This window comes from Chlorocebus sabaeus, chromosome 20, assembly GCF_047675955.1.
Source record: "Chlorocebus sabaeus isolate Y175 chromosome 20, mChlSab1.0.hap1, whole genome shotgun sequence".
Lineage (NCBI taxonomy): Eukaryota > Metazoa > Chordata > Mammalia > Primates > Cercopithecidae > Chlorocebus > Chlorocebus sabaeus.
This window is the reverse complement of record NC_132923.1, coordinates 99,037,609-99,278,654: the sequence shown is the minus strand read 5'-3', so window position 1 is coordinate 99,278,654 and position 241,046 is coordinate 99,037,609. Positions and strand designations below refer to the sequence as shown.

Below are 241,046 nucleotides of genomic sequence, written 5' to 3'. Positions count from 1 at the left end.
GGATAGCTGTCTGTCTGTTTGTTTGTTTGTGATGGAGTCTGTCTCTCTCACCCAGGCTGGAGTGCAGTTGTGCCATCTCAGCTCACTGCAACCGCGGTCTCCCAGGTTCAAGTGATTCTCCTGTCTCAGCCTCCCAAGTAGCCAGGACTACAGGCGTGCACCACCACGCCTGGCTAGTTTTTGTATTTTCAGTAGAGATGGGGTTTCACCATGTTGGCCAGGCTGTTCTCAAACTCTTGGCCTCAAGCAATCCCTTCTCCTTCCTCCTCTTCCCTTACTCAAGATTGCCAGGAGATGAGAGGCCCTGGCTAAGCACCCTACTTTCTGCAGCAAAGGAGTAAGCCCCTAACCCCTATCCCAGCAAGTCTTGGGCTTGCTTTCTCTGAACTCACGAGTCTCAGATTTTCTAAGAGCAAAAAAAAAAAGAAAAAAGAGAGAGAGAGAAAAGAAAGAAACAACAACAAAACAGCAAAAACAAAAAATTCATTTAAAAAAGCTTTGGGGGCCAGGCTCAAGCCTATAATCCCAGCACTTTGAGGGGCCGAGGTGGATGGATCACCTGAGGTCAAGAGGTCGAGACCAGCCTAGCCAACATGGTGAAACCCGGTCTCTACTAATAGTACAAAAATTAGCAGGGCATGGTGGCGCACGCCTGTAATCCCAGCTACTCAGGAGGCTGAGGCAGGAGAATCGGGTGAACCCGTGAGGTGGAGGTTGCAGTGAGCAGAGATCGCACCACTGCACTCCAGCCTGGGCAACAACAGTGAAACTCCGTCACCAAAAAAAAAAAAAAAAAACTTTGGAAAATGAATTTTTAAACTTTCAGAAAATTACTATTTACTTTATCAACTTATAGACATACACACACACACACACACACACACATTCTCCTAGCGACAACAACAAAAAAGAACTATTCAAACCAACTCAGGAGAAGGAGAGAAGAGTAATTTTGTGGATGAAAACATCTCCCAAGAATGAACTGGACCATCTGGTAGGAATTAGGGCTGGGTCTGGAAGCGCTCAGATACTGAGGCAGCTGCTCTCTCCTTTAAAAGAGTCTTTTGCTCATTCTCTTTTTCTCTTTCTTCCTGGGATCCAGTGATGTCTGGTTTCTTCTTACAGCATAGATGCCACATTTTCTTCTTTGCAGTCAGACTGCTTGCTTCAACCTACTCTGAGCATCTGCCCCTCATAAGTCTGGTCTGCCCTTGACGTTGGCTTGTCATGGTGTCAACTCTGGATTCTGCTGTGGGCCTCACTCTGACTGACCTTTCAACCCACCCCCAACATCTAATTTTTGGCAAATTCTTGGGGGTAGAATCTAATTGCTCAGCTTGGGTCAGATATCTGTTACTGGTCCAAAGAGCTGTGGTCAAGGAGACAGGGCCATATGGTACAAGGATGGTAACTTAAGAAGGGGGATGTGAATAAACAGGTGTCATAAGTCATATCTTCTATTTCATTCCACTGCATCAGACCAGGCATTGCAAATGGAGGTAATTATCCTTGCCAGAGGCCTTAGTTGCCCAAGTAGCTGCTCTGGTCATTGTGACATTATATATAAACAGTATGAAGGTGTAAAGCTTGTTGTCTTGTTCATCACTGGGTCTTCAACACCTAGAACTATGGCTGGTACATACCATGTACTCAATAAATATGCATGAATGAATTAATAAATGAATGAATGAAAGTTTGATAGTATGATTCAATATTCCCTTCCAAACTCCCTTTCCTAGAAACTAAAATGTCCCAGGGACGTTTAACTTTTCTCAGGGTTAAGGGTTGGGATAGAGGGAAGGGGTATGTATGTGGGGGTGTTGGGTTCTTGGTAGGGATAATTATTCTATTGGGTGGATTCAGTCGAGAGAAAAATGTGGAGGAAACGGCCAGATGTGGTGGCTCACACCTGTAATTCCAGTACTTTAGGAGGCTGAGGTGGGAGGATTGCTTGAGCCTGGGAGCTTGAGACCTGCCTGGGCAACATAGCCAGACCCTGTCTCTATTAAAAGAAAGAAACAAAAGGAAGGAAGGAAAAGGGAAAAAGATCTGGGGGACGCAGAAGGGACAGGGGAGGGCGTAGCATTTTTCTGCTTTGGTGGAGACCGTAATGATCTCTTATTATCATAGCCTATTCTTATCATGACATCTCTCAGGTCTAATGAGCCCACGATGAACCTTGATCCTGTGTTCTGCTTCATGTTATAATAATTCTTGCTGCTGGTTTTAGGCCAAACATTGTGTTAATGCCTTGTTTGTTCAATCCTTACTACAAATATATAAGACGGTTATTGCCCTTTATTTCCTTCTCTCCGTATCCAAAGTTCTAAAGCGTAGTCCACTAGTCCACACTTCCCTATTTAATTTGTTTAACTTCACTTTCACTTTTAATCAAAGTAACATTGTACATAGTATTAAAAGTCAAACGGTATTACAAGGCTTATAATTGAAACAGAAATCTTCTGCTTCCTTCTCCCATCCCCGAGTTTCAACCACTTTTGCACCTTTGGTTTTATCTCCTGTCATTTCCCCACACTTACTGAACGTGGTGCTGAATCTCGCACAGGGTGGGCCCTTTGTAACTGGAGGTTTTTCCTGCTCTCATTCTGTTCCATAAGCCTCATGACATGGTCAGTTGGGGGTGAGGAGACCCCAGTATATATGAAACAGCTCATGAACAACTCAGCTGACATCTACAAAGACTTACTGTGCGCCGGGTTCAGGAGAGAGTATTTATTGTGTGACGATTAAGAGCACAGGCAGATGTGGGCTGAGATCCTTCCCCAGCCTCTCTCTACCTCTCTGAGCCTTTGTTTCTTCACCTGTAAAATGGGGAATGACCTTACCCATGACAAAAGATTGCTGTGAGGATGGTGTGTGTGTGAGCAATCAAGCATCCTAAGACACAGCTAACATGGCTAAGGTGGTTTCTGCTCCACCCCATAGGGAGCCAACCATAGAGAAACCATGGTTGGGAGACGTCTTCAGGGATGGGTGAAATCTGAATAGGAAGGAAAAAGAAAAGTCATTACAAAGGAGAATCAGGCTGAGTGCAGTGGCTCACATCTGTAATCACAATATTTTGGAAGATGAGGGTGGGAGGATCTCTTGAGCCCAAGAGTTCAAGACCAGCCTGGAGAACATGATGAGATCCCATCTTTGAAACAATAAAACAGAACTGAAGCACAGATATGAAGGCAGAAATAAACATGGCATGTTTGAGAGACAGTGAAAGGAGACCAATGTAACTTGAATGTCAGGTTCTTTTTTTTTTTTTTTCAGGGTCTCAAAAACAATGTTTATTTTGATATACAAAAGGTACCATCTGGCCATGATGCTGTAAAAACCAGAATTCCATCTGGTTACTACTCTTTGGAACAGGTATGAATGAAGTCTTTGACAGATTATTGTATGTGAGCAAATGGCTTCATGATAACATAAAACAGAGACACAGAATAAAAATTCATTTGGTATATACATATAGAACTAAATTTGTAGTTATTCAAAAACCTTTCAGTGTTTCATGTAAACAAGTTAATACCAGTATTTTTAAGCCAGATTTTCTGGAACATATACATACATAGGTGCTTAAGCCTGAAACAGGTCTTTCTACTCTCACTCCATTCTCAAATGAAAAATCTGTAAAGATATCTTTTGTTCCTCCAATCTTCTGATTTGTCTTCTTAGTAACTCATTACAGTGTAATTTACTGCTTAAATCACATAGTTATGTGTGGTGGAGGAAAAGAATACAACTTTGGCCAGTATAAGTATACAAGACAATATCTCTGTTCTTCTCTTTTTTTTTTTTTGAGATGGAGTCTTGCTCTGTCGCCCAGGCTGGAATGCAGTGGCATAATCTTGGCTCACTGCAAGCTCCGCCTCCTGGGTTCATGCCATTCTGCCTCAGCCTCCCGAGTAGCTGGAACTACAGGCGCCCGCCACCACGACCGGCTAATTTTTTGTATTTTTAATAGAGACGGGGTTTCACTGTGTTAGCCAGGATGGTCTCCATCTCTTGACCTCAGGATCCGCCCTCCTCGGCCTCAGTGCTGGGATTACAGGTGTGAGCCACCACGCCTGGCCTTAAAAAATTTTAAATTAGCCAGGCATAGTAGTGCCACCTGTAGTCCCACCTACTGGGGAGGCTGAGGCAGAAGGAATGCTTGAGCCCAGGGGTTCAAGACTGCAGTGAGCTATGATCCTGCCGCTGCACTCCAGCCTGGGCAACACAGCACGTCTCTCAAACATGCCATGGTTATTTCTGCCTTTAGGTCTGTGCTTCAATTCTGTTTTATTTTATTTTTTTAGAGATGGGGTCTCACTATGTTGCCCAGGCTGGTCTTAAAAATAACTAAAATAAAACTTTAAAATATCTAAAATATCTAAAACATAAAAATAAAACTTAAAAATATCTAAAAAATAAACATTAAAAAAATGTGCCTCAGAGATTGGGGTGTCCTTGGTTGGGGAGGTAGGTAGTGGAATTGACAGTAAAATATGCAAGTGAAAATTCTAGCAGATGCATGAAGAACACATGAGGCATGCTCCCTTCTCCAGGAAAATGAACTTGCTGTTTCTTCATCCTGGAACTCACTTCTTCCAAATATCTGCACAGTTTTCTTCCTCTCTCCCTCAGGCCACCCTCTCAGGGAGGTCTTCTCTGCCCAACCTATTAAACATTGTAAAACTTCCCCAGCCTGGCCTTCCCTCTCCCCACCTCCTGCTTTGCTTTTCTCTACAGCACTTGTCATCTGACCATTCTGTTTTGTTTATTAATTGATCAGCATCCTAATATGAAGACTGTATAGAAATTAGATTCAGAGGAATTTAAACGTTGTGTTGGAGAGTTTAGGAAAAAACAACTAATAAAGATATAGAGCTGGGCACAGTGGCTCACACCTGTAATCCCAGCACTTTCAGAGCCAAGGCAGGCGGATTGCTTGAGCCCAGGAGTTCGAGACCAGGCTGGGAAGCAGAGTGAGACCCCCATTTTTACTAAAAATACAAAAATTAGTCGGGCTTGGTGGTGCACGTCTGTAGTCCCAGCTATTCAGGAAGCTGATGGGAGAGGATTGCTTGAGCCCAGGAGGTCAAGGCTACAGTGAGCCATGATCACGACACTGCACTCCAGTCTGGGCGACAGAGTGAGACACTGTCTCAAATTAATTAATTAATTAATTAAATAATGTAGAAAACAAATGGAAAAAATAGGGAATTGTTAACTCCAGGAGAAACAAAAATTGTACAAGAAAGGAAGTGTAATCACAAGTCAATACTTGGTTCAACAGTGAAAAATGTTATAAAATATAACATATTCACTAGTGATTTAACCTAAAAAATGATATGGCCAGGCACGGTGGCTCATGCCTGTAATCCCAGCACTTTGGGAGGATGAGGCAGGTGGATCACCTGAAGTCAGGAGTTTGAGACCAGCCTGGGCGACACGGCAAAACCCTGTCTTTAATTAAAAATACAAAAATTAGCCGGGCATGATGGTGCACATCTGTAATCCCAGCTACTTGGGAGGCTGAGAAAAAAGAATCGCTTGAACCCAGGAGGCAGAGGTTGCAGTGAGCTGAGATCGTGCCACTGCACTCCAGCCTGGGTGACAGAGCAAGACTTCGTCTCAGGAAAAAAAAAAAAAAAGATACAGGCTGGGTGTGGTGGTTAACGCCTGTAATCCCAACACTTTGGGAGGCCAAAACAGGTGGATCACCTGAGGTCAGGAGTTCGAGATCAGCCTGACCAACATGGTGAAACCCCATCTCTACAAAAATACAAAAATTAGCTGGGTGTGGGGTGGGCGGCACCTGTAATCCTGGCTACTCGGGAGGCTGAGGCAGGAAAATCGCTTGAACTCGGGAGGTAGAGGTTTCAGTGAGCCAAGATCACACCATTGCATGTCAGCCTGGGTGACACAGCGAGACTCCATTTCAAAAAAAAACAAAAAACAGCCACATGGGGCAATGACAAAGGAGAATGCAGTGACACTCTCTCAGCTCACTGCAACTTCCGCCTCGACACTCTCAGCTCACTACAACTTCCGCCTCGACACTCTCAGCTCACTACAACTTCCGCCTCGACACTCTCAGCTCACTACAACTTCCGCCTCAACACACTCTCAGCTCACTACAACTTCCGGGGCTCAAGTGATTCTCCTGCGTCAGCCTCCTGAGTAGCTGAGATTACAGGTGTGCGCCACCACACCCAACTAATTTTTGCATTTTTTGTAGAGACAGGGTTTCACCATGTTGGCCAGACTGATCTCCAACTCCTGACCTCAGGTGATCCACCTGCCTTGGCCTTCCAAAGTGCTGGGATTACAGGCAGGAGCCACCATTCCAGGCCTAGCCTATCTATCAATTTCAGCTCTTCTGGGAAATGGCCTTCTTGGGTGTCCTCCTGCTTCCATTGGGCAGATTGCTCTTCGGGCTTACTGCACAGATAGTGCTCTGGGACTCCCCTGAGCTTTTCTTCTGTGTTAGATTTCCTTTTTACTGGATCCCAAGTTCCTCCTCTCCTTTTTTATTTTCTTGTCTATTATATTTTTTGGTAGCTTCCTGAGAAAGACAGCATAGGAGAAAAAACAATTGAGACCTTGAATACCTAAAAACAATGTCTATTCTAGACCAGTCTGGGCAACATGGTGAAACCCCGTCTTTATCAAAAATAGAAAGATTAGTCATGGTGATGCATGCCTATAGTCCCAGCTACTTGGGGGGCTGAATTAGGAAGATCATCTGAGCTAGGGAGGCAGAGGTTGCAATGAACTGAGATTGCACCACTGCACTCCAGCCTGGGCTGGAGTGAGACTCCCACTCAAAAAAAAATAATAATAATAAATAAAAAAAGAAAAAAAAAAAGAAAAGTCTATTCCATTTGCATAATTTAAAAATTTTGTTTTTCATTCTACTTGACTACAAGGTTGAATACACCACCCTCACAATTTTAAAACTAATTGTAGAATTCTAGGTCCAAAATTATTTTCCCTCAGAATTTTGGATGGAATTCTCCCCTGCCTTCTGCTTTCCAGGGCCATTCTAATTCCAAATCCTTGACTTCTTTTTCTTTGAAAGCTTTTTGGATCTTCTCTTTGTTTTCAATGTCCTAAACTTTCATGATGATGAGTACTGTGTGGGTCATTTTTTCATTCGTTGTTCACTTAGGGGGCTACTGCAATCCAGAATGTCATGTCCCAGGAAATTTTATTTTATGAGTTCTTTGATGATTTCTCGTTTCAGTGTTCTGAAAGGTTCCTCAGGGTGGGTTTGTTTTTCTACTTCCTGGGAGAGTCCTTGGCTTTATCATCCAAAACTTTCTATTGTAATAAAATTTTCAATTTAGGCTCTATTGTTTTAATTTCCAAGAGCTTTTCATTGGTTTCTGATCAATCCTTCCCCCCATTTACACAGCATTCTGGTTTTGTTTCGTGAATATGAAAATCTGTTTATTTGGCTAGCTGCATTCTGTTTTCTTCTCATCAACTCTTTCACTCTTACTTTTTTTTATTTTTATTTTTGGAGGGTCTCAGTCTGTCACCTAGACTGGAGTGCAGTGGCGCTATCATGGCTCACCACAGCCTCAACCTCCTGGGTTCAAACAATCCCCCTGCCTCAGCCTCCCAAAGTTCTGGGGATTACAGGCATGAGCCACTGCACCAGGCTAGCTCTCACTGTTTCTTCCTTTTCTTGCTTCCTTTCTTTCTTTTTTGTTTGTTAGCTTGTTTTTATATCTGGCTTTCATTCAGGGAGCTTTCACTAAATGTCTGAGAATCATTAGTTTTTCACGTTTAGAGTGAGGCACTAGAAAGCTGATTGAAAGATCTGAATGCAAGAAGCATGTTTGCTGATTTGTGTGTTTCATTCTGGGTTGATCAGGCAGTAAGCTGACTTTTCAATATGTGGAGGATTTTCCTCAAGGGTCTCAATGTCAGTCTGCGCAGAACTTTTCCCAGGGGTCTTTCTTTTTCTCCAGGGAGTCACTTGGACTTCTGCCTGGAAGGTTAACTTTAAATATTTTTTTATGGCCAGGTGCAGTAGCTCACACCTGAAATCCCAGCACTTTGGGAGGCCGAGCCTGGTGGATCACTTGAGGTCAGGAGGTGGAGACCAGCCTGGCCAACATGGTAAAACCTTGTCTCTACTAAAAATACAAAAACCAGGCCGGGAGCAGTGCCTCACGCCTGTAATCCTAGCACTTTGGGAGGCTGAGGCGGGTGGATCATGAAGTCAGGAGTTTGAGACCAGCCAGGTCAACATAGTGAAACTCCATCTCTACTAAAAATACAAAAACTAGCCAGGCAAGGTGGTACACACCTGTAGTCCCAGTTACTTGGGAGACTGAGGCAGGAGAATCACTTGAACCTGGGAGGTAGAGGTTGTAGTGAGCCAAGGTCACTCCACAGTACTCCAGCCTAGGTGACAGAGTGAGACTCCGTTTCAAAACAAACAAACACACACACACACACACACAAAACCTAGCCAGTCATGGTGGCCCTCACCTATAACCCCAGCTACTCGAGAGGCTGGGGCACAAGAATTGCTTCAACCTGGCAGGTGGAGGTTAAAGTAGCCAAGATTATGCCACTGCACTCCAGCCTGGGAGACAGAGCGAGACTCCATCTCAAAAAAAAAAAAAATTGTTTTTAATCTTTAATTTTTTAACTTACCTTAGAGACAAGGTGTCCCTATTTTGCTCAGGCTGTCCTCGAACTCCTGGGCTCAAGTGCCTCAGCCTCCCGAGTAGCTGGGATTACAGGCATGCACTACCATGCCCAGCTCCTGGAAGGCTGACCTATGACTGTCTGTGTTCCTGGGGCTGAGTGATGTAAAGAGCTGGACTTCTTGCCATTTACTGATCCAGACTCCCCTGGATTTCAGCATGGCCTCTCACTCCTCCCTCTCCTGTTGCCTGGCACTCCTGTGTCTGGAGAATTTCTTGTTCTACTCTTTCACAGAACAAACCTGTCATCTCCAGCCATAGCGGGGAAGGGTGGCTCTCTCAACACAGTCCTAGTTCTGTAAGGAAGAAGGGGAAAATTGACTCCAAGCAGATGCAGGAGAGACTTTTGGCTGTTTACCCAAATCCCCTTCCTTTCGCCCTTCTTTCTGATTTTGTTCACCTCTGAATGGCCTTGGCAAGGGATTTGCTTGGATGTGAATAGATGACACAATTCTGGCCAATCAGAAGTGATGGGAAATCTGCCGAGAGCTTCTAGAAGAGCTTATCTTACTTGTTAAAAGGATTATAAAATAGGACCATTCACTTTTCTGCACCTGGATGTTGTCCTGTGGAAATGGGATGCTTGGAACTGCTTCCATCCTTCTCAATCATGAAGGCAAGGCCAAAAAAAAAAAAAAAAAAAAAAAGAATCACAGAGAAGGTGATCTGATGTCACAGTGTCTTTGAACCCTTACATTAACCATCTCTAGAACCAGACTAGTTAAAGACTCCTTAATATCTGGGGTAATAAATACACTATACTCTAAGCCCTAAAGGACCAGTCAAGTCAGCATCACCTGGCATCTTATTAGAAACATAGACTCTTGGCCAGGCACAGTGGCTCTCATCTCAGCACTACAGGATACTGAGGCAGGTGGACTGCTTGAGCCCAGGAATTTGAGACTAGCCTGGGCAACATGGCGAAACCCCATCTCTACCAAAAAACAAAAAACAGAAACAAAAATTAGCCAGGTGTGGTGATGCACACCTGCAGTCTCAACTACTTGGGAGGCTGAGGTGGGAAGTCTGCTTGAACCCAGGAGGCGAAGGTTGCAGTAAGCTGTGACTGCGCCACTGCACACCAGACTGGGTGATAGGGTGAGACCTTGTCTCAAAAAACAAACAAACAAACAAAACAAAACAAAACAAAAAAACAGGTTTCATTCCAGACCTACTGAATCAGGATCTATATTTTTAACAAGATCCTCAGGGGACTGACATGCGCACTAAAGTTTGAGAAGCACTTTAAGCCATGTTTAGCTGTTTTCCTTCTTATTTGTGGCTGAACACACATTATAATCGATAGAATGGGTGTAATACACACCCTGAATGCCGTGTGTCACATCTCTTTGGTCCACCTTGATTTTGGGAACAGTTTTTAGGCAGAACTCTTAAGATGTCCCCCACCAAGATTCCTGTCCTCTAGCTACTCAATTAAAAATAATCTAGTTACTGTTGTGAAGGGACTTTGTGGAATGGAATGAAGTTTACTAATTAGTTGACCTTATATTTTATAATTTTTTTAATTAAAAAAATTTTTAGAGATGAGGTCTCATTATGTTACCCAGGCTGGTCTCTTAACTTCTGGGCTCAAGCAACCTATACACCTTGGCCTCCTAAAGTACTGGGACAGGTGTGAACCATTGTGCCTGGCCTTTATTTTATTTTATTTTATTTTATTTTATTTTATTTTATTTTATTTTTTTGTAGCAACAGGGTCTTGCTATTTTGCTCAGACTGGCCTCGAACCCCTGGGCTCAAGTGATCCTCTCATCTCAGCCTCCCAAAGTGCTGGGATTACGGGCATGAACCACCACACTTGGCCAATAATTAACCTTTAACTGGGGAAGTTACCCTGGATTATCTGACGGCATCTCATATATCACATGAGCTCTTAAAACCAGAAGAGGAAGGTACGAGAGAGAGGTAGAGAGGGAGGTTAGAGAGATCCAAAGTGTGAGAAGGACAAGATCTGATGTTGCTGGCTTTGAAGATGGAAGAAGGGGTCTACAAGCCAAGAAATGCAGCAGGCCTCTAGAACCTGAGAAAGACTCCCCAGATGATAGTCAGCAAGCAAATGGGGGCCTTAGCCCTGCAATTGTATGGAACTGAATTCTGCCATTGAGCTGGATGTAGATCCGTTCCTAGAGCCTAGAAAGCAGTGTAACCTGACAACGCCTTAATTTTGGCTTCGTGAGATTCCAACCAGAGAACTCACTAAGCCACACTGTGCCTAGACTTCTGACTTACGGAAATCATGAGACAGTAAACTTTTGTGCTGTTTTAACTGCTAAATGTATAGTAATTTGTTACGACAGCTTAGAAAATGAGTACATCTAGGATGGATGGTTCTGTGCAAGCTTAGTCTTCCTCGCACTGGCGGCATCCCACTTGAATAAATAATGTCTGTCTCTCTTTGTACCTGCTTCAAAACCTTCTCTGATGTCCTGGGAGTCTGCTTGGCAACAGGAGACCAGAAATACAAGGAAGTTAACTCCCCTAGGGAAAATGCTTGACCAGTGGAGGAGGGGGTCAGTAGATAATTGCTTCAGCCTCACACCTCCTAACTCTGAGAGGCATTTGTACACTTCTGAAAAGACCTGGCAGAATTAAGGCCCCATTATCTATAGCAGCGACATCCTCTGCACCATTGGTTTGGCTTTTCTTTTGTTCTTGTCTCATTCTGTTCACTTCCTAACTCTTACTTCCTGAGATTACCTCCCAAATGACCTCCTGCTCCCAAGTCCTCTTCTTGGTCTTGTCAGAGATTGATAGGCAATCAATAGTCAGCTCCATCAGCTCACCTTGCTCAGAATAAAAGGGTAACTTATTGGAAGAATGGTCCAGGTTTCACACTGCAACTAGACTGCCAGGAAAACTGAAATCAGGACTCCAATACCACTAAGTTTCTCTCTGTCCCCTCCCTCTAATGGCATTATCTTGTTTGTTTTTGAGAGAGGGTCTCACTTGGTCACCCAGGCTGGGGTGCAGTGGTGTCATCACGGCTCGCTGCAGCCTTGACCTCTCAGGCTCAAGTGATCCTCCCACCTCAACCTCCCGAGTAGTTGGGAGTACAGGCATATGCCACCAAGGCCGACTAATGTATTTTAATTTTTTGTAGAGATGAGGTCTCACTATGTTACCCAGGTTGATCTCAAATGCCTGAACTCAAGTCATCCTCCCACCTCAGCCTCCCAAAGTGCTGCGATTACAGGCATAAGCCACCACACCCGGCAAATGGCATTATCTTTAAAGACAATAAAATCTCTCCCCCAGACCAGAGAGTAAAATCCCAAAAAATGATTGGAATTGATGCCCTTTGGGTCAGTATTCATGATTGGTCCAATGGAAGATGGGATGCTATCACTGGTCCAACTCTGACCACCAGGTCAGAGTTCTAGGCCTGGGTCAAACCATCATGGCCAGGTGGCAGTGTCAGGGACTCCAGGCATAGCCAACAGGGGAAACAACTGTTTCAGGGTATCCCAGAAATAGTGGGATGACTGGGAGCTGGGGAAACCTTCCCACTAGTTTTCCAAAACGACCATCACCCATTCCCTGTTCTTTTAGTTCCTAGTTAATGATTCCTTCTGTTTCCTTCTTAGACTCTCTCCTTCCTCTGCCTGTCCCAGAAATGCTGGTGTTCCTGAGAGTTCCATCCTTACCCATTTTCTTTTCTTCTCTTCTCTCTTCTCTTCTCTTCTGTCCTTCCTTCCTTCTTTCTTTTCTTTTCTTTTCTCTTTCTTTCTTTCTGAGAGTTCCATCCTTACCCGTTTTCTTCTCTTCTCTTCTCTCTCCTCTCTTCTCTCCTTCCTTCCTTCCTTTCTTTTCTTTCTTTCTTTCTCTTTCTTTGAGAGTTCCATCCTTACCCGTTTTCTTCTCTTCTGTTCTCTCCTCTCCTCTCTTCTCTCTTTCCTTCCTTCCTTCCTTTCTTTCTTTCTCTTTCTTTCTTTCTTTCTTTCTTTTTCTTTCCTTCCTTTCTTCCTTCCTTCCTTCCTTCCTTCCTTCCCTCCTTCCTTCCTTCCTTCTGAGAGTTCCATCCTTACCCGTTTTCTTTTCTTTCTCTCTCTCTCTCCTTTCTTTTTTTGAAACAGAGTCTCACTCTGCCATCCAGGCTGGAGTGCAGTGGTGTGATCTCAGCTCACTGCAACCTCTGCCTCCCAGGTTCAAGCAATTCTCCTGCCTCAGCCTCCCAAGTAGCTGGGACTTCAGGAGCCCGCCACCTCACCTGGCTAATTTTTTGTATTTTAGTAGAGACAGGGTTTCACCGTGTTGCCCAGGCTGGTCGCGAACTCCTGAGCTCAGGCAATCCACCCGCCTCAGCCTCTCAAAGTGCTGGGATTACAGGTGTGAGCCACCACACCCGGCCTCTTCTCACTCTTTCTATTCCCAGAGTCACCTCATTCTTCGGTAGACATGGTATTCTCTCCAACATTTAACCCACTCCACAAATGTAATCTAATCTAGTCAAGGTAATTCTATTCCCCTCGGCAACAATTTGTCTGGCATAAAAAGGCCTAAACCAGATTAGATCAATGAGATTCAATGAGATGTTTGTTTAGGACTTCTGGGAAAGAGAAATCAGTCTTACCCTTGCCTGTGGAATGGGAGGAGGAGTCAATGGCCATAGCAGCCATTTTGTGGCATGAGGGGAACAGGCTTTGTATATGAAGTCAGTGGTGGGGAGAGTAGAAGAGTGAGACAGGAACATCTCAGGTTCCTGATGACTGTTAGATCAGAGAATATACCCACTCTGTCCTGCCATTGGGCTTCTTGCTTTGCAAGTTGATACACTGGCATATTCCTTAAGCCAGGCTGAATCGGGAATCTGCAACCTGGAGCTGAAGGCATTCCACTTCATTCACACTTAGCACCATAAGGTCTCTCAAGCTCACTTTCCTGGGCTGCAGGTCTACCAACACTTCCTAACCTTGCTGCTCCTCTTCCTGGGTTCCCTATAATTCATTTTACTTAACCAATAAGAACTGGATGCCCGCCATCATCCTAAGCACTGTTTTAGACATGCAATGAAACAAAGTTGCTGTCATTGCGGACCACTGAAGGAGGCATATGATAAACAAAACTATCTTCTGAATAAATGAAGTAATGTATAACGCCGTGTAGGAACTCTAGCAATATCCAGTGAAAAGCTTTTATCTACAGACTATCACACCAGGGGCTGGTACTCACTCAAACGGCACTAGGAAGCAAGTGTCAGATCCTGTCCTGGCAGCCCTTGGCGTCTAACAAGGTAAATAAGACGGGGCCTGTCCTCTGGAGCCCAGAATCCAGGAAGAAAGACACAAATGTACTGAGTGCTTGCTTTTCAGATCGCGTGGAAGTGCTTTGGAGAGTGCGAGCTCTGGAGAGTGCGTCCTGACCCGGGGTCCAGGCCCAGTCAGTGTGACCTTGCCCGAGTCACGGTTGCCCTCCGCCCGCCAGTCCCCGGCCGGCGACTGTAGGGTCCGACTCCTCGAGATTTCTCGAAGCCCCTTCCACCGAGATTCAGGGGCTGCCTGGGGTGCCGGGGAGGGGGGCCGAGGGATGGGGTACAGGGGGGTAGAAGGGTGGCACTGAGACCCATAGGGAGGGGGCCAGTGAAGTGAGTAAAGAGGGATCGACAGAGAAGGAAATCTTTGGGGAGAGGACCACCGACGCGCGCTTCCTCCCCTCCCCGCCCCCGCCCCCGCCGCCCCAGCGCTGCCGCCGCGCCGTCCCTCTCCGGCGCTCCGGAAGGCCTGCGTCCCCACTCCCCAGCGAGGCGCCGCCACCCGCCGCCCAGGCAGCCAGGCTTGAGGGGAACTGGCTTTGTATAGGAAGGACTCTTCCTCCGCGGGCCACGCGGCCTGACTCAGGTCCCTGCTCCTGTGGCCCGAAACTCGCCGTTTGCTGGGCCTTGCGTCGCCCTCGGCGTCCAGTTCCCCCTCGGCTCGCGGCCACTTGGTCCGCGCCGCCTGCGTCCTGTGTGCCGAGCCCGCCCGCACTGCGGGGACAGGCCGGGCGCCGCCCACGCCGCGCTCTGCCGGGCGCACAGTCTCCCAGGGAAGCGGGCGGGCGGGCAGGCGGCCATGGCTCGGCGCGCGGGGAGGTAGCGGGGTGGCCGCAGGAGCGCACGGTCGGCCATGGCCCGGCGGCGGCGCCGCGCCTGCATAGCTCTGTTCCTGGTGCTGCTCTTCGCCTTCGGCACCCTCATGGGCCTGCGCACGCTCAAGGCTCCGGACGGACTCCCGGCGCTGGGCCCGGGCCTGGAGCTGGCGCCCTTTGAGCGACGCCCGGAGGCGGCCCCAGCGCCCGCTGCCCGGGCCCCGGCAGCCCCTGCCGCGCCGCCCCCGCCGCCGCCGCCGCCCCGCACCGCGGATCCTGGCGGCTCCCCTGGGCCGGCACCCGCGGAGGCCGAGCCCGCCCCCGGGCAGAGCCGGAGCGTCTACTCGGACCTGCACGCCTTCTACTACTCGTGGTACGGGAGCCCGCGGCGCGAGGGCCACTACATTCACTGGGACCACGTCATGGTGCCGCACTGGGACCCCAAGATCTCGGCCAGCTACCCCCGCGGCCGCCACAGCCCCCCAGACGACTTGGGATCCAGCTTCTACCCGGAGCTGGGGCCCTACAGCTCCCGGGACCCCGAAGTGCTGCGGGAGCACATGACCCAGCTCAAGGAAGCCGCCATCGGTGAGCGCCCCCCACCTCGGGCGACCCTGCCCCCCAGCCTCGCCCTTCCTCCTTCCCACATCCCAGCTCCCTCTGGTCCTGTCACCGGGCGTTTGGTCCCACTTACCCGCCAGCCTGGCTTCTTAGAAGTTCCCTCCCACTCTCATCCTGAGCCCACCATGCGACACCGCCCCCTCCGTCTAGTATTCAGACCCCCTACCTGGGCCCTTCGACCCCTAACATCCAGGGCCCTTCCATAGGGCGGACCTGCTGGGAGTTTGCACCAGGAGAGGGAGGCAGAGTCTTCAAATTTGTTGGGCAATGGGAAGTGAGGCCTGGAGTCCTGGCCCGCAGGATCTGGGGTTCAGAGGAGTGGAACCTACGGTCGCCTCTGCTTTCACGGCAGGTACAGGGTAGAGCAGCAGCCCTTCCTGCTTTTACTGGCTGCAGAGAGGAAAGTGTGCCCGTGTTCCATGAAGGCCTCTGCTGTATTTGCAGTTGGGGGTAGTGTTGGGGGTTTAGAGGCTTTTCATCAAGCACCCAGCTAGAGGGAAGGTCCCTGGGCGCCTCCTTTGTAGGCTGGGGAGGGAAGGCTCACTTATTTCGGATATCATCACTGAATTCTGCTGGTTTTACAGATGGCCTCTGCTTAGGGCTCTTCTCCATGTGGCATGTTAGGGGTTAGGGCGCTTCCCTTTTTCAGAGGTAAGCCTGTGGCTTCCAGGTGGGTGTGGCACTGTCCACCCATTCCCTTTGTTCTACTACTTGCTGATGCACTCTAAAGCCTGGCTCCCTTCCGGCCTGGCGCGCTACGGTTCCCGCAGGCACTGCGCTTCAGCACCGCGGGCGTGGACAGCTCCGGGGCGCGAGGCTCTGGGACTCATCTGCCGGAAGTGAACCTGGCAGGAAGCTTGCTGCAGTTTTTTAGAAACCATTTTTGCAACTGGAGATGTTTGTGAGAAAAAAAATCTCTGTTGAGGTGGGTACTGTGTGTCTCTGAAGTGGCCTCTGTATTGCGTCTCAGGCGTCCTGGTCCTGTCCTGGTACCCACCTGGCATGGCTGATGATAACGGAGAGCCCTCGGATGACCTGGTGCCCGCCATTCTGGACACCGCCCATCAGTACAGCATCCAGGTGAGTCTCCAAGAAGAGCCCACGTGCTCTCTGCCCTATTCTGGAGAGTTACTCTTCTCCGCCCACAGGGTTAGTGCCTCTACAGAAGTTCTTGGCAGTAGCCCAGGGATAACAAAGATGTGGCAAGTGTAGTTTTGGGGGAGGGTTCAGATAAACGGTGCCTATGTTGCTCTTAGTGTTTTGAATTCTAAGAAAACTGAGAAAACTAAATATAGGCCAAGAGAAGACTAAATAATTATCACTTTTGTTAAATAGTAATAGAGGTTAGGTTGTAAACCCTGGTGGATAAAGGGTAGGCAAGAGCCAAAGGGACCTGCAGACTCAACTCTCTAGTGGGAGGCAGTGCTGGACCTCGAGGAGTAGACAGGTGTTCTCAGCAGGTGGGCTCACTTTCAAGAGGAAGGATGGAGTAGACAGGTGTTCTCAGCAGGTGGGCTCACTTTCAAGAGGAAGGATGGAGCTGGACGAAGCATTTCCCCACATGTGCCGATCGAGTAAGTCATCCCTTGCTTCTGTGGTGAAGGAAGAAAAATGATAGAGAAGGAAGAAAAGCCCCACTCCCCATTCCTGAGGGGAATTCCACCACTGACATGTCTAACAGATCACAGCAGTTTCCCACCGACACAGCTTCAGCATACTTCTTCCACTGTTTCAGGCAGCTAGCACCAACCACTTGGTTGAAACCTATTAGCCACCAAAATGCTTCCCACATGCCATGCTGCAGGAGATGGGCAAACTGCTCACCCCTGTTTTGGCCTCTAAGGGCAGCAGCTGCCTTTATCTCTACTGTGCCCACCAGCCAGGCACTCTTCTGAACTCAGCCTCTCCTCCAGGCCATGGTTAGATCCTGAGCCTGATATGTTGTAGCCCCTGGATAGACACTCACCTGACCAGTTACTCCTCTGTTTGTGGCAGGTGGCCTTCCACATCCAACCCTACAAGGGCCGGGATGACATCACTGTACATGACAACATCAAGTACATCATTGACACGTAAGGCTGTTCTGGGGGCTGGGATTTTGGTGGGGATCAAAATGGAGGTAGGGATAGGTTTGGAGGGGCAGGTCAAGAGACACAGGGCATAATGTCTGTGTTCCCAGCAGCTGTTTTATAGTAGGAGAGTACTGCGCCTAAAGTCAGGCAGTCTGGGTTGTTTCAATCCCTGTTCTGTGGCTTCTAATCTGTGATGAGGCAAGCCTCTTAACCTTGGAGTCTTGTGAGAATCACACGAGTTAATATATGTGAAAGTGACTTCTACAATGTAGGCACCTCATTTATTCATTCAAAAAGTATTGAATGAAGGCCAGGCGCGGTGGCTCACGCCTGTAATCCCAGCACTTTGGGAGGCTGAGGCAGGTGGATCACGAGGTCACGAGTTCGAGACCAGCCTAACATGGTGAAACCCCGTCTCTACTAAAAATAAAAAAATTAGCCAGGCATGGTGGCACACACCTGTAATCCCAGCTAGTCAGGAGGCTGAGGCAGGAAAATCACTTGAATCCGGGAGGCAGAGGTTGCAGTGAGCCAAGATCACACCACTGCACTCCAGCCTGGGTGACAGAGCAAGACTGAGTCTCAAAAATAAATAAATAAGTAAGTATTGAATGAGGCTGGGTGTGGTGGCTCATGCCTGTAATGCCAGTGCTTTTTTTTTTTTCTTTCCTTTCTTTCTTTTTTTGAGACAGAATCTCACTGTTGCTCAGGCTGGAGTGCAGTGGCACAATCTTGGCTCACTGCAACCTCTGCCTCCCGGGTTCAAGTGATTCTCCTGCCTCAGCCTCCCGAGTAGCTGGGATTACAGGTGCCCGCCACCACGCCCAGCTAACTTTTGTATTTTTGTATCTTTAGCTGGGCGTGGTGATGCACACCTATGGTCCCAGCTACTTGGGGGAGCTGAGGTGAGTGGATCACTTGAGCTCAGGAGTTTGAGGTTGCAGTGAACTATGATGGCACCACTTTACTCCAGCCTGGGGTTTCACCATGTTGGCCAGGCTGATCTTGAACTCCTGACCTCAGATGATCTGCCCACCTCAACCTCCCAAAGTGTTAGGATTACAGGTGTGAACCATCGCACCCGGCCTCCCAGGGCTTTGGGAGGCAGAGGTGGGAGGATTGATTGCTTGAGGCCAGGAGTTTGAGACCAGCCTAGGCAACAAAGCAAGACCCCATCTCTATTGAAAAAAAAATTAGCTGGGCATAGCAATGCATGCCTGTAGTAGTCCTAGGTACTTGGAAGGCAGAGGTGGGAGGATCACTTGAGCCCAGAAGTTCAAGGTTACAGTGAGCCACGATTATACTGTTGCATTCCAGCTGAGAACAGAGCAAGACTCTGTCTCTTAAAAAAAAAGAGTATTGAGTGCCTACATGTGTCCAGGCATTGTCTTAAGCCCAGCTGTACAGTAATGGGTAGGACTAGCAAAGTTTCTAATTTCATGTTTACTTTCTAGTGTATGTTGCAGGTATTGTGGAGCAGACAGTAATTAAATGGGAAAAATCAAACAGTGATCTATACAGGATTTTGTGCTAGAGTATGCCCAAGAAACTACGTAAGAATGGGTAGTCAGGTCAGGTGAGTCTGAAGAGACAACAGGTGAGCTAACACCTGAATGAGCAGTCAGGGCTGGGTGTGGTGGCTCACACCTGTAATCCCAGCATTTTGGGAGGCTGAGGTGGGAGTTATCACTTGAGGTCAGGAGTTTGAGACCAGCTTGGGCAACATGGGGAGACTCCCATCTCTACAAAATCTTTTTTAAAAAATTAGCTGGGCATGGTGACGCATGCTTGTGGTCCCAGCTATTTGGGGGGCTGAGGTGAGTGGCTCACTTGAGCCCAGGAGTTTGAGGTTGCAGTGAGCTATGATGGCACCACTGTACTCCAGCCTGGGCGATACAGTGAGACTCTGTCTTAAGAATATTTAAAAAAAAAAAAAAAAAAAGGCCAGGCGCGGTGGCTCACGCCTGTAATCCCAACACTTTGGGAGGCTGAGGCGGGTGGATTGCCTGAGGTCAGGAGTTCAAGACCATCCTGGCCAACATGGTGAAACACCATCTCTGTTAAAAATACAAAAATTAGCCAGGTGTGGTGGCAGGTGCCTGTAATTCCAGTTACTTGAGAGGCTGAGACAGGTGAATCGCTTGAACCCCAGGAGGTGGAGGTTGCAGAGAGCTGAGATCATCCACTACACTCTAGCTCTGAGCAACAGAGCAAGACCCTGTCACAAAAAAAAAAAAAAAAAAAAAAAAAAAAAAGTAATAAGAAGAAAAAAGAAAAAGGGTCAGCTCTGCAAAGATCCGGAGGCAGGGAGAAAATTCCAAGCAGAGGGCTGGCAGATGCAAGGCCCATAAGATGAAACAAGCCTGCCTGACACGTGACAGCCAGATAGAAAGGCCAGATGGGGAGTAATAGGTGGGTAAAGAGCAGGAATGGGGTAGGCAGGGCCAGATCAAGTAGGTGGGAATAATGAATGGATTTTACGGAGGCAGGATGGAAGCCTGGAGACCAGTTGTTGCAATCCAGATGAAAGATGGTAGTGGCTTGGCTAAGGGTAGGGAAGTGAGGCTTAGGAATGACAACTGGGGAGAGGAAGGAGGGGAACAAGGTTCTTGCTTAGAGGCATGATGAGTCCAACTATGGAGACCGACTGGCTCCAGAACTGGGCTGTGTGGCATCCAGATCTCATCCACGGCAGGTCCTACAGTTGTGCTGGTCTCTCCCATCCAGCTGAGGCTCTTCTTTCTCTTTCTCAGGTATGGCTCCCATGGTGCATTTTACCGCTATAAGAACAGCATGGGGAAGAGCCTCCCACTCTTTTATATCTACGACTCATACCTGACGTCCCCTGAGGCCTGGGCCCACCTCCTGACACCAAACGGGCCCCACTCGATCCGCAACACGCCCTATGATGGGGTCTTCATAGCGCTGCTGGTGGAGGAGGGTCACACCCACGACATCCTGGCCGCCGGATTTGACGGCATGTACACCTACTTTGCCTCCAATGGTTTCTCCTTTGGTTCTTCCCATCAGAACTGGAAAGCTGTGAAGAACTTTTGTGATGCCAACAACCTCATGTTCATCCCCAGTGTGGGGCCTGGCTACATAGACACCAGCATTCGGCCCTGGAACAACCACAATACGCGCAACAGGGTCAATGGCAAGTACTATGAGACGGCCCTGCAGGCGGCCCTGACGGTGAGACCCGAGATCGTCTCCATCACCTCCTTCAATGAGTGGCACGAGGGCACCCAGATTGAGAAGGCCATTCCCAAGAAGACACCCACCCGCCTGTATTTGGACTACCTGCCTCACCAGCCCAGCCTGTACCTGGAGCTGACCCGCCGCTGGGCAGAGCACTTCATCAAAGAGAAGGAGCAGTGGCTCATGTGAGGGGCCTGTCAACAGGGGCGTGAGGAGCTGATGTCCTTGCCTTGCTGAAGATGTCACCACGTGGGGTTCAGCTGAGGTTGTAGGCACTCACTCATTCCCAGGTCAGAGGTCAGCAGCTAGGTGCTGCTGCGTGGGCTGTCAGGCCTGGGCCTGTGCAGCACAGAGACCATTCCTCAGGCGAGTGGTGCTGGGGTGCTCTGCGGTGATGGGAATGGCAGAGGCTGGCAGGTGACTGAACTTAGCCCAGGGCAGCTCCACGTTCTGGGAACACTTTCATGTAACCCCTTCTAATTTTGAACTCTGCAGCAGGCCGGTGCTGTGTAGTGGCCACCCACTCACCACCCTTGGAAGGGTGTCAGGGTCTGGGCTCACATGCGCCCTGCTCCCTTCTGCCAGTCTGCGTCCTCTCCTCAGGCCTCCTTCTCACATCATCTGTCTTCTCTAAGTTAAGGAACCATATTTGAGACTTTCAAAAAGGGAACTTCTAGGTTTAAGCTCCTCCCAGTAGATTCCTGAACCCAATTATCAGGAAATCATCCTGAGCACTCACAGGTTCATGTAACACTCACTCAGCAAGCACCTTCCTATGTGCTAGGTGCTGGGGAAAACTTGACTAAGGAAGAGTTCCTGTCCTGAAGCTTCCAGGACCCAGCTTTCCTTATCTGGTGTGGCCTTGTAGCTAGTGCCTGGGCACAGTTGTTTTTCTTTTTGCAGTTTTACCTAGTGCTGGGCATTCAGTTCTTTCTCCTCTAAAAAAATACCTCTGTGCTCCAGAGCCTAATTTTTCCCAGATGCATCTTTAGTTCCAGGGAGAGGACTAGGAGGAAACCCCCTCCCTTTAGCTGCCTGAACTGACTGAGGCCCACTCACTAGAGCCATGTTCAGTGCTACTGTGATTTGTAGTAATTAAATATGAACTGGTATTCTCAAGTAAGCATTCCTTTTGCTCTCTTTAAGACCTCACAAATTCTGACCTTAGATTCTGTGACAAACTGACATACGAGTTGGGCTGGCTATGGCTTTACCACAAGTAGGTTTGCTTAAGAAATTACTAACAAGGCCGGGCACGGTGGCTCATGCCTGTAATCCCAGCACTTTGGGAGGCTGAGGCGGGTGGATCACCTGAGGTCAGGAGTTCGAGACCAGCCTGGCCACCATGGTGAAACCCCGGCCCTACTAAAAACACCAAAACTAGCTGGGTGTGGTGCTGGGTGCCTGTAATCCCAGCTACTTAGGAGACTGAGGCAGGAGAATTGCTTGAACCTCGGAGGCGGAGGGTGCAGTGAGCCAATGTGGCACCACTGGACTCCAGCCTGGGCAAGAGCAAGACTGTATCAAAAAAAAAACAAAAACAAAAAAGGAAAACAAATTACTAAACAAGATTTCTAGAGGGAATTAACAAACCAGTGCTTATTTACAAATAAACGAATATGCTAATTGCAGGCACCCTGATTAAAGTAGGCCCCTCCCTGTTAACACCTCACAAGATTCTTAGGATATACTTGAAAACAGGTGCATTGGAAACCACTGTACTGAGAAGTTTATGGGCTCAAGACTGAATCGGGCGTGGTCGCTCAGGGCGGGCTCGAGGTGTGGTCGCTCAGGCCTATAATCCCAGGACTCTGGGAAGCTGAGGTGGAAGGATCAGTTGAGTCCAGGAGTTCAAGACCAGCCTGGGCAACCCAGTGAGACGTGTCTTTAAAAAAATTAAAAATAGGCCGAGTGCCTTGGCTCACACCTGTAATCCCAGAACTTTGGGAGGCCAAGGCAGCTGGATCACTTGAGGCCAAGAGTTCAAGAACAGCCTGACCAACATGGCAAAACTCCATCTCTACTAAAAATACCCAAAAAATTAGTAGGGTATGGTGGTGCACACCTGTAGTCCCAGCTACTCAGGAGGCTGAGGTGTGAGAATCACTTGAACGTGGGAGGCAGAGGTTGCAGCGGGCCAAGATTGTGCCACTGCACTCCAGCCTGGGCAACAGGGATTCTGTCTCCAGAAAAAAAAAAAAAAAAAAGACTGAATTGGAATTTTGGGAACTAGGGTGCAAGAGGGAAGCGGAGGAAGGAGGAAACAGACCCCAGTGGTCACCTCAAGGACACCCAGCCCCAGTTAGGTAACTGATATTAAACTCCACGGGAGAGATGAGCAGGCCTGGCCACCTGGTTTGGGGCTTAGCTGGGGAAACCAAGGCAGGCAGGGACAGTTGAAAGGGTTGGATGATGACATATGGTAATTTACAGAGGGTAGCAACACAGGCTTCATTTCACACACGCACAATTTGAAAAATACTAAACATGGCAAGGCCAGGGGGCAGGGGCAGCCATTCTCACACATTGCTAATGGCAGTGTAACTTGACTCAGTTCTTCTGAAGGCTAATCCATATTGAGAGCCATAAATACTTCATACAGTTTGACCTAATCTCCTACCCTAAGGAAATAATTCAAAAGAAGAATAAACCATTTACAAATATGTTTAATAGCAGCATTTCTTTAAAGAAAAACAAAGTTCAAATGCCCAACAGTAATTATGTCTAACACTTGGTACACATATAAATAGACAAAAGGCTGCAGAGAACACTGGATTTAAACAAGGCTATTACGGGTATAATTAACTATAATTTACGAATAAATAAGGAAAAAGTCCCTGGCTGAAAAGGATAGTGGAGGTTTATTTCCCAGTATTCTTCAGTTTGGACTGAACCCTTGCCAACTTAGCAGACATCCCACTATTACACCAAAAAGACTGCTCTCCCTGCCAGCAATTACAATACATGACACCACTAGGCCCAGTGGCTCAGAGGGAAGAGTGGTCTGTGGCTCTTCAATCTTTATCCAAACCTGGTTCTAGCTTCAGGAGCCCAACCCATGCCTTTGGTCACCTGAGACTTTTTATTAATTTTTATGAGATGGAGTATTGCTATGTTGCCCAGGCTGATTCTGAACTCCTGGGCTCAAGCAGTTCTCCCGCCTGGGCCTCCCAGAATGTTGGGATTACAGGCATGAGCCACCACACGCAGCCACCTGAGACTTCTTAAACAGCACCAGCACTTCTAGCTGGTTTGAACCTTAAATGCCACCACCCACCAGAGAGAAGGCTCTCACTAGATTCAAAATCTGTCATTTAAATTACTTTTCAACTGAAAAACAAAACAGACAGAAGAAACTTATTAGAATAAGGCCACCTAGGCCGGGCACGGTGGCTCAAGCCTATAATCCCAGCACTTTGGGAGGCCGAGATGGGCGGATCACGAGGTCAGGAGATCGAGACCATCCTGGCTAACACAGTGAAACCCCATCTCTACTAAAAAATACAAAAAAAAACTAGCCAGGCGAGGTGGCAGGAACCTGTAGTCCCAGCTACTCAGGAGGCTGAGGCAGGAGAATGGCGTAAACCTGGGAGGCGGAGCTTGCAGTGAGCTGAGATCCAGCCACTGCACTCCAGCCTGGGTGACGGAGCAAGACTCCTTCTCAAAAAAAAAAAAAAAAAGAAAAAGAATAAGGCCACCTAGGAATGTTCTTAACTTTTCCATTCAGCTTTTGGCTGATACATGAAACTACAAATCAATACATCCTGTCCCGAGCTGTAAACCAGCAGCTCCCAGGGCTTGGTCTACAGTGCTCAGAAAGACACATTGCCTTAACAGTCAGGCTAGTGCCCTAGCTCCAGTGGCCTCTGCAAATGAGGCCTTGCCAGTCATCAGTGGACAGACACATAGTATCCAGCGCCAGGCCTTGGGCCTTCCTGCTTCCCAGGGTTTCACAGGTAGGACGCATGTGAGGGAAGTAGGCCATACTTCTGTTGGAGGATGGCTGTAGTACTTTCCAGGGCACTGAGGAGGAAACAGGACAGTTACCAGTCTGACTTCTCAAAGTCCCAAGCCCACCAGAAGCTGGTGAGCAGGGACATCGAAACTGGCTAGCCTTGTTATGCCCTATTCATCAATCCATGATGAAACCTTTTGAATCCTAAGAAAGCCAGCAAACTTAATCCCACTCCAACTACCACTTCTCCAAACCTGGCCCACACTCCCTCAGGGCAAGATAGGAGGCACCATCTTTATCTTGTCAAAGCTTTTTTGCATCTCTCCAACCTCCCTCAAATTATTTCCCCACGCCACAGGAATGAGACTTACCAGCCTGGACGAATGATGCCAAACTTTCCGGGCACAGACAAATCAACCACAGTTGAGCCGAGGCGACACTCAGGGCTCTGGCCACCCCCAATTTGTCCCCCATCAATGACCAAGGACAACTGAGGCCAGAGATCCCGGAACTCCTGAGAAGAGGGAGAAGGAAGAGCATGGACACTATCCCTGGTGTATGCAATAATGTCAAACTGCACGCAGTCATCAAAGGCCATATAGTCTCAAAACAGAAGGCACCTTTCTCCAAGCAGAGAAAGGAGCTTCATTTAGTTAAGGTCAGCTGTGCCAAGGACACTGCATTCTATGAGGTTTGGAGCCCTCCTGGGTTAGCACCCCAAGTAACACCTATCTAGGGCTTAAAGAATCTTGCTATGGCAAAAGGAAATGTCATACATTGCTTCAGTTAGGAAATGTAAGTACAACGAATGGAGTTCTGGGCACAGATACGGGCTCTAACTCTGGACTTTCCATTGTATCTCTGTGTGACTGCACGCAAGTTACTCTATCCAGGCCTACAAGACAAGTGGGCTGGACTAGATAATCCTATGTCTTCATTTGTTCTAATCTATGTAGCCAAGACAGGATTAGGATGACCTTTTCTTTGCCCTGGCTTGGGGCAGAGATAGGAGAACAGGGTCAAGAGTCAAAAACCAGGTAAAAAGGCTGGGCACGGTGGCTCACACCTGTAATCCCAGCATTTTGAGGCTGGATCTCTTGAGGCCAGGAGTTTGAGACCAGCCTGGCCAATACGATGAAACCCCGTCTCTACTAAAAATACAAAAATTAGCCGGGTGTGGTGGCATGCGCCTGTAATCCCAGCTACTCACTCAGGAGGCTGAGGCAGAACTGTTTGAATCTGGGAGGTGAAGGTTGCAGTGAGCCGAGATGGTGCCATTGCATGCCAGCCTGGGCAACAGAGTGAGACTCTGTCTCAAACAAAACAAAACAAAACAAAAAAACTAGGTAAAAATCTGGTTACTTAATGACTGTGTGACCTGGAACAAGTGATTCCAGCTCCTTCTAGCTCTAGAACCACGCTCCTGGATCTCACTGCAACTCTGATCAGGGTATGAAGAATAGAACATGGTAGATTCTGCATGCCATCAGCACACAGTCTTTGGGCTATGAGAAGGATACTCCCCTAGAACAGTGGACTGAATTGTTAACTGAGCAAGAGCTTCCCCAACCCCTCCAATGAAGACACTGCAGTAGCAGTTAGGCCTGGGAATTTGAGACAGGAAATCATAAATACCAGTTACTGTGTTGGACAGGTCAAATGACTGCTGACAAGGTAAAAACCTCCCCTCTCTGTGCCACATCCCGATTCTTGCTCCTGGGGTATAGCCACCAGGACCAAGTCAAACCTGCACTCTGAGAATGGGAAGGGATGCTGAACTCTCACTTTCCAAGAACCCTGAGCCCCGCTCTAGGTCTGGGCATGGAAAACCCCATTGAATGGAGTTCTGGGCAGAGATATGAGCTCCAACTGTGGACTTTCCATCGTATCTCTGTGTGACTGCACGCAAGTTACTCTATCCAGGCGTATTAGCTGGATGTAATAAGCCCAAGGAAGCCCAAGGCCTGATGCTGGATACTATGTGTGATACTATGTCTCTGGCCCAGAGTCTGGGGACACAATGTAGCTTATAACTATATTTTACATCTTAGTAATAAGAAAAAGAACTGAAATTTCTACGTGTCCTCCTTTGTTCTAATCTATGTAGCCAAGAAAGGATTAGGATGATCCTTTCTTTGATCTGGTTTGTGGCAGAGATAAGACAACAGGGGCAAGAGTCAAAAACTGGAGCCGGGCGCGGTGGCTCACGCCTGTAATCCCAGCACTTTGGGAGGCCGAGGCGGGCAGATCACGAGGTCAGGAGATCGAGACCATCCTGGCTAACACGGTGAAACCCCGTCTCTACTAAAAATACAAAAAATTAGCCGGGCGTGGTGGCGGGTGCCTGCAGTCCCAGCTACTCGGGAGGCTGAGGCAGGAGAATGGCATGAACCCGGGAGGCGGAGCTTGCAGTGAGCTGAGATCCGGCCACTGCACTCCAGCCTGGGTGACAGAGCGAGACTCCGTCTCAAAAAAAAAAAAAAAAGAGTCAAAAATTGGGTAAAAATCTGAGTCAGTCACTTAATGGCTACGTGACCTGGAAAAAGTGATTTAACTTTTTGGAAGCTAAACTTCATCGTTTTTTTTTTTTTAAGAGACAGAGTCTTTCTCTAGAGCCCTGGCTGGAGTACAGTGGCACAATCTCAGTTCACTGTAACCTCCACCTCCCAGGTTCAAGTGATTCTCCTGCCTCAGCCTCCCGAGTAGCTGGACTACAGGCATGTGCCACCATGTCTGGCTAATTTTTATATTTTTTATTAGAGATGGACTTTTGTCATGTTGGCCAGGCTGGTCTCGAACTCCTGACCTCAGGTGATCCGCCTGCCTGGGCCTCCCAAAGTTCTGGGGTCACAGGCATAAGCTACTGCCCTTGGCCTTCTTCATCTTTCTTTACAGCACTGTCGTGAAGATTTACAGCCTAACTGTATTCTCCAAAAACTGTTCTCCAGAAAAAGAGAAAGACACTGTTCTTACCATAATCTTTCCCATTATTATAAAGACAATAATAAAAAAACACCAATTCTCCCCCTGGCTTTTCAGACTTTGAGACAAAATCAAATTCCTTTAATTTATATTGCCCCCCACCGCCTCCCTGCCAGCTGGGAAACCTTCCCACTGTTGGCCCAAGGACTCTCACGCCTGGCAATCCCAGTGCACTATCAATGCCACTGATTCACAGGAAACAGTGTTTGGGCTGGTGACATTTCCAGGGGAAGGACTGGGTAAACTCACCTCGACATTCAGAGAACTGGCCTGGGAGCTGAGGTTGGCGCTAGTGAGAGCAAGCGGACCCTCAAACATCTGAGCCAAGTCTTGCATAAAGGCATGATCAGGAATCCGAATGCCTACAAGCTATAAGGCAGGGGGAAGGGGATCATGAGAAAGGTTGGAAGGGGTAGAGGGTAAGTCTGATCTGGATCCTAGTGAAAGCCAAGTGGCCTGGAGTCTGGAAACACAGGAGAAAACTTGACTCACAGGCGTAAAAGGGTTTAGGTCCTTGTTGAGCTCCTCCGAGCGTTCCATCACCAGGGTCACTGGTCCTGGCAGTAGGTCTTTCAGGAGCCCCTCGGGTACTCTCACACGGCAGTATCTGGGAAACACAGGAGCATAAATCCATTCAAAATGAAGGACCACTGGTGGTCCTTTCCTAGACTCTAGGCACACGTAGGAAAGGAATCCTTCAAGTTTACAATGGGAACCGCCTGTCTCCCTGCTTCACTTCCCTAACAGCTTGAGCAGAAAGCAGGGCTCCAGAGGGGCACCCCTGGCTTGGCGCCTATGTGCCTCTGGTCTGAGGGACTACAACAGCTGCACCGCTGTGCTACCGTGATAGTGGGATCAAGCTCCACGTTTTATTTTCTACAAGGCATTCGCTATTAAATTAAGCTACTGTGTTTCTTTCCTTTTTTCCTGGGGGCCTCCCCGATTAGTACAAATGCGCCAAGGGTACGGGGCCCCCGCCTTTCTCGTATGTTGCTGCCTCTCAGCAGCATGTAGTTCAGGGCCTGGGGCACGTTAAGTCCTCGGTACACACTTCCAGTTCCGGATTCCTTGGTGAGCCTGGACAAGCCCCTCCCGCTCTCTGCGCCTCAGTCTCCCAAGCCTGTCACCGGAAACCCCTCCCGCGGTGCCGCCCCCAGCGGGGCCGGGTCGGGGCGGCCTCACCTGTAGACGTCGGCCACGCGGCCGAGGCATACGGCCAGAGGCTTAGCCTCGCTGCGGCCCTTGAGGCGGTACACAGCACGCAGAGCCGCCGAGCAGCTCGCCGCGCAGGCCAGACCGTATAGCGTATCGGTGGGGACGGCCACCACGGCGCCGGCGCGCAGCTCGGCCACGGCGGCCCGCAGCGCCTCGGTCCAGCCGGCGCGCTCCGGGCTCGCGGCCTGCACGGCCCCGCTCCCCGGGAGCCGCAACAGCCGGGCCCCGGGGGCCGCCGGAGCGGGGCTCGGCGGGCGGAAGAGGCGGCCGCTCCGGGAGCCAGCGGACCCCTCGCTCAACCCCACGCTGGCAGCCACTGCGGCCCTCATCCCACTGCACCGACGCGCCGGAGACATCCGCCCAGGCCCGCTTCCGGGAGGAAGTGACGCTCCCAGCCAGCTTCCGGTCCGGGAGACTCGGCCCCACCTCTGCGCCGGGCAGCTTAAAGGGACCACGACCCCCAGGAGGATTGAAGGAGACCGGTGGGGACGGGGCGGGGCCCGGCCTTGCGGAGCCCTAACACAGCGCTGGGGAGGGGGGCGGCCGAAAGGGGGGCGGTGGTCGGGCCGCGCAAGCGGAGATGGAATGGGGCCCGGGCTCAGACTGGTCACGGGGGTGAGAGGGGGCCCGTCGGGGCGGGGGGAAGGGGCTCGGCCCCGCGCAAGCGCCGGCCCTGACCGTCTGTCTCTTGCTCGGGCAGGGAGGCTGCCGGCGTGGACCGCGGGAAGGCGGGGCTGGGGCTCGGCGGGAGGCCACCCCCGCAGGCGCCCCGGGAGGAGCGCGCCCAGCAGCTGCTGGACGCGGTGGAGCAGCGGCAGCGGCAGCTCCTGGACACCATCGCAGCCTGCGAGGAGATGTTACGGCAGCTGGGCCGCCGGCGCCCGGAGCCGGCTGGTGGCGGGGTTAGTGCCCACCCTGGGCTGGGCCGGGGTGGGGTGGGGTCTGCCCACTGGCTAGGCTGGCCAAGCCCTAGCTTACCCTGGAGGGGGGAAGTATCTCTCCACTGCTTTATCCCTAACCTCCGTTGATGTGGTGAGAGGTTTCAAAAAAGTTAATACTATCCAAATGCCAAATGGCCATATCCTTGTGGGGCCTAATCCAAGGCCTTTCCTTCCAGCCTCACTTTTTTCCTTTCTGTTCCAACTAGAACGTCTCAGCCAAACCCGGAGCGCCCCCGCAGCCGGCTGTCGCCACCAGAGGCGGCTTTCCAAAGGATGCTGGCGATGGAGCTGCGGAGCCCTGACCATCCCCGAGCCGGATGCCCTGACTTCTCTCCCTCCCCAGGGCCGGTGGCTGGACTCTGAACAACTCCCTTCAGTAAAGGGGCCAGTCTTCACTGGCAGTGGCTGGTACTTGGCTGGCTCTCAGCCTGGAATGGCAGCTCTGCTAGCAGCTGGGTTCACTCCCACTTCATCCTGGCTGGAAGCAGTGCTGTGCTTTGAAATGTAGCCAATGAATACCCAGTCTGATTACCCAGATTTGGGCAGACCAGCAGTGCTCGCCAGAGTGGTCTGGCCTGCTATGGGGGATCCAGGTGATGTTACATGTCCATTTCATGCTTTGGGGGCTTTTAGCCCCACAAAACACCTTCAGCAGAGCCTTGATTAAAAGGAAACCTGCAGACTCTTCTGGTGACCGACGTTTCCTTTCTGTCCCCTCCCTCTCCAAGACTGATGGCTGGGAAGGGGGGAATGGTGGAATGGTGGAAAAATGTCAACTATAGGCAGGGTTGGGAAGAAATGCCACAGATACTACCAGATTTAAATAAGCATTTAATTAGGATTTCATTAGTATTTAATATTGCTTTTTCAATTCCAAAAAGTTAAATTTTCACTTCTTAGCAGATATTTTAAAGTACAATATTAAGTTTATACAAAATGAGCAATTAAGCAAACACCATTATTTCACATTCTTCAAAAATACAAATTCGTATTTATTCTTTTTTGGGTTTGGAGGTTTCTTCCTTTGGAAGTACTGAACCTGTAACGTTTTCATATCGCTCAGTGGAAGTCCGTTGTTCCCATGTTTCACACTTACTTTTACATAATCCAAATAAAACTATTTGGGATTTTAAAAGTTGTCACCAAGACCCCGGCCAATGATTAGTGTATGTCAAAAAAAAAAAAGAGGGCTCTTGGGGGCTCTTGCCTTTCCTGGCTAGAAGATCTGAGCCAGAGATTAAGCAACAATCTGTTTCCAGCCACCTTCCCCAAATGGACTAGGAAGAGTTCACAGGAAAAGGGAACAGACACTTTGAACTCTGACCCCCACCCTCACAGTCTCCAAAACACAACTAAGGATGTAGACTGTTGAGTCAAACAGCCCTTGGGAGGCCTGAGAACACAGCAGGAAAAGGGCAAGAGAAGCCTCTGACTTGGCACACTACGAGGATAACAAGGATATTGCAAAAAACACCCCTGGGTTTTGGTGCAAAAAGGTTTTATGAAAAATTTTCCCATAAGAAAAAGTAGAAACTGCATTGAGCTGAGAAAGGGACACTACGTTATCGCCCAATTTTGGCCCAACAGGCACACCACCAAAAGGGCAGTGTGTGGTTTTGAACCTCAATTCCAGTAGAAAAGCTTGTACTATGTACACATTGACATAAAGATCCAGTTTAATTTGCATTTTTCAGTGCAGACTGAGAAGCCCTCTCTTGAACAGGAGTAACAGTGAGAAATGCCCAGTGGTCGTTGGCTTCCCCTAAGGGCATCAGAAGAAATACAGGACCCCTTCCCTCTCTCCCTAAAAAAACATGCAAGAGGAAACAGGCTAATATGGCTAACCAATCAGAAATATGCTCCAGTTTTGTTGCCTCCACCCCGAAATATTAAGGAACAGATAATTTCTGATCTATGTCCCAGCAGAACCATTTGCATATTAGATCTATGAAAATCTTTCTGCTTTGGCTGAATTATATTTTAAAACTTGTCTATTCTATAGCCTGAGAATTTGAGGATTGAAGATAAAATGGGGGAGATGGAGTAAAGGGTGGCTGAAGTATATTTTAAAACTCGTCTATTCTATAGCCTGAGAATTGAAGATAAAATTGGGGAGGTGGAATAAAGGAAGAAAGTTGGTAATGTTTGTTTATAGGATTTAATGAAGGCTGGAGGCCTTTTTGCTTAAGGAACCAACACAGGTAGTATGGGGACCAGTATGGAAATGGCTCATGTTGCCCCCTGCCACCCATGCCTCCCCAAACATATTTCTGATTGGTGGTGTAAGACAATTGTAAACTCTTGAGAAATACTGTTGCAGTTCCACAAATCAATGGTTTCAATGACTCTGGAAAAGTCTTTAAGGACAATGGATGTGATTACAAATATCAAAGTCTAGAAGGTGCCAGGTTTCTACCTAGGAACAATCTGTTCCTTCCTTTCAGGCATCATTTTGTAATGGTGAAGAGGGAAAAGATGGCGAGAGACCAAGAAGTGATGAAAAAGGGCCTCAACAGTCAGCAGAAAACAGGACCCACAGCAGTTCTTCAGAGAGCCTGAGGGGGCGCCCTGGGGCACACAGGGAAGGCTTGCATAGATTGAGCGGTTGCTGAGAATGCATAATAGTGTTTCTCTATGGACAGCCTCATAGTACAGGGCTGATTGAGCGGAAAAACGCGGCCAGGCCAGGGCCACATGGGACAACGACCATCAAGCTACACATATTGCACCAAGGTAAGTGCTTTTCTTTTCACACCTCAATTTAACTTTTTATTCTGAGCAAAAAATAAACTTTGTGGAAAGTATATATATGTATATATACACACAAAAGAAATTGCAGCAATCGGGTTAAAGATAAAATAACCTAAAGTGCTTTTTTATTTTATTATTTCTTTAATATACCAATATGAGGTTCTGCAAACTTGTCCCTCTGGACACATTCAGCATTATACAAAGTCTCTCAGGAAAACCCACCCACCCTCCAATATCCCCATCAGTCCACAGCCTTGACCCTGAAAATAAAACTCTCCGATCTACCACCTATCCCAGAGGTGAAGAAGAGAAGCCCCTTGCCTTTTACTCAGAGAGATCTTCACATCTTAAGGCCCCTCCTGGGCTTTGTACCATGATCTCCTTCTAAACGGAGGTGGAATTCAATAAATGACACCACTTCTGTCACCACACTAGTGGTGCTCCCATGAGACTGGCCAGACCCTGCCAGGACAGACTGGGCCACTTTCCCTCAATGCCCAACCTACCTGCCTGGGAAGGGCCAAGTTCACTAAGGCAGTTTGGTGGTGCCAGTCAGTTTCCTTACCACCTCCTAAGTCCATGAACCCCAATCCCTGGTGCTAAGCACCCTTTGAAGCGGTTGTTTAATTGGAGATGTTAGTAGGAACTAGAAGATAATGTACAGGGTGAAAATGGTTAAGTTTACTATGGGAGAGGAAAAAGGCTTGATTTTTACCTGCTAGAATTCTACAAATCCTCCCTAATCTCACCCTAGGTTCATTTCCCACGTTTGGGAAACCACACTCACCATGAAGGTCTTTCTGGCTCCAGCTTAGCTAGGGGCCCTCTCTCCTCCAAGGTCCTTGGCACTAGAGACCAGGCTTACAGAAGGGCAGGTAGGAAAAAAGAACTGGAAAAGGAGGGAAAGGAAGACTACCTACCCTGGGAAATAAACCTGATCTTCACAACCACTCACTGGCATTTTAAGCACATTCCTGATTTTTCAAAAGCTGATTGGATCTGATAGTCTTTCTTGTAATCTAAAGTCACCCTCAAAAGGCAGATACTTCAGCTTCTTCAACTGGAAAAATCTGTCAGCCTAAACACTGTTTAAGATGCTGCTTCGTCACCCCTGATCTTTGAGTGTGAAAAGGCCACTGACCTGGGTAGGCCCCAACATGAGCACAGCCCTAGCTAGCCAGGAAGAGTCGATATTTAAACTGTGGGTGCTTCAAATGTCCTTCCCTGGGCTCCTATTTCCCACCTCCGCTCCCAGGGAACCCAAATCCCAGGTGACCACAGGATGGGCATATGGGAAGGTCATTACTGCCCTCTGATACTAGCTTACTTTGGGGTCCCATCACTACTCTCTCAGAAGTTGTAAACACCAAGGCCCCTACCTCAAAGCTTCCTGTGGGTGCGAGGCCCAGAGAGATCCAAGGAAAACTCATGCCCAGCAGCTGGTTTTCCAGGAGGACTAACCCACTGTGTTAACAGGAAATTCCTCCTGCCTTATCAACTTCTGCTGAGGTCAGTGGTCATCAGAAGCCACAATCCTTTTGGAGAAGGGAGTGCAGAAGGTGAAAAAGAAGTCAATTCCCTAGACCAGGCACGGTGGCTCACACGTGTAATCCCAGCACTTTGGGAGGCCGAGGCGGGCAGATCACCTGAGGTTGGGAGTTCGAGACCAGCCTGACCAACATGGAGAAACCCTGTCTCTACTAAAAATACAGAAATTAGTCAGGCGTGGTGGTGCACACCTGTAATCCCAGCTACTCGGGAGGCCGAGGCAGAATTGCTTGAACCTGGGAAGCGGAGGTTGCGGTGAGCCAAGATCGGGCCACTGCACTCCAGCCTGGGCAACAAAAGCGAAACTCCGTCTCAAAAAAAAAAAAAAAGAAGTCAATTCTTCTGGCTAGAGTCCTGGAATGAGAAATTGGCTGCTTGTAGGTAAGACCATTTCTCCTCATGGCAGTAACAACGTTCACCACCACTGCCCTCTTTGTCTGTCCCTGAACATCCTTGCTAAAGGCAGGGAGGGCCCCTGGCTCCAAGGTAAATTATCTGCTCTCAATAACGTCTTGGCTGGCCCTGAGCAATGGCTCAGAGAACAGGAGAGTGACCAATGCAGATCCCTTTACATTAGGGAATGAAAATGCAAGGCAAAATTATGGCTGCTTCCTGCCTGACACTGTCAGTTCGGAAGAGCAGCCTTGTTTGTGGACCACCACTCTTTGCTCAGGGCAGGGAAATGGCTCTTGGGAGGCAGAGGCCTATTCTGCACCTTGGGCCATGCCTGGCCTCTGAGCTTGGTGAGTTTGGTCAGCACTCATGACTATGTTAATATAGCCTGTTGAGAGAAACCTTCATGCTAGTGTGGACTGTATCTTTTATTTTAAGAGGCAATGACTTGGAGCCAAAGGCAGACAGATAGATATAATTCTATACACACACACACAATTTTTTCCTATAACACAACTTAGTGAAACATTCCAAATGAGATAACTTATTGCAACATTTCAGGCTTTTTGGTGGAAAGGGAATTTTTTTGTTTTGCTATACCCTGAGTAGAAGATCATCGTTTTCTGATTTTTCTTTTTTTTCTTTTTTTTTAAATAAATCACATGACTAAGCTGAGCAAGTCACATCCTTGTTTGCACTGTATGAGGTTGTATGCAAAATCCAGAGGGGGGCAGAGATGGAGGGGGCAACCCAAAGCCTGGCTGGAACCTGGAACCAGGACACCTGGCCTGCCAATTATATGCCACCTCATACGAATTCCCTTAAATCTGCACCTTCTTCTGATAAGCAAAATGCGGCCCTTCTGCTCTGAGGAAGAAAATACCATTAAAAAGAAGGCAGACCACCAAACAGCAACTGGCCATAAGCCACAAGTTCTCTCTAGGACAAAACAGCGATGTTCCCCAAGGAAAATTCACTGCGATCTGCAAGCCATGGCAACCAACTGAGAGAAAGAACCAGGAAGGCAAAGACAGTGATCATGTTGCTAGAACCTGCTTTGCACACGTCATCGACAGACAGCAGTCAACAAGCTGCCTAGGGCCTCTGCAGAGCCAGATCAACCCCACAGCCTGTGAGCCAGGTCTTAAACTGCCTATTTGTGCTGAAGCGGGCTGCAGAACGACCCGTGTCATCCACCCTGAGCACCACCAACACTAAGCACAAATGACACCACCATCTCACCTGAACCCTGTCCAACTCACAGCTGCCTCACTGGCCTTTGCCACTGCCCTCTCTGATGAAGCAAGGGTCTGGCCTTCCAAGCAAATGTCAGCCTCAGATTCAAAAGACACACAGGAAGGAGCAACACCCAACACACTGAACTCTCCTGCCCAATCCACAAAGACCCCAGTGCAAGCGATGGGCAGCATCAGATTGATGGAAACCACACCCTTTCATTTAGAATTTTTATGCACACGAGTAACCTTAGTTTCCAAGTTCACATGACAACAAGCAAAAGTGACATACAGTGCAGCCAAACAGTTCACTTATAACTTAGCTTTTTTTGTTGTTTTTTGTTTTTTTCCAAAGATTAGTTCCTTAAAATGGATGCTCCTGGGATGTGAATAAAGAAAATACGTCTGAAAGGTGAGGATTTCAAACAGTAGATTTCTTCATCCTTCAAATTTCTGACCCATGATGGCAGGCATTATACCTCATGCCTCCTGCTCACCCACTTTTTCCCGCAGGTGAGCACACACGGGCCCTTCACTTGGAGAAGCTGCTGGTGAGGCCCATCTCCTCCTCCCCCTGCAGTAGTGCTTCAATGGGAATCAGATTGGACGGGGTGTCCAGGCTCTGGAGGGACAGAAATTCTGACACATCCATGGCACTTAACGTTTCTGTCTGAGGGTCTGAAGGAGTCTCTGCTTGCCGGCTTTGCTCACAGGAGGAGGGTATGGTAGAGGATGATGACTGGGGAACAGGGACTGAAGAGAAAGTCTGCGCTGGGAGCTGCAGGCTGGGCCCATCAGGAGCCTGAGGGCTCGGCTCTGGAGGGGGTGGGGAGGAGCAGCCCTTTCTCCTGCTGGTTGCCCGCTCCTTTGCAGAGTCCCGGCATGCACACTGACACTGACATGCCTCTTCTTGTTTGATGATGATCACAGGAACACTGAGGCCAATCTGCTGGACAGAGCTCCCTGCGAGAGAGGCGAGAGAGACTGCTCTTCAAGTAGCTGCAGAGGCAGGAGCATGAGGGACAGGGATACATGGGCTAGGTGAGAGCAGAGTGCCATGGGAACCATGGGAAGGATGGTCACCACACTTCGGGGTTTGTTCTGCTTTAAATTGGACCACATGCCCTCTGAGGTAAAAGAGGGACACTCCCCAGCCAAAGACAAAGTCCCCTTTCCTTAGAAAGTCACACACACAATCTAGATGCACCCTGTATTTCCAGCTTCATTTCCATTCTCCACTGCACCCTCCATGTGGATGCCTACCTTGTTCCTGACATGTTCTTTACACCCCTGGGCCTGTGGGCTCTTCCTTATGCCTAAAATCCCTGGACACCACTCTTCTGGAGAACTGACACTCATCTTTCAAGACCTAGCTCACTCCCCCACTCTCTGTAGGCCTATGCAGAGGGCTAGCTTGGATGAAGCACGTACCCAGCTTCCCAGCACACATGCACAGTGCTGCTGTCTTCCTTCCATACCTCTCTCCTTGCGGTACAGGACCTGCTTGGTTCTGCCTGCCCAGGAGACTCTGAGCTCCTTTAGGACATCTTACTCATCTCTCTTTCATGTGTTGTGCGAACACTTGCTCCATATTCAGCCAGACTTTGTGTGTCTTGACAGAGCTAGGGACCAATGGGCAGGACCAGGTGCAGTGGCTCATGCCTGTATGTAATCCCTGTACTTTGGGAGGCTGAGGAGGGAGGATCTCTTGAGCCCAGGTGTTTGAGACCAGTCTGAACAATATAGTGAGACTTTGTTTCTACACATAATAAAGAAAAATTAGGCCGGGCTTGGTGGCTCATGCCTGTAATCCCAGCACTTTGGGAGGCCAAGGTGGGCAGATCACTTGAGGTCAAGAGTTCGAGACCAGCCTGGCCAACATGGTGAATCCTTGTCTCTACTCAAAATACAAAAATTAGCTGGACATGGTGGTGAGTGCCTGGAATCCCAGCTACTTGGGAGGCTGAGGCATGAGAATCACTTGAACCTGGGAGGCAGGGGTTGCAGTGAGCCGGGATTGCGCCACTGCACTCCAGCCTCCACAACAGAACGTGACTCCATCTCAAAAAAAAAAAAAAAAGAAAAAGAAAAATTAACCAGGCATGGTGGTGCATGCCTATGGTCCCAGCTACTTGGGGGGGGCTGAGGCAAGAGGACTGCCTGAGCCCAGGAGGTCCAGGCTGCAGTGAGCTGTCATCGTGCCACCACACTGTGGCCTGGGTGACAGCAAGACCTTGTCTCAAAAACAAAACAAAACAAAGGCCAATGAGCAGGAGAACAGGGTGGGAACTGGGAGGCCTGACAACTAGTGCTTTGGTTCCACCATAAATTCACTTATAACCTTGGGCGAGTCATTTAATTTTTCTGGGTCCCGGTGTCTTAATCGATAAAATAAAGAATTTGAATAAAAGGAACTTTCAGCTCTCTATGTGTCTCTGACCCAGATGCTATTTCTTCATTACTGTAATTAGAAAAGAGTCCAGTGAATTAACAACTGCCCTCTTTAGCATTAACTGTGATTCAAAAATTTTTTTCTGGCTACATTTTAAAGCTGTATCTGAAAGAGAAAGAACTGTTACTAAAGAATGTTAAACACAGTATTTTGGCCAGAAGTATACTAACTTTTAATAGTTGTGAGAATATGAAATACTCTAGCCAACAATACAATGTGAAGAATTTAACTGAGGCTGTTTAAAGATTTTTAAAGTTTTAGAAACTGGGACAAAGCAGTAATTAGCTGTGCCTCAAGGGGCCCACAGAGTTGCCTTCTCTTAAGGCTAACATGGAATTACATACCTGGGCTACTGGCTACTGGTACTGCAGTGGTAAAAAACACCTTCTCAACTTTAGATGCTTGCTGCTGAAAAAAGAAAGAGAAATCCCATTTATAGCCACTGTAATATGGCAGATCCCCAGGGACCTGAAGCCTCCCTGATTGTAATGGTCATCCAAGAAGACAGAAAACCCTCAGTGTTCAGGGGTTTTTGTACTGAGTGATGTTTTGTTTGTGCTCTGACATGAGGTCACTGCACTGTTTGACATTCAGTGCTGACAACGTAGCTAGCTTTGTACGCTACTAGTTGGCTGGCTCCCAGCTGCCTAATCCAGTAGGTTCTGTATCCAAAGGCTCCTCCTCCTCCAAGGTTGCTTTTCTCAAGCAGATGGTCTTCTCAGAGGGATCCCAGGGCTAGCTTTCCTTCAGATTCTCCACCTTCCCTGCTGCCTCCCAATACTTCTAAGAAAGCTGAAAAGTTCTTTTTCTCCCCTCAGAGATTAAGTTGCATGCCAAGGACAGGCTAAGGCTTCCTCTACACTTTACAGGCAGACAGCCCTGTAAAGGCCTTGTGCTATAAGGTGCACAGCATAGTTCAAGGGTGGGCCCTAGTTTCGGCCACACTTGGATTCAAGTCCAAGCTCTGCCACTTATTAGTTGTTGATGTTGAGCATGTGATTTAACTTCTTAGAGTCTTGTTTCCCCACCTATAAAAACAGGAATAACAACTGCTATGGATGGAGTATCTGTCCCCTCCAAAACTCATGTTGAAAGTTAATCCCCAGTGTGGCAGTATTGAGAGGCTGGGTTTTTAAGAGGTGACTGGGTCATGAATGAATTAATTCACTCATGGATTAATGGGTTATCATGGGAGTGGGACTGGTGGCTTTATAAGAAGAGTAAGAGAAGCAGGGTGTGGTGGTACATGCCTATAGTCCCAGCTATTTGGAAGACTGAGGGAGGATCGCTTGAGCCTAGGAGTTTAAAGCCAGCCCAGCCTGGAACATAGTGAGATTCTCTCTCTTAAACAAACAAACAAACAAACAAAAAGGGCGGGCACAGTGGTGGCTCACACCTGTGATCCCAGCACTTTGGGAGGCCAAGGCGGGCGGATCACAAGGTCAGGAGATGGAGACCATCCTGGCTAACATGGTGAAACCCTGTCTCTACTAAAAATATAAAAAATTAGCTGGGCGTGGTGGTGGGTGCCTGTAGTCCCAGCTACTCGGGAGGCTGAGGCAGGAGAATGGTGTGAACCTGGGAGGTGGAGGTTGCAGTGAGCCAAGATCTCGCCACTGCACTCCAGCCTGGGCGACAGTGTGAGACTCCATCTCAAAAAAATAAAAATAAATAAAATAAATAAATAAATAAAAGAAGAAGAAGAGAGTCCTGAGCTAGGATGTTCAACCCCTTGCCATGTGATGCCCTGTGCTGCCTCAGGACTCTGCAGAGGGTTCCACACCAGCAGGGCAGCCCTCCAGATGTGGCCCCTCAACTTTGGACTTCTCAGCCTCCATAACTCTAAGAAATAAATGTGTTTTCTTTATAAATTACCCAGTTTGGGGTATTCTGTTTTAAGCAACAGAAAATGGACTAAGACAATAACCAAAAACCTTTCAAAGGCCCCTGTGAGGATGAAATGAGATGATGCACATAGGACACTTGGCGCATGGTGAACATTCAGTAAACATTATTATTTAAGGCCGGGCATGGTGGCTCACACCTGTAATCCCAGCACTTTGGGAGGCCGAGGCGGGTGGATCACCTGAGGTCAGGAGTTCGAGAGCATTATTTATATTATGACTAAGCAGGACTACAAACCCATGCCCAGAAAATCACCCTTATCGCTCTAGTATACTTCCTATTACATGGGCTAAAAGGTTTCTACTTTCTTGAAGTCTTATCTTGAGGCAGCTTTGTCTTTTATCTCTCTAAAAAGGAAATTAAAAAGTGCCTCTAAGATGAGTGTTGGAGGAAAGTGAATTCTGGCTAAGTTATATAGCAGATGATACTATAAAATAATAATGGAGGCCGGGCGTGGTGGCTCACGCTTGTAATCCCAGCACTTTAGGAGGCCAAGGTGGGCAAATCACCTGAGGCCAGGAGTTGGAGACCAGCCTGGCCAACACGGCGAAACCCTGTCTCTACTAAAAATTCAAAAATTAGCCAGGCGTGGTGGTGCATGCCTGTAGTCCCGGCTACTCGGGAGGCTAAGTCAGGAGAATCGCTTGAACCCAGGAGGCGGAGGTTGCAGTGAGCCAAGACTGCACCACTGCACTCCAGCCTGGGCAACAAAGCGAGACTCTGACTAAAAAAAAAAAAAAAAAAAAAAAGGAGAAGTGAGACCCATATTTAAATACCTGAAAAGAAAAGGGATGACTTGTTTCACTCAGCACCCCAGGACAGGGCCAGAGAAAACAATAAAAACCACATGGAGGCGGGCTGGGTCGCAACGCTGGAAAGCCCTTTCCAATGACTCTGGCTATCTAGAAATGGAAACAGGCTCTCTAGATCTAGAGAGGATTGGCACCCTACTTCTGGAATTTGAGTGTTCTCCCTATTGAGCCCCAAATCTCCTTTCTAGTGTGTCTGATAGTAGCATACATCCACCTCTAGATTCTCCAACTTAGTACATCCTTTTCTCCAACTAATTCCTACCCGTATCTCAAGGCTCACCTGACCTGTATGGTCACCCAACAAACCATTAGTGTCTGAACCCCTCAACGCAGTGGCCAAGAGCCACCAACTCTGGGATCAATCTGCTTATGCTTAAATCCCAGCTTTGCCACTTGTGAGCTGTGGGAACTTCAGCCAGTCACCAAACCTCTCTGGACCTCTGCCCTCCATTGGGAAAATTAGACCTACCTCCTAGGATTGTCGTAATATGTTAAAATGTGCTCTGTGTGACACACAGAGCTGCAGGTATACAGAGATAGTAAAAATATCAATGATTACTAGGGGAGGGGGAAGACGTAGAAGGGATGAATAAGTGAAGGACAAGGAATTTTTAAAAAAGTGAAACTATTCTGGATATTGTAATGGTAGATAGATGACATTATGCATTTGTCAAAACCAGTAGAACTGTACAGCACAAAGAATGGACCCTAATGTAAACTATGGACTTTAGATAATAATAATGTATCAATACTGGTTCATCAGATGTAACCAATGTACCACACTGTTGCAAGATGTTAGTAATAGGGGACAAACACAAGATGATACAGAGAAAAAAAAAATAATAATTGTAGGGGAGGGAGAGCTGGGCATGATGGCTCACGCCTATGGTCCCAGCACTTTGGGAGACTGAGGCAGGCAGATCGCTTGAGTCTAGGAGTTCAAGACCAGCCTAGGCAACATGGCGAAACCCCATCTCTATAAAAAATACAAAAAATTAGCCAGTCGTGGTGGTGGATGCCTGTAGTCCCAGTTAGGAGGCTAAGGTGGGAGGATGGCTTGAGCTCGAGAGGCGGAGGTTGCAGTGAGCTGAGATAGCACCACTGCACTTTAGCCTGGGTGACAGAGCCAGATCCTGCCTCAAAATATATAATAATGATAATAATAAGAGGGGAAACTGGCGATGGAGAAAGGTTTATGGAAACTCTCTGTACCATCTGTTCAATAAAGTCCAAAAAAAAGTAATCTAAAAATAATGTACATAGGTAATAACTGACACGTTGCAAATCCTCAATTTTAAAAAATATGTAGCACATAAGTCCTTACACATAGTAAGGACTCAATAAATAATAGCTGTTGATGTTTTTTAAATTATCATTATTAGTATTTAGTACTTAATCTACTGGTAATATTAACTTTCTTTTTGGCATTTTTAGCCTCTTTAACTAGAATATACGTTTTTATAAAAAAAAAATCATGTTTTTTTTCTCTTTTCTGTATCCTCCAGATATTCAGTGTGGTATCTGGCAAATATCAGGCTTTCAAAGTTGTGAGATTAGCCACCCTGAGACAATTCTTCACCATGAAGCATTAACTGAAAGACCAAGTCATTTCCCTAGTCATCAAGACCAAGCACTTCCTCAGAAAATGATTCTATGATGGGCTGTGGGAGCAGATTAGTTCTCTGACTTGGCCACTGCTATCCGGTGCCATCTGACTGGGTCACATCAGTCCCTCACATCAGTCTGACTCTGCCTTGAAGACAACCTTCTTTTTCTGGAATATTCTGGGGCCTCTGGAGTTTGCTGACTGCTTTTTTATACTAGAAGATGTGATTAGATTCCAGTATCAGTAGGAATATTTGTTCAAGTGCCTCCTGCTAGATAAAGACTGTTTCTCTGCCTCCTTATTGTAGGTACTGACCACAGCATTTCCTACATTTATACCACTTGATTATGTGGAAAATGACTAAAAGGTAGTCATTGACAAGTTTCATGGTGGATATGACAGCCACTTTTCTTTTTGAAGTAAAAACTTCTGAACACGTCACCTATGTAAACACACTTCACCCCACTGGGTATATTTATACATAATACTTACAATTTGTTCTTGGTTTTGTGGAGAACTGGTGGCACCATTTAATATCCATTGTAAGTTCTGTTCTCCCATGACTAGGCTGGATTGCAGGATAGCTGTGTTGGGAGTCGGGGTGATGGTTATTGTGGGATTATTAGTTAGGACAGAGTTGGCACCCAGGGGCAGAGTCTGGACCATGGCTGGCAGGGGCTCAGTAGTACTTTGTGGTGGGGCTGGTGCTGCCACAGCTGATGCCACTGCCGCTGCTGATGCAGAAGCCCCAGCAACAACAGAAAGTCCTGGTACGATGGGCTGCGGTGCCTGGGGGTGCGGAATAAACTCTTGATGATTAGCAGCAAACTGTGTGCTGTGGGGAACAGGCACTTCTGGAGGTTGTAAGAGAGCAGGGGGGTTGCCAAATGCAGCTTGCTGGGAGCCAGGTCCTAGGGAAGGAGCAGGCGGAGGAGCAGACGGAGCTGAGGCAGGTAGTAGAGGCTGGGGTGGCTCGGAGAGGCCAGGCTGCAGTACAAGTGGAAGAGATAAAGATGCTGAATTTCCTGTGGATGGCGGAACATCACTGACTGACTCTGCATCACCATTAAAACTTTCAATCAAGGAAGCTGGCAAGAAAAAGAAATAGAAATATATATACATATCCCAAGCCTTAGATGAGCCACAAAAACAGTCATTATGGGCTAAACAAAACACAGCTGAAGTCCACTGAACTGATCTCTTCATAGCTAGCAGGCCAGCTTTCTGTCATTTTCATTTAGTGACACCTCTGGTCAAAGTATCAAGTTTCACCATCAACCTCACTTCCTAAATGTGAAGACCCAATATAGGTCTAACCATTTAAAAAAGTGTCTTAAGGCTTTTCTGGAAAAGAGACTAAACATCTTTTTTTTGATATAACTAGTGAATATACTTTCTGACTAATGGGAAGTTTTACAGACAAATTTTCATCGAACACAGTATGATCGATGCATCTGAAATTTGTGAGTTTGTGGGTCCAGTTCATTCATAGACAGTGTATCACATCAGAAGAGCTCACAAGGCTGGGCACGGTGGTTCATGCCTGTAGTCTTAGAACTTTGGGAGGCTGAGGCAGGTGGACTGCCTAAGCTCAGGAGTTTGAAAGCAGCCTGGGCAACATGACAAAATCCCATCTCCACCAAAAATAAAATAAAATAAAATTAGCTGGGTGTGGTGGCACATGCCTGTGGTCCCAGCTACTAGGGAGGCTGAGGTGGGAGGATCACTTAAGCCTGGAGGTTTTGCAGTGAGCCAAGATCACACCACTGCACTCCCACCTGGTGACAAAATGAGACGCTGTCTCAAAAAAAAAAAAAAAAAAAAAAAAAGAAGCAGAAGAAAGAGCTCACAGCTCCTCCCATTTTGTTTTTTACAGCCAACAAAAGATTCTGGGAAAGGAGACTCTCTTCTTCAGGACTGAGGGAAGTAGGGGAAAAGATGGAATTAAACTGAAAGACTCAAACTTTTCTGACCCTTTATAGAAAGCTCACTTCATTTAAGCTAACTAGAATGATTCATTGTGCCTGTGACTCAGTGTGTCAGCAAGTGCTGAGATGTGAGTAGAAAGAGTCCGTGTGACAAACCTGTCTGTTGAGGATCTTCCTGAATTGCCGTATCATCTGAATTCTGGAACATTGATTCAAAGATGATTGCTGGTGAAATTGTGCTGAGGTCCTGGCCCTGGGTCTATTGGAGAAAGACAAAGATGTGAGATTGGCCATCTTGAGACAATTCTTCACCATGAGAGAACACATTCAAAGCAGCAGAACTAGAATGAAAATCTTTTTTATGCATCTTGTTTCTACCTTTTGCTATTTCAAGTAACACATATTTTCTTAAGCCTTAGACACTAAAGATTTGGGTCCTCAAATATTTTATTTTTATTTATTTATTTATTTAATAGAGATAGAATCTCACTATGTTGCCCAGGCTGGTCTTGAACTCCTGGGCTCAAGCAATCCACTCAACCTCAGACTCCTAAAATGTTAGGATTACAGGCATGAGCCACCATGCCCAGCCCCTCAAATACTTTAAAACAGGAACTGGCACACTATGACTTGCCAGTTATTTCCTGTTTTTGTAAATAAAGTTTTATTGGAACACGGGCAAACGCATTCATTTACATATTATCTGTGCAACTTTTGCTACAATGGCAGAGTTGACTAGTTGTGACATAGACCATGTGATCGACAAAGCCTAAAATATCTACTATCTGGCTCATTACCAAAAAACTTTGCTGACTTCTGATCTAAAAGACCAAATCTTACATTAGAAAATGAGATTAGAGGCCGGGTGTGGTGGCTCACGCCTGTAATCCCAGCACTTTGGGAGGCTGAGGCAGGCAGATCACCTGAGGTCAGGAGTTCGAGACCAGCCTGGCAAACATAGTGAAACCCCGTTTCTACTAAAAATACAAAAATTAGCAGGGCGTGGTGGCAGGCGCCTGTAATCCCAGCTACTTGGGAGGCTGAGGCAGGAGAATCGCTTGAACCTGGGAGGCAGAGGTTGCAGTGAACCAAGATCGCACCACTGCACTCCAGCCTGGGTAACAGAGCAAGACTCTGTATCCAAAAAAAAAAAAGAAAAAAGATTATATAATATTCATTACCCTGCAACTTGCTTTCCTCGTGTAATAACATTGTGAATATCTTTCATAATATCTATGATATTCTAATATGTATGCATGGTAATAAATCAAACAAGACAACGATGATAATAGTGATAGCTTTATACTTAATAAAAGGTCAGAGGCATTAAAAACAAAAGGTAAAATGTGAGGGGGAAAAACCCAACACAATCCCTGAGGGCCTGCCTCCCCACAGGCACTAACTAAAATGAGCACTCTTCACTTTAGTTCAGGGAAGGGAAAAGACTACAGTTCTTCTATCCATGGTCAACCTCCAATCCACCTCTACCCCTACAGTCTGTAGGGCAAGAGTGGTAAGAGCAACTGCCTACAAAGTCCAGACAAGGAACAGAAATACGTGAAGCAAGGGAGGTGGGTTGTGGCATACTGGAGAGAATGCATGCCAGTCACCTCAAGGGCTTCAGCCAAGTGCTGTCACGGGACTATGCAGGCCAGGAATTACCAGAACTCAAGTGGCAAAATTTTGATTTTCTTTTTTTTGAGACAGGGTTTCTTTATTCTGTTGCCCAGGCTGGAGTGCAGTGGTATGATCATAGCTCCCTGCAGCCTTCAACTCCCAGGCTCAAGTGATCCTCCCACCTCAGCCTCCAAGTAGCTGGGACCACAGGTATGGGCCACTACATCTGGATAATTTTTTAATTTTTCTGTAGAGATAGGGTCTCACTATGTTGTCTAGCCTGGTCTTGACCTGGGCTCAAGGGATCCTCCCACCCCAACCTCCCAAAGTGCTGGGATTATAGGTGTGAGCCACCGTATCAGATGCAGAAATTTTGATTTTTACATGAAATCTACCAACTTGTGGCCAGGCGCGGTGGCTCAAGCCTGTAATCCCAGCACTTTGGGAGGCCGAGAGGGGCAGATCACGAGGTCAGGAGATTGAGACCACGGTGAAACCCCGTCTCTACTAAAAAATACAAAAAACTAGCTGGGCGTGGTGGCGGGCACCTGTAGTCCCAGCTACTTGGGAGGCGAGGCAGGAGAATGGCATAAACCCGGGAGGCGGAGCTTGCAGTGAGCTGAGATTCGGCCACTGCACTCCAGCCTGGGTGACAGAGCGAGACTCCTTCTCAAAAAAAAAAAAAAAAGAAGGAATGAGCTATATTTGTCAATGATATTAGGTTGATGCAAAAGTATTTGCAGTTTTTGCCATTACTTTCAACGGCAATTACTTTTGACCAACCTAATCCCTCAATAATACTAGGGAGAAGAAAAGGAATGGGCTGTGTGCCTCCAAAACATATGTACAAAAATGTTCACAGCAGCACTATTCATAATGGCTCCAAACTAGAAACTACCCAAATGCCCAACAGGAGAAAGAACAAATATTGGTATATTCATTTAGTGTATTGTGGTATATTCACTTACTGTAATATTGTTCAACAACAAGAATGAATGACCTGTAACTGTATGTAAGAATATGGCTTAATTTCTTAAACATAATGTTATAAGAAGAAAAGCCAGACATAAACAAGTATATGAGTCCAATCATAAAAGCATTAAAAAAAAACAAAACAGGAAAAAGTAATCTTAGTTGTTAGAAATCAGAATAGTGGTTGTCTGCAGGGAGAGATCATAGCTTTTGGGGGTACGTGGTAGGGGGGCCTCTGGGGTGCTGGGCATGTTCTTTCGTTTGTTTGTTTTGTTTTGTTTTGAGACGGAGTTTCCCTCTGGTCGCCCAGGCTGGAGTGCAATGGCACGATTTCAGCTCACTGCAACCTCTGCCTCCAGGGTTCAAGCGATTCTCCTGCCTCAGCTTCCCAAGTAGCTGGGATTACAGGCGCCCGCCACCACGCCTGGCTAATTTTTGTATTTTTAGTAGAGACGGAGTTTAGCCATGTTGGCCAGGCTGGTCTCGAACTCCTGACCTCAGGGGATCCGCCCACCTCAAACTCCCAAAGTGTTGGGATTACAGGCATAAACCACCATGCCTGGCTGGGAATGTTCTTTTTGATTGGGGTGCTGGTTACATGGGTGTGATGAATTGTGATGATTCATCAAGCTATACATTTATAATACATGTGCTTTTCTGTATGTGTATTGTACTACAATAAAAAGTTTGTTAAAATTTAAAAAAAGGAAAATGCTGAAGCTCCCGCCAAGCTTCAGGGCAAAAACGCTGGGATCAGAGTGTGTAGGAACAACTTTCACAAGTAGAGAAGACAAGAACAGGCTGAGCTTTCCAGGCCTGGAGCAAGGAGCAAAGAGCAAAGAAGAGGAGAATACAGGTAGCTGTCTGGGACTAGGATGGAGGATCCTGGAGCTGAGCAGCCAAAACGCTTACAGAAGGCCATTCTCTAGCACCTTCAACCCTCCTCTAACAAAAGATCTGAGCGAACCAAAGTTCATTTCTAGGACACGCATACAAATGGGCTGCTCAGAAACCCATAAAATCATTATCTCATATAAATTTACTATTTGATTTTAACAAGTCCTGATTCTTTTTTTTTTTTTTTTTTTTTTTTGAGACAGGGTCTTGCTCTGTTGCCCAGGCTGGAATGCAGTGGTATGATCATGGCTCACTCCAGGGCTCAAACAATCATCTTGCCTCAGCCTGCCAAATAGCTGGGACCACACCAGCTAATATTTTACTTTTACTAGAGATGAGGTCTCACTGTGCTGCCCAGATTGGTCTCAAACTCCTGGGCTCAAGCCATCCACCCACCTCTGCTTCCCAAAGTGCTGGGATTACAGGCATGAGACACTGCACATGTCCCTAATTTTTTTTTTCAAGCAAAAAAAAATTAATGCTATTGCTTCAAGGAATTGTAGCCTTAATTTGAAAGGCTAAAATCAATTTCTACATCTGAGATAAACACTGGGTACCAGGAGCATAATCTATAATTAAACCCCAAGGGATAGTGCTTCTCTCTCTTGATTATATAAATTGTGATAGGAAAGGCTTCCCTTTTTTATAAGTACTTGGTGTCCCCTTATGCCAGGGTATTTTCCTGGTGACCCTAGGGCTCCAGAAAGCTCCATAGTTATATGTCATAGTCTTGGCCAGAGAATAGACTCCTAAGCTATTTAACAGTTACATGTTAAAGGGATATTATTCCCAGAAATCTTAGGCTGGGTAGCTTAGAGGGCATCTAGGCCACCTAGTACAGAAATTTCTTTTAGAACATTAGTTGTGAAATAGGAATATGCATAAAAATCATATGATGTACCCATTTAATCTTTTTCTCTCTGTTCTTTAGATTAGTTCATTTATATTGATCGATCTTCAACTTAACTGATTCTTTCTTCTGTCATTTCCAATCTGCTGTTAAGTCCCATCCAGTGAATTATTTCAGCTATATTTTTCTGTTTTAGATTTCCATTTGGTACATTTTTTACAGTTTCTATTCCTCTGCTGAGATTTCCTATTTGTTCAATAATTACAAGCATATCCTTTACGTCCTTGAGCATATATAGCTCTTAAAAATCCCTGTCCCATAAAAAAATAAAAAAATAAAAAAAATCCTTGCCTGTTAATTTTAACATTAGATGGGTCATCTTGGGGTCCACCTCCACAGATTACCTTTTCTCTTGTGGAGGGATCATGTTTTCCTGTTTCTTCACGTGTTTACTAATTTGGGATTCCTCTGAACACTGCAAACGATATACTTTAGAGACTCTGAACTCTGTTACACTTCTTAGAAGAGTGTTGACTTGTTTGTCTCAATATTCCATTGACTTCATCTCCCTTGCAGTGGATGCAGCTGTGATCTTTGTGTAGTTCTTTAGCCTTGGCTGGGCTGCTTAAGAGTCTATCACACACATCCATGATGCAGGGTTCAGCCAGAGATTTGGAAGGAGTTTATACACAGAACTTGGGACTCCCCTTTAGTGACTCTTTCCTTTCCAGGTTACCTGCCTTCACTTTCCAGGTACTGTGGCCACTCTGAACTCTGTCCTCTGGTTATTCAAGCCAGTAATATTGACTTTTTATTAGTTTGGCTGCCTCGTTGGGTGCCAACTGGGGCTTGTCCAAGGTGGATAAGCCATAAAACTTGCAAGCCTACCTGATGCCTTTACTATCTTCCAAGCAATCCCTTCTTCCAAGGTTACCTCTGCTTGCTATTGGTTGCTCACCAGTGCCTTTCCACAGTAGTTTTTTATATTTTGTCTAGAATTTTCAGCTGTTTTCTATAGAAGAGTTGGTCTCATAACAACAACTCTGCCACTACCAGAAGGAGAATTACACCTTGTCATGTTTACATAAAAATGCTGATTCAGATGCCACAATCAGACATGCTGACTCAGCAGGCTTGGGGGAGGCACAAGAACCTACAACTTTAGAAGTGCTGTTGTTGACTCCACTAATCACACACTGAAAAAAACACTTTTTCACAGCATTCCTGAATCATTCAGTCTCTGTTCAAATACTTCCCATCACATTTATTCATTATGCACATAATCACAGAAAATCTAGTCTATATTTATTTACCAGGAAAAACGACAACAAAAAACCCGAACTCAAAATTAGTGTTAGCAATACTGTAAAACTCTCACGTTCAACATGGAGGAGGCTGCATAAGCTCAGACTCAATGCACTGGTTTGTATGTTGCATCATGGAGCCATGGGAATGGCAGTCAAATTTCCTAACAGCTTGAAATCAAAGCAATCAGATTAAGATAAAGTGGGTTTGTCCTTTAGCAGATAGAGGCCTGTATATGTGTAAGAGGTTTCTTCAAAAAGTTAATAAACTTAAAGAAGGGAAATTTTTTTCTCCCCATGGCAGAGAAAAAAATAAGTAAAATTAAAATTAAAAAGGAAAAAGGAAAAAGACCAAGCCAGGTCACATAGATAGGGTTTGAAAAAGTCCAGAAACTAGAATTCTGGTTATGTCTTACAGTACTAGACTTCCTCAAGGAAGTTCCTCAAGGACAAACTATACCAACATTTTTTACTACTATAAGCTCAGTACTGGCATAGTGCCTGGTCAATACATATTTGCTAAATGAGTAAAAAAAGAAATTTTCTGGGGCCAGGAGGTTATGAAGTGAGTGACCTGGGTCAAAAGGAATGAGGCCTCAGAGAGAACAGCCTCTCCTAATAGAACTCTTATCAGGAGGCCAGGCATGGTGGCTCATGCCTGTAATCCCAGCACTCTGGGAGGCCGAGGCAGGTGGATTACGAGGTCAGGAGATCGAGACCATCCTGGCTAACACAGTGAAACCCCCTCTCTATTTAAAATACAAAAAATTAGCCGGGCACGGTGGCGGGTGTCTGTAGTCCCAGTTACTCGGGAGGCTGAGGCAGGAGAATGGCGTGAACCCGGGAGGCGGAGCTTGCAGTGAGCCGAGATTGCGCCACTGCACTCCAGCCTGGGCGAAAGAGGGAGATTCCATCTCAAAAAAAAAAAGAAAGAAAGAACTCTTATCAGGAGAAGAAGAAAAAAATCCTACATGGTCAGTAATTAAACACAATTAAACCTAGAAAACTTCAAAGACTGGCCTGCCTCAATTTTCCCACCAAAGGGAGTGCTTAATTCTTGCCCTTATTTTTCTAGCACTGGTATTACAGATACACTTACCGTACTGGAATTTTCTCGCAATTCAGAATCTGTGGACAGAAGGCTCAAGTCACTTAGACAAAGTGAGTGATTTGTATCCTGTAAAAGAGAAAAAATTCTAATTGAGTAACAAAAATCAGGATTTACAGTGGCATATCATGTAACAAAACACTTGATTACAAAGTCCCTAATGTTCCACATGTCTACAGATGTGTTATCTGAAGAAGTTTAAGCCAACCAAAGCAAGGGCTAAGTGAATTAGTTAAATTTGTTTTAAATTATACTTTAAGTTGTAGGGTACATGTGCACAAAGTGCAGGTTTGTTACATATGTATACACGTGCCATGTTGGTGTGTTGCACCCATTAACTCATCACTTACATTAAGTATATCTCCTAATGCTATCCCTCCCTGCTCCCCCCACCCCGTGAATTACTTAATTTTTTAAAATCCTGATATTCTTAGAAGAATATCTTACATTTCTTAAAAATTATTAATAAAGAGTTTTAGAGGCCGGGCATGGTGGCTCATGCCTGTAATCCCAGCAATCTGGGATTCTTAAAAATTATTAATAAAGAGTTTTAGAGGCCGAGGCGGGTGGATCACGAGGTCAGGAATTTGAGAGCAGCCTGGCCAACATAGTGAAACCCCGTCTCTACTAAAAAAACAAAGAATTAGCCAGGCGCAGTGGTGTGCACCTGTAATCCCAGCTTCTTGGGAGGCTGAGGCAGAAGAATCACTTGAACCCAGGAGGTGGAGGTTGCAGTAAGCCGAGAGCGGGCCACTGCACCCCAGCCCAGGTGACAGTGCGAGACTCCATCTCAAAAAAAAAAAGAGTTTTAGGCTGGGTGCGGTGGCTCAGGCCTGTAATCCCAGCACTTTGGGAGGCTGAGGCAGGTGGATCACGAGGTCAGGAGTTCGAGACCAGCCTGGCCAACATGGTGAAACCCCGTCTTTACTAAAACTACAAAAATTAGCCAGGTGTGGTGGCAGGCACTTGTAATCCCAGCTACTCAGGAGGCTGAGGCAGGAGAATCACTTGAACCTGGGCGGCAGAAGTTGCAGTGAGCCAAGATCATGCCACTAGTGGCACTCCAGCCTGGACAACAAGAGTGAGACTCTGTCTCAAAAAAGAAAAATAATAATAATAATAAAGAGTTTTAATATTATCTCATGACTAAGGCTCCAGAGTAACAAACCTATAATAATGTGAAATTAATACTATCTGTATACCTGGTCTCATCATTTACAGTGATTTCACATGACCTCATTTGCCATTCATGTAAACCTTGGAAGTATTATTCTATATCCCTGTTTTTTATTCTTTTTGTAACAAATTGCCACAAACTTATATTCCCATTTTAAATATGAGAAAACTGATGCTCAGTGAGAATGAAGTGCCCCAAAACACACAGCTAATTAGCAGAAGACAAATCTAGTGCTTCTGACTGAAAAGGAAATGGTCCTTCACCACTGTGTTTCCCACATGGGCACCAAAGGGCTCCTTACTCAGAGTGGTACCTGGGATTTAGAATTCAAATTCCACTGCCCAGGCTAAGGGAACTCTGGAGTCCCAGAACGCCAGTCACAATTCACACTTTAGGTGGTAGCCCTGCTTACCTCAGATACTCCTATTCATGCACACACTCAACAAACATTCGTAATGCATCTGCTATGCATAAACACTGTTCCAGGCCCAGGGACACAATAATGAACAAACTAAAGTCCTGCCCCCATAGAGCTTACGTTCTAGTGGAGAGAGAGGACAAAAAACAAATAACTATACAGTGTGCAACAGGATAAGAGAGGATAAGTGTTATGGAGAGTAAGGGCAGTAGGGAACTCTGGGATAGGAATTTCTCTTTCACTGGGTGGTTAGGGAAGCTCTCTTAGGTAAGTGGCATTTGAGTAAGAGAGTGAAGGAAAGAGGGTATCAACCATACACATATCTAGAGAAGATGTTCCAAGCAGAGGGTACAGCAAGTATAAAGGCCTAGGGGCAGGAGTGGGCACTCCTTGGTTCAAGAAACCACAAAGAGGACCATATGGCTGAAGTGAGAGGAAGAAAAGTAGGCTGGGCGCAGTGGCTCACACCTGTAATCCCAGCGCTTTGGGAGGCCAAGGTAGATAGATCACTTAAGCTCAGGAGTGCAAGACCAGCCTAGGTAACATGGTGAAGACCCCATCTCTACAAAAAATACAAAACAAATACCCGGGCGTGGTGGTGCATGCCTGTGGTCCCAGCTATTCGGGAGGATCCCTGAGCCAGGGAGGTGGAGGTCACAGTGAGCAGAGATTGCAGCACTGCACTCCAGCCTACGTGACAGAGCAAGACGCTGTTTCAAATAAAATGAAAAATAAAATAATACAATACAATAAATTAAAAATAAAATAAAATAAAATAAAAAGAGAGGTAGATGAGATCAGAGAAGCAACCAGGCCAGAATGTGTAGGGCCCTGTAGCCTACTATAAAGGCTCTGACTTTTACTTCAAGTGATACATATAAGAAGCTACTGGAGTCCAGGTGGGGTGGCTCATACCTGTAATCCCAGCACACTGGGAGGTCGAGACAGGAGGCAGGGGTGGGGGTGGGGAAAGGGAAAGACTGCTTGGACCTCGTCTCTATGTTAAAATAATTTTTAAAAATCTATGAAAATAAATAAAAATTTAAAAAGCTACTGAGGGTTATGAGCAGACGACAGACATTATCTGCTTTATAGTTCAGAAAGATCTCTCTGGCTAATACATGTAGAACAGTCTGTTGTGGAGTAGACAGAAGAGGGGGAAAAGGTCCTAAGAAGCTCACTTAACAGGTTATTGCAATAATCCAGGCAAAAAGACAATAGTAGACTGAATAAAGTAATCAGAAGAAGTGATAGTATTCTAGATAAATTATCAAGGATGAGCTGGCAGACTTTGCTGGTAGATGTGGAGTGTGAGGGGAAAAAGAGTCAAGAATGACTATAAGATTTTTGGCCTCTGCCACTAGAAAACCAGGGCTGCCATTTACCAAGATGAGGAAGACTGCAGGAAGAACAGGTTTGAACATGTTAAGTTTGACAAGAGTAGATGACATCTGGGTGGAGACGTTGAGTAGGTGGTAAAATACACAAGTCAAGACACTGATCTTGACCCTGACTTCTTCCCTCTCACTAACAGATATACAGAGAAGACATTTTAACCTTTGATTGTGATACACAAACAACTGTTGATGTTCTGTGGTACCCAGATCAAGAGACAAAAACACTACACACCTCTGATCCATTGTGTTGTGTAAGTGTACTGTATGAGGCTCCTTTGTTATCATGACCTTTCATGTGACTTTTGAGACTGTATTGAGTGCTGAATGTTTTCTCACAGCCATTACTGGGGCAGAAGAAGGGTCTTTCACCTGCAAGAATAACAAAGTCATGTTAATTTGCCATAAAGTCATTTCACTGGATTAAGAAATCTACCTTTCCCTAACAGAGGTAAGTATTTTTAAGAAACTTTGGCTAACAGTTGTTAAAAGTTGAATAAATTACACATTAATCATCTCAGTCCTAAAACTCAATGCAGAGCAAAGCACTGGGAATGACTGCTGCTGGGAAGTTTAAAGAGAAGATTTCTTTCTCACAGATTGTTTTTTTTAGAGTGTCTCTGTATTGGTTTCATTTCTTAAGGCTGAACACCTGAGGTCCGCCTCTGACAGAAACCCAAACATTCTAGGTAAGGCTGAGCTAATTAGGCTCACCTGAATATATACAGACTCTATGTCTCTGTATATCCACCTAGCTCTACAGGTCTCAATGGAAAACTGATAGTTACAGGCTTGATGAATGTTAAAATAAAAAATAAAAATTGGCCTAAACTCACCAGTATGTGTACGAACGTGAGTTTTAAGGTGGTGACTTGCTGCAAATGCTTTTCCACAGCCATCGTGATCGCACCTAAATTTGTTAAGCAAAGAGAAACAGGAGTCATTAGCTAATAGACCGTTACCCTGGACATCTTTTTTTTTTTTTTTTTTTTGAAACCAAGTCTTGCTCTGTCCCCCAGGCTGGAGTGCAGTGGCACAATCTCGGCTCCCCGCAAGCTCTGCCTCCTGGGTTCACACCATTCTCCTGACTCAGCCTCCCGAGTAGCTGGGACTACAGGCACCCAACCACCACGCCTGGCTAATTTTTTTTGTATTTTTAGCAGAGACAAGGTTTCACCGTGTTAGCCAGGATGGTCTCGATCTCCTGACCTTGTGATCTGCCCACCTTGGCCTCCCAAAGTGCTGGGATTACAGGCGTGAGCCAATGCGCCTGGCCTCTGAACATCTCTTATAAATACAAACTAAAACAAATATTCAGAACACTAAGATCGGATCAATGACACTGGTTTTAGAGAATGGGAATGATGAGAGGTCCTTGAAAAAGTAAGGTGGCATATCTGGGATCAGAGGGAACCGAAGCCCAGGATAAGTACTTCTTGCCCTACAGGTAAGGCCCATGTTGACAGCCCTGACAACAAAAGTCTTTTGATGAATTACTTAAGAGACCTCTAGAGGCCGGGCGCGGTGGCTCAAGCCTGTAATCCCAGCACTTTGGGAGGCCGAGATGGGTGGATCACGAGGTCAGGAGATCAAGACCATCCTGGCTAACATGGTGAAACCCCATCTCTACTAAAAAATACAAAAAACTAGCCGGGCGAGGTGGCGGGTGCCTGTAGTCCCAGCTACTCGGGAGGCTGAGGCAGGAGAATGGCATAAACCCGGGAGGCGGAGCTTGCAGTGAGCTGAGATCCGGCCACTGCACCCCAGCCTGGGTGACAGAGCAAGACTCCGTCTCAAAAAAAAAAAAAAAAAAAAAAAAAAGAGACCTCTATTGACAGTGACAGTCCATATGAAAAATCTGCCAGTGCAACATTAGGAATATCAAGAGTGAGCAAAGTGGCTCTCAAATATGCACATGGCTTGAAATATAAGAACAAAATCAATCAGAAGACAGGCTCAAGTAACTTATCTATAATCTTGTGTGTCGAGATCTACTTCATTCTCTTTTACTCTTGATAACCAAAGCTAAAAGGAATCTTTCCCTCCTCAGAACTCCTAAGGCATTTCTTTACATTTCTTTTATGGCACTTCTCATTTCCAATCTTATTTTCTCTGTAGATACATCTGGTATCTGCTTTCCTAGAGTGTAAACTACTTGAGTACAGGATCCACGTAGCTCTTTCTGTAGCTCCTGCACATAGCAGACATTCCTTAATTACTTATATGAATGAATGCATTTTCTTATAAACCAAAATATTTTATTTCTTTAAATAGAAAGCTTCTCTACAGCATTTTCATTTTTAATTACATATAATCATCTTCATGTCTAAAGTCTCACTGAATATTCAAGAAAAATGCAGTTTTAATCATCACAAAGAGAAATGCATGTGACTGGATAGCAATCAGAGTCCTCTCAGCAGCCTATGGGGTGGAGATGGGGAGGGAATAATCTAAGTTTCACAGCATCCATCTGTAGAGTAACCAATTACAATCTAACTACTCTTGCCCTTAAAGGGATCATGACTCAGGAATACATTTGTAACTTAAAAACACAATTCCTTTTTTTTTCTGAGACATGATCTCTCTCTGTTGCCCAGGCTGGAGTGTAGTGGCATAACCACAGCTGACTACAGCCTTGGCCTCCCTGGCTCAAGCGATCCTCCCACCTCAGCCTCCTAAACAGCTGGGACCACAGGCATGCGCCACCACTCCCAACTAATTTTAAAATTTTTTGTAGAGTTGGGATCTCACTATGTTGCCCAAGCTGGTCTCAAACTCCTGGGCTCAAGTGATCCTCCCATCTCAGTCTCTCAAAGTGCTGGGATTACAGACATAAGCCACCACGCCCAGCTCACAATTACATTTGATTGGCATCTAAGAGTTGACTGTCCCTAAGACTTTTTGTTTCTAAGTACTCTGATAAAATGAGTGGTTTAAGAAGGAACAGGTAGCATATTTAATGCCTTGAATATAACTGTGATATCCCCTGACAAAATTCAAATACATTATTATTTTTATTTATTTATGTTTTTTTGAGAGAGTCTCACTCTGTCATCTAGGCTGGAGTGCAACGGCACAATCTCAGTTCACCAGATTGCGGTGGAGAACTTCCGCCTCTCTGGTTCCAGCAATTCTCCTGCCTCAGCCTCCAGAATAGCTGGGACTATAGGCACGTGCCACCACACCTGGCTGATTTTTGTAGTTTTAGTACAGATGGGGTCTCCCCATGTTGGCCAGGCTGGTCTTAAACTCCTAACCTCAAGTGATCCACCCGCCTTGGCCTCCCAAAGTGCTGGAATTATAGGCGTGAGCCGCCATGCCCGGCCTCAAAGACATTGTTTATGGGCAGTTTTCGGCAATATATCTATCTATATTACATTTAGGGCAAATCCTTACAAACTGATTATCTCATTTAAAATGTCATATAATCATCCCAAAGCTGATTTTGAACACCTATTAAACGCCCAGAATCATGTTATATACTATGAGCAGAGAAAAAAGTAGATAACCAAAGTCCCTCCTTCAAGTTTATAGTATGTGTATCTATTTGATATACATATGTTGACATATATGAATAAAAATGGATGCTCCTATATGTTTGTGTATACACACGAGATATTATTACAAAGCAATAACTTGAACAAGTAACAACTGCACCACTAAGCTAAGCATCCCTACCTCTCATTTCCTCTCTTGTCTCCTCATCCCCTCCCCTCCTTGATTCTTAGGTATCCCTCCTCTGGGCTCAAAGCACTTTGGCCATCTTGCAGCCTCAGACATTATCCACAAATTTTGTGGGTTTTTTGTCACCAGACAAAGGTTCTTAAGAAGAAGGCCTGCTTCTGAGTAATTCTCTAGCACTAACAAAAGTACCTACCATATAAGTGAGTTTCAACAAATGCTTCTTGGAAATAAATGGAAACAATGAGGCAGAAAGGCCATCATCCACAGAGTAAGGATGTTCTTGGACTCCACCAGCACCCCTCTAATCTGCAGTGGTTGGTTACAGCTATCCTGGGGTGAGTTAACGCTGCCAAAGAAAGAGCTAGTAAAGGGAGTTTTCTTTCTCTTTTGAAAAATTTCAAAGTGTATCAAGACCCCCAGCTGAAACCCGGTCAGTGACAAATAGCAAACAGTAAGACCTACCGAAATGGCTTTTCCCCTGTATGGGTTCGAATGTGCTTCCTCAGATCACTGAGTGTGGTGAAGTATTTGCTGCAGCCTTCAGATTCACAGTTAAACGTTTTCCCTGTGTGAAGCCTCTGATGTGCTTTCAGCCTGCAAAATATTTCAGAGAAATTCCCTTTGTCATAAAACTCTTTTTTTTTTCTTTTGAGATGGAGCTTCGCTTGTGTCACCCAGGCTGGAGTGCAATGGCACAGTCTCAGCTCACTGCAACCTCCTCCTCCTGGGTTCAAGCGATTCTCCTGCCTCAGCCTCCCAAGTAGATGGGATTATAGGAGCCCACCACCACGCCCAGCTAATATTTGTATTTTTAGTACAGATGGGTTTCACAGTGTTGGCCAGGCTGGTCTCGAACTCCTGACCTCAGGTGATCCACCTGCCTCGGGCCTCCCAAAGTGCTGGGATAACAGGCGTGAGCCACTGTGCCCGGCCTCCCTTTGTCATAAAGTTCTACAGAGCCTCCCTATGCCAGTTTAATGTGCTTCAGGATCAAGTGCGTAAGAATTCTATACCCATAACATATTAGTATCCAACATATTTTGCCCCAAAAGAAATGTAGAGAATAGCATAGTGATATGAGTGTGACTCTGGAGACTGACTTCCTCGGATTCAAATTCTGACCCCACATCCTGCTTGGATGGGGAAACCTGAGCTAGTTATAGAACCCCTCTGTGCTTCCACTTACTTATCAGCTGCTATGGGGACTAGCACTTAGAATCATGCCTAGCACATAGTGAGTACTTTGTAAGTGTTAGCTATTGTTATTTCTATTACTTTATACTCAATACTGAAGACTATTAAGTCTCCTGATACAAACATGAAAAAGAGAATTGGCTACTGAATGGGCCACTCCTCATTTCTCAGGATACAAAAGTCCTTCAAGCTGAGGTAGGACAGAAGCCTTAGTACAAAGATCCTGAGCCATGGGGAGATAGTACTCTATGCCAAGCACTGAAATGCCCAGGCCAGAATGCTGCTCCATGAGATGCAAATCTAAATACAAACGTACTGTCACTTCTAACCAGCCCAAGATACGTTCATCTTTAAGTAACAAGTTTCTAAGGCCGGGAGCCGTGGCTCACACCTGTAATCCCAGCACTTTGGGAAGCCAAGGCGGGCGGATCACGAGGTCAGGAGATCGAGACCTCCTGACTAACATGGTGAAACCCTGGCTCTACTAAAAATACAAAAAATTAGCCGGGCTTGGTAGTGGGCGCCTATAGTCCCAGCTACTCGGGAGGCTGAGGCAGGAGAATGGCATGAACCTGGGAGGCGGAGTTTGCAGTAAGCTGAGATTGCACCACTGCACTCCAGCCTGGGCGACAAAGCGAGACTCCATCTCAAAAAAAAAAAAAAAAAAAGTAACAAGTTTCTCTAATGCATTTTTTAAATTTTTTCTTTCATTTTCTGAGATCTGGCAGAAAGGAATTTTACATAGTTGAACACAGCTGTGGTCTTTTAAAGCCCTGAAAGTGAATAACTCTCCCCTGCAAGGAGAAAGAGCCCTGCAGTCACAAGGTCAAGGTCAGAGGCTGGCAGAGCAACGGAGATGAAGCTGACCTGTACAGTGTGTTGAATGCCTTCTCACAGCCCTGCACGTCGCACTCAAATGGCTTTTCCTTCGTGTGCACTCGCACGTGGATCCTGAGGCTGTAAGAGGTAAGGAAGGCTTTGCCACAGCCCTCCTGATTACAGACAAAGGTGTACTCTCCTCGGTGAGTCTTCTGGTGGGTTCGCAGGTTGCCTGCTGTGCTGTAGGTGCGGGGACAGCCCTCAAAGGTACACTGGTACCGCTTTACCTGGCAGACAGAAGACACCTCATCAACAGGACAAAAGAGCTGCCCAGGGCTTAACTTTCCGACCCAGAGCTCAGCTCCCAAGAGACGTTGTAGACAATACAAATGGGTTTTCATCATAAACACAGAAAACAGCCTCTAGCAGCAAAGTGGAAAAACCTTATTGTTGATCAAATCATACCTGGACAACACATAATGATTTATGGGGAAGAAATAAGTCTATATGTATATGAATATTCTAAATGAATATAAGAGTGTTTTCAGACTCTATATACATCTATGCACTAAAAGTATACTATACTGTTACAGCTACCTGTATTCAAATCAGATCTTAACTTATTTTAAGGCTTGACTAAACACCCTGACCTCCAGAACTACAACTTGATAGACCAATATTAAATTGAGTTTAAAACATCTTGAAATTTACATACTTAACCATCAAACATATTTCCCTAGATCGTTTCCACTGCATATTTTCAAGCCTACAAAATGACAACATATTGCAAATTTCTTGGAAGATTTGGTGATGTGATAATTCTTAAACTGCCAATCTCTTGTTTCCTTTCACCATCAAACTTCTTGAAAGGCGAGTCAATTATTCACCTCATGGTAGAAGGTTAAGAAAAAAAAAAAAAGCTGCTTCTCTGACAAATACTGAATGGCAGATGACTCTAGTGCAGCGGAGGGCCTGGAATGGGAGGCCCAGCAGCTTCACAAGAGACTTTGTTTGGCAGGGATACCGGGGCCAGGGTCATGGCTGTGGTTGGCCAGGAGCCAGGGCTGAGGCCATGGAGCTCTCGGAGGCAAGGCTGAGAACAAGGAGTGGATGCACATCACCAAGCTGAGCTGCCTGGTCCAGGACACAAAGATCATGTCCCTGGAGAAGATCTAGCTCTTCTCCCTGCCCATCAAGGAGTCTGAGATCATTGACTTTTTGCTGGGGTCACCTCTCAAGGATGAGGTTTTGAAGACTACACTTCTGCAAAAGCAGACCCGCACTGGCCAGTACACCAGGTTCAAGGCCATTGGGGACTACAGTGGCCACATCAGTCTGGATGTTCAGTGCTCCAAGGAGGTTGCCAATGCTATCCAAGGGGCCATGATCCTGGTCAAGCTCTCCACTGTTCCTGTTTGGAGAGGCCACTGGGGGAACAAGATCAGCAAGCCCCATGCTGTCCCTTGCAAGGTGACAGGCTGCTGTGGCTCTGTGCTGGTACACCTTATCCCTCCCTCACCCCACCTGAGGCACTGGCATCATCTTGGCCCCTATGCCCAGGAAACTGCTGCTGATAGCTGGTATTGACAACTGCTACACCTCCGCCAGGGGCTGCACTGCTACCCTGGACAACTTCACCAAAGCCACCCTTTAGGCCACCTCTAAGACCTATAGCTACCTGACCCCGATCTCTGGAAAAAGACTGTATTTACCAAGTCTCCCTATCAGAAATTCACTGACCACCTCATCAAGACCCACACCACAGTCTCTGTGCAGAGGATCCAGGCTCCAACTGTGGCTACAACACACGGATTTTACACAAGAAAAATAAAGTGAATTGAGAAGAAGAAGGAGAAGGAGGAGAAGGAGAGGAAGAGGGAGAGGAAGAGGAAGAGGAAGAAGTCAGGGTGTGGTGGCTCATGCTTGTAATCCCATCACTTTGGGAGGCCAAGGCAAGAGGATCACTTGAGGCCAGGATTTCGAGACAACCTGGGCAACACAGCAAGACCCTGTCTCTACCAAAAACAAAGAAAACCACAAAATCAGCTGAGCATGGTGACATGTGCCTACAGTCCCAGCTATTTGGGAAGCTGAGGTAAGATTGCTTGAGCCCAGGAGTTCAAGGTTACAGTGAGCTATGATTGCTACTGCACTCCAGCCTGGCGGACAGAACCAGACCTGACCTCAAAAAAGAAAAAAAAAGAGGGAAGAAAAAGTAGATAAACAATAATAAAAATAAAAGTATTAATAAAGAAAATCCCAGCCTGGACAGCATGGCAAAACCTCATCTCTACAAAAAACACAAAAGTTAGCCAGGCGTGGTGGCATATGCCTACAGTCCCAGCACTTAGGAGGCTGAGGTGGGAAGATCACTTGAGCCTGGGAGGCTGAGGCTGCAGTGAGCTGTGAGCACACCACTGGACTCCAGCCTAGGTGACAGAAAAAATAATAATAACATTTTGGGCTGATTTAGAAACGAAAGAAATAAAAGAAAAAAATTTTTTTAAATTAAAAAATGGCAGTTGACATGTGTGCCTCCATTTCCATTAATGCCCACGTATTTCTTAACCAGTTGGCAAGATGGCTTCACTGTATGAAATTATTCTCTTAACTTCCCGGTAGTCAAATTCTTTCGTCCTTCCCTATTTTCCTTGACTATTCGCAAACATATCTCATTGATCATGTCCTCAATGTCTGAAAACTTGTCCTTCACAACATAGTAATGCCTTGGGGCACTCTTTAACTCCTTCTCTGAGACACTTCTTTCCCTTTACCTCTAAGCATAGGTGTAGCGATTCCAAATTTTGTCTCTCATCTCCCAAACATTCCTTATATCTATACTGATGCAGTAGAAGTACTAGACTTGGCAGCAGAAGACTGAATTCTGGCACTTTTGTTCAACATATATATGTGTGTGTGTATATATATAGGTATGTATATGTGTATATGTGTGTGTGTGTGTGTGTGTGTGTGTGTGTGTGTGTATATATATTTTATTTTTTGAGACAGAGCAATCAAGAACAATGATGTTACCGGAGCTAAAGGAAAAAGGGTCTCAAGGAAACATGATCAACATGTTAAATGTCAGAGAAAACAAGGAAGGTAAAGACTGGGGAAGTGACTGGATCCAGCAGCTAGGAATTCACTAATGACTTAGCAAGACTAGTTTCAGCAGACTACTGGGATCAGGGTCCAGATGCAGGTGACTGAATGAAAGGTAAAGTGGAGGTAGAGGCTAGAGATGAAGTACAGCAGCACAAGTGAACTCCTGAGTTGATAAAGTTTTTTTGTTTTTGTTTTTAAGAGACAGGGTCTTTGTTGCCCAGGCTGGAGTGCAGTGGTGTATTCATAGCTCACCATAACTTTAAACTCCTGGGCTCAAGTGACCCTCCCTCCTCATCCTCCATAGTAGCTGGGACTATAGGCACATGCCACCACACCCAGATAATTTTTAAATGTTTTGCTGTGTTGCCCAGGTTGGTCTGGAACTCCTGGCCCCAAGCAATCCTCCTGCCTCAGCATTCCAAAGCGATGGGACTACAGGCTTGAGCCACCACACCTGGCCTGGTTTTTTTTTTTTTAAAGTCAGTCAGTTCTTGAACATATTTGGGGGCAGAAAAGTCCTGGAAGAAGAAATTGAGGATTTAAGGAGGAAAATGAAGAAGAGAAACATTCAAACGCTCGGGAGGAGGGGAAAGCCTCAGGTAGGAGAGGGACATTTCGTTTCAGAGAAGAGATCTGAGATAAGGATGAGTGTGACTCAAGGATGGACAAAGTTTTCTGTAAAGGGCTAAACAAAAAATAGTTTAGGCTTTGTGGGCCTTATGGTCTGTGTCACTAGTCACCTCTGCATGTTAAAGTAGCAACAGACAATACGTAAATGAACCAGCAAGGCTCTGTTTCAAAAACGTTATTTATGGACACTAACATTTGAATTTCATATATCATGACATACTCTTTTGATTAAAAAAATAATATAAAAATGTAAAAACCATTCTTAGGCTTAAGGGCTATGCAAAAACAAGTAACCGGATGGATCTGGCCTGTGGGCCACAGTTTGCTAACCTCTGAAACCTGTGGGAGTAGGGTAGTAGGGAGGGCCCCTACTCCTCCTGTCTCCCTTCCCACCCCTCCCCCACCTGTCCAACCCCCATCTGATCTTGTACAAGTCTTTAGGTTCCTTAGTCAAGTGCTCTCACCTGTTCATTGGGTTCTCTTTCCACTGCCACACAGGAGAAGCTCCATAAATATTTGTTAAACTGAATTCCTTATTGAACCACTAATCCAGGCATTCTTCTCATGTCTCAGGACCTAGCTTTGCAGTCATTTGTTGCCAGATTAAGTCTAAAACAGTTTTCCACATGTCATCTCTGCTCAAATGATAAAAGTCCCAATTCCTTTGCCTAACATTCAAAGATCTTTCCAGGGCTTCTTCTGTCTTCTATCACATTACTTGGTAAGCAGCCAAACAGAAGACTCTGTCTAGGCCTATAAGCAACAGTACACTTTTACCCATTTGCAAGACTGATTCCTACTTCCCTGACTTTGTTCTCTCCTTCTCTACTGGAAATGCCTAGATCCTTTCTTCTCTGCTTTTCTGAGTCCTTCTCTTCCTTTAACGCAAGCCTCAGGAACTCCAAGCTCCTTCACAATCACTCCACGTCTACATGACAGTACCCTTCTCTGAATGCCAGTAATATTTACTATACCACTCATCTGACACTTAGTTTATACTGTTCATTATCGTCTCATGCATATATTCTGACTTCCCATCAAGACTAAAAACCTCTTTAGTGCTGCCAGATAGAGAATTGAAAATGATCACTCACCACTAAGGAGAACTGGGACTGTGGATGCTGGGATAAAGGAGTCTGCATGTCTCAACCATAAAGCTTACAACAATGCTGAATGATAAGAGCAGAATTTCACTCTTAAGATGCTACAGCTGTTGATACCTTTATGCGTAACTGCAACAAATAATTAACTACCCCCTCCTGTCTCCCTGCCCCGCCAAACTCTGCTCCCATCCAGGTTTTTTCACTTGCACAATTCAGGCTTCCACTAAATGACCCTTCCTCTAGAAACTTCCTGATTGACCCTTACTTCTATCCCAAACTAGAATAGGTATCCTAATTATAGGTTTTCAGGGCTTTCTGTAAAGCACATGATACAATTAAGATGCCATAATTACATGATTAAACCATTTACATCATTATGTTTCATGGTAGGCACAACAGTATCTGAAAAACAACAGGCACTAAATAAATATTTGTCCAATTAAATGAATGAATAGCTACTTCCCGGCTGGACTGTAAGCTCCATGAGAGCAGGGACCATGTTTATCCTGTTCACTGACACAACTTCCAGGACCAGCCTTGTGGAGAAGTGGTGCTTGATTTACATTTTTTGAATGAATGAACAAATGAACAAAACCAGTGGGACTGAAAAGGTAGTGACAAGGACAAGTGACATGTGACAAAGGAACAGTTTCAAGGAGAATGGTCAAGTAGGTCAAATGTAGCAGAGATGATTGATAAAATACCTCTTGGATTTAGCTGACTCACAAAGTCATAATTGCTTCAGCACAACTAGCTTCACTGGAGTGGTAGGAACAGAAGTGAGAATGTAAGACAATGAATATCAACTACACTTTCCAGAAACTTGGCTGAGGAGAGAGAGAAAGAGAGGGGGAGGGGATAGCAAGTTAGAAAAGGACACAGACTGGGAAAAGTATTTGTTTGATCTTTATTTATAATTGGTTGATGGATTGATTGACTGAACAGACGGAGTTTCTCCCTGTCACCTAGGCTGAATGCAGTGGCATGATCTCAGCTCACTACAGCCTCAACCTCCTGGGCTCAAGCAGTCTTCCTACTTCAGCCTCTTGAGTAGCTAGGACTACAGGTATGTACCACCATGCCTGGCTAATTTTTGTATTTTTTGTAGAGTACGAGGTCTCACTGTGTTAAGCCAGGCTGGTCTGGAACTCCTGGCCTCAAATAAATTTCTCATCTCAGCCTCCCAAAGTGTTGGAATTACAGGCATGAGCCACCACACCCGACCTGAAAATATTTCTATTTAAAAGTGGGGGAGACAGTTCACTGTCAAAGCAAATGCCTGCTCCCCCCATAAAATGCTGAATAAACGGGTAATCTCTCACCTCATTTGGAGGAAGAAGAAGTCACTATTCTGTCTTTCAGAATCATTTTAAAATAGCACAAAATTTCACAAAAAGGGAAAACTAAACCTCCTCAAACTGGATCAGAGCAGGAAGTTGCAAAAAACGTGTAGGTTTTCATGGTTACATACAGGAGGTATTGCAACATTTGGAACATTTCAGTACAACTAAGGTTTATCATTCATACATCCTAAAAATTATGTTCCAGAAATTACACTGTCCTGGGTGCTAGGAATACCAAAAAAAAAAAAAAAAAAAAAAAAATTGTCCCTGCTCTCAAAGAGCTCAAAGTCAAATGAATCGAACAAGAACAATATGGTTTGAGAAGTTGTACTAACAGATATTCAGCATACTATGGGAATATATCAAAGAAACGTCTAACTTAGACTTCAATGACCTTAGAAAGGCTTCTTGAAAGTGGTGATCCCCAACCTGAATTTAAAGACATGAGCAGCTGGATGACAGAGTGAGTCCCCATTTAAAAAAAAAAAAAAAAGGAATGCGAGTATCTATAATATGAACCTAATGTTACCAAAGATTCCATTAAAAAAAAAAAAAAGTGTTCCTCCAAAAGAGTTTCAGCCTCTAGGCATAACTTTAATCTTCCCGAGTGGCCTCAAACAGCTGTCGATTACCCTGTTAGGGAACATGGAAGGAGCACAGGTTAGGTTCACTGAGGACAGCGTCTCATGCTAGTAATGGGAACAAAGTAGGAGCTTTCAGAGAATTGATGCTGATTTACAAAGTGTTCTGAGCAGTTCTAGAATACAGAAATATTTAACAAAGATGACTGCCTTGTTAAGGTAACAGAATCAGAGAAGAAAGGTGAATGGGATGAGCAAAAGTGAGAAAATTAAACACTGCGACCCCAGAAGGCAAAAGCTTTAAAAAATTAGAAAAAGAAAAAAGTCAACACCTGTGGAAAGAAAGAAAAAAAAAAGAAAGAAAAAAGAAAAAAAGGCTGGCTGGGTTTGTCCTAGAGGAAAAGAAAGTGAAAGTGAGAAGTAGATTTTACACACATTTACAGCCCCCTATTCCACAAGAGAGTTCCTGCTTCTGGGCACCTAGCACATGAACATTCTCATAAATAAATGACTGGCCTGCTGGGCGCGGTGGCTCACGCCTGTAATCCCAACACTTTGGGAGGCCGAGGCGGGAGGATCACGAGGTCAGGAGATTGAGACCGTCCTGGCTAACATGGTGAAACTTGGTCTCTACTAAAAATACAAAAAATTGTTCCAGGCACCTGTAGTCCCAGGTACTTGGGAGACTGAGGCAGGAGAATGGCCTGAACCCAGGAGGCGGAGCTTGTAGCAAGCCGAGATCGCGCCACTGCACTCCAGCCTGGGCAACAGAGCGAGACTCCATCTCAAAAAAATAAAAAAAATTAAAAAAATTAAAAAATAAATGACTGGCCTGGCTGTTATGGCTGTAGAAACTGCCTTTTCCTCCCTATCACTAGGGACTTCCCTTCCCTCTCCCCGTGTCCAACTCCATTCCCCACACTGGCACTGATATAATTTCTTCTTCATAACGGACAAGCAAAAAGCTCAGAAATATAAGAACCCTGAAGACCTCATTTCGACAGGCCTCCCATCCCCCACTATGAGAGCTGACTTCGTCCAGCTGTTCCCCACACTTCAAACCTTTACCCTTACAGAACAAATGCTGCTGTCCCTTCATTTCTTAGCCCTTTTCACAGCCAACAGGTCTCAATACCTGATTCTTATATCTTTGCAAAAGTGGTGTGTGATGGTAGAAAGCATAGGCTTTGGCATCAGAAAGTCCTCAGTTCAAATCTCAGTTCTACCATTTGCTAGTTGTGTGTTTCTAAGCCTCAGTTTGTCATCTGTAAAATGGGGGCTAATAGCATCTATGTTATAGGATTGTTATGAAAATTAAATACAAAACTATATTAGGCCGGGCGCGGTGGCTCAAGCCTGTAATCCCAGCACTTTGGGAGGCCGAGGCGGGCGGATCACGAGGTCAGGAGATCGAGACCATCCTGGCTAACAGGGTGAAACCCCGTCTCTACTAAAAAATACAAAAAACTAGCCGGGCGAGGTGGCGGGCGCCTGTAGTCCCAGCTACTCGGGAGGCTGAGGCAGGAGAATGACTGGAACCCGGGAGGCGGAGCTTGCAGTGAGCTGAGATCCGGCCACTGCACTCCAGCCTGGGCGACAGAGCGAGACTCCGTCTCAAAAAAAAAAAAAAAAAAAAAAAAACTATATTAAAGCCCATAACATAGTGATTGGTACATAGCAGTTACTCAGCAGCCAGCCATCTCCCTCTCTCCATCACTGTTGCGAAAAAAATAGGAGTCCTCATTCTTTGACAGCCATTTGCTCTGCCTGGTGCCCCAAATGCCCACCATGGAAATAATTTCAGTGGCCTGATACTAAGTCAAAGGAAGCCAAGTATAAGAGAGAGGAGTGGCAAGAGCTGGTATCCACAGAATGCCTACAGGCGACTACAAACAGGTTCTCATTTTAAAACACTGTTGTATGGGCCAGTGAGGTGGCTCATGCCTGTAAGTGCTCACCTAGCACTTTGGGAGGCTGAGGTGGGAGGATTGCTTGAGCCCAGAAGTTGGAGACCAGCATGGGCAACATACCAAGACCCTGACTCTCCAAAAAAATAAGAAATTAGACAGGTGTGGTGGCTGAGGTGGGAGGATCGCTTGAGCTGGTGAGATCAAGGCTGCAGTGAGCTGTAATCACTCCACTGCACTCAGCCTGGGTGACAGAGTGAGACCCTGTCTCAAAAAAATTAAATAAATAAAACACAGTTATAAATGGTGGTTTATGTTCCACGGTGGCATTAATACAACAGTTCAGCTAATTAGGGGTTACCAAGATTTCTATGGGCTATCCTGCAACCTAATCACAGTTTATATGTAAGCTCGTCTCAAGAAGAAAACACCTCCCAAACAGTACCTAACAAAGAATATTTTAACCTCTTGTGAAACTGGACATTACCTCTTTACCTCCTTCAAGAACCATGGGGGCCTATGAAGAAAATAAAGCAAATGAACATCCACTGAACAACCATGATGCACCAGACACTATGCTAAATGTTTTACACATATTACATATGAATAAATCTCATTTAATCTTCACAAAATGCAATGGGATATTTTTATTTCAATTTTATAAAAAAGGAAACAGAGCAGCTTGCCCAAGGCCACATAGCTAGTACATAACAGAACAAAGCTGGAACCTAGGTTGAAACTATCCCTTTGCACATCACAGAAGAAACGAATAAGCCTGATTTAAGCAAGAAGGGAAAAAAATAAAATTCAAGTTCTTTTGCCAATGTCATATAATAGCAAAATGTTAGTAGTACTTAAAATGTACAACCTATGTAAAATGTATATCGAGACCTATAATTCCTATAGCACCAAGTTTGAAACCCAATTGTACACAAAACCACTCTAGTCCCTTTTCCAGACCAGTGGACCTGAGTGATGGAAATGCTGATTACTAAGGAGAGGTACATAACACACATGCAGACACACTGATAAAATGGCTTCATATGGGGGTAAATGGAAAATGCTTCTTGCTCTGGATTCCTACAGAACCTCACACTTACAAGTTCATCGGAGTTCAGAAGGGAATCTGCAAAGAAATGTAATCACAGTATGCAAAGACTAAAAAGTGGGTAGTTCTCCTCTAAGAGAGTCAACAACATCTTGGTCTGTCTGAGTGGATCATTCTACTGCCTAAGGAATTTATAATAAGGCATGAGATTGGAACTAGGTCTCCCAAAGTAAAGGACATACACTGCAAAAAGGTTCCAAAACACTGGAGTCAGATTTTTCCTATTATTCTTATACTTAAAATCTGTCACACTAAAAAAAATAACTCTCCTCTTGGAATGCCACTGGCCATACAATTAGTTCATAGTGTGTTGAGGAGCAATACACCAAGCAGCCTAAAAGCATCACTGTAGGCCAGGCGTGGTGGCTCACACCTGTAATCCCAGCACTTTGGGAGGCCAAGGCAGGTGGATCACCTGAGGTCAGGAGTTCGAGACCAGCCTGATCAATATGGTGAAACCCTGTCTCTACTAAAAATACAAAATTTAGCCAGGCCTAGTGGTGCATGCCTGTAATCCTGGCCACTCGGGAGGCTGAGACAGGAGAATCTCTTGAACCCCAGGGGCAGAGGTTGCAGTGAGCCAAGATCACGCCAGCCTAGGCAACAGAGCAAGACTTCATCTAAAAAAAAAAAAAAAAATAGCTGTAACTGTGCTTCTTGAAAGAAAACGACACCTTTCCTAATCAATGCACTGGAATACTTTGGTGCATCATGTAGAATAAATTTGGCATATGATTCCTAGGGTTTTTTCATGCTTCTTGGCCAACTACTCTATAGAAAACTGGCAAGGTCAGTTAGCTATGGAGGATATATCACGTCATTAATGTAGTTCAGACAGAGGTAGATGAACAGGTAACCAGACAGTCCTGGCAGGTTCTCTGGAAGGGCATGGATTCAAGAATGGACCGCACAAACCAACTAAAGAAAACACAGTTGCCGGGTGTGGTAGCTCATGCCTTTAATCCCAGCAACTCAGGAGGCTAAGGAGTGAGAATTGGTTGAGGCCAGAAGTTCCAGGTTACAGTGAGCTATGATCATGGCCTAGGCAAACATAGCAAGACCCAGTGTCTTTAAAAAAAAAAAAAAGTAAACAAACAAACAACAATAAGACACAGCTGCTTAGAGACTTAGAGTAGAAAGTCCTTAAAGGGTCAGACATGGTACCTCATACCAGTAATGACAATTCTTTGGGAGGCCAAGCTGGAAGGACTGCATGAGCCCAGGAGTTCGAGACCAGCCTGGGCAACATAGCAAGACCCCTCTCTACCAAAACAACCAAAAAGTAGCCGGCACAGTAGCACATGTCTGTGGTCCCAGCTACTGTGGAGGCTGAGGTGGCAGGATGGCTTGAGCCTGGGAGGTGAAGGCTGCAGTGAGCCATGACCATGCCACTGTACTCCAGCCTGGCTACAGAATGGAACCCTGTCTCAACCAAAAACAAAAAACAAAAAACAAAAAAACACAAACTTGTTTTTGGGCAGAATGAAAATATTTTGATTAGAAATTTCACAAGCTGGCCAAGTGCCATGGCTCATGCCTATAATCCCAGCACTTTGGGAGGCTGAGGCAGGAGGACTGCTTGAGCCCAGGAGTTTGAAGTTATAGTGCGCTATAATCCCACCATTGTAATCACTCCAACCTGTGTGACGGTGTGAGACCCTGTCTCAAGAAGGAAAGGAAAGAAGACAGAAAGAGAAAGGAAGGGAGAAAGGGAACGAGAGAGAGACAGAAAAGAGAGAGAGAGAAAGAAAAAAGAAAGAAAGAGAGAGAAAGATAGATCTCAAAGCTACCAAATCAGGAGGGAGACAGTAATGAAATAAAAAGCATGAGAATAAGATACGTGAAATTTGAGTCAGAATGACCAGTGGCTTTGTGGTAGGAAAAGACTATCTGTGGCAAGGTTCTGGTTGGTTTATTTTTTGCATAAGAGAAGCATGAAGAAAAGAAAATGAAGTAATAGGTAAGCCAACTCCACACTATATGAAACAATGAAAAAAACAAGAGTAAACAGGAAATTCAAGCTAAAATGTGACTCAGAAAATAAGCTGCTTGGGAAGCCAAGAAGACCAACTAGTTATCAAATGATTTGATTTCTCAAGAGTAACACCTGTGCATGGAGGGAAAAAAAACAAAAACCAAGCTGAAAAAAAAAACGAAAGGAAAAGGATTAAGGAAGGGCTAAAGGATCATGAAGTCTGTTATCAAGTAGTGATAAACATCAGCCTCTTCAGGCCAATTAAGTGGATTTTAATGCCCAAATAAAATCACTGCCAAAACAAAAGCTAAGCTAAGACAGTGCTTCAGGAAGGCAAGCCTCCTGAATGTCTGGTCATTAAGCAAGACTTTCAAAGATGAAAGCTACTGCTACTTCTCCTTCAAACTCCACCCAACCCCAAACCTACTGATTTCAAGAATACAGCATCTTCCACAAAGGTCTCATGGATAGCATGGAAAAATGTGGGTGGGAGGAAAGTGGAGTGAGCTAAATCCCCAGCAAACTGAACAAAGTGCTCATAATATCCTTGACCCTGTGCTATTCAATATGATTATCAATGACCTGAAGACATGAATAGCAAACCAGACTTGCAAATAGAATAAACCAATTTGAATAGTACAAAGTGGAAAAGTGACAGCTTTTCACTGATTGCATAATCATTCCTTCTGTACCATCTCCTCCTTTTCTGCCTAGATCAGCATTTCCCAAAATGTGTTCCACAAAACACTGATCCCTGGAAATTGGATCCGAAAAAATGGTTTCTCAAGTTTAAAGCATTTGAAAAATTCTGTTTTCTTCCTTCTTAGTTAGTGGCACATCAAAGGCTCTGAGAAGTCCTAATCAACAAATTTCTGTCTTGGTTTAACTTAATGTTTCCTGACCATTCGCTCATGAAACACTTTCACACAGTAATCATTAACGGAGGATGGCCTAAAGTTTAGGTCCTAAACCATGTCCAAATTACCTATGCTAAATAAAAATGATACAATCCCCGTGAGCTAGCTACTACTGCCTCATCACTCTTCTTCCTCTAACTACCAAACATTAAAAAAAAAAAAAAAAAAAAAAAAAGGCCAACTTGACATTTCCTGCCTCCTGTTTCCTCATCACTCACTCACTTCTTCATCATTCAAAACCTGCCTTCAGCCCTAGTGCTCTGCAGCAAGTCTTCTCATGATATGTGAACAACTGCACAACCAGCAGAACTAATGGCTTCTTTGGGGCTCCTCAATCCCTCTGCAGGGTCACAGAGGAATATCCTCATTTGTTGACACTCTCTTCCTTCAGCTTTCACAACACTGCAGTCGACCCATCCCATTGACTACTGTGATCTTCTTGGGTTCCTCTTTCTCTTTCCAACCCTGAAGTCTCTGGCCAACTCTTACTTCTCCCTTAAGTAAACTACCCACAGTTTGAAGGCCCCTTTCTACTACCATTCTAACTCCAAACCATTTCTTTGACCTCAGATACATGTTTCCAATGAGCTTTCCACTTGTTCATCTTACTTTTCTCCAAGGACTATATGTTCAATACACTCCTACCAAACTCATTAATTACCCCACCAAAACTTTTTCCTTTTCCCATCTTTCTTGATTCCTATGAATGGGATCACCATTTGGAGAGTGCAGGGAGCAGAGTTAGCCACTTTCTCCTCAGCATGCACACAGCACTTCGAACAAACCTCTGTTAAAATATCTATCACAACAGACTCTTAACTGCTTAACTCTTCACCTAGATTTGAAGTTCCATCAAAAAGCTGTGCTAAGACACAGCAGAAACTCAACAAATTTGGAAAACTGGATGAATCCTTTCAATCAACATGATTCAAACTCTTTTTTTTTTTTTTTTTTTTTTTTTTTGAGACAAAGATTCTCACCTTGTTGCCCAAGCTGGAGAGCAGTGGCAGAATCTTGGCTCACTGCACCCTCTGCCCTCTGGGTTCAAGTGATTCTCCTGCCTCAGCCTCCCAAGTAGCTGGGACTACAGGCATGCACCACCACGACCAGATAGTTTTTGTCTTTTTAGTAGAGACAGGGTTTCACCATGTTGGCCAGGCTGGTCTAGAGCTCTAGACCTCAAGTGATCCACTCACCTCAGCCTCTGAAAGTGCTGGGATTGCAGGCACAAGTCACTGCACCCGGCCTATTCAAAACCTTTGAATCATGCCCAACTCATGGCTCATTCATCAAACTCCAATAACATGTACGAAGTTCTCTCATACCTCTACAAAAGCTCTTGATTCTTCTCATGAACAAGGCCACTATCCTTTCTTCAGATTTAAATGAAACCCCAAACATAAACTACAACTGTCTCCTAACTGGGCAAAAAGTCTCCAGTTTTCCTCTGCCTCCAAGCTACCTCTACTGCCAGACCAGTCTTTCTAAAATGCTACTCTAACCACATTCTCTTTCTAACCACTCTAGCCTTGGCTTAGACACCTCCAATGGTTTCCCACCATTTCTAGAAAAGTTACAGTTCAAAACCCATAGAAGGTTATCACTGCCTTCCATGTTTGGATCTTTGTTATCTCTCCATCCTTATCTTCTTCTACTCCTATGTTCTAGTCTAAGGGTCGACACACTACAGCTAGTGAACCAAATCCACCCCACTGCCTGTTTTTGTAAAGTCTTATCAGAACTTGGTCATATTCATTCATTTATGTATTGTCTATGGCTGCTTTTGTGCTACAATGGAAGAATGGAGTAGTTCCAACAGAGACCTTATAGCCTGCAAAGCCCAGAATATTTACTATTTAGCCCTATGCAGAAAAAAGTGTGCTGACTCTGTTGTAACAGGACAACTGGCTATTCCCTGAAAATGGCCTGTTTCCCACCTGCATTCCTTGTTTCATGCTGTTCCTCTCTCTTGGAAAAACCTCCTGCTTTTTTCCTAAATTGTATGTACTCTTTAAGACCAGCTCAAACGCCACTTTTTTCACAAGACTTCCCTGATCCCAGAATTAAGGGTGAGCTTCCCTGTGCTCACAGTGCAATATTTGTACCTCTCCTTCACATTTACCACATTGTGTTTGTTGCTATGATTACTGGTGTAAACAATTTCTGCTTCTATGCTATCAATCTACTACCACAACCATCTGCAGCATCCACAGAGCATAACAGCATTTTGCTCTCTAAATGTTTGTGGAGTTGAAATGAACCCCCCCACAAGCTCAAATATTGGACTGAAATCAACAAGATAAAATTTCATAGGGAGATATTTTTATTTTTTATTTTTTGAGACAGAGTTTTGTTCTTGGTGCCCAGGCTGGAGTGCAGTGGCACATCTTGGCTCATTGCAACCTCCACCTCTCCGGTTCAAGCAATTACCCTGCCTCAGTCTCTGGAGTAGCTGGGATTACAGCCATCTGCCACCACGCCCAGCTAATTTTTTGTATTTTTAATAGAGACAGGGTTTCATTGTGTTGGCCACGCTGTCTCGAACTCCTGACCTCAGGTGATCCACCCGCCTTGGCCTCCCAAAGTGTTGGGATTACAGGCGTGAGCCACCATGTCCGGCCGGGAGATATTTTTAATAAGGCCTATAGGCAGGTCTCCATTTTCATTTTTGTAAGATCTGACAGTTGCATACATGAGAATAATCTAGAGCAGGGTTTCTCAATCCCAGTACTATCGCTATTTTGGGCCAGTTCTTTGTTGTAGGGGGCTGTCCTGTGCACTGTAAAACATTTAACAATGTCTTTAACCTCTACCCACTAGATTCCAGTATCACCTCCACAGTGTGACAACACAAAATGTTTCTAGACATTGCCAAACATCTCCTGAGGGCAAAACTGCCCGCAGTTAAGAAGCACTACTCTAGAAATTTCCAACTATAAGCTAACAGTAAGATGTTGCTGATAAAATATAGACTATATAGTAATCGTAGTACAGTGTCCATATTAAGAGGTAAGAGCCATACTGTTTTCAATGCTAATTGACTCACACTTATGAGACGGTGCTCAACTGCAGATTTTAAAAGGACTTTGGGGCCAGGCATGGTGGCTCATGCCTGTAATCCCAGCATTTTGGGCGGCCAAGGCAGGTGGGTCTCCTGAGGTCAGGAGTTCGAGATCAGCCTGATCAACATGGAGAAACGCTGTCTCTACTAAAAATACAAAATTAGTTGGGCGTGGTAGCACATGCTTCTAATCCCAGCTACTCAGGAGGCTGAGGCAGGAGAATCACTTGAACCTGGGAGGCAGAGGTTGCAGTGAGCCGAGATCGTGCCATTGCACTCCAGCCTGGGCAACAAGAGCCAAACTCCGTCTCAAAAAAAGAAAAGAAAAAAAAAAGCACTTTGGAAAACTGGAATTCATATAATCAAAGGTGACGAGGCTGATGAGAGACTGGGGAAAATGTCACAGAGGGACATTTAAGTAAATGGAGGTGGTCAGCCTATACAAGAGGAAGAAAAAACCATGATCTTCAAATAGCTGATGAACTGTCCTGTGGGAGGAAGTTTACTCAGGAAGGCAGATCTAGAACCAGTGGGAGGCACCTGCAGAAAGGAAGGTTTTGGTTCTATACAAGTAAAAGCTTTCTAACAATCAGAGCTGGCTAACAAATGTATTGGGCTGAGGTATGAAACACTGTACTCTTGTTATTCTGGATGTTCAAGCAGAAACAAGATTAACTGATGTCAGAGGTGCCATAGGGAAATTTCTGCATAGGGTAGGCGGTGGGACAAGATGGTCTCTCTAAGGTTAGCAAAGGTAAAGTAATATGCCATCAATAAGCCATATGCAATTTCAAGACCTCAACCACAGCAAAAAAGATATTGCTAAACCATTCACCCTATTTCTGTTTAGTAACATCTTACATTTAGTCCTTGGTACTGTAACTACCAGTGACCTATTTTTTTCTAACTGACCTGTAATAGTTCCTGGATAGGCCAGGCTGATGGTGGCTGATGCCTGTAATCCCAGCACTTTGGAAGGCTGAGGCGGGTGGATCACCTGAAGTCAATAATTCAAGACCAGCCTGGTTAACATGGTGAAACCCCATTTCTACTAAAAATACAAAAAATTAGCTGGGCATCGTGGCGCCTGCCTATAATCCCAGCTACTCAGGAGGCTGAGGCAGGAGAATTGCTTGAACCCAGGAGGCAGAGGTTGCAGTGAGCCAAGATCGCGCCGTTGCACTCCAGCTTAGGCAACAAGAGTAAAACTCCGTCTCAAAAAAAAAAAAAGTTCCTGGATAATGTATTTCACTACCTTTAAACCAGAACTTTTATTCTGCTAATAATAACCACCAATATAATTTGTAAAATGCTTTGCAGTTTTCAAAGCATCCTGACATGCATCACCTTACTCACATTAGCTAAACATGAAAATGAAAACTTATTTTAGATAACCTGCTCTCATTTACTGCCTCTTGCCTGAATTTCCCTTTTTTTTTTTTTTTTTCCGAGACTGAGTCTCTCTCTGTCATCCAGGCTGGAGTACAGTGGCGCGATCCTGGCTCACTGCAACCTCCACCTCCTGGATTCAAGTAATTCCCCTGCCTCAGCTTCCCAAATAGCTGGGATTACAGGCACCCACCACCATGTCTGGCTAATTTTTCTATTTTTAGAACAGATGGGGTTTTACCATGTTGGCCAGGGTGGTCTTGACCTCAGGTGATCCACCTGCCTCAGCCTCCCAGTGCTGGGATTACAGAAAGTGCTGGGATTACAGGCATGAGCCACTGTGCCCAGCCTGAATTTCTTTCTTTCTTTCTTTCTTTTTTTTTTTTTTTTTAGATAGAGTCTCACTCTATCGCCCAGGCTGGAGTACAGTGGCATGATCTCGGCTCACTGCAACCTCTGCCTCCCGGGTCCAAGTGATTCCCCTGCCTCAGCCTCCTGAGTAGCTGGGATTACAGCCATGCACCACCACGCCTGGCTAATTTTTATATTTTTAGCAGAGACGGGGTTTTCACCATGTTGGCCAGGCTGCTCTTGAACTCCTGACCTCAAGTGATCCACCTGCCTCAGACTCCCAAAGTGCTGGGATTACAGGCATGTGCCACGTGAAATAAAAGTTCATTAAACATTCACTAAGATAATAAAACATATTCCAGCAGATACTCATCTCCAAAACAAATCATTTAAACACAACCTGGAGATAAGCCAAATATAGTTATTTCTTTATCAAATAAGCCAACTCTAGTTATTTCCCTGTTAGATAAGCTAAATAGTCATTTTAGCACCAGAAACGTGGGCCTACTTAAGTGAAATTTCTGTTTTATTTATGATTTGGGAAAGGAAATTCAAGAAATTACAATTTCATATTCCCAAATTTCAACATGGCTATACAACCCAAAAGTTCCAGAAGCAATCACAACAAAACCTGAAGCATATGTGTTGCTGATAAGCAAAACTACTGTAAGTCCTAACCCCACGGACTCCTTCACTCCCCAACTAAAATTTGCACCAAGAATTTTGTAAGGACTTGCCCCAAAACCAAACTAGGCCCTCACTGACTGCTTTACTTACTTCTTTACGTTTTGTTTCCGGACATTCCGATTGCAGAGTGAGGGTTGCACCTTCGATATTTCTTGGCATGGGTGTGGAACCAGGGTTTATTGTCAAATGAATCTGATCTGGTGAGATAATGTGCTGCACATAACCCTGGGACATTGCTTCATGATCTATCAGGTGAAAGCCCTCTTCACCCCCTACTAGAAAAGGCAAGTGTTCTCCACACTGTCCGTCATCATCTTCATCCTCCAAAGTGCCAGGGTCCTGCTCAATAAGAACAGTGGTCCTATCATAAACAGTTCCAGATGAGGAAGGCACCAGTCCGTTTTTATCCACAAACCTGAGCATTTTATCATCAGGGGTCAGCTCATCTTCCTCTGCCTCAAAGTAGATGATGTTGTCGTCTGGACTGTGTTCCCCCATGGTTCAGTTGTGCTCAGCCCAGTTGTGAGAAATGAAAACGTAATGACTTGTCTGCAACAGAACAAAGCCAGAGTTAAGAGTCATACCACAAGACCCACGCACCTCCTCAGCAACCACAAGGTTCATTTTCCCTCTCATTTAAAGAGCAAGCTAAAGCAAATGAAAAACCATCCTTGGTAATATTTTTTTTTTTTATTTTAACTTTAAAACCATCAAGTTTTTTTTTTTTTTTTTTTTTTTGAGACAGAGTCTCGCTCTGTTGCCCAGGCTGGAGTGCAGTGGCGTGATCTCGGCTCACTGCAAGCTCTGCCTCCCGGGTTCACGCCATTCTCCTGCCTCAGCCTCCCAAGTAGCTGGGACTACAGGTGCCCGCCATTACGCCCGGCTAATTTTTTGTATTTTTAGTAGAGATGGGGTTTCACCGTGGTCTTGATCTCCTGACCTCGTGATCCGCCCGCCTCGGCCTCCCAAAGTGCTGGAATTATAGGTGTGCGCCACCGCGCCCAGCCCATCAAGTCATTTTTAAAGAAAAGCAATGCTGGCCAGGCGGGCGTGGTGGCTCACGCCTGCAATCCCAGCACTTTGGGAGGCTGAGATGGGAGGATCGCTTGAGGCCAGGAGTTTGAGATCAGCCTGGTCAACATAGTGAGACCTCCATCTCTGCAAGAAAGGAAAAGAAAAAAAAAAGAGCTTTTCAAAAATTGAAGTAATAAGTTCATAAGACCCTCTGAATACGCCTATCAAACAATTTGAAACTTGGTCAAAATATTTAAAGGGGACAAAAGAGCAAACAGAACAATAGCTGCTTAAAGGCTGAGTTGCTACAAATCTTAAGAGAAACTCCACTCAAATACCCTCCAAATCAGACCACGAAGCAGTAAATGGTTTCATGTAGTTTATGGTAGAAGGAGCAAGGCTTTGGAGGCAGAGTCATCTACCTACAAATCCTAGCTTTGCCTTTTACTACATGGGTAACTTTTCTGTGCCTCATTTTTCTTATGTGCAAGGTGGGACTAGTAATTCCTGTTCTCTCAAAGTTTTTATAAGGAATAAAAGAGGCAACATATGTAAAGCACAATGTTTGGTAAATAGTAGAGGAACAAGTGTGAATTTCTTCCCTCCTACCTAGAACAGATGTTTCAACCTTCTGGGTGGAAGGGCTAATCCCCAGTCAGGCACAAACAATGAAGATCACTGTATCTATTTATGTCCTAAAACAATATGGTGTTAACAAGAAGTTATGGCTGTATAGTGGGCTCTCGTCCCTGAATGAATTGAGTCTTATTATTTTTGTTTCTACAGCCCCTAGCATAGTACACTGATACAAATGTCAGCTAAATGAATGAAAGACATGGCGACATACTCTCTCGTGAAGATATACTATCTTGTGAAGATATATTCTCTTGAGAAAAATACCACATTTGAAGCTTTCATGTTCTGGAATAGTGATTCTTCCTTCATCTGCAAACACAGGCTCTACAAATGTGGGTCTGGCAGGCAGAAGAGAAAATTTTAAAATAATCAGCACATCCCTTTTAGTTTTCAGTCTGGCTTTGCATTTTATCTTTCTCTTCTGCTCTGGGTTAGAAAGTGAGCCTTTACTTAGTGGGGTGGCTAGACAGTTACCAGAAACAGGCCAAAGGATCGGATCCGGGAGGTACCGGCCCGACCCCTAGTTCTGGCTTACGCAACCCCACAGATGTACATTTCGCTGCATCTGAGAAGAGAGAAGAGAGCACCGAGGGCCCCAGTGGGCTGCCCCGGCACCCTCGGCGGCAACGCGGAGACCAACTGTCCGGAACAAACAAGACCAGGAGGTTTGAGGGTAGCCAACGAGGAGTGCGAACAGAGCCCCCTTGAGAGAAGGCTGGGAAAAGGAGCCTGTCTGGGATAGCCCCCAGCACAGCGCTACACAGAAAAACCCAAAGACAAGCTGGGGGTCTCCAAGCACCGAGGAGAGGGGCAGGGTCCGGGTCTCCATGGAAACAGGAAAGGGGGGCTGGATACCCATCCCCATGGAAACGGAGAAGGGGTGGGGTCCCTATGGTGACCAGACTGAGGTCTCTATTGGGAAATGCTTCAGGAGGGAGCCTAAGTCCCGCGCCCCCCAGTAAGTCCCAAGCCCAGGCCAAGTCTAGTTTCGCCTTTTACCTCCGCGGCTCCCGGCAACGGCGGCAGCAGCAGCTTCTCCCCTCCCCAGCGGCACCATGATTGCCCCCACCTTCCCCTAACGTCACTTCCGCTTCCGCTTTCCGGAGGAAGGAGGGGACAGCGGATCCGCCCCTCCCTGGCGCCTCTGGTTGGCTCAGGTTGTCAGGGGGCTGAGCTGCAGCCTCCAATTGGCGAGCGGGAGGGGCGGGGCGGGGCACCGAGGGGAAGGCGCCCAGAAGGTGAGTTTATTCGCGTGGGGAAGCGCCCGGGGTGTCACGGGCGGCCCGCAGGGTGTCGCCCTCGCGGCACTGGAATCAAGGAGAAGGGAACGAATCCCCAAGGAAGAATCCGAAATGTCCTCAGCCAGGTTTGCGCTGCCCGCCCTCGCCCTGGCAGCCACAGCAGCAGCGGGAAGGACCACAGTTGGCAGTCAGAACCCTGGCTCCAACCCGCCAGGGGAGCCTGGACGACCGCGACGTGCCCAGGTTTCTCCCGCCGGGGCCTCGGCCTTCCCTTCAGCACCCATCAAAGTTAACACAGACGGGAGGCCCAGAAAGGAAGACAAGACCCCAAAGGCAGAACTAAGAGTATTCTGAGCCCAGCTAGAGAGGACGCCGCCGCCTCTTCCCTTCTCACGCGCTTGCCTAGGACGCCCAGCTCTCTTCTCACACTCTTGCCCAGGCTGGCGGTCCCAACTTTCTTCCCCTGCAAGAGGACGCAGCTTCGGCGGGACTCATGTCCGGGCCAGTTAGCGCCACCTACCGGCCACTCCCTTCTTTAACCTTTCACATTGTTCTGCTGGCCCGTGTCTTAAACCCATTTTACAGTGCCCGGTAGTGGGCATTCGTACCCAGGAAGCGATTCTGCATGTGCCTTCGTTATGCCCCTGTCCTTTCCAAATGCCTGGAGGATCTAGCTGTTAGATCCTCCCAGCTGCCACCGCCTGTTTTAACCATAAGCTGCTTCTCTGGAATATTCAGAGTGGGACAACTCCAAAGACTAGACCAGGGGTCAAGGGGTTCAGGCCAGTGCCATAACCATTTCTTGCTGGAAGTATGTGAATAGTGACCGGTACCCACCAGACTGCCAGGAATATGTCTCTTTGGCCCCAAGGCTTGAGCCACAAAGTCCAGCTGCAGCGAACTGCCATCTCTTAAGAGAGAAAAACATATACAACCACCACTGTTAAAAATACATTTATCATTAAAATATATTACACACGGAGACGGGAAGCATCATATACAGTTTGGAAGACTTGCTGACCCAGAAAATCCCACTTGTTTCACCGAACACTCATTTTTTCAGTGATTTTACATTTTTAGAGACGGGGTCTCCCTCTCTCACCCGGGCTGGCATACAGTGATGTGTTCATAGCTCACTGCAGCCTCAAACTCCTGTGCTCAGGTGAGCCACCCCACGTCAGCCTCCCAAGTAACGGACCACAGGTATGCATCACCACGCCCAGCTAATTTTTTAAAAATGTTTTTGTAGAGATGGGGTCTCCCTGTGTTGCCCAGGCTGGTCCCAAACTCCTGGTCTCAAGTGATCCTCCCACCTTAGTCTCCCAAAGTGCTGAGATTACAGGCGTGAGCCACTGTGCCTGGTCATTTTAATTTTTTAAATGCCTGTATTGCCCTCAGAGGCTGAGCAACCAGCTTCAGAGTTATCGAGCCATTATCTGGGCAGGAACGGGGGTAGAGTTTGCATATGCATATACACGTCCTCAGAGCACTGAAAGCATCTGGGGTGGCTGTGGCCTGTTTTACCCAGCAGCTTCTGCCTGCATTCTTGCCATCCAACTCATTGGCCTTTCAGGACTTTCCATCAAATATCTGCTCATGGGGATCTCAGCCCAGGCTATAGGGAAGGCACTGACTATGCCCTGGAGGTAGGGTGAGTGAGTACAACAAATACAGTTATTTAAAAACATTTTAGGCCAGACGTGGTGGTTCACACCTGTAATCCCAGAACTTTGGGAGGCCTGGATCACCTGAGGCCAGGCATTCAAGACCAGCCTGGCCAACATGATGAAACCCTGTCTCTACTAAAAAATACTAAAAAATTAGCCAGGCGTGGTGGCGGACGCCTATAATCCCAGCTACTCGAGAGGCAGAGGTTCAGTGAGCCAAGACCACGCCAATGCACTCCAGGCTGGGCAACAAAAGTGAAACTCCGTCTCAAAAAAAAGATCAATCTGTGTTAAATAACTAAAGTTGAAAATTGAATGTCAGTTTTATTATGGTGGATTTTCTCCCGTGTCTTCACGACTCACAGCACTGAGTGTGCTAACCAATGGTGGGCTTAGTCAGGGTACTAGGCTCAGGAAATAGCTGCCATTCTTGCTACCAAGTGGCCTCACATAATTATCTTAAGGCATCTCTTGAGCTGAAACAGGTGGGGCTGGTAATTGGCAGCCTCAAGTAAAATAGGAGGAGAGATACAGAGGCTCAGAGTGGGTTGCAGAGGAACTGGTGAATAAATTCTTGAGCCTTTTTCTTCTCTGTCGTATCAAGCTTTTGGTGACCAGCTGGGTTTCGAAGCAATAAGCTGCCAAATATACTAGCTGCAAGAAAAAACACAGAAAAGAAATGATTCAGCAAAAGAAGGTCCTAAAGACACATATCACTTAACAACAGGGATATGTTCTGAGAAATGTGTCATTAAGTGATTTCGTCATTGTGCAAACATCATAGAGTGTACTTAAACTTTCACAAACTTATACTTACACTTGTACTTACACAATTCTATATGGTATAGTCTATTGCTCCTAGGCTTCTGTACAGCATGTTACTATACTGAATACTACAGGCAGTTGTAACACAGTGCTAAGTATGTGTATATCCAAATATATCTAAACATAGGAAAGGCACATCAAAAATACGGTATTATGAGCTGGACATGGTGGCTCACACCTGTCATCCCAGCACTTTGGGAAGCCAAAGCGGGCAGATCACTAGAGGCCAGGAGTTCAAGACGAAGCTAGGCCAACATGATGAAACCTCATCTCTACTAAAAATACAAAAATTAGCCTGTCCTGCCAGTGGGCTTTCCAAGGGGAATGGTGCTGTGTCAGAGGTGGCTGAGGTTGGGAGGTTGTAGGGGAGACGGCCCTGCTTGGTGTCCTGCCTCTCTGGTTCCCGCCTCCTCCCCCCACCACCCCCTGTCGGGGCTCGTCCCCAGGCTGAGACAAGGTTCCATGAGCATGGTAGGGATGGCTGAGGTGTGGGCATTGAAGGGTGTGGCCCTGTGACCCCTGTCCGAGGGGTGGCTGTGAGGGCCAGGGTGGCCATCTGGCTCCCAGCCCTCTCCCATCCTGCAGCGGAGAGGGTGGGCATGTTGGGCTGGTCACTGCCCTTAAAAAAAAAAAAAAAAAAAAGGGGTTGGGCACGGAGGCTCAGCCCTCTAATCCCAGCACTTTGGGAGGCCGAGGCGGGCGGAATCATGAGGTCAAGAGATTGAGACCATCCTGGCCAACATGGTGAAACCCTGTCTCTACTAAAAATACAAAAATTGGCTGGGTGTGTGGTACGCGCCTGTAGTCCCAGCTACTTGTAAGGCTGAGGCAGGAGAACTGCTTGAACCCGGGAGGTGGAGGTTGCAGTGAGCTGAGATCACGCCACTGTGCTCCAGCCTGGCGACAGAGCGAGACTCCGTCTCTAAAAAAAATAATTAATTAATTAAATTTAATTAAAAAGCTGGGCATAGTGGCAAGGGCCTATAATCCCAGCTACTCAGGAGGCCAAGGCAGAAGAATCACTTGAACCCAGGAGGCGGAGGTTGCAGTGAGCTGAGATCACACCACTGCACTCCAGCCTGGGTGACAGAGTGAGACTTTCTTAAGCACACACACACACGCATACACACACACACACACAAAACCACAGTATTATAATCTTATTGGCCCTCCATCGTATATGTGGTCCTTCGTTGACCAAGATGATATATAGTACATGACTATACTCTTTTTGGGGGGCGAGGGGATGGAGTCTCACTCTGTCGCCCAGGCTGGAGTGCAGTGGCATCTCGGGTCACTGCAGCCTCCGCCTCCCGGTTTCAAGCAAATCTATCAACTCAGCCTCCCGTTTAGCTGGGATTACAGGCATGCGCCACCACACCCAGCTAATTTTTGTATTTTTAGTACAGGTGGGGTTTCACCATGTTGGCCAGGCTGGTCTCAAACTCCTGACCTCAGGTGATCCGCCCACCTCAGCCTCACAAAGTGCTAGGATTACAGGTGTGAGCCACCGCACCCAGCCCATGACTATACTTATTCTTATGTTGTTAGGAGTAGGGAGGAGTGTCCAAATGTAAAACTTTCTGCTTTAAAAAATCTTTGCCCAGAGCTTGACATTTTAGTTCTACTGCAAGGGACCTGGGATCCTCCTCAACCTCATTTCTCATTACGAGTCTCTCAGTTTGCAGAAATGCTTTCCATAGACATTTGGCTGCTTACCTAGAATATTCTCATCCAAATGATTTTTTGCTGAATTTTTCAGCAGTTCTTGTAAAAACGCCATCAAGTAGTGGAAGACATTTTTGTAGAATGTGGGGAGAGTAGAAATGACCTGAAAGAGAAAGAACTGGCATTTGTCTTTTGTTCACTGAATTATTTGTCAAGTGGCTACTATAGTCCAAGAACTGTGTACACGATCCAAGTGCACGAGAAAGACTGTGCACAGAAAACTGGTTGCTTACTACTTGGCATAAGTACCAAAAGAGAGGTAGGGGTCAAATGCAACATGAATTTAGAAGTCATACTTTTAACTACATGTTCCTATAAGACTGAAGGAAATAAGACATTTTAGTTGGGTCTTGAATATAAGACAAAATTGGACTTACAGAGATAAGAACTGGGGTTATTTAGAGCAAAGAAAGTATAAAAAAGGGCAGGAGAAGGGAAATAGTGAGATAAGTAGAGAGAACACTTTATGAGAAGTCAATTTTGGCAGGAGCATAACTAGAAGGGTTGATCAGGCCCTGATCAATGAGTACTCCAGCTATCTGCATATCAGAATCAGTTTGGAAGCTTGAACAAAATAGATTCCAAAAGTGATTATGGGCCGGGCTCAGTGACTCATGCCTATAGGCTGGGCTCAGTGGCTCATGCCTATAATCCCAGCACTTTGGGAGACCGAAGCAGGTGGATCACCTGAGGTCAGGAGTTCGAGACCAGCCCGGCCAACATGGTGAAACCCCATCTCTACTAAAAATACAAAAATTAGCCAGGCATGGTGGTGCACGCCTGTAATCCCAGCTACTCAGGAGGCTGGGGCAGGAGAATCACTTGAACGTGGGAGGCAGAGGTTACAGTGAGCCGAGATCGTGCAATTCACTCCAGCCTAGGTAATACAGCAAGACTCCATCTCAAAAAAAAAAAAAAAAAAAAAGTGATTGTGATTCAGTGGATTTGGGGTATGGCTTTAGAATCTCTATTATTGGCAAGTTTTCTAGATTATTCTGCCAAGGCCTGTTGTATGTGTGAACCACCAAGCTAGATCATAGAAAGTCTTCGATATTTAAGATCAGTAATTGGCAATAGAGAGCCAAGTATGGTTTTTGACCAACAGTCACATGACAATAGCTTTAGAATACACAATCTGATGGCAGTGTGCAAAACAAATCAACAGGAGACTGTGAATGCAGGGCATTGAGCCAAGCTGGGTACAATGAGAATGGAAGAGAGAGGACAGGGGATAGAGCAACAAGACTGGCAATGAGAATGGAAGAGAGAGGATGGGGGATAGAGTAACGAGACTGGGCACGCGGGAGGCAAGGAGAGGGTGGAGTCAGAAATGACTCAGGTTTTGAGGTTGACTCACTGGAATTAAGGTTGATGCCATTAAAAGAAACAAAGACATAAGAGAAAGAACAGGTTTGAGAAGGAAAGATAAGGTGTTCAGTTTCTGAGATGCTGCACTTGAGGAACTGTGTCCACTCTGTTCCCTCAGCCCCATGGGCTCTGGGGCTAACCACATGCTGCTCAATGCTTCCTCTCACCTGTTTGCTTGCTGTGTAGTTGCCAGAACATTCCAAGCAGTTATGGTAGGCGCTGTAACAGATGACAGGCTCTGGAAGGCTCTCCAGGAAAAGCAGCAGGGCTTCGGCTACAGAATGATTGCTGGCAGCTTTTGGCCCGTTGTTAAGGAACCGATGATACTGCTGCCCATGGTTAGGAAAAGGCCCAGGAGCAAGCACGTGCCAGAAGTGCTGACTGCCCTGTCAGGCTCTCTGCTCAGGGCTCGGATGCCAGCCTAACTTCTCAAAGGGGCCACATTGTTTGTCAGGTGAGCCAGGCCCTCCTGAGTTCCTGCTCTGTTGGTTGCTTAAAGTTGTAAATTCTTAGCCTGGGCTACATGGCGAAACCCTGCCTCTATAAAAAGTTCAAAAATTAGCCAGGTGTGGTAGTATGTACCTGTGGTCCAAGCTACTCGGGAGGCTGAGGTGAGAGGATTGCTTGAGCCCAGGAGGTAAAGGCTGCAGTGATCCGAGATCACACTACTGCACTCCAGCCTGGGTGATAGAGATGGACCCTATCTCAAAAAAATAAAATAAAATAAAATAAAATTATAAAGCCTTCTCTATGCAAACTTTAAATAAAACATGGTAGCTGAGGATACAATATCAGATTTTGAGCCATAAAATACTTTCCTTTTCCTCACCTCTCTCACTCACATTCTCTCTCTCTCTCACTCATATTCTCTCTCTCTGTCTCTCTCACACACGCACAGTTGAATGTCTGAAGGATACAGAGGTTATCAATCATTCCAGTATCCAAGCAGTCCCTGACATGTTCAAATTCTGACCTCAGGCCTGGTTGCTGAAACAGATCTTCCTGCAAAAGGGAACACAGTAACAAAACAATTATTTTCTCAGAAAATCATGAATGATTTCCTGACCTGGCAATATCACTAGCAGAATGCAAAAAGGAGCAGTGTGGTGAGGCCTCTGAATCACCCTGACAGATGATCTGATTTAGGCTGATGTGGCTAATTCATCTTGCAGGCCTTCCCAGGCAAGTTTCTACAATAGGTCTTCAGGCATCTACTATAAAACTATGGGTAGGGCACACAACACACAAGAAGATCCAACATTGGAGAAAACATAAAGGCAGCTATGTTTCCTGCAGTAGTATAGAGGGATTACCCAGGGGGAAGAAAATGAAGAAAATATACAGGGCATAAGAGCATAAGAGAACGCTAACAAGGCACCTCAATGCTTTGGGCAAATAAGATTATGGCAGCGGTCAGGCGTGTTGGCTCACGCCTGTAATCCCAGCACTTTGGGAGGCAGAGGCGGGCGGATCACGGGATTGAGACCATCCTGGCCAACATGGTGAAAGCCTGTCTCTAATAAAAATACAAAAATTAGCTGGGCTTGGTGGTACATGCCTGTAATCCCAGCTACTCGAGAAGCTGAGGCAGAAGAATTGCTACAACCCGGGAGGTGGAGGTTGCAGTGAGCCGAGATGGTGAACTGCACCCCAGCTTGGTGACAGAGCGAGATTCCATCTCAATAAAAACAGATTATGGCAACAAAGCTATTTCCATTAGTCTCAGGATACTTTATGTTCATTTGTTTTATAAAATGACTTAATACCATGTAACTGTATTAACAATAACAATATTATATGTATTGCTCAAAAGTTTCATTTGAAAGGAGGGCTACAGAGAAAGTAGAATAGTACAGCACTGAAGAATATGACTTCTCTAGCCAGATTCACTGTATTCAAATTCTACCTCTGCCCATTTATCAGCTTGGGGACGTTAACCAAGTTGTTCACCTTTCCAGGCATCTGTTTCCTCATCTGAGAACTACTGTGAAAACTAGAGGCAATGCTGTAAAAAACAATTAGAATAGTGATTGGTACACTGCAACTCTCAATAAATGTGAGGAGGAAAAAAGTGAAAATGGAATATCATAAGAATGCATATTTTAAAAAAAAAGATGTTGCTCTGAAGTGGTCAAGTGGGCTTGTAGTTGGTATAAGTCTCCCTGAAACCTACATAAACAGGTCAGTGAAACTAACCGATCTGATTAGTGAAGCCTACCCTAGTCACTCTAGAAATCAGGCCTCCAAATTTGTGGCCCAGGGGTTGCATCTGGTCCCCTGCCTCTGCTTGGTTTATCAACAAGTTGGCCCCACCCATTCCCAGAAGCTGGTGAGAGTTCCTAAAGGAGAGCGATGACATCCTGAGAGGCCTCCAGGCAGCTTTCTGGCTGGAGGACCCCAGAGGCCATGGGAAGGAACATGCTGTGTGCTGTGCCGGGATGGCCTTCCTATGCAACGCTGCTTCCCTTGGGGGTAATCAGGTACTGCATGTAATAGCAGGGACCCTGGCAGGGCCTGGTGGCTCACACCTGTCATCCCAGCACTTTCGGAGGCTGAGGCGGGCAGATCACCTGAGGTCAGGAGTTGCAAGACCAGCCTGGCCAACATGGTAAAACTCCATCTCTACAAAAATACAAAAATTAGCCAGGCATGATGGCGGGTGCCTGTAATCCTAGCTACTTGGGAGACTGAGGCGGGAGAATCACTTGAATCTGGGAGGCGGAGGTTGCAGTGAACTGAGATTGCACCATTGCACTCCAGCCTGGGCAACAGAGTAAGACTCTGTCTCAAAAAAAAAAAAAAAAAAAATAGCAGGGTCTCCCAGGAGTGTGAAACATGGCATACTATCTATCCTTCCTCCCCTCCCTGGGTGAAGAACAGTTCTCCACAGGTTCCTTATGCAAAAAGTTCTTGGGGCTGATGGTCCTTCTCAAGGCAACCTGGCCTCAATCAGGTCTGAATGCTTAAACACAACCTACCTGCTGGACAGCATTTCGGTACAGGTAATCAACCATCATCCAGAGCTCTTTGGGGATTTCCATGGGGCTCTCCAACTGGCTGCCATCATCTCCAGTCCTTATTGGCATCAGAGTCTGGAAAACAATCAAGATCATGACAGAACTTCTGCCAGGCTGGCTCCAGGAAAATGCATGGCATGGGAACGGCAAACCCACGGAAAAAGGAAAACATTTCACTGCCCCTAACCACACATTCCACAGACAGAAATGAAATCAGGTGGTATGATCAAGGAACAAAAGGTAATTTTTGAGAATCAGGAGAGGGTTATGACAAGCAATTTCAATGAATCAGGTGAAATATGCACCATCTTTTTAGGAAAAAAATCATTCCTATAGCATTTCACTATAGAACCAGAGAGAAGATGTGGTCTGGTGAGGAAACAGCACAGACTTGGGAGTCCAAAAATCTGAGTTCAAGGCCCGGGACCACTGTTTTGATTTTTATTTTTTATTTTTATTTTTTTGAGATGGAGTCTCACTCTGTCGCCCAGGCTAGAGTGCAATGGCACGATCTCGGCTCACTGCAACCTCCACCTCCCAGGTTCAAGCGATTCTCCTGTCTTAGCCTCCCTAGTAGCTGGGATTACAGGTGTGTGCCATCACGCCTTGGCTAATTTTTTGTATTTTAGTAGAGACGGGGTTTCACCATGTTGCTCAGGCTGGTCTCGAACTCCTGAGCTCAAGCAATCCACCTGCCTCAGCCTCCCAAAGTGTTAGGATTACAGGCGTGAGCCACCGCGCCCGGTCTGATTTTTTTTTTTAATTGATTTATTTTTTTTTTAAATTTTGAGATGGGGTCTTGCTATGTTGCCCAGGCTGGTCTTGAACACCTGGACTCAAGTGATCTACCCATCTCAGCCTCCCAAAGTGCTGAGATTACAGCCGTGAGCCACCGTACCCAGCCTCCAGGTCCACTGTTTTTATTTATTTATTTATTTATTTATTTATTTATTTGAGACAGAGTCTTGCTTTGTCGCCCAGGCTCAGTACAGTAGTGCGATCTTGGCTCGCTGCAGCCTCCGCCTCCCGAGTTCAAGCGATTCTCCTGCCTCAGCCTCCCAAGCAGCTGGGAATACAGGCACCCACCACCACGCCCAGCTAATTTTTTTTATTTTTAGTAGAGATGGGGTTTCACCATCTTGGCCAGGCTGGTCTCGAATTCCTGACCTCGTGATCCACCTGCCTCGGCCTCCCAAAGTTCTGGGATTATAGGCGTGAGCCACTGTGCCCAGCCTCCAGGTCCACTGTTAACTCACCATATGACCTGTGACAAATCACTCTCCTTGATTGGGCCCGTTTTCATCTACATGATGAAGAAGAGGGAATTCAAGACTCCCTAAATTTAAAAATGCATTGGAAAAAAAGCATACATATTACCATAGATATGCTCCAAATTAGTTCCCTTGTATTAGAATTGTCTCCATAGGAACCTTTTAGATCGCAGCAAATTTAGTTTAGGATGATAACCTACCAATGATGATTTAAAAGAAACAAAAGAATAATATCATTGACAATGGAACTTTCATTATTTTGGAGTTCATGGCTGAGTTTGTCTTCTTTTTTTTCAGAGATAGGGTCTTGCGCTATCGCTCAAGTACTGCAGTCTTGAACTCCCAGTCTCCCTCCCACCTCGGCTTTGCAAGTAGCTAGGACTACAAGTGCACACCCCCGTACCCAGCTCATTTCTTAATTGTTTTGTAGAGATGGAGTCTCATTATGTTGCGCAGGCTGGTCTCAAAGTCCTGGTCTAAAACATTTCTCCTGCCTTGGCCTTCCAAAGTGCTAGGATTACAGTTGTGAGTCACTGTGTCCAACCCATGGCTGAGTTTCTCTAATGTACTGCTACAGACTGAATGTGTATGACCCTCTCAAATACATACGTTGAAACCTAATCCCTCGGGTGATGGTACTAGGAGGTAGGGCCTTTGGGAGATGGTTAGAGCATAAGGGCTCTGCCCTGATGAATGGGATTAGTGCCCCTAAACAATACACCTCAGAGACCTCCCTCACCTCTTCTGCCATGTAAGAACACAGTGAGAAGATGGCCCTCTATGAACCAGGAGGTAGGCCCTCACCAGACACCAAATCTGGCAGTGCCTTGATCTTGGACTTCCCATTCTCCAGAACTGTGAGAAATAAATTTCTGTTGTTGATAAACCACCCAGTCTATGGTATACTGTTATAGCAGCCCAAACAAACAAAGACACGTACTATAAGTCAAATACTGAAAAACATGGCCGCAGCATTTTGCAGCTTTTCTTTCCTATCAAGAAGTGGAGTTAGGAAGGGCATGGTGGCTTATGCCTGTAATCCCAACACTTGGAGAGGCCGAGGTAGGTGGATCAGCTGAGGTCAGGAGTTCGAGACCAGCCTGGCCAACATGGTGAAACTCTGTCTTTATTAAAAATACAAAAATTGGCTGGGTGCAGTGGCTCACGCCTGTAATCCTAGCACTTTGGGAGGCTGAGGTGGGCGGATCACCTGAGGTCAGGAGTTCAAGACCAGCCTGGCCAACATGGTGAAATCCTGTCTCTACTAAAATACAAAAATTAGCTGGGCATGATGGTGGGTGCCTGTAAACTCAGCTACTCGGGAGGCTGAGATGGGAGAATTGATTGAACCCGGGAGAAGGTGGTTGCAGTGAGCCAAGATGTGCCACTGCATTCCAACCTGGACAACAGAGAGAGACTCCATCTCAAAAAAAAAAAAAAAAACAGTCAGGCGCGGCGGCTCATGCCTGTAATCCCAGCACTTTGGGAGGCTGAGGCAGGTGGATCACCTGAGGCCGGGAGTTCAAGATCAGTGTGACCAACATGGAGAAACCCCATCTCTACTAAAAACACACAAAAAATTAGCCAGGCATGGTGGGACATGCCTGTAGTCCCAGCTACTCGGGAGGCTGAGGCAGGAGAATCACTTGAGCCCGGGAGGCAGAGGTTATGATGAGCCACGATCACGTCATTGCACTCCAGCCTGGGCAACAAGAGTGAAACTCCGTCTCAAAAATAAAGTGGAGTCTTTCTCCACTCGTAGAATCTCTAGTCTGGCTTCACAACTTGCTCTACCAATAAAACATGGCAGAAATGGCCTTGTATGCATTTTGGAGCCTATGCTACAAAAGGCCTTACAGTTCTTCTCTCATGTTCTTGCTACTGCCTACAGAAGCCTGAGCTAGCCTTCTGAATGATAAGCCCATGTGGTGAGTGAAACCCAGAGAAAAGCTAACACCAAGACATGTGAGAGAGGCCATCTGGAGCCCTCCGGCCATCACAGCTGCCATCTGATTATAACCACACAAATGGGGCTAGGTGAGACCAGCAGAAGACCCATATTGGAAACCCACAGAATCATGAGAAGCAATAACTCGGTGTTAAAAACTACTAAAATTTCAGGATGGTTTGTAGCACAGCAATATACAGCTGATACACTAAGCAAGCTCTAGGAGGCTGAAAAATGTCTAAGTTCCTAGGAAGGTAGGCATAGGAATATCTTGTTTGACTGGCTTGGCTGCTACAAAGTTCTAGATGTTTCTTTGTGGCATATTACTCACCAGCTCACTAATAGTTTCAAGTGGTAGGTCCAAGATTGGCTGTCTCATGTAACACAGTGTATGAATGGGAGACCCGAAACAGCTGGGCAGGTAATTCCCAGACACAGATAAAAAGTAATCCTTTCCCCTGTCCAAGTGCAAAACCAGAATGTCCTCAATTTTGTCTTCACCCGAGTTGAGCTTTGTAGCTGTCGTCTTATTTACGAAGAGCTCCAGTTCAATCTCAATGTCAGAATCTGCAGAGAAATTTTAAAAATAATGTTGGCTGAGGGGAGGCCAAGAGGAAAGGGGAAAGAAAATAGGAGGGAAGCGGGTAAGCCATAAAGAGTTAGGAAAAGGAAAGAAAAGGTATCAGCCAACCAACAAGCATCTAAATGTGCTTAGCATGCAGGAGACATAAGAACAAAGAGTTTATAGTCCAACTGGGAATATGAAAACAACAAACAAAAACATTTGAATAGACAAATGCTATAAAATTCAAGTACTAAGGAGCATAGCTCAAGCTAGAAATACTAACAGAATAAGAAGGCATGGATCAAAGAGCCTTCCCTGAGCCAGGTAAGATGAAGATGCCTCATTCAGTAGAAGTGTAATGCAATTATCAGCCTATGAATTGTCCACAAAACACCCTTCATTGTTCTATCACATAGTACCATGCAGAGTGCGAAGGAGAAGTCAGGAAAAATGTGGATGGTACATTCCAGAGTCAGATATAATTTCTGGATTACTTCCCCATTATCAAGAGCAGATAATTGGGAGTTGATTATAGCAAGATAGTAAAATTGTTCCTTTAACAGCAGCACCTGATTTACAGCAATCTTATGTTTTCTCTTTCTGTGAAATTATGGAACATATAAATGACTGAGAATGCTTTTGAAACTGAACTCATGCGCCCCACTATTTTCTATTTTATTTATGAATGGGTTCATCTATAGGGCTTTTTAAAAAGCCTCAAGAAGAGAATAAAACACTCAAGCAAAAAGCTCATTTTAGGAAAATGAGCAAATATAGAGCAAGGCATTCCCCAAACCAGATACCAGGAAGCTAGGAACAGAGGGCTTACCAGGCAGGAGGAAGCCTCTGCTGGGGTTGGCATTCAGCCACTGCTTACAGTAAGACTCTTCATCAGGCTTGTTGATGAATTCAAAATGACAGGGTACTTGTCCATTATGAATTGTAAAGGATTCTACTTTCAATTGCATGTACTTCACATTCTGAAAACAGAACTGGGAAGAAGCCCGAGGCCAGTAAAAACCAGTGCCCTTTCCTCGGCAACCTGCCCAGCCACCCCAACTGGGCAATCCTTACCATGGAAAGAAAATGAAGGACCATCTCTTTTAAATGTTTCTGCTTTAAGTATTTACCTGGGAGGCCACAGTTCCCACTAAAGACTAGTTATCTGTGTTTAACCCAAAATCCAAAAGTTCCATTTGTTTTTGTATGTCTATTTCCTGAAGAAAGTCAAAGTTTGTATCTTCTATACGCAAAAACCATTTACAAAATACCCTTCACAAATTCCACTTCTACACATGAAGATCAAGCCCATCCTTCCAAGTAGCTGGACATCTAGGGCATTAAAAATGCCATCTGGGCCGGGCGCGGTGGCTCAAGCCTGTAATCCCAGCACTTTGGGAGGCTGAGACGGGCGGATCATGAGGTCAGGAGATCGAGACCATCCTGGCTAACACGATGAAACCCCGTCTCTACTAAAAATACAAAAAACTAGCCGGGCGTGATGGCGGGCGCCTGTAGTCCCAGCTACTCGGGAGGCTGAGGCAGGAGAATGGCGTGAACCCGGGAGGCGGAGCTTGCAGTGAGCTGAGATCTGGCCACTGGCACTCCAGCCTGGGCGACAGAGCGAGACTCCATCTCAAAAAAAAAAAAAAAAAAAAAAAAAAAAAATGCCATCTGCGGCTGCCACAGTGGCTCAGGCCCATAATCCCAGCACTTTGGGAGGCCAAGATGGGCGGATCACTTGAGCTCAGGAGTTCAAGACCAGCCTGGCCAACATGGTAAAACCCCATCTCTACTAAAAATGCAAAAATTAGCTAGGCATGGTGGCACAGCCTGTAATCTCAGCTACTGGGAGGCAGAGGCAGGAGAATTGCTTGAACCTAGGAGGTGGAGGTTGCAGTGAGTCGAGATCATGCCATTCCACTCCAGCCTGGGTGACAGAGTGAGACTCTGCTTAAAACAAACAAACCAAACAAAAAAACGCCTTCACCTTAAACCCCAGTTTGACTTTGTAGAATGTCAAGTTTAATTGATCTTCCATGTGGCTCTTCCACAAAAAACCTTCAGACCTTATTCAACTTCCTATATTACCTATTCCTTTTCTATACTATCTTCCCTCCCATCAACTCATGGGTATCCAAACTCAATTTAATCTCAAAGCAAAGCATCAGTAAGAAGAAAACTCCATTGCAAGAATACACAATAGTTATTCTAAAACCAAAACACATTTTGAACCGTATTCTGGTTTAGAAGAGCAGGACATGATGACCTAAGCCAACAACCTCTCTCTTCTCAGCTAACACCATCAGCCTCACTTTATCTAGAAGCAGTCTATGAAAAGACCACAGTCCAAGAGTGCTATAGGTGCCTCCTAGAACTCTGAGCTCCAACAGATGAGGAGATGTAAGCTCTAGGAATAGAAGAGCCCAACACTTTTTTTTTTTTTTTTTTTTTTGAGACGGAGTCTCACTCTGTTGCCCAGGCTGGAGTGCAGTGGCACAATCTCGGCTCACTGTAAGCTCCACCTCCCGGGTTCACGTCATTCTCCTGCCTCAGCCTCCCGAGTAGTTGGGATTACAGGCGCCCGCCACGACGCCTGGCTAATTTTTGGTATTTTTTAGCAGAGACGGGGTTTCACCATGTTAGCCAAGATGGTCTCAATCTCCTGACCTCGTGATCTGCCCACTTCGGCCTCCCAAAGTGCTGGGATTACAGGAGTGAGCCACCACACCCGGCCAGAGCCCAGTGCTAATATTCTTAACATGTCCTTCCTACCTCTCGCTTGGACAGGGACACAGAAGGAATGTTGGCATTTTCCATCTTATCCAGGGAGCGAACAATTTCCTCCAGAGTCTTCCGGTAAAGCTCGTCATTTACGACCCTCACCTGAAAGGGAAACATCAGAGACTGAGTACCTTGGCTTCTGCCCCTTTCCTCTTTCTCAGTATAGAGGGCATTCACAGCACTGGGAAATAGCAGTTGATAGCAACACAGAAAACAAAGGCTATAGATTTAATTAATTAATGAACTCCATTAACAATTGACTTAGAAGGATCTACCAGAGGCAAAGCTTGTGGTACAGGCATCTGCTTCCTGATTACCAGAAAAAAGACGTGGAAGTGAAAGCATGGTTAGCAGTTAGTTCTGCCAGGTCTTAGGCCCAGGGCAGAAAAATGCTTGCCCAGTACCTAGCTCTCTTTTGCTTGCTGCCACCAACAGGCCAGCAGTGAGAATCTTTTCTAGGGCTTTGATTTAAAGCAGTGTTTCTTAAGCTTTGTTTGTTTGTTTGTTTTTGCAACAAGGTCTTGCTGTCACCCAAGCTGGAATGCAGTAGAGTGATCTTGGCTCACTGCAACCTCCACCTTCTGGGTTCAAGTGATCCTCCTACCTCAGTCCCCCAAGTAGCTGGGACCACAGACACAAGCCATCATGCCCAGCTAATTTTTTTATTTTTTGTAGAGATGAGGGGTTTTGCCATGTTGCCCAGGCTGGTCTTAAACTCCTGAGTTCAAGCAATCCACCCACTTCAACCTCCCAAAGTGCTGCTATTACAGGTGTGAGTCATTGTAATGATGATAAAGTATCACTGTAAATAGATGATAAATAAATGAGAAGGCCAGTGTGGTGGCTCATGCCTGTAATCCCAGCACTTGGGGGGCCAAGGCAGAAGGATCACCTGAGCCCATGAGTCACTTGAGACCAGTCTGGGCAAGATAGCAAGATGCTGTCTCTTAAAAAAAAAAAAAAAAAGGCCCAGTGCAGTGGCTCAGGCCTGTAATCCCAGCACTTTGGGAGGCCAAAGTGGGCAGATCATGAAGTCAGGAGACAGAGACCATCCTGGCTAACACAGTGAAACCCCGTCTCTACCAAAAATACAAAAACTTTGCCGGGCATGGTGGCAGGCTCCTGTAGTCCCACCTACTCGGGAGGCTGAGGCAAGAGAATGGCGTGAACCTGGGAAGCGGAGCTTGCAGTGAGCTGAGATGGTGCCACTGCACTCCAGCCTGGACGACAGAGCGAGACTCTGTCTTAAAAAAAAAAAAAAAAAAAAAAAAATTAGCCAGGTAAGGTGACACACACATACAGGCATGCCTGTAATCCTACCTACTCAGGAGGCTGATGTATGTGGGAGGATTGCTTAAGCCCAGCAGATCGAGGCCGCAGTTCGCTGTGACTGTGCCACTGCATCACTGCACTCCAGCCTGGGTGACAGAACAAGACAGTGTCTTTAAAAAAAAAAAAAAAAAAAAAAAGGCTGGGCGCGGTGGCTCACACCTGTAATTCCCAGCACTTTGGGAGGCTGAGGCGGGTGGATCACGAGTTCAGGAGACAAGAGATCATCCTGGCTAAGATGGTGAAACCCCATATCTACTAAAAATACAAAAAATTAACTGGGCGTGGTGGCAGGCGCCTGTAGTCCCAGCTACTCGGGAGGCTGAGGCAGGAGAATGGCGTGAACTTGAGAGGCAGAGCTTGCAGTGAGCCAAGATCACGCCACTGCACTCCAGCCTGGGCGACAGAGCAAGACTCCATCTCGAAAACAAAAAACAAACGGGCCGGGCGTGGTGGCTCATGCCTATAATCACAGCACTTTGGGAGGCCGAGTCAGGTGGATCACGAGGTCAGGAAATCGAACACCATCTCTACTAAAAATACAAAAAAATAGCCAGACGTGGTGCAATGTGCCTGTAATCCCAGCTACTTGGGAGGCTGGGGCAGGAGAATCACTTGAACTTGGGAGGAGGAGATTGCAGTGAGCCGAAATCGCGCCACTGCACTTCAGCCTGGGCGACAGAGCAAGACTCCATCTCAAAAAAAATAAAAAATAAAAAAATAAAAAGGAAAGGAAGAAAAAGATGTCGACCTCATAGGTAATCAGGGAAATGTAATCTAACATAATAAAATATCTGCTTATTGGGTTGGCAAAAATTTTGAAGATTGATAAAACCCAATATTGGCAAGGGTATGGGAAAATAAACTCATACATAGTTGGTAGAAGTATAAAGTGGTAAAACTGTTGTGAGGATAATTTAGCAAGATCTAATAAATTTAAAATACATTTTTTATCTAAATCGCTAATTTCATCTCTAATAATTCCATTCTATAGAAATACACTGATACACAAAGACACATGTGAAGGGTGGTCACAACAGCACAGTGTATAATAGCAAAATTTGGAAATAACTTTATGACCATCAATACATACATTATGGCTCATCCATACTATGGAATACTTTGAAACCTTTAAAAATAATGAGAAGGACGCTCTACCTTCACTGTCATGGAAAGATCTCCTAAGACATATTCAGTTGGGGGAAAAAAGACGTCCTCAGAGCAAAATGTATAATATGATCTCTTTTACAAAAAAGGAAAAATATCCTCAATGTTGTATACAGAATACTGACACACCCATTTATAAACATGTAGAGAAAGGTCTGCAAAAAGACAGTTCAAATATGCAAAAGGGAACTTCCATGTATGAGGAAAACTACAGAGGCATACTAAAACAAACTTGGTTAAGTTGTTAATAACTGTTTTAAATTGTCCTAAAAAGGGCTTCCTCCCATTCAAAAGGAGAGGAAGAAACCAGAAAGACAAGAAATGGTCTTAGTTGTGAAAGCCACTTCCCTCCAGAACGATTACAACAGATACCAGCTGCCACCTACCCCGATGTCAAACACTGAGCTGACAGGCTTGTGGTCACTGGTCTTCAGGGCCATGTGGCTCTGGTAACTCAGCTGAGTGATGTTCTTCCCTTTCCAGAGGATCCGGTCACACCAGGCGGGAGCACGGCACTTCTCACTGAAATGCAAAGTCCACACTGGAAGTACTCACAGAAACAGCAGTGCCCGCTGCCTGGCAAGTGCCCTGGCTTAGGTGGGGAGTGATGAATCAGGGCCTTTATGACCACATGGCTAAGTCATCTGAGGCAGCAAGCACAATTCAGGCCCACCAAGGGATAACATGTATCCTGTGAGTATCATCCAAAATAACTATGAAAGCTCAAAGCCAAAACAGAGTTCAGACTGATTCTCTGATCTTTATCCTCCTATGAGAATCAGGAGAGAATAAAAAAAACCAATCTGACAGTAAGCACTCTACTGTCTTTATTTTTTATTTATTTATTTTTAATTTTTTTTTTTTATAGAGATGGAGTCTTGCTCTGTCGCCCAGGCTGGAGTGCAGTGGCACGTCCTCGGCTCACTGCAACCTCTGCCTCCCAGGTTCAAGCAATTCTCCTACTTCAGCCTCCCGAGTAGCTGGGACTTCAGGTGTCCTCCGCCACAACTGGCTAATTTTTTGTGTTTTAGCAGAGGTGGGGTTTCGCCATGTTGCCCAGGCTGGTCTCGAACTCCTGAGCTCAGGCAATCTGCCTACCTCGGGCTCCCAAAGTGCTGGGATTACAGGCGTGAGCCACCGCACCCAGCCTATGGTCTTTAAAAGATCCTGGTTAAGGCCAGACGCAGTGGCTCACGCCTGTAATCCCAGCACGTTGGGAGGCCAAGGCGGGGGGATCACGAGGTCAGGAGGTCATGAGGTCAAGAGATTGAGACCATCCTGGCCAACATGGTGAAACCCTGTCTCTACTAAAAATACAAAAATTAGCTGGGTGTGGTGGTGTGTGCCTATAGTCCCAGCTACTTGGGAGGCTAAGGCAGGAGAATCGCTTGAACCCAGGAGGCAGAGGTTGCAGTGAGCCGAGATTGTGCCACTGCACTCCAGCCTGGCGACAGAGCAAGACTCCATCTCAAAAAAAAAAAAAAGATACTTTTTAAGCTAGTTAAGAGAACAGGCTCGAATTCCCACTGCCTGGGTTCAAATCCTACTTGTACCCCTTGTCTGCTTGGGGGCCTCTTTAATTTTTCTATGCTTCAGTTTCCAATCTCATAAAATGAGGTTAATAAATCATACCTACTTCAACAGGTTCTTGAGGATTAAATGAGAAAATAAGTACATCAAATAGTACATGGCACATGGTAAGCACTAATAAAAAATATTAACTGCTGACTTTGGGAGGCTTGAGGTCAGGAGTTCAAGACCAGCTTGGCCAACATGGCGAAACCCCGTCTCTACAAAAATACAAAAATTAGCCAGGCCTGGTGGCACATGCCTGTAATCCCAGCTACTTGGGAGGATGAGGCAGGAGAATTGCTTGAACTCGGGAGGCAGGGGTTGCAGTGGGCCAAGATCCAGCCACTGTACCCTAGCCTGGGTGACAGAGCGAGACTCCATCTCAAAAGAAACAAACAAAAATATTAACTACTGTGTAATGTCCAAGTACCAGCTAAGTTAGTTGGAGTCATCTCATCCTAGGCATAGCTGAAAAGTAAATCAGCATTAAAAATTATTATGAAACAAAAGGCTAAGGCAGTCACAAAGTTAATACATGGGAAAGAAGGCTGTTTCATGAGCAGATACTGAGAGAAAATCTTTGACCAGAGTACAAAACATGGGGAAAAAGTCACAGGAAGCATTTATACTTCCTTAGGTCCAAAAGGGCAAGTGCTTCCCAGAATTTCTGGGTTTCCGTTTGCTCAACCCTTTGAAGCAACCTCTGACCTACCTGGTATCCCAGTCGTCAGAGCCCGTATCATACTTGTAAGTAGGCTGGAATGTGAGCTCACCCTCTGTGAAGCCTTCAAAGACAGTCTTTGCGGCCACCTGAATTTTCAGCTATACACAAGGATGGGAGAAAAAACAAATCTCAGAATAAAAAGGTCAAACTCTGAATTAGTGGAGAAAAGGAAATCAATCTGGAATTCAAACTCTAACCCAAAGGAAAAAGCACCAAAAGAAAGTTATTCTGTAAGATTTTTTTTTTTTTTTTTTTTTTTTTTGAGACGGAGTCTTGCTCTGTCGCCCAGGCTGGAGTGCAGTGGCTGGATCTCGGCTCACTGCAAGCTCCGCCTCCTGGGTTCACACCATTCTCCTGCCTCAGCCTCCCGAGTAGCTGGGACTACAGGCACCCGCCACCAAGCCTGGCTAGTTTTTTTTTTTTTGTATTTTTTAGTAGAGACGGGGTTTCACTGTGTTAGCCAATATGGTCTTGATCTCCTGACCTCGTGATCTGCCTGTCTCGGCCTCCCAAAGTGCTGGGATTACAGGCTTGAGCCACCACGCCCGGCCTTCTGTAAGATCTTAAGTTAGCTAACTCCTAGGAAGTGAACAAGCTGAACACTCCTTTGCCTGTATATGGTTTTTATTTTTTATTTTTTAAGTTTTTAATGTTTTTTATTTTTATTTATTTATTTATTTATTTTGAGACGGAGTCTCGCTCTGTGACCCAGGCTGGAGTGCAATGGCACGATCTCGGCTCACCACAACTTCCGCCTCCCAGGTTAAAGTGATTCTCCTGCCTCAGGCTCCTGAGTAGCTGGGATTACAGGCCTACGCCATCATGCCCAGCTAACTTTTGTATTTTTAGTAGAGACAGGGTTTCACCATGTTGGCCAGACTGGTCTCGAACTCCTGACATGATCCGCCCACCTCGGCCTCCCAAAGTGCTGGGATTACAGGCATGAGCCACTGTGCCCGGCCTAATCTTTTTTATTTTGTAGAGTCTCACTCTGTCACCCAGGTTAGAGTGCCATGGTGTGACCATAGCTCACTACAGCCTCCATCTCCTGAGTTCAGGCAATCCTCCTGCCTTAGCCTCCCAAGTAGCTGGGACTGCAGCTGTGCACCACCACACAGCTATATTTAAAAATTTTTTAGAGACAGGGTCTCACTATGTTGCCTAGCCTGGTCTCAAACTCTTGGCCTCAAGTGATCCTCCCACCATGGCCTCCCAAAGTATTGGAATTGCACGTGCAAGCCATTGTGTCTGGCTAAGGCTCTTTCATAAGAGCATAGCTACACCCAAAGGGCCTGAGTATCATCTTACTGAGATATCTTTAAGATGATTAGGTACCATTTAACAAACTAATAGTTTTTCTCTTCCAGGTATCAAACACTTCATCTGTATAGCACAGTTGCTGCAAATATACACAAAGATAGAACCGCATTGTCAAATTAGTTATGTGAACTGGGGGAAGCTCTGTGCCTTGGTTTCTCCATTTGTAAATTTTGGATTTATAATAGAATCCACCTCATAGGGTCTTTAGAAAGATTCACTGTCAACTTAAACAGTGCCTGACACATTAGGAAAACAGCTAGCATCCTTCCTATTAATTTTAGGAGTGCCTTCCAGATCACACTCTCAGCAAGATCAAAACCACAGGTGCTCTTCCCTCTTCCCTGGAGCACCACACTTGGCACTGCATGGACTGGTGAAGAACTGTCAGCTCTACCATTGCACACGATCAGCTATTTAGTAGATACTACTTGCCAACTTCCTGAAAAAAACTATTTAAAAAGCAACAGAAAATAGTAAAAATGTAAGTATGAATGTAAGCTGATGCTTATGTATAGACCTTAAAACCATGTAATAGGCAGATAACACACAAAATGGGTACTATTACTTCAGGAAAGACCAGAAAAGAAGGCAAGTAGAGAGAGGTATCAAACTACAAGGGAAATTAGAATGCCTCAGACCAGAACACAGAGGAGATAAACAGACAAAGACGTAACTAAGTTGAGATTCTTTTTCTTTAATTAATCTGCACTGGGGAAAGTAAGATAATAGAGGCCAGGCACGGTGGCTCACGCCTGTAATCCCAGCACTTTGGGAGGCTGAGGTGGGTGGATCATGAGGTCAGGAGTTCGAGACCAGCCTGGCCAGCATGGCGAAACCCCGTCTCTACTAAAAATATAAAAAGTTAGCCAAGCATACAGGCACACGCCTATAGTCCCAACTACTTGGGAGGCTGAGGCAGGAGAATTCCTTGAACCCAACAGGCAGAGGTTGCAACAACAAGCTGAGGTCACGACACTGCACTACAGCCTGGGTGCCAGAGCGAGACTCTGTCTCAAAAAAAAAAAAAAAAAAAAAGATAATAGAAAGATTTAGACTAATGACAATACCAAGGTTACTAAAAGGGAGGATACAGAACAACAACAACAAAAAAGGACTTTAACATTCTGAACAACATGACCACCTGAACAGGTCTGAAATCTACTGAGAGAAGTAGCCAGAAAAAAGTCACAGAGAAAGAGATTCTCTTGTACTGTGAAACAGTGAGTGCTCTGAGAAGGAAATGCTATGTCAAGCAATGATGGAGAACAGCAGGTTACAGAACTGATTCCTATAGGAAGTGAGGAAAGCCACTTAGGAAGAGCTGTCACACACTGGAGAAGTCTGGTGAGGAGAAGCACAGAGGAGAAGGAGGCTCATTCTAAAAACAATTATTACATCATCTTAAATATACCAAGTCCTTTCTTTACAGAAGCTTGGTACTCTTTTAGCCCTAACTTCAGACCTCTTGAATAAATGAATGAGAAGATGAGAGAGAGAACACGCTCTTGCTCCCAAAGGAGACAAGGTGCTTCAGGAGAGAGCCAATGGGAGACAATTATGGAAGAGGGAAATGCAGATGAAATGAAGAAATGACTGGACAACATCAGGAACTCAGGGAAACCTCCCAAGCCAAGGAAGAAGAGGCTGGGAGTCTGGAAGCCAGGCTTTTCTATGCCCTCACGGTGGAGGACAGCCGCTGGAAGGGGGCACAGGTGGCCATCTGTACCTGATCATATGCATACAGGGTTTGAAAGTCCTTCTCTTCGATGAGCTTTTTCACTTTTTCCACATCCAGCTCTTCTATCCTGTAGTTGAGGTCCCCCAGCCACAAGATCACACTGTGAGGACAGAGCACAAAGGTAACAGGGTTTAGGAGGAACTTTAACCTGACCTACCCAGGGTGCTTCTGACAGAAGGCCCCTGAGGCTCAGCCTCTTGGGAGGTGGGTGGGAAAATGGCTCAACTGTTTGGGAAATTTTTTTCTCTTGCCATCCCATTTAATATTATAATGTGATGCTTGCTCAATTATCTTGGTCCAAGCTCATTTTAAACAGCCTTGTGTTCTCCTTATTTTATTCTTGTAGGTTGGAAAGACAGTCTAATAAGATCTAAAAGATAGTAATTTACCCCATTCCTGGGAAGAGGACAAAAACATCAAGAATCGAGAGTCATGCCAATTACCCAGAGACCCCAACTCAGATGATGCCACGATGCCACCTCTGCCTCTGTGTATACTGCAGTCCACAAAACACACTCTCAGCCTTTGTTTCTAGAGCAGAGTTCCTCTGAAACAAAGTTCAAACTTTATAGTGGAGCCTGGATTTAACCACTGGTATATCATCGGTTGGCTCTTTCCGCACTGCTGAGTGGAGTGTAGGTGTTTTATTCCTCCTGCTACTTTGGGAAAAAGCTAACTGAAGCCTCTCTGATGATACTGTACATCTCATTAAGTCTAATACTGCTGTATCTGAAGCCAACAACCACGTCATTAGAGAATATGCACAGCAGTACACGCACACCAAAATTAATGCATCCACAAACTAAAAGCAGACAAACTGACACATAAGCTGTGACCTCACAAACTAGGATGCTGCAGGTTCACCAGAATGGAAGAGCTCGGCTGCAAGACACTTCCTGCTAGGCTCCCTGGAGAAGAAAAACCATCCTGTCAGCTTCCAGAACACCAAAAAGCTCCAGACAGTTCCACCTCAGCAGGCAGGACAAGAGGCGCAACTCTGTTTACTCCTTGGCAGATATCATGGCCCCGGTGGCTTCTTCCTCTTCATAAAAGAAGTAGCAAAGCTTCGACTCTTATCGTAAAGTCTAAAATTCTAAGTCTTTGACTTTAGACAAATAGGAAGTTTTAGAGATAAATGAGATAAAGAAGAAACAAAAATTAGCACAAGATGCTCTCAGCAGCTGCAACTATAGCTTTGTAAAGTTGGATTAAGAGGAAAAAAAGACCAAGTGGAGGCAAACAAATGTAGTCCAACTCTCAATTATACATGCTCTGGAAAGAACAGATATGTAAAATCCTAAAACATACTTCTAAAAACTGGGTTTGAGATGCTCATTCTTTGGTTGTTTTCTTCATAATGTTGGATGTAGGCAGACCCAAATTAAAACAAATCTTAAAAAAAAAGAAAAGAAAAAAAAAAAGAAATCTTAACCAGAACTCAGACGACAATATAGCTGTCAACTGCTGTTTTGTCATAGTCCCTGCTCAAAATAAACTTTTCCCTCTCCTTTCCTTTCTTTTTTCTTTTTTCCTCTCCTTGTCTTTCCCCTTCCCTTCCCTTTCTCTTATCTTCCTGCCTCAGCTTCTTGAGTAGCTGGGATTACAGGCATGCAGCATCGCACCCAGCTAATTTTTTAATTTTTTTCAGAGACAGGTTCTTACTATGTTACCCAGGCTAGTCTTCAACCCCTGGACTCAAGTGATCCCCCCACCTCTGCCACCTAAAATGCTGGGATAACAGGCCTGAACTACTACACCCAGCCTCACTTTCTTCTTATTTCTGGCTGCTATATACTATAGCAGCCAGGGACTCTCACACATGTTGATAAAATTAAATACTGAAAAAATAAATGGCCGGGCGTGGTGGCTCATGCCTGTAATCCCAGCACTTTGGGAGGCCGAGGTGGGCAGATCATGAGGTCAGGAGTTCAAGATCAGCCTGGCCAACATGGTGAAACCCCACTCTCTACTCAAAATACAAAAATTAGCCGGGTGTGGTGGCACGTACCTGTAGTCTCAGCTACTCAGGAGGTTGAGGCAGGAGAATTGCTTGAACTGGGAGGTGGGGATTGCAATGAGGCAAAGATCGCGCCACTGCGCTCCAGCCTGGGAGACAGAGCGAGACTCCATCTCAAAAACAAATATATAAATAAATAAACCTTATACTTTCCCAAGAACACATGATACTTGAGAAATACTGTAGAGTGTGCTTGCTTCAGCAGCACATATACTAAAATTGAAATGATACAGAGAAGATTAGCATAGTCCCTGAGCAAGGATGACATGCAAATAAAAATTTAAAAATAAAATAAGAAGGCCAGGCACAGTGGCTCACGCCTATAATCCCAGCACTCTGGGAGGCCAAGGTGGGCAGATCATGAGGTCAGGAGATCGAGACCATCCTGGCTAACACAGTGAAACCCCTTCTCTACTAATTGGCCGGGCGTGGTGGCTCAAACCTGTAATCCCAGCACTTTGGGAGGCTGAGATGGGTAGATCACGAGGTCAGGAGATTAAGACCATCCTGGCTAACCCCGTGAAACCCCGTCTCTACTAAAAAATACAAAAAACTAGCCAGGCATGGTGGTGGGCGCCTATAGTCCCAGCTACTCGGGAAGCTGAGGCAGGAGAATGGCGTAAACCCGGGAGGCGAAGCTTGCAGTGAGCTGAGATCCGACCACTGCACTCCAGCCTGGGCGACAGAGCAAGACTCCATCTCAAAAAAAAAAAAAAAAATTAGCAGGCGCCTGTAGTCCCAGCTACTCGGGAGGCTGAGGCAGGAGAATAGCGTGAACTCAGGAGGCGGAGCTTACAGTGTGCCGAGATCGCACCACTGCACTCCAGCACTCCAGCCTGGGCAACAGAGCTAGACTCCATCTCAAAAAAAAAAAAAAAAGTAAGAAAAGAGAAAGACTCTAGAGATCTGCCAGATGGCAAGTTAGGAAACTAAATGTTTTCAAGAGATATAATCCATGTATAACCAAGAGGTGGCAGCTACCACCATTGCGTCAATAGGAAACCACCACCAGGCATCTCCCCATGAAAAGACAGAGCCCACAACTCTATGTACTCAAGGTGAACCACATAGGGTGGAAGCTCAGACTCACTCATGCTTGCTGATGGTGAGAGGGGGACAGCTTGGGTCAAGCTGACAAAACTGCATTCGAGAACAAATGTCCTTATAGTCCTGGTTCCTCCTCTCATACTCTTCAATGTGGGCTGCCAAGTGAGAATTCACAACGCAGATGCTGGTGTTGTGGAACTGGAACCTGATCGCCACACCTCCCTTGTTGCCCTGTGGAAAGGATCCCCAAAGAAATCCAATTCAAACTTAATTGTGTCAGTCATTTAAAACTACAAACTTTCTGGTTGGGCGCAGTGGCTCATGCCTGCAATCCCAGCACTTTGGGAGACTAAGGCGGGTGGATCATGAGGTCAGGAGTTCAAGACCAGCCTGGCCAAGATGGTGAAACCCCATCTCTACTAAAAATACAAAAATTAGCCTGGTGTGGTGGCAGGCGCCTGTCATCCCAGCTACTTGGGAGGCTGAGGCAGAGAACTGGTTGAACCTGGGAGGCAGAGGTTTCAGTGAGCTGCGATGGCGCCACTGCACTCCAGCCTGGGTGACAGAGTGAAACTCTATCTCAAAAACAAACAAGCAAACAAAACCCTACAGACTTTCAAAATGTTTTATCTTAATCTTTATAATAATCCTGTGGGATTACCTATATTGTACAGATTAAAAAAAAAAAAAAAGAAGGCAGAATGACTAGCCAGTCAGCGGCAAAGCTGAATCCACAACCCAGCCCTCTCGATCTCCTGGCCTCACTTGATCCACCCACCTTGGCCTCCCAAAGTGCTGGTATTACAGGTGTAAGCTACCGCGCCTGGCCCCAAAACCTAGCTCCCTTAATCCAGTATTCTTTTCACTAAATCACAGGCAAACCATAGGTGCCCTTTGCCACACAAAGCTAAGTTCTCACAGAAGAACCTAAAAACAGAACTTTAATGGCCTCAATAAGAAGAGGAAATTGCAAACCTACTATCAGCATTCTTTGTTCTTCTGAATGACCCAGCATAGTTTCTGCAAGATACTTCATGGGTGAAATGGGAGGATCAACTGGAGGCTCTAGTGTTGGTGAATATGAGGACAGGCGCAGGCAGTCCACTAAAATACAGTTTCTAAATAGTTTGCTCGACTGAGCCCTGCTTGAGGGTATGATTGATCTTGGAATATTGGCACCTTCCAACTGGGACACGTGTAGTGACTGTGTCATCAGAAGTGGTCAATACCTCAGGCGCTAAGGCCCTCAATGTGCCAAACATACCAACCAAGGACTCACCATCCTCCCCATGATTCCTGTCCCCACAGTCTCAGCTTCCACTTCTGAGACATAAGCTGCATGCTCCTGTTTGACATATAACAGCAGCATAATCCCAACCAATCGGATAAGCTTCACCTGGAAAAGAGAGACATGGTATTAAATAGAAACTGCAAACAGGAATAAATACCCCAAAGGAAACATAGTCTGGAAGCTGGCTGAGGGTATTAATGTGCCTCCTTCCCCACACTAGAACACAGGTAATCATCTGTTCAACTCACCAAGCACGCTATGTGCTAACCTACGAGTGCCAAGACCCTGCATCTTTCCCACCCAGAGGTACCCCTTCTGGAAGATCTGGAAATGAAAATTGTGGGATAATTAAGACTGGCTTAAGATAAAGGTCATGGAAAGGGTGAAAAATGATCTTGGAATTTCCCTGCATAGCCACATAAAATTAAGAAGTCCCTGACTCCTCTTTTACCTTTGCATATTTGGCATCTGGATGAAGACCCTCTGACACAGCTTTGAACCACTCTTCCTCCTTTGGGGTATCGTGAAAGAAAAAAGCTTCCTTACTCAGATCGAGCTCCTGGAACCTATTTTGAGAAGCAACCAGTTAGACAGTAAAGAAAACTAATGTGCAAATGACACATTCTCAGATTGGTTGAGGTGTATAAGCTATAGCTTTCTAGCTAAACTTCAGGACCCTCAGGAGGAAAAAATAAACAAACAGAGCCAAGGAACTAAATGCCAAGGAACTTTCCAGGTGCTTTTGCAAACAAAAACCCATTTCTTTTTCATGACCAGCTTATGAAGTAGTTCGAAGTGTCCCTATTTTACCTGTAACCCCTAGTTCACACAAGCACCAAGTGGCAAACTGGAATTCAAACCTTGGTCTATATAAATTACGAATTCTAGTTCTTTTCAATATACCATACAAGCTCTGCTGCCCCTTCCCACCAGTAATGCCCAGTATAGTGATGAGAAGATTAAAAAAAAAAAACAATTTAAAAAAAAAAAAAGACTAACTGATGGGACTTTCTTCAGCTAACCTTCCTTCTCTGGCAAAAGATAGTTTTGCTTTGTAACCAAAAATGTATTGAATGTCCAAGCAATAAAGTTCAGTTCAGGATGCACTGAGTTCAGGATGCAATTCAGGATTTTAACAGAAGATTACATTAAAAATTAAATATTAGCATTTAAATGCCAAGCACTCCACTTTAAGAGTGGCAGACGCTTGCTTGCCATGAGGAAGAACATCAAACAGGGAAGCAGCTGTTATCAGGCACCTGTTCGTTTTTCAAATCCTTCACCTGCTGTGAAGACCCATCCTTCAACCACAGCTCTGTGTGCTTGAAGATGGAGAGGACTAGAAGAGAAGCACTCACCCTACGCAATAGACATCTGGGGCCTGGACACCATCACTCAGCCAGGGCCGGAGGCATTCTTTGGGGGACTGCCCATTTACATTGTATGTTCCCACAAAAAACCTGTCACCAAAGAGAAATAATTAGTGACTCCGAATCACTATGGAGGTAACAGGAGAAAGCATTTCATGCTGATTTATGCTGGTTTCAGTCTCTGCGGACTGGCATTTTAAGACAAAAGAAATATCATTTCTAACCTACACCAAGACTGCAGCACCAAGGGGTGACTTGTGGTCTGTCATGGTATCTGTTGCTTTTGTGATAACAACTTCAAACAGTACAGGCCTACTCTGAACCTTCCTACTTCCTTTAAACAGCCATTACCCAGCCATTATCTGCCTAATTATTTGCCTTGTATATACTACTGAAATGAAAAAATGAAAAGTGCTTTGGTAATTACTTTTGGCAAGAAAGCAACTCCAGTATTCAAAAAACTACTTCACCATAATTGACAGTTTACATCCCTAGAAACAATGTTATTTTATCTTATAGTCCCAATGCAATCATTTTGAAAGATCTAGCAGAATCTCACAACCTTTATTCATTTAGCTTTTAGTAATCTTGCCTAAAAAGATTACCAAACACCAGCTAACTTCATTTTACTAATTTCATTTTAAATGACTTTCTTCAAAGGCCCAGAATAACCAAGGGAGTATAAAACCTTGGAGGGATACATAAGAATCAGGAGGCCAGGTGTGGTGGCTCACACTTATAATCTCAACATTTTGGGAGGCCAAGGCAGGAGGATCGCCCGAGCCCAGGAGCTTGAGACCCGTGCGGGCAACATAGTGAGACCCTGTCTCTACAAAAATTAAAAAATTAGCTAGGCGTGGTGGTGCACATGTGTATTACCAGCAACTCCAGCAGCTGAGGTGGGAGGGTTACTTGGGCCCAGGAGGCTGAGGCTGCAGTGGGCTGCAGTGAGCTGTGATGGCACCACTGCATTCCAGCCTGGGCAACTAGGTGAGACCTTGTCTCAAAAAGATAAAACATAAAAAACAAATAAATAAAAGAATCAGGATGGTGCTCCTTCTTCTGTACCCATTTGCATTTGTCTCTGCAAATATTTATGTAACTATCTGCAAGTCGTATCACTCCCACTATACCACACCTACCACAGTGCCCACCTAGAAAGGGCACAGAATGCCTGTTAATGAAGAGTGCATGGAATCACTCATTTCAAAAATGAGGGGAGAGATTCTATAGAAGAGTATGCCTCCAAATCCAGGTATAGGGGGAAGTGACCAAATTCCAGAAAGTCAAATGATCATTCTGCTCTGAAAACATCTAGAACCCAGTTAGCTTACCTGAAGTTCTGGATATAGGTGTAATCCTCTTCTTTTTGTACTAGATGTGATTTCACAATTGTATCTCGCAGTCCAAACTTCTGCATGGATAAAATATGAGCCTTGTCTGACACCGTGATAGTGGAGGAGCGAACCATGTCAGTAATTTCGGACTTGGATTTATTCTGTCTGGAAAGACAAAATATTTTTTTCATATGTGGATGAGTCCCTATTGCAAAATGAATGAATACAAAGCTAAAAGTTCCCATATACAAGCATCTAAGTCACAGACGACTAAAGGAGGCCAAAGTAAAATTTATTTACTAAAACAACACTATTTCTTTGTGGAATTAAGTAAATTTATATTTTGTTGATTGTATAATATATTTGTCTGGAGATTTTCCTGATAATAGAGTCACAGAATCTCAGACCAGAGGGGCATCTTAAAGATAATCTAATTCCCTCAGTTCTAAATGAGAAAAATGAAACCCAGTGTCATTAATGCCTCACCCACATGAATGGTGGTAGAGTATGGGATTCGAACACGTAATTGACAGGTCGGGTGTGGTGACTCATGCCTGTAATCCCAGCACTTTGGGAGGCCAAGGCAGGTAGATCACTTGAAGCCAGGAGTTCGAGACCAGCCTGGCCAACATGGCAAAATCCCATTGCTACCAAAAATACAAAAATGAGCTGGGTGTGGTGGCGCATGCCTAGGCTGAGACACAGAACTGCTTGAACCTAGGAGGCAGAGGCTGCAGTGACTGGGTGACAAAGTGAGACTCTGTCTCAAAAAAAAGAAAGAAAAAAACTATAAAACCCTCTAGATCCTTTGACTTGATCATTCTATTCTGTACATCTATTCCACAGAAATAATCCAAAATAAAAAGAAAGGCAATGAAAATTTATATTTTATTACTATTTGCGTTGTACTGTATTTATAGTTGTAACTAAAATACTGACACAGGTGTTTTATCTTGACCAGAGAGATTCCGGATATGTTCAGTAGGGGGCACTGGAGTACAGACTTCAAATATTTATATAATAACACACCTCGGGGGCAAGTAGGGAAAGAGTAAATAAAACAGGAAAAAAGTCACTTCAGAGTCAGGAAACACCTAAAAGAATGAAAGAGTGAAATCAAACGTTTCTAATCTACATTTTCAAAGAAGGGCTAGACTGCCAGTTTCAAATTCCAGATTGGCCACTTGCTAATTCTGGGACCTTGGATGAGTTATGTAACTTCTCATCACCTGAGTTTCCTTAATTGTAAAACAGAAAAAAGTACTTACCTCTTAGGCTAAAATAAGATAGTCCAAATAAGAGCAGGGTGCCTGGCAGTAAGTGCAAATAAATGTCAGGTTGGCTTTTTTTTTTTTTTTTTTTTTTTTTGAGACAGAGTCTTGCTCTGTCGCCCAGGCTGGAGTGCAGTGGCGGGATCTCAGCTCACTGCAAGCTCCGCCTCCCGGATTCACGCCATTCTCCTGCCTCAGCCTCCCGAGTAGCTGGGACTACAGGCACCCGCCACCTTGCCCGGCTAGTTTTTTGTATTTTTTAGTAGAGACGGGGTTTCACCGTGTTAGCCAGGATGGTCTCGATCTTCTGACCTCGTGATCCGCCCATCTCGGCCTCTCAAAGTGCTGGGATTACAGGCTTGAGCCACCGCATCCGGCCAAATGTCAGGTATTATTAAGAACATTTCCGGCCGGGCGCGGTGGCTCACGCCTGTAATCCCAGCACTTTGGGAGGCCGAGGCGGGCGGATCACAGGGTCAGGAGATCGAGACCACGGTGAAACCCCGTCTCTACTAAAAACAGAAAAAATTAGCCGGGCGCGGTGGTGGGCGCCTGTAGTCCCAGCTACTCGGGAGGCTGAGGCAGGAGAATGGCGTGAATCTGGGAGGCGGAGCTTGCAGTGAGCCGAGATTCCGCCACTCACTCCAGCCTGGGTGGCAGAGGGAGACTCTGTATCAAAAAAAAAAAAAAAGAAAAAAGAAAAAAGAACATTTCCAGCCAGGCATGATGGCTCACGCCTGTAATCCCAGCACTTTGGGAGGCCAAGACGAGAGGATCAGATGAGGCCACGAGTTTGAGACCAGCCTGACCAACATGGAGAAACCCCATCTCTAATAAAAATACAAAATTAGCCGGGCTTGGGGGCTTGGTGGCAGATGTCTGTAATTCCAGCTACTCAAGAAGGCTGAGGCAGGAGAATCACTTGAACCCAGGAGGTGGAGGTTGCAGTAAGCCGAGATCACGCCACTGAACTCCAGCCTGGGCAACAAGAGTGAATCTCTCTCAAAAAAAAAAAAAAAAAACATTTCCTAGGCCAGCTACCCTGGGACAAGTTACATTATGCCCAAAATGGTCTCAGTACTATGAGGAAAACCTCAGTCCTACAAGGGACAAATGAAGGGAGAGTTGCATTACCTTGGTTGCAAGCTTTCTGGTTTATCTTGACCCCTGGAGCTTTGGTCCACAGGCAGTCCCTTCCCATTTGGCCTCAAACCATCAAAGTTAGAACCACCTAAAGGGAAGGGGAAGAAATTAAAATATACATACATAGGCTGGACACCGTGGCTCATGCCTGAAAAGCACTTTAGGAGACCAAGGCAGGTGGATCACCTGAGGTAAGGAGTTCGAGACCAGCCTGACCAACATGGAGAAACCCCATCTCTACTAAAAATACAAAATTAGCCAGGCATGGTGGTGCGTGCCTGTAATCCCAGCTACTCAGGAGGCTGAGGCAGAAGAATCGCTTGAATCCAGGAGGTGGAGGTTTCAGTGAGCCAAGATGGCGCCACTGCACTCCAGCCTGGGCAACAAGAGCGAAACTCCATCTCAGATAAATAAATAAATCATACATATGCTTTAATATACAGAAAACAGCTTCAGAAATTGTAGTCTAGGAATTATTGGTAGTCCACATATTGCTTGAAAAGGCCTATGCTGATGTCTGGGTGAAGTCCCACAGACCATACATAGAAGAAAAAAGTATCTCATTCAGGTGTCTCTACTGCTGAAAACGTAACTATTTCAGCTAGTCTAACTCCCTTTTCTTGGATACAGGGTACATTAAGGAAAGCATAAAACTACAAAATCTGAAAACCTACCTAAGTTTTATCACCTGCTTTACTATTTATTACCTCCTGACTTTGGAAAAGCCATCTAACCTCTCTCAATCTCAGTAATTTGACCTGTCCTGCCGCCTTCACAGGTTTACTGTAGGGTCAACTGAGTTGACATATGAGTAGGGACTTTAAAAGCTATACAACATATTATAAAACATAACATAGGGACTTCCACTCCAAAGAGGAGAAAGGCAAGGGTCAGAGATTAAAACTGGAAATAGTCTAAGAGCTCTAGAAAATGAGAAGCGCTTGTCATTGTTGACAAATTGCCGTGAAACCCAGAGCCCAAGGGCCCAACCCAGAAATATTCTGGGAAAGTAACCAAGATAAACCTGGAAAGGAAAATTAATCTGCCGATAGCTTCTCTGCTCTTTAAAAGCCAGATCTCTTGTCAACAGGGAACAACATGAAGAGGTCACAGAGATGGATTTTAAAACCCATGTTACGGGAAGGAGCTCTGGAGGAATGAAACACCACTGAAGAATTTTGCTCTGCGGACTATTACTAAAATGGATTTCTCAACCATGCATTCACATGAACCAGAAAAAACAAACTTTTGAAAAAAGAAAGCATAATCATTTGAACATGAAAATAATTACACTTCAATGCCTCCAATCAATCACCAAATGCTATAGACTGAATATTTATACCCCTGCCTAAAGTCATGTTGAAATCCTAACTCCCGGCCTGGCGCGGTGGCTCAAGCCTGTAATCCCAGCACTTTGGGAGGCCGAGATGGGCGGATCACGAGGTCAGGAGATCGAGACCAGCCTGGCTAACACGGTGAAACCCCGTCTCTACTAAAAAATACAAAAAACTAGCCGGGCGAGGTGGCGGGCGCCTGTAGTCCCAGCTACTCCGGAGGCTGAGGCAGGAGAATGGCGTGAATCCGGGAGGCGGAGCTTGCAGTGAGCTGAGATCCGGTCACTGCACTGCAGCCTGGGCGACAGATCGAGACTCCATCTCAAAAAAAAAAAAAAAAAAGAAATCCTAACTCCCAAGATAACATACTAGGAGGTAGGACCTTTAGGAGGTGTGAGGTGTTTATGTCACAAGGGTGGAGCCCTCATGATTGGGATTAGTGCCCTTATAAGGGTTCAGAAGATCAGAGTTCCCGTTTTGCTATGTGAGAACGCAGTGAAAAGACAGCTGCCACTAAGCCAGAAAGAAGGCCCTCACCAGACATTGAATCTGCCAGCACCTTGATCTTCAACTTCTCAGCCTCCAAAACTGTGAAAAATAAATCTCTGATCTCTGCTTTTGTTTTGTGTTTTTTTTTTTTCTGTATTTTTTTTTTTAATTATTTCTTTTTCTTTTTCTTTTTTTTCTTTTTGAGACAGGGTCTCCAGGCTAGAGTACAGCAGCCTGATCGTGGTCCACTATAGCCTCCACCTCCAGGGCTCATGCGATCCTCCCACCTCAGCCTCTCTGTTATCTGGGTTTAACAGGCCCACACCACCATGCCAGCTAACTTTTTGTATTTTTTTGTAGTTATAGAGTTTTGCCATGTTTCCCAGGCTGGTCTCGAACTCTCGGGCTCAAATGATCCTCCCGCCTCAGCCTCTCAAAGTGCTGGGATTACAGGTGCGAGCCACCACACCCAGTCAAATCTCTGTTGTTTATAAACCACTCAGTCTATGGTATTTTGTTATAACAGCCTATAGACTAAGGTTAAACTAAGACACCAAAGCCTTTCAATTGTGCTTCTTAAATGCCTCTCAAACCAATATATTCCTATCCCCAGGGTCACTGTGCTAGTCTAGGTTACCAGCATCTCCCCTGAATGACTATAAAAGCCTCAACTAGTTTATCTGCCTCTTTTCTCACCCCACCCTCTCCAACCCAATCTCTACACTGTTGCCAGAGGATTTTTTTAAAAAGTAAATCGGATCACATCACTTTAAATCTTTTAAAAGCTTCATACTGGATAAACCCAAATCCCTACATACAATTGCCAAGGCTCTTCCCAGTTTGGATCCTACCCACTTGTCTAGCTCCAATACTCACCACAGTCCTTCAGCCCCTACCTCCTTTATGCCATGTCGTAAGCATATTAAGGTTACTGCAGCTATACAAAGATCCCATCAGAAAGCAACTTCCCTCTTCTTCACTCTGCTTTATAAGGCTAACACCTACCCATCCTATCCTGTGCCAGGGATCGGCAAACTTTTTCTGTAAAGGGCAACAGAGTAAATATCCTAGGCTTTGCAGGTCATACAGTCTCTTGCAACTGTTCAACTCTGCTGCTATAGTGCAAAAGCAGCTGTGAGTGTGGCTGCATTCTAATGAAATGTTATTTATAGATGCTGAAATTCGAATATCATACAATTTTCACATATCACAAAGCATTATTCTCTTGAATCTTTTCAAATATTTAAAAATGCAAAAAAATCATTCTTAGCTCATGAGCTGTACCAAAGCAGATGGCAGGCTGGATTTGGCCTGTAGGCTGCACTTCACCAACTCCTGCTATAGGCCATATCTTAGAGGTCATTTCCTCCAAGAAGACTTCTCTAACCTCTCCTAGGCTGGTCAGATGCCCTGACATTGGTGTTTCCATAGCTCCCTGTACTCCCCATCAGTCTTGATAGTTGTGTATTGTAGGTGTTTTTTCTTCCCAGTTAGACTGTAAGCTTATTGAGGACTAGACTTTGTCTGATTTATGCATCACTGTAGCCCCATCATTCAGCATACTGGTAACCCAGCACATTATAGGCAGTGCAGTCACACAATTCAATATTAAATGCGCAATGAACCTGAATTCCAATGTGTGAATATGTTTTTTTGTTTGTTTGTTTTTTGAGACAGGGTCTCACTCTGTTGCCCAGGCTGGAGTGCAGTGGCGCAAGCTTGGCTCACTGCAACCTCTGCCTCCCAGGTTCAAGCTATTCTCCTGCCTCAGCCTCCCAAGTAGCTGGGATTACAAACGCGCAGCACCACACTCAGGTAGTTTTTGTATTTTTGGTAGAGATGGGGTTTCGCCATGTTGGTCAGGCTGGTCTCAAACTCCTGAACTCAGGTGATCCACCCACCTCGGTCTCCCAGTGCTGGGATTACGGGCATGAGCCACTATACCCAGCCATTTTGTGCCTTATATATTTAAATACATAACATCCAAGTTCAAGTCTGTAGCATTCTTTTGGAATGTTTGAGGTAATCTTCCCACGGTCTTCAAAATAAAACAAAAATAAGAAAGGAGAACTAGAATGGGTTATGTCTAGAGTTCTACTACCCCATAGTTGCTTAAGAATTATTTCTGAAAATGAAATCACCAGCTGGATTCTACTTCTCTTTCTTTACTCTCACTGAGCTTAGAGAGCTGAGCTTAGAGAGTTAACTAACTCAAATGTTAGTAATGGTGTACTGGGACATCTGTTAGAATGACTGAAACTTTAAAAAAAGAAAACCAGCCGGGCACGGTGGCTCACACCTGTAATCCCAGCACTTTGGGAGGCCGAGGCGGGCGGATCACGAGGTCAGGAGATCGAGACCATCCTGGGTAACAATGGTGAAACCCCGTCTCTACTAAAAACACACAAAAATTAGCCGGGCATGGTGGCAGACGCCTGTAGTCCCAGTTACTCGGGAGGCTGAGGCAGGAGAATGGTGTGAACCCAGGAGGCGGAGCTTGCAGTGGGCCGAGATTGCGCCACTGCACTCCAGCCTGGGCGACAGGGCGAAACTCTGTCTCAAAAAAGAAAAGAAAAAAAAAAAAGAAAGAAAGAAAACCAGCTGACAATTCCAATTGCTGACAAGGATGCAAAGGAGCAGTGACTCTCGTCCATTGATAGTAGGCATGGAAAATCATAGAGCCACTTTGGAAGACAGTTTGGCAGTTTCTTAAAAAGTTAAACAGTCTTACCATATGATCTACCCATCACACTCCTAGGTATTTACTGATATGAAAACATGCTGGACACCATGGCGTGTGCCTATAGTCCCAGATATTTGGGAGGCTGAGGCAGGAGGACTGCTTGAGCCCAGGAGTTTGAGATCAGCTTGGACAATAGAGACCCCCATCTCTTAAAAAATAATAAAATAAAATAAAATAAAATTTAAATTTAAATTAAATTAAAAGTAGTGACACATGCCCATAGTCCTAGCTACCCGGGAGGCTGGGGAGGGATGATTACTTGAGCCCAGGAGTTCAAGGCTGCAGTGAGGTGTGATCTTGTCACTGCATTCCAGCCTGGGTGACAGAGGGAGACTCCACCTCTAAAAAAACATGGCAAGAAAAATAATTTTTGTACACATAAAAACCTGCACAGAAATATTTATAGCAGCATTATTTATAATCACCAAAAACTGGAAGCAACCAAGATGTATTTAAATAGGTTAATAAACTGTGATACATCCATATAATAAAATATTCAGCAATTTAAAAAATTAGTTATCCAGCCATGAAAATATGTGAATGAATCTTAAGTACATATTGCTGAATGAAGGAAGTCCATCTGAAAAGGCTATATATTATGATTCCAATTACACAACATTCTGGATAAAACTATAGAGATGGTAAACAAATCAATGGTTGCCAGGTGTTTTAGGGGTGAGGGTGGGGTCCAATAAATGAAGAACAGTGGACTTTTTAGGACAGCAAAATTGTACTCAAAGAAACTGTAATGGTGGATACATGGTACTATCTATGGGTTTCAAAACCCACAAATTTTTATAGCACAAAGAGTGAACCTTAATGTATGCAAAATTTAAAAAAAAAATTTAGGATATCAGGAAGTTCTGGAGTAAAATGCAGAAAATGACAAAAGTGTCTAACCTGTATCACAAACGTATGAAACCACCTCATTGAAGGGAGTAGAGGAAAAACTGTTTACCTAAGTAACTTTGGAAATGAGTGGAATCTATAAGAATCAAGGCGCCAGGAGCAGTGGCTCACATCTGTAATCCCAACACTTTGGGAGGCAGAGGCAGGCGGATCACCTGAGGTTGGGAGGTCCAGACCAGCCTGATCAACATGGAGAAACCCCATCTCTACTAAAAATACAAAATTAGCCGGGTGTGGTGGTGCATGCCTGTAATCCCAGCTACTCGGGAGGCTGAGGCAAGAGAATCGCTTGAACCCGGGAGGCTGAGGTTGCAGTAAGCCGAGATCGTGCCACCGCACTCCAGCCTCGGCAACAGAGCGAGACTCCGTCTCAAACAAAAAAAACAAAAAAGGGACCTTTTGCCTGCTAGCTGTGCCTGCTTATTAGGCCATGGAAACTGCATTCTTTACTGGCAAATGAAAAGTCTTACAACTACTGGATCTTTTTCTGTGTATTTATATGTGTTGTGCATGTAATGTTTACATATGAAAGAGTTTTAACTAATTGGTTTAAGATAATAAGTGCTTAGCCTGGGCGCAGTGGCTCATGCCTGAAATTCCAGGACTTTGGGAGGCCGAGACAGGCAGATCACTTGAGGTAAAGAGTTTGTGACCAGCTTGGCCAACATGGTGAAACCCTGTCTCTACTAAAAATACAAAAATTAGCTGGGCATGGTGGTGCACGTCTGTAATCCCAGCTACTTGGGAGGCCAAGACAAGAGAATTGCTTGAACCCAGAAGGCAGAGGTTGCAGTGAGCCGAGACTGTGCCACTGCACTCCAGCCTGGATGACAGAGCAAAATTCTGTCTCAAATAATGATAATAATAATAAGAGCTTAAATAAGGCCAGGCACAGTGGCTCATACCTGTAATCCCAGCACTTTGGGAGGTCGAGGCAGGTGGATCACCTGAGGTCAGGAGTTCGAGACCAGGCTGAGCAACCTGGTGAAATCCTGTCTCTACTAAAAATACAAAAAAAAATTAGCTGGCATGGTAGTGCATGCCTGTAATTCCAGCTACTTGGGAGGCTGAAGCAGGAGAATTGCTTGAACCCAGGAGGCGGAGGCTGCAGTGAGCCAAGATCACCGCATTATAGTCAACAGAGCGAGATTCTGTCCAGGAAAAAAAAAGTGCTTAAATAAAGTATTTTTTGTCAGAAAAGTAAACAGTATAATGCCTTTTAGTTCCATGACTTAAGTAATATTTGGGAAATAAAAACAGTTTTATATGCAAGGTGTGTAGAGAAAGTGAAATGTGTTTTTCATAAAAGATTATAAGAAGTCGGTCAGGCATGGTGGCTCACACCTGTAATACCAGAACTTTGGGAGGCCGAGGCGGATGGATCACGAGGTCAGGAGTTTGAGACCAGCCTAGCCAACATGGTCAAACCCTGTTGCTACTAAAATACAAAAAATTAGTCAGGTGTGGTGGTGCGCACCTGTAGTCCCATCTACTCAGGAGGCTGAGGCAGAGGAATCACTTGAACCCAGGAAGTGAAGATTGCAGTAAGCCGAGATCGCTCCACTGAGCTACAGCCTGGTAACAGAGCAAGACTCCGTCTCAAAAAAAAAAAAAAAAAAAAAATATATATATATATATATATACACACACACACATACATACATATAAAAGAAGTCATGGGAATGTGGATTTGTTTTTTCACCTAAAGAGTTGAAGGATTAAGTTAAATAGAATAAAGCTGAAAGTTTAAGTGTTTGTGAAAAATTAATCTTGTAAACCAAATTCTGTGTGTGAACATACTGGCTAAAGTTAAGAGGGTATTATTCAGTTTTTCTCTAAATTAAACATTAGAATAAAAGTACAGTAAGTTTTTCATAGAGCACTAATCCACTCTTTAACAAAAAAAATTGTAAAGGGTGAGCCAATCATGTTGACTCATGCCTGTAATCCCAGTACTTTGGGAGGCTGAGGCGACCTGAGGTCGGGAGTTCAAGACTAGCCTGACCAACAAGGAGAAACCCCATCTCTACCAAAAATATAAAATTAGCCAGGCATGGTGGCTCATGCCTGTAATCCCAGCTACTCAGGAGGCTGCGGCAGGAGAATAGCTTTAACCCAGGAGGCGGAGGTTGCAGTGAGCCAAGATCACGTCATTGCACTCCAGCCTGGAAACAAGAGCAAAACTCTGTCTCACAAAAAAAAAAAAAAAAAAAAAATTGTAAAGGGTTATAAAAGGTTAATGAAAATCTTACCTTATGGTCAGGCATTACAGTTGGATAGATTTGTCTATAAGGTTTCATTAAGAATTGCGTTTAACATTAATAGTATAGTAAGGCAAAGTGAAATTTGGCTTATTTGGTATATAAATCATAAAGGATTATCAAATATGAAATAGTGTTTGGCTTTCTTTGGGCTGTATTTGTATAAATATGTTATTGAGGCCAGGGGCGGTAGCTCAAGCCTGTAATTCCAGCACTTTGGGAGGCTGAGGCAGGAGGATCACCTGAAGTCAGGAGTTCAAGACCAGCCTGGCCAACATGGTGAAACCCCATCTCTACTAAAAATACAAAAATTAGCTGGGCATGGTAGTGCACACCTGTAGTCCCAGCTATTTGGGAGGCTAAGGCAGAAGAATAGCTTGAACCCAGGAGCCAGAGGTTGCAGCGAGCCGAGATCATCATGCCACTGCACTCCAGTCTGGGCGACAAAGCAAGATTCTGTCTCAACAATAAATAAATAAATAAATAAATAAATAAATAAATAAATAAATAAAAATATGTTATTGGTATATGTTCCAAAATTATGGAAAACTCTCATAATTCTCTCATGACTTAGTGTATGTTCCTAATAATTACAATTGTTATGTAAAATTGTTATATGCCACTGCGGTAACCAAATTTCTTTGTCAATCGTATTTTTGACTGTGGCTGCCTTAAAACATTTTGTCATCCACACACAATTGTTGTCTTGTTTTAATCCCGTTTCAAAGGTGGTTTCAATCAGCTATAGGACTTTGAAAAGTGCTCTTGAATGCAGGTTTCTAATAAGTTTGGAGACTGTGACATTAGAATTGAGGAAAAACTTTCAGGACTCATGTAAAGCTGAAATGTTCTTGAATATCAATCAGAACAGAAGTTAACTGCATGGACTGAACTAATAGAAGACTAAAGTAATATTTTTGACTTTGCTTAAAATGTTGCTGATCCCTTGTTTTGTTTTTCAGAGTCAAGAAAACTTTTGAGCTAGTTACAGCTTTTAAAAATTGAGTAAAGTATACTACTGTGAACAAAATTTAGACCATATTTGTTTCACTCTACCTGATTTCTCCAGAATTTGGAAACTATTTGTGAGTATTCCCAACTTACAGCGATACAGTTATTTGCATAAGTGCAATAAGAATCTGTTTCTTTTTGCAATAGGACACAATTGGAGAAACTGGTTATTTTACCAAGGCTTTGATTGGAATGGTATGTTTTCCTTTAAGGAATCAAATTTGACTTTCAGAGCCAATAAAAGCCCCTTGAGAAAACTGGCCTCATACCTTGGCTACAGACCCTGTACAGGGTTCCTAACCTGTGGTAATTAAAGAATGTCACTTTCTGACAGGCCAGGAGCCCCAAGTTATCTTGGAACCTCAAGAGGAGAGAAATTTAGCCAATTTACAGGTATTTCGGGGTACAAACCCATGGCTGGGCTCAGCTTTAAAAAAGTATTATCTAAGATTTCTCAAGAAGCAGACTTCCATCAAAGCCAGTTTTAAAAGCCTATGTAAAAACAATTTATTCTTGCTGCACTTTATACAAATAATCAGTCTAAGTATAATAAAGCAAATTGGTCTTACTATGATTTGTCTTTAGTAAAAATGAAAGACTGGCAAGAGGAAAAAAATATATATGTTTCAATGGTTAGACTGGACGTGGTGGCTCACACCTGGAATCCCAGCACTTTGGGAGGCTGAGGCGGGTGGATCACTTGAGGTCAGCGGTTCGAGACCAGCCTGACCAACATGGTGAAACCTCATCTCTACAAAAAAAAAAAAAAATACAAAAATTAGCTGGGCGTGGTGGCATGTGCCTATAATCCCAGATACTCGGGAGGTTGAGACAGGAGAATTGCCTGAACCTGGGAGGTGGAGGTTGCAATGAGCCGAGATCGTACCACTGCCCTTCAGCCTGAGCAACAGAGTAAGACTCTGTCTCCAAAACAAAACAAAACAAAACAAAACAAAACAAAAAAACATGGTCATTAGGTTGTAGTCTCATCAGTTGTGTTTAAGTTTTTTCCTGCAATTTAAATTGACCCTACTTATTCCTATTAACCAACTAGTGATCTCTGGCTGCAGCTCAGAAGAAACAAGAGATATAGGTAATACAAAAATCTGGATCAACATTCTAATTCTGGGCATATATTGGAATCAGCTAGCAATCCCATATCAGCTTGGTTCCAACAGTTGTCCAGTTCATGAAAAGCCTTCTAATTTAGTTTACTTGGAATAATTTCACTTATTTTGCTTTACTGTTGTGGAATACATTGCTGTTGTACTCTGTGTAGAAACGCATGATAAGCTTACTGAATGTTTTCTTACACTGAACACTTATTAATCTTCCAGATACTACCTTTTGTTGGAACTCAAGAGACATGAATGGCCTTACCATACTGCTGCTTTCTAACTGAGCTCCTCTCTACCCTGAATACAAGGGGCACTCATACTTAGGCAGGAATATCATCACCCTATTCAGCATGAAGAAGTTACAGAAGATGGATTTTCATCCCTCTGCAACCCTTACGGTTAAGGGTTCTTTTATAAAAGGGAGGGAGAAATATCAGAGGTGTTTGAACCACAGTAACTCCATCTTGAAGAGGGGCTAGGTAAAATAAGGCTAAGACCTGCTGGGCTGCATTCCCAGACAGTTAGGCATTCTAAGTCACAGGATGAGATATGAGGGTCAGCACAAGGCACAGGTCATAAAGACCTTGCTGATAAAACAGGCTGCAGTAAAGAAACCTGCTAAAACCCACCAAACCAAGATGGCCATGAGAGTGACCTAGGTTGTCCTCATTGCTACACTCCCTCCAGTGCCTTGACAGTTTACAAATGCCATGGCAATGTCAGGAAGTTACCCTATATGGTCTAAAAAGGGGAGGCATGAATAATCTGTCAGGCCTCTGAGCCCAAGCTAACCCATTATATCCCCCTGTGACCTGCACATATACATCCAGATGGCCTGAAGCAACTGAAGATCCACAAAAGAACTGAAAATAGCCTGAACTGATGACATTCCACCATTGTGATTTGTTCCTATGCCACCCTGATAGGATATATTCTCCCCTGCCCTTAAGAAGGTACTTTGTAATATTCTCCCCCGCCCTTCAGAATGTACTTTGTACGCCTATCCCAAATGTATAAGAACTAATGATAATCCCACCACCCTTTGCTGACTACTTTCTCAGACTCAGCCCGCCTGCACCCAGGTGAAATAAACAGCCTCTATGCTCACACAAAGCCTGTTGGTGGTCTCTTCTTATGGACACACGTGATATTTGGTGCCGACACCCAGGACAGGAGGACTCCTTCAGGAGACCAGTCCCTCACTCCATGTCCTCGCCCTCACTCCATGACCTCAGGTCCTCAGACCAACCAGCCCAAGGAACATCTCACCAATTTCAAATTGGGTAAGCAGTTGTTTTTTTTTTTTTTTTTTGAGACGGAGTTTCACTCTGTCGCCCAGGCTGGAGTGCAGTGGCCGGATCTCAGCTCACTGCAAGCTCTGCCTCCCGGGTTTACCCCATTCTCCTGCCTCAGCCTCCCGAGTAGCTGGGACTACAGGCGCCCGCTACCTCGCCCAGCTAGGTTTTTTTTTGTATTTTTTAGTAGAGACAGGGTTTCACCGTGTTAGCCAGGATGGTCTCGATCTCCTGACCTCGTGATCCGCCCGTCTTGGCCTCCCAAAGTGCTGGGATTACAGGCTTGAGCCACCACACCCGGCCGGTAAGCAGTCTTTTCACTCTTCTCCAACCCCTCTTGTACCCTTCAATATTCCTCTCTTGCTACCCTTCAATCTCCCTGTCCTTCCGATTCCAGTTCTTTTTCCTCTGTAGTAGAGACAAGGAGACACATTTTATCCGTGGACCCAAAACTCCAGGACCGGTCACGGACTCGGGAAGACAGTCTCCCCTTGGTATTTAATCACTGCGAGGACGCCTGCCTGATTATTCGCCCACACTCCACTGGTGTCTGATCACCGCAGGGACACCTGCCTTGGTCATTCACCCACATTCCCTTGGTGGAAAGTCAATTGCGGGAATGCATGCTTGGGCTGCTCACCACCCCTTTCTCCGTGTCTACCTTTCTCTTTAAACTTGCCTCCTTCACTATGAGTAACCTTCCACCCTCCATTCCTCCTTCTTCTCCCTTAGCCTGTGTTCTCAAAAACTTAAAACCTTTTCAACTCACACCTGACCTAAAACCTAAGTGTCTTATTTTCTTCTACAACACCACTTGGCTCCAATGCAAACTCACCAATGATTCCAAATAGCCAGAAAACAGCACTTTCGATTTCTCCATTCTACAAGATCTAGATAATTCTTGTCATAAAATGGGCAAATGGTCTGAGGTGCCTGACGTCCAGGCATTCTTTTACATATCGGTCCCTTCCTAATCTCTGCTCCCAATGAGATTTGCCCCAAATCTGTCTTCTTTCTCTCCTGTCTGTTCCTTCAGTCTCCACCCCAAGCTCTGAGTCCTGTGAATCCTCCTTTTCTATAGACCCAACTGACCTCTCCCCTCCTCCCCAGGCTGCTCCTTGCCAGGCTGAGCCAGGTCCCAACTCTTCTTCAGCCTCTGCTCCCCCACCCTATAACCCTTCTATTACCCCCCCTCCTCACACCCGGTCTGGCTTACAGTTTCGTTCCACAACTAGCCCTCCCCCACCCGCCCAACAATTTCCTCTTAGAGAGGGGGCTGGAGCTAAAGGCATAGCCAAGGTTAATGCTCCTTCTTATTTATCCAACCTCTCCCAAATCAGTTAGCATTCAGGCTCTTTTTCATCAAATATGAAAACCCAGCCCAGTCCATGGTCCATTTGGCAACAACGCTTAGATGCTTTACTGCCCTAGACCCAGAGGGGCCAGAAGGCTGTCTTACTCTCAATATGCATTTTATTACCCAACCTGCTCCCAACATTAGAAAAAGCTCTAAAAATTAGATTCTGGCCCTCAACCCCACAACAGGACTTAACTGACCTCACCTTCAAAGTGTACAATAATACAGAACAGTTGCAATTACTTGACTCTGCTGTGAGAGAAACCCCAGCCACATCTCCAATACACAAGAACTTCAAAACACCTAAACCTCAGGGCCCAGGCATTCCTCCAGGACCTCCTCCCCAGGATCTTGCTTCAAGTGCTGGAAATCTGGCTACTGGGCCAAGGAATGCCCACAGTCCGGGATTCCTCCTAAGCCATGTCTCATCTGTGTGGGACCCCACTGGAAATCGGACTGTCCAACTCGCCGAGCCGCCACTCCCAGAGTCCCTGGAACTCTGGCCCAAGGCTCTCTGACTGACTCCTTCCCAGATCTTCTCAGCTTAGGGGCTGAAGACTGACGCTGCCCGATCGCCTCAGAAGCCTACAGGACCATCACAGACGCTCTGGGTAACTCTTACAGTGGAGAGTAAGTTCATCCCCTTCTTAAAACGGAGGCTACTCACTCCACATTACCTTCTTTTCAAGGGCGTGTTTCCCTTGCCTCCATAACTGTTATGGGTATTGACAGCCAGGCTTCTAAACTTCTTTTTTTTTTTTTTTTTCTTTTTTTTTTTTTTTTTGAGACGGAGTCTCACTGTCACCCAGGCTGGAGTGCAGTGGCCCGATCTCAGCTCACTGCAAGCTCCGCCTCCCGGGTTCATGCCATTCTCCCGCCTCAGCCTCCGAGTAGCTGGGACTACAGGCGCCCGCCACCACGCCCGGCTAGTTTTTTGTATTTTTAGTAGAGACGGGGTTTCACCATGTTAGCCAGGATGGTCTCGATCTCCTGACCTCGTGATCCACCCGCCTCAGCCTCCCAAAGTGCTGGGATTACAGGCTTCTTAAAACTCCCCAACTCTGATGCCAGCTTGGACAACATTCTTTTACGGACTCCTTTTTAGTTATCCCCACCTGCCCAGCTCCCTTATTAGGTTGAGACATTTTAACTAAATTATCTGCTTCCCTGATTATTCCTGGGCTACAGCCACACCTCATTGTCGCCTTTTGCCCCAGATCAAAGCCTCCTTCACATCTTCTCCTTGTATCTCTCCACCTTAATCCACAAGTATAGGACACCTCTACTACCTCCTTGGAGACAGATTATGCACCCCTTACCATCCCATTAAAACCTAATCACCCTTACCCTTCTCAATGCCAATATCCCATCACATAGCACACTTTAAAAGGATTAAAGCCTGTTATCACTCGCCTGTTACAGCATGGCCTTTTGAAGCCTATAAACTCTCCTTACAATTCCTCCATTTTGCCTGTCCAAAAACTAGACAAGTTTTACAGGTTAGTTCAGGATCTGTGCCTTATCAACCAAATTGTCTTCCCTGTCCACCCCGTGGTGCCACACCCATATACTCTCCTATCCTCAGTACCTCCCTCCGCAACCCATTATTCTGTTCTAAATAAATCTAGCTGACCCCATAAATCCTAAATCCTTTCCCCACTCCCCTTTCCATTCCTTAAAAAACAGCCCTAAAAGCTGCTCCCACACTAGCTCTCCCTAACTCAACCCAACCTTTTTCATTACACACAGCTGAAGTGCAGGGTTGTGTGGTCGGAATTCTTACACAAGAGCCGGGACCGTGCCCTGTAGCTTTTCTGTCCAAACCAATTTACTTTACTTTACTTTTTTTTTTTTTTTTTTTGAGATGGAGTCTCGCTCTGTCGCCCAGGCTGGAGTGCAGTGGCGCGATCTCGGCTCACTGCAAACTCTGCCTCCTGGGTTCACACCATTCTCCTGCCTCAGCCTCCCAAGTAGCTGGGACTATAGGCACCCACCACCACGCCCGGCTAATTTTTTGTATTTTTAGTAGAGATCGGGTTTCACTGTGTTAGCCAGGATGGTCTCGATCTCCTGACCTCGTGATCCACCTGCCTAGCCTCCTGAAGTGCTGGGATTACAGGCGTGAGCCACCATGCCCGGCCAACCTTACTCTTTTAGCCTAGCCCTCATGTCTGCATGTGGCGGCTGCCACTGCTTTAATACTTTTAGAAGCCCTCAAAATCACAAACTATGCTCCACTTACTCTCTACAGTTCCCAAAACTTTCAAAATCTATTTTCTCCCTCCCACTTGATGCATATACTTTCTGCCTCCCAGTTCCTTCAGTTATACTCACTCTTTGTTGAGTCTCCCACAATTACCATTGTTCCTGTCCTGGACTTCAATCCAGTCTCCCACATTATCCAGATACCACAACTGACCCCCATGACTGTATCTCTCTGATCCACCAGACATTCACTCCATTTCCCCGTATTTCCTTCTTTCCTGTTCCTCACCCTGATCACACTTGGTTTATTGATGGCAGTTCCACCAGGCCTAATTGCCACTCACCAGCAAAGGCAGGCTATGCTATAGTATCTTTCACATCTATCATTGAGGCTACTGCTCTGGCCCCCTCCACTACCTCTCAGCAAGCCAAACTCGTTGCCTTAACTCAGGCCCTCACTCTTGCAAAGGGACTATGCATCAATATTTATACTCACTCTAAATATGCCTTCCACATCCTACACCACCATGCTGTTATATATGGGCAGAAAGAGGTTTCCTCACTACTCAAGGGTCCTCCATCATTAATACCTATTTAATAAAAACTCTTCTCAAGGCTGCTTTAGGTCCAAAGGAACCTGGAGTCCTTCACTGCAAGGGCCATCAAAAGGCATTGGATCCCACTGCTCAGGGCAACACTTATGCTGATTAAGGTAGCTAAAGCAGCAGCTAGCGTTCCAACTTCTGTCCCTCATGGCCAGGAGTGGACAGTACTTTTACCTCTTGCCCTTCTTAGAATTAGAGCCTGTCCTCAAGATGCTACAGGGTAGAGTCCATTTGAACTTGTATATGGACGCACTTTCTTGCTTGGCCCCAACCATGTCCCAGACACCAGCCCTCTAGGCAACTATCTTCCAGTCCTCCAGCAGGCTAGACAGGAAATTCATCAGGCTGCTAATCTTCTCTTGCCTACTCCATATTCCCAGCCATATGAAGACACTCTAGCTGGATGATCAGTTCCTGTTAAGAATCTGACCCCTTAAACTCTACAACCTCTGTGGACCAGACCCCACTTGGTCATCTATAGTACCCCAATGGCTGTTCGTTTGCAGGACCCTCCCCCCATTAGGTTCATCATTCCAGAATAAAGCTGTGTCCGTCAAACAGCCAGCCTGATCTCTCTTCTTCCTCCCGGAAGTCACAAGTACTCACCCCTACTTTCCTTAAACTCATTCGCATTTCTGAAGAGCAGTAATAACCCTTATGAGCCTAATACATTCCTTCATTCTATTAGGTCTATTTGTTCTTACCCTACTTTTTGCAACAGGGTTTTACACAGTCATCCCCACTACTTGGACTGCGCCCCAAAAACTTGTCATCCCTACTACCTTCTGTCTAGTCGTACTCCTATTCACAATTCTCAACTACTTGTAAACGCCCTGCCCTTGTTTACACTGCCGGTTTACAATTTTCCTCCAAACCATCGTAGCGGATATCTCCTGGTACCATCCCCAATCCACCACTTTTGACTCCCTCTTAGAGTCAAAGCACCCTCCAATACTTTCACCCTGATGAAGTCCTATTCTTAACTTTTATACTCACTCTTATTCTCATTCCCATTCTTATGCCACCCTCTACCTCTCCCCAGCTATCTCCACCACACTATCAATCTCACTCACTCTCTCCTAACCGTTTCTAATCCTTCTTTAACAAACAATTGCTGGCTTTGCATTTCTCTTTCCTCCAAAATCACCGAGGCCTCGACTTACTCACTGCTAAAAACAGGGGACTCTGGGCCGGGCGCAGAGGCTCACGCCTGTAATCCCAGCACTCTGGGAGGCCGAGGCGGGCGGATCACAAAGTCAGGAGATCGAGACCATCCTGGCTAACATGGTGAAACTCCATCTCTACTAGAAATACAAAAAATTAGCTAGGCATGGTGGCAGGTGCCTGTAGTCCCAGCTACTTGGGAGGCTGAGGCAGGAGAATGGCGTGAACCCAGGAGGCAGAGTTCGCAGTGAGCCGAGATCACGCCACAGGACTCCAGCTTGGGCGACAGAGCAAGACTCTGGTATCAAAAAATAAAAAACAAAAAAAAGCGGGGGGTGGGGACTCTGTATATTTTTAAATGAAGAATGTTTTTACCTAAGTCTGGCCTGGTATATGATACACAAAAAAACTCAAGGATAGAGCCCCAAAACTTGCCAACCAATCAAATAATTACACTGAACCCCCTTGGGCACTCTAATTGGATATCCTGGGTCCTCCCAATTCTTAGTCCTTTAATGCCTGTTTTTCTCCTTCTCTTATTCAGACCTCGTGTCTTCCGTTTAGTTTCTCAATTCTTACAAAACCGCATCCAGGCCATCACCAATCATTCTGTGGGACAAATGCTCCTTCTAACAACCCCACAATATCACCACCTACCTCAAAATCTTTCTTCAGTTTAATCTCTCCCACTCTAGGTTCCCACGCCGCCCCTAATCCCACTCAAAGCAGCCCTGAGAAACATCGCTCATTATCTCTCCATACCACCCCCAAAAAATGTTCGCTGCCTCAACACTTCACCACCATTTTTTTTTTGTTTTTCTTATTAATATAAGAAGATAGGAATGTCAGGCCTCTGAGCACAAGCTAAGCCATCATATCCCCTGTGACCTGCACATATACATCCAGATGGCCTGAAGAAACTGAAGATCCACAAAAGAACTGAAAATAGCCTGAATTGATGACATCCCATCATTGTGATTTGTTCCTGCCCCACCCTAACTGATAGGATATATTCTCCCCCTGCCCTTAAGAAGGTACTTTGTAATATTCTCCCTGCCCTTAAGAAGGTACTTTGTATACCTATCCCAAACTGGTAAGAACTAATGATAATCGCACCACCCTTTGCCGACTCCTTTCTTGGACCCAGCCCACCTGCACCCCGTGAAATAAACAGCCTTGTTGCTCACACAAAGCCTGTTGGTGGACTCTTCACATGGAAGCACGTGGCAAAATCCACCTCTTGTTTAGCATATAATCAAGAAATTTAAAAAAATTAAAACGGGCAACTAGTAGCCCTCAGGGCTGCTCTGTCCATGGAGTAGCCATTCTTTATTCCTTTAGTTTCTTAATAAATTTCCCTTTACTTTACTCTATAGATTTGCCTTGAATTCTTTCTTGCTCAAGATCTAAGAGTCTGGCTCTCTTGGAGTCTCTCTCTTGGAGTCTGGCTCGGGACCCCTTTCCGGTAACAATTTTTGGAACAAAACCCAAACCTCTGAGTATTGCATGAAAAGACATTTATAAATAGCTTCAGACTTCCTCTCCAGCCCCATTTCCCATGCCCACTGGAAGCTTCTCTCTCTCACCTCCCAATCCAGTCACACCAAACTTACCTTTTCAGACACTGCCTATTCACTCCACCCCTGATCCTGATCATCTTTCCACATCCCAATTCCACCTTCACATGATGAACTACAAACTCATCCTTCAAGACTCAGTTGAGAAGTTATCTTCAAAAAGCTTTCTCTGGCCCTCTCCTTACATTCTCACATAATAATTCCATGATAATGATTCCATTATGATAACGGAACCACACCTGGGTTTCACTGTTCCTATCTGTCTTACCTCTACACCTAGACCACAAGATTCTTGGAAACAGGGACTGATGTGCTATCTCTGTGGCCCCAGCTCACCACAATAGATGGCATACAGCAGGCAGGCAGTAAACACACCCTAAACAAGCAGCCCCCAGGCAGATTTAAGCTCAGTGTGATTTTTCTGTGTACTCATTGATCACCTTTCATGCTGACAATTGAAACCATTTCCCCAGGAGCAGCCTACCAAGTAAGTCAACAAGCTACAGTAACAACTGCAGCTTGATTGCGATGTGTAAAAGTGCAAGTGTTCTATTTTTCTTGCAAATTCTATGCTTTGTACTGCATATTCTGTAGAACCAAAACTCGCACATGCCTCACTAAATAGACAATGTTGACCCTCGAGGCGCCTTCCTTAGCCCAAGCAGCAACATGGCCTAATATAGACCCATAAACTCTTATCTGAAGCCCCTTGGGCCAAGTGTATTTTGGAATTCAGAATTTGGGGGACTTTAGGAAGATAACACATTACCTATATCAAATACTATATAACCACCGCAGCAAGGTCTGAGGCAATACCCAGTTAATCAAATGTTTTTCTATTTCCACAGTATAACTTATGAATAGTAATACTGAGTGGGATAAACAAAGCCTATAAATAGTCTCATGTCAGTTCAAGCAAGTCTTACTGCCAAATTGAGCTTAGGTCAAACTTACAAGAAAAATTTGTTCCAGCCTTCAGAGCTTTCAGGACTTCAGAACTGCTGATAAGGGATTGAGGATGGTAGTTAATGAGCATGGCCTGACATACTTATATGCATTAGAAAGGACTGGAGTATATGTCTATGTGCATAGATACCATGCTTATAAATATTCACATATGCTGTATTTGTATGGACCCACACACAGACACATGGAAAGTCTGGAAGAGTGTACAGCAAAATGTTAACAGTAGTCATTTCTCAGTGGTTACATTTGTTTTTATTTTTGCTTATATGTATTTCCTAGAGTTAGCTATAATAACCTATTTTTTGTGTTTTATATACATATACAGGCTTTGGAGTCAAAGACACGTTTTATTGAGAAAGTTATCTAACTTCTCTAAGCATCTGCTTCCTCATCTGAATAAGATAACAGTGTCTGCCTCATATGATTGCTGTCTTATTTTCCCGTGGTTAACTTGAGGGTATCCCTCACTGCATGACCAAGAGGTGTTCTAGAAGCCAAATAAGATGTGTTGGGGCCAGGCACGGTGGCCCATGCCTGTAATCCCAGCACTTTAGAAAGCGGAGGCAGGCGGATTACGAGGTCAGGAGATCGAGACCATCCTGGCTAACACAGTGAAACCCCGTCTCTACTAAGGAATACAAAAAATTAGTCGGTATTGCCGGGCGCGGTGGCTCAAGCCTGTAATCCCAGCACTTTGGGAGGCCGAGACGGGCGGATCACAAGGTCAGGAGTTCGAGACCATCCTGGCTAACACGGTGAAACCCCGTCTCTACTAAAAAATACAAAAAAACTAGCCGGGCGAGGTGGCGGGCGCCTGTAGTCCCGGCTACTCGGGAGGCTGAGGCAGGAGAATGGCGTAAAAACCCGGGAGGCGGAGCTTGCAGTGAGCTGAGATCCGGCCACTGCACTCCAGCCTGGGCGATACAACGAGACTCCGTCTCAAAAAAAAAAAAAAAAAAAAAATTAGTCGGGCGTAGTGGCGAGCGCCTATAGTCCCAGCTACTTGGGAGGCTGAGGCAGGAGAATGGCATGAACCCAAGAGGTGGAGGTTGCAGTGAGCCGAGATTGTGCCACTGCACTCCAGCCTGGGCAACAAAGTAAGACTCCATCTCAAAAAAAAAAAAAAAAAAAAGATCTGTTGAAGGCCCAGACCTATGAAACAAAGATAAGCAGCAAGGCCTTGATTTTAACATCCTGTAGCCAGGCCTACCACTGAATTGGAGTCTGGGTTTTTCTTTTTCTTTGAGATGGAGTCTCGCTCTGTCGCCCAGGCTGGAGTTCAATGGCGCAATCTTGGCTCACTACAACCTCTGCCTCCCAGGTTCAAGTGATTCTTGTGCCTCAGCCTCCCAGGTAGCTGGGATTACAGGTGCCCACCACCGCACCCAGCTAATTTTTGTATTTTTAGTAAAGATGAGGTTTTGCCATCTTGCCCAGTTTGGTCTCAAACTCCTGACCTCAAGTGATCCACCCACCTCGACCTCCTAAAGTGCTAGGATTAACAATCTGAGCTTTTTCTTCTTCATTTTCTTTTTGAGGCAAAGTTTTGCTCTTGTTGCCCTGGAGTGCAGTGGCATGATCTCGGCTCACTACAACCTCCGCCTCCCGGGTTCAAATGATTCTCTTGCCTCAGCCTCCCAAGTAGCTGGGATTACAGGCATGCACCACCACCATGCCTGGCTAATTTTGTACTTTTAGTAAAGACGGGGTTTCTCCATGTTGGTCAGGCTGGTCTAAAACTCCCAACCTCAGGTCGATCCGCCCGCTTCAGCCTCCCAAAGTGCTGGGCTTTTCTAAAACATGCCATCATACAAGGAAAAACTTAATTCAAACCAAAATGGAAATACCGCATTTCTTTTGAGAATCATCTGAGAGGCAGCAACATTATTTCTTCATTCAGTTGCTCCTTCTGTCTCCTTTTGCTCTCTTCCTCCTCCATGGCCCCTAGCTATTTGTAGGTACTCCCCAAGCCCTAGGCCAGTACTGTTCAATAAAACTTTTTTGATGATGAAAATATAACTGTGCTGTCCAATATATATTGAACACTTAAAATATGGCTTGAGGCCGGGCGTGGTGGCTCATGCCTGTAATCGTAGCACTTTGGGAGGCCAAGGCCAGTGGATCAGGCAGTCAGGGGTTCGAGACCAGCCTGGCCAACATGGTGGCCATGGTGAAACCCCGTCTCTACTAAAAATATAAAAATTAGCTGGGCATGGTGGTGGGCACCTGTAATCCCAGCTACTCGGGAGGATGAGGCAGGAGAACTGCTTGAACCCGGGAGACAGAGGTTGTAGCGAGCTGAGATCGTGCCACTGCATTCCTGCCTGGGTGACACAGCAAGACTCCGTCTCAGGGGGAGAAAAAAAAAAAAATATATATATATATATATATATATTTTTTTTTTTTTGAGGAAATGAAAAACTGATTTTTTTTCTTTTTCTTTTTTTTGAGAAAGGGTCATGCTCTGTCACCCAAGTTGAAGTGCAGTGGTGCAATCTTGGCTCACTGCAACCTCTAGAGCCTCCCAGGTTCAAGCAATTCTCCTGCCTCAGCCTCCTTAGTAGCTGGTATTACAGGCACACGCCACCACACCTGGATAATTTTTGTATTTTCAGTAGAGACAGGGTTTCACCATGTTGGCCAGGCTGCTATCAAATTTCTGACCTCAAGCAATCCGCCGGCCTAGGCCTCCCAAAGTGCTGGGAATACAGGCATGAGCCACTGCGCCCAGCCAAAAAACTGAATTTTTTATTTGATTCTATCTAAATTAAGTTTAGTCTGTAATCTCAGCACTTTGGGAGTTTGAGAGGGAGAATGGCTTGAGGCCAGGAGTTTGAGACCAGCCTAGTCAATCAACGTAGCAAGACCCCATCTCTTAAAAAAAAAAAAGCCATATATGGCTAGTGACTACCATACTGGACAGCGTAAATCTAGACCTTGTTCTTCCTTCTCTACGAGGAACCCACCAGCCATCCTGGTTGATTATGAATGGGGATGTCCAGCCCTGTCTGAGCTCAGCACCTCCACTGTCCCCTGGGCATTTCTACAAAATATTCTGTATGCAGGGGGGACCCAGGTAAAACTGTAGTCTGATTCTGGACTCTTTCCCTGAGCTCTCCCGCGTGTTACCAGCACCATCATTCTTCCTATCAGCCAGGTGTACGGCAGTCTTGCCATCGGCTCACCTCTCTCCTTAGGCCCCCCCAGAGAGAGTTACTCATCTGTTTCTTCAGTCTCACAGCTGCCTTCCTCCAGGCTACCATCTCCTCACTTGCTACCTCAGGAGTCTCCCAACTAAGAGATCTTCCCACTTCTCCCTACGCATTTCGCCTCTGCGCTTGGCCTGATTAAACTCTGATTTCATCTCTCTCTGCTCTAAATCTCCCTGTATTACACCACTGCCTACAAGTTAAGACCCAAACTGGTTCAACTGGCACCTGACACTCTTTGCATATTGGCTCCACTCCCCCTCATCAATCCATCACCCACAGACAGCCCGATCTAAAAGGATAGATTCTTCACACACGCCATCCGCACTCCTGCCTTCATATGAAGTTCCTCCTACTTTTTGGCCACCTCTCCTTCGAAGCCCAGCCTCAACTCCTACCTCCACCTTCATGAAGTCCTCCCCAGCCACATAAGTCCTCAGTAGTCATTTCTCTAAAATTTTGAGTGTCTTCCTGTCTATATAACATGTCTGGCACTTTAAAAAACAAAGTGTTTTGGAAAACGCCTTGGGCTTTAGAATAAAATAGAGCTGGTGATGTTACTGACTCCATCCATCACCTCATATGAACCCTCAAACAAATTATTTAATTTGCTTCCTCATATGAAAAACGGAAGTAATGCTAACATACTTACGGGGACCTCAAAAGGATAAACAAATACAATCTACATGAGTCACGAACCTAGCACAATGCCTGGTACACACCAGACATTCAGGAACTGTTCTTTTCCCTCTTCTCCATCATTCCTAATCCCCCACTGCTTTAATAATGATGACTACCATTTATCAAGTACCTCTCATAGTTAGGTACTATGTTCAATGCTTCATGTATTGTGTTTGATTATTAGCCTTGTTTTACAAATAAGGATATTGAGGTCTAGAGCAGACAGCAGACATGCTCCAGGACATAGAGCCAGTAAATGGTGCAGCTGACATTAAAACCCAGATCTGCTTGACTCCAAAGTCCCACAGCCTCCCATTTTCCATACATGAGGACAACATCATCAATGAAACTATAAACTCCCAGGGGTGAGTATGATGTGAAGAGAAGGTTTAAATCTGTTTGGATAACCAAGCAAAAGTATCAGCACAGTCTGTACAGGATATGTGGGAGTGTGGCTGTCACTGCTGGGTGGAGATCACATCCTACCCTTCCTGAGAACCTACTAGACAGGTCTAGGAGGAGGTGTCCCCTTCTATCTTCTCAGTCACCAGACTTTGCAATGCATCCCATTTCCAGCATCCTGGAAGAACCTGCAAAACCACGTGAGCAAAATCCCTGCAAACCATGTAATTCAAAATACCTGGCAGTTCAAACTGATTGGATTAAGTGAGTAGGTTCAATGCTTGCCAGCACATCATGCCCTGCACACACCACCAGGGGGACAATCCCCAGGCTCTCTAAGTCTGAGACAGGGCCTTCCACACTAGCAAAGAATTCATGGGGAAATAAACCAGTCTAGATCCAAGTACCTAGAATACAAGTCAGGCTCTGTTGATGATGACAACGATAGTATTAAAAATATTAATAATATTAAAAACAAATACTTGGCCAGGTGCAGTGGTTCATGCCTGTAATCCCAGCACTTTGGGAAGCCGAGGTGGGCAGATTACCTGAGGTCAGGAGTCCGAGACCAGCCTTGCCAAAATGGCAAAACCCCGTCCCTACTAAAAATACAAAAAAATTAGCCAGGCGTGGTGGCGGGAGCCTATAATCCCAGCTACTCGGGAGGCTGAGGCACAAGAATCACCTGACCCAGGAGGCAGAGGTTGCAGTGAGCCAAGATCATGCCACTGCACTCCGGCCTGGGAAACAGAGCAAGACTACATCTCAAAAAAAAAAAAAAAAAAAAAAAAAAAAAAAAGAACAAATACTTAAGGCTTACTGCACATCGAGTGCTGTTTAAATCACTTTACATATATTTTATCCTCACAACTACTATATGAGGTAGGTGTTGTTATTACATCCACATTACAGACCAGGAGATATACATAGAGAGGTTAAATAACTTGCCGAAGAGCACACAGTAGTAAATGGCACACGGCCAGGGTTCAAACCTAGGGAATCTGAGCCAAGAGTCTGTGTTCTCAACCAATAAACTATATCACCGAGGAGCAAACGAGGGGCTCAGAAAGCATTTCTAGCAGAGAAAATAACTTCACCAAAACACAAAGATAGGGCATTATAATATGCTTGGAAACAAGTAATAATAAGTAGGATAAATAAGTAGGGAAAAGTTTTATTTGAGAAGCACTAGGGATACAAAAGAAGAGTGTGGCCAGGCGCGTTGGCTCATACCTGTAATCCCAGCACTTTTGGAGGCCGAGGCAGGCAGATCACTTGAGGTCAGGAGTTCGAGACCAACCTGGCCAACATGGAGAAACCCTGTCTCTACTAAAAATACAAATATTACCCGGGTGTGGTGGCGGGCACCTGTAATCCCAGCTATTTGGGAGGCTGAGGCAGGAGAATCACTTGGACCCAGGAGGCGGAGGTTGCAGTGAGCCGAGATTGCACCATTGCACTCCAGCCTAGGTGACAGAGTGAGACTCTGTCTCAAAAAAAAAAAAGAAGAAGAAGAGAATAAGAGTTAGGGCTCCAGTGTGACCTAGGGCTCAAGTGTGACCTGAGTTCTATTTTCAACTCCGCCAATGACCAGGTGAGTGACTACAAGCATGTTACCTACCCTCTCTAAGCCTCAATCTCCCAGCTGAAAAATAGACATTCTCGGCCAGGCACGGTGGCTCACGCCTGTAATCCCAGCACTTTGGGAGGCCGAGGCAGGCAGATCACAAGGTTAGGAGATCGAGACCATCCTGGCTAACACGGTGAAACTCCATCTCTACTAAAAATACAAAAAATTAGCCGGGTGTGGTGGCGGGCACTTATAGTTCCAGATACTCAGGAGGCTGAGGCAGGAGAATGGCCTGAACCCAGGAGGCAGAGTTTGCAGTGAGCTGAGATCGCACCACTGCACTCCAGCCTGGGCAACAAAGCAAAACTGTCTCAAAAAAAAAAAAAAAAAAGTAGAGATCCTCTTATGGAACTTTTGTGACACAGTGTAAGGCCCATGGACTCAAAGTAAGTGCTTAATAAATGGCAAGTGCTACTAATAATGATAACAACAGTAGTAAATTTAGGCTAAGCTGTAAGACTTCAAACACCATGTGGAGTTTGGATTTTACTCTTATGACAAAAAGGAGCTAAGTGTTTACCTAGCACATAATACACAGGGCAGGTAACTCTTGAGTGACATTCATAACACAGGGCACCTGGCATTAAAAAGAATGGAAAAAAAACATTTTTTTCCATTTCAGCTTCGCCACCATCCCAAATTATTTTGTTACTTTCTTCAAAGTTAAATAACCATGTTTAGTTTTCTTTTTTCATTTATTTTACATTTCTCAATTATCTCATAGCTTTAAAAAGGAGTGTCATAGATTCTATTATTTAAAATGAACACAGGGCCAGGCACAGTGCCTCACACCTGTAATCTCCACACTTTGGGAGGCTGAGGCAGGAGGATCACCTGAGGTCAGGAGTTCAAGACCAGTCTGGCCAACATGGTAAAACCCTTTCTCTACTAAAAATACAAAAAAAGAAATTTTCTTAATTAATAAATAAAATAAAGACCCCGTGTACTGGCTCACACCTGTAATCCTAGCACTTTGGGAAGCCAAGGCAGGTGGGTCACCTGAGGTCAGGAGTTCAAGACCAGCCTGGCCAACATGGCAAAACTCCATCTCTACTAATACAAAAATTAGCCAGGCGTGCTGGCGGGCACCTATAACAGGCGTGCTGGCGGGTGCCTGTAATCCCAGCTACTCGGGAGGCTGAGGCAGGAGAACTGCTTGAACCCAGGAGGTGGAGGTTGCAATGAGCCGAGATTGCGCCACTGCACTCCAGCCTGGGAAACAGAGCAAGACTGTCTCAAAACAATAAAAATAAATAAAAATTGGCTGGGTGTGGAGGCAGACACCTGTAGTCCTGGCTATGTGGGAGGCTGAGGCAGGAGAACCACTTGAACATGGGAGGTGAAGGTTGTAGTGAGTCGAGATCACGCTACTGCACTCTAGCCTAGGTGACAGAGCTAGAATCTGTCTCAAGAAAATGAAAATTAAAATAATAAAAATAAACAAAAATTAGCCGGGCATGGTGGCACACGTCTGTAGTCCCAGCTACTTGGGAGGCTAAGGCAGGAGAACTGCTTGAACCTGGGAGGCGGACGTTGAGGTGAGTCAAGATCACGTCACTGCACTACAGCCTGGGCGATAGAGCGAGACTCCGTCTCAAAAAATAAAATAAAATAAAATAAACACAGACATCTCTAAAAACACATCTCATGCCAAGCAAACCTGTAAGCGCTAGACTGAAAATCCAGTTTGCACCCTGTGCAAATCCAATTTAGGCTGGCAAGGACTAAATATGACCAGTTTAGCTTTCAAGGAGGAAGACGACAGTGCAATTACTTTACAGCAACAGGTTGGTTAGCGGTGATAGGCCCCTGGAGAGATGACTTGAATTTTTCCTTCTCAGGCTTCCCTTCAGCGGGCCTTCTGTGAACTGTCTGTGGTCTGGTGATAAAGCTAAAAGAGAAGTGGGCAAGAGCAAACCAGGAAGGGGGGAGGGCAATGCAGAGACGCAGAGCATGCTCAAAGAGGAACGGGGCAGGAGCTGTTCAGGCCACAAAGCACCTCAGGCTAGAAACCGTATGGGTCTCTACAGTTCAACCAGAGATAGAGATTTTTTGAGCACCTACTGATGTACAAGGCATTCGGCTGTCATTTGGGAAAGAGAGAGAATGCAAAATGCTAAAAGCAGCAAGTTGAAGCTTACAAAAATGTAGCTGAATGAGAAGTCAATAAAGAGGTGAAAAAGTACAGGGCTTTATCCAGAAACAATAACCAGTGAATTCTGAAGTAAAAGGAAATGAAGACAACTTGTAGCAGATAAGACCAGAGAAGCAGGTTGAGGTCAGTCAGTGCAGGACTTGACCACTACACCAAGGAATTTGAACTTTATTCTATAGGCAACAGGGAGTGGTACAATATTCCAGTTCACATATAAAACAGTAAAACACGATCAAAGTTATGTTCTAAGGAGATCCCTAAGGGAAAGGGAAACTTGAGGTTGGGAAGACTTACAAGAAGACTACTGTAACAGTTGAGCTAAGAGGATATCAACATGAATGATGGGGATTTTGAAATGTGGGTAGATAGGAGAGACACTGCAGAAAAAAAATGAACAGAATTTGCTTATTAGACATGACAGCAGAAGGAAGAGTCAAGGATGCCCTGAGGTTGTTAGTGATTGCATTCAGAAATATGAAAATGGAGGGAGGAAAGGAGTAAGTGCAGTTCTTTTTTGTTTTGTTTTGTTTTGTTTTTTTGAGACGGAGCCCAGGCGACTCCGTGTTGCCCAGGCTGGAGTGCAGTGGCGTGATCTCTGCCCACTGCAACCTCCGTCTCCAGGGTTCAAGTGATTCTCCTGCCTCAGCTTCCCAAGTAGCACGGATTACAGGCGCAAACCATCACACCTGGCTAATTTTTGTATTTTTAGTAGAGACAGGTTTTCACCATATTGGCCAGGCTGGTCTCGAACTCCTGACCTCAGGTGATCCACCCACCTCAGCCTCCCAAAGTGCTGAGATTACAGGCGTGAGCCCCTGCACCCAGCCAATGCAGTTCTCATCAGAAGAAATCCCCCTAGGATAGACCCTGAAGACAGCAGCCAGGTTCTCAGTTCTCCGAGGTGAGCATTTACCATTTCTTTTTCTTTTTCTTTTCTTTTTTTTTTTTTTTTTTTTTGAGACAGTCTTGCTGTGTTGCCCAGGCTGGAGTGCAGTGGAGCGATCTGGGTTCACTGCAATCTCCGCCTCCAGGGTTCAAGCGATTCTCATGCCTCAGCCTCCTGACTAGCTGGGACTACAGGCACATGCCATCCAGCCGGGCTAATTTTTGTATTTTTAGTAGAAATAGGGTTTTGTCATGTTGGCCAGGCTGATCTCAAACTCCTGGCCTCAAGTGACCCGCCCACCTCAGCCTCCCAAAGTGCTGGGATTACAGGCATAAGCCACCTCTCTTGGCCTGCATTTTCCATTTCTAATTGTATTTCCCAAATGAAAGCACATCTAAATAATTTAGCATTGCTTAAGTCCTGTGTGACTTTCCAGGAGGCAAACATTCACTCCCATTTTAAAGACATAAGAGGAAAGTTGAGACACATGTTTAATATTGTACAAAGAAGTCAGGCGTGGTGACTCATGCCTCTAATCTCAGTACTTTGGGAGGCAGAGGCGGGAGGATCACTTGAGGCCAGGAGTTTAAGACCAGCCTGGGCAGCACTTGTCTCTAAAAACAAAAGACGCTGGGCATGGTGGCTCACACCTGTAATGCCAGCACTTTGGGAGGCCAAGGCAGGTGAATCACTTGAGGTCAGGAGTTCAAGACCAGCCTGGCCAACATGGTGAAACCCTGTCTCTACCAAAAATACAAAAATTAGTCCAGGCATGAGGGCTCATGCCTATAATCCCAGCACTTTGGGAGGCCAAGGCAGGCGGATCACCTGAGATCAGGAGTTCAAGACCAGCCTGGCCAACATGTTGAAACCCCATCTTTACTAACAATACAAAAAGTAGCCAGACATGGTAGCACATGCCTGTAATCTCAGCTACTTGGGAGGCTAGGGCAGGAGAATTGCTTGAACCCAGGAGGTGGAGGCTGCAGTGAGCAGAGATCACACCACTGCACTCCAGTCTGGGTGACAGAGTGAGACTCCGTCTCAAAAAATAAATAAAATAAAAATAAAAATAAATAAAAACAAAAACAGAAAGTAATAGTGCACCAAGGAACAATGATAAAAAGAAAAAGAAAAATGTCCAGGCCACTTGACATCCACTTTGTTTAAATTCTCATTGTTGGCATTCCAAGAAAGTCTCTTCTCATTCATATTTGCTAGCTTCAGTTCATGTATGGATCACCAATAACAAAACTGTTAGAGTGTAATTTATTTTATATGTTTATCTATTTAAATTCAGAGATATCGCTATGTTGCCCAGGCTGGTCTGGAACTCCTCAAATAAGACTCCCGCCTCAGGCCGGGTGCGGTGGCTCACGCCTGTAATCCCAGCACTTTGGGAGGCCGAGGCAGGTGGATCACAAGGTCAGGAGATCGAGACCATCCTGGCTAACACGGTGAAACCCTGTCTCTACTAAAAATACAAAAAACTTAGCCGGGCGAGGTGGCGGGCACCTGTAGTCCCAGCTACTCAGGAGGCTGCAGCAGGAGAATGGCGTGAACCCAGGAGGCGGAGCTTGCAGTGAGCTGAGATCGCACCACCACACTCCAGTCTGGGCGACAGAGCGAGACTCCGTCTCAAAAAAAAAAAAAAAAAGACTCCCGCCTCAGCCTCCTAAGTATCTGGGACTACAGGTGCACACCACTGTGCCAGGCTAACAGTGTATTTTAAGTAGCAAAGAAAAACATGCAAGTCAGCTAGCATCTATCCTCCAACAGTACAGTAACTTTTCTCTGATAAATACTGATGCCTCCCTCTTTCTGAACTGTCCCTCCCTGAGGATTTTTCTGTTCAAAGCTCCACTTCTGAGTGTTTGTGGGTCACCTCACTTGCTCTCAACAATCACTGTAGAATTCCAAAACAAACTGTTTTCAGAAGAAAAAAAGAATCTTTAGGGGGTTCTCTTGTACTAGAAACAAAAAACTGGGTTAAGTGGCACAAAGAAGGAAAATGGAGAGGGGAACAACAAAAGGAAGAAGAAAAACGAATACAGTTCTCTTTTGTTTAAGGAAACAAAGTGACCTAAAATAAGTTACTTAGGAGCCTGCAGAGCTTCCCACAAAGGTGGAAATTATGGGCGATATTTGTACTCTAAGATAAACAAAAGCAAATTTATTTTCTCAATGCTAAAAGGATATGTTGGTCACACAAGTTTTACCTATTAGTACTGATAAAACAAGATGAAAGAGACAGTGAGAGAGAAAACCAACCCAGGGCTATTTTGCTAACATGCTCTCTGGCTTCTACTCTGGTAAACTAGGTTACCCTTCATGTTACCCTCAGATATAAATAGCATTCATTTCCTTTCACTGGCCAGATAGTTTTTAATACTTTGTTTCCTGGGTCTAGAAGAAAAAATACTTATAACACATCTCCTTTTAAATTTGAGTTACTACAAAGCTGGCTCATTTCTCTTTTTTTTTTTTTTGAAACGGAGTCTCACTGTCACTAGGCTGGCGTGCAGTGGCACGATCTTGGCTCACTGCAAACTCTGCCTCCCGGTTCAAGCGATTCCCCTGCCTCAGCCTCTCGAGTAGCTGGAATACAGGCGCACACCACCATGCCCAGCTAATTTTATTTTAGTAGGGATGGGGTTTCACCATGTTGGCCAGGATGGTCTTGAAATCCTGACCTTGTGATCCGCCCACCTCGGCCTCCCAAAGTGCTGGGATTACAGGCGTGAGCCACCGCGCCCAGCGAAGCTGGCTCATTTCTAATCAACTTTGGATTAAAAAAACCAAAATGTATTTGCTATTACTGCTTTGTTAAAATAGCCCAGAATGGCCCCCGTGGGACTTCTGAGTAGCCATTTCCTTTTTAGTGCATAGTTCAAAATCCTCCAGAACACAGCTCCAGGTCTCTGCATGTACCCAGGATGCAATGCAGGTGAACATTTTACAGACTGACTCGGATAAGTACTAGGCCCTGTGCAGGATCCTCAATGGGGTTTTCTGAATAAGAGCAACTTCAGTTGCTAGCTGGAAATAATGAGGCATTTCTCCCAAATCAGACTTCACTCTTTTTAAGGAAAGAAACAGCTGCACAAGGAAGTTAACAGCATCCCTGGTCATCTAGTGGTTAGGAAGAAAAAAAAAGAAAAGAAAAAGATATTAAGAACAGTTAGGCCAGGTGCAGTGGCTCATGCCTGTAATCTCAGCACTTTGGGAGGCCGAGGAGGGCGGATCACGAGGTCAAGAGATGGAGACCATCCTGGCCAACATGGTGAAACACCGTCTCTACTAAAAATACAAAAACTATCTGGGGGTGGGGGTGTGCACGTAGTCCCAGCTACTCGGGAGGCTGAGGCAGAATTGCCTGAACCTGGGAGGCGGAGGTTGCAGTGAGCCAAGATCGCGCCACTGCACTCCAGCCTGGTGACACCCCAAGACTCCATCTCAAAAAAAAAAAAAAAAAAAAAAAAAAAAAAAGCAGTTAAATAAGTGAAGGAGCAGAAAGACTCCTACCAATCTACAGATTCAACTACCAATCTAATGTCAGTGCAAGTTGGGCTTGGCAACTTGCACCTGAAGCAGTTGAAGAGGCCAAGAGAATCAACTGAACAGGCTGCCACTCAACCAGAAGCATTACCTCACTTCAACACCACAACTTAGCTCCTAGACACTGGTCTGAACCCGAAGACATGGATTCCAGTCTGAAACTAGCTTCATTTCATTTTTCTACTATAATCTCTACCAAGCTCAACCTAACACTCCTGAATTCAGCAGAGACAAATCAAAGACAAGAAAGGACATTTTGGAAAGCATCATCAAAGATCATTCCTATCTCTACCAATGCAAAGGCAAGGAACGAAGACCAGATTCACCTATCCCCCAAAATACCTGGGCCTCGAAGGTGCTCTGTGCCCTTGGCTCACGCTACAAGGAACGCTGTCCTGCTGGGCCAACCCTATACTCTCTTACCTCTATCTATGTATTATCAGACTCCTCCCCGTCAGACGGCCAGCTCCTGAGGGGTGCCTTGTTTCTCCTGCCGTGCATCAAAACCAGCATTTTTTCTTTTTTTTTTTTTTGAGACAGAGTCTTGCTCTTGTCGCCCAGACTGGAGTGCAATGGCACGATCTTGGCTCACTGCAATCTCCACCTCCTGGGTTCAAGTGATTCTCCTGCCTCAGCCTCCCAAGTAGTGGGGAATACAGGTGCCCACCACCATGCTCAGCTAATTTTTGTTTTTTGGGGTTTTTTTTTTTTTCTTTTGAGATGGTGTCTCACCCAGGCTGGAGTGCAGCGGCTCAATCTCAGCTAACTGCAACCTCCGCCTCCTGGGTTCAAGCGATTCTCCTGCCTCAGCCTCCTGAGTAGCTGGGACTATAGGCGCACGCCACCATGCCCAGCTAATTTTTTTTGTATTTTTAGTAGAGACGGGGCTTCACCGTGTTAGCCAGGATGGTCTCGATCTCCTGACCTTGTGATCCGCCTGCCTCGGCCTCTCAAAGTGCTGGGATTACAGGCATAATCCACCGCATTTGGCCTAATTTTTATATTTTTAGTAAAGACGGGATTTCGCCATGTTGCCCAGGCTGGTCTTGAACTCCTGACCTTGTGATCTGCCCGCCTCAGCCTCCCAAAGTGCTGGGATTACAGGCACGAGCCACCGCGCCTGGCCAGAAACAGCATTTTTAAGCAACCGTTTGCCTTGGGTTCTCTAGGCTATCAAGAAGTGGGGACTTTGGTCATACGCATATAGGAAAAAACAAATCTACTACTCTATTTCCCTTGGAGCCTGTATCAACAACCAGAGGCAGCCCAAAGGGTTCTTCCTACCTGTTATAGAAGATGTAACTCTCCTCTGAGGCCAGAATAACTCTGGAAACAGAGATGACCCAACTAGAACTGGGGAGCTTGATACCATTTCTTACCAATTTTAGCAGGAACAACTTAGCAATTAATAGTGTCACCCCGGCCGGGTGCGGTGGCTCACGCCTGTAATCCCAGCACTTTGAGAGGCCGAGGCGGGCGGATCACGAAGCCAGGAGATCGAGACCATCCTGGCTAACACGGTGAAACCCCATCTCTACTAAAACTACAAAAATTAGCCAGGTGTGGTGACAGGGACCTGTAGTCCCAGCTACTCGGGAGGCTGAGGCAGGAGAATGGCATGAACCCGAGAGGCGGAGCCTGCAGTGAGCCGAGATTGTGCCACTGCACTCCAGCCTGGGTGACAGAGCAAGACTCCGTCTCAAAAAAAAAAAAAAGAAAGAAAGTGTCATCCCACTTACTGTAGGTATTACGAAAAGACAAAATTTTTTTTCTTTTTTTTTTTTTTGAGATGGAGTCTCACTCTGTCTCCCAGGCTGGAGTGCAGTGGCACGACCTCAGCTCACTGCAACCTCTGCCTCCCGGGTTCAAGCGATTCTCCTACCTCAGACTCCCGAGTACCTGGGATTATAGACATGCACCACCACACCCATCTAATTTTTGTATTTTTAGTAGAGACAGGGTTTCGCCATGTTGGCCAGGCTGGTCTCGAACTCCTGACCTCAGATGATCCGCCCACCGTGGCTTCCCACAGTGCTAGGATTACAGGCGTGAGCCACCACGGTGCCTGGCTGACAAAATTGTTTAAACTATTTCTTTATTTATTTTAGAGACAGTTTCACTATGTTGCCTAGGCTGGAGTGCAGCAGCTAATTCACAGGATCAATCATAGTGCACATCACCCTCGAACTCCTGGGCTCAAGCCTCCCACCTCAGCCTCTCAAGTGGCTGGGACTACAGGTATGCACCACCACGCTCAGCTTTCAAATTATTTTACAATAAAAATAAAACCGAAACCTTAACAATAATTCCTCTCCAGCATATGGCTAGTCTGTTTTTTGAAAGGAAATGAAAGACTGAAATCCCTCAACATTTCTTACTCCGGGCAGCTAACTGGTTTCAGAGCTGGCTGGCCTGACTTCTCATAGAAGACTAAGGGAACGAAGTGCCTGCATGGCCTGGCTCTGGTGTACTGGCTGAGAACACAGCACCCACCTCTTTCTGCTGCCACTGGCTTTGTCCTCCGCCAATTGTGTGGATTCTGGCAGCCTCTTGTGAAGGGGCAAGGAGATGATGTGCTCTTAAACTCTCACCCGTCCCAGCACCATAGCCCAGAATGTCATGGAAACTCAAGCGATAGTGAACTCTGAGATAAGCCCAAGGAAGATGCAAACTATCAGCACCATCAGGCGCTTCAATCGCACCTTGTGGTGGCTGCAATGAAGGAGAAACATAGGCACTGAGGAAGTCCTCTGCTCACCTCGTTTCCTCTCATTTTACAAACTCTTGTGCAACATGCCACTCCTCCCTGCCCCTCATAGTTTCCAAGCCTTGTAAGAGCAAGTGGAGTGCTGGCCCACACTTTACACAGCTACTTGACAGGCTCTTCATTGCTGGTAAATGACTGTCACAAATAGGTACTAGGGGTCATGCCAAAGCTCGCACATAAATGGAGCCTCACGGACACACCCAAGGGGAAAAAAGCACCAGGGGCCCTTGCAGAAAACCCCGGAGCTAGACAAAAAAAGACAGGTCTGCAGGTCCTCCCAGAGCACGGACTCACCCAAATTTCAGCCCTCAGCCCCCCATCTCCAAACGACAAGCTCCTGCTCAGCAACTGGCCTTTTGTGCTCCCCATTATCCCAACAGCTGGGTGGGAAAAACCTAGTCCCTTTATAACCTGTAACTTCATCGTGACCTCTGGTCCCAGAGTAGACAGGACTCCCCAAGACTCCAGCCCTGTGCACCCCGCTATCATCACAGGGGCCGAGGACGGACAGAGCCCCAACACATACCATACCTCACCCAAAGGAAGGCTCTTTCATAGGCAGTGCAACCCCCTCCTCCACCCCCCACGCGACAAACTCGGAAGGTTAGGATTGAAGAGCAAGCTGAGATGGAGAAACAGGCCCAGAGAGGGGCAGCGAGTGGTCCGAGGTCACACAGCGAGTTCGGAACGGGGCTTTACTAAAACCCCAGCCTCCGGATTCCCGAGTACCCCATTCCCACCCGCCTACCCTCGTCACGCCCGCCTGAGAAGAACATCACAGAACTTCTGCCCCAGTGTCCCCGCCTCCGGAGGGCCACCAGGACTTTGGTCTTCGCCCCGTGCGTCCACTGGCCAAACCGCAGACCCTGCCCACCCAAGGGCCGGGCCCACCGCCGCCCCCGGCCCAGCTCCCAAGCCCAGCTTCCCGCCGCCCGCCGGACCTGCAGAGTCGCACTCCCTGGAGCCGGCGGCGGCAGACATTTCCCTGTCTGCTTCCTCAAGCTCTTCATCCCGCCGCCCGCCCCGCGCGCTCCGCCCCCAGAAGAACCCGCCCCATGTGCCCTCTCCATCAATCGAAAGCCTGTCTTTTCCATCGCTCCGCCCCAAAACAGAACGGAGCCCGCCCCCTGTGGGCGGGTCTCCTCCAATCCCCACGGCTCCTTCCGAGACGGATACCTGCCTCCGCCAATTGTCGCGTACCCTGGCCAGGTGCCTGGAGCCGAGTTACAACCGCGCGGCGTTGGCAGCTCCAGCTCCGGCTCTGCGCACCTGTACCGAGACAGCCACAGGAATTCAGGATCCCGGGTCGCAGGATCGAAGCCTGTGCAGGAACAAAGGGGGCGGACTGAGCCACGGGCTTGATGAGCTAGTTCTGCATGACTGTATTATCCCGAGAGACTCCAGCCCTCTACCTCTCGAGCACAGAAGGGTTCTGTGCACACTAAGGTTCAACTGCAAGAATAATTGTGAACACAAAAGTACTATTCCAAGGCAGAGACTACTGCCATTCCTTGAACCTCACGGTAACTATGTGCCAAGGTCTGTGCTTCGTGTAAATATTATCTTCCTACTCCTCGTAACACACCTTTTATGAAGGAGGAAACTATTATCCCAATTTTCTTTTTTTTTTCTTCTTTTTCTTTATTTCTTTCTTTTTTTTTTTTTTAGACGGAATCTCGCTCTGTCGCCCAGGCTGGAGTGCAGTGGAGCGATCTCGGCTCACTGCAACCTCTGCCTCCCGGATACAAGCGATTCTCCTGCCTCAGCCTCCCGAGTAGCTGGGACTACAGGCACGTGCCACCATGTCCAGCTAATTTTTTGTATTTTTAGTAGAGACGGGGTTTCACCATATTAGCCAGGATGGTCTCCATCTCCTGACCTCATGATCCACCCGCCTCGGCCTCCCGAAGTGTTGGGATTACAGGCGTGAGCCACCACCCCCGGCCTATTATTCCAATTTTATATACAAGGCAACCAAGTTCAGAGAGGTTAAGTCTGAGGTCGCAGAGTGACTAGCAGAGTGGAGGATTCAAACAGATGCCAGAGGGTTGGGGGATTTCACCACCCATAACCTCCACCAGCAGTTGGCAGCCCACGCCAGAGAAACACACACTCTAAGTAAGCAGTGTGTTTACTATGAAATATATCAAGACAAGTCCTCTGTTTCTCCCTTAATCAGACTGCCACTCTCCTTCCTAGAAATTCTTTTTTTTTTTTTTCTGAGACGGAGTCTCCCTCTGTCGCCCAGGCTGGGATCTCAGCTCACTGCAAGCTCCACCTCCCGGGTTTATGCCATTCTCCTGCCTCAGCCTCCCAAGTAGCTGGGACTACAGGCGCCCACCACCTCGCCCAGCTAGATTTTTGTATTTTTTAGTAGAGATGGGGTTTCACCCTGTTAGCCAGGATGGTCTTGATCTCCTGACTTCGTGATCCGCCCATCTCAGCCTCCCAAAGTGCTGGGATTACAGGCTTGAGCCACCGCACCTGGTCCCTAGAAATTCTTGAGTCACCTCTGTCTCTGACTCAAACTATCTGACTCTGGAACAATTGCTCTTAACCCTTCTGTTATCCTGCCTGCTCTGTTTGTAGAGCATCATGAACCTGACCGAACTGAATGGGATGTGCAAGGACATAATATATGAGAAGACTTGAGTTCCAGTCCTGACTATGGCACTGCCAGACGCAACTTTTAAGTTATCTTCAGCATTTACATACTATTAACCTGTACTTGGCCTTGTCTGATCCTCACAAAACTCTTGGATTATTGGAGAAAGCAAGTTTATACTTCCATTGTATAAATAAAAAAGCCAAGGTCTGAAAAAATAAAATATAGTAGGACCAGGCGCATGCCTGTAATCCCAGCACTTTGGGAGGCTGAGGTGGGAGGATCATGAGGTCAGGAGATCGAGACCATCCTGGCTAACATGGTGAAACCTCATCTCTACAAAAAATACAAAAAATTAGCTAGCCATGGTGGCTTGCACTTGTAATCCCAGCTACTCGGGAGGCTGAGGCAGGAGAATCCCTCTAACCCGGGAGGTGGAGGTGAGCTGAGATCACACCACAGCACTCCAACCTGGGTGAAAGAGTGAGACTCCGTCTCAAGGGAAAAAAAAAAAATACAAAAATTAGCCGGGTATGGTGGCGGGCACCTGTAATCCCAGCTATTCAGGAGGCTGAGGTAGGAGAATCATCTGAAACCAGGAGGTAGAGGTTGCAGTGAGCTAAGATTGCACCACCACACCCCAGCCTGGGTGACAGAGCTAGAATCCGTCTCAAAAAATTAAAATAAAATAAAAAATAGATAAAATGTAGTGTTCACATTCACATCTAGGAAGTAACAGAGCTGGGATCTGCACTGAAATCTCTGAACTCCGAGGGCTTTGGCATCAGAACCTGAAGTTTCAAACCTGGTCCTATTACTTCAATTTTATTTTTATTTTATTTATTTATTTATTTATTTATTTATTTATTTATTTATTTATTTATTTTGAGACAAAGTATTCCTCTGCTGCCCAGGCTGGAGTGCAGTAACATGATCTCCGCTTACTGCAACCTCTGCCTCCCGGGTTCAAACGATTCTCCTGCCTCAGACTCCTGAGTAGCTGAGATTACAGGCACGCGGCACCATGCCTGGCTAATTTTTGAATTTTTAGTAGAGACGGAGTTTCACCATGTTGATCAGTCTGGTCTCGAACTCCTGATCTCATGATCTGCCAACCTTGACCTCTCAAAGTGCTGGGATTACAGGGGTGAGTCACCACACCCGGCGCCTATTACTTCAATTGATGATTGATCTTGGGTAAGTTACTTGCCTCCTCTGTGTCAATTTACTTGTCTGTAAAACAGGATATCTACTTCTTAGTATTGTTCAGAAGACTAAACGGAGAAATACAGTTGTTGTGCATTGTCTCGATATCTAGAAAAATGTCTGGCACACAGTAGGTGCTCAATTAATGTTAGCTAACTGTGATCTCTTGTTAGCTGAAGTTTCTCTAATAGTAGACTCCTAGCCAAGACACTTCCACTCTCTGGCCTTTTGTGCTGTACAACATTATCCATCAAGGACTGGGTGAAAAAAACCTAGTTCCTTTTGCCTCTAGTGCTTCTAGTAAAATGAACGAGTTGGGCTGGTGGATATCTAAGAGTCTGTCAATACTGACAGTCCCTTCTCACCCAGGTCCCTCCCTAAGGAAATCCTCATCATGACAAGCACTCAGAGAAGTTGGTTGGTACAGAGTTTCTCTGCTGGTTACCCCAGGTGTGGTGTGGACTTCAGAAGGATGAGCAGGTAAGGGGACTGCAAGACACACAGCTAATCCTAAAAGAAATAAGTCATCCTTGACTCCTCTCTTTCATTCTCATAGCTACCAACCTTTGTTCATGCAGTCAACAAATACTTATTAAGTGCCTGCTATATGCCAGGCACTGTTTTTGGTTTGTTTGTTTGTGTGTTGGGTTTTTTTTGTTTGTTTGGTTGGTTTTTTTTTTTTTTTTTTTGGAGACGGAGTCTCGCTGCGTCCCCCAGGCTGGAGTGCAGTGGTGCAACCTCGGCTCACTGCAAGCTTCGCCTCCCGGGTTCACGCCATTCTCCTGCCTCAGCCTCCTGAGTAGATGGGACTACAGGCGCCCACTACCGCGCCCGGCTAATTTTTTGTATTTTTAGTAGAGATGGGGTTTCACCGTGGTCTCGATCTCCTGACCTTGTGATCCGCCTGCCTCGGCCTCCCAAAGTGCTGGGATTACAGGCGTGAGCCACCGCGCCCGGCTTTTTTTTTGTTTTTTTGTTTTTTTTAAGATGGAGTCTCACTCTGTCGCCCAGGCTGGAGTGCAGTGGCACGATCCTGGCTCACTGCAACCTCTGCCTCCCGGGTTCAAGCGATTCTCCTGCCTCAGCCTCCCGAGTAGCTGGGACTACAAGCACGTGCCACCATGCCTGGCTAATCTTTTTTTTTATTTATTTTTAGTAGAGACGGGTTTCACCATATTGGTCAGGCTGGTCTTGAATTTCTGACCTTGTGATCTGCCCACCTTGGCCTCCCAAAGTGTTGGGATTACAGGCGTGAGCCACCGTGCAGGCCGGCACTGTTCTTATCTCTGCGGATGAAGTTGTGAAAGTAACCCAAACTCACTGCCCCCATGGTGCCCTCATTCTCATCAGTTGCAAGATGCCTCTGTATCTTGCAAGTCCACCCCTCCTTCCCCATTCCCATCGCCAGGGCTCTCCCAAGTCCCAGCCTCATTTTCCATTCCTTAGCCATTCCAATACATTCCTATCTCCCTGCTCTGGCCTCTCTTTTTCTATACTATTGCCAGAGGAACTTTTCTAACTTGCAAATCTTGCCTTATCACTCTCCAGCTTAAAATTCTTTAATGGCTCTTTGCTGGGTAGCTAAGACCCTTCATGAGATGCTTTCTGCTGACCTTTCCTGGCTTAGCTCTCTCCACAAAAATTCACCTCCTACATGAAGCCTTCCTGAGCTGTTTACAGGCGAGAGGGTGCCATGAGTTAAAGAAGCACTAGAGCAAAACACGCAAGAGCTCAGGTTCTGGAGTAGAACTTTTTTTTTTTTTTTTAAGGGGGGTGGGGAGACGGAGTCTCACTTTGTCACCCAGGCTGGCTATCAGTGGCGTGATCTAGGCTCACTGCAACCTCCACCTCTTGGGTTCAAGCAATTCTCTTGCCTCAGCTTCCCGAGTAGCTGGGACTACAGGTGTGGGCCACCACGCCCAGTTAATTTTGTGTTTTTAGTAGAGATGGGGTTTCACTATATGTTGGCCAGTCTGGCCTCGAACCCGTGACCTCACGTGATCCACCCGTCTAAGCCTCCCAAAATGCTGGGATTACAGGCATGAGCCACCGTGCCTGGCCTGGAGTAGAACTATATAATCCTGCCTAATCCTGGCTCTATCATTTACCAGCTAGGTACTCAGGCAACACTCTTATCCTCTCTGAGCCTCAGTTTCCTCATCTATGAAATGGACACATAGATAATACTTCCCTTGTAAGATCGTGGTAAAGAGTAAATGAGGCCAGGCTGGGCGCGGTGGCTCACACCTGTATTTCCAGCACTTTGGGAGGCCGAGGCAGGTGAATCACAAGGTCAGGAGTTCCAGACCAGCCTGACCAGTATGGTGAAACCCCGTCTCTACTAAAAATACAAAAATTAGCCAGGCATGGTGGCCTGCGCCTGTAATCCCAGCTACTCAGAAGGCTAAGGCAGAACAGTCACTTGAACCCAAGAGGCAGAGGTTGCAGTGAGCCAAGATGGCGCCACTGCACTCCAGCCTGGGCAACAAAGCAAGACTCCGTCTCACACACACACAAAAAAAGTAAATGAGAGGCTGGGCGAGGTGGCTCACGCCTGTAATCCTAGCACTTTTGGAAGCTGAGATGGGCAGGTTACCTGAGGTCAGGAGTTCGAGACCTGCCTGGCCAAAGTGGTGAAACCCCATCTCTACTAAAAAATATAAAATTTGGGCAGGCACAGTGGCTCACGCCTATAATCCCAGCAGTTTGGGAGGCCAAAGTGGGCGGATCACCTGAGGTCAAAAGTTCGAGACCAGCCTGGCCAACATGGTAAAACCTGTCTATATGAAAAAATACAAAAATTAGCCGGGCGTGGTGAAATGCACCTGTAGTCCCAGCTACTCGGGAGGCTGAGGCAGAAGAATCGCCTGAACCCAGGAGGTGGAATTTGCAGTGAGCTGAGATTATGCCACTGCACTCCAGCCTGGGCAACAGAGCCAGACTTCGTCTCAAAAAATAAAATAAAATAAAAAAAAATTAGCCAGGCATAGTGGCAGGTGCCTGTAATCCTAGCTACTTGGGAGGCTGAAGAAGGAGAATCACTTGAACCCTGGAGGCAGGGGTTGCAGTGAGCCGAAACCGCGCCATAGCACTTCAGCCCAGATGGGCAATAAGAGTGAAACACAGTCTCAAAAAAAAAAAAAAAAAAAAAATGCTGGACACGGTGGCTCATGCCTGTAATCCTGTAATCCTAGCACTTTGGGAGGCTGAGGTGGGTGGATCAAAAGGTCAGGAGTTCGAGACCAACCTGGTCAACATGGGGAAACCTCATCTCTACTAAAGATACAAAAAATTAGCTGGGCATGGTGGCACGTGCCTGTACCAGCTACTAGGGAGGTTGAGGCAGGAGAATCACTTGAACCCGGGAGGTGGAGGTTGCAGTGAGCCAAGATCGTGCCATTGCACTGTAGCCTGGGCAACAGGGCGAGACTCCATCTCAAAAATAAATAATTAATTAATTAAATTTTAAATTTTTTAAAAAAAGGAGTAAATGAGGCCGGGCGCGGTGGCTCAAGCCTGTAATCCCAGCACTTTGGGAGGCCGAGACGGGCGGATCACGAGGTCAGGAGATCGAGACCCTCCTGGCTAACACGGTGAAACCCCGTCTCTACTAAAAATACAAAAAACTAGCCGGGCGAGGTGGCGGGCGCCTGTAGTCCCAGCTACTCCGGAGGCTGAGGCAGGAGAATGGCGTAAACCCGGGAGGCGGAGCTTGCAGTGAGCTGAGATCCGGCCACTGCAGTCCAGCCCAGGCTACAGAGCAAGACTCCGTCTCAAAAAAAAAAAAAAAAAAAAAAAAGGAGTAAATGAGATAATGTGTGAAAAGTTCTTGGAATAGTGCCTAACACATGCCAAATCAACAACGAATGCGAGCTATGAGTCTTCTTGTAGAGGGGAAAAACATTTTCTGAGTTCTTGCTCTGTGGTAAGCACTTTTACATGTGTTATCTCATTTAATTCTCACAACCCCATGTATAAGGTATTCATTACATACAGAAGCCTATAAAAACTACAGTTCAGAGAGGTGAAGTAGCTTGCCCAAAGTTGCACAGCTAGGAACTGGCAGAGATGGGTTTCAAACTCAAGGGGCTGTATAGCTTCAAAACCCAGGCTCTTTGGTGTTATTTCTATTATTATACCTCCTACAACTACTATTAATAATCATAAAATATGTTATCCTTATTATTTTAAGATTCAGAGATAAATTTCCCACTGCTTAATAAATTTTAAACCTCTTGGCTGGGTGCCGTGGCTCATGCCTGCAACCCCAGCATTTTGGGAGGCCTAGGTGGGTGGATCACCTTAGGCCAGGAGTTCGAGACCAGCCTGACCAATGTGGTGAAACCCCGTCTCTACTAAAGATACAAAAAATTAGGCTGGGTGTGGTGGCTCATGCCTGCAGTCCCAGCACTTTGGGAGGCGGACATGGGTGGATCACCTGAGGTCAGGAGTGCAAGACCATCCTGGCCAACATGGTGAAACCCCGTCTCTACCAAAAATCCAAAAATTAGCTGGGCGTGGTTGCGGGCGCCAGTAATCCCAGCTACTCGGGAGGCTGACGCAGGAGAATCGCTTGGACCCAGGCAGCAGAGGTTGCAGTGAGCCAAGGTCTCACCACTGCACTCCAGCCTGGGCGACAAGAACGAAACTCCATCTCAAAAAAAAAAATTAGCTGGGCATTGTGGCGGGCGCCTGTAATCCCAGCTACTCAGGAGGCTGACGCAGGAGAATTGCTTGAACTGGGGAGGTGGAGGTTGTAGTGAGCCCAGATTGCACAACTGCACTCCAGCCTGGGCAATAAGAGCAAAACTCAGTCTCAAAAAAATCAAATAAATAAATATCTTGGCCGGGCGCGGTGGCTCAAGCCTGTAATCCCAGCACTTTGGGAGGCCGAGACGGGCGGATCACGAGGTCAGGAGATCGAGACCAGCCTGGCTAACATGGTGAAACCCCATCTCTACTAAAAAATACAAAAACACTAGCCAGGCGAGGTAGCGGGCGCCTGTAGTCCCAGCTACTCGGGAGGCTGAGGCAGGAGAATGGCGTAAACCCGGGAGGCGGAGCTTGCAGTGAGCTGAGATCCGGCCACTGCGCTCCAGCCTGGGCCACAGAGCCAGACTCCCTCTCAAAAAATAAATAAATAAATAAATAAATATCTTAACCAGGCATTCAAGGCTCTATAATCATGTTTCTACTTCCTTTTTTTATTTTATTTTTTAGAGACAGGGGTCTCATTCTATCGCCCATGCTGCAGTGCGGTGGAGCAATCATAGCTCAATGTAGCCGTGAACTCCTGGGCTCCTGTGATCCTCCCGCCTTAGCCTCCCAAGTAGTTGGGATTACAAGCAAGCTACTAAGCCTAGCTGCTGCTTCTGCTTCCTTTTCCCTTATCCCCTAGTTTGAATCCAAGGGCAGTCCACTTCCTGGCACAGCAAGCAAAAAAAGTGAAGTCCATGGAGGCTCAGGCTCCACAGCAAGACCACAGAGAAGACCAGCCCTCTCCCACTGCCACAAAGACAAGAGATAGCCTGAAAGAAGACAGCTAAAAGTGCTGGGTAAACACTTAAGCCCCAGCACCTGTTGGCTTGAATTTGCATGTTCTATGACTAATCCTCTGCTCTGTACACAAACTCTCCTTTACCTGCTGGGCTAACTTCCCATTCTAAACAAATTTTGTACTAGAGGCCACTAACCTTTCACTGCTAGCCCAAAGCTAGACCATTTTCTCAGCTGCAGTGAGTGACAGCAGGGTTCAGGGGCAGGAAAGCCAATATGACAGATGGTTCTAGCTGTGAGTTCTAGCTGTGGGTAGCAGACAGAGGGAAGCTGGGCTGCTGGAAGCTGCACAGCCTGCCAACTTGTAAGAGATTCTGCATCACAGTCACAACCTACCCTGTGCAACCCTGCCCAGAGCCAGGAGGGCAAAGGGGCCCTGCTCTGGTTAACACTCAACTCCAGAAACTGTAAACACAAAAGCAAACACCATGGTTGGCTGGCAGCCTGGGGGCACTGTGGCTTTCCACCAGCAGCTTTGAAAGGACACAGCAACCATGGGGTATGAGTCTAAAGGGTGGAAAGTCAACTGGGGTGGGTGGGTGAATACCCAGCACCCACCCACCCACCCCCAGGGAGCCTGGGGTCTTACCTACCTGGACAGGCTCTGGCAACTTCGTGGAGGAACATCCTGGTTTGTGAACCAAAAGGTAGCTGGAATACGAGGCTAAGCTCTGCTGTGTCCAGCTGGACGGTCACATCTGAGCCTGCACAAAGGAGTCAGGAAATGAACCCTTGGCTGCCAGGAGCTAAGTGTTTGATGCAGCCTAAGGCTAGAGTCCTCAGAATGGAGAATCAGTAACCCGGACTCCCAAAGCCCCTTCAGCCCTTAAGCAACTTACTTGGGACTGCTACTGGCACAAGGAAACCCTCTGTACCCTGAGTTCCAAATTAACATCATCCCCTCTTTATAGAGGAGGCAGATGAAGGCTCTGAAAAGTCAATAAGCCTCAACCACAGTACTAGATGGAGCTGGGAGAGAACAGGTTCTCTGGATATGTAGTCTGTACCCCTCCTGATGAAATGAAAAGCACATAGAGGCAGACAAGAGGGGATGTCCATGGGCCAGTCTACCTGACTGTGCCAGGTAGTGTGGTAGGCACAGGGAATACCATGGTGAAGAGAATACGCCTGGGTCCGTCTCAGGGAGCTAGACTGTAGAAGGCTTCCCTATTCATAGCATATACCCAATACCGAGCACATGGTGAGCACTCAAAACATCTGCTGAACTAACAGACAAACAGAAGTAACCTAGCAGAGCAATTAAGAGTGTGGGCTTGGCTGGGCGCGGTGGCTCAAGCCTGTAATCCCAGCACTTTGGGAGGCCGAGACGGGCGGATCACAAGGTCAGGAGATCGAGACCATCCTGGCTAACACGGTGAAACCCCGTCTCTACTAAAAAATACAAAAAACTAGCCGGGTGAGGTGGCGGGCGCCTGTAGTCCCAATTACTCGGGAGGCTGAGGCAGGAGAATGGCGTAAACCTGGGAGGCGGAGCTTGCAGTGAGCTGAGATCCGGCCACTGCGCTCCAGCCTGGGCCACAGAGCCAGACTCCGTCTCAAAAAATAAAAATAAAAATAAAAGAGTGTGGGCTCAGGCCAGGCGTGGTGGCTCATACCTATGATCCCAGCACTTTGGGAGGCAGAGGTGGGTGGATCACAAGGTCAAGAGTTCGAGACCAGCCTAGCCAATGTGGTGAAACCCCGTCTCTACTAAAAACACAAAAGTTAGCCGGGTGTGGTGACGGGCACCTGTAGTCCCAGCTACTCGGGAGGCTGAGGCAGGAGAATGGCGTGAACCCAGGAGGCAGTGCTTGCAGTGAGCGGAGATCGCGCCACTGCACTCTAGCCTGGGCGACAGAGCGAGACTCCGTCTCAAAAAAAAAAAAAAAAAAAGTGGGTTAGGCCAAGCACAGTGACTCATGCCTGTAATCCAACACTTTGGGAGGCCAGGGCAGAAGGATTACTTAAAGCCAGGAGTTTGAGACCAGCTTGGAAAACATAGTGAGGCCCCCTCCCCCATCTCTATAAAAAATTAGCCAAATGTGGAGTCCCAGCTACTTGGGAGGCTGAGGTGGGAGGATTGCTTGAACCCAGGAGGTTGAAGCTGAAGTGAGCCATATTTGTGCCACTGCACTCCAGCCAGAGTAACAGAGCAAGATCCTGTCTCAATAAATAAAAGAGTGTGGACTCTAGAATATGGATTTTCTAAGTTTGAATCTTGGTTCCACCCCTTACTAAACTGTTTAATTTCTCTGGGCCTCAGTTACCTTGTCCATAAAATGGAGAAGAAAACAGTGATAACCTCATAGAGCTGTGAGAAAAGCCTGATTTAGGCCGGGCGCGGTGGCTCACGCCTGTAATCCCAGCACTTTGGGAGGCCGAGGAGGGTGGATCATGAGGTCAGGAGATCAAGACCATCCTGGCCAACATGGCGAAACCCCGTCTTTACTAAAAAAGTACAAAAAATTAGCTGGGCATGGTGGCGGGCGCCTGTAGTCCCAGCTACTTGGGAGGCTGAGGCAGGAAAAGGGCATGAACCTGGGAGGCGGAGCTTGCAGTGAGCCGAGATCACGCCACTGCACTCCAGCCTGCGCAACAGAGACTCTGTCTGAAAAAAAAAAAAAAAAGAGAGAAAAGCTTGATTTGGTGTATGTAAAACTTCTAGCATAATGCTGGCATGGGATAATCATTGACTCATTATTTGCTTCTATTATTCTTGTTGTTGTATAGTAAAGAAGACAGACGCTAAATATGTCAATATAAAGAATTACATCACTGATGAAGAGAGGCTGGCAAAAGAAAAAGGCAAGCCAGGCATGGTGGCTCATGCCTATAATCCCAGCACTTTGGGAGGCTGAGGCAGGTGGATCACCTGAGGTCAGGAGTTCAAGACCAGACTGGCGAACATGGCAAAACCTCGCCTCTATGGAAAATACAAAAATTAACTGGGCATGGTGGTGGGCGCCTATAATCCCAGCTACTTGGGAAGCAGAGGCAGGAGAAAGAGAGAGAGAAAGAGGGAGAGAGGGAGGGAGGGAGGGAGAGAGAGAGAGAGAGAGAGAGAAAGAAAGAGGGAGAAAGAGAGAGAGAAAGAAGAGAAGAGAAGAGAGGAGAAGAGAATAGAGGAGAAAAGAGGAACATGTATCCAGTGGGATACAAAACAATTTTAGGGTTTTTTTTTTTTTTTTTTTTTTGAGATGGAGTTTTACTCTTGTTGCCCAGGCTGGAGTGCAATGGTGCGATCTCGGCTCACCGCAACCTCCGCCTCCCAGGTTCAAGCAATTCTCCTCCCTCAGCCTCCCAAGTAGCTGGGTTTACAGGTATGTACCACCACGCCTGGCTAATTTTGTATTTTTAGTTGAGACAGGGTTTCTCCATGTTGGTCAGGCTGGTTTCGAACTCCTGACCTCATGATCTCGGCCTCCCAAAGTGTTGAGATTACAGGCGTGAGCCACCGCCCTGGCCTAATTTCAAGGGTTTAACAAAGGCTGCCTAGGAAGAGAAATGCATGAATAGAAGCCCTGAAGGCTGAGTAGGAGTTGACTAGGTGAAGAGATGTGAGGCTTGTAGGAGGAGGGGACAGCGTGTGCAGGGGCTCCGAGGTGAGAACGTGTGATATTGGCGGGGGGACGGAAACAGCAGCAAGGAGGAGAGTCATGAGAGATGAGCCCACGGAGATGGGTAGTGCCAGATCCTACAGGGTCTTACTTGCTGCAATAAGTTTACCAGGGGGTGCTTTTACTTTACATCATTCTCTCTCTGAAGATCAGGTACCCTCTGCCCCAAGTGAGACCCAGACCAAGAGGACCACTCACCAAGGATGTAGAGTTCACCATCCGGGGACACTGTGGGGAGGGAAATGAGAATGCCCTTAGCAATTGAGCTTACTCCCCCCTGCCCCCCCATCAAGGACAAAGATGACCTGAGGGGCCCATAGGAGAGGATTCATACCACCCAGCCTCCTGTGGCACCTTCTTCCAGCGTAAAATCCCGCGAGACTGGCACTATCTGGTCCAGAGAGACATCGTCCCCAGTAATGGCCATCCTCCGGTGCGTATAGAGGAAGAGACTAAGAGCAGGAAGCAGAGGTGAGGATGGGGGCCCGCTGGCTGTCCCTCAGCCCTATCTTGGAGGCCTCGGGGTGCTCACACTCCCTCCTCAGCCCCTAACACTGTGCTGGTGGTGCCCTGGCTAGGCACACTCCTCATGCCATCTCTGTCTATGGTGCCCATCAGAGACTGCAGTTGTATGGATGAGGTCATCAAACCAGAATTTTTCTCATCTGCAGGAGCCCCTGATTGTTAGTAAAACACGAACACATGTTTGATCTAACCATGGTGCATTCTAGCACTGTGTGTGACAGGAACAGTGCAACCTTAGCTACCCACTTCTCTCCCTGAACCTGTTTCCCATCTGTAAAATTGGGGTGATGGATCAGAAAATGTCTAAGGCCCCTCCCTCCCAGCTCCTAGACCCTAAGTCACTCACCAGCTATGAGACCTTTGACAACTATTACTCTCTCTCTGCTTCTGTGTGGTATGTGGGTGTTACTAGACAACATTTATCGAGCACTTTCTTTTTTTTTTCTTTTTTCTTTATTATTTTTTTAAATTATTTGAAATAGAGATAGGGGTCTCACTATATTGCCCAGGCTGGTCTTGAACTTCTGAGCTCAAGTAATCCTCCCAGCTCAGACTCCCAAAGTGTTGGGATTACAGGTGTGAGCCACTGCACCCAGCCTTATTGAGCACTTTCTGTGCACCCCATGGTGTTTTTTTTTTCTTTCTTTCTTTTTTTTTTTTTTTTACAGAGACAGGGTCTTGCTGTGTTGCCCAGGCTATAGTGCAATAATAGTTCACTGTAATCTCAAACTCCTCAACTCATGTGATCCTCCCACCTCAGTCTCTTGAGTAGCTGAGACTACAGGCATGCACCACCACGTCCAGCTAATTTTCTTATTTTTTGTAGAGATGGAGCCAGGGGGGGAGCCGGAGGGGGAGGTCTCACTTTGTTGCCCAAGCTAGTCTTGAACTCCTAGCCTCAAGCAATTTTCCTTCCTCAGCCTCCCAAAGTGTTGGGATTACAAGCATGAGCCACTGCACCTGGCCTAACTCACTTTACTCTCTAATCCGGACAAATTGAGGAGTAAAACAACTTGCTCAAGATCATGTGGTTCCACCAGGTGCAGCGGCTCATGCCTAAAATTCCAACACTTTGGGAGGCTGAGGCGGGAGAATGACTTGAGGCCAGGAGTTCCAGCGTGCAGCTATGAGTGCACCACTGCACTCCAGCCTGGGTGACAGAAAGAGACCCTGTCTCTAAAAAAAAAAGACCATGTGAGGCTGGGTGCACTGCACTTTGGGAGGCCAAGGCAGGTGGATAACTTGAGGTCAGGACTTCAAGACCAGCCTGGCCAAAGTGGTGAAACCCCATCTCTATTAAAAATACAGAAATGAGCCAGGCATGGTAGTGGGCACCTCTGTAATACCAGCTCCTCAAGAGGCTGAGGCACGAGAATTGCTTGAACCTGGGACGCAGAGGTTGCAGTGAGCCAAGATCACGCCATTGCACTCCAGCCTGGGTGACAGAAAGAGACCCTGTCTCTTAAAAAAAGATCATGTGAGGTTGGGCATGCTGGCTCATGCCTGTAATCCTAGCACTTTGAGAGGCCAAGGCAGGTGGATAACTTGAGGTCAGGACTTCAAGACCAGCCTGGCCAACGTGGTGAAACCCCCTCTCTACTAAAAATACAGAAATGAGCCAGGCATGGTGGCAGACACCTCTGTAATACTAGCTCTTCAAGAGGCTGAGGCACAAGAATTGCTTGAACCTGGGACACAGAGGTTGCAGTGAAGCAAGATCATGCCACTGCACTCCAGCCTGGGCGAAGAGCAAGACTCTGTCTCAAAACAAACAATAGATCATGTGGCTTGTTAGTAACAAAGCCTGGGTTTAAACCCAGGCAGTTGGACCACCAGGCTCAAGATCTGGACCAGTATGTTAAACTCTCTCTTCTCAAGAAACTTCCTCCTTAGATCTTGAGGATTATAAGTTAGTACCTGTGCAGGGTTTAGAATATAGTGTTCAAAAAATATTAACTGTCATTTTGATAATTATTCTAGGAGACTCAGACCCTGCCCTGGAGTGACGGTTGAAGTTGAGCTGGAGGGTGCAGTGATGAAAAACCCCATGGCCCAGACAGGTGGGGACCAAGCCCCTCACTCACGCGTGTTCCTGGCTGCCGTGCTCCAGGCGGTAGCGCACAAGTCCCAGGAGGCGGCTCTGCCGGCTGTCCCCCTCACACAGCACACCTTGCACCGCCTGCGGCTCAGAGTCAAGGGAAGACAACCCAGAGGCGAGCCCGCTCCCCACCCAGGCTGTCCCACCTTCCTCCGTTCCCCTGTTCCCCAGATTCACTGTGTGGCCTTGGGCCAGTCACTCTCTAAGCCTTCCTCATCTATGAAATGAGGAAAATAATCCCCAACTTCATAGGGAGTTAGGAGGATGACTGCATATTTAAAGCATCTGGTGGAGAGTCCAGGACTCAGTAAGTACTTAGTAAATACTGATTTCCTTCTCCCCTGATGGTTCAGAGAGGCAGGAGAGGGGATAGACGCCTCAACACCTTCCATTCCTCTTCCCAAGGCCAGGGCAGGCTCAGGGCTGCAGTTAGCACAGGAAGGATATGATGACGCAGTATTCCCCCTCAGCCAGCGTCTCCTGGATCGCCACAGACTGGTCCATGCTGGCTCCTGCTGAGTGCACACACCCTGTGGGAGGGGAGATGGGAGCCCCCTTTGGTCAACAAGTTACGCATGGGGTGATGGAGCTGCCTCAGAGGGGTGGGAGGCAGGAGGGAGGGGCCTTTGCGGAGGGAGACAGTACTGGGGAGGCCTGATCCTCCTCCTCCTCCTCCTTCTTCTCCTCCCTAGAATAGGCCTTTCAGTTTTTAGGGTTAGGGGTCCAGTCCCTTTGCCCCTGCTGGGATCTACAGTTTGTTGTACTGCCTTTGTCTGGGAGGGCATCCAGTTGCTCTTGAGTGTGGTCTATTCTACTTGTTGGAAGCGGGGTATGTGGATTGGAGAAGGGGACCTGGTCCCTTTGCTCCTAGGACGGGCTCTGCCTGTCTTTTGGGGGCAGTTTTTGTTCTGCTGGCACCTCTCTGGGAGGTGTCAGTGGTGTGTCCATGTGGGGTTCAGGGAACATCCCCTTACTGTCATTCAGGAGGGTCCCATTCCTCTTTCCTTGGAGACAGGAAGTGTCCCATTGCTGCTTGCCCTTCACCCCCGCCCCAGCAGGCCCATTGCATCAGCTGCAGGCCGGTGGCAGGGGGGTAGGGGGTGTCCCAGCCCTCAGCTTGCCCACTCCCTCCTGCCCAGCCCTGCCCTGGCTTTCCTACTCTGCTCCCACCCACAGCTCCCTGCCATTGCCACTTACCTCCTGAGCTGTCACCGCAGGGCGCACAGGACTCCGCTGTCCCAGGTTCCGGGACAGTGACTACATTTCCCAACAGCCCCTGCGCCACACGGTGGTCAGTCAGCCTGCAAGTCCCAGCATGCCCGAGTCAATCGTGGGGTGGGGAGTCTCTCCATCCCCATTAACCCCTTAGGTCCTGGGGTACACTGGGCTCCCTATTCCAGAAAGGTTTTCAAATGATTGCCCTCACTCTCATCCCCAGCCCTCTAGGTCATGGGGCCAAAGCTTCCCGCCCAGGAGGAAGATGGTCACATTTTATCTTAGGGGAAGAATATAATGCATTTTTATTTCCTCCTTAGTTCCATCGTCAGCTCTTCTCACTCCAGGGTAGACAGCCCGGACCTCTGCTGAAACTCTTTCCCTAACATAACTACCCTCCCCTGGTTTAATGGAGGGAGAATCAGACTATGAAGAACCATTATGTCCATTTTCCAGGTGGAGAAACTGAGCCTTGGAGAGGGTAAGCAGTTTGACATTAAGTCTTGTAGCTAGCAGGTGGCAACACTGGGACTCCACTGAAAGTCTGACTGCAACTCCTGGGCCATTTGTACCGCCACACACTGCCCTATTTCCTCCCTCAGCCCCACCCAGCCCCCCTGCCACGCAGTGCTGTTTGAGGCTACTGGGTGTGAATGCACTTTATAAAGGGTATGACACTGTTCCTGTCTGGCAATGTCCTTACCCTGATCCACCTGGCTGTGTGACCTTGGCCAAGACCTTTCTTCCCTTGGGATTCAATTTCTTCATCTAAGATAAGAGGTTACCCCAGATGGACAAAAAGAGCCAGCACAGGGACTGGGCACAGTGGCTCATGCCTGTTATCCTGGCACTTTGGAAGGCCAAGGAGGGAGGATCGCTTGAGGCAAGGAGTTTAAGACCCCATCTCTAAAAAAAATTTTTTTTTTAATTTAGCCAGGTATGGTGGTGCATGCCTGTAGTCCCAGCTACTTGGGAGGCTGAGATGGGAGGATCACTTGAGCCCAGGAGTTCAAGGCTGCAATGAGCTGTGATTGCTCATCCAGTTCAGATAAGGATTCTCACTTGGCCTATTGGCCATTTAATTAAGCTGTAAACTCCCTTTGGACAGGACTATGCCTTTTCATCAACACACCAGCAGTTTCTGGAACACAGTTATCTATGGAGTTAGTGAATTCCTTACTGAAATATTTTAATAAATACACCTTCTCTCAAGCTTTGACCCAAACTGAAGGAATGGGCGTCGGCGCTGGGGAGTGGGTGACTGTTGTGACTTGTGAACGGTCTCCCTCCTCTTTCCCCAAGTGAAGTGGCCGTCCTAATGACCAGTTCAACTTTGCATATGTAAACCCCTTCCAGAAACAGTCATTGCCTTCTTCTCAATCCATTCCTTTTCCTGGAAACATCCACAGCACAAATGGAGCTCGAGTTTATTTGAATTCATTGTCAAAGGCATGTGGAGGATGAGGGGAAAGGGGATTGACTGAGACCCTTACAATCAAGGGGTGGGTCACTGCAGGGAAGCAGAGGAACCCCAATTCCAGCCCTGCTCTTAGTGTCAAAGCCTGGGGAGGAGGGTCTGGGGAAAGTAGATGGGGCTGTGTGCTTTTTATGATGAGGAAACTGTCCCTGCAGGATTTTGGGGTCCTCCCACTGGGTGGGGGTCAGGCAGGAGGTTTTCTGTTTTTCCAGACAAACCCCATCCTCTCCTTGAGATTAGGGCTGAGGCCCTACCCCCTTGGAGGGTTCCGTGGTCAGGCCTAGGCCCTAGAAGGGGAGAAGTCAGGAGCCTTAAGCCCAGTGCTGTGGGCTTGATAAAGCCCTTTTACTAAAGATGCAGCTACAGGAATCAGAGCTGGAGGGGGACCTGAAGGCTTGTAGGTCCTACAGGGTCTTCTTGGCTGCTGCTCCCAGATTCTGCTGGGCCCAGCTAGGGGAGCAAGAACAGGAGCAGGGCAGAGTGGAGGAACAGTAGCATAGCCACAGCCAGGGCCCAGTGCAGAGGATTTCTGGTGGCCCCAGGAGCTGCCTGGTTGAAGTGAAGTTTCCCATCCAGCTGGAGGCAGCTGCCTGAGGTTGAGGCTTGACAGCACTCCTGGTAGCAGGGTGGGGCCACAGCCCCACGATTTTGGGAGGTCCCTGCTTCACAGGCCTGGCTGCAGCCTGCAATGTAACCTGAGCTGGAGCATTTCAGCTGCAAGAAGAGGTGGGACCATTCATCTTCCCCTTGCTCCTCTTCCCCACTCAAAGGCAGAAAGTGTTAAGGGGGTCATGGGTTGAGCTCAACCTCCTTGGACCCCTAGCTTCCTGCCCACAAGATCAGTGAGTCCCTAGTGAACATACGGGGTGGTCAGAAACAAAGGGGCACATGGTGGAGGTATGGCAAATTCCAGTTGCTGCCTTTGGTGTTGGCATCATACAGAGCTGAGGGAGTCAAATTTGCTAGACCCCAGGCAGCCTGGCTCCCAGCAGGCCTAGCTCCATCCAGATCCTACTGCTGAGCTACCCACTCCAGGTAGAAGGAGAAAGCCATGCAGCTCTGAGGGAGGACATCTCCCTAATCCTTGGAGCATCGCAGGGCTCACCTCACGGAAGTCCAAGCCCTCAGGGCACATGGCCACAGCTTTCTGCCCTTTGAAACAGTCACCACCTTGGCAGGAGAAAGTGGCACAGATTTTCTCCTGGAAGAGAGAGCAGGAGGAGGTTTGGGAGCTCTGTGCAGACTGAACAGGTGGTAAATGCTGGACAGAGGCAAGGCTGGAGCCCTATCATGCCCGTGTCACTGGCCCCATCCACCACACGCTGTCTGTTTCTGCCTCCACTTCGCAGAGCAGGCAGGTGAGAATGAGACACTCCCATTTCCCTGGAGGGCTGGCAAGGTGGTGGTCACCAGGGGTAGAGTGGAATGTAGCTTGTCCTTTGGGATCATCAGGTGGGCTAGGCCTAGGAGCAGAGCAGGACTGCCTGGGGAAGTGCTGTGACACCTCTGCAAAGCCCTGATCCCCCGCCTTGCCCCCAGGGAGAGCATGATGTGTGTGGGCAGCTCACAACCTGACATCTCCCCCACCGCTGCCTGGATGAGCACAGGTGCTTGCCCCAGGTCTCTTTGGAGCTTGTTGGGGAGGGGAGTGCTGGATGGGCTGGACTGGGGAACGGTGGGGATATTAGGAGTGGGGAATCTGAGAAGGGGTGGGGCACCAAAGGTAGAGAGTTCAGACTTGGGGAGCTAATGAGGAAGGAAGACTTTTTTTTTTTTTTTTTTTTTTGGTGAGACAGTGTCTCATTCTATCGCCCAGGCTGGAGTGCAGTGGCGAGATCTCAGTTCAATGCAAGCTCCGCCTCCTGGGTTCATGCCATTCTCCTGCTTCAGCCTCCCGAGTAGCTGGGACTACAAGTGCCCGCCACCACCATGCCCAGCTAATTTTTTGTATTTTTAGTAGAGACGGAGTTTCACCATGTTAGCCAGGATGGTCTCAATCTCCTGACCTCGTGATCCGCCCGCCTTAGCCTCCCAAAGTGCTGGGATTACAGGTGTGAGTCACCATGCCTGGCCTAGGAAGACATTAAAGTTAGGGGTCAGACAAGGCTTAGAGGTTAGCATATTCATAGAGGTTGGGGGGCTGGTGAAAATTGAGCTGAGATTTGAGGGCCTCTCAAAGGGCTGGGTTCAGAGTTGAGGGTTAGTGGGCAGAAGGGCTCTGAGCTTGTGGATGAGTAGGAATGGGAGTCAGAGGTGGGGGCTCTGAGGAATGGGGCTCAGAGCTGCAGGTTGGCTGGGCAGGGCTGAGTATTAAGGGTGGGGCTGTCTCACCCCCGGAGGACTCTTTGAGCATGAGACAGAGTGGCCCTCCACTGCGGCACTGCAGCCTGCAGGGGTCTGGGCTGGGGGCTGAGCTGTTGGACAGAAGGCAAGGGCTAGGACCCGTTTCATTTCCCCCTTCACAGCTGAAGCTGCACCAGGCCATGTAGTGGAAAGCATTGAGTTGAATCAGCTGGGTAGAGAGAATACAGGCATGTCCAGGAGGATGGGGGCACAGCCAGGCCTGGGCCATAGCTCCACATTCCCAGCATCCCAGATACTGACTCCTCTCCCTCCCGCTTCAGGATCTGTTCCTGCCCCTTACTGTACCTGAATGTCAGTCTCTCTTCCAATGGCCTTCCTCCACTCCCCTTCACCTCCGAGAAGTGCCCTGTCTTGGGTCCATCACAGCCCCAGCCCCATACCTCACTGTGGTGCTGCCCAGGCTCACACTCTGTGGTCTGGTTGGAGAACTTTTCCGCCTGGTAGCACATCTCTCCAAGGCAGTGGAAGTTGTGGCATATCTGTGGACAGGTTTGACCACTGTGGTCACACGCCCAGGGCTGAAGGCATTAGGAAGGTTGTCCCCTCCCTCATATGCTGTTTACCTGGACAGGAGCAGTGGTCAGCTGACTGCTTGCCAGATTCCGGGCTACCAGTAAGGCCAGCGGGAGGACTGATAGGAGGAAAAGGAGAGAGGGAGCCACTGCAGAAGCCAAGGCAGGTGGATCATGAGGTCAGGAGTTCAAGGCCATAACCAGCTCAAAGGTCATAGCAGTTAAGTGGAAGAGGTCATGAACTTAGGGAAAAGTAGGGGCAGTCCTAGGGTCCAGCGGTAGTCATGGTCCAGGAAAGGCCAGGGTCCCTGGGCTGAGGACAGCTACCTCTGAGCAAAGCAGATCTGTGGCTACCATTGGCCACATACATCTTCAACTGAGGTGCTGCAGGAGCGAGCTAGAGAGAGGGAAGGACCAGTTCTGGGCGGCTGAGGAAATCTACAAGCAAAATTTCCATTATTGTACTATGCAGATGAATAAACTGAGGCTGGGGAACTGGGGTGGGCGTGGGTCAACCTTTAGGGAGTAAGAGGTCTCAGGGGCGCAGCTGTCACTTCCTGCAAGTCATACTGTCAGAGTGACACTGAGGCAGGCACAAAGGGGCCTGCATTCTAGTAGCAGCCCCCCTGAGACTACATGTTGTCACTCGCATGTCAACGGCAGCATCCCAGCCTGAGGGGAGGCAGAACTGGAGCAGGTGCAGTGACAGGAAATAGATATCCAGTGCCTCTGATCTGGCCTCATTTGCTGCCAACGTCAGAAGGTGCCCGGGGTGGGAAGGTGGGGGTCAAGGGCTTCCTCAGAACCCAGGGCAGGGAAACCCTGGGCCACAGAGAGTCAAAAGTCCGGGCTCACTTTCTCCAAGTGTTCTTCAGGATTCAGACCCCAGCCTGTCTCTAAATGAGTGCTGAGCCAAATATGGGAGGTATCTCTGAGACTCTGGGTTCCTAGATCTCAGACTCTGCCCCCTGCAACACTAAGGGATCAGACCTAGGAGGGTCTGCTAAGCCTGGGTTTAGGTTTTTCCATATAAGGTAGGAAACTGCTAGAGATGAGAGTGGGGCATTATTCCCATCTTCTTGCCCAGCACTGGAAGCTGAGCACAACCCAGACCCTACCATTCCCAATGCTAATGGGACATCCATTTCCCTGCCCTCATGGATGTAATCCTCCGTCAGCACTCAGACTTGTCTCTCAAGTGACAGCAGCCAGGGTGATGCGATACGCAGGAAAGTGTGCAGCAAAGACTCCTGGGTTAGGCCCTTCTGATGGCGTCAGCCTCTCTGTTGCCCATCCGTCCCCTAGACCAACAAAACACTACACTCAAGAAACAGTTCTCTTGCTGGGCATGGTGGCTGACACCTATAATCCCAGTGACTCGGGAGGCTGAGGCAGGAGACTTCTTCAGGCCAGAATTTCAAGACCAGCCTGGGTAAGATAGTGAGACCCCTTTCTCTACAAAAAATTAGCTGGGCATGGAGGTGTGCACCTGTAGTCCTAGTTACTTGGGATGCTGAGGTGGGGAGGTCACTTGAGCCTGAGAGTTGGGAGGCTGCAGTGAGCTCTGATCATGCCACGGCACTCTAGCCTGGGTAACAGTGAGACCTTGTTTAAAAAAAAAACACAAGTTTTTAGGGCCGTGCACAGTGGCTCACACCTGTAATCTCAGCACTTTGAGAGGCCAAGGCAGGTGGATCATGAGGTCAGGAGTTCAAGGCCAGCCTGGCCCATATGGTGGAAGCCCGTCTCTACCAAAAACATGAAAAAATTAGCCAGGCATGGCAGAGCACGCCTGTAGTCCCAGCTACTCAGGAGGCTGAGGCAGGAGAATTGCTTGAACCCGAGAGGCGGAGGCTGCAGTGAGCCGAGATTGCACCACTGCACTCCAGCCTGGGCGACAGAGTGAGACAGTCTCACTCTGTCACCCTTTTTCTTCTCGCCCCTTTCCTTCTCCTTACTTTGCACAGATGAGGCTGGAAGGACAGCTCAGGAATATTACGGGGCAGGTAGACAGACACTGAGCAGAATCAGAAGGCTGGGCAAAGATAGATGGGTACCTCCTAGGCTGTATTAATCCAGTCTTCTTGTCCATCTGCTTTAGTCTGTGTGCCCCTCCATGGCTAGAGTATATTCTCAATATTCTCTGTGCCCCACCGTATCCCAGCTGTAGACCTACCTGCACACTTGAAGGTGCAGAGGGCTGTAAGTGTGCATGCACAAGGCAGGGAGGCTACAGCTGCTGCCCCTGGAAACCGGAAGCTGCCCTTCCTACTCCCCTCCAATCATTTGTCAGCTCTGGGAGTTGCCTCTCACGTTGCTGCCACTGGGTACACATAGGGACCACAGAAAAGAAGAAAGCACAGCTGCTGCCCAGACTGTAGTTGGAGGGAGAAAATAAAGCCAGTTGACAGCTTGAGCAGATCAAAAGACCTCCGTCCCAACATCCCACTGGGAGGTGCCTTATTTGTCTGGATTGGAAACCTGGCAGGTGGAGAGGGCTCTCAGAAGAGATCAGAGGGAGAGGAGACCAGTGTCTTCCCAGACTGGACCTGTAATGGGAGGACTCTTCTGGATGAGGGTGGAGAGGGTCACAGGCTCATTCCCACCCTGAGAACTCTGAGTTGAGGCTGACAGTAGGACCTGAAGGATGAGGGGAAAGGTTGCTATCATCCCGAGGATTTGTTTTTTTAATGCAGAGGGAGAGAAATATCTCAGAACTTCACTTCCCCAACACATTGGTTACCTTTAGGGTGCTCCCTTCACAGAGCCTTCCAGCAGGGAGGGAAATGGACAGCAAATGGAGAAGACAGGGATACCTGGTTGAGGCCAGAGACAGATTTATTCACTTTCATCTGAGAAGTAGGGAGTAAAGACTCCTCCTGGGAGGGCTCATCCCAGGCGTGGCCTCTGGGTTTAGCAGCACCAATCTGAGGGTCGATCCTAGGAACAACTCCCTAAATGCTCCCTGCAGCTTTCCTCCATGAAGAGCTAATTGAATTAACTGTTCTCAGCAATAAGTGCATTGGCAAAGGTTCCAACTCCATGCCTAAGAAAGATTCTTGGCTGGGCACAGTGGCTCATGCCTGAAATCCCAGCACTTTGGGAGGCTGAGGCAGGTGGTCAATTGAAATTCTCTTCTTCCTTTGGCTGACCCTACGGAGTCCAAACCTGAAGGAATCACCTCTGAGAACCGATTCTGATGTGGTTTGCCTGCACCTCAGAAAAGAGCTGTGCCCCTTGCAGCTGGATGGAGCTGGCCATATGGCTCTTCCTGCATGCCCAGAGGCTGCTGCTGAGCTTCCTCACCTCTGGCTTCTGCCTCCACTGTCTCACCTCCACTTTAATTTTCAAGGTTTGATCTAGCTGTGCCTGGCACATGGAAGGCACTAAAAAAGCCCTGAATGAATGAAGGTAACAAATGAACAAGCCTTTGCTGTGACAGGTAAACCCATTTCCCTCCAAGGCTGTTTTGGCACAGAGTTTGCACGCTGACTGCAGTTGCTGGGCAAGGGGATAGCAAGACTCCGTAGGACCTGGTCCCACTTTCTCTCCACACTGTAGAGGGAGAGCCCATTAACCCTGGAGTCCCAGGTAGCCTCAAGACAGGGCTTTGAGGACTCCAACAACTGGAAAGCAGCAGGTGCATTCCTTGGTAGCCCAATGCAGTCAGTGTTCTGACGAGCGGTCTGAAGGGCCATCTTCCCCCTACATTTTCCATTCCAAGGCTTTAATTCTCTTCTCAAATGGCAATGTCTTCTTGCACCTTGGGACAGTTTCCACTAATCAGTGTTTCTAGTTGGCTCAATTAGGTTTAATTATTCACTCTGCTTCAGCTCAGGCCCTGGAGAGGCTGTCCAACTGCAGTCTTATTTTTTTTGAGACGGAGTTTCACTCTTGTTGCCCAGGTTGGAGTGCAATGGTGTGATCTCGACTCACCACAACCTCTGCCTCCCAGGTTCAAGTGATTCTCCTGCCTCAGCCTCCCTAGTAGCTGGGATTACAGGCATGCACCACCATGCCTGGCTAATTCTGTATTTTTAGTAGAGATGGGGTTTCTCTATGTTGGTCAGTCTGGTCTCCAACTCCTGACCTCAGGTGATCTGCCTGCCTCGGCCTCCCAAAGTGCTGGGATTACAGGCATGAGCCACCACACCCAGCCTGGAGTCTTAAATGGAGTGAAGGCACAAGGGAATGAGTTGCACAGGGATGGGTTGAACCAGGAAGGAAAATACCAACCTAGACTGCAGTGCCACTGGGGTGGGGGTGGTGAAACTTTACTGCCATGGAAATAACCAGGGCAAAAGATTGGTGTGAGGCAGAAGGCTAGTTCCAAGTTGGGATTTTTTTTTGAGACGGAGTCTCGCTCTGTCACCCAGGCTGGAGTGCAGTGGCGTGATCTCAGCTCACTGCAACCTCCGCCTCCCGGGTTCAAGTGATCCTCCTGAGTACCCGGGACTACAGATGCATGCCATCACGGCTGGCTGATTTTTGTATTTTTAGTGGAGACAGGATTTTGCCATGTTGGCCAGGCTGGTCTCCAACTCCTGACCTCAAGTAATTTGCTGCCCTCGGCCTCCCAGTGTTGGGATTACAGGCGTCAGTTACTGCGCCTGGCCTGAGTTGGGATTTTTAAAAGTAGATATATTAGCCAGCCTGCCTCTACATGGGGCGAGTGCAGCACTGGTCCTTGGCAGGTTTTTAGAAAAATAAGATATAAATGTATAATATAAAGAAAAAGATTAACATTTTTTTAAAAAAGTAGATTTATTAAAAACAGGTGAAGATCTGAGTGTTGAGAGGCAAATGGGGTCTCTGGGGGATCCTGTCCTGCAGCAGGCCTGACTTTCGGATGACTGTGCTTATAAGGCAGATCAGTGCCTTCCTGGTTGCCTTAGTTCTTTCCATTTCAGACACCACATTTGGATCCTGGAGCAGCTGCTTAACTACCCAACTCTACCATGGCTATCTGGGCTTGGAGAACATGTGAGTATTAGCTACTTTTACAGTCAAATAGGGATCTTGTAGAAGAAACAGGTAGACAGACCCACCAAAGTCTCTCATTCTGGCCAAGCTGGTGAAGTCTCTGTCGGTCCTAGTTCCCTTGTATGTTGGGCTGCAGGCCCATTCCAATACAGCCCAACTCTTTTTCTTTTTCTTTTTTTTTTTTTTTGAGATGGGGCCTCACTAGATTGCCTAGGCTGGTCTAAACTCCTAGGTTCAAAGGATCTTCTAGCCTCAGCGTTGTGAGTAGCTAGGACTACAGTGTGTGCCACCATGCCTTTTTTTTTTTTTTTTTTAAATGAGACAGGATCTCACTATGTTACCTAGGCTGGTCTTAAGCAACCCTCCTGCCTCAGCCTCCCAAGTAGCTGGGACTACAGGCACAAGCCACTGCACCCAGCTCCAACTCCTTTCTTTATGCAAATACAAAAGGCAAACCTTGGTGCCACACTTAGTCCTTAGTAGCAGCCCTGGCTCATCCTCCTAGTCTTTCCCTAGTATTTGCATCAATGGCTAAGCTGATGGCAGACCTCATCCTGGGGTAATACTCATTCAGGGAAGCAGCAACAAAGGAGGGTAGGGTAAGAGGTCAGGTCAGATTTGTAGCAAAACAGGTGCCCATTAAATCTTAGCTACTACTAAAGTTGGTGAGAAAGAGGTATGGAGGCCTTAAGACCTGAAGCACTGAGTTGGTCCATAACCCTGGGCTTTAGAACAAGGTGTGGTTTTATTTTCTGGCAGAATCTTTTAAAATATAAAACAGATAAAACACATCTCAACCCTGCAATCTGCCAGCATGTCTTGTTTCGACAAGATGCATGCTAGACCATGAGACTACATAGCAAAGGGTCTTTAAGAGGATTTGGTTGGGAGAAATAGAAAAAGCAGATCTCAGGGAAGCCTGGGCTAGCCCAAAAGCTGACCTACATCCCTGAACACTAGAGCAGTCCTTGTCTTTTCAGATCCTCATAGGTCTTCTTATTCACAACATTCCCACTTGAATCTTCATATTCTTCCTGAAAAGGAAGGGGTACACTTTGTTAGATACATCTCCTAAAAGAAATGTTTGGAACCAATCTCTAGGTACCTGAGCTCATCCTGGCCTGATTCCATGGCATACTCTGGTACACTAAGACTGGCATTTATCTAAGACAGCCTTTCTCAACTGGGGTTCCACAAGAGAATTAAGTCCCACTGCCCCAAAGCAGCCACGGTGTTCAATGAATTAACTTCTCTCGTAGACATCTAAAATGGTATTAGTCATGACCCATCATTAGAGTATCTGAGAAAATAGTTTATTTAGCTCTCTATGTTTAAGATGAGAAACCGTGGTTGAGAAAGGCTGACCTGCAAGAGCAAGTTTTCAAACGGTTCCCAAGAATCCCAGGTTTCTGCTCAGAGGCCACTGAAGGATTGAAAGGGAGGCCAGGAAGTCTGAGCTTCCCCATGTTCAGAGCAATTCTGCTTGATTCTATTTTATATATCGGAGTACTATATTACAAGTGGAAGAGAGTTTTGCTGCCAAAAAGAAAAAAAATACTGAAAACCACTGACTCAATAAAAGGGAGGCTATTGCCAGTTACTTATGGGACTTGGAGTGAGTCAATACTATTCCTTACATACATGTCATTCCTCAACTCTGAAACCTGCTGCTTGGGATGACCATCATAAGACCAACAAGGACTTCTCCCTGTTGCTATGGGAGTACCATCTCTCATTAGATGCTTTCCTCAAAGGAGATCTAATACATGATACAGAGTCTCGGCATTTTAGTCTATAAATCTCCACGGCAGAACATGAGATATGGGTACTCCCACTTGCCATTTCAATTTTTTTTTGTGTGTGAGGCAAGTTCTTGCTCTGTCACCCAGGCTGGAGTGCAATGGTGTGATCACAGCTCACTGCAGCCTCGACAGCCTGGGCTCAAGTGATCCTCCTGCCTCAGCCTCCTGAAGAGCTGGGACCACAGGGCATGTGCCACCACTCCCAGCTAATTATTGTATTTTTTGTAGAGATATGGTTTCACCATGTTGCCCAGGCTGGTCTCCAATTCCTGGGCTCAAGCGATCTGCCTGCTTTGGCCTCCCAAAGTGCTGGGACTACAGGTATGAACCGCTGCACCCAGCCCATTTCAAAATTTGAATGGGAGAATACAATCTGCCTTTTTGTTGTTAAAGAGACAGGGTCTTACTCCGTCACCCAGGCTGAAGTGCAGTGCTATGATCATAGCTCAGCAGCTGCCTCAAATTCCTGGGCTCAAGTGTTCCTCCTGCCTCAGTCCCAATTAGCTGGGACTACAAGCATGCACCACTACACTTGGCTAATTATTAATTATTTTTTTTTTTTTTGAGACAGAGTCTTGCTCTGTCACCCAGGCTGGAGTGCAGTGGCACAATCTCGGCTCATGCAACCTCCACCTCCTGGGTTCAAGTGATTTTCATGCCTAGGCCTCCCAAGTAGCTGGAACTACAGGCGTGAGCGGGTGGATCACCTAAGGTGAGGAGTTTGAGATCAGTCTGGCCAACATGGCAAAACTCTGTCACTATTAAAAATACAAAAATTAGTCAGTGTGGTGGCGGGCGTCTGTAACCTCAGCTACTCGAGAGGCAGAGGCAGGAGAATTGCTGGAACCCAGGAGGTGGAAGTTGCAGTGAGCTGACATTACACCACTGCACTCCAGCTTGGGCAACAGTGCGGGACTCTATGTCAAAAAAAAAAAAAAAAAAAAGGAAAAGTCAATTGGTAGATATTGTCACATTCTACTCGCTGCTGCAGTACACCAGGGACCATCTTTCACCTCCCTTCTACGTGGTGAGGGAGCTCTCTATCACTTGACACTATCCCCAACACCATCCACATTAGTACTCACCTCAGTGTCAGGCTGCCATCGTTCTGAAGCCTTCTGCAATTTCAGTTTGGCCCACACTGCAGGATGAGAAATGAACAGCAATCAGGATGGACTGAACATCTGTCGGGTAGCCAGTGTTATAATCCTCTCTCCCTGCCATTAGGATGCTCCCTAGAAGACTCTGCCTGTGAGATTTTTGCCTACCCCAAACCAGAATTTTGGTTCTGGACCACCTACAGACAAAACCCCTTCCACTGCAAAACTCATCATGACCTTGCTTTGCTATAAAAGTTGGATCAAATATAACCAAAGACCTCCGAGAACAAAAAACTGCTACTCTTGAAGGAGGTTAATTGTGGAACAACATATGAGAATAATGGGAGAAAGTGACTTTACTTTCTTTTTTTTTTTTTTTTTTTTTTTTTTGAGACGGAGTCTCGCTCTGTCGCCCAGGCTGGAGTGCAGTGGCCGGATCTCAGCTCACTGCAAGCTCCGCCTCCCGGGTTTACGCCATTCTCCTGCCTCAGCCTCCCAAGTAGCTGGGACTACAGGCGCCCGCCACCTCGCCCGGCTAGTTTTTTGTATTTTTCAGTAGAGAGGGGGTTTCACCATGTTAGCCAGGAAGGTCTCGATCTCCTGACCTCCACCCGTCTCGGCCTCCCAAAGTGCTGGGATTACAGGCGTGAGCCACTGCGCCCAGCCAACTTGAATCTTAAAGCATGGTATCAGGAAGGTGAACTCTTAGATCAGATGAGAACAGATGGCTACATGGAATACATAAGACAGGGGCCGGGCACGGTGGCTCAAGCCTGTAATCCCAGCACTTTGGGAGGCCGAGACGGGCGGATCACGAGGTCAGGAGATCGAGACCATCCTGGCGAACACGGTGAAAACCCGTCTCTACTAAAAAATACAAAAAACTAGCCGGGCGAGGCAGCGGGCGCCTGTAGTCCCAGCTACTCGGGAGGCTGAGGCAGGAGAATGGCGGGAACCCGGGAGGCGGAGCTTGCAGTGAGCTGCGATCCGGCCACTGCACTCCAGCCTGGGCGACAGAGCGAGACTCCGTCTCAAAAAAAAAAAAAAAAAAACAAACAAACAAACAAAAAAAAAACAAAAAAAAAAAGACAGGTCCACTGCCAGAAAGGGAAGATAATAAAATATTAATAGATGATGAGAAAACAGAACTTGATTCCTGTGTTTTCACCTTTCCCATCAAGTAGAATAATCTCAACTTGACAAGATTAGAAGAAATATCACAGAGAGACAGTTGAAGTCTAAGATGGGTGAATGAATAGTAAATGAAACAATATATGATAAAATGCTTAGCTCTGCACCTGGCACATAGGCGCTCAATTAATCAACTTTTCCTTCTTTGCTAATTGCTTTAAATTAGCTGAAGTTGGCCAGGCACAGGGGCTCATGCCTATAATCCCAGTACTTTGGGAGGCCGAGGCAGGCGGAACACCTGAGGTCAGGAGTTCGAGACTAGCCTGACCAACATGGAGAAACCCCATCTCTACTAAAAATACAAAATTAGCCGGGCGTGGTGGTGCGTGCCTGTAATCCCAGCTACTCAGGAGGCTGAGGCAGGAGAATCGCTTGAACCTGGGAGGTGGAGGTTGCGGTGAGCCGAGATCACACCAGCCTGGGCAATAAGAGTGAAACTCTGTCTCAAAAATAAATAAATAAATAAAAATAAGCTGAAGTCTTCAAGCCCAGATAATATGCATATCAGGAAGGGATGGAGAAGTTATGTGCTTACTATGTGAAAGGGCAGCCCTGTCATATTCTTTGCCAAAGCCCTTCAAGAATCTAACCAAGAATTCAGCCTGGGTGACAGAGTGAGACTCTGTCAAAAAAAAAAAGAGGCCGGGTGTGGTGGCTCATGCCTTTAATCCCAGCACTTTGGGAGGCTAAGGTGGGCAGATCACCTGAGGTTGGGAGTTCGAGACCAGCCTGACCAACATGGAGAAACCCCATCTCTACTAAAAATACAAAATTAACCAGGCGTGGTGGTACATGCCCGTAATCCCTGCTACTCAGGAGGCTGAGGCAGGAGAATCGTTTGAACCCAGGAGATGGAGGTTGCAGTGAGCCAAGATCGTGCCACTGCACTCTAGCCTGGGCAACAAGAGCGAAACTCTGTCTCAAAAATAAATAAATAAATAAATAAATAAATAAATAAATAAATAAGAATATTAATAAAGTGCGACCAATCACCTAAATGGCGATTTCTGGTGGCAATTTCAGAGGACTCTTTCTTAGCTTTTGTACAATTAAAAGAAACATAAATCTAAATAAATGGAATAATTAACATAATAAATTTATAAGTAAAACCCTCCATTTAAGTAAAAAAATAAATAAACAAAATAAACCACTGCGGCTCGGTGCAGTGGCTCATGCTTGTAATCCTAGCACTTTGGGAGGCTGAGGTGGATGGATTGCCTGAGCTCAGGAGTTCGAGACCAGCCCGGGCAACAAAGTGAAACCCCATCTCTACTAAAATACAAAAAAATTAGCCAGGCATGGTGGCGTGAACCTGTAGTCTCAGCCACTCAGGAGGCTGAGACAGGAGAATCGCTTGAACCCAGAAGGTGGAGGTTGCAGTGAGTGGAGATCACGCCACTGCACTCCACTCACAACAGAGCGAGACTCCATCTCAAAAACAAACAAACAAACAAACAAAATCACAGCAACTTAAATGACAGTACAGAATCTCTTCCTCCAGGCTAAAATCTCCGAGAGAGAAAATAAAAATTTCAAAAGAATGATCTAAACATGTTAATCCAGGTCAGGAATGGTGACATGAGAATCACTTGAGCCCAGGAGGCAGAGGCTGCAGTGATCCAAGATTGTACCACTACACTCCAGCCTGGGCAAAGAGCAAGACTGTCTCAGACAAAGAAAAAGAGAGAGAAGACAGGGGCTGGGTTCGGGTGCAGTAGAAATAAAACTACAAATGCTATGTGGTGAACCTAAAAAGATCAAGGGAAGCCATGATGGGTAGAAATAATACAATTAGTCAAAACAGTGGCAATAACAACATTCATAGGGAGAAACTGACTAACCTAGACAGCTGAATAAGTAGATAAATTCTGAAAGTAGTAATGCAGTTGAAGAATCATGAACCTGCCAATGATATTCCTTTTTTTTTTTTTTTGAGACGGAGTCTCGCTCTGTCTCCCAGGCTGGAGTGCAGTGGTATGATCTGGGCTCACTGCAAGCTCAATCTCCCGGGTTCACGCCATTCTCCTGCTTAGCCTCCCGAGTAGCTGGGACTACAGGCGCCTGCCACCACGCCCGGCTAATTTTTTATATTTTTAGTAGAGATGGGATTTCACTGTGTGAGCCAGGATGGTCTTGATCTCCTGACCTTGTGATCCGCCTGCCTTGGCCTCCCAAAGTGCTGGGATTACAGGTGTGAGCCACCACGCCCGGCCCTGCCAATGAAATTCTAAAAAAAAAAAAAAAAAAATTAGGGCCAGGCGTGGTGGCTCACGCCCGTAATCCCAACACTTTGGGAGGCCAGGGCGCGTGCATGACGAGGTCAGAGATCAAGACCATCCTGGCTAACACAGTGAAACCCTGTCTCTCCTAAAAATACAAAAATTAGCTGGGTGTGCCGGTGTGCGCCTGTAGTCCCAGCTACTTGGAAAGCTGAGACAGGAGAATCGCTTTAACCTGGGAGGTGGAGGTTGCAGTGAGCAGAGGTTGTGCCACTGCTTTCCAGCCTGGCAACAGTGCGAGACTCCGTCTAAAAAAAAAAACTCTATATGGCTAAGAGAATACAATTCCTTTCTAGAAAGACTCTTAATGACCAACCCTTAACAAAAAATCACCTGATGAGTGTGATTTCAAAGAGGGCAGTATGGCATTGTGAAAAGAGGAAAGACTGTTTTAAGACACACGCGCTGTAATCCCAGCACTTTGGGAAACCAAGGCAGGCAGGTCACCTGAGATCAGGAATTTGAGACCAGCCTGGCCAACATGCTAAAACCCCATCTCCATTAAAAATACAATTAGCCAGACGTGGTGGCGAGTACCTGTAATTTCAGCTACTCGGGAGGCTGAGGCAGGAGAATCGCTTGAAACCAGGAGGTGGAGGTTGCAGTGAGCTGAGATCACGCCACTGCACTCCAGCCTGGGCGACAGAGCAAGACTCCGTCTCAAAAATTTAAAAAAAAAAAATTAAATTAAAAAAAAAAGAAAAGAAAAAGGCTGCCATGAAAAGGTTAATGGCAGAGAAAGCTCCCACTGCTGGGAAAACAGGAAGCCTGGCGGCGGTTCTCTATGTGCTTCAGCAGCACATTCCCTCACATGTACTCTACTTCACTTTCCTCAAGAGGTATTTCGCTGCTGTGTTTCTATAGCCTCAAGCACAAGCTTACTGAGGGCACTTCTATTTTTTCCTTTATATCAGTCATTCTTTAACACATTAAAATCAATTCAGAAAACTATACATACAACCATTCAATTAAAATCTTGCATACAAGGGAGTTCACAGACCCAGGCTAAAAGCCCTGGTCTATACTCAGCACAGGGCTCTTCTCAAAGGAGAAACAATCAGTATTGCCGACTAATTCATTCCCCTTAAAAATGCAATAATTAGCTGGATGCGGTGGATCATGCCTGTAATCCCAGCACTTTGGGAGGCCGAGGCGGGCGGATCACCTGAGGTTGGGAGTTCGAGACCAGTCTGACCAACATGGAGAAACCCCGTCTCTAAGTAGCTGGGCATGGTGGCACATACTTGTAATCCCAGCTACTCAGGAGGCTGAGGTAGGAGAATCGCTTGAACCCAGGAGGCAGAGGTTGCAGTGAGCTGAGATCGTACCATCACACTCCAGTCTGGGCAATATGAGCGAAACTCCATCTCAAAAAAAAAAAAAAAAAAAAAAAAAAGCAATAATTAGGTGCGGTGGCTCACGCCTGTTATCCCAGCACTTTGGGAGGCCAACGTGGGTGGATCACTTGAGGTCAGGAGTTCGACACCAGCCTGGCCAACATAGTGAAAGCCCACCTCTACTAAAAATAGAAAAATTAGCTGGGCGTGGTGGCACTTGCCTGTAATCCCAGGTACTAGGGAGGCTGAGGCAGGAGAATTGCTTGAGCCCAGGAGACAGAGGTTGCAGGAACCAAGATCGCACCACTGCACTCCAGCCTGGCGACAGAGCAAGACTCTGTCTCAGAAACAAAACAAAGGCTGGGCGTGGTGGCTCACGCCTGTAATCCCAGCACTTTGGGAGGCCAAGGCGGGCAGATCACAAGGTCAGGAGATCAAGACCATCCTGGCTAACACTGTGAAACCCCATCTCTACTAAAAATACAAAAAATTAGCCAGGCGTGGTGGCGGGCACCTGTAGTCCCAGCTACCGGGAGGCTGAGGCGGGAGAATGGCATGAACCCGGGAGATGGAGCTTGCAGTGAGCTGAGATTGTGCCACTGCACTCCAGCCTGGGTGACAGAGCGAGACTCCATCTCAGACAAAAAAAAATTAGCCAGGCACAGTGGCGCATGCCTGTAGTCCCACCTACTCGGGAGGCTGAGGCAGGAGAATCGCTTGCACCCAGGAGGCAGAGGTTGCAGTGAGCCGAGATCACGCCATTGCACTCCAGCCTGGCGACGGAGCGAGACTCCGTCCATCTCAAAAAAAAAAAAACAAAAAAACAGAAATGCAATAATAATACAACTGTCTCAGATTTTACATATCCACAACCTACTGCCTTTAATCCTGGATACACAAGGTATCAGGATGCTGACTCGAAGGAGGACAGGCCATTTGTACTGGCCTAGGAGACAGTAAATAAATGTTACTTACAGGAGACAGCATCTTCAATCTGTGTCACATTAGCAAAGTGAGCAGTGTTTGGGATGCCCAAACACCTCATGCCATGAGCGTGACGCCATTCCTGGGAGAAGAGAGAAGCAAAAAGGATCACGTGAAATGGGAATAGCTGAACACAGAGCACTAACTCCATTCTACTCATAAATCCTAACATGACCCTTTACAAGACTCCACCGAAAGGCAGCATTCCTTTTGTGTTTCATGTTTGTAAACCGCTGGCTGTGACTGACAAAAGGCTGGTATTTCAAAGAGGCATCTTTGTCTGCCTCACTGGGTTGGCTTGTAAACCTAGATTCTAGACCCACTAGTCTTACATATAAAACCTCTGGGTCAAGATCACAGGAAAACATCACAACTCTAACTACATCTCCCATATTGCGGGAGAACTCACCAAAGCCCCAGCAACTCCAAACACCTGCATGAATAGGGTTACTAATGGCAGGTCAGCATCATCTTTGTAGGTAAAGGAGAAGACTTTTATCCGGCACAACGATGTGGTGAGGAGAGAGCAGGGAGATTATACACTGACATGATGGCAGTTTTAGCTAAGGGATAGTAAATGGCACGGGCTTTATCTGGATGCCAACTCCAATCATTGTGGGAGGTGCTGAGAAGGATTCAGAACTCACTCATGGGCTCAGCAAAAAACACCCAGGATCAATTAGTAACATGTATGACTCAGAGAAGGGGAGAGGAGTTCATATAAATTTGTCATCCTTGGTCTAGCATAAATCTTTTCCATTCTGTAAAATGTCCTTCCAGAATCTAAGAACTAAAAGTAGAGCCCACTTGGAGGTGAGCCTACTTACAGCAGTACCACCCGGACAATACCCTGTCTCAAGAAAGGTTTGATAAAGATCAGCCCCTTCATTTTTTTTTCTCAAGAGGCAAAGATCCATTTAAGATGGGAAAGAGGTAAGCCCTATTCTTGATCTTGAGTATTAGCAATGGGGTAGAGAAATAACCAAGAAGTCAGAAGTTGGTCTAAAATGCTAGCAGAAAGACAAAAACAGAGAAGTGTTAAGAGCAGGTGAGAGAAACCCAAATAAGGTTTAAAGAGCGGAGTGGTAGAATTCCTCCAGAAACTATCTCAGGTATTTAAGACTAACATTGGTGCCAAAAGTCAAACACCATGGGCTTGATTTTAAAACCATCCTTCTCTGATTCCCTTCAGCTCTGGACACCAGAGGTCCACATAGGCTACTCCTACTCTCTTCTCTAAAAGTCTCATTTTTTTACTTCAATTCCCAGAAAAAATGGCTCTGAATTCCTTACAGCAAAGTGTCGCTGGAAGGCTTTGGGTCCTCGGTAGGTGTAGTTTCCACAAATCTCACAGTTGTAGTTGATATTTAGGCCATGAAGTTTATACAGCCAGTAGGGAATAGGCTAAAAAAGAAAAAAGAAAAAAAAAACAACAACAAGAAGTAGTGTTAGCCTACTAAACTCTGTATCTGTTTCCAAAATGGGGAATGGGGAGAAAGTGGTAGTTCTGAGACTTACTTTGCCATCCCAGCCAAGTGGCAGGTTTTTGGGGTTGTAAATGATCTCGTTTTCTTCATCTTCACTCTCACTCTCACTGATCTGCTCTTCTTCCTCCTCTTCTCGCTCTTCTCCTGTCCTGGCTTGCTTACGCTGTACATTTTCATGAGTGAGATGTCGCTGTTCCTAAGGCAGGTCCATAAATGAAAAGTCAGAAAAAACTAGTGCAGAATAAGAAGGTAAATTTCCTGTTTTCCTACAACTTTTGCTGACCCCTTAATTCCAAGGATAAGGTTCTTTCTTATAGAATAAAGGAAAATCTTGCCTTCATATCAGAACTCCTTATCAGCAGGCTCTACCTGAACCCAAAGAAAAGAGTAAAAGGTTTTACTTTACTTGCCTGATTACTCATCTGAGGCTATTGTAGAACAACAGAAAACAGTCTCACCTATTCTGACTCTAAAATATTTCCTGGCTGGGTGTGGTGGCTCAAGCCTGTAATCCCATCACTTTTGGAGGCTGGGGTGGGAGAATCACTTGAGGCCAGGAGTTTGACATCAGCCTGGGCAACACAGTGGGATCCCATCTCTACAAAACATTTACAAATTGGCTAGGCATGGAGGTGTGCACCTGTGGTCCCAGCTATTCAGGAGGCTGAGTTAGGAGGACTCCTTGAGACCAGGAGTTTGAGGATGCAGTGAGCTATGATCCCACCACTATACTCCAGCCTGGGCAACACAGTGAGACTCCATCTCAAAAAAAAAAAAAAAAAAAGCACCCAATACAGGAGCACCCAGATTCATAAAGCAAGGCCTTAGAGACCTATGAAGAGACTTAGACTCTCACACAATAATAATGGGAGACTCTAACACCCCACTGTCAACATTAGACAGATCAACGAGACAAAAGGTAACAAGGATATCCAGGAATTGAACTCAGCTCTGCACCAAGTGGACCTAATAGACATCTGCAGAACTCTCCACCCCGAATCAACAGAATATACATTCTTCTCAGCACCACATCACACTTATTCCAAAATTGACCACATAGTTGCAAGTAAAGCACTTCTCAGCAAATGTAAAAGAACAGAAATTATAACAAACTGTCTCTCAGACCACAGTGCAGTCAAACTAGAACTCAGGATTAAGAAACTCACTCAAAATTGCTCAACTACATGGCAACTGAACAACCTGCTCCTGAATGACGACTACTGGGTACATAACGAAATGAAGGCAAAAATAAAGATGTTCTTTGAAACCAATGAGGACAAAGATACAACACACCAGAATCTCTGGGACACATTTAAAGCAGTGTGTAGAGGGAAATTTATAGCACTAACTGCCCACAAGAGAAAGCAGGAAAAGATCTAAAATTGACACCCTAACATCACAATTAAAAGAACTTGAGAAGCAAGAGCAAACACATTCGAAAGCTAGCAGAAGGCAAGAAATAATTAAGATCAGAGCAGAACTGAAGGAGATAGAGACACAAAACACTTCAAAAAATCAATGAATCCAGGAGCTGGTTTTTTGAAAAGATCAACAAAATTGATACACCACTATCAAGACTAATAAAGAAGACAGAAGAATCAAACAGATGCAACAAAAAATGAAAAAAGGGGTATCACCACCGATCCCACAAAAATACAAACTACCATCAGAAAATACTATAAACACCTCTACGCAAATAAACTAGAAAATCTAGAAGAAATGGATACATTCCTGGACACATACACCCTCCCAAGACTAAACCAGGAAGAAGCTGAATCCCTGAATAGACCAATAACAGGCTCTGAAATTGAGGCAATAATAGCCTACCAACCAAAAAAAGTCTAAGACCAGGTGGATTCACAGCTGAATTCTACCAGAGGTACAAAGAGGAGCTGGGACCATTGCTTCTGAAACTATTCTAATGAATAGAAAAAGAAGGAATTCTCCCTAATTCATTTTATGAGGCCAATATCATCCTGATACCAAAGCCTGGCAGAGACACAACAAAAAAAAGATAATTTTAGACCAATATCCCTGATGAACATCAATGCAGAAATCCTCGATAAAATACTGGCAAACCAAATCCAGCAGCACATCAAAAAGCTTATCCACCACGATCAAGTTGGCTTCATGCCTGTGATGCAAGGCTGGTTCAACATACGCAAATAAATACACGTAATCCATCATATAAACAGAACCAAATACAAAAGCCACACAATTATCTCAATAGATGCAGAAAAGGCCTTTGACAAAATTCAACAGCCCTTCATGCTAAAAACTCTCAATAAACTAGGTATTGATGGGATGCATCTCAAAGTAATAAGAGCTATTTATGACAAACCCACAGCCAATATCATACTGAATGGGAAAAAACTGGAAGCATTCCCTTTGAAAACTGGCACAAGACAGGGATGCCCTCTCTCACCACTCCTATTCAACACAGTGTTGGAAGTTCTGGCCAGGGCAATCAGGCAAGAGAAAGAAATAAAGGGCATTCAATTAGGAAAAGAGGAAGTCAAATTGTCCCTGTTTGCAGATGACATGATTGTATATTTAGAAAACCCCATCGTCTCAGCCCAAAATCTCCTTAAGCTGATAAGCAACTTCAGCAAAGTCTCAGCATACAAAATCAGGGTGCAAAAATCACAAGCATTCCTATACACCAAAAACAGACAGAGAGCCAAATCATGAGTGAACTGCCATTCACAATCACTTCAAAGAGAATAAAATACCTAGAAATTCAACTTATAAGGGATGTGAAGGACCTCTTCAAGGAGAACTACAAACCACTGCTCAATGAAATAAAAGAGGACACAAACAAATGGAAGAACATTCCATGCTCATGGATAGGAAAAATCAATATTGTGAAAATGGCCATACTGCCCAAGGTAATTTATAGATTCAATGCCATCCCCATCAAGCTACCAATGACTTTCTTCATAGAATTGGAAAAAAACTACTTTAAAGTCCATATGGAACCAAAAAAGAGCCCACATTGCCAAGACAATCCTAAGCCAAAAGAACAAAGCTGGAGGCATCACGCTACCGTACTTCAAACTATACTACAAGGCTATGGTAACCAAAACAGCATGGTACTGGTACCAAAACAGAGATATAGACCAATGGAACAGAACAGAGTCCTCCGAAATAATACCACCACATCTACAACCATCTGATCTTTGACAAACCTGACAAAAACAAGAAATGGGGAAAGGACTTCCTAATTAATAAATGGTGCTGGGAAAACTGGCTAGCCATATGTAGAAAGCTGAAACTGGATCCCTTCCTTACACCTTATACAAAAATTAATTCAAGATGGATTAAAGACTTAAATGTTAGACCTAAAACCATAAAAACCCTAGAAGAAAACCTAGGCAATATCATTCAGGCCATAGGCATGGGCAAGGACTTCATAACTAAAACACCAAAAGCAATGGCAACAAAAGCCAAAATTGACAAATGGGATCTAATTAAACTAAAGAGCTTCTGCACAGCAAAAGAAACTATCATCAGGTGAACAGGCAACCTATAGAACAAGAGAAAATTTTTACAATCTACTCATCTGACAAAGGGCTAATATCCAGAATCTACAAAGAACTTAAACAAATTTACAAGAAAAAATCAAACCACCCCATTAAAAAATGGGCAAAATATATAAACACTTCTCGAAAAAAGACATTTATGCAGCCAACAGACACATGAAAAAATGCTCATCATCACTGGCCATCAGAGAAATGCAAATCAAAACCACAATGAGATACCATCTCACACCAGTTAGAATGGCGATCATTAGAAAGCCAGGAAACAACAGGTGCTGGACAGGATGTGGAGAAATAGGAACACTTTTACACTGTTGTTGGGACTGTAAACTAGTTCAACCATTGTGGAAGACAGTGTGGCGATTCCTCAAGGATCCAGAACTAGTAATACCATTTGACCCAGCCATCCCATTATTGGGCATATACCCAAAGGATTATAAATCATGCTGCTATAAAGACACAAGCACACATACGTTTACTGCGGCACTATTCACAATAGTAACGACTTGGAAACAACCCAAATGTTCATCAATGATAGACTGGATTAAGAAAATGTGGCACATATACACCATGGAATACTATGCAGCCATAAAAAAAGATGAGTTCATGCCCTTTATAGGGACATGGATAAAGCTAGAAACCATCATTCTGAGCAAACTATCGCAAGGACAGAAAACCAAACACCGCATGTTCTCACTCATAGGTGGGAATTGAACAATGAGAATGCTTGGACACAGGGTGGGGAACATCACACATTGGGGCCTGTTGGGGGGTGGTGGGAGGGGAGAGGGGGGAGAGTTAGCATTAGGAGATATAATTTTATCTAATACTGTTGTATCTTTGTGTTTCCTGTTTCCTCTACCAGAAACTTTTTCTTCTCCCTCTTTCTACTTAGAAGACTCAACCTCACTGTATTCAGGTAAGTATCAAATTATATTGTAATTATTTGTCTCCACTAACCACAAAATGAGTTTCTCAAGGGCAAAAGGCTGTGTCATATTCACTATTGTATTAAAAAAATTTGCATAATGTCCAAAAACCAACAGACATCAACAAATAGTATAATAATGGCAAAAATCTTATCAGTTCATAGTGAGAGCAACTTCTGGAAAGCATTTGGCTAGAACTGGTTGGAATTAAAAAGAGAATAGTGCCATCTCCTGGCAGGGAAAGCAAAATGCTCTTAAAGGATGGAGGCCGGCCCGGTGGCTCCAGCACTTTGGGAGGCCAAGGCAGGCGGATCACTTGAGGCCAGGAATTCAAGACCAGCCTGGCCAACAAGACAAAACCCTGTCTCTACCAAAAGTACAAAAATTAGCCAGGTGTGGTGGCACACACCTGTAATTCCAGCTACCAGGGAGGCTGAGGCATGAGAATCACTTGAACCCAGGAGGCGGAGGTTGTAGTGAGCTGAGATCCCGCTACTGCACTCCAGCCTGGGTGACAGAGTGAGGTACTGTTTCAAAAAAAAGGGAGGGGGAAAGTGGACAAACCTCATGTCAAGGGCATGAGTGGCCTCCCAGCCACTCACAAGACTGGCAACTCAGCCTGCTGCCCACACTAGCACAGCCCAAGGTCACAGTGGAGAATATGTCTCTCCAATGTCCAATGTCTAGCTAGCCTTTTACTGAAAGCGGTCATAACAGAATCACAGGTGACTAGTTCTACAGCTATTATATGAATGGTCCTCAGAAGCAGAATGAAAATGTCCATGGTAATTAACAAAAATATGTAAACAAGCTATCTGACCCAGAGTCATCCACTAAAAGGACCATGCGAGTGTGTGTAAAGGGAAAGGCTCTGAGATAGTTAAAAACTGGGCTGGGTGCGGTGGCTCACACCTGTAATCCCAGCACTTTGGGAGGCCAAGGCAAGCTGATCACGAGGTCAGGAGTTCGAGACCAGCCTGGTCAACATGGCAAAACCCCGTCTCTACTAAAACTACAAAAAACTAGTCGGGCATGGTGGTGCAAGCCTGTAGTCCCAGCTACTCAGGAGGCTGAGGGAGGAGACTCGCTTGAACCCTGGAGGCGGAGGTTGCAGTGAGCCCGGATTGCACCACTGCACTCCAGCCTGGGTGACAGAGCAAGACTCTGTCTCAAAAAAAAAACCAAAAAACAAAAAAAACAAAAAAACTGTACACAGCAGACACGATCAGAAAGGCTGGTCTTCTGAAGGACTCCAGAGACATCGATCATCTTCTCTGGATGAGTGCCGCCATTTCTTCCACTTTTTCTTTCTGTAAAGAGATTTCTTTTCCTCCTACTCCTCTCCCTACTTTCTCTCTGAGACAAGCATACTGGTCAGGCTAGGCCTTTATCTACCCCAACCCACACTTCAGTTCTTCCTAAAATATTCAAGGAGAACATTCACTGCCAGCTTTGTACTACTAATATTCTAGCCCTACTAATTTTCTCACAATCTTATGAACATGTAAATTGACTTACATAAGATGACTTATGAAAATGCCTTTTTATAAGTCATAACTGAAAGGCTGCTTTGAGTAGCCTTTGTTACTTGCCCTTTGAGTGTCTGCTTTGTGGGCTACCCCCGAGTATTTTCTGAAGCTCAGGCACAGAATCTGCACTATTCTGGACATTATACTGCGAGGGGACTCTATTCTCCATGCCTGGCTTTATGGGAATTGGACAATTTTGGAAGTATCGTCTAACAACAGAATAGGAACTTACTGAAGAGCCTCATACCCTGACCTCTATTTTGTGGCACACTAGTTTATCAGCTATCCACTCCTCTTTTGAACCTAATGAAAAAAATACCTTCCGTGAGTTCCTCTCCCTTTAACTCCTGTGCTTTATACCATTTTCCACTTTCAGCAGTCAGTCACTTACCCCAAGAATCTCTACATATTCATAGATCTGGGCTTCTAGAAAAGCAATGTCTTTGTTCCTCTCAGTGTCTCTGAGAAAAAGAAACAAGCTGTATCACTCAAGAATTCTCTCATCCATTGCTTTGTTCCTTATATCTGGGAACATTTATTGCAAAACTGCATTAAAAATTATAAGCACATGAAAAATACCATGCTATGAAAGCAAATGCTTTGTTCATCTCAGGACTCTATTGACAAATACTGAGGGTATTTTTCAGAATGCATGGAGGCGTCCTCTATGACCTCACCTAGAAGATGAAGGACATATCAAGACTGCTTACATTGCTATCATTATAATCTACAAAGGAAATGTGGTATGTAAGAGCAAGCTCTGCAGCAGGTAGACCTAGGCCCAAATCCTGACTCTGCTACTTAGAACTATGAGAGAGTGGACACATTCCAAAACTTTTCTGAGTCCTTATCTGCAAAAACTCAGGATAACAACTAATTTTCTGGGTTGTTGTGAGAATTAGAAAAAAAAGTACATTAAGAAAATACTGGGTCAGACATGGTGGCTCATGCCTGTAATCCCAGCATTTTGGGAGGATGAGGCTGGTGATCACTTGAGGTTGGGAGTTTGTGACTAGCCTCACCAACACGGTGAAACCCTCTCTACTAAAAATACAAAAATTAGCTGGGCGCGGTGGCTCATGCCTGTAATCCCACCACTTTGGGAGGCTGAGGCGGGTGGATCACATGAGGTCAGGAGTTCATGACCAGCCTGGCCAACACGGTGAAACCCCGTCTCTACTAAAAATACAAAAACTAGCCATGCATGGTGGCGCATGCTGGTAATCCCACCTACTTGGAAGAGTGAGGCAAGAGAATCGCTTGAACCAGGGAGGTGGAGGTTGCAGCGAGCTGAGATTGCGCCACTGCACTCCAACCTGGGCGACAGAGCAAGACTCTGTCTCAAACAAAAAAACAAAAAGCACACAAAAATTAGCCAGTGTGGTGTTGCATATCTGTAATCCCAGCTACTCGGGAGGCTGAGGCAAGAGAATCACCTGAACCCAGAAGGCAGAGGTTGCAGTGAGCCGAGATTGTGCTACTGCACTCCAGCCTGGGCAACAGAGCGAGACTCCATCTCAAAAAAGAAAAAAAAAACCACCCTGGGTCAGGCGCAGTGGCTCACACCTATAATCCCAGCACTTTGGGAGGCCAAGGCGGGTGGATCACTTAAGCTCAGGAGTTGCAGACCAGCCTGGCCAACATGATGAACCCCCATCTCTACTAACAATACAAAAAATCAGCCATGTGTGGTGGTGTGTGCCTGTAGTCCCAGCTACTCAGGAGGCTGAGGCAGGAAAATCCTTTGAACCCAGGAGGTGGACGTTCCAGCCAGTAAGCTGAGATTGCACCACTGCACTCCAGCTTGGGTGACAGAGTGAGACTCTGTCTCAAAAAAAAAAAAAAGAAAAAAAGAAAATACCTTGTCTAAGTATGTAGCTAAAGAATTAGATTCAACTTTACCAAAAATAAGCTTAGAAAAATAGTTCTTGAACCTATTTAGCCTTTTAGCCTCTATAACCTATTAAAGGTGCCAAGAACACGGTTTCAAACTTAGAAACTTGACGTGCTCTCAATCAGATGAATACAGACGGTCCTTTGTTTATATTAACAGTGATAGTATTCTCTATTAGTAGAGAGAAAGAGCAGACTGGATCTCTGTCGACCAATAACGGGGATAAAGCAGGCTTTAAAGTCTCCACTGTGGTTAAAAATTCTGCATGGGAATAACATTTAAAAGCCACAAGCAGAGTGCTACCCCAGCCACTCACCGCTTGGTGCCCTTTGACTTGGGATTTTTGGCAAACAAAGAGGTATCAAGTGACTCCAGGGACTTTCCTTTGGTGCTGAATAGTCTCTGGGCTCGCTCTTCTAGGGTCCTAAGGAGACAGGATGGCAAAGGATTTCAGGATTACTTTACCACAGAGGCTCGCTTGTTTTTGCAGTGTGGAGCAACAGAAAAAAAATGGAATCAGAGCTACTTAGAAGACTGTGCAAACACATAGCAAACTGAATAGTTTTGATAGAAAAACCATTCCTTACCCGCCACATTTCAAGCCTAAAGCTAAGAGAGCAGATTTCAATCTGTCCAAACCCAGAGAGGCCAACTCCTGTACAAAGAAGGGAAAAATTACAATATTACATTAACAGATTTTTGGGAAACCCCAAATGCAGGACAGAGGGTGGGTGTTCCTGAGGCTGTGGCAGGACCACACATTTCATAGCCAATCTGACAGTAAGTCTAAACTCTCCAGAGGACTGAATCTGTAATTATCTTCAGACTTAACCATACTGGTAGTGTTCCATTTACTTTACTTTACTACAGCTTAATGTAGTTAGAATGATTATTTCAGTTTCCCAAGTAGTAATTTTTTTCTTTTTACTTTGCTACTTTGTAGATGCTTGATCCCAAGAAATAGTGCCTTATCACAACACAACCATGGTATTAAAGACAGCAGAGCAGTCTTTAAAGACAGAAAAATAGACAGGAAGAACAGTACTACTGCTGAAGGAAACATACCTCCCAGGAGGAGAATGCAGAGAGGTCAAGATGGGCTCCAGCATGGGTCAGAGCACTGCTTGTCTCTTTCTGGAAAGAACAATATGGTATTTATTAAGATCCAGGTTTAGGCCAGGCGTGGTGGCTCACACCTGTAATTTCAGCACTTTGGGAGGTCTAGATGGGTGAATTGCTTGAGTTCAGGAGTTAGAGACCAGTCAGAGCAACATGGTGAAATCCCATCTCTACAAAAAAAACCACATGAATTAGCTGGGCATGGTGGCATGTGCCTGTGGTCCCAGCTACTCAGGAGTCCAAGGCAGGAAGATCTCTTGAGCCCAGGAGGTTGAGGCTGCAGCAGTGAGGTATGATCATGCCACTACACTCCAGACTAGAAGCCAGATGGAGACTTTGTCTCCCAAAAAACAAAACGAAGCAAAACAAAACAAACAAACCACCAGGTTTAGGATCAAGGTAAGGTTGATCCACATTCTCTCCCTGGAGAGTTCAGGAAAAACTCATGTTTATCCCCAGAAGTGAGAATGTAGATTTCTAACATATGATCTGATAAGCTCTTGGTCGGCAGGAACCACATAACAGTAATGATGTGATTGGTGAAAATCTGGGCACAGTCAAAGGCAAGTAGACCCTGACAGTCTTGCTCCAAATTAGACACAAGAAAAACCTCACATACGGCCGGGTGTGATGGCTCATGCCTGTAATCCCAGCACTTTGGGAGGCTGAGGTGGGCAGACCACCTGAGCTCAGGAGTTTGAGGCCAGTCTGACAAATAGGGAGAAACCCCGTCTCCACTAAAAGCACAGAATTAGCTGGGTGTGGTGGCGGGTGCCTGTAATACCAGCTATTCGAGAGGCTGAGGCAGGAGAATCGCTTGAACCCAGGAGGCGGAGGTTGAGGTGAGCCAAGATCCTGCCATTGTACTCCAGCCTGGGCAACAAGAGTGAAACTCCGTCTCTAAAAAAAAAAAAAGAAAACAAAAAAACAAACAAACAAAAAAACATAGCATACTTGGCAGGAATACCTCATTGTCACAAGTGATACCAAGGAATTGATACCTAACGCCCTGAAGTGGAAGCTCAAGATAAAGGAAAATAATTACTTCAATTCCTTGGCATGTCCACCATTCACACCCCACTGAAGCTCACCGGCCATCCAGGAAAGGTTCCATTCTCCCATTTCTTCTCGAACTCAGCCTGAATCTTCCCAAAAAGTTCATTCTGATCTTGGAGAGGCTTCACTCTATCTGTGTAATCCTGAAGGTACTCGAGCAGCATCTCTAGGTATCTACAGAGGAACATACAATGCAGAGAAAGCAAAAAGGGTTTCTATTTTTGCTATCTTGTTATTCCCTGTAGAATATATAGTACTTATAATTCTAGTAACGCTATCTTTTTAATGCTTTTTTTTTTTTTTTTGAAACGGACTTTCGTTCTTCTTGCCCAGGCTGGAGTGCAATGGCATGATCTCAGCTCACCACAACCTCCGCCTCCCAGGTTCAAGTGATTCTCCTGCCTCAGCCTCCCGAGTAGCTGGGATTACAGGCATGCGCCACCACGCCCGGCTAATTTTGTATTTTTTTTTTTTTGAGACAGAGTCTCGCTCTGTCGCCCAGGATGGAATGCAGTGGCACAATCTCGGCTCACTGCAAGCTCTGCCTCCCAGGTTCACGCCATTCTCCTGCCTCAGCCTCCCAAGTAGCTAGGACTACAGGCGCCCGCCACCACGCCCAGCTAATTTTTTTGTAGTTTTAGTAGAGACGGGGTTTCACCGTGTTAGCCAGGATGGTCTCGATCTCCTGACCTCGTGATCCGCCCGCCTCGGCCTCCCAAAGTGCTGGGATTACAGGTGTGAGCCACCGCGCCCGGCTAATTTTGTATTTTTTTTTTTTTTGAGACGGAGTCCCTCAGTCGCCCAGGCTGGAGTGCAGTGGCGCGATCTCAGCTCACTGCAAGCTTCGCCTCCCGGGTTCAGGCCATTCTCCTGCCTCAGCCTCCCAAGTAGCTGGGACCACAGGTGCCTGCCACCACGCCCGGCTAATTTTTTGCATTTTTAGTAGAGACGGGGTTTCACCATGTTAGCCAGGGACGGTCTCGATCTCCTGACCTTGTGATCTGCCTGCCTCGGCCTCCCAAAGTGCTGGGATTACAGGCGTGAGCCACCGCGCCTGGCCTAATTTTGTGTTTTTAATAGAGACTGTTTCTCCACATTGGTCAGGCTGGTCGTCGCGAACTCCTGACCTCAGGTGATCCGCCTGTCTTGGCCTCCCAAAGTGCTGGGATTACAGGTGTGGGCTACCGTGCCCGGCCAATACTCATTTTTAAATGAACTTAGAATGGACATTTTTCCCAACATGTCATTTTCATTCTGACCTTTCCCACCTCCTTTTATTCTCATAAAATGATGCTAAATACTAAGGTCTTAATTACCTCACATAATACAAGATTTCAGTAAAAAGAAAAGGAGAAAAAGAGGGGAAATTAAGGGTATAAAATCACTAATCAGGGGAGTAATCAACAAAAACATAAATTTTTCACTTATACATCACACCTAAGCATCTCACTTCAATCACAATCTGAGAAAGTCTAATTTTTTCCCATAAAACTCCGAAAACACAGAAGTCCCAGAGTGGGAGAGTTCCTTCTATAATGAGACAAAATTAAGAACAGTATGGGCATATGATAGAACATGTGTCCACAGACACACCTTTGTCCACATCCAGAGTATTGCAAAGGTTTTAAAACCACATCATTCATAACCCCATCCTCCAATGAACCTGGAAGTACGCCTTCATGTATGCATTCCAGGCAACAAATTCAGAACTTCACCCTCAAAAACTTCACATTATCTTCTAATCAAATCCAAGAAAGACCTAGAAGCTATTAATGCCTACCTCTTATACTCTGCATTCTTCCTTTCTTTAGGAATGTCAAATAATTGGTCAAAGATGGACAAGTATGTGATATAATCCAGCTTCTTCAAAGAGGAAAGAAATGATAAGAAATTTAGTTAGGTATTTATACTGTAACAACTTACAATATAATCTCCAATAAGTGAGATCGACATTGAATGTTTTCTAACAAAGTAACAAGGGCTGGCTAATTTTTGTTTTTTTTCTGCTTTCCCATCATTCAATCCTACTACAATTGGAGTGTTAATTTCACTGGACTGAAGGAAAATATCAGACATAAATAACTTTAAAAAATAAACATCAAGTTAATGAACATTAAACTAAAAGAAACATTTGTCGATTATTACCTCACGCTAGGGTCTTGGTTAAAGACTCTGACATCCTAAAACAAGGTCCTCAAAGGTGCCATTTGTTCACGCAAGTAACTACTTATTGAGCATCTTTGTACCAAGTATGGGGTACAGAAGACAACAAAACAGGCAAGGGACCTGACTTGCCCACATGGAACTTGAAGTTTGGTCACTGCACTTCTGGAACATTTCCTCACAACTCCATGAGGAATTTAATCACGTATTTCCTTGTGATCCTTTTGAGATTTGCCATATTAAAGCTCATCTCGTCCTAAGCTATTTTTTTTTTTTTTTTTTGAGACAGAGTTTGGCTCTTACTGCCCAAACTGGAGTACAATGGCATGATCTTGGCTCACTGCAACCTCCACCTCCCAGGTTCAAGCGATTCTCCTCTGCCTCAGCCTCCTGAGTAGCTGGGATTATAGGCATGCGCCACCACGTCTGGCTAATTTTTTCTATTTTTAGTAGAGACAGGGTTTCTGCATGTTGGTCAGGCTGGTCTTGAACACCCGACCTCAGGTGATCCACTTGCCTTGGCCTACCAAAGTGCTGGGGTTACAGGTGTGAGCCACTGCACCCGGCCCCTGATAAGCTATTTTTAAACATCTTTAAGAAAAGACATTAAATAGCTTTTTGCTGACAGAAAGATCACGTCGTTGTGTCTTTCATGTACCTAGTATTGTTTGTGTCTAAACCAGGGACACCTAGAAGAAAACATAAATCTGGGTGGGCACAGTGGCTCATGCCTGTAATCCCAAGGCTTTGAGAAGCTGAGGCAGGAGGATTGATTGAGTTCAAGAGTCCAAGACCAGCCTGGAACAACATGGTGAAACCCTATTTCTTTTTGTTTTTTTTTTTTGGAGACAGAGTCTGGCTCTGTCGCCTAGGCCGGAGTATAGTGGCACCATCTTGGCTCATTGTAAGCTCCGCCTCTCGGGCTCACGACAATTCTCCCACCTCAGCCTCCTGAGTAGCTGGGACTACAGGCGCCCACCACCACGCCCGGCTAATTTTTTGTAGTTTTAGTAGAGATGGGGTTTCACCACGTTAGCCAGGATGGTCTCCAACTCCTGACCTCGTGATCCGCCCACCTCGGCCTCCCAAAGTGCTGGGATTACAGGTGTGAGCCACCGCACCCGGCCGGTGAAACCCTATTTCTACAAAAAAAATTTTTTTTGGATGGAGTTTTGCTCTTGTTGCTCAGGCTGGAGTGCAATGGTGCAATCTCGGCTCACCGCAACCTCCGCCTCCTGGGTTCAAGCAATTCTCCTGCCTCAGTCTCCTGAGTAGCTAGGATTACAGGCATGCGCCACCATGCCCAGCTAATTTTGTATTTTTAGTAGAGACAGGGTTTCTCCACGTTGGTCAGGCTGGTCTTGAACTCCCGACCCCAGGTGATCTGCCTGCCTTGGCCTACCAAAGTGCTGGGATTATAGGCGTGAGCGACTGTGTCCGGCCAGGAAAATGGTATTTATTAAAAAAAAAAAAAAAAAATTTTAAAGAAATCTTATGTAAGGCTGGGTGCAATGGCTCACGTCTATAATCCCAACACTTTGTGAGGCCAAGGCAGGCGGATTGCTTGAGCTCAGAAGTTTGAGACTAGCCTTGGCAACATGGCAAAACTCCATCTCTACACAAAATACAAAAAACTAGCTGGGCATGGTGGCACACGCCTGTAGTCCCAAGTACTTGGTGGGGCTGAGGCGGGATCCATCACTTGAGTCCAGGAGGTCTAGGATACAGTGAGCCAAGATCATGCCACTGCACTCCAGCCTGGGTGACAAAATGAGACCCTGTCTCAAAAAAAAAAAAAAAAAAAAAAAAAAAAAGATTTATTTTGGCAAAGGTAAAATACGCTTGTTGTATTGATAATGGGCTGGGTACAGTGGCTCATGCCTGTAATCCCAACACTGTGGGAGGCTGAGACAAGAGGATCACTTGAGGTGAAGAGTTTGTGGCCAGCCTGGGCAACACTGCAAGACCCCATCTTTACAAAAAATACAAAAATTAGCCAAGTGTGGTGGTGGTATGCACCTGTATCCTCAATTACTCAGAAGGCTAAGGTGGGAGGATCACTTGAGCCCAGAAGTTGAGGTTACAGTGAGCAACGATCACACCATGGTAAGACCTCATCTCAAAAATAAAAAAATAAAATGTATTAATAAATAAATATGCTTGTTTTCACTGTAGAAAACTTCATTTTGAATAGTATTTCATTCCAAGAAAGCATATCACCTCTTTAATATTTACATAACAGTTTTAAAACACAAGGAAGACACTTTACAATGGCTTCATGTCTACTAGTCCCAGTCTAGTGTCCTGACTTACTTGGAGAATCAGAACCTCTCTGCCCTTTCCCAGGTCTTACCTCAGATGCCTTCAGGTTAATGTACTTGAGGTAACAGTCATGGAGATCGAGATAACGACCATATCCCTCTTCATCTGTGAACTCCACTAAGTCTGAGGGAATCAGATACATCAATGATTCAGTTTATACACACCACTCTCTTAGACTTACCTTTTCAAATGGACTGCTTGTTCCTAGTTTCCTGAGGCAGCACTTCACCCAAATGTCCTCCCTTTGCTCACAATATAACCTCCAATAAGTTAAATGAGATCAAAAGTGAGTGTTCTCTTACAAGGTAACAAGGGCTCACTCATTTTAGTATTGTGAACTAAAGTGAACAATCCTTGGCTTTCCAAGCCAGTAAATTTGAGGTAGAACAAAATGAACATTGTGCACCCAAGACCAATTTAGGATGTCACTCTAGCCCAGAAACCAGCAAAGACAAAACCAGCAAGAAATCCTGGCTATAAATATATCTGAGGCCATGGCTGCAAATCTGAGCTGTAATTAACCTGTACTTTTGCTGGTGCCGAATGAAATTTTCACCTCTACTTACTTTGTGCCTCTTCACTCGGATTCTCTCGAGCCTTCAGGAGCTCCTCAAATTCCACTGACATTGGCACACAGATCTGAGGGGAAAAGTAAAAGCTCAGGTGGATTTTTCTTTTTTGAGACGGACTCTGCTCTGTTGCCCAGGCTGGAGTGCACTGGCACAATCTTGGCTCACTGCAACCTCTACTTCCCAGGTTCAAGCGATTCTCCTGCTTTGGCCACCCGAGTAGCTGGGACTACAGGCACGCACCACCATGGTTGGCTAATTCTTGTATTTTTAGTGGAGACAGGGTTTTGCCATGTTGCCCAGGCTGGTCTTAAACTCCTAAGCTCAAGTGATCTGCCCAGCTTGGTCTCCCAAAGTGCTGGGATTACAGGCATGAACCATTGTGCCCGACCTCAGGTGGATTTTTCAATGTAAAAGTTGCAAGATCACAGAAATGAAATACACAGAAAGTTGGACTTCTGATGATTTATTTGGCCTTGATTTTTCACTAGGAACCTACTACTGTTCTCCAATTACCTTGTTTTTCTCCACTTTTTTGTATTGTTTGAGTAAAACTCACTAAAGTAACATATGCTCACAAAACCTCAAAAGTCCACCTTTATTAATTCTCCTGAGAACAGGTAACCACTGTTAACAGAGCTTTTGCTATGCCAGTGGTTCCCAAACTTTGCTGCATATTAGAATCACCCGGGGAGGGTTTTTAAAATCCTGATGCACCTGATACCAATTAAATCAAAGGAAGGCAGGTATCAGTACATTTTAAAGATCCCCAGGTGGCTCAAATATGCACAAAGTTTGGAAAACAGTGCTCTATATATTTAAACATATGTATTTGTATAAGTATATTCATGCCTGCATACATTTTTATTTTTATTTTTTAGCATAAAAGACTTGCTTCTGACACTTAGTGTATCTTGGGCATCCTTCTAACCAGTTATTTAAGCATTTATTCCTCGTTACATTTTGACCATGGCTGGAATAAGGTTAACACATCAGAATGGTACTCATTTATTCTCTCTTGGTTAGCAGAAGACCTCATTCTCTATTCTCCAAGGGGGCTATGTGTGTGAGGATCCCTTCGTTTACCTCCACACTATGTACTGCAATAAACAGCCTCTATTTTTTTGCTGTTTTTAATCTCTTCCTTTTTCCCTGTGCTCCTTCAAATAAGTATGCTTCTTTATCTTCCCCAATACCCTCCTGTTTCTCCCCTTCTTTTTCCTACCAGTTTTTTTTTTTTTTTTTTTGATGGAGTCTTGCTCTGTTGCCCAGGGTGGAGTGCAGTGGCGTGATCTCAGCTCACTGCAACCTCCATGTCCTGGGTTCAAGCGATTCTCCTGCCTCAGCCTCACAAGAAGCTGGGATCACAGGCGTGCACCACTAAGCCCAGCTAATTTTTGTTTTTAGTAGAGACGGGTTTCACCACGTTGGCCAGGCTGGTCTCAAACTCTTGACTTTGTGATCTGCCTGCCTCAGCCTCCCAAAGTGCTGGAATTACAGGCGTGAGCCACTGAACCCGGCTGCTACCAGCCTTTCAAATGCATGTTCCATACTCCATACTTCTACTTCCCCATTACCCATCTTTACCTTGTGACCAGATTTCCATTCCTACTACTTTAATGAAATAGCAATCCTGGCAGTTATCAATCAATAAGCTGACACCATGACTACCTTTCTGAAACTCTCTTTTGCTTAACTTCTGTAAGGCAATACCACCTGGAGTGGTCATGTGACCTTTCTGATGGACGCCTTCCCAGGCCCTTTTTCTCTTAACTACCTTATTATAAGTGAGCTCCAGGGTATATGAGGGCTAGGCGCGGTGGCTCACGCCTGTAATCCCAGCACTTTGGGAGGCCGAGATGGGCGGATTATGAGGTCAGGAGATCGAGACTATCCTGGCTAACATGGTGAAACCCTGTCTCTACTAAAAAATACACAAAATTAGCCAGGCGTGGTGGCGGGCACCTGTAGTCCCAGCTACTCAGGAGGCTGAGGCAGGAGAATGGCGTGAACTCGGGAGGTGGAGTTTGCAGAAAGCCGAAATCACGCCACTGCACTCCAGCCTGGGCGACAGAGCGAGATTCCATCTCAAAAAAGAAAAAAAAAAAGACAGAGTTAGGAGCATAATTTATTGGGGGGAGTAATTTCTGTGAAAGATAAAAAGGAGGAGAAAGCAGAATTAGGCCAGGATAGCCTAGACCACAATGTAGATCGGACAAAATCTTAACCCACCCAATGGGGAGCTGTGGAGCAAAGATTACTCATCAGAGGAGTCTCACAGTGGACCAAATTGCTGGGCCCTAGTACCCATACTGTGCTCAGTCACTGGCCGGGAGCTGCCCACGAAATGTGGCCTTGGCTTTTTTTTGAGATGAAAGCTCACTCTTGTCCCTCAGGATGGAGTGCGATGGCGCAATCTCAGCTCACTGCAACCTCCGTCTCCCAGGTTCAAGTGATTCTCTTGCCTCAGCCTCCCAAGTAGCTGGGATTACAGGCGCATGCCACCATGCCTGGCTAATTTTTGCATTTTTAGTAGAGATGGGGTTTCACTATGTTCGTCAGGCTGGTCTCGAACTCCCGACCTCAGGTGATCCGCCGACCTCGGCCTCCCAAAGTGCTGGGATTACAGGTGTAAGCCACCATGCCCGGCCGGCCTTGGCTTAAAAGCTGAGGGAGATGCTGAAAACAGTGCAGTTGTAGGATGTCAGCTAACTATGGTCCTTGCACCTAAATGGCAAGTTCTTTCTTGAAGTGCATCTGAATAGTACATGTCGTTTCCTTTATACCTTTCCTTTAGTATGCTTTAAAGATAGGTCTGGACAAAATACTTTTCGGAGGACATACCTCATTTGGGTGCTTCCGGTGGAATTCCTTTATTTGCTTGAGTCTATTATAGAATTCAGCAAACTCATTGGGTCCTGAAATGGCATTGAGCTCCTCCTTTCGTAATCTGCAATTTCAGGAAAATTTCAAAGATAGAGCACAAAGTCAGTCCTTTAACCATGGCTCCTCAGAAGCACTAACTCTTAGATTAGCTGTGACTGTCACTTACCCATCCTTATCATCATACAAATCCCTCAGGTTCCCACTGACCTCCATATACCTCTGAAAGGCAAATACAAAACCATCAGAACGAGGCAATTTGCACAAATGTAGAGCTAAGCAAACAACAAGGGCTCTCCGGTCAAAGCCCAGGGCAATCTCAAGAGATATGGACATGGTCTTAAGAGTTCTGTGCTTCCTAGTACCTTTAATAGCCCTGTTTCCTGGTTAGTTTTTCAATAGCCCTTTAACAGCCCTGATTCCTGGTTAGTTTTTTAAGCAGGTCGATTGGAACATTACCTAAATGGTAACATTTAAGGGGTGGCTCCTATTTTTACATACCACCGATGCCTAACTTTCCCTGTAACAGACTCACCCTCTTTGGCTAAACACTAGCTCCCACCTAACATCCTTAAAGATAAAGATGATATTCACTATTTCAAAAAGCTTGACTGAGGAGTAGACAGGCTAAATAAACATTACATAGGATTCCTTTGTAGTCAAAATATACTAATTTAGGATGGTACAGGTACATAGTCCCTCCTCCAAAACTTTTAGGACCAGATTTGTTTCAGAATTTGGAATTTTTAAGTTCAGAAAAGGTATCACATATTATGTAACATCCCTAGTGGAATCTGGAGCACACAGTTCTGCCATAAACCTTATACCTTATTTACTAAGTGGGATAAATTAAAGACCATAAAAAGCCTATCACAGGTTCAGGCCAGTAAACCTGTCAAGTGAGATCAGGTCCGATTTTGACACCAAATAATCACCCAAGGGGAAAAAAAGAAAATCCTTGGTTTTCAGAGTATTTTGGGGCTGAGGGCTTGTAATCTGATCATCTCCTGCAAATCAGAAGGTCCAAGTAGGTCTTTTATTCCTTTTTAAACAGGTTTCAAACGTACCCAAGAGTAAGGAACGTAGTAAAATGAACCTCCATTTACTCATCACCCTGTTTAAAAATTTAAATAGCATCTTGTTTTTCTTTTTTTTTTTTTTTGGAGACGGAGTCTCGCTCTGTCACCCAGGCTGGAGTGCAGTGGCCGGATCTCAGCTCACTGCAAGCTCCGCCTCCCGGGTTCACGCCATTCTCCTGCCTCAGCCTCCCAAGTAGCTGGGACTACAGGCGCCGCCACCTCGCCTGGCTAGTTTTTTGTATTTTTTAGTAGAGACGGGGTTTCACCGTGTCAGCCAGGATGGTCTCCATCTCCTGACCTCGTGATCCGCCCGTCTCGGCCTCCCAAAGTGCTGGGATTACAGGCTTGAGCCACCGCGCCCGGCCTGTTTTTCTTTTAAGTAATAAATTGAACTACTACCAGACAAATGCAGTTTAGTAGTCCAAAACGCTTTAAAGCAGTATCCTGGGAGAAAAACACTAATATACGGTATACACATATATATATGTGTGTGTGTGTATATATATATTTATATATATGTGTGTGTGTGTGTGTGTATATATATATATATTTTAAGGCAAGGATTGTAGCTATGCACCTGAGTCATGGACTCCTCATAACTATTGTTTGCACATCCAAGGGATACAGGATGCTGTAAGAACGGACACGTGTAAGCCGGGCGCGGTGGCTCTCGCCTGGAATCCCAGCACTTTGGGAGGCCAAGGTAGGTGGATCACGAGGTCAGGAGTTTGAGACCAGCCTGACCAACATGGTGAAACTCTGTCTCTACTAAAAATACAAAAATTAGCCGGGCGTGGTGGCGAGCGCCTGTAATCCCAACTACTCCGGAGGCTGAGGCAGGAGAATCGCTTGAACCCGGGAGTTGGATGTTGCAGGGAGCCGAGACCGCGCCTGGGCAACAGAGCGAGACTCCGTCTCAAAAGAAAAAAAAAAGGGGCACCTTTCCGATTAATGAAGAATGCGTAAGCGTTCCCCATTCAGAGAACTGAGGAAGCACCCTTAGTTCGGCAGCCTGTGGACATCTGTCCAGGCAGAGAGCCCGCGATTGGCCAATCCGGTTACCTATGGCCAGTGCTCATGCTGAGATCCCGCACTTCACTTCCCCTCTCTTTTCCCGCCCTCGCCAACCCAAAGAGTGACAGACAGCTGGGCACTCACATCTTGCATGGCCCGAGTGCGGTGATCAGAATTGATCTGGTCCCGGAGCTGAAAAAGCAAACGGTGACACAAACGCCGTTAGCTTGCGTTCTGGAACAGAAAAGGCCGCCTGAGGGCGGAGCTTACCCGCTCAGGTTTTACCCGCTCAGGTTTTAGCAGCTGAGGAAGAAAGGCCTCTGGGGCTCTGGACCCCAGGAGGAGGTTACCAAGACCGGAGCTCGGAGAGGGAGCCCCGGAGGAGGCAGGAGCCGGAGTGCGGGGAGGCGCTGAGGGCCAAAGCAAGCTCTCAGAGGTCAAACACGGGATTGAGGCCCATGCCCCTGCCGCAGCCCCTGCTCAGGCCCAACTCACCGTGGACTTCTTAGTGAGCATCTCTTTAGCCATGACGTCCATGAGCCGTTCCTTCTCCTCATGATAGCGCCGCTGCTGCTCCAGTATTGTCTCCATCTTCCCTTAGCCGCAGCCTCCCAATTCAGACCACCTACACGGCCGGAAGCAACTCCTGCCGCCCGGCGCGCCTGAGTCCCCACGTTGTGCATCCAGCTGCATCAAAGTTCCGCGAGTGCCGGAAGTGCCCGGGGACTTAGGAAAACATGAGCACCACAAGGAAGGCCAGTCTGTGTTATAGAGATGGCAACAGTGCCCCCTGCTGGTGGGAGGTGTGGTGGAGCGATGCCGAGAGGTTTGCAGATACCTCCAGGGGGCATAGGAAAACCCAAGAGCCGGAGGTTCAGCGGACCGCTTCCTGGGGCTTGCTGGGGCCGGCTGGGCGGGCAGGTACACTGTGGGGACTGCGCGAGCAGTTGGAGTGCGGGTGGGAGATGGGAAACCAGAACTTGAGGACGCAGCTTTCAGCGTAAATTATGAGAACGTTTTCTGCTTCTCTGGACTTCAGCACCTTTCTCAGTAAAATGGGAATAGTGGGGTTTTGCTGGTGGTGGTTTTAAAGAAATTCACATGTGAGGCTGGGCGCGGTAGCTCACGCCTGTAATTCAGCACTTTGGGAGGCCGAGGCGGGCGGATCACTTGAGGTCAGGGGTTCGAGACCAGCCTTGCCAACATGGTGAAACCCCGTCTTTACTAAAAACAAACAAACAAAAATTAGCCGGGCGTGGTGGCACACACCTGTAGTCTCAGCTACTCCGGAGGCTGAGGCAGGAGAATCTCTTGAACCTGGGAAGCAGAGATTGCAGTGAGCTGAGATCGTGCCACTGCACTCCAGCCTGGGCAACAGAATGAGACTCAGTCTCAAAAAAAAAAAAAAAAAAAAAAAAAAAGGAAGAAAGAAATTCACGTGTAGAAACGACTTGTCTATCGGCAGGGAATATGTTAAATAAAATACTGTGCATACAACGAGGTCAGGAGATCAAGACCATCCTGTCTAACATGGTGAAACCCCGTCTCTATTAAAAATACAAAAAATTAGCCAGGCATGGTGGCACACGCCTGTAGTCACAGCTACTCGGGAGGCTGAGGCAGGAGAATCGCTTGAATCCAGGAGGCAGACATTGCAGTGAGCTGAGATCAAGCCACTGCACTCCAGCCTGGGCGACAGAGACAGACTCCTTCTCAAAAAAAGTAAAATAAAATAAAATACTGTGCATCCAAGCAGTGGAACACCAGCTGTGAAATGCTATACAGCCTTAAAAAAAAAAAAAAGAGATTGTGTCTATATATCTTCACTTGTAGGTAGAGAAATGCAAACATGTCCATGTGTTCACATGTTCACGGTGGCATTATTCATAATAGACAAAAACTGGATGCAACCCAAGAGTCCATTAACTGGCAAATGGATAAAGTGTGGTATATCCATACAGTACAATGGAACATTATCCTGCAATAAATGAATACTACAATGATGAACCATGAAAGCATCATGCTAAGTGAAAGAAGCCAGATAGAAAAACAACAGTGTATGTTCAGATAAAATGTCCAGAACGGTGTTAAAAGAAAAACACTGGTGCTCACTATGGCAGCACATATACTAAAATTGGAACCATACAGAGATTAGCATAGCCCCTGCGAAACAAAAAAACCAAACCCAAAACACCGGTTACAGCTTGGCCTTTGCCTTATTTGAACACGGTTTGCATAGTTTGCCATTTGATTGGCCAAAACTCGGTGATTGGCAAAGGGTAGGCTATGGTCTGTTTACAATTCCATTTAGGTTATAGTTCACGATATACAGAGAAACCTTTAGGCTAAATTTAAAATATGTAAGGAGGCAGCTTTAGGCTAAACTTGATTTAACAAAGGCAAATCTATGGAGGCAGAAAGTATATGAGTGGTTGCTTGTGACCGGCGGAGAGATTGGAAGTGATTACAAATGCGCACAAGGAATCCATTTTGGACAGATAGCAATGTTCTAAAATTGGATTGAATACAGTTGCATAACTCTATTCACTTTACTAAAATTAATTGCACTGTACTGTTAAAATGGGTGAATTTTATGGTATATAAATTATACTTCAATAAAACTGTTAAAAACTCTGTATGAACTCACATGGAGAGATGGCCACACAAACTGAAAAAAGCTAGATGCACAAGTGTGTATAAAAATAGATGTGCAAAGAGATTATTTCTGTAAGGATATCCAAGTAGCAGTAAACAGTGGTTGTTCCTGAGCAGACAGCCTTGGAGATCTGATATGGGAGATTTTTCTTTGTATACACCCCAAGCACAGCATGAAAAGTTATTTTTAAAAACACTTTTTCAATTTAAAAATTAATTTAAAACTGAAAATATAGGCCGGGCGCCGGTGGCTCACGCCTGTAATCCCTGCACTTTGGGAGGCCGAGGCGGGCGGATCACGAGGTCAGGAGATCGAGACCATCCTGGCTAACACGGTGAAACCCCGTCTCTACTAAAAAATACAAAAAATTAGCCGGGCACGGTGGCGGGCGCCTGTAGTCCCAGCTACTCGGGAGGCTGAGGCAGGAGAATGGCACGAACCCGGGAGCGGAGCTTGCAGTGAGCCGAGATGGTGCCACTGCACTCCAACCTGGGCGACAGAGTGAAGACTCTGCCTCAAAAAAAAAAAAAAAAAAAAAAAAAAACTGAAAATACATATGTGCACATTTATGTTTAACAAAAAAGAATGAGGACATAATACATCACATTATTGGTAATTTACCTATTGTTCACTTTTTTCTTTTTCTTTTTTGGATAGGGTCTCTCTCTGTTGCCCCAGGCTGGAGTACAGTGGCATAATCATGGCTCACTGCAGCCTCCACCCCTGGGGCGCCCACAGGTGGGGGCCACCACCCTGGTTAATTTTCTTTTTCCCCACGCAACAAAAGCCACATTTAAAGTTTTGTTTTGGGAGTCTCGCTCTGTCGCCAGACTGGAGTGCTGGGGCATGATCTCAACTCACGGCAACCTCCACCTCCCGTGTTCAGACGATTCTCCTGCCTCAGCCTCCTGAGTAGCTGGGATTACAGGCGCATGCCATCACACCTGGCTTATTTTTGTATTTTTAGTAGAGACGGGGTTTTGCTCTGTTGGCCAGGCTGGTCTTGAACTCCTGACCTCAGGGTGATCTGCATGCCTTGGCCTCCCAAAATGCTGGGATTACAGGTGTGAGCCACTGCACCCAGTCAAGAAATTTTTTTTTTTTTTTTTTTTTTTGAGACAGGGTCTTGCTGTGTCATCCAAGCTGGAATGCAGTAGCACGATCTTGGCTCACTGCAACCTCCGCCTCCTGGGTTCAAGCATTCTGCCTCAGTCTCCCTAGTAGCTGGGATTACAGGTGTGTGGCACCATGCCCAGCTACTTTTTGTATTTTTAGTAGGGATAGGGTTTTGCTGTGTTGGCCAGGCTGGTCTTGAACTTCTGACCTCAGGGTGATCCGCCCACCTTGGCCTCCCAAAATGCTGGAATTACAGGCATGAGCCACCACACCAGGCCGAGGTTTTTATGTTTTTTGAGACAGGGTCTTGCCAAGCTGGAGTGCAGTAGCATGATCTTAGCTCACTGCAGCCTCGACCTCCTGGGCTAAAGCTATCCTCCCACTTCAGCCTCCTGAGTAGCTGGGACTATAAGTGCGCGCCACTACACCCTCCTAGTTTTTGTGTTTTTTGTAGAGACAGGGTTTTTTGCCATGTTGCCCAGGCTGGTCTCAAACTCCTGGACTCAAGCGATCTTCCTGCCTTGGCCTCCCAAAATGCTGGGATTATAGGCATGAGTCACCAGACCCGCTGTAAATTTTTTTTTTTTTTTTTTTTTTTTTTTTACTAGAGATGAGGTCTCACTGTGGTGCCCAGGCTGGTCTGCAACTCCTGAGCTCAAGCAATCCTCCTGCCTTGGCCTCCCAAAGTGCTGTGATTACAGGCGTGAGCCACTGCACCCAGCCCAATTTGTCTACAATAAACATGAATTACTTTTTGTTTCTAAAAGTTTGAAAACAGGCTGGGTGCGGTGGCTCACGCCTGTAATCCCAGCACTTTGGGAGGCCAAGCTGGGAATTTCGCTTAAAGCCAGGAGTTCTAGAACAGTCTGGGCAACATAGCGAGACCTCATCTCTACAAAAAAATAAGAAAATTAGCTGGGCTTGCTGGCACTTGCCTGTACTCTCAGCTACATGGGAGGCTGAGGCAGGAGGATCACTTGAGCCCAGGGGTTCGAGGTTATAGTGAGCTATGATCATGCCACTGTACTCCAAGCCTGGGTGACACGGTCTCAAAAAAGAAAAAAAAATGTTTGAAAAAACAGAGGCCGGGCATGGTGACTCACGCTTGTAATCCCAGCACTTTGGGAGGCCGAGGTGGCAGATCACAAGGTCAAGAGATCGAGACCATCCTGGCCAACATGGTGAAACCCCTGTCTCTACTAAAAACACAAAAAAATTACTGGGTGTTGTGGCGCATGCCTGTAGTCCCAGCTACTTGGGAGGCTGAGACAGGAGAATCACTTGAACCCAGGAGGTGGAGGTTGCAGTGAGCCGAGATCACGCCACTGCACTCCAGCCTGGCGATAGAGTGAGACTGTCTAAATAAATAAATAAATATAAAATTGAAATAATGACCTGTGTTCTGCCCACTCATGGGGGTGTTACGAGGATCTTATTTGTATATCGGAAATTTAACCAGGACTGCCAAGCTTAGGGAAAAGAACCAGTCACAACGCATCTGGGGCTTTTCCTGGGACATTAGGAAAGCGGTAAAGTAGAAATCTCCATTCAAGGAGTGTGGAGACTCAGCAAATATTTTTTGTTTTGTTTTGTTTTTTGGGGGTATAAACTTCGGTATTTCTTGAATATGAGATGCCATCAAATGTAAACTCAGTATTATTTTATGCTTTACTAAGGAAGAGAGAAAAAATTGTCAATTAAACAATGACACATCTTTGATTATACGTCTGGGTTTCTTCTTTTTTTAAGATGGAGTTTTGCTCTTGTCCCCCAGGCTGGAGTGCAGTGGCACGATCTTGGCTCACTGCAACTTCCATCTCCGGATTCAGGTAATTCTCCTGCCTCAACCTCTGGAGTAGCTGGGATTACAGGTGCCCACCACCACGCCCAGCTAAGTTTTGTATTTTTAGAAGAGGTGGGGCTTCATCATGTTATCCAGGTTGGTCTCAAACTCCTGACCTCAGGTGATCCACCCGCCTCGGCCCCCCAAAGTGCTGGGAGGCGTGAGCCACTGCGCCTGGCCTTGATTATATGTCTGGGTTTCTAAGATGTTAAGTCTGAAAAATGTTTGTATTGAAATAAATCAAACAGTTTTGTGGCTGTACATCTCTTACTTCCTGTAAGGTGGGTGGACTGCCTTACCACCACCATCCTCCAGTCACTCTGTCTCAAACCTGATGCCTTCCTGCCCCTAAATGTTTCTCCATCCCCACTCCAGGCAGTAAGTCTTGCCTTTTCCATTCGAGCTGCTACCTGCTGCAAGCTGTCTCACCTGGACCACTACACTGGCCTCCGAACCAGCCTGCTCATCTTACCCCTCCACTCCATTATTCATGCTGCAGCCAGCATGATCTTTCTACAACTCCGCTCACCCCAGGCCCCTGCTTAAACAGTTCCATAGGCTGCATTTCCTGCAGGGTGAGGTCTGTGCAACTTGGCATTCAGCTTTTAAAGACCTGAGCTCCGCCTGCCATTTTACTCTCCTGGCACTTCCTCCAAATGGAATTACTTGCTACTTCCCCAAAGCACCGTATGTTCTCAGACCTCCAGGCCTTTGCACCAGTTGTTTTCTATGCTTGGACTGCTCTTCCTCAACAAGTATTTATTGAACACATAGTAAGTGCCAGGAGCTGAGAACAAGGCGGGTGCAAGGCAGGCAGGATCTCAGTCCTTATTTAGGCTGGTGGGAGAGAGAAACAAAACTGTAAGCGTATATGGTAATTATTAAGTATAAACACACGTGGTAGGCATTCATAAAGGTTTCCTGAAAATGTCGGGGAGGGTGGGGCGCGGTGGCTCACGCCTATAATCCCCGCACTTTGGGGGGCCGAGGTGGGCGGATCACTTGAGGTCAGGAGTTCGAGACTAGCCTGACCAACATGGAGAAACCCTGTCTCTACTAAAAATGTTTACAAAAACAACCCTGGGTCGGGCGTGGTGGCTCACGCCTATAATTCCAGCACTTTGGGAGGCCAAGGCGGGTGGATCACTTAAGCTCAGGAGTTGCAGACCCGCCTGGCCAACATGATGAAACCCCATCTACTAAAAATACAAAATTAGCAGGGTTTGGTGTCACATGCCTGTAAACCCAGCCACTAGGGAGGCTGAGGCAGGAGAATTACTTGAACCTGGGAGACGGACGTTGCGGTGAGCCGAGATCGCGCCACTGCACTCCAGCCTAGGTGACAAGTGAGAAACTCCGTCTCAAAAAAAAAAAAAAAAAGAAAATGTCGGGGAGGGAACTTAGAGGGCGGGTCAATAGGTGCAGCAAACCACCGTGCAGACGTATACCTATCTAACCAACCTGCACGTTGTGCACACGTGTCCTGGAACTTAAAGTAAAATTAAAAAAAAAAAAAAAAAGAAAGAAAAAGGAAAATGTCAACCACGGCTTCAGAAAGCGATTGGAGCCCAGGATCTACCAGTGACTACCTATGTGACTTGGAGCAGCTGACTGCGCGCGTCTCCACCTCTGTGTAATGGCAGTAATAATGCCCGCCCACAGGACTTCGGGGAGGATTTAATACGCGATACAATCTCGCGGTTTCCGCCGGGCCGGAGGGGCCCCCCTACTCCAGGGCGCCGAGGGTCCGCCTGCCCAGGGCCGGGCCCCGCCGCAGGCAGCTGTGGGCGCCACTGTGTGCGCGTACCTGCCCGAAGAGCCGGACCGCCAGGCCCAGACCGCGGCCGCCAGGGTCTGGCACAAGGGGCATCGGACGCCGGGCGAGGGGAGCGTCGCCCCGCCCATCTCCCCACTTTGGGGGACAGCCCCCCTTGCTCATTCCCGCCTCCACCCTTGACTTGAATCACTGTTGGCGGGGGGGGGGGGAGGGGGGGGCGGGGGGGAGAGGGACGGGGCGTGACCCATTCATGCCGGGAATCGGATCCAGATGTTCCCGCGGCGTGTGCAGCTGCATCCTTGCCTTTTTTGGCAAAAAACGTGCGGTCGCGAGCGGATCCCGGGCCGCCCTCGTTAATCCTTGGGAAGAGGGGGAAGGGGGCTGAGAGGGTCTAGGCCCAGACTGGGGATCGGAACCGGGTCCTTGCTCTGCGGGCTTTGGGAAGGGCTGTTGGCGGAGGGGACTATTGGTACCAGCCAATTAAGGCACCCCACCGCCACCCTCGCTTTCGTCTGGAACCTCCCCCAAACCCCTCCCTTCCCTGCATGGAGGAAAAAGCCCTCTGCCAGCAGGGAGGCAGGCCGAGCTCCAGAGGGACGGTAGCCGTGGCGGGGATCCCCTTCATGGGGAGAGACTTCCCACCCCGCGGCCCGGCCCCCCTCCACCCCGCCCTGCAAGGACGAGGTCTAGAAGAGATTCTGAGCCTCCCAGTCTACAAAAACCCTTCCTTCCCCTTTATACCCTGCACACACACACACACACACACACACACACACACACACACACACGGAGGCCCCTGCTTCCTCACACCGCTTTATTGCAGAATCTGGAAGGGGGGTGAGCCAATCTCACCCCTCTGCCCATCTATGGGCAAAATGGAGCTGAAATAAAATGAGAAGACACTCGGTGGCCACCAGCTGGGCAGCACCCTGTACCCTAGGGCCCCCTAATCAGTGGGCCCCTGATCACTGTCCCCACAGCCTCAGCCCCGGGGGATGGGGTGGGGCAGGTCAAGCTTGAGAACAGTCCACTTTTGAGGACTTCTCAGGCACCCATAGGAGACCTAAAACCTATAAAGAGAAGTCTAGATTTAAGGGGGCCTAAGTCCCAGAGTCCAGGTTTGGAGGGCTGGGGTCTAGAGCCCTGATTTGGGGAGAGGACTCAGTCTGGGAACCCAGACTGCAGGGGAGAGGGTGAGTTCTGGAGTCCAGGTGTGGGGAGGGGGCTTGACTCATGGAGGCTCTATAAGAGTCCAGGTTTGGGGGCCTGGGTTAGGGAGTACCAGTTTGGGGATGCTGGAGTGGGGAAACAATCCTGGAGCCCAGAGGGCGACCCATTTTTTTGGTTGGGGGGTGGGGCTAAGTCCCAGAGGTGGTTTAGAAAAGGAGCTACAGTCCTGGGCCCGTGGTATGGGAAAGCCTGGGTCCAGGAGCCTGGCTCAGGGCCCTGCCTGGCTACAGCCCTGGCAGAGCACTTGGTCTCCATCCGGCACGAAGCCTTGGCCCACCAGGGAGGTAGAGCAGCGGGCGCAGGAGAAGCAGTTGTGGTGCCAGTGTCGGTCTTCAAAGGACACATACTTGCCTCCACCGAGTCCTGGAGGGAGGCTGGAAGTTAGCTCTGCAGATCTAGGGATGGTCCGGCCCTCAACTTCACCCAATACCACATCCCACTCCCTTGCCTGCACCCTACCCACTCCGTTCTTTGACCCTTGTCCCACCTACGATGGGGCGCTTGCAGCTGCTGCACTTAGGTGCAAAGAGTTCTCCAAAACAGGCCACACAGTAGGGATCTTCATCCCGGGAGGTGAACTGCTGCCCTGCCAGGGGCGTCTGGCAGCCGGTACAGACCAGACATTCTCGATGCCAGGGCTGATCACGGTATGTCACTCCACCCTGTGTCAGCGTCTGTGGGGGCAGCATTCATTAGTAGGTATGAGTGGGGATTCCCACCCCACGACAGGCCTTACTCACCCCCACCTGGCTGGCCCAGCCCCCACCTTGCTGCAGCGGGCGCAGCGAGGAGCAAACTTGTTCTCATAGCAGGGCACGCAGTAGTGAGCACCCTTGTCGGGCACAAAGGAACGGGAGCCCAGCGGCTGCTCACAGCCACTGCACAGGAAGCAGTGCTCATGCCATGTCTGGCCTCCGTACTCCAGCTTCCGGGACCCTGTGGGGAACAGGGGTCCCATTTAGAGGCTGTGTCCCATGCTCCTGAGGGCCACCCTCTGTAACTTCCCCGGGAGTCTCCACTCCTCTCTCAGCCTGAGCAGGGTGGTGTCCAGTGCACATGCAGCAAGAACCCCCCTGCCCCATGTACATTATACATGCTAACCTCTCCCCAGACACCGGACATGATGACCCAGCTAGACACGAGGATTTTGGCATATGTTAAGCCCCCATATGTCCCAGAGATGACAATTTCAGCACATATTGAGCCTCCATGTAACAGTCATGAAGTCTCACTATGAGCTAAGCCCTCATATAACAGATGTGATGATTTCAGCACTCACACAGGACCCCACATGTACCAGGCAAGTAAGTATCTGCCCACACAAAGTCCTAATGCCCTCGGCATGACGGGTTCAGTACATGCTAAGCCCTCGCATCTCCTCGGCACGCCATTCTCCATAGGTGCTAAGTCCCAACATTTCTATTAGGCATGCAGGTCCCCACACATGTTAAGCCCTCTGTTTATCTGACTCTGCACACACTAAGACCCAATGCAACAAGCATGACAGTCTCAGCACACCTCTAGTTCCTACATGTACTAAACATGCAGATATTCACACATGCTAAGCCCCCAAGTATGTATCACATGTGTCAATCTGCCTGCACATAGTAACCCCCAGTATACCAGGCAAACAGATCCTGCATATACTAAATTTCCAGAAACATGCTGTGTGTGCAGGTCTTTACACAGACCAAGTCTCCGTGTATCAGACAGACACGTGCAAAGACCCTACGCAGATGCCAGGCATGCCAGTTCTCACACAAGATGAGCCCCTGAGGACATACCAGGCATGACAGTTTCCCCACAGGCGGAGCACTGCGAGGAAAATGCACTGCAGTAGCAGTCATTGCAGAGCAGCTCACTGTCCTGGCAGGTGAAGGGTTCATCGGCTAGTGAGCGCTGGCAGCGGCAGCAGCGGAAGCAGCCCTCGTGGAAATGGCGGTCTTCATAGAACAGCTCCTGTGGGGAACACAGCGGGGGCACTGGCACCCAGGCCTGGTGGATCCATCCTTTGCCTCCTTCCACTGGTCACCACCCACCTCCTGCCTGGCCTGGCCCTCTCCTTACCCTCGAGTCATGCCCGATAAGCTGCTGGCACTCGGCGCAGGTGTTGGCAAAGGTATTGTCATAGCAGGGCACACAGTAGGGGCCGCTGTCTGTCTGGATGTACTTGCGTCCATACAGGGACTCGCTGCATTTTGCACAGTCAAATGACTCGCTCATCGTGGCAAGGAGAGAGAACCCTGTTAGGAGCACAAGGTGGAACTGGGGTCACACAGAGAGGCTGTGGCTTGGCTCCTGGCAAATAGGCCTCTGCATTCAAAACACAGAAACAGACCCGGCATAGGAAATGCCAGTTCAGGGTAGGTGGCGATGGGGAAGGGGTGCTTCCGGGAAACCAGGAGTCCCGCATGTTTCTTTCTGTATTTAACTGGGGGTAGGAAGAGGTCAGAAAAAAAACCAGGAAGCAGAAGTTGTTTTCTTATCTAGGCCCTAGCAGATCTAGGGGGAGGGGGCTTTTCCTGGGTCGGTGACTCATTTCCTGCCTCAGCCAGCATTTAGCCTCCACTGTCCCGACTGTCCCCAGCGTGGGAGAAGCAGGGGCAGGGAGCCACCCGACTCTACTCCAGATGAATAGTACTCCCACCCTCTCCTAACTCGGGACTTTAGGAATATGGATCAAGGAACCCTTACCCAGAGCTCTGGAGTACGGAACTTAGAGATGGGAATGGGCTGTTCCTAGCCCCTCCTGATCCAGAAAACAGTGGAATGCTAGAGAGGTGCTGGACTGATGAATGGTGGAGGAGGCCAGTGTGAGAGGTTGGGCCTTCCCTCCCGGGGCATCAGCCAAAGAGGCTCAAGCAGGAAGGAAATCCTGCAAGTTGGACACAGCCAGGCTTCCCCAGCTAGACCCTCTGCCCTCATCCCCCTACCCCCACTGTGTCTCTGGTCACACTGGCTTGGACAGCCTTGGCCTGCAACATCTGCAGCAGCTGTGGCGGCACAGATGGCCAGATGTCAGGTTTTGCCAGCAATGGGGAGAAAAAAGGAAAATGAAGTGTCGGGGGAGGCAGAGGGGAACTGGAGACAGACTGAGAGTGCAGTGTGTCCCCCTGCCACCTCCTGCTAGCATCTGGCAAAACCCCAGTATCTTTCCATCCCCTGGGGTCATGATTTCCCTCCCACTGCCTCTGGGAGAGAAGGTCTCTCCCACCTTTTCTAATTTCTCAGGGTTTCAGACTCGGGAGCTGAAAGCAGAGACAGCAAGAGCCAGTGAAGACATTTTCTCCCCAGTCAGGCCCCATCTTGGGTGGGGAGTAGGACAAGAGGGAGCCCTGAGAGCTGCTGCTGGAGACACCCAGCCCCCGACCAAACCTCAGACACTTTCCATTTTCTCAGGAACAAAGCATGTTTGTGGGATGAGGTCATCCACACAGCTGCCTCTGGAACAGGAGCCTGGGGAGTAGAGCAGTAGGGAAGTGGGGTTCCCAAACCTTTCTGCTGCCCCTGATTCCAGTCACTAGCCCCAAAGTCAGAGCTCCCACCCCTGCTCTCCTCTATCATGAAGCCTGCTCGCTAAGGGCTGGGATACTGGGCTAGTGGAGAGGAACCACCAGGACCCATAGGAAGATGTTCTCACAGCTGTGGATGAGCCCGGGGATGTTACAGTGACACACAAAGGAATCCACCAACCCACTCTCCCACAAGGCCCCAGTGCTGGCAGTCGCCAGGGCCTGCCCTGGCTCAAGCTGAAGGAAAAGTCCTCCTTTTCTCATCCACCCCCAGTGCGAAATTCTTGACAAAAAGCGCTGCTCTGGCTTGAAGTTCAGACTCCAGGCACCAGCAGACGCCCCCAGCTTGGAGGCCTGACTCTCCATACATCAAGCCTCTGTGCAATGGGAGAACAGCCAGCTCCCACTCCAGGCCAGGGTATGAGGCCACCAGGGGCCAGGGTCTTTAGAGCTGGAACTCCTGGGCTGGGGGCTATGGTGAAGGGTAGAGAAGATACTCTTCTTTCTCAGTCCCCTTCCTGCCACTCAGGCCCAGGTTTCCTCTGGCCCAACATCTGAGGATTGCCTGGGCTGTCAGCCACGGGGCAGCAGGGGGCCACACAGGTGGAATGCGTCCACGGGGGGTGCCTGGGCCTCTTCCTTCCTTCTTGGCTTGGCCCACTGCAGCTGCCACCTTCTCAGGCCCAGGCTAGCCTTGGGTCCACCCCCTGAGAGACAGTCAGCACTCAGAAACCAGGGCAACCCAAATAGGGTATGGGCATCGCTTCTATTTCCTTCCCAGAATCCCCCAATGCCCTAGTCTATCCAGCTGGACTCTGGTGAGGACAGAGTAAAGGGCACCAACAAGGCCCACCTGTCTCTGCCCATACCCCTCTCCCCGCCCTTTTCCCTGGCAAGGCTGGCGACTGAGGAGACTGAAGGGAGCCAGTCTTGTATTCCTTCCTGACTGGCAGTGGGGCGGGGTTTCGGGGAGACTGTTCCTCTACAGATGGCTCACAACCCCTGCACCTCCAACAATCCCCCCTCACAAGGCACCTCCCAGTGAACCTCCTGGAGCTCAGAATGGCTGTGTAACTGGCTATGGTGTATGAAGCCGCTCAAGCTACAAGGTTTGTATCCTGGCTTCTACACTTACTGGCTGATCTTGCACAAGTCACTTAAGCTCCCTAAGCTTGTTTTCCCATCTAACTAAATGAGATACCACTACTTCTTACCTCCTAAGGTTGTTGTCAGGCTTAAATGTAATGATACTTGTAAAGCACCTGGCAGATAATAAATACTCAGAAAATACTAGCTATTATTTTACTAGTAGCGCCCTCACTCATACTGGGGCCAGATAGTAGTTTCACAGGCAGGTCTAGGTCAAGGAGCTGGATTGGAATTTTTTTTTTTTTTTTTGAGATAGAGTCTCGCTCTCTTGCCCAGGCTGGAGTGCAGTGGCACAATCTCGGCTGTCTGCAACCTCTGCCTCCCGGGTTCAAGTGATTCTCCTGCCTCAGCTTCCTGAGTAGCTGGGACTACAGGTGTGTGCCAACATGCCTGGCTAATTTTTTGTGTGTTTAGTAGACATGGGGTTTCACCGTGTTAGCCAGGATGGTCTCGAACTCCTGACCTCATGATTGCCCGCCTCAGCCTCCCAAAGTGTTGGGATTATAGGCACGAGCCACCGCACCCTGCCTGGACTGGCTGGTCTCAAACTCCTGGGCTCAAGCTATCCTCTTGCCTTGGGTTCCCAAAGTGCTGGGATTACAGGCGTGAGCCACCATGCCAGCTCAGATTTTTTTTTTTTTTTGAGACAGGGTCTCACTCTGTCACCCAGACTGGAGTGCAGTAACTCCATCTCAGCTCACTGCAATTTCCGCCTCCTGGGTTGAAGCGATTCTTCTGCCTCAGCCTCCTGAGTAGCTGGGATTACAGGAGGGCACCACCACACCCAGCTTAAACATTTTTGTATTTTTAGTAGAGACGGAGTTTTGCCATGTTGGCCAGGCTGGTGTCGGCTCGGCCTTTTTGTTTTTTTTTTTTGTTATGAGTTGGGGTCTCACTCTGTTGCCAAGGCTGCAGTGCAGTGGCACGATCAAGGCTCACGGCAGCCTCAAACTTCTGGGCTCAGCCAGGCGAGGTGGCTCACGCCTGTAATCCCAGCACTTTGGGAGGCTAAGGCAGGTAGATCACCTGAGGTCAGGAGTTCAAGACCAGCCTGGCCAACATGGCGAAAACCCACCTCTGCTAAAAATACAAAAATTAACTGGGCATGGTGGCAGGCGCCTGTAATCCCAGCTACTCAGGAGGCTGAGGCAGAAGAATCGCTTGAACCAAGGAAGTGAAGGCTGCAGTAAGCTAAGATCATGTCATTGCACTCCATCCTGGGTTACAACAGCAAAACTCTATCTCAAAAAAAAAAAAAAAAAAAACAAAAAAAACCTACTCTGGGCTCAAGCAAGCCACCTGCCTCAGCCTCCAGAGTAGTTGGGACTACAGCCACGTGCCACCATGCCCAGCTAGGTTTTTCTGTTTTTTGTAGAGATGGGGTTCTCACTATGTTGTCCAGGCTGGTCTTGAACTCCTGGTGATCCTCTGGCCTCAGCCTTCCAAAGTGCTGGGATTACAGGCGTGAGCCACTGTGCCCAGCCTTGTCTGAAATTTGACCTGGACATTCTCAGCGTAGGCCCAGGGAGAGAATAGGAGGCCCCAGGCCCATGGGGCTTGCTGAGGACACCAGTGGGGGCAGTGGTCGCTCCAGCCTGCTCAGCCTGACTCTAGTAAGCATAATTCTTGAGATCTCCCACACAGGTCCACAGGTGTAGACACCTGCATGCTGCTTTGCCACTCACAAAGTCCATGCCCACCACCATCTCATTAGATCTCACAAAAGGCAGGCAGGACAGAGTATCATCCCCATTTTACAGATGAGCACAAGGAGGCAGGAATAGAGCAGGCTTATGCCCAAGGTCACGCAGTTATCAGGACCCAGGTCCCCTGCCTCCCAGGCCAGAGCTCTTCCATCTCCCTAAAAATGCTGCCCTGGTGATGAAGGGGATGATCAGCTTTTAAGGGCAGGGGGACAGGAGATGCACCAGAGCCTGGCTCTTCTCCCCAGCTGCCAGCCCTGTGATTGGAAGGCACCCAAAAGCCTTTCCAAAGCCCCATGCCAACCATTCAACTCTTCTGTCCCCCACCCCCAACATGCCCACTATCCAGGAGGACCCTGGCCAGGTCCCACAGCTGTGAGTCAGGATCAGAACAGACCCCTCCCCCACCTTCTAGAAGCTGACAGGAGACTTAAGGGGAGAAATCCAACTCCCTCAACCCTCACCCTCTGCTACCGGGCACCAACCCCAAGCTCTGCTCTCCCCCATGGGACCTGGAAGTCAGATAAGTCTAGGGAAGGGGGCTGGAGACCAGGATCCCGCAGCTGCTCTGGGGACAGGAGGGGAACAGTTCATTCACCCTGGGTCCCCCAAGGCAGAGGCAGCCTGTCCAAGATTTGAGTTTAAAAATAAGTTGGGGCTGTCTTGGTGGCTGTGTGTGTCCACGGGGTTCTTCTTGATCTCAAACTTACTGTCTCAGGGCCTCTGCCTCATGGGGGATCGGTGGGCTCAGAGTTTGTTTCCCCACAGCCTCACTTCCCAGTGGTTCAGGTCTGGGTAAGTCAGGGGCTGTCCTGGAAGCTGTCAGCCCACCTAGGTCTCTCTGCCCCCACTAAGTCTCAGTCTCTGGTGTCTGTCTCTGCTTCACTCAGCATCTCTGTGTCTGGGCACACTTCAGCTTCTGTCTTTAGGTTTTGGACGGCTCTGTATGTTGACTGGCTGTCCACCGGCGGCCCATGCCTCTGTGGATCTCAAGTCTTGGTCTCTTCTTGTCTACATGGCTGAATGTCTCAATCCCCACCACCTCCCTTTCTCTGTCTCTGCATCCAAGTCTCTTTCGCCACCTCTGCACGCCTGAGTGTCTCTGTCTCTAGTCTCTGAGTGTCTCTGCAGGCCTCAGAGAGCAAATTCAGCCTGAGGCCAATGACGCCCCAGCCTCAGGGCACCTCCAAGGCCTGGGGAAGGGCCCCAGGGAATGTGTTCGCTGGGGTCCCACGTATGTTTTCTGAAAATGCTCCAGAAAGCCTGGGACGGCCCCCATGTCTCGGGTCTGTCCACCGGTAACTCTGTACGCCCGGTGTGTCCTTGTTTCAATGGTCTCGGTAGCCTCCTGTGCCTCGAGTCCCTGCCTGTCTTGGTCTCTCGCTCCACTGGGCTTTGCGAGAACCTCAGTTTCTCCAGCGCTTCTGGTCGGTCTGTCTCCGGCTTTTCTATTTCAAACTTAGCCCCCTCCCCCGCCCAACTCTCGCTGCCGCCCCCGCCCCCGCCCCGCCCCGCCCCGCCCGGCAGCTTGGAGGGGTCCAGTCCCGGCGGGCGCTCTCCCGGGCTCGGCGTGCCCCGGGCACCTGTGGCCAGAGCCCGGCGGGTACAGGGGGCCGGGGCCGCGGCTGGCCTCAGCCCTCCGCGAGTCCTTTCGCTCCCCGGCCTGGGCGCGGGGGCGGACCGCCGGGGCTGGGAGCCGGGGTCAGCGGGGCGCTCACCTCGAAGCGGGCGGCGGGAGCGGGGAGCGCGCGGCGCGGGCGGGGCCGGGAACCGGGCGCCTCGTCCCTCGGCGGCTCCTACCTGCGGGCCGGGCCAAGCGGGGGCCGAGCGAGCTGCCGGCGAGGCTGCCGACTGCAGACGGACCGTGTGGGCGAGTGGGAGCGCGGCCCCAAACCCTCCCCGAGGAAGTGAGCGCGGGCCCGCCCCGCCCGGACCCCGCCCCCGGCCCCCCAGCCCGCCGCGGGGGCCAGACCCCGCCCCCACCTCCCTTTCGGCCGCCAGCGGGCCCGGCCCCCTCCTCCTGCCCGGCCTAACCTGGCTCTCCCAACCTTCAGGCGGCCGGGACCCCGCCCCTGTCCCCTCCCCGCAGCCTCTGCTCTCCTCCCCTCCCACCCCCATCCCCAGCTGCCAGAGGGAGACTGTTGTATTCCATCTCAGGCCGGGGACATCAGACCCCACAGACCATGGTCCATTGGGGAAGAGTCCTGTGGCCTCCTCGGATTCCCCCACCCCCTCACCTTACCCTTAGGGGTGACACTCAACCTGGCCTTAATCCAGCCTGGAGGAGGAGGTTTTGACTCTACTGTCATGAGCCTGTCAGCGGGCACCAATGTGTTCTCTGAAAACATGGGGCGAAGAGAGGACCCCTCCCCACCACAGGGCCTTGACCTCCAAAGGGTTTTATTCCACAACTTTGAGTAGCAAAAACAGGGGTAACCACCTCCCCGCCTCCAGTGGCCTCCTGACGCTAAGTCCTGCCTTGCCTGGGTTTCCGCAGTGCCCAGGAATAGTTTTGACCTTTGAGGCCCAGGAGAGACCCTAATCCTTGGCCCCATGATCTTTGGGCTTCTAGGGTGGGGTGTGAGGAGTGTGAGAGGATGGGGCACCGCAGGGGTGGTGGAGGAGAGGGGAGGGGACCTCTGCAGTGTCTGAACCTCTGGCTTCCTCCCTGTGTCCGTGAGGGAGGACTGGCGCCTGCTAGGGACACGGGGCCCCTCCAGGTCCTTGAGGCCACCCCCCCTGGGATCCTCAGGCTTGTCACTAGGAATAAATAGCCTCGGTCTGGAAGGGGTGGGGGAGGGAGGGAGGCAGGAGGCTCTACTGTGCTGTTAGTGGAAACAAGAGACAACAAACCAACCCTGGAATAACCTTAGCGTCTAGAGTGAAGATTCAGGTGCCCACAGAGGCCTCCCCACACCCCAGGCTGGGTGCAGCGGAGCTCTCACAGAGGAACTAACACCCTCCTAGGCTGGGGCTCCTGAGAACCTTTCCCTCCCATCTCTGCGTCATGCCTGGGTTCCTGGGTCCCAAGTCACCCTCCAGGCCTGGTTTCCTTTCAAAATTAAATCCTTGCTTGTTTATTATTGCTGTTGTTGCCTAAATGGTAAGAGCCATGAAGGCAGGGCTCCGTTTTGTTCCCCACAGCCTTCTCAGTACTTACTTCAATATCCGGCACATAATAAACATCTGATGAATGAATGGATAGCAGACACTGCTTCAGTATGTATGCCCGTCTAACATCCTTGGTTTGTATCACAGGCACCTGTTATCTGGAGTCCAGGCAGTGAGCATTCAGCCCATGGATGGGGCCTTTCTCTGGGATTTTTTTTTTTCTTTTTCTTTTTTTTGAGACAGAGACTTGCTCTGTCACCCAGGCCGGAGTGCAGTGGTGCAATCTCGGCTCACTACAACCTCCATCTCCCAGGTTCAAGCAATTCTTCTGCCTCAGCCTCCCGAGTAGCTGGGACTGCAGGCACGCACCATCACACCCAGCTAATTTTTTTGTATTTTTAGTAGAGACGGGGTTTCACCATATTGGCCAGGCTGGTCTCAATATCCTGACCTCGTGATGTGATCTGCCTGCCCCAGCCTCCCAAAGTGCTGGGACCACAGGCGTGAGCCACCATGCCCGGCCTCCCTGGGATGTATCTGGCAGGTGTAAGGGACTCCCAGCCCAGGGGAATGCAGTGAAGACTACTCAGCCTTGGTGGAGTGGGTACCAAGAGGAGGTCAGCTCTGGGGGACGGGAGCACAAAGGTGCGGAGCCTTGAGAAAGCAAGGGGAAATGAGTGAGTATAGAAGGGGCCTGATAAAAGGCAGAGTATTGAAATCTCTGTTCTTGATGCATGGCTCTAATCTCTCCTAAATAGTCTTAATGAGAGCCAGTACTTACTGAGTTCTTTCTTTGCACCACTCCTAAACACTTTACATATATTAAAGTGATTATTCAATAACTTTATTAGATATATGTGCATATATATTTGTTTTTGAGACAGTGTGTTGCTCTGTCACCCAGGCTGGAGTGCAGCGGTGCAATCACAGTTCACTGTAACCTTAACCTCCTGGGCTCAAGTGATCCTCCTACCTCAGTCTCCCAAGTAGCTGGGACTACAGGCATGGGTCACCACACCCAGCTAATTTATTTTAATTTAAATTTTTTGTAGAGGCAGGGGTCTTATTAAGTTGCCCAGGCTGGTCTTGAACTCCTGAGCTCAAGCGATCCTCTTGCCTCAGCCCCACAAAGTGCTGGGATTACAGGCATGAGCCACTACTCCTGGCCTAAATATATATTTTCATCCTCATTTTAAAGATGAGAAAATGGAGGCACAGAGAGATTAAGTAACCTGGCAAGGGTGGCACAGGTAATAATGGCAAAGCTAGGATACAAATCCCGATGGTTGGTTGGGCATGGTGGCTCTTGTCTGTAATCCCAGCACTTTGGGAGGCTGAGGCAGGAGGATTGCTTAAGCCCAACAGTTTAAGACCAGATCTGGGCCAGATGTGATGGCTCACACCTGTAATCCCAGGATTTTGGGAGGCCAAGGCAGGCGGATCACGAGGTCAGGAGATCGAGACCATCCTGGCTAACAGGGTGAAACCCCGTCTCTACTAAAAATACAAAAAATTAGCCAGGCGTGGTAGCGGGCGCCTGTAGTCCCAGCTATTCAGGAGGCTGAGGCAGGAGGATGGCGTGAACCTGGGAGGCGGAGCTTGCAGTGAGCCACTGCACTCCAGCCTGTATGACAGAGTAAGACTCTGTCTGGAAAAAAAAAAAAAAAAAAAAAAAAAAGACCAGATCTGGCAACATAGTGAGACCCCCATCTCTATTAAAAAAAAATCAAATCTACTGGGCGTGGTGGCTCACGCTTGTAATCCCAGCACTTTGGGAGGCTGAGGCAGGCGGATCACGAAGTCAAGAGTTTGAGACCAGCCTGGCCAACGTGGTGAAACCCTGCCTCTACTAAGAATACAAAATTAGCTGATCGTGGTGGTGGGCGCCTGTAATCCCAGCTACTTGGGAGGCTGAGGCAGGAGAATCGCTTGAACCCAGGAGGAGGAGGTTACAGTGAGCCAAGATCGCGCCACTGCACTCCAGCCTGGGCGACAGAGCAAGACTCTGTCTCGGAAAAAAAAAAAAAAAAAAAATCAAATCTAGACAGTCAGAAGTGGTAGCGCCCTATGCCAAAAATGAGCTTCACCATTAGGCTCTAGTATCTGTAGTCATTCAATCTCTGTAAACCTCAGTCTTCTCACTGTGAAAAGTCTGCCTCTCAGCATTGTTGTAAGGATTGGATGAGAGCACACAATAGGTTGTCAGTATGTGGGGACAGTCCCCCTTTTCATGGTCAGATGTTAAGGTTCAGCTACTTGGACTTGGAGTCTGGGGGCCAGAGAAAGTTAGCTCTCTGCTTGGGCCACCTGGGCTAGGGAAACCGGCCTAGGGGCAAGCCTCCCACAGTGAAGCTGTGTCTCCCTGTCTCAATTTCCACTCCCCAGTAGGCTCACATTTCCCTGCTCACTCTATTTTCGTTGGCCCAAGAGGACGTGCCCCAGGGAAGTCCAGGGATCAACCACATGGACTCCCTGTTCCTGTTCCCTATCTGTCCTTCCCCCTCCCTGGGAAACAGGTGTGTCTGAACTGGGGCTGGAAGCAGAGCCTGAGAGCCGGATCCTGTTGTCCCTCACTCACCCTAGAGGTCCCCACACACACTTCTTTATCTCATGCTTAGGGCACCCCTGTTGTTTTTTCACTCTGCAAGGTTTTTCAACAGGAGGCCCTGGGTGGCTACTGACAGGCCTCTCATGGTTTCCTCTGGGTGCTGAATCACTCTCTGACGCCTGTAACCACAGGCCCTCCTTCCCCCTAGTGAGAACACAGCCTTTCTTCTCTGGGTGTATTGCTCACTCTTACTGGCTGCCTAGAGCCCTTGAAGGCCTCAAGGCTTTGTAGATAACCTCTTCCAAATTGTATTTTTAGTGGAGACGGGGTTTCACCATGTTGGCCAGGCTGGTCTCGAACTCCTGACCTCAAGTGATCTGCCCGCCTCAGCCTCCCAATATGCTGTGATTACAACCATGAGCCACTGTGCCTGGCCGCCTAGAAACTTTCCTTGTGACTCCAAGCTGGACATTGCATTTGTGGGTGGAGAGGGTGAAATAAGTAAGTGACTTTCACAGAGCTTGGGAAGTGGGAAGGGCAGAGCAAGAATTAATGTAGTTAAATGTTGACTGTGTGAAGGGCACCATGCCATGTGGTAGTCATTACCTCCTTCTGTCCTCACAAAAAACAGATGAGGTGGTTATTATTATCATCATCATCATCACCATTTGACAGAGTAAGACAAGCTCAAAGAGTTTGACATCATGGCCTCAAATCACAAGACAATAGGTGATAGATGTAAAGGCAGGGCTGACACCAGGGTCCCCCTGTCTAATGTACAGAGCTAGTTTCTCTTGGGTATACTGGTCACCCAGTGTCTTCTTCAGGGGAAGAGGCAGGAGTGGCTGGGGCTGCCACCTAGTCACCTTGCCTGATAGTTCATCTTCTTAATAGAAATGAGGCTGGAAAGGTGAGCACCGGCAGATTATAAAGGGCCTTGTCTTCCAATGATAAGTGATACATGAGATGGAATTTTGTTAATGCAGGAGGCCCTAAATGGGCAAGGTTCAAACCCATACTTTCAACTCTTTCATGCCCACTGGTCGACTGGACTGGCATTTCTGGGGACTAAGGAGAGGATTTCCCTAGAGCTCCTGAACTAGAAGAGTTACCCCTGTCATGAGAAATGGGTGCAGTTATACACCCTGTTTCATGTGGTGGAAAAGAAACCAAATGCCTCTGGAATGCTCTACTGTGCCCAATCCTAAACTTAAAAGCAGGTTTAGTAATAATAAAAATAACAATAGTAACTCCATTTTATTGTGAACTTGCTAAGGAATAAAAACAGCATTAAGCACTTTAAACATATTTCATTTCATCATCAAAACAGTCCTGTGGGTACAGTATTATTATTACCTCAGTTTTACAGATGGGGAGATGGAGGCTCAGTGAATCGAACTTCACCTTGACTGGGGTGGCATCAGAACACACCTCATGGGTCACTACCTTGTACTGCCTCTGATTCTCATATCGTCAACCAGCTATTCCCTTGGGGATGTGAGGGACTCGGAACTTTATAGCTATTGTCACTGGGTGATTCCCTTCTATGCTCTTTACAGATATGACTCCTCAGTTCAACTGTGAGCTCTTGACAGCAATATGAGGCAAGAAGTGCATGTTGTTGTTATCCTCATTTTATGCTTGAGAAAAATGATGCTCATTAAAGTCAAGAAACCTGCCAAAAATCACACAACCTGTAAGTGAGTGGCAGAGCCAGGTATGGTTTTAAGGTCTCTTGTCTCTCTATAGAATGTTTTTTCCAGTACACGGTTGTAGAGGAGCAAGAAATGAACAGGTCAGATGAATGACGTTTATATAATGTCCTGAGTCACAGAAAAGAATAGTGGCATAGGGCCTCTGGGGGCCGGTGGCAACACAAATTATGGGAAGGTTAGGGGAGGAAATGTCCTGTTACGGAGATAAAATTTCTCAGGAAGTAATAGTTGTCAGCCCTCTTCTTGACACAGATACATCACTAAAAATGTAGATTTCCTTTGTAGGTGTAAATTTATTTCTACAAAAGGAAGGACAGCTTTTCAGAGCAACTCTTGTGTCTGCAGTTTCTCAGCATAACCAGCTGAAAGAAATAAGCCAGAGAAATATATATTTTGGGGTGACATATTCTGGCCTCCCACAGTCATATTTTGGAGTGGCGTGTCCTGAGCCCCAACACTGTTTTTTGTTGTTGTTGTTGTTTTTTGAGACGGAGTCTCACTCTGTTGCCCAGGCTGGAGTGTAATGGCGCAATCTCCGCTCACTGCAACCTCTGCCTCCCAGGTTCAAGTGATTCTCCTGCCTCAGCCTCCCGAGTAGCTAGGATTACAGGTGCACGCCACCACGCCCAGCTAATTTTTGTATACTTTTTTTTAAGGAGTGACGGGGTTTCATCATGTTGGTCAGGCTGCTCTTGAACTCTTGACCTCGTGACCCGCCTGCCTCGACCTCCCAAAGTGCTGGGATTACAGGCGTGAGCCACCGCCCCTGGCCAGCCCCAACACTGTTAAATCCGAAAATCCGCTTTAAACTGCTCTAGCTTTAAACATACCGCCTAAATACAGCAACCCGTGCCGAGCCGTAAGTGACCGCACATGCGCACACTCCGAGCCCAGCTCAGACGGAGGCCAGTGCCAGCCACGTGTTTCCAAGTGCCCACGCGGACCGAGCGCGAAGGCGAGATCTGGGTAGCGTGGAGAGGCGCTAGCGAATAACAACTGGTTCTTGGAGAGTCACGAGACTAGATCTAGGAAACTACACTTCCCAGAAGCAGCCTGCGGTGACTGCCTGTGTTGGATGGCGTACATCCGGAAAGCCGGCTCCGGATAGGTTGCTTAGAGGAAGTGGGCGGTTCTAAACCACCGGCGGCTAGGCCTGTTTCCGGTAGGAATTAGTGGATTCGGCGGCAGAGGCAGTGCGGGTCCGCAGTTGTCCAGTGAGTTTTACCAAGGCTGCATAGAGATGGCGGCGGCTTTTCGAAAGGCGGCTAAGTCCCGGCAGCGGGAACACCGAGAGCGAAGCCAGGTAGGACCACACAGGCCCCACGAGTGCTGGCCCTTGTCGCCATGTGTTACTCTCTCCCCAACCCTGTCGCCACTGTGGGATCCGGGTCCAAACTGTATATAAATGCACGCAAATGTATGCTAATGACGCTGGTGTGTCTGGGGCGGAGCTTCGTGGGAACGAGTGGAGGGGATTTGTCGTTTCCGTTCTAGGAAGAGCAGGGTTGCTCCCCTTTCCTTGGGGATATAAAAGCTACTCTGGAAGATTTCAGTGTGGTGATTGAGTAAGATAATGTCTGTCAAGTGCCTGGCCTTTTCTGAGGAGTTGAGGTCAGAGCTCATATAGGCAAAACTGCCGGGCTGAAATTGGATCCCATGTCTAATGCTCAGCTCCGCCTGCTGCATATGGGGGTCCTGACCGAAGAGACTGTCCTTACTAATGTGTTATCATCATCACACTGGGCTTGTGGTTCATGAAGATCTGCCACATGTGCTATTTGTTTATGTCTTACCCCTTAATGTTGGCCTTTTCCATTCCCATTATACAGATGAGGAAACTGAGGTCCAGAGTGATGACTTGTCCAGTTACAAACACCAGATTCAGGCAGAGTAAACAGTTCTAGGATTTCTATGGTGGGTGCGTCTGTGTAGGGAGGTTGAGTAGAAATAAGCTTATATGCAGAATCAATTGAAACACTGTCAGGAATCCTGTGCTTAATATCTGATTCAGAAAGGCCCTTAGCATACGTGTGTGCTCCATCTTAATTTTACAGATGAGGAAGAGAGGGGAAAGAGTTGTGCAGCTGACTGATGGGATAGAACCAAGGCCTCTTAACTACAGTTCAGTCTTCCTGCTTAATAGCATATATATCACACTTTTTTTTTTTTTTTGAGATGGGGTCTCGCTCTGTTGCCCCGGTTGGAGTGCAGTGGTACAATCTCGCCTCACTACAACCTCCGCCTCCCAGGTTCAAGCGATTCTCCTGTCTCAGCCTCCCGAGTAGCTGGGACTGTAGGTAGGCACTACCATGCCCTGCTAATTTTTGTATTTTTAGTAGAGATGGGGTTTTGTCATGTTGTCCAGGCTAGTCTCGAACTCCTGACCTCAGCTGATCCACACACCTTGGCCTCCCAAAGTGCTGAGATTACAGGCATGAGCCCCTGCACCTGGCCAAAACTATCACCTTTTGAGCACTTTCTATATGCTAGGCACAGCCCTGCATTTTACAAATGAGGAATCTGGTGCTTAAAGATTAAGATTGAATAGTATATCCAAAGTCACAGTTGTAAGTAGTGGAACTGGATTAGCAGAGAAAACAGAGGGCTTTCAAAGCTGGCTGTGGACATGGCGTGGACATGGCATGGCCATGGCTGAGTAGGAACGGAAGGCCTATGTGGAAGAGGTGAGAAAAAGGCCATCCTGAAAATGTGGGTAAACCATTGACACAAACGTTCCATATTTGAGTCGTTTGGACTTTATCCTGTAGATCCTTCAGTAGGGCAGTGGAGGAGCTACTGAAGATATTTTATATGGAAGGTGTATGTGTTATTATGTAAACTGTTTTAGATCCAATACCAGGTTTCCTTCTGTAATGCGGGTGTACATTCAGGTGGACATGAGAGATTTCAAGAGTTCTGCCTCACCTCATGTTGTTGCTCTTTTGACCCTTTAGCTTGCTTTCTCTACTCTGTCAACCTCCCTTTGTCTACTGTAATTAAAGTTAAAATTATTGGGGGAGGTTTGGTGTTATTTTACTTATTTTTTTGAGATAGTGTCTCCCTCTGTTGCCAAGGCTGGGAGTGCAGTGGGGCAATCACGACTCACTTCAGGCTTGAGCCACTCACTCAAGCCATTCTTTTGCCTCAGCTTCCTGAGTAGCAGGGACCACAGACGTGTACCGTGACACCCAGCTAATTTTATTTTATTTTTTTAATTTGTGGAGATGAGGTCTCACTGTGTTGCCCAGGTTGGTCTCGAACTTCTGGGCTCAAGTGATCTGCTCATCTCAGCCTCCCAGAGTGCTGGGATCGCACGTGTGAGCTTGGCCTTAAATAGCTATTTGTTGCATCACTTGAAGGATAAAAGATGAGAAAGATGACTGTTAAAAATCCTACCCAAATTAGGCCGGGCGCAGTGGCTCACGCCTGTAACTGCAGCGGTTTGGAAGGCCAAGGTCAGGAGATGGAGACCATCCTGACCAACATGGTGAAACCCTGTCTCTACTAAAATACAAAAATTAGTGGGGCATGGTGGTGCACACCTGTATTCCCAGCTACTCGGGAGGCTGAGGCAGGAGAATAGCTTGAAGCCAGGAGGCGGAGGTTGCAGTAAGCCAAGATCGCACCATTGCACTCCAGCCTGGCGACAGCAAGACTCTGTCTCAAAAAAAAAAATCTTACCCAAATTATTATTATACAAATTTTGTTTGTTTGTTTTTTTGAGACGGAGTCTCGCCCTGTTGCTCAGGCTGGAGTGCAGTGGTGCGATCTTGGCCCACTGCAACCTCCGCCTCCCGTGTTCAAGCAATTCTCCCGCCTCAGCCTCCCGAATAGCTGGGATTATAGGCACTCGCCATCATGCCCAGCTAATTGTTGTATTTTTGTGGAGACGGAGTTTCACCAGGTTAGCCAGGCTTGTCTTGAACTCCTGACCTCAGGTGCCCCACTCACCTTGGCCTCCCAAAGTGCTGGGATTACAGCATGAGCCACTGCACCCAGCCTATTATACAGGTTTGCAACACTAGAGAAGTGTGTGCATTTCCCAAAATGTTAACATTATTTGCAACAGAAGAGAACTCAGTCTACTGTGATGGCCCCAGGGAGAATGGGTTCTAGTTTTGGCTCTGCTGCTTATTAGTTCTGTGTTCTTGGGCGTATCATTCTCTAAACGTCATTCTCTTTATGGAAAACTGGGGTAGCAATAGTGCCTGTTTCACCTTCTTTACAAGGTTGTTGTGGGGATTAAATGAAATTGTGTAATGAGCATAGCACATTGCAAGACCCTAACATATACTAAGTGCTCAACAAATGGTAGTATGTAGAAAGATCATACCAAGATCTAATCCTTATACCTTCCGTGCTCTCCAAGCCTATGTCAGAGAAAGGACTTTCTGTCATACTTTTGTCTCATACCTAGTACCACAGGTATAATAATGATAGGAAACTCATGCTGGACAGCTGCTATGTGTCAAGCCATGTGCAGCCATTACCACTTACACGAGCTCCTTGAATCTTCAGGATAACACGGAGAAGCAGGTACTATTTTCATGTTACAGTCAGGAAATAGCTGTTCAGAGAAGTTAAGTGACATGCCCAAGGTCACAGATTGTTCAGAGATAAAACTTGGATTTGAACCCACATCTCCAGACTCTAAATTTAGCTCCCTTACCACAGTTGCCTCCCTGTTACTATGTTTTCCCTTTGTAGTATTTTATAAACCCTTGGATTAAGTTGGTAGTAATTTTAGTACAACTGGCAACTGCTTGCTTAGTGCCGAGTCATTGTTGCCTCTCTCTGTCCTTAATAGGCCAAGAAACCTACTACAGCAGTGCTTGTGACCTGTCTGGTGCTGGCAGGGTCCCTGTCATCCTTGGGCAGAGCCCAGTTGTGGGGAGGGGAGGGGGCAGGGTCATGGGTTAGCTCCAAGGACTGGATTTACTGAGCGCTTCAGAGACTGTTACGTGTCATGTTGATTTGGATATGTGTTCGCGGAGGAAACTAAGCAATGTTGTTTTTTCTTTTGTCTTCTAGCCTGGCTTTCGAAAACATCTGGGCTTGCTGGAGAAAAAGAAAGATTACAAACTTCGTGCAGAGTGAGTTCAGTCTTTCTGGTAGAGGTGCTGCCAAGAAGCTTACAACCTCCTTGCACTGCAGCTGAATTGCCTGAGTGTCCAACAGGGGATAATTTCCTGCCATTGATAAAATGACCAGAGCTCTGGCAGCCTGTCAGATAATTTTTTCTCTGACCCTAAATTTCTGTCTTTGTTTAGGCAGATTATTATTTATTTAACTGTAGTTGCATTGTGAATTATTTGTATTATGTTGTTCCAGATCATTTTCTCACAGTGGCTTTGATTTGGCTCTGCCTTGGTGTTTGAGCCCAAAGCTGAATCTTTTTTCTCTTTGTTTTCTTGAAGTGCAAGATATAATCTGAAATTCCATTTGTTGAGTCTCTTACATACCATGTGTGTGGTGTGGAATGAAGAGATGTGAAAGATGGATTCATGAGACCAAGCGTGGGTGATAATGAACTCTGAAAGCATTTTATAAAACAGTTATCCCCATTCTTCTTCTCTATTAGCACTTTATTTGCAAAATACTTCTTAATTATTTGTTAGCCGTACATGTCAGCTGGGGTCCTTTTTTTTTTTTTTTTCTTTGAGATGGAGTCTTGCTCTGTCGCCCAGGCTGGAGTGCAGTGGCCAGATCTCAGCTCACTGCAAGCTCCGCCTCCCGGGTTTACGCCATTCTCCTGCCTCAGCCTCCCGAGTAGCTGGGACTACAGGCGCCCGCCACCACGCCCGGCTAATTTTTTGTATTTTTAGTAGAGACGGGGTTTCACCATGTTAGCCAGGATGGTTTCGATCTCCTGACCTCGTGATCCGCCCGTCTCAGCCTCCCAAAGTGCTGGGATTACAGGCTTGAGCCACTGCGCTTGGCCAGCTGAGGTCCTCCTTATGCCCCTGGTCTAGATGGTGGTGATGGATTAAATGAGTTTCTGTAGGTCCCAGAGATTTTAAGCCTAATGATAATTAAGTGTTGTTATTGGGCCAGGCAGTGTTCTAGGATATTTTACCATTTTTACACTGATTCGTCCCTCCCAACAACCTTCTGGGATAGGTTACTATTATCGTGTTCATTTTACAAGTGAAATTGGGATGCAGGATGATTTGATAACTTATCCAAGGTTACTTAGCCAGAAGTTGTCAAGTCCAGATTTGAACGCATGCTGTCTGGCTGCAGAGTCCATGATTCTAGTCATTGTGCTATACTGTACTGTGTAGTTTCTGAGTTATATGTGGTCATCTGGCGCCCAAGCTTGCACCATATCCTGTCTAAGGACTTTTAATTTGTACTTTGTTTGGTGTTTCCCTGTAATGATATAAATGGCACTGAAACACATGTGGGCTGGGGACAGTTAATTTCAGGTTCCACTGGAGTAGGAACTGTTGATTAGCTTGTGGACCCTGCGAAGCGTGAGCTCAGCTCAGTGACAGTGGAGCGTCCATCAGATCCAGTCACTGCTTTGGCTTTTTTGAGTTTCGCTCTGTGTGACCTTTTAGATGCTTGTAAAGTTTGCTTATTGTGGGTTTTGGTTTTTAAAAATTATCTTTTTGTTTTTTGCTATGAACCTCATTTAACCTGTCTTTTAGTGACTACCGTAAAAAACAGGAATACCTCAGAGCTCTCCGTAAGAAGGCTCTTGAAAAAAATCCAGATGAATTCTACTACAAAATGACTCGGGTTAAACTCCAGGTGGGTGCCCAGTGGTGTTTTTTTTTTTTTTTTAATTGAGACAGAGTCTCGCTCTGTTGCCCAGGCTGGAGTGCAGTGGCGCCATCTCTGCTCACTTTGCAAGCTCCGCCTCCCGGGTTCACGCCATTCTCCTGCCTCAGCCTCCCGAGTAGCTGGGACTACAGGCGCCCGCCACCTTGCCCGGCTAATTTTTTGTATTTTTTAGTAGAGACGGGGTTTCACCGTGTTAGCCAGGATGGTCTCGATCTCCTGACCTCGTGATCCGCCCGCCTTGGCCTCCCAAAGTGCTGGGATTACAGGCGTGAGCCACCGCGCCCAGCCTTGGTTGGTGTTTTGAGCTCCCCACGTTGGAAAATAAGGACAGAGAGGAGATGGAGAGGAAGGATCCTTGGCCTTAATTTAACCCTTCTCTGGTTACTCCAGGTGCTCTTGGTCAGTGTCCAAGGCAAACCTTCTACTTCCAGAGGAGCGTGCATTTCTGCCTTTGATTGTGGGTTATCTTGCACCCGGAGCTGTTCTAGGGTAGATGACTGGCGGTGCCACACTGAACGTGTGCCTCAGGGGCCTGTGTCTAGGATTGCTGTTAGCATACAGCATTTGATTGTCTTTTTTTTGTTTTGTTTTGTTTTGCTTTGAGATGGAGTCTCTCTCTGTCGCCCAGGCTGGAGTGCAGTGGTGCGATCTCGGCTCCCTGCAACCTCTGCCTCCTGGGTTCAAGTGATTCTTGTGCCTCAGCCTCCCAAGTAGCTGGAACTACAGGCACACACTACTGTGCCCAGCTAATTTTTTGTATTTTTAGTAGAGAAAGGGTTTCACCATGTTGGTAAGGCTGGTCTTGAACTCCTGACCTCGAGTGATCTGTCCATCTTGACCTCCCAAAGTGCTGGGATTACAGGTGTGAGTGACCGCACTTGGCCTATGGTTGTCTTTGTTCTAGATTGATGGCACATGCACTGTGCCAACAACTTATTAATGATTTTTAATGTAATAGGGAATATATCTTTTAAATTTGGGTTTTAGGATGGAGTACATATTATTAAGGAGACTAAGGAAGAAGTAACCCCAGAACAACTAAAGCTGATGAGAACTCAGGACGTCAAATATATAGAAATGAAGAGGGTTGCAGAAGCTAAGGTAATTCATTCTTTGTTCTGATTCGTTTTATTGGTTAAGAAAGGAAACTTAAATATATCAATCTCAAGGTATTTGTTAATTTCTTCTGGCATTTACAATCTTGATTGTAATAATGATTTAGAAGTATAGTTAGCATGGTAGAGTGGAAAGAGTTCAGGTTTGGAAATGACACAGACCTAGGTTTGAGTTCTGGCACTGCCAATTACTAGCCTCATGACAATGGGCAAATTCAACTCCCTGAGGCTCTTCCCTCATTTCTGTCTCAGGGGACTGTTACAAGGATTAAGTGCATCCTGGGAAGTGCCCAGTACCTGATATGTGTTGGGATTCTTTCCTTTAAAAGAATAAAGCAAGTTCTTTGCTGGCTGGCAATAATGATGTGAAATGGTTTAAACTTTTGCAGTTTTTTTTTTTTGGTACCCCAGAAGAATCTAATATAAAGTGAGACCATATTTTGTGTTGTAGAAAATTGAAAGACTAAAATCAGAGCTCCATCTGCTGGATTTCCAGGGGAAGCAACAGAACAAGCATGTGTTCTTTTTTGACACCAAAAAGGAAGGTATGAAATGTTTGAAGGTTTCTGGGACAGTCTACCATGCCAGTCTGTGTCGTTTGGTGTTAGAAACAGACAGTGCCTTAAGGATTGTCTTGAATTTTAGTTGAACAGTTTGACGTTGCAACTCACCTGCAAACAGCCCCGGAGCTAGTCGACAGAGTCTTTAATAGGCCCAGGATAGAGACCTTGCAGAAAGAAAAAGTGAAAGGAGTTACCAATCAGACTGGACTTAAGGTAATTTTATCTGTTGTTATTCACATGTGAGTTTAGGGGAATCTAGGTGGTTTTTTTTTTTTTTGGATTTTTTTTTGTTTTTGTTTGGTTTTTTTTTTTTGCCACTGCATTTAAAAGAATTTTTAAAATTTATTTTACTTTATTTTTTAGTCAGAGTCTGACTGTCTCCCAGGCTGGAATGCATTGGTGCGATCTTGGCTCACTGCAACTCCGCCTCCTGGGTTCAAGCAATTCTCATGCCTCAGCCTCCCCAGTAACTGGGACTATAGGTGTGCACCACCACACCCAGCTAATTTTTGTATTTTTCATAGAGATGGGGTTTCGCCATGTTGGCCAGGCTGGTCTTTAACTCCTGACCTCAGTTGATCCACCTGCCTTGGCCTCCTGAAGTGTTGGGATTACAGGCGTGAGCCACTGTGGCTGGTCTCAGATAATTATTTATGGAATACTCATGAGTTCCCTTACAAAAGTGGATTTGTAGGAGGATTTGATGATGGGATGGAAATGGAGAAGGGCTCTCTGATTTCTATGATCAGAAGATGTGTGGTATAGTGGTCAGAAGCTTAGGTTCTGGCCTTTAACCTGAGTTTGAATCCCAATTCTGACCCTGCATTTTGTGCTTTTATACTTGTAACAAATGCCAGTGTTTTGAAAATGCAGAGAAAGGAATTACTGAAGATTAGAGGATTTGGAACTTTAATATTGAACCTTTAGCAGTGAATACGCACATCAAAAGCTCTTTGTGTGTTTTTATTTTTTTTGAGACAGGGTCTCACTGTCACCCAGGCTGGAGTGCAGTGGTGTGATTATGGCTCACTGCAGTCTCCACCTTCTGGGCTTAAGCGATCGTCCTGCCTCAGCCAACGGTACACACACCAGGAGGTGTGTGCCACCATGCCTAGCTAATTTTTAGTTTTTTTTTTGTAGAAACGGGGTCTCGCTAAGTTGCCGAGGCTGGTCTTAAACTCCTGAGCTCAAGTGTTTCCTTCTGCCTTGGCCTCCTGAAGTGTTGGGATTACAGGCGTGAGCCACCATGCCTGCCCAAAAGATCTTTCATATTGTGTATTGTAGCAAAAATTTTGTTTTGGCTTTTCCTTATGGTGCTTTCCGTCACTGTAACTAGGTTGTGCAGAAGACATGCTTTTCCTCAAAGCCTTCTGGAGTTGAACTCTTCTGACTGATTCATTAAAAAAAAATGCTGTCAATGTGTTTCAAGCAGACAGCTGTTCTGTTTTGATTTGAATCATTTACACCGCATCAGTTTTGCTTCCAATGTTTAATTTCACAGCAGTTTTCTCTAGCTCAGAGGCAGCTAAACTTGCTTTAGTAATATAAATACCCCTAATTAGTTTGACTATATTGGGTAATCCTATAAATCTGACAGTCTGTGCAATAAAGCGAAAACAAAAGCTGTCTGAAACCACTGCTGTGAGACTGTGCTAGAATCCGTGAATTGTTGAAGTCTGAGGCCCAGTAATATTTCCCTCTGTAGATAACACTTCCAGCCGAAGGGTTTGCTCACGAGTGTTCTTGTGATAACCCTGTTGTTTGTCAATTAGGTGTACTTTTTTTTTTTTTTTGGAGACGGAGTCTCACTTTGTCACCCAGGCTGGAGTGCAGTAGCACGATATCGGCTCACTGCAACCTCTGCCTCCTGGGTTCAAGCAATTCTCCTGCCTCAGCCTCCTGAGTAGCTGGGATTACAGACGTCCACCACCACTTGGCTAATTTTTTGTATATTTAGTAGAGACGGGGTTTCACCATTTTGGCCAGGCTGGTCTTGAACTCCTGACCTTGTGATCCACCCGCCTCAGCCTCCCAAAGTGCTGGGATTACAGGCGTGAGCCACCGCGCCCGGCAATTAGGTGTACTTTCAATTAGCCATGTCACTGACACTTCTCAAGAGTTGTGGTAGTCCCTAGAGAGATTAGTATTCCAAATTCCCATGTAGAATAGTTCATCAGCATAGCTTTTGAGAAGTTAGGGAGGTTTAGATTTTTGCCATTTTTGTCTAGTAGTGTTGTTTCTTTCTGTTTTGTTTACTGCAAAATTATTTTTATTAAGAGACTGCTGGTGGGTGGATTGCAAGGATATTTTGTCTGTAACTTGGAGTGGGTAGACAACCCATGAGTGAGCTTTAGGAGGTCTGTGAAAACCCCCCTTTCTCACTGGTATTTTGTGCAGATAGGTATGTGCTTGCACAACCTTTTACAAACGTGTATGTACATTTATCTCAAGAAAGATGCCAGGCTGGGCGTGGTGGCTCATGCCTGTAGTCCCAGCACTTTAGGAGGCCAAGGTAGGTGGATCGCTTGAGGTCAGGAGTTCGAGACTAGCCTAGCCAACATGGTGAAACCCTGTCTCTACTAAAAATACAAAAATTAGCCAGGCATGGTGGTGGGCGCCTGTAATCCCATCTACTAGGGAGGCTGAGGCAGGAGAATTGCTTGAACCCAGGAGGCGGAGGTTGTAGCGAGCTAAGATCATGCGATTGCATTCCAGCCTGAACTGTAGAGCAAGACTCTGCCTCAAAAAAAAAAAAAAAAAAAAAAAGAAGAAAGATCCCAAAGCTTTCATCAGTTTCTCTAAGGTTGATGATTTCCCAAAACCTAAGGACCCTACTGATCTTTGAGGAGTCGTTAGCAGTGAGAATTCTCTGGTCAGCTTCTGCTGAAAAAATTATTGTGCTTTCTGAGTGGTAAGATTTTCAGGCACCAGCACACTGCCTGGGGACCTTCTGTTGCAGACTCTTCTGTTGCTCTCCATTCACTTTGTGTAGGGTTTCCAACACTGATTCATTCCTGCTATCATCTCAGGTGACTGTGGCACTCACACAAAGGTTGAAGCAGCTTAGTGTAGTAGTGGAAGGATTCCTGGGATTTGTGAGAGGGGGACAGTCCTGACTCTGCTCCAGGTGAGCCATGTGTCCTTGGACCACTTACTTCTTCTCTGGGCCTCATTTTTCTGCATTTGTAAATGATGGGTTTTGATAAGATAGTCTACAGGGTTCCTTTTTTATTTAAAATTTTTTTTTTGAGACAGAGTCTTGTTATGTTGCCAATGCTGGTCTTGAACTCCTGGGCTCAAGTGACCCTGCCTCCTCAGCCTCCCAAAGTGCTGGGATTACGGGCGTGAGCCACTACATCTGGCCCAGGGTTCCTTTCAGCTGCAGAATGTGATGTTCCTAAAATGGGTAACTTTATTGTTACCATATTATGTTGATTCTGGCGAAAGGAGGGAGTTGATGAACTATGCAGTTGGCTTAAATGGATTAAGAAACAGTTTCTTACTCATTTTTGTCCTGTTCATTGTTCACTGAGAATGTGTGTGTTTCTTCTCCAGCGAATAGCTAAAGAAAGGCAAAAGCAATATAACTGCCTGACACAGCGGATTGAACGAGAGAAGAAATTGTTCGTTATTGCTCAGAAAATTCAAACACGCAAAGATCTTATGGTGAGGAGAGAGAGCCTTAGGCCTTTTTTTTTTCCCTTTTCTTTCTTGTAAAGGTCTTAACTCAGACTGGATTTCAGCTGTGTGTAAATCAACCCCAGTGAAAATGTCTGCTCCTCAGGGGCAGTGGTTTGAGCCAGTGTCTGTTACTCTGACAGTGTTGAAATGTGCCTTGATTAAGAAGGTAATAAGGGGGTTATTAGTCAGTGCTTTGGAACAGCAAAGGGTAGGATCGGGTAGCATATGAACTTTATAGCTTATGAGCAGCTCCCGTAACATTTAAACAGGTTAACAAAACAGTGCATGTCACTCATTGGTGTTTAAAAATAGACAACATTGTGTAGTTAAATAGCAGAGCTGAGGAATATAAGATGCCTCTTTCATATTCTTATCATTCCTCTAAATGTCAAATTCTTTAGCTTTGTAGATCATTTAGGTTAGCCTTTCTCAACTGGGGTTCCGTGAGAGAATTAAAATTATAATTTTAAATGAAACAAATACTTGAACGCCTTTCTTTTCAATTTTCCCAGGACTGTACATAGCTAGTACATTCTAGATGCCTAGGGGAGAAGTTAATTCATTGCCTACAGTGGATGCCTTGGGCAGTAGGGCTTTGTGTGTTCTCAACTTTGAAAAGGGCTGCTAATAGCTAGTTTATCAACCTTTCGATTTTACAAAACCATTTCCTTCTCTTTACTGATTACCTTTTTACTCTTTTTTAGGATAAAACTCAGAAAGTGAAGGTGAAAAAAGAAACTGTGAACTCCCCAGCTATTTATAAATTTCAGAGTCGTCGAAAACGTTGACATGTCATAGATAAGCCTCGTCGTTCTGCATCAAAAATCTGTTGCCTTTTTCTAGTAACTTCAAATTCCATTAGTCCAAATGGCATGGTTTGTAACCATAACTAAATTGTCAGTCTGACATTTAATGTCTTTCTGTGGACAACATTAAATCCCCCTCTCTTCTGTAATTGTTTTTGGTTTGTGAAATTAGTCTTATTTTTATATACATAATTTTTTTTTCCTTTGAGATAGGGTCTTTGTTGCCAGGCTGGAAGTGCAGTGTGTGATCATGGCTCACTGTAACTTTGAACTCCTGGGCTCAAGTGATCTTCCTGCCTCAGCCTCTTGAGTAGCTAGTACTACAGATGTGTGCCACCATGTCTGAGTAATGTTTAAATTTTATGCAGAGACCAGGTTTTGCCATGTTGGCCAGGCTGGTTTTGAACTCCTGGGCTCAAGTGATACTCCCACCTTGGTCTCCCAACGGGCTGGGATTGCAGGGTTGGGCCACTATACCCGGCCCAAAATTTTTTTATTATGAAACATAGGATCTCATTACAGCAGATTTGGAAAATAGATTAATTCATTCCTAATCCCAGTGCTTATTCAATAGTAACAAATATTTATTGCATAGTTAACTGTGCTAGGAGCTAGAGCTGTGGAGGTGGACAATTACTGTGAGTAGTCTAGTTGCTTTTGTCCATTTTGTAAAACGCATCACTTTTTGTCCATGTTTTTGTGTTTTGTAGTTACAGTAAACAACTTGATGTCCTACTTTTTAATTAAATCATTAGCTCTTTCCAAGTTTGTTACATCACAAAAATTTTTACAGTAATACGTGCTAGAGTAAACATTAAAATAAACATTATTTTTAATGATTGCATAGTGTTTTATCTAGTGGATAGACTGATTTTACCATCACTCATTCTTCTTTTATTAGCTATTCAGGTGGCTTCATAAATTATCCAAGGAGGAATTTTTTTCTCTCACTTAACAGCTGCAGATAGAAACTCTTGGAACAAGGAACCTACGGGAGCACCTCTTCTTTATTGATGAAGCCCAAATCAGAATAGGCCTGGCTGTGTCTCTGCCCTCTGCACTCCATGTCAACTCACAATTCCAAGGCCAGAATAGCTTGGTGCAGACCTTCACTCTGGGAATATGGACCTCTGGGTGTGTTAGCCAGCTTCTTTCTCTTCCCTGGTTCTCTCCTTCCTTTGTTTGCCCATGTCAGGATTATAGGCCAAGGCCAGTAAGGACAGGACTGAACATGCTTAGAGCAAACATGGGAGAACAGGGACCGGGGTTCTGGGGCTTGCTCAGCCCTTACCCCATGGAGGGAGAACAGCCATGTGTGGATTTTAAGGCTTTAAAAGAAATTTGTTAATAATAAGTGCCCGTGATAGTGAGGTTCCTGTACAAGCCTAGACTGGAAGCCTGTTTCCTCAGGGTGTACCCAGTGGAATTTACATCAGGGGCCTTGGAAAACAGGAAGGACCAGGAAACAGAAGCCAGTAGGTTTTGCCTTCAGGAAGGAAGTCCTTCCCATTGTGTGTGTGCACTCCCTTCTGGGGACGTGCTGAGCTCAGTCAGTGCTGACAGTTTGAGAG

General features: G+C 46.6%; 8 protein-coding genes, 1 non-coding gene and 1 pseudogene across 17 annotated transcripts; 5 read left to right on the top strand and 5 right to left on the bottom strand.

Annotated features, from left to right (window-relative positions):
• The first annotated feature begins 14,416 nt into the window (after positions 1 to 14,416).
• MANEAL (mannosidase endo-alpha like) lies at positions 14,417 to 24,393 on the top strand. 3 transcript variants are annotated; one of them, XM_007979342.3, is made up of 4 exons: positions 14,417 to 15,395; positions 16,399 to 16,508; positions 17,424 to 17,500; positions 20,531 to 20,666. In XM_007979342.3, the coding sequence occupies exons 1-4, from the start codon at positions 14,846 to 14,848 to the stop codon at positions 20,544 to 20,546; spliced, it is 753 nt and encodes a 250-aa protein (XP_007977533.1). In that variant the 5' UTR covers positions 14,417 to 14,845; the 3' UTR covers positions 20,547 to 20,666. The 3 variants fall into 3 exon arrangements, with proteins under 3 accessions (XP_007977533.1, XP_007977532.1, XP_007977534.1); XM_007979341.3 differs by having other exon boundaries at positions 14,421 to 15,395; positions 20,254 to 24,393; XM_007979343.3 differs by lacking the exon at positions 17,424 to 17,500 and having other exon boundaries at positions 15,286 to 15,395; positions 20,254 to 24,393.
• Positions 23,350 to 29,209, bottom strand: YRDC (yrdC N6-threonylcarbamoyltransferase domain containing). Of its 2 annotated transcripts, XM_007979336.3 has the most exons (5): positions 28,821 to 29,209; positions 28,131 to 28,245; positions 27,888 to 28,007; positions 25,028 to 25,170; positions 23,350 to 24,724 (listed from the first exon to the last, which is right to left on the bottom strand). In XM_007979336.3, the coding sequence occupies exons 1-5, from the start codon at positions 29,207 to 29,209 to the stop codon at positions 24,652 to 24,654; spliced, it is 840 nt and encodes a 279-aa protein (XP_007977527.1). In that variant the 3' UTR covers positions 23,350 to 24,651. The 2 variants fall into 2 exon arrangements, with proteins under 2 accessions (XP_007977527.1, XP_072863566.1); XM_073007465.1 differs by lacking the exon at positions 27,888 to 28,007.
• Positions 29,210 to 29,223: 14 nt separating this feature from the next.
• Positions 29,224 to 30,481, top strand: C20H1orf122 (chromosome 20 C1orf122 homolog). 2 transcript variants are annotated; one of them, XM_007979339.3, is made up of 3 exons: positions 29,224 to 29,335; positions 29,554 to 29,755; positions 30,001 to 30,481. In XM_007979339.3, exons 2-3 carry the CDS (start codon positions 29,708 to 29,710, stop codon positions 30,094 to 30,096), a joined length of 144 nt encoding a protein of 47 aa, XP_007977530.1. In that variant the 5' UTR covers positions 29,224 to 29,335; positions 29,554 to 29,707; the 3' UTR covers positions 30,097 to 30,481. The 2 variants fall into 2 exon arrangements, with proteins under 2 accessions (XP_007977530.1, XP_007977529.1); XM_007979338.3 differs by having other exon boundaries at positions 29,224 to 29,468.
• Positions 30,482 to 30,610: 129 nt separating this feature from the next.
• Positions 30,611 to 82,761, bottom strand: MTF1 (metal regulatory transcription factor 1). 4 transcript variants are annotated; one of them, XM_073007464.1, is made up of 11 exons: positions 81,744 to 82,761; positions 78,106 to 78,564; positions 59,907 to 60,145; positions 58,308 to 58,439; positions 54,998 to 55,071; positions 54,397 to 54,533; positions 51,164 to 51,241; positions 44,581 to 44,683; positions 42,989 to 43,584; positions 38,518 to 38,581; positions 30,611 to 36,684 (listed from the first exon to the last, which is right to left on the bottom strand). In XM_073007464.1, the coding sequence occupies exons 2-11, from the start codon at positions 78,511 to 78,513 to the stop codon at positions 36,254 to 36,256; spliced, it is 2,262 nt and encodes a 753-aa protein (XP_072863565.1). In that variant the 5' UTR covers positions 78,514 to 78,564; positions 81,744 to 82,761; the 3' UTR covers positions 30,611 to 36,253. The 4 variants fall into 4 exon arrangements, with proteins under 4 accessions (XP_072863565.1, XP_007977525.1, XP_072863564.1 ...); XM_007979334.3 differs by lacking the exon at positions 81,744 to 82,761 and adding an exon at positions 80,665 to 80,760; XM_073007463.1 differs by lacking the exon at positions 81,744 to 82,761 and adding an exon at positions 79,877 to 80,648.
• Positions 82,762 to 82,872: 111 nt separating this feature from the next.
• INPP5B (inositol polyphosphate-5-phosphatase B) lies at positions 82,873 to 164,599 on the bottom strand. The gene is given in 25 exon segments (XM_037997307.2): positions 82,873 to 83,227; positions 85,118 to 85,229; positions 86,662 to 86,789; positions 87,412 to 87,496; positions 89,473 to 89,586; positions 93,062 to 93,297; positions 94,125 to 94,287; positions 96,071 to 96,181; positions 98,962 to 99,097; positions 100,860 to 100,969; positions 103,918 to 104,029; positions 107,037 to 107,224; positions 108,273 to 108,389; positions 108,736 to 108,850; positions 109,643 to 109,744; positions 110,989 to 111,156; positions 113,397 to 113,493; positions 148,669 to 148,782; positions 148,785 to 149,048; positions 157,688 to 157,798; positions 160,910 to 160,939; positions 161,066 to 161,163; positions 163,321 to 163,415; positions 163,782 to 163,864; positions 164,532 to 164,599. Coding segments are annotated over 24 exon segments (2,979 nt in total). The 5' UTR covers positions 163,839 to 163,864; positions 164,532 to 164,599; the 3' UTR covers positions 82,873 to 83,111.
• On the top strand, positions 106,136 to 106,239 carry LOC119626281 (U6 spliceosomal RNA). The gene has a single exon (XR_005242470.1). It is a non-coding gene; the product is annotated as a U6 spliceosomal RNA (small nuclear RNA).
• Positions 164,600 to 174,611: 10,012 nt separating the features above from the next.
• Positions 174,612 to 205,572, bottom strand: SF3A3 (splicing factor 3a subunit 3). Its single transcript, XM_037997330.2, has 17 exons — positions 204,657 to 205,572; positions 204,306 to 204,353; positions 202,238 to 202,290; positions 202,030 to 202,135; positions 199,183 to 199,255; positions 198,648 to 198,739; positions 195,912 to 195,994; positions 194,167 to 194,305; positions 193,022 to 193,090; positions 192,544 to 192,611; positions 192,273 to 192,380; positions 190,454 to 190,523; positions 184,097 to 184,261; positions 183,872 to 183,982; positions 182,570 to 182,660; positions 176,773 to 176,828; positions 174,612 to 174,919 (listed from the first exon to the last, which is right to left on the bottom strand). Exons 1-17 carry the CDS (start codon positions 204,750 to 204,752, stop codon positions 174,842 to 174,844), a joined length of 1,506 nt encoding a protein of 501 aa, XP_037853258.1. The 5' UTR covers positions 204,753 to 205,572; the 3' UTR covers positions 174,612 to 174,841.
• Positions 205,573 to 206,265: 693 nt separating this feature from the next.
• Positions 206,266 to 206,361, top strand: LOC119626320 (U6 spliceosomal RNA; annotated as a pseudogene).
• A 5,986-nt stretch (positions 206,362 to 212,347) lies between these two features.
• FHL3 (four and a half LIM domains 3) lies at positions 212,348 to 221,052 on the bottom strand. Of its 2 annotated transcripts, none has more exons than XM_007979322.3 (6): positions 220,866 to 221,052; positions 214,851 to 215,026; positions 214,568 to 214,742; positions 213,550 to 213,719; positions 213,271 to 213,457; positions 212,348 to 213,146 (listed from the first exon to the last, which is right to left on the bottom strand). In XM_007979322.3, exons 2-6 carry the CDS (start codon positions 215,004 to 215,006, stop codon positions 212,992 to 212,994), a joined length of 843 nt encoding a protein of 280 aa, XP_007977513.1. In that variant the 5' UTR covers positions 215,007 to 215,026; positions 220,866 to 221,052; the 3' UTR covers positions 212,348 to 212,991. The 2 variants fall into 2 exon arrangements, with proteins under 2 accessions (XP_007977513.1, XP_007977514.1); XM_007979323.3 differs by having other exon boundaries at positions 220,948 to 221,044.
• A 6,612-nt stretch (positions 221,053 to 227,664) lies between these two features.
• Positions 227,665 to 240,319, top strand: UTP11 (UTP11 small subunit processome component). Its single transcript, XM_007979320.3, has 8 exons — positions 227,665 to 227,824; positions 231,553 to 231,614; positions 233,175 to 233,277; positions 234,298 to 234,411; positions 234,877 to 234,970; positions 235,071 to 235,201; positions 238,544 to 238,654; positions 239,374 to 240,319. The coding sequence occupies exons 1-8, from the start codon at positions 227,762 to 227,764 to the stop codon at positions 239,455 to 239,457; spliced, it is 762 nt and encodes a 253-aa protein (XP_007977511.1). The 5' UTR covers positions 227,665 to 227,761; the 3' UTR covers positions 239,458 to 240,319.
• The last annotated feature ends 727 nt before the right edge of the window (positions 240,320 to 241,046 follow it).

Coding starts and splice junctions, on each gene's coding strand:
- MANEAL (XM_007979341.3), top strand. CDS start 14,846: ATGGCCCGGCGGCGGCGCCGCGCCTGCATAGCTCTGTTCCTGGTGCTG. Junction 15,396..16,398: donor GCTCAAGGAAGCCGCCATCG/GTGAGCGCCCCC, acceptor ATTGCGTCTCAG/GCGTCCTGGTCCTGTCCTGG. Junction 16,509..17,423: donor CCCATCAGTACAGCATCCAG/GTGAGTCTCCAA, acceptor TGTTTGTGGCAG/GTGGCCTTCCACATCCAACC.
- YRDC (XM_007979336.3), bottom strand. CDS start 29,209: ATGTCTCCGGCGCGTCGGTGCAGTGGGATGAGGGCCGCAGTGGCTGCC. Junction 25,171..27,887: donor CCAGTTCTCTGAATGTCGAG/GTGAGTTTACCC, acceptor CCCTCTTCTCAG/GAGTTCCGGGATCTCTGGCC. Junction 24,725..25,027: donor GGCATCATTCGTCCAGGCTG/GTAAGTCTCATT, acceptor TTTCCTCCTCAG/TGCCCTGGAAAGTACTACAG.
- C20H1orf122 (XM_007979338.3), top strand. CDS start 29,434: ATGGAATGGGGCCCGGGCTCAGACTGGTCACGGGG. Junction 29,469..29,553: donor GGCTCAGACTGGTCACGGGG/GTGAGAGGGGGC, acceptor TTGCTCGGGCAG/GGAGGCTGCCGGCGTGGACC. Junction 29,756..30,000: donor CGGAGCCGGCTGGTGGCGGG/GTTAGTGCCCAC, acceptor TGTTCCAACTAG/AACGTCTCAGCCAAACCCGG.
- MTF1 (XM_073007464.1), bottom strand. CDS start 78,513: ATGGGGGAACACAGTCCAGACGACAACATCATCTACTTTGAGGCAGAG. Junction 44,684..51,163: donor TGCGAGAAAATTCCAGTACG/GTAAGTGTATCT, acceptor TTTCTCCAATAG/ACCCAGGGCCAGGACCTCAG. Junction 38,582..42,988: donor CACAAAACCAAGAACAAATT/GTAAGTATTATG, acceptor TTCTTTTTTCAG/CAGCAAGCATCTAAAGTTGA.
- SF3A3 (XM_037997330.2), bottom strand. CDS start 204,752: ATGGAGACAATACTGGAGCAGCAGCGGCGCTATCATGAGGAGAAGGAA. Junction 193,091..194,166: donor GAACCTTTCCTGGATGGCCG/GTGAGCTTCAGT, acceptor TGTTCTTTCCAG/AAAGAGACAAGCAGTGCTCT. Junction 183,983..184,096: donor CACTTGGCTGGGATGGCAAA/GTAAGTCTCAGA, acceptor TTTCTTTTTTAG/CCTATTCCCTACTGGCTGTA.
- FHL3 (XM_007979322.3), bottom strand. CDS start 215,006: ATGAGCGAGTCATTTGACTGTGCAAAATGCAGCGAGTCCCTGTATGGA. Junction 213,720..214,567: donor TGGGGAAACTGTCATGCCTG/GTATGTCCTCAG, acceptor TGTTCCCCACAG/GGTCCCGGAAGCTGGAGTAC. Junction 213,147..213,270: donor CTGCAAGCGCCCCATCGTAG/GTGGGACAAGGG, acceptor GCCTCCCTCCAG/GACTCGGTGGAGGCAAGTAT.
- UTP11 (XM_007979320.3), top strand. CDS start 227,762: ATGGCGGCGGCTTTTCGAAAGGCGGCTAAGTCCCGGCAGCGGGAACAC. Junction 235,202..238,543: donor CCAATCAGACTGGACTTAAG/GTAATTTTATCT, acceptor TTTCTTCTCCAG/CGAATAGCTAAAGAAAGGCA. Junction 238,655..239,373: donor AAACACGCAAAGATCTTATG/GTGAGGAGAGAG, acceptor ACTCTTTTTTAG/GATAAAACTCAGAAAGTGAA.